This window comes from Abramis brama (genome assembly GCF_963993115.1).
Source record: "Abramis brama genome assembly, chromosome: 22".
In the NCBI taxonomy this organism is placed as follows: Eukaryota; Metazoa; Chordata; class Actinopteri; order Cypriniformes; family Leuciscidae; genus Abramis; species Abramis brama.
Genome location: NC_139984.1, coordinates 12,928,966 through 13,217,323, shown reverse-complemented (window position 1 = coordinate 13,217,323; position 288,358 = coordinate 12,928,966). Strand labels below are relative to the sequence as shown.

Below are 288,358 nucleotides of genomic sequence, written 5' to 3'. Positions count from 1 at the left end.
AACCACTGGAATAACCGCTAGAATAGTTGCTGTAGCCGCTGCTTGCACTTTCCATGGGATAACCGCCATAGCTCGCTATCGAGAGAGAAACGTGAAGAAGTTAGATGAGGGTCTTCTGCATTTCATATAGTTCTAAGAATTGTCATGTGAAGAAGGAATTGTGAAAAGGCCAGCATTAAATATCCATGATACAAGGGTATACCAGAACCCCATGCTGGGCTTTTCAACACACAGTCCTCTTTGATAAAGAGTCAAACTTACTGCTCTGTTTTGAGATATTGATTGACTGGATTCCACTTGCCAGCCTGTTGGAAAAGAGTGAACAAGAAGTAATGAAAATCTCACACAGAATTAGAAATCTGAATTTGATCTCAAAAATAGATTATTAGGTCTTAGAGCAAGCATGCATTTGAATAACTCACCTGTCCTCTTCTCCTTCCAGGAGTTTCCTGTAGGTGGCGATTTCAATGTCCAGGGCGAGTTTGACATTCATCAGGTCCTGATATTCCCTGATCTGGCGTGCCATGTCCTGCTTGGCTCTCTGCAGGGCCTCCTCCAGGTCCTTAACGCGAGCTTTGGCGTCTCTCACTGCCAACTCGCCACGTTCCTCCGCCTCTGCAATCTGGTTCTCCAGATTGGCGCGCTATTGAAATGAGAAATATTTGTGCTCAGTTGTACTCATAATGTCCGTTACCTTACAAAACAAGATTAATATTAAAATATTTAACATTTTGTGTTCATGTAGTTGCATACCTGTCCTTTCACGGAATCGATCTCAGACTGCAGTCTCTGAATCATGCGGTTAAGATCTGCGATCTCTGTCTTTGTTGACCTAAGGTCGTCACCGTATTTGGTTGCAGATGACTGCATCTCCTCGTACTGAGAAACAGAACATATGATTATGTGAGATACATTTAATGAACTTCAATAGCAACTAGAACCAGACTTTACAGTTTGGATGATATCTCAAAAGATAACATACCTTGCTCTTGTACCACATCTCAGCCTCAGCCCGGCTTCGGTTTGCGATGTCTTCGTACTGAGCACGGACCTCAGCGACAATGGAATCCATGTCAAGATTCCTGCTGTTGTCCATCTCCACAACCACTGAGGTGTCCTTAATCTGAGACTGCAGCTCACGGATCTCCTACAAGTTCGCAACGAGAAAAAGTAACGTTATTAATCTGTGTTTTGTCATTTACAAGTGAACGGTACAGCTGATGGGAAACTCTAGTTGTAATTTACCTCCTCGAAGATCTGCCTGAGGAAGTTGATCTCATCAGTGAGGCTTTCCAGTTTGGCCTCCAGCTCAACCTTATTCATGTAGGCCTCGTCAACATCCTACAAAAAAGCAATCACAATTTAATAATCATTTAAGTTAAAGTTAGTGTTCATGAGTTTTAACATTTGTTTGAACTGCATAACAGGCAATCTACGAACCTTCTTGATGAGCACAAACTCGTTCTCACACTCTGTGCGTTTGTTGATCTCATCCTCGTATCTGAAGAGAGGTGAAGAAAATGACATTGGTTAAACACATTGTAGTTGAATGTTTTGAATTGTTTATAAAGTTTTGTACACTAGGAGGCAGCAGTGCTCCATATTTTTTAGTGAGAAATGTTTAACTTGTCAGGTTTTTCTGGATTCAGTTCGGTGTTTCCCTTGGGTCTTAGCATTATTCGGCCCATCAGATATGTCTAGAGATCCATGAAAAGTGCTACGTAGATGTTTGTTCAGTAGCAGTAAATCTATCCGAATCATGCTGACGCCCATTTAATTGCAGTACAGACTGTTTTTTTTTAAATGGGATATTATGTATATTATTGAAATGCCTACAATTTGACTCAAAAAGGTTGAATAATGGGCAAGTACACTAGGGAGGGACTGGAGATACAATGCAGTTTCTGTATCAGTTGCATAAGCCATGTTGGATCATGAATTAAGTTTATTCCCATCAGACATTTTTTCCCATTATTTGAATTTATGGAGCCTCATTTATTCTGGGAACACTTAAGTGCACCACAAAAACCTGCTTTGATGATACTTGGGCGCTGTCCATCCCCCAGACCAAACGTCCAGCCATACTTAAATAGGGCTTTTGTGAATGCCATTTTACGTACTTGTTTTTGAAGTCCTCAACGAGACCTTGCATGTTGTGAAGGTCAGCCTCCAGCTTCATTTTGTCATTGCCAAGGCTGTCGAGTTGTCTGCGCAGGTTGTTGATGTAGGCCTCGAACATGGCGTCGATGTTGGAGCGCGTGGCTGTCTGGTTGTTAAGAAGGCTCCATTTTGTCTCCAGCATCTTGTTCTGTTGCTCCAGGAAACGTACCTACATTGGCAGGATGAGAATAGAGGTTTTGTCTCAATCAAGGCACAAATGAAAACCATACTTGGAAGCAAGCACAGCTTCAGAGAGCAGAGAGTCAGTTTTGGAATCATGGTTCTGTGCCAGCTCACAGAAGTGCAACCATATGCCATCATATTGCTTGTGGTTCAGTGATCTTCACAAAGGAAAGCACTGTTTCCTTAAATAACGAGAGATGCATGTGTTTTCAGTTTGTAATGCTTTTTCCCCTTGGAAACTGTGACGCATATTCCAGTAGGACATCAGGAAGGACTACAGCCTATCCTGTAGAATGTACTTTTTGGAGATTGAGATAGAACTATATTAAAGGTTTAATCTACATAGTTAATATTTAAGGGACAGCATAAAGAGCAGTTCAGATCTGCTGGAGACCCTTAAAAGAGTGTGTAGATGGTGAGCAAAGAACAATTCAATGAGAAGACTTTAACAGCTTGAGGTGAACATTGCACACACAACTAGCTTACAGTAAAGGTGTCACTGAGACAGCTGACATTACCAATCAACTGTCTTATTCAAAACATCAGTGTTTTAATCAAATAATGTAATGCAAAGCAGACTATTTTAGTTAAGAGGAAGGGCACAAAGACTTAAAGGCTTAAAAGTGTTCCTCTTCTCATTGTTACATAACCTTTCTAGCGCTATCAAGAACATGACCCTGGCTCTTCAAATTAAATATTAACTATTGTGGTATGCGCCTCTCTTTTCTTATATTTGATTAAATACGTATTTTGTTTGCAAAAGTGGCTGCCTTAAATTTTTAAGTACAATCAACTTGGAAGTTTAAGTCATTTTTTAACTTAAATTACATTAAACTGACATTAAAAAAATCTTGTATAACTTATAAAAAAAGTTGAAAATTGTTGAAAAAACATTTTAAAAACATTTGTTGTTATAACTTATTGATCATATATATATTTTTTACATTGCAATACATTATTATTTGTAATAATTAAACTATGTTAATATGTATAACAAGTTTCATGTCCTGCAGGACGTCCTTATTTGGGTGTGGACTCTCCACAAGGGTTAAAGAAGAGCCTCAGGGCATCTCATTCAAATGAAAAACCATCACACTGACCATGAACACACCCTTTTCTCAACTTTCCATAAGTCTAATTTCTTCCCCTTTGATAAAAATGCATCCCATCCCACTACACTCAGTTTCATCCCCTTTTGACATTTTTCTGGCCATTTTCTGTGAGTTATTACAACCTTTAGTTTGACTCGTGCTCTAAAACCTCATATCTGGGAACTCTGGGTGCAAAGAAAGAAACTTTAAACCCACCTTATCAATGAAGGAAGCGAACCGGTTGTTGAGGGTCTTGATTTGCTCTTTCTCCTGGTTGCGGACAATCTGGATGTTGGGGTCGATCTCCAGGTTCAGAGGTGCCAGGAGGCTCTTGTTGACGGTGACTGCTTGAATGGGTGCCATGGAGCCAGAACCCATACCCATTCCCATTCCCATGCCAAGACCATAGGCTGAAGAGCTGCTTATGAAGCCACCACCTCCCATTCCAGCTCCCATGCCACGATTGGCACCTCCATAGGAGCTGCGCACACTGTAGCTCTGTCGGCTGGCACTGGGGCCAGAGTAAGACATGCTGCTGAAGCTGCGTGGGACAGATCCAGAGGAAGAAGACTTCACAGAGTAGCTAGTTTTCTTGGTGAACGACATCCTGCTGATGTGTTTTCTGTCTAGTACTGGTAGAGAATGAGCTGGAGCGAAAGCAGCAGATGTAAGCCTTGTCTGCTGTGCTGGAGAAACTCGAGCAGATAGAGAGAGCAGCCGGCTCTGCCTCCCACTATATGGGCTGCTGAGTGGGAGGGGCCAAACTGGCTCAGACTGGCCAGTCACTAGCAGGTGGGTGTGGGCTGAAATTCAATACTCGCTCGTATGCCTACATTCCTAGTCTATCCAGTAAATGGTGGTAATTCAGTATGACTAAAAACAGATATTTTCTGAGAACATTAAGGGCTTAAAAAATGAAATTGCTGCTTTGTCTTTGGATAATTCTGGATAATATGTATTATTTGTTTTGTAAAAGAATGGGTACCTTTAATAAAAGCCAAAATACGGAGTGTAAATGCACAATAATATGTCAATAATATTAAGCATTAGTATTGAAGTGCTTTTGAAATGCAGCACCAGCATTTACAAGGCAATGTGTCGCACTTAAATAGCTTGCATCTATGGATTTGCCTATACAAATAAGACATCTGGAAGGCTTAAAATTTCACTGTAGTCCTTTGACAGCTGACATGTTTTATCTCTCAGCACTGGAAGCTGTACAAAGTGGAGAATGTGATATCCAGCTGTGCTTTAGCATTACCTACAGCACTCAAACTCACTTGTGATGTTATTTATATACCTTATAGACTTGAAGTACCAACATAAAATGGAAATATTGCAATTTGAACATAAACATGGAAAAGTTGATTGACACTGTAATTCTTGATTACAAGCAAACCTAGGTGAAACTGTCTCACATCACGGAGGCCACCAACAGTTTCTCAGTTTAAGGAAGGCAATTATCGTCAGGTTTTAAAATCTACCTCCTAAGGTACTGAAGCCACCTGGAATCCAGAGATCTCCTAAAGTTAACCAGGTTTATGGTCATGCTGCGTTTATGGTTGAATAGCCCAAGGCTTTTTTTCCCCTTTTTTTTAAACATGGCTTAAAGTTTAGGAAGTTCTACAATGAGCTTGCATTTTGGCAAGTTCTGTGCTGTTTTATGATACTGGGGAAGCCATAAGATAAGGTTGGGCATTCACAAGTTTTAGTTTTTGTGGGTTTAAAATGGCAGTTTCTGTGTATGGCTTAAGATTTGCAGTGTACCTTTGCAGTTATGACTTTTTCTGTTATGTCTTGCCTTCGTTTTAGCCATTGGATATTCAAAAGCTTCTACATGACCACACCAAAGCACTGAATTCTCTAAACAGTATCTGCTTAAACAAACTAGATCTGCCTTGACCTGTTCCTCCAGCACAGTCCTTTCCATTGACCACACGGATTTCATCACCAGGTGTTTCTATGGTTGGGTCATCAGGCGTGGCATGTGCTGTTACATTTGAAAGGCCTCATATTAAAGTCAATAATGCTAATTAAGTCCGATAACAACTTCAACCTCCTGAGCGGTATCTGTTGATAAGGAATGACCTACCTTGCACGTGTCAATTTTTTTCTTTTTGAGTGGCTAAAATCTTGGCACCTAAACAATGTCTGCTGTCTTTCATTACTGGATAATACTTAATACTAGAGCATGTAGAAAAGTTACTGATTTCATAGTCAGTATCTTGAGATCCCCTTTACTTTCATCTTCTTCACTGGTTTTCAGTCACGGAGTCATGATATCTGTAGGCGCTAGCCTTTCCTAAGACTACAGAATCCCGGCTATTGTTTTTGAGAGGAACCAGGGAAAACCTGATCAGGCTCACTTTTTCCATGCAGACATAATACAGCCTTCTTTTCAGACACGCTCCGATAATAATTGTGCACCACACCATATCCAAGCAATCAACAAGAAGACCTTTATTTAGCATTATCATCGAAATAGCTGATTGAAAATAGCAGTCTAATCAAATCCCAAACGTTTGTGGATTTTGTACAACTTTTGAATTTTGACTGTAGTCATTTGTGCTTTTTTAAAGTGGTTTATTTACGTTTCTTAACTATGACAGCCCTGCAGGAAGCATTCATCTGAAACTGTGATATGTCTTTAAGACAGTGCATGTGCCTATGACTCACTCTCGCTGCCCAGAGAGTGAAAATGCGCCTTAGAATTACAACAATTTCTCTCTGTAATGCACAACGTGATACATCTTTTGACTTCAACTCTGCTGAATTAAAGCAGTGTGGACCATAGCTAGTAGTTAGTACTGGAATGTTTTCTAACATTCTCCAAAACAGGTAAAAAAACAGGTGTGTCTGTTCTGTTTTTGACTCTCCCAGGACATTTAGCTGCCATTCCCTGTATCTTATCTCACAATCAACATGAAAACAAAACCTAGCTCAAAGTTATGACTCTGCAAGTCCCTGCCCTGATGATTGCTTAATTATAAGATTCCTCTGTTTATGCTGTTACAATGACAGAAGTCACATAGTGATCATGCCGATCCTCTCTTGACTCTTTTGTACAAGTAATGGGGCCATCTTGCCCAACTTTTTCATGCTGGTAGTGAATAAGAAATGAAGCTTTTAATTTCATAATGCACATTCTTTCTGCACAGCTTAGATGAATTAAGAGTCGGTTATGAATTATCCCAAATGAGGGTTTCATCATAGATTGGAACCTGATATTCCTGCTGTATGTGTATAAAATCTAATTGAATCACTCTAATTTGAGGCTTGATTATATCTGATCACATCAAGTGTCTGATACTGTCAGGATCAGCTGAGCTGTGAATGAGGTGGCCTTTTGACCGACACTTCACACCCCAGCAGAGAACAATTAATACAGTGTTAACTTTGTATTGTTAGAAACATATATTTTTTTCCTTTGAAGGTTCAGGTTTCAATGTTCCTTAAAATGCTTTCTTATGTTGTGCTCCACAGGTAAACGGTTTCATCCGTTCAGCACATACTTTGTTTCGTTTATCTTTTGAAATCAGAGACACCCCACTACACCCACAACACACACGCAAATACGACTTGTTCATTGATCACTCCCTCAGGGTGCGTCATACTAGATTTCATGCTAAAATACTGACCCGTGTCATATTCGGGCAACAGGATATGATGTCACGATGATGTCACTTTCTTATTTATTAAATATTAATAAACACAACTGGGGCCAGTTGCATAAACCTCTAAGACTGGTCTTACAAGTTAGACATCACATTTTTTTCTTTAAGACTGTTCATAGCTTTTTAAAATCCATTACATAAAAACGTAGATTTGCCTTATTTGATACCGAAAAGTAAGACATAAAAGAGGTCACATTAGAATATAAGACGCTTTATTAACATAATGGCTATGTTTATGCAACTGGCCCCTTTCAATATTGATAATAAGAAGAAGAAGCAAATCAGCATATGGCACTGGAGTAATGACTGCAGACAATTACCTTTTAAAATATATTCAGATAGAAAACAGTGATATTAAATTGTTATAATATTTCACAATATTACCGTTTTTACTGTATTTTTTTAATCAAATATATGCACCCATGTGAGCATAAGATACTTTTTTTTAATTATTATAACAGATGAAAAATGTTTACAGACCCCATATTTTTTATTGGTAGAGTATACAAATTTGTAGGTCAGAGTTCACCAAACTTAAACCAGTGTCATGCTTATAGGCTTTCAACATAAAAAAAAAAATTGAAATATTGATATTTTCAATTAAATAATTTCATTTCAAATGTATTCAATACATTTTTTTCATTACAAAAGAAAATATACAACAAGTTAGAATATACACAGCTATAATGAAACTCAATAAATCTTTAAACTCAATAAAGTGCTTTTTTGCTGGAAAATGAATGCAAAATATTTTTTCTTGGTTTGAAGTTTTCAATACATTTCATACATGAACATTCAAGACTATAACAAATCACTTATGACAGATCTGTCAGCTGGCCCGAAACACTCTGGGCCCGGGCCAGCGGGACACTCGTTTGCATGAGTATGAATGGAAGTCAATGGACACAAAGTCTAGTGTGGCCACACCTTCACTCGATGTTGAACTGTTTGTAGATAAAAACTTAGTCAGGCTTTGAATTCGTACAAGAGATATCCCAAATGTCTTAAGATGATCAAGACATTGTAAAAAAAATTCCAAAAACTTGGATCTGGGATATTTTCAGACAACCTCCAATCTCAATGAGTCTAAACAATTCCAGCACAAAATATCTGCAGAATTTGTTTCAAAAGCTGCAATCTGATAGTAAGACTGAGAAAGAATACAATGTGGCAGGTGAAATATTCTGTGGCTTTCAGTGGTTAGTTGAGCTCTTTTTTTCATGCCGTATGTCTCTTCAGAACTTCCTCAATGGCTGCCTGACCAGAAGCCACACCCCTCGCTGTCATGGCAACAGGGTTACCACCGATCAAACACTACTGACACATATTCACAAGTTTCCGGTGGCCTCTTCTACATGGCGATTGGTTGTTGAAAGTTTGATGAGTTACCATAGAGACCTTTAAAGTGACATAATTACTAGCAAGCTTATCATCAAGCAAAATATGTCTGGGAAATGAGTAGTTAGGTAAAAGTTTATTACAAGAATGAGTGTGGAGTGTGTTACTTGGAAGTTGATTCTTTCTTTCTTTCTTTCTTTCTTTCTTTCTTTCTTTCTTCTAGAGCAGTCTTTCTGAAAAACTGGTTGCACTTTATTTACAGTATACTTACAGTGCACTTAACTAAGACAGTATTGGGTAATATAAGGTAACTACATGGGTTAAGGTTAGGTTTACCGGTAGGTTCCTGGTTAGTACCTAGTTATTACCCAGTTATTGCAATAACTATAATATGTATGATATGTACATGGGTGACAGGACTGTAAAATAAAGTGCATCCAAAAACTGCATATTGTCACCTTCCTAAAATAATTGCCAAAGTCATTTTGATGATTTTAATTAATTTAGGAAGGTGATGATATGCATATTTTCATGGGTATGTGTGTTAAAGTGTGTTTTTGTTTCACTGAGGGCGAAGTTACTTCAAAGACTCAGGCCATAAATCTCTCACCTTGAATGTAATCTGGTATGTCAGATATGACAGGAAGGTGTGCATGTAACACACAAACTGCTAAAAAAAATAATATGCATAGTAAAAACACAAGCACATTGAATTGAGTGCAAACACTGAAATAATTGAGGTAATTTATTAACATTTTTAATTGTATTATTTAAAATATTAATACTTACCATTTTGAATATGACTCATGTTAATAATTTTCTTCATTACAGACGGCCATCCCAGCAAACAAACGGCATGTAATGACTTACTAATTGATAATGTAGCTATTAAAATTACCAACTCACAATGTCGTCAGTACGATCTTCTAAGGTTATAAAGTAACCAAGAATGTTCTAATTACGTACTATATTCATAGATTACTGTAACTGTAATTATTTACAGTAATTACTACTGTAAGTAACTGCAACGTCATAGGTCTGTAATTTCAGTACTATCAATTATACATTCTTTATAGGCTTTATGCTCTGATGACCAGAGTTTGCTATTTAAAGTCACGTAATTAAATGTCAATCACAAAAATGAAATTTCGTAGTTTCATTTCACCAAATCAAAATATGGACGATTTCCTCTAAGTGAAGTTATGTACTACTGAAGAGTGCATGCCAGACACATGCATAGATAGACCCCAATTGGTTAATACTGTATATTGTCTAAAATTTAAAATCATTGGTTACCCGTAAGCCAATCACATAACGTTTGGTTATGACGTGTGTTATGCGCCGGTTCAGCCGCATCGAACTTCCACTGTAAACACATGTATGATGCGAAAACAAAACCATAGAGCGAAATACCGGAGTGAACATGGCTGTGAACGACTTTTGCAGATTATGTGAAGTAAATCTACGCATCCACGGTACAATCAGTGTCTACGTCACGGCTCTCAGTCCGCCCTCTGTTCGTTGATTGGCCGGCTGTTTTGAGGCCAGAGGAAAACGGGGAAAACGGTCGCTATCTCAGACTGAGTACAGAAGCGAACTGAAATTGAGCGGAAGTACGAAGTCTGACGTAGTCAGACTATCAGATTCATTCATTTAAATACCCTTGTTTTTGTTTCAGCTAATGACAACTATATGACAACAACACGCTTCTCAACACATCCAAATACAGAAACGCTCTGCAAATACTCACAATGCACATACGATTAGGATGTTAAAATAAACAAAAAACTCACCTTTCAGGTCATTGACAACACCACTGACGAGTAGACACTGAACAATAAGCATGTCACAGCCAGGTTCGTCACTTAATGGGGTCCCCTGGACATTTCCATGCTATTTGCAGTGCATTTCTGAATTTGGTTGCATAGTGCGTATTTGCAGCACATGTTTTCAAACTGATGAAGATTTTTTCTTAATTTGCTGATGTTTTTTCTATTTGCATGTGTTTTTTACATTTGCAGCACATTGAGCTCTCTAGGCCACCGTAAATTTTCCCTTTATGTAGCTTCACTGTAGATACTTAAGCTACTTTTAGCTATTTGTTGCTAGTAACTTGTGGTGTACTACTTTTTCAAAATACTTTGTTAATTTAAAGATAAGTAGTCTGTAGCTTGGCAGCTACACTGGAAATTCCATCTATTAATTGATACATGTTTATGCAAGGCCTTTTTTATGCATTGTTTGGTTGTTGGGTGGAGATTTCTCACTCCTGACAAAAGCAATCATTATATCCTTCCACTCTAACATATGGAATGAATATGATGGCAAATGCAGCCTCTCTCTGGTTAGGACCATGGATATTTTTGGATTGCAAGGCGAATCCATGGAAGAATTTCGACCGTTGCAGTATTATTGGAACCTGCGTGTTCATGATTCAGAGTTTCTACAACTCAGAGCTATTTCTGCAGACCATACTCAGTTTGTGTGGGTGTGTCTAGAAGGAATGAGAAAAAGGTCTAGCAGAGTTGGAAGAGAGGAAAATCAATGTCTGTAGTAACATTGTTAAAAAAATGTCTGTCTTCCTCATAACTTGAAATAGTAAACTACCATACTACTTTTACCATTTCTGCTGTACAGCTTTCTGTATGCATAGAATACCTATTACATTTGCCAAAATGTGCAGCATGTAACTGCACACTGCACAGAATACTGTATCCCACAATGCAATTTGACAAATCAGCTACAACTTTTTAATCTCCTTCACTCAATTTCTGACTAGACTGCATAAAAGTAAGACATTTTTATACTAAATTGTATTAAAATGTAACATAATAATGAAACAATAATAAATGACTGGATATAATGATAATAGCCTACAAATGGGGACAAAAAACAAACTTTTTTTTAAATGTTTATTTTTCCATAATAACCCTTTCACACGTAGCCTAAATTTAAAATATTCCGGGCGACCTGATGATCTGCTTTTTTCCTTTTTTATTCAAAATATTCACAAATTTGGTAGCTATGGCATGAAATATCTGACATTCCGATTGTCAGATATATGCAAGTGGATGTGTTTTGTTGTTTAAACACCTTTATAACGATTGCGTTAGGTGAACTATAATCGCATGTTAGATTGTGCCACAGTTCAGAGAATCGGATCTGTTGGATTTACAACATGTGAATTCATCCACTTCTCTCGAAATACATGAAAGTAAGTGGCCGGTGAACTGGGAGAAGAATAGAGTAAACTTTAAAGTTACTTACACAATGTGTAGGTCTATCTGATATGAATAAAACTTGTCTATTGCCGCTTCCATAGACATCAGTGTGTATTTTACAAACTCTAAATGTATTGTTTTTTTATGTGAATTTATATGTCTGAAACCTAAAATAAACATTATGTGGTTGAAAAGACTGAAAAGTTGTGATATATGACAGCGCTGAGTGCGTCCGTCTCTGGCTCAGCGCCAGCCAACGCGCGAAAGCACATTTGAATTTAGCAGTTGATCACGTGATGCACTGACCACACCAGTGTGATCATACGTGCGAAAGGGTTTTAAATGCTATTAAAAATAGCAAGCTGTGTATAGTATGCAGTAAACTAAAATAAAACATCCAACAAGTTGTCATTTCACAGTGTATCTACGTTACGTATAATAAGCTTTCAGTTTCATACATAGGCCTACACAGTTAAGGAACACTTATCCTTTTAAACTCTGATTAAGATTCACTTGAAGTAGTTGGCTGTTGTTGAGAATGCATGCCAGGTTATTTTGTTGAGGTTTTCATCAACTATTTTGACACACATCTATCTGGCCACCTGTCAAACCTGTAAAGCAGTGAGTGAGCGTGAAGCACGGTGTGTCCACCATGTTTTGCAAGCCGCACCCTCCTGCTAATCAAATTGATATGCATCTGCACATCAGCCAGGCAAGTCACAGGTTCCACAACTTCTAGACAGTCAAAATCAGTCCATGAAGTCACACCTGCTGAAACTAAACCCTGAATCTGCTGCTCATCAAGTGATCTAAGATAGTGAGTATGAGACTCATGCATTTCCACATAATAGGGTCGGAGCCGAAAGAATGTGGGTGGGATTGATTTTGCACATTAACATCATATGACATCATGATCCACAGTGATTTGAGCCATACCTCAGAGATGACCTCAGCGCTCATCCCCACATTAAATATTTTTTACAAATATTTGTTACGAAGTCAAATAAAAAAAAAAACATTTATGTTAAAGTGCCCATTTTATGTTTTTTGGGGGGATATTGGCTTTCATACAGTGTTATATAGCTGTTTGTGAATGTAAGAGGTCTAAAAAGTTTCAACAATCAAGGTGCATGACAAATGGTTGTTGTCACCCAAAAGAAAGAACCGATTCTGAACTGCCTGAAACGAGTCATCAGTGATTCCAGTCTCACTTCCTGCTCGAACCTACGGTTTGTAACAAATCTGCATAATGGCAGCCAATGATCTTCATTGTCCGCCCATGAACAGCATCTACTTTGACCCTCAAACAGTTGTAGTTGAGACTGGAAGAGTTTGGTTTGTGTTGTTGACATGTCGAGAAAACACCATCCATCCAATCCATTTTGCATGCACAACCAAAGGATAAGGAATCGAACTCGAATTGATACGGTAAAACCGATGCAATTGTTACTGCTCATATCACTGTGTATCAAGCACTGCGGAGAGCTGAAAATCAGATATGGTAATGGGCATTCATTTCCATCACACGCTGTAAACCAATCAGAACAGATTCTGCCATCTGACCAATCAGAGCAGAGTAGACCAATCACAACATGGGCTTCCTGACCAAACAGAGCAGAGTAGACCAATCACAACAGACTGGGCTTCTTGCAGAGTAGACCAATCACAACAGACTTGGCCATCTGACCAATCAGAGCAGAGAAGACCAATCACAACAGACTGGGCTTCTTGACCAATCAGAGCAGAGTAGACCAATCACAACATACTGGGCTTCTTGACCAATCAGAGCAGAGTAGACCAATCACAACAGACTGGGCTTCTTGACCAATCAGAGCAGAGTAGACCAATCACAACAGACTGGGCCATCTGACCAATCAGAGCAAAGCAGTCTTTTGGAAAGGAGGGGTTTAGAGAGACTGGATCCTTCATCAAACCGTTTTTGACACTGTGAGTAAAAAGTTCATGCTGCAATGTATATTATGATAAATTTAAAGGTTTTTGACTTGGATGCATGTAAACCTATTGTAGGAGACATCGAAAACAAAATTAGGAACCTTTAAAAGAGCATAATAGGGGCACTTTAAAAGGCAATGAAAGATTTAGATGTCTTCTTAATTATATTATTAAAAAATGTTTGAAAAATAACTTAGGAGAGGTGCTCAAAAATCATTAGAAATCAGGCCATACCCACACAGAATATGCACACGCAAAAATCAGCAGATTTACACAATGGATTTACTGGAAAACTCCTCATCAATGTTCACCAAATCCCTAGTTAGTATTCTTAGCTCATTTTCCTGGTCCTGAATTTTGTCTTGAGTACACTTTCATGTTGATTTCCAGATGATTTTAACCTAAATATCACTCACCTTTTGAGATAAACAGTTCCAACAGCAGACCAATTCAGTCCTACTATCATGGAGACCAAGAGATACCCGTGGAACTTCAAGACCATGTAAGTGGGAAGAAAAAAAGCTGGAGAAAGTTATAAAAACGCTGGCCAAGTTTTGAACTTTCCTAGGAGCGCTGTGACGTCTAGTGTAACAAAATGGAAAATACCTAGCACAACTCAGACCAGGCCATCCTACTAAATAAGCAACTGAACAAGAAGGGCTAAGTGATCCAGAGGCCAGAAATGAGAGAGTGTCCAGACGTCAATACACTTCGCACTTCACAGATCTGGCCTCTTTTGGGAGAGTGGCTCGAGGGTCCAACATGAAGTCACATCTGTGTACAGTCATAAATGTGCTGAATTTATTATGATGTTGAAGGGAGAAATGTTTTGAAGTTTAACAGACACAAATATCAACCAGCAAGAGGATACATACTTTATAAAGGCATTGTAACCTCAGTGTGTTATCCAGAAATACAGATATCCGTGGTTCTTTGTGAAAGAAACTGTTCATATCATTCCAATCAAACTATGACTGTTACAAAAGGAACATTAAATTATTTTATGTATTCCAGTCTTTGTGAATATGCACTTTGAAGCACAACAATTGTTTAAAACAGTCAAAATATCAGCAGCATTGTGACAGGTTTCCTGTTTCCAAACCGGCTACAAGAAGAAAGCACAAATTAACTCTGGTGACAAGTATGGCTTTATTTCATGATATTTTATAATTATTCGAATAAGAGTAATGAGTAATTTAAACAATATTATCAAATTACAAAGAGCATGCTTCTCCACACTTGTCTGAGCCCTGTGCGACATAAAGGTGTAATATAATTGGCTTGTTGTCTAGATTGGACTGATCAGATATAATTGTTTGCAATTGGAGTAATGAATCTAATAATCCGATGACTGTTTGAGTATTTAAGGCTTACATTTAAGACTTAAATTTGCTGAGGTAGTACTATCCTTGCATGAATATATGATCATGGCCAAAAGAGAGCATATTTTTGTGTTATTTTAGAAATTTAGTAAGTAGTCACTCAGAAGATGCTTACTAAGGTTGTTCACGCCACAGATGCACGTGGCCAAGTTAGATTTTTACCCTCACATGTACGGATCACCTGTGACAGATTTTGGATGACAGTGTGACAACTGATTTATTACATTTGCTAATATGCTGCTGTGATGAGTTCAGACAAGCGGACTGTAAAAGGCTTATTAAAATATTTATAACCTATTAAAATATTTGCATGAGCGTGTTGTTCTGCAGCCATATTTGACTTGTTTGTTCTGAGACACTGTAATATGATCTTGTTACGAGTAGGCGGAGAGTGTTTGTTGCTGTGCCAGGTCTGAAAGCATACATCCGTATTAGTGTGAGGTTTGTATACACAACTAACCGGACAAAAGTTCACGGTTTGTGTATCTGTGTGAGTGTAAAATCATCTGTCTCTGTTTTGACACAGCTTTAATGTTCTAGTGTTGAATGACTTGTAGCAGAACCACTTCTTTGGATGCACGTCGACTGATATGCATTGAAAAGAAGTTTGCCAGGCTCAGTGTGTTATCCGTCTTCAAAGTCATTACTTAAACATCCAAAGTATTTAAAGCTCACCTTTAAAGATAAATACAAACAAGGGATTCTAACACTTGCTGCTACCTCCCATTGTTTCTGAGGCACCGGTGTCATCTTACAATGTTATGCACATGATTAACGGCCGCAACATTTCCTAAGGCTATGTAGAGTTCACAAATACATCATTTAGGATAACTGTGAAAAACAAAGGAATGCTCAGGGCCATTTCTCACATTATCTAATACATCACTAATGTAGTAGTCGTCAGATAGCAAACACCTCGGAGAGACTCACCGAGCAGTTGGAGGATTTTATGGGATGTCTGGTTTAGGTTAGTAGCTTGTGGTTGGGGATTGAGTCAGCCTTTATCGAAATCTGCATGCATGTGGTTTCAACACAGCCTATTCATATTAGTAGCTGCTGATCTTGCTTCAATTAAATGTTCTCTTCAGGGAATGTAATCCTCGCAGCCAATGCAGAACATAGTTGCTTTCTTCTTTATGAACAAGAGCGATTGAGGTCAAGAGTGTAGTCAAGAAAATATTAAATAAAGTTTTCGTCATTCAGCAGTCTTAAAATGAGGTTGATCCTGCAAGAAACTCGTCCTGCACATTTTGTGCTATGAACATGAATGAAACCTCAAATCAGGTTATTTAGGGGAAGTGTCCCATCACTTTTAAATAAACCAATAAGCCAATGCAATACACTGCTCAGAATACTTTAGCAACTGCATGGAAAAACTACTCAGAACATCTATGCATTTAGCAACATAATGAAACCACTCAGAATACCTTACTATAGCAACAACATAGCAATGTGCTGAAAATAACACTCATAACTAGCACCCTGGTAACCACAGACAACACTTTAATCCTGCATAGGTAGCACTATTCACTTTTTCTTCATTAAATGTACAAACATAGTTTCTTACATTTCCTGTTTGACACTATGTGTGTCTCCTTCAAATGTGAACAGAAGCCACGAAAACTAACCCAAACTTTTCAGTTGTCTGCGTGAGTCACTGGCTCTGATTATAGCCTTTTGTCTTGGACTAGAAGGGAAATGACAGATTTGGATACAGCATTATTGGTAACCACCAGATGTTGGAATGTGTTCCCCTTTTTTTGGCATTTCCTTTTGGTAACCATGGTGTCCGTTTTGCTGGCATGAGTCATCTGTCTGTTTTATCATGAGGGGAATTGAGTAGGGTGTGGTCTCATTGTGAAAGTTTCACTTTTTTTTGCGGCCACAGACTCTCTTTATCACAAGTGGACAGATTAGTCCAGAGCCAGCTTTACAGAACTTGGAATGTTCTGAAGAAAACTCTGCCTCCTTTCCCCTGTTTTCTTGTGTCAATATTTTCCTCCTGTTTTGGACGTTGCCAATGACTTTTTTCTTTTTACATCCCACCCCCCCTCTGCAGTAGAGATGTTCGGTAACAGCCAATGTCTTTGTGAGCAGGGCTGCGAGAGGGCAGCGCATGATTGGTCAGTTCGGGAAACGTGTGAAACAGCAGCAGGTATGACGGCAGAGGATTGGAATGCTCTGCCGTGGCTGGACAGGGCAAAAGAGTGGAGGAGAAGGAGAAAGTGTGGGTGTGGGTGGAAAGCAATGGGTGAGTCTAGAAAATTAAGGGATTTTATAGGAGCCATGGGTGCTGGAAAATATATGACACGCCTCACAAATGAGTTTTTTTTATTTTATCTCATCTATCACTTTAGGGAAAGCTTTTGGCTTTGATTTCCCCACAGGAACTGCAGTCTGAAAATGAATATGTGGTTTTGCCAGTTCTGCTTTAGGACCCAGTGTACACCTGACATTGAGTGGGGATCAAACACCCATATTTAAAGGGTTAGTCCATCCAAAAATTAAATTCTAGCACCATTTACTTCTCTGCATGTTGTTTCAAACCCAAAACTACCATGGTTTCCACAAAATCAATCCCGTAGCAGATCTAGGCAGGTGGAGCTGGGGGAGGTGGAGGGTTTGAGATGAACTCTGATAGCGCTGCAGCTTGTAGATTGCATGTAAAGATCAGTCCACCCAAAAATGAAAATCTGGCACCATTTACTCCTCCTCATGTCATTTCAAACCTGTATGACTTTCTGTCTTATGTGAAACATGAAAGAAGATATTTTGAAGAATGTTGGTAACCAAACAGTGTCAACTCCCATTGATTTCATTGTGTTTTTTGACCATACAGAAGTTGATGGGAACCGAAACTATTTGTTTACAAACATTCTTAAAAATATATTTTATGTTCTGCAGAAGAAAGTAATGATCACGAGTTGAGGGTCAGTGAAGTGACAGAATTTTATAGTCCTATTTTGGTTGCACTATCCCTTTGATTAAGTCAGGTTCCTTTTCAAAGATGAGGTCATGTCACACAATGTCCTTTCTGGCATCTGCCTAATTTGAATTTTACTGAGTGACCTATTGAGTTTGTGCCAAATACCAGTTCGATGCACAGCCTTTGATATCAACAACAAAAGATATTTTAAGCATCTTCTCCTCCCTTTTAAAAAGTTAATAATCCTATTTTTGTTATCCTAAGTATGCATAATTAGATGGTTGTCTGCAGTTTATTTATTTTTTGCAATTATCATTGGTTTCTTCATCAGAAAAACCTGCAATCCATTTTTGGGTTGCGACCCACCAGTGTAAACCGCTGTGCTTGATTATACAGTTATGTCATCTTTGTTTGGAAAAGTGAGGAGGAGGAAACCCTTAATTTATATACGTTCCAACATATGGAAATGGTTAAAATCGGTGTGTTTTGGATGGTAAGTATTAGTCATAGTTGAAGGCTTTTGAGTTGATAATCATTGGGTTGCCTAATCCAGATTTTATCTGCCATCTCTTTTATTCTTCCTAATCTCTCTATCTCTTTTTTTCCCAGGGATTGCATAACACACCTTTTCTTTCCTGATTCGTGACCCAAAAGAAAGTATGTACGGCTGCAACCAGATTTCTGAGAAGGCAGAAAAACCTTAGAGTGACTCCCAGACGTACACCACTACTAACCCAAAAGCACAAGAAAAGTCAGCTCCAATTTGCTCAAAATGATATAAATAGGCCACAAAAGTTTTGTGATTCTGTTCTGTGGAGTAGGGCTGCACAATTAATTGCAATTAACATGAAATCGCGCTTAAACTGATTTTGCTTATTGCGATTATTTTTTATGCGCATCTTGTCAGTGAAGTACGGCTCTGTGATCAGTAGTAAATGCTGCTCCATCTGAAAGCACTGCGAGTTTGAGTCACTTATAACGTGCATTTGAAAAAGCAACACGGGTCAAACATCTTTCCAAACTAGAGAAGCATTTATGAACATCTTGTCCAACAAAAGACAACATTTAATAAATCAATCAAAGCGTTTCAATCTTCTGTTTATTCAGCTACAGCGATAGTATGAAGCCCATTGGGATTTTCTGGATTGATGTGCGTTGTCTACTTCTGTGGGGCATATTTGGCGTGTCTGCGTGAGAGCGCCCTCTGGCTTTCAGATGGAGCAGCATTTACTACTGATCACAGAGCCGTACTTCACTGACAAGCTGCGCATTAAATAATCGCAGCCTTTGCCAAATCGCTTGCGGTTTCATTGCGATTAATCGTGCAGCCCTACTGTGGAACGATGAAACAAAACGCCTCGGTTACAACTGTAACCTCGGTTCCCTGAAGAGGGAACGAGCGTTGCGTCGAGTTTGACGCTATGGGAACGCTTTGCGTGATGACGTCTTGAAGCACATGTAAAATCAGTCCAATGGTGTGGCGGAACGTCAGAGGCGGGTGACGTCACGTACCAGGAAGCTATAAAAGCCGGCCCGAAACAGAAAACGAAAGCTTCGTAAAGTCTGAAGTCGTGTTGACAGGCATGAAGGAGATATGGCAAGGTGACGCAACGCTCGTTCCCTCTTCAGGGAACCGAGGTTACAGTCGTAACCGAGGCGTTCCCTTTCAAGGGAACTCGCGTTGCGTCGAGTTTGACGCTATGGGAACGTCTATACCAACGCCTCCATAGCTACAAATGTCTGTCCTGTGTGAAATCTGGTGAGCAGCACTAGGAAGACAAAACATGAGACCCTGGAGCAGAGTCTAGATCCAGAGAGTAGAACCTGACGAAAGTGTGCGGTGAGGACCAGCCTGCCGCATCACAAACGTCCTGTAACGAAACTCCTGATATAAGGGCCTTAGAGGCCGCCATACTCCTCGTAGAGTGCGACCGGACAGCCAAAGGAGAAGGCTGTCCAGCCGCCTCATAAGCAAGTGAGATAGTCTCAACCACCCACTGCTCATCCTTTGCTTAGACACTGGACCTCCCTTGTTAGGGGAGCAAATGTCACTTTTACACCACAGGGCAGCTCTGTGGACATACGCGTCTAACGCCCGAACAGGGCAAAGCAAATTATTAGCCTCCTGGTCCGATTTCGAAAGGGAGGAGGACCTCCAAGTGCCACGAGGGAAACGAGATACCAAAGGGGTCTTTCCCCACAGACATTCCACCCAAAGGACTGTGGTAAGCACCTACGGCCGCCACACAAACCTTTAAAGTGGACGGGGTCAGACCTGCAGTGAACCGGTCCTGCAGGAACTCCAGAACTGTACCAATTGGGCAGTTGACTGGATCCAACCGACGGTCACTACACAAAGAGGTGAATACTCTCCAGTTCAGGGCATAAAGTTTCCTCGTGGAGGGAGCTCTGGACTGTAGAATGGTCTCAACAACCTCAGTTGAGAGACCTGACTCTATGAGCTGGGCCCCCTCAGAGGCCAAGCCCACAGGTTCCACAGTTCTGGGCGGGGGTGAAATATCGAGCCCTCCGCCTGGGACAGAAGGTCCCTCCTGACGGGTAGCTCCAGAGGAGGCCCGTCGAGGAGCGACACAAGATCGGGAAACCATACTCTGCCCGGCCAGCGCGGGGCTATAAGAAGCAGGCAAACCCGGTCCCTGCGAACTCTCTCCAGAACTCCCGGGAGCAGAGCAACTGGGGGAAAAGCGTACAGACGTAGCCTCGGCCACGTCTGCACCATAGCATCCAGTCCAAAGGAGCTGGATGCGTGAGGGAGAACCAAAGTGGACAGTGAGACGTCTCTCGAGACGCAAACAGACCCACTTATAATTTCCATATCAGCTCCACCACCTCGGGGGTGGAGCCACCATTCCCCGGGCCTCGGCCCCTGTCTCGACAGAGTGTCTGCTCCTATATTCTGGACCCCGGGGATGTAGGCTGCCTTGAGTGACAGCAACTTCCCCTGGGACCACAAGAGGATATGGCGTGCCAGCGCAAACCCCCTTGATATAGGCGACTACCGACGTGTTGTCCGTATGTACTACACATGGTGTCCCCTGAGACCTGTGATAAAGCTCCTCAGAGCCCGGAAGACAGCTAACATCTCTAGGCTATAGAATGCCAGGAACGATGATGGTCTTCCCACAGACCTTGAGATGAGCGACCCTCAGGATCGCTCCCCAACCCGTGAGGGAAGCATCCGTCGTTAGCAGTTTGCGACGACAAGGAGCTCCCAGCACTGGGCCCTGGGACAGGAACCAAGGTTTCTTCCACATAACCAAGGCACGTAGGCATCACCGCGTGACCTTGATTGTGCGAAATGGGTTGCCCCTCGGGGAAAAACCCTCTGGTCCTGAGCCACCACTGCAGGGGCCTCATGTGCAGCAGTCCAAAAGGTATCCCGTTGGAAGCTGCTGCCATGAGACCCAACAGTCTCTGGAACTGTTTGACAGTGAGTAGCTGGCCTAGCTTTACACTTCTCACAGCTGCCAGGATCGAAGCGTGGCGATGACAGGCGCGCCTGCATCGACACTGAATCCCAAACCACGCCTAAAAAAGTGGTCCTCTAAAATAGAGAAGCACACTCTTCTTGGCGTTCAGCCGTAACCCCAACTCTTTCATATGGGCGAGAACAACATCTCGATGTTGAACCGCCATCTAATGCGACTGAGCTAAAATCAACCAATCGTCGATGTAGTTCGTGATGCGAATACCCCGGAGGCGCAGAGGCGCCAGAGCTGCATCCACGCATTTGGTGAAAGTGCGGGGTGATAAAGCCAGGCCGAATGGAAGAACTCGATATTGGTATGCTTTGCCCCCGAAAGCAAACCTCAGGAACTTCCAATGACACGGACGGATGGAAATATGCGTCCTTGAGGTCTATCGTGACAAACCAGTCCTCGGACTAATCTGTGGCACGATTGTCTCAATGTTAACATTTTGAACTTGAGCTGCATGACAACTCGAAGACCTAAAATGGGACGCAATCCCCCGTCCTACTTTGGAACTATGAAGTACCGGCTGTAAAACCCGGTTTCCCTGTTGGAGGGAGGTACATATTCTATGGCCCCTTTCTCTAACAGAGTGTTTACTTCCTGTTCCATAACCAGAACCTGCTCGGGGCCCACCATTGTGGGCAGGACCCCCATAAACCGCGGTGGGCGTTACTAGAATTGTATCTAATACCCTTTTTCCACGGTCTGCAGGACCCAACGAGAAACATTTGACAGTAGCTTCCACGCTGTCAAAGATTCTACTAGAGGTACCAGTCTCTCGAGACTGGTTTCTGGATTTTGTTGCTGTTGAGTAGTCGGTTCGTCGCCCTGTAACGGCGCACCGGCAGGGAACGACCAAACAGACTGCTCTAGCACCCTCCTCAGAGGGGGCGGGCATCCCGAGGCCACTACGTTTCCGGGTGGACCTTGAGATATGTGCTCGCCGGAGACCGCTGCGCCCTGTAACGCCGGAGGCGGCAGGGTTGGCAGAACGGTCCCCTGAGGGCACCGAAGAGAGACGGGCACCGTGAAAAGAGGTGTTAACCGCTCTGCTTCGGGGGGACTACCCTCATTTGTCCTGAGCCCTCAGACATCAGGACTTTTTCCCAGCAGCCTTCTTGGCGGTAATAACGGTCCGCAGATCCGTTTTACCCCTCGAAGACTGCTGGGTTTGAGAGCGCCCTCCGTGTCCCCGAGATTTTTGTGGGGGAGCACGGGAGGAAACGCTCTGTTTCTGAGTGGCGCGGTGCTCAGCGCTCTTTTTAGAGGAGTGAGGCTGCTCCCGCTCAGCAGCCTCATAGAAAGAACGGCGGGGGAGAAGTTTCTGAAGTGCAGCTGCCTGTTTTGAAGCTTCTTGTGACTTTGCTACAGCACTATTAACTGCGTCTCCAAATAACCCTTGCGTGGATACTGGTGCATCTAAAAGAACATGTTTTTCTTTGTCCTTTATGTCACTTAAGTTGAGCCACAGATGCCTCTCAGTGGCCACCAGGGCTGCCATAGAGCGGCCGATGGATTTAGCCGTCTCCTTGGTGGCCCTGAGAGACAAATCCGTGGCTCTACGCAGTTCAGACACCGTATCAGCACTAATACCCCCGCCCTCCTCAAAATCACCCAATAACTCAGCCTGGTAAGCCTGCATTATGGACATTGTATGTAAACACGCTGCAGCTTGACCGGCGGCGGCATAAGCTTTATGAACCAGGGAAGAAGTAACTTTTACTGGCTTGGATGGAAGTGCAGGAGCCTTCAGAGATGCCGTTGCTGGAGAGAGATAGCTCGCGAGCGTCTCTTCCACCTTCGGCATCTCCCCATAACCATGCTCTTTATAATTGTGAATGGATGAATAGTGTGATGTTTGTGCAGTATACACTCGATATGACACTGGTTTCGCCCACGATCTCGACACCTCGGTGTGGAGATCGGGGAAAAACGGCAGGCTCCTGCGCTGGGGCTGCGCACGAGATGGCAGGAAGCGTTCGTCGAGCTTACTTTTCGAACGAACGTCCTGCCTATCTTCTGGCCACTCAATAGACAGTCTGTCAACAGCTCTAGTAATGACATCGAGCAGTTCCTCAAACGCATGAGACTGAGGTGGCGAATCCTCAGACTCAGCTACAATACTCACAACATCCAACTCCTCAGAGCTGGATAGTTGCAGTACTGGTACCTCTATCGGGGGGGGAAGAAACCGCAGCGCGTGCTTCCACACCCTGATAAGAGGCACTGGATCTATCAGACGGATGCTGAGATAAGGCAGAGCCCGTCTCAACATCCACTGATAAATCCATCTGTGAACCCCAGGTCTGAGATCGACGCCGTGCCTCGGCAGCGGCGGGACCCGAGCCCTGGGGAGCGTGGTCGGGATTGAACCGAGCCAAGCGGGATCGGAGCGTACGCAATGGAAGCGCACAGCAATGCACACAGTCACCACCCTCGAGTGCTGACTGGGCATGCTCCTCTCCCAAACAAACAACACAAAGAGTGTGTGTGTCACCTCCCGTTAAATAACGCGGGCAGGGATGGACACACACTCTAAACTGCTGCTCGCTCGCCATACTGAATATATATATATATGATATAGACAGACAACACCAAATATACAGACAGATTTCACACAGAGCGCAACTGAAGACTCAGAAAGCATTCGTTTTCTGTTTCGGGCCGGCTTTTATAGCTTCCTGGTACGTGACGTCACCCGCCTCTGACGTTCCGCCACACCATTGGACTGATTTTACATGTGCTTCAAGACGTCATCACGCAAAGCGTTCCCATAGCGTCAAACTCGACGCAACGCGAGTTCCCTTGAAAGGGAACTGGAACCTTTCGGCCCTGTGGATCAGAGGTATGTCTGGAGGAAGAAGAATGAAGCATATGCTGAAATGAACACTCTGTCTACAGTTAAGCATGGTGGTAGCTTGATGATGCTCTGGGGCTGCTTTGTATCCTCTAGCACTGGAAACCTGCAGCATGTGGTAGGCAAGATGGATACATTGATGTATCAAGAAATCCTAGGAGAAAACATAATGCCATCAGTGAGGAAGCTGAAGATTGGGCATCATTGGACCTTCCAACAGGACAATGTTCCCAAGCACACCTCAAATTCCACCAAGGCTTGGTTTCAGAAGAAGTCCTGGAAGGTTCTACAGTGGCCATCACAGTCACCTGACTTGAACCCCATAGAAAATATCTGGTGGGATTTGAAGAAAGCAGTTGCAGCATGCAAACCCAAGAATATTACTGAACTGCAACTGATTGCAACTGCAACTGAACTGAACTGATTGCAACTGTATAATCCATTAATCATGCCAATATTGTACATTTGAGAGCTTTTAACCAAGCGACCATAAAATACAAAAGTGTGAAAGGGTGAAAAAGAACAAGCCATTGTATAATTTACGATGAAAAACATTAAATTGACATTCCCAGAATTCCCTGCGTGACACTTTAGATTATATGTATTTTCGTTGAAATAACCATTTCTTATTGTTCTTTTTCCAATCATTTATGTACTGTCAAAAACTGCTCTGACACACATGAGTTGAAGTTCTAAAGTTGAGCCACCCCCTTTACAGGAACTAAAGCATATTGGAGTAAATTTCAAGCTTTATTAAATATGACTACAGGAACAAGGTGATGTAATATTGTATTTCATAAAATGTCACATAGGAATTTCAAAATACAAGCTATATATTCAGCACAGTGTGTATCACTGTAGAATCTGAAGAGCTGCTGGATTCATTGCAACAGGAAGTAGGAGAGCAGAAAACAGCAGAGGAACAGGAAGATCTGTGTGACACTGAGCACCGTTACACAGGTTCCCCTCACAACATGAGATGCCCTGGACACTACCAACTGATGATGTGGTATCACAAATAGATTTAGAGGCACATCCTTTTACAACCACTGACTGGCCTCCAAAAGGCCCTGATGAAAATAAAGAAAAAAAGATTAGTCTAAGCTGGACATTGCTATATATGCGATTTGTATCAACTGTTTAAAATGAAACATGGAGAAACAAAAACAACATCTTCTTTGTCCTTCATTCCCTGAACAGCTCAATATTCTTCACTCCGCCCAAGTAGCAGTGCTTCGCCTTCTGAGAATATAGTTCCCAGTATGTATACGGTTAGAAGATGGCTGTGTCTCATGTGACCTTGTTATTTGTACACGCTGTGACTATACAAATCACAACATGTAAATAGGAAAATGTTGGCATTATTTTGTCACTTATTGGGAGCAGTATGCTAGCTGGAGCCATTTACCTCCAGTCTTTGTGCTAAGCTAAGCTAGCAGTGGGTGCTTCAGACAGAGTTACGGCACGCGCGGAGATGAAAAGGGTATGTATGGACTTATCTAACTCTGGGGATACAGTGAATAAGCTAAAGTCCCAAAAAGTCGGCGTGTTCCTTTAATGAACACATCAGACAGAGCTTTTTTCATTTTCAACACATTCTTATGCACATGACTAAAATTTGTGTGAAGAGTAATCATCTCTTGAGGAAAATGTTTTTTTTTTTTTTTTTTTTGGTCTGGTCCAAAACAAGAAAAATATAATAACCATTTTCCAAGCTGCATGTCTGATGTATGATTATGGGGATTATGAGGATGCTGGAGCCTAGTAGGTAAAATATATTTTTAATACTTTATTTAAGGTTTTTAGTGTTGCAAAAAAAAAAAAAAAGATGGTTCATACAGTATTTTGTTATAATTAAATTAGTAATTTCATTTTATACAAGCAAAAATATGGGTCTGGATCACACTCTTACTCTTTTGATATATCAAGATATTATTTTAAGCAATACTTCAGTATAGGCTTATTGAAAATAACCACCCAACTTAAGCAAGCAGTGAAGCATGCAAACAGATCTCCTGTATTTCTCATGTATATTAGTGTGTATTTCCCTCTTTACCTGTAATTTTTTTTTTTTTTTTTTAAATAAAAGTTTTTTTTCCACACGGACAAGGCCTAAATCTGTATAGCTGTATACGTAAAAAAAAATTATCGTATACTATCGGCGTTTCGTCCAGACGGATCCGGCGTTTTGGGAGCCTGAAATCGCTATTTTTTTAAACTGGGTCCCAGAGTGTAAGGGATAAGGAGGTTCAACCAACTCTGAGTTAAAACTTGAACCCTGAGATGAGAAACTCTTAGTTTTCGGTTTCAGAACAGTTTTCCGGTTTCATGAAAAGCCATGATCAATGGAGCTCCGAAATTACGATTCGCCATGGCAACAGCACCCAACAAAAAGGCAGTCCGCATACTTCCGAGTCAATACACACGTTTAATTCTTAATCACTGTTATAATATCAGAGGTGAAAACTGACAGGATGGCAAGTTATGAAATAATACTCATTTACATGGTATCCCACGAAAAAAAAGAAAACAAAACATGGCAGCAGCTAAAAATGAAGTATAAAAACATAATTCAATCAGGTAAAGCTTTAAGCATAGGAGGTTCATGGGTATGGGCTACATGACTTTACAAACATTTGACATATTAAATAAATATCATTCAGTGTCTATTTCGATGTGCAGCAGCTTTTTTCACTTTTCACGTAAATGTTCTCTAATCCAACCTGCTACATGCCAACAGCAAGAAGGCAGAGACTCGCAAAACACCACCACCACTGACAGATGAAGAGGAGATCACCACTATACCAAGTATTGAAAGAATATTAAAATGCAACAGGAAAAAGAATATCCGTTGCTTTCGTATTTGTAGGAAATAAAGATGACCAAACGAGTTGAATAATTTGTGTGTATTTAACAGTGGTGGTGGTGGTTACGGCATAGCCTATATATCTATTAACCTTCCATTCCATACAGTAATCAGTTTCATTTTTGTAAGTTTTGATGATGGAATCTGCATGTCATCAATGCATTCAACTACATGGAAATCCTAAAGTAAATTATAATTATTAGGTTATTTTCAGAGGTCGCAGTAATCAAGTGAACGTCATTTATCAGACAAGCCTCATTTAAACCGATTACTGCACCACTGACCTGCAATCTTGTTAAACTCCTCTTTGTTTGTGCCCAGGAAACACAAACCTTCTAAGAAAGAGCGTGAGAGTGAGGCACACTTTCCTTACCTCTCTCACAGCTCCATACAGCGGCCTTACTAATGTGCTCTGCATTGCCAATGTTATATAGAAAACTACCATTTAAAAAAAAATGGTACCGCTCAAAATAATATGCATGTGGATATGGCAAAAAAAAAAAATATATATATACCTTTCCCGACATAAATGCAACTCCCTACGAATTAATGCAGCCTCCTCATCTACAGGAACCTGTATAAAAGGACATGACATTTTTGTCACTTTGATGGTGTCTGCATAATGAAAATAAGCGTATTCAGTGGAATGTACCTGCACTGCAAAAGTTTCATACTTAGTAAGTTTGTCTAAATATCTAAAGATTCTTAAATCAAGATGCATTTTCTACATAAAAAGGACATAAGGTATTTAGTCCTGTTTCTTGGGGGAAAAAAATATTAAAGTGCATTTTTCTTATTTTGCCAATTATCTGGCAGATCATTTTACTTGTTTTATGTAAAATGCATGTAGAATTTTTAGATATTTGTACTTGAAATAAGACAAAAATGCTCAGTAAGAAAAGCATTTTTGCAGCGTAAATGAATTAATTAAGTATTTAAACATCGCTTACGCTTTAAAAAGGGGGAGGAGACTGAAAGAAACTCTGGGTTTACTGAAGAAAACCTGCTCCAGACCTGGGGTGTGTTTTCCAAAAGCATCATTAGCCAACTGTGGTCGCAAGTTCTGTCGTTTTCAGCATAGTTAAACAAGTCATGTTTCACGAAACCATAGTTCTAACGAACATTCGCAAACAGCAGCGTAAAGTTGTGTGGTTGGAACGACAGCTCTCGACCTGTGTTTAGAAGCAGAGTTTCTTGTTTGCATAACATGTGGACTCAATAATTCCTTATCTTGAGCCAAATAAGCAAGCTGACATTCAGTACAATCTATATCTTTTATTTAGAATACATACAAATGTCATTTATGTCTTTTAGTTTGTCAAGAGATTTAAAGCACTGTTTTTGAAGAGTGGGCATGTGCGAACGTGCTCTACTGGCCAAGACCGAGCCTATGGTTGAATCTAGAAATAAAGCAAAATAACAGAGAAAAATATGAGATAGTCCTCAGATACCATGTCCGTAATTTATCGCAAAACATCTAGCATTAATTCTCAAACAGATTCATTAAAATAAGTTATTACTCCACTACCTGCGTGACATCATTAACCGATGTGGTTGAGCTACCAATTTGCGACAGTACAGTTTCGGGAAACAGTCGTGACGAGCTAGTTGGTTTCTTCAATGATGCAACGTACTATGGTAGGTAAGCAACGAGTTACGTCGTTGTACGGGAAACACACCCCAGGTTAGGTTCACAGAGTAAGTTACCATGGTAACTGATTCTGAGTACAAGTTACCTCTCTTTCAGAAACGGATTTGACTTAGCCTGCTTTCTCAGGTTTGAGTTACCTCCCATTCTGAAAAGGAAAATCCAGTTTCCCTCATTTCAGGGTTAACATACTCAGGGTTTTCACTTAACCTCCTTTCTGAAAAGGGGCCCCTGGAACAGAACCAACATAAAGCGACATAGAACTGACAACTGAACTTCTTCTGTTGTTTAAATGGCGGTTGGCAAACCAACTAAAAGGTGCATTGTCCGCCACCTACTGGATTGGAGTATGGAGCACTACTTGGTTGAAAACACTTGGTTGAGAAAATTTAAATCTTTTTTTACCAGTCCTGTATCATTTAAAGGTTTTAATAATTCCTCATGTATTATATAATTTGTTCCTTCTCCTAATATTTCCTTAAGTGAATAATTGCTTACACACCCCTATCCTTTAGTGACTGAACTAATTTAAGTCTTTCTCTATTGTATGCTGTACATTCTAGTAATATATGATTTACTGTTTCTGGATATCCACATTTAATTGCAATTACCAGTTTCATGTTTACCTATTTTATATAAACTTTGATTCAGTGTTGTATGCCCAATATGTAATCTTGTCATTATCACATCCTTTTTCCTGTTATTAACAGTTGTTCTATCCACCCCCACATTTCTTTGTATACTATACAGATGTCGCCCTCTTATTTCATTGTCCCATATCCTCTGCCACCTCTTTTTCACTTCAGTTCCAATCAGCCCCTTAGTTTCCACTTTACTCATCTGTACTCTGATGTTGATCTCAGGATCTTCCAACGACTCCTTTACCAGTTTATCAGCTTCCTCATTCCCCTTTACTCCGACATGGGCTGGAACCCACAAAAAAACTCACATTTACGCCTAAGTGCTTTATACTATATAACTTCTGTAATGTTTCATTTAAAATATCTTGTCTTGCTGAGGGTGTTCCACTTTCTAAACTTTGCAGAGCTGATTTTGAGTCTGTACATATCACACTACTTTCAGGCTGCTTTTCTTCTATCCATTGTAAGGCTAAGGATATGGCTATCAATTCTGTTGTAAAAACAAATATAAGATCTGTTGCTCTTTTTGATATTTTAATATTGTACTGATGAATATACACTGCTGCAGCTGCTCTACCTGATTTAGGATCTTTTGATCCATCTGTGAATATTTGAGTCATGTTGTTGTATGCTTGACTAATGTATTGTTGAACGATTACTTTTAATGGCAAATTTGGTTCATTCTTGTGTATCTCTTTATGTATGAGTAGGTCTATGTCTGGCACTGGGTATAACCATGGGGGTATAGATGGAATTATAACAGAAGGAGCTACTTCTATATCGGTTATACCCGTTTCCTGTGCCTCCTTATTTGCTACCCAGCCAAAACTATTTATACTTCCATACTCATACTCCCAACAGTTTTCCAGTACCTTTTTAACTGGATGTCTTTCATCATGTCCTTTTACATTGACCCAGTATCTCACTCTTAACATTCTCCTACAAACTTCTAGTGGCATTTCTCCCATCTCTACTTGAATAGATGGTACTGGAGATGTTGTAAATGCTCCACAGCTGGAGCATTTACCTTGATCTTTTTGAGCCATGTTTCTGATGCAGAGCAGTATATCAGACTACCATAATCTATTGCAGGTCTTATTAATGAGCTATATATTCTTCTTAAAGACTGTCTACTTGCTCCCCACTCAACCCCAGCCAAGCACCTCATTTTAACTTGTTCCAATTCATGACCATACATTTTTATACTTACTCTTATGTTTTTTCTCCTTCTTGTGAAACAAATTACCTGCGTTTTTGCAATTGAGATACAACTGAACTGAACCAAACACAGGGTGTAAATACACAGGGACTAATCAAGTAAACGAGACACAGCTGACATGACTAAAGAGATAATTGATGAATAGGTGACAGGAATACAGACACACAGGGAAACATGAACTGAACACTTTCTTCTTTCAGCCAAACACAATCTAAGTTTTATCAAAAAAATATCCTGGCTCTTCCAAGCTTTATAATGGGAGTGAATGGTACCTTAGATTTTGAAGCCCAAAAGCGCATCCATCCATCATAAAAGTAATCCATACGGCTCCAGGGGGTTAATAAAGGCCTTCTGAAGCAAAGCGATGTGTTTTTGTAAAAAAAAAACAAAAAAAAAACTGTATTTATAACTTTAAAGACTAAACGTAAGCTTAGATGAGAGTAGACGCCTCTCACGGTTCAAACAAACAGGGCTGGGCAACAAACTCAAGCTCCTCCTACATTTCTCTGTAAAAATTATCGTTTCAGACTTCTAATTCGGGACCAGTGTTTTGTCTTGCTCTGTCCTCTGCGCTTCCGCATTCATCAATACGTCATGCGTCGGGTCAAAGGTCACTCTTCCGCCAGAACTAGACTCGCGCAAAAAAGCCAGTTATTATAATTTATAAAGTTTTAAATATGGATATTTTTCTTACACAAATGCATCGCTTCGCTTCAGGAGGCCTTTACTAACCCCCTGGAGTGGTATGGATTACTTTTATACACCTCATAAGCACATTTCAATCATGACAACTCTCGGAATAGTTTTAGCATGTTATTGAATATGGCAATGTTAATGTATTTGGTCTTGGAGAACTAGATACACTGCTGCTGTAGATTATTGCTGCTGCTGCAGAGCAAGTATGTGTCATGTTTTGGGTTTGTTCTTGTCATGTTTCTGTGTCATGTTTTGTTTCCATGTCTGTCATGTGATTCCCTGTTTGTCATGTGATCCTGCCATGTCTTGTCATTGGTTAATTGTCTGATCATTGTTCACAGGTGTCCCTTGTTTTGCCAATAGTCTGTGTATTTAAGCCCTCATGTTTGCCATGTGTCTTTGTCAAGTATTGTTTCCTGTAGTCTGCTGTTGTTCATGTTCATGGTTTTCATGCCATGCCATGCCATGTTTTTGTTTCATGTTTTGTTTTAGTTATAATAAACTGCACTTGGGTTCTCATCTCTCAACTTGCCTCCAGTGGATCCTTATTACAGAATGGACTTGCTACTGCTAATAGATTCACAGACGCGCTGCTGTGAGAATGTAAGATCTGTTGCTGCTGCTGCATAAATAGACATACATCAATCCCGTAGCAGATCTAGGCAGGTGGAGCTGGGGGAGGTGGAGGGTTTCAGATGAACTCTGATAGCGCTGCAGGACTAGCTTATAGCAAACAACGAACCAGACTGTTTAAATGTTGAGCAAGTAATCTCATTGGCTGCAGGATCAGCAGAGGCCAATCAGCTTGTGCCAAGCGGTAATGATGTGATTGCTTGCAGATTGCATGTAAAGGACCGATCAGCCTGCGCTCTCTAGAGTTTCATGACTTTATTTATTTAGATATTCATTTATATTTATTTAATGCTTTTCTTTAAAAAAATAAACATGACAATACTACAAGCTACATATACACTGATGAAACTACCCCCGCTCTAAAAGTCTGGCACTGTTTACCTTTGTACATCTTTCATTATTAATGAAACTGCATTATTAATAAAGTCAAATGTGCTTGGACCCATGCTGTTGCACCACACCTTTTACTGATACCTGCAAACTTCATCCGGTGATAAGAGCACAATTCAAGTGTCTTTTTTTTTTTTTAATTGCATGCCAAAACCACTATTCAGACAGCTGCACCTCTGCTCTAATGACAGCAAAACAAACTGTGTTAATGAAACACAATTCCCTGGACAGGTCTCTAGTGCTGATAGTATTTACACTAGTTTACTCCCATAGGATCCACCCAAGCAAAGCACACATGACGGAGCACTGGATTATGTCGCGTGACTGGGGAACATTTGCAAATGAGCTACGTTGTGTTTATGTGAGGCACTGAAAAAAAAAAAAAAAAAGTTCTCCCTCAGTGTTTTTGCTTTGTTTTCCAGTACAGCTGTCTAAAAACTCTTAAATCAAGGCACATTTACTTAAGAAGCAATATTACATAATATAAAAAGTCTTGTTTTCTTAAAAAATATATACAAATTTAAAGGAGACATATCATGCTTTTAAATCGTTCCTTTTTACATATAAATCATACATTTGTAGTCTATATAAAGCGGAACTGCAATGCTTGGGTCTGAATTCCTCATTATTATAGCTCCACAGGCCCCTTTTCTACCCCTTTTCTGATGTGCGTCTGAGAGCAACTCGTTTTGGTGCGGTCTCTTTTAATACAATTGAGACACTTCATACCCCGCCCCCTCTCCAGGTTGTAGCGGTGACACTCGGTTCAACTCCACCCCGTTCGGCCATTTTTGTAGTTTGATAGCAGAGATACGATTATCTAGCGGCACAGAAACGTTTTATTCACGTTATTAACAAAATGTCAACAACGGAAGACTTGTCCAGCCAGCCTTACATGTTCGAGCCAGAGTCGGAGCCGGAGCGAGATGAAAATGAAGACGACGAACCTGCAGAACAACGTCTTCATATGGATGTATCGCAATGGTGTGTACTGTATTTACACATGAAACTTTGGTCTTCCGACCTTTTACCACCGTGTCGATTTATTTTGATTAATATGTGCGAGGGAGAGAGGGCAAGACAGCGTCTAGTTTGGAGACGGTAAAGTCTTGTTTACACTTTCGCCTGGCTCCGAAGAGAGGGCGCGCGCGACCGGGTCTATCTCTCTCTGCTCGTTCTTTCAGTTAAACATGCGGCCTGTCACGAGCGCGGCAGTTCATCTACATTAGACGGTGTAATGAAGCGTGTGGGTTACTACATCCAACAACCGAACATTTTAACTTACCCTCTCGTAACTTCTGCATCCTTTAGCTTGGACTACAAAATTGCAGCGAGAAATAAAAATGGCGGATTGCTCGAAGTGTTGGGCCGGAAGTCAATGTCCTTATTTGGCAGTTCCGCTGCAAATACTGTGACGTAATAGTTCAAAAAACGTCATAGAGAACAGAAAAATCGGAACAGGTTGAAAAATATGACCAAAACAGAATATAAAGATATCAACGAAGCACCTGAAGAGAATAATTTCAACTTTTCTGTACTTCTAAACACTCCAAATATACAACAAAATGCATTTAAGGGCTAAAAAAGTGGATTTAGCATGATATGTCCCCTTTAAGTGACTCTATGCTTAAAACAAGAAAAAAAAAATATCTGCAATGGGGAAATAAAGAAAAATACATTTGTTTTCCCTTTAAATTAAGTTGATGTCTTTATTATCCCATTGGCAGATTTGTTTTCTTGTTTTAAGCATGAAGTCACTTAATTATGATTCTGACAGAAATTAAGACTTAATATCTGTTTTGCTTCTGAAGTAAATGTGTCTTGATTTAAGAATGTTTAGATATTTGTACTGGAAAACGAGACAAAAATATTGAGAAAAAAATTAAAAAAAATTGTCAGTGGGAATCTTTGAGTCTAAGAAACATAATATAGTCCAGCCAAAACTAGAGAGGCGAGAGGGTAATGACTCAGGACGAGGGGGAGATTTTTTGGTATTTTTTGGAGTCAATGAGTGTGCTGGCGTCCTTGAATCCCCCGCAGGAGATGGGGGGAGAAAATGAGAAGAAGAGAGATTGGGTTACGCAAGACAGAGTGAAAAAGTGCAACAATGTGTGAAAGACCTTGAATGCATGAGAACAAGCGAGAAGAGAACAGGACCTTTTTCTTGCATTTTGTTTGTTTTAATGGCCAGGACAGACAAAAAGAAAGAGAGAAAAGAGGAATGCAGATGGAAGTGGGTAGACGGAGCAGCAGGACGCTGTTATTTCCTCCGCAGTGAGTGTGTATTGTTCCGATAACAGCTGTCTGGAGCGCTCGGACCAGCATGGAGGATAGCCTTTCCTGATGCCCCCTCCCTAACTTTCCCCGGTTGTTTTGGAAACCGCTTCACACATGGTTTATTAGGTATGCAGGGGGCATGCGATATGGGAGGCTTGATTTCACTTATCTTCAGTTTTACCCATAGATACTGATGTCACAACAATGAGGCGTCACCGTAACGGAAATGGTCTCACTGTGAAGGTGAAGGAGAAGTGAGGAGTGTGAAAAAAAAAAGTAAAAGGACACGGCAAGCCCGTTGCAATTACCTGTAGAACACCTGCAAACTGTACTTCTGCCCTCTACTGTAATAAATGAGAAGTGTAATGAATTGCCACCAGAAAGCCATTATATGATCATTTGTAATAATAGCCTAATTCATGTGAAGCCTACTTGAGATATTAACTTAATAAAGGTATAAAATAAATGTTCCTCTCAGGGTATCTGCAGTTTTTTAAAAAAAATATCATCAATACTTAAACCAATGTCAGTAAATATACTGAATGAAACAAGTCTTATGTTCTAATACAATACAAATTAGAGGTTGACCGAAATTGGATTTAATTGGAACGTTAGGTAATGTTTTTATTATTTACTTCCTGTGACAGAGAGAAGAGAGAGAAATGCACTCTACAATCATTACAATATAAACACCATAAAGTAAACACTGTCTTCATTTATCAAAAGGACAGTAGATCATTAACAACCGCTTGGTATAAATGCACAGTATTCATTGATTGCAAACTGCTATGAAACTGAGAGCCTGTAGAACGTGCAAGAGCATCATGTTTCGACTTTGAATGTGCATTTATTAATGAAATCACTGCCTTTTATTAATAGTTTAATAATAATCACAACATGCTGTTTCACGATTTTTGTTTTTCTGTCCTCAAATTTAAGACCTTTTGGAATGATACACTGTAAAAAAAAATCTGTAGAAATTACAGTATTACTGGCAGCTGCTTGCCAGTAACTTACTGTAGATTTAAATTGATGTTATTTACTAGCAACAGTTTGTTCAAAGTTAAATGAACATTAAACATTAACAAGTCTTTATCTTTACAGAATAAAACTAAAATAACAACCTCATGCAAAGCATTCTGGGAACCAAAATCTGAAGAAAAAAAAAAAACAGAAAAAGGTTGATGAAGATTTCTGGTTCCCAGAATGCTTTGCATTAGGTTGTTATTTTATAGTTTTATTCTGTAAAGACAAAGACTTGTTAATGTTTAATGTTCATTTAACTTTGAGCAAACTGTTGCCAGTACATAACATCAATTTAAATCTACAGTAAGTTACTAGCAAACAGCTGCATAACTACAGCAAATTTTTTACAGTGTAATTATGACTTTTGTTATACCATTTAATATATTTATGACTCTTTATGACCTAACATTTGATAGAACTTTTGATAAAAGACTTTTTAAGGACGTGCAGGAACCCTGTCCAAGAAACCATATTTCACTTTATTGTGTCCTTGAGATAGTTACAGTATGTGGGTCTTTGAAGCTTAAAACAGTCTTTTGGTTTCTGGCTTCTTTAAAGCAGCAGTACATGTATACTTAATAATTATTTGGTTTAATTTGACTCAGTTGTGAATGTGTTGCAAATTAATTTTTGCATCACAAATTACCATGCAGCCTGAAATACCCTGTGTACTTGAGACATAACGAAAAAGAGTGCAAAAGCGTCTGCTCACTCTTTCAGCTGTGTTGGTTCTGGAAGTGTTTTTTACATTCATTTTTCCCATAGGGATTTTAAAAAAGTCTTTGTTAAACATTTAAAATCCACGAACCAAGGCAACCAGCTACGAGGTGAATCACATTACAAACTTTGATTTGAAGCAAAAAAGTTGGTAACGCTTTGGATTACAGCCCGGAAAATACGGCATAATTAAAGAGATTTTACAGTGTAACTTTCTGTAATTATAGTGTACCTATAAGGTACTTAAGTTTGGGGAATAAAGGGGTAACATAAAAAAAAAAACAAGCACCACTTTATGGCCCGCAATGTCACACTTACCCTGTAACTACATGGAACAAGAGGGTAACAAGCACCACTTACCCTGTATGGAACAAGAGTATATTTCCCAGTATTTAAAAAAAAAATTCAATAGTTTTAGCTTTACTTGCCTTGAAACATGTAAGCCCAAAATTAAACATCTGCACTTTTTCTATTAAATGCTGTAAAAAAAAAAAAAAAAAGTATAAATGCATAGATATGTACCCTGTAATAAAAAAAAAAAAAAAAAGCCTATACAGTTTGTATTGGTACACAATTATTACAAAAAGCTACACAGTGTATGTTCTCTATAAATTGCTCCCAAATGTAAGTCATACTTCATGGGAGTGGGTGGGGCTTAAGAGATATCTTTTGGCACATTTTACTTGTTCTGACTCTCTGATTGGTGGAATTTTCTGTACCACAAATTCTGCTGTTAAACATGATTATTTCAAAACTAAGTTGAAATAATGTTGGCTAACGCCTTAAACTGAAGAAAATACCACTGATTAACAACTTCGTAACTCACAGTAAGGCTGTCTTCAAAGGTTTATAAGTTATCGTTAAAAATCAATTTCCCTATGGAGAAAATGAAAGGAGTTTATCTTACTTCCGGAACCTGACTGTTGCACTCTATTGATTGACTATGTTAAAACTAAACTTGTCAAATAAATTTCTTTCAGGTTGCAATAGCACATATTAGCATGTAGTTAATGTAACAACATAATCGTACAAAAAAAAAACAGAATCTTCCTTTTTCAACGCAACTCTCTCAGAAAAAATAAACTGCAAAAGCTGTCACTGGGACGGTATCCTTTAAAAAAGTTGTAATTGGTAACATTAAGGTACTATGTACACTTTTGGCACCAATATGTACCTTTAAGGTACTAATATGCACTCTTTAGGTACAAAGGTATATCTTTTGAAAGGGTACTGTCCCAGTGACAGCTTTTGTACCTTTTGTCTGAGAGTGAATGGTAACACCAAAAACTCAGAAACAACAGAAAATCCTCAAAATAACACCACCACCTCTCACAGTACTAATCTTTCTCAAAATGCATAAAATTATAACATGTGCCGTGAACTAGAAATCCACTGCCCGGTTTCTTTTAATGCAACAAAAACTATTAACGTAGTTCCAAGTGTATTGAGTATACAGTGAGGAAAATAAGTATTTGAACACCCTGCTATTTTGCAAGTTCTCCCACTTAGAAATCATGGAGGGGTCTGAAATTGTCATCGTAGGTGCATGTCCACTGTCACAATCACAATGTATGTCCAGAAATCACAATGTATGATTTTTTAACTATTTATTTGTATGATACAGCTGCAAATAAGTATTTGAACACCTGAGAAAATCAATGTTAATATTTGGTACAGTAGCCTTTGTTTGCAATTACAGAGGTCAAACGTTTCCTGTAGTTTTTCACCAGGTTTGCACACACTGCAGGAGGGATTTTGGCCCACTCCTCCACACAGATCTTCTCTAGATCAGTTAGGTTTCTGGGCTGTCGCTGAGAAACACGGAGTTTGAGCTCCCTCCAAAGATTCTCTATTGGGTTTAGGTCTGGAGACTGGCTAGGCCACGCCAGAACCTTGATATGCTACTTACAGAGCCACTCCTTGGTTATCCTGGCTGTGTGCTTCGGGTCATTGTCATGTTGGAAGACCCAGCCTCGACCCATCTTCAATGCTCTAACTGAGGGAAGGAGGTTGTTCCCCAAAATCTCGCAATACATGGCCCCGGTCATCCTCTCCTTAATACAGTGCAGTCGCCCTGTCCCATGTGCAGAAAAACACCCCCAAAGCATGATGCTCCCACCCCCATGCTTCACAGTAGGGATGGTGTTCTTGGGATGGTACTCATCATTCTTCTTCATCCAAACATGTTTAGTGGAATTATGACCAAAAAGTTCTATTTTGGTCTCATCTGACCACATGACTTTCTCCCATGACTCCTCTAGATCATCCAAATGGTCATTGGCAAACTTAAGACGGGCCTTGACATGTGCTGGTTTAAGCAGGGGAACCTTCCGTGCCATGCATGATTTCAAACCATGACGTCTTAGTGTATTACCAACAGTAACCTTGGAAACGGTGGTCCCAGCTCTTTTCAGGTCATTGACCAGCTCCTCCCGTGTAGTTCTGGGCTGATTTCTCACCTTTCTTAGGATCATTGAGACCCCACGAGGTGAGATCTTGCATGGAGCCCCAGTCCGAGGGAGATTGACAGTCATGTTTAGCTTCTTCCATTTTCTAATGATTGCTCCAACAGTGGACCTTTTTTCACCAAGCTGCTTGGCAATTTCCTCGTAGCCCTTTCCAGCCTTGTGGAGGTGTACAATTTTGTCTCTAGTGTCTTTGGACAGCTCTTTGGTCTTGGCCATGTTAGTAGTTGGATTCTTACTGATTGTATGGGGTGGACAGGTGTCTTTATGCAGCTAACGACCTCAAACAGGTGCATCTAATTTAGGATAATAAATGGAGTGGAGGTGGACATTTTAAAGGCAGACTAACAGGTCTTTGAGGGTCAGAATTCTAGCTGATAGACGGGTGTTCAAATACTTATTTGCAGCTGTATCATACAAATAAATAGTTAAAAAATCATATATTGTGATTTCTGGATTTTTTTTTTTTAGATTATGTCTCTCACAGTGGACATGCTACGATGACAATTTCAGACCCCTCCATGATTTCTTGCAAAATAGCAGGGTGTCAAATACTTATTTTCCTCACTGTATACAAGGTATATTATATATTTAAATATAACTTCCATTTACCAAGTGTATGCCAAATGTACTGAACACAGTGATATTCAGTAAATAAAGAGACAAAACGCAGTAAGCCGTTTCTGAAGATCTAGACTGGAGAATGGCATCAAGGAACAAAACCAATTTTGATCCAAATTGGAACGTTTATCAAACACTGTAGGGATAAAAGTCCCCTAAATACTACCGTGTACAACTGTGTGACGGGAAAGTATGAGTCATAGACTGGAGTGATTACGGATCACAGTCTAAACTGAGTGAAAGACAGAGCTTGACTATACCAATCCACCAATCATCAGTTGTTCATAATATCTGCAGACCAATCAAGTATTGGTCAAACAACCTGTAAAATTAAACAAATCAAGGGGGAGTGTCCTGGACAGGGCTCTTTATAAGGTCAATGTTCACTGTGAGAACTGGTGGTATCTCATTTTGTTTGCAAATGAAATACTTCAGCTGAAATGGTGCTTCATTGTGAGCACTAGTCTGCCATTCCCAGAATGCTCTTGACCTCAGGGTCATTGACTGATTGAGCATTGCCAAAAACATGCTCTGGATTTTGTTTTACTTGGATGAAGCATGACAAGGATCCTTTGGCCCTTGTCACAAAATGTTCATACACTCAGGTTTATTTCCATTTCTTGGAATGGGAAGGGACAATAATTAAACTGTCATTTAGAGACCAAAAAAGGGGAATGAGCTTTCAAGCACCAGCTGTGCAAAGTCACACAGAGAGGCTTTATTAAATTACAGTGAATAACTATTTTAACTGTTTATAGATAATACTCCATGCAAAACAGTGTCAACATCGGTTAGCAAAAGAATCATGGGAAATTCAATACATGAAAAATGTCAATTAATGAAAAATTCATATGCAATGAAAGAAAATTGCATGGAGAAACAAATACACAATAAATAAAATTCTTACAAAAAGTACTGTGGTGGCATGATAAAGTTATGGTATCAGACTGTAATGCCATGGTAAGAATGTAATGTAATATAATATGCAGTAAAAAGGTTCCATGGATGTTAAAGGTTCTTCATGGAACCACAGATATCAATAAAGGGCTTTTTAGGATAAAGTGTGGTATTATGGCTGCCAACTTCTAAAATGTACATTGCTTAGCCATAAAGTTTATTTGTTTGGACCTTTGTTGGGATGAACATTAAAGACCGGACCTCTAAATACTCCTGTTTTATATTTTCAATCAGGACACAGCTGCCAAGTGATGTAAGAAGGACCTCATGTTCCCGTGTCCTTCTGTCAACAGAAAATGAAATACTCAAATAAATGCACACAGCGGGACCGACCAAATGTGAACACGATACGAAAATAAACCCAGAAGGGGTTTACCGGCAGGAGTGCCTGTTAGAGCCTGTTAGTTTTAACATAAGCTTGGATGAGAATCCCTTCCCATGAGCCTCTGCTGTTACCTATTCTCTCATATTAGCCTCGGCACATTCCGGCACATTCCAGAGGGGGAAAAGTGGCATAAAGAAAGAGGGAGGGATTTTAAAGAATGAGTGGGAGGCTTTAGGCTCTCTGTCCTAACACAATCCAGACCCGTTGCCTGCCAGGAACTGCCTCTCCCAGGTCAGAAGTCACTGCTGCTGAGAGAGCAAGTCTGGAAGTCTTGGTTGTCTCTTTGATCAATACTGATGCAGACTGAACACCCAAACAACCTAACAAAACATTGATAACAAAACCTGAACAAACATGGTTAAAATAACAGCGGGTGGATTCACACAAAAACATCATGTTCTTATTTTGTTGGAGCTAATGATGCCTATTTTTACAAAGTGAAGAATCAGACTCGAAAATCATGTAAACAAATGTAAATCAGCAGGGTCTCATATATAGATATTAAAGACCACATGACACCACATTTGGAGCTTTGTGACTTTTAGTCAGTGTCTAGGCTCATCTAATCAGTTTAATCAGTAGCATGGCTGGACTGGCCATTGGGCATACCGGGCATTTTCCCGGTGGGCCGACATGCTTTTCGGGCCGATACATCTCGTACTCATATACATAATTTTTTTTTTTTTACGGCCCATAAAATTTGTACATCGGCGGCCCATTCGTTTGGTTTTGTTTTGCTTAATTGGCGGATTGCCAATATGTTTTGATAAATATTAATTGCTTAATATGTTTTCTGCCCTTCATCAGCTCCTGTGATGATGATGATGATAGTGATGAGGATCACGAGAGAGATGAGAGAGTGTAGAGCCTGCGGTAAGCAGAACTACTTTCAAAACACTTAGGCCATGTCATGAGTGTAGGAACCCATTACCCAGTTACAGATCATTTCCACATCTGCATAGATGACGATTACCGCAATTCACTAGAAATCTAATGAGAGGCGTTTGTAAACCATGTTTTCCGCCAAAATAAAAGCTTGATGCAGTTTGCGTCAAAATAAAAGATCATGTGCTTATCTCTTTCAAGTATAGAAATTGGTACAAAACTAATTATGAAAGTTTCCTTTATTTTTTAGTGCATTTGTTTTACAAAATATGGCAATTACTGTCATTGGATTAATATTATAACTATTATTATGTAGTAGGTGTAATGTAACTAAAAGAGGTTTGAATTTTTCTTTGTTTAATTTGCACACTGAATATGGGTTGGAACTCTCAAAGTGCACCAGATTGATGAATTTAACATTAAAATGCACAAAATTTTCTCACGGGGGGGGCATGCCCCCGAACCCCCCTAGAAGGACCAAGGTCCACCCACCACAGTTTGAACAAAAATCCTGTAAGAAAAACTTGGATTGCTATGCTAATGCAGATTATAGCTTGTTTTAGGATTCACCACTGTGAAGTATAGTTCAACTGTATTAATAAATGTCACATTTTTACTTATTTCATTTGTTAACTCTCACTCGTCCCTATACTCACTCATTACATGGCATTAGTGGTTTTAATGAATAGGAGTTGGTATGCATATAATTAAGGGCGTGCAAAGATGGGTGGTGTTTATGATCATAGTGAGCCGGTCTGGGCCAAAATGCCCGGGCCGATTTTTTGTCCCAGTCCAGCCCTGATCAGTAGAATAGTGGAGATTTCTGTTCATCTAGCAGTTTCACGCCAACGTAGTGTTTACAACTCACACATCAGGGTGTTGACTCACACACAACTGACCTGTCTTTGCAGTGTGTCATTAGGTCAAATTCCTGGGGATCTCCTCTGTGAAACCACTTTGATGAATGGAAAAACAGATTTAGTACATGGAAAATACAGCCATGTGCTCTAAAACTAATGCTAAGAAGCAGAGGTGTACTTTTCAGAGCTGTCTAGCATTGTAATGTATTTCAATAAAACTGCACAAATACAAAGCCTAAGTTTATTATTATTAGTAGTAGTAGCAGTAGTAAGCAATACCAATACGCAAAAATGACTTTAGTTAAACATCACATTTGTAATTAGATTTTCTTTCTTTAAAAAAAAAAAAAATCACAATACAGAATGGCAGCACAGCTGAACATTTTGTTTGAGCTACGCAAAAATATAACTTTTTGTTGTTATTAAAAATAAAAAAAATATCAAGCCAAGCCCACACTGAAAAAAAAACAATAAGTAAAATGTACTTCATTTTCTTTGGCAAGTTTTTGCACACATATTTTTTTAAGTAAATTTCACATATGGAAGTAAGTAAACCCTACTTTAAGTGAAACTAAATTAAGTGAAAGTAACAAAGAAAATAAGTAATTTTAACTTGAATTTTACTTTAGTTGAAGTTTCATTTGTAATACATTTCACTAAAACAATATAACACTGAATTAAACCACACTTTTAAAGTATATGCTTTACTTTGAATCATCTAAGTCATTAATACAATAAGATATTGTGTGAGACACCATATCTACATATCAGAAGTTCCACATCACGTGAACCCAGAGACCTCAATACCTGGTAGACAATACACAATGACGGTAACATTTGATGGATCGTTTTTGTGTTTGAATGTGTCACTTTGAGTAGAAAATGAACTCCAAATGTCACAAAATGTTACTAATCCTAGTAACAACAAAAGCGATGATAAAACAGTGTAAATATAGCGGACAAACAGTGATAAAATCAACCTCATTAATTATTCAAGGCCCAGTGCATGATGGGAACACCAGTATCAGAAAAGTAGAATATGTTTTTTCTTTTTCTGTAGTATTTACTTCACCACAAAATCATTTTTAGCAGTGCAGGTGACAAAAAATAATGCAAAAGTAACGCAACACATTACTTTCCATAAGAAATAAGTAATTATAAGTAACTTAGTAACTAAGTAACTATAATTAAGACATTAGTTACATTTTTAAAGTAACACAATTGTCACAATTATCTTTTATTATATCTATTAATTAAGTCTTGTCTAGTTAGTTTACCCTGTGTATATATACTCCCTGTTCAGTTCAGTCCCTTGTCGGTTATTGTTCGTGTCTATGTTATACACGCTGTTGCGTCCTGTTTACGTTAAAGCTTTGTTATATTTTTGGAATCAAGCTTCGTCTGTCTGCTTCATCAGCCAAAGCGTGACAACAATATTGTACACATACTTTTAAAAGTAACTTTCCCCAACAATGAACACGAGTATAAATGCTAAAAACTGCCATAGCCAAACAGAGAGTGGTCAGAATAAGCAGAATAAGCCGTCTAATACTGAAATATTTCACTACACTAAATAACAAGCATATGTATAGGCTGATTTATTTTATTTTTTTTGCTGTTTAATATAGCTTTAAAATATAGAAATTGAATTGTCATGTTAATAAATATTAAATAAATATTAAATATAGGTAACACTTTATTTCGATGGTCCACTTTAGACATTCTGACTATAAGTAGCCTAACTTTGCAACTACATGTCAACTACCAGTCATTAGAGTATTAGTTTTTTAATTTTGTTTTAATTTTGATGCTCCTCCAACAGACATTACTGACTATAAGTAACTTTGCAACTACATGTCAACTTACTAACCCGATCCCAAACACCTAACCCTAACCTTACAGTCTACTAATCTCTAATGAGAGTTAGTTGACATGTAGTTGTAAAGTTACATATAGTTAGTAGAATGTCTAAAGTGGGCCATCAAAATAAAGTCTAACCAATATAGGCTTATTGATATCAACTTTTAAATGCTATAATTAGCTACTCATTTTATCCTCAGAATCACTAATGCTTTCTTTTTTTAATAGAGGTATCGATATCTGCAGTATTGGTATTGATAGTTCTTTGTATCCGGTCAAAAGGAAAAGAAATGGCATCGCACATCCCTATCACTAACCCCAGAGCCCCCAAGTCTCAGTCTGGATTGTGTTTTGGCGAGGTGGAACTTCCTGTAGACCAAGACAAAAACAGGAAGACAAGAAACCAATTTCAGAGGTTACCCCCATCTTCCTGTATTTCTGGAAAAGCAAGTCTCTACACACATAGAGACACAGAATCAGGGGCAGAATGAAACCTTGGCCTTTGGCTTGAATAATAAGACAAGAGACACATAATCAGGGGCAGAATGAAACCTTGGCCTTTGGCTTGAATAATAAGACAATGATTGAGAGTGAATGAAGAAATACAATACAACTAACATAGCCTGTAGAGCAGGGATGGGCAACTTCGGTCCTGGAGGGCCACTGTCCTACAGAGTTTAGCTTCAACCCTAATCAAACACACCTGAACAAGCTAATCAAGGTCCTCAGGATTACTAGAAAATTACAGGCAGGTGATTTTTTCAGGGTTGGAGCTAAGCTCTGTAGGACAGTGGCCCTCCAGGACCGAAGTTGCCCATCCCTGCTGTAGAGCATAATACTACATCCTCAGCCACACAAACTGACCCATAGTGCTCTGTGCTCATTCCTGCCAACTAATACCTGAGATGTACGCTCCTGATACATGGCTTTCACACTGTCCATCCACTTTCATACTGCGGTGCCACTCTCCACAAACATATGAGGTATTTCTCTGACTGAAGTAAGCACCATGAGCAATGGAGGGAGAGGAGAGAGGTCAGGACAGGAGGGTTGCCAGATCATAGCCAAGTCTTCCAGAATGGATGATTTCAAAAGCTCCCCATGCCCTTTCTCAGAGAGCTTTTGAGGCTGGGCGTTGTTTTGATGTTTCTCAAAAAGACACAATATAAAAGGACTATTGTGGGACAGTGTTGGTATTGCTAAAAAAGAAAAAGAAAAAGAAAAAAGACATTTCGCTAACTGAAATCAAATAAAACAGATGAAAACTGAAATAAAATAGGTTTACTGAAATTAAAATGGTAATAAATACAAATAAACTAATATAAATATAAAAATGACAAAAAGCCCATTACAAAAGTACTAAAATGAAAACCGAAAATATAAAAATAAAAGCTTATTCAAAATATTTAAAAAACTATCAAATTTTGACTACTTTTTCCATTTCTTCTTCTTCTTCTTCTTCTTATATTTTTTTACATTTAACTTTTTCTTCCCAACTTAACAGACCTTTAATCCTAATTATTCATATTTATTATGATTGAATATCATATTATTCATATTTATATTATAATAATTAAACTTAATTATAATAACAAACCTCACCCTAAATTGAGAGATGTGCAACCACTTTTCTAAGCAATTCACGATTTTCATCTGACATGAACCCCCACCCCCCACCCCACACACACACCACACCCCCTCCCTATATCTAGCAGAATGTCAGACACTTTTGCTAGTAAACAACACCATAGTAACAGCATTGCAGCGTGCTAAAAACCACTTTGAATATCGTAGGGACCACACATCAATGCCCTGGCAACCAACCAGAACATAACAGAATTGTGGCGGCGTAAAAAATCTAGATAAAGCTTTGCAGGAACTTTTCAGAAGCTGCGAGAGCACTACAATGTGTGTCTGTTTTCTGTCTGGAACCCAACGATAAATCATTCCAGCAAAATGAGTAAGGAAGCCTCGGCCATGTTCCCTTGCCCTGCTGTGAAACATCATTATGCAGTGCACTCTCAAAGAATGCTTGGTAATAAGACTGTGGAGTCCCGGCCAGATGAATGCAACACTGAATCATCTGACAAGATTTTTACGAGCTTAAGAAAAGGGAAGAATCCAGACATGGTGAAGATGCCACTGTCTGCCTAAATGTCACAGACATGTACGAAACGTCCTTCATAGTGTGATGATAATTCATCATTCAACACAAAGGCTGAAAATATTCTTTAACACTTCTTTCCATTGCTACACACACACATAGCCTTCCCGTCTTCCCTAATTTGAGAGCTACTGAGTGTGAGTGAGCTGCTGTGGTCCCTTGAGAGGCACACAGTGGTTCTTTTCATTCAGTGAGTCTTTCCATTGTACCGTACCGCTCCGCCCCTCATCTGCTCGGCCGATTATACGAGCTCAGTCTCAGTACGCTGGACATTGTAAATGAGTCGGCGCCTCTGCACTGCTGTTCCAGAAGACGTGCAGCTGTAGGGGCGACACAGTTGTGAAATTTGGTGTGTAAAATCACGAGAACCCGCCAAGACCAGCCGGGGTGGCGTGGTAAAAAAAAAGAAGAAAAAAAGGCGTATGAAGGGGAAAGTTGTTTCCTGCTGCCTTGGGAATGTATTCTTGGAGCATGTTTTACGTAAGAGGGGGAATTCTTCACACTAATTGCTGTGTGATTTTCCATGCCTGAATTTGTGCTTTGAACAAACCCTGAACTCTAAGTATTAAACTTCTGCATGCAAAGTGTTGTACACCATTCTACAGACATGAGTGATACCTCAAATCATGTGGCTTATTGTTACTTTTCTAAGTGATTGGATGTATGATTTCCACCTGGTGGATGATAAACCTGGTTAAAAAAATCCTATTGAAGGAGGGACCTGAAGCATATCTAAGGACTGGAATATCCAAATCCAATATTTGCGATCCAAGCTTTGGGCAGTAAACAAACACCTAGAACACCCTAGCAACTGTATATCAACAAACTAACTAACAAATGCAGACACTTCAACAAAATTTACAGGGAATAGTTCACCAAAAAATTTATATCTTTTCGCAATTTACTCACCCTCATGGTGTTCCAAACCTATATGAGTCTCTTTCTTCTTTTGAACACAAAAGATATTTTGAAAAATGTTGGTAACCAGACAGTTCCCGGTATCCATTGACTTCCATATTATTTTGTTTTCCTAATATGGAAGTCAATGGCTATCGTCAACCGTCAACACTGATGTAAGTCTAAACTTGATATAAAGTGTAAACTTGTCCCTAAAATCTGATTGGTTGATTGGAATGTTGTTCCAGGATCAACAAAGATGTTGATCCACCCTGTACATGTTGTACTTGGTGAAATCATGTTCACCAACATTAACTGTTGTTTGATGAATTTTCACAGCAAAATCTAGTCATTTTAATAAGAATCCATGCAATCTGGAATTTCATGCGAGGACGAAAGTTTTACCATGCAGATTTAGCAACTGGGGTTGAACAAAAAGCGGCTTGGTTTGAAAGTTACTTCAGTACGAGTTGTGCTTCATACATCACGAAATTTCACGGGGAGGTTAAATACATGCAATTACATGCAGGAGTTTAACTCTTTCCCCGCCATTGACAGAATTTTCCGGCTAATCCATGTTTTCACTGTTATACGGTAGGGGGCGCTAGGACACATCTTCTGAAAGAGTACTGATCAAAACACAGGTGAAGAAGACGCAGAAACAAGCAATATCATATGTAATCATATGTAAAAACGCAATCATCAACATTAAACGGCATCAAAACATACATTCAAAAAAAGCCACATAAAAAATCTTGGGGCCATTTTGTTCAAAAACGCTGGCGGTGGCTAGCAACTTTTTTAAAAAGCGCTGGCGGGGAATGAGTTAATACTAATGGTTTGTACACAAGCTATATTTACATACAGATTATATTTGAATGTGTACAAATGGAGGTCTCTGTTAATTTTTGCATGTTATCTAATATGCTCAAAGTGCGAGAGGATTTTACATGAGACAAGGGATGATTGAGCCACACACACACACAGCATTTCCCCTCACTCTCCTCCTCCTAAACTTTATCCGACAGAGAAATAGAACAAAGAGTCAGTGGAATGTGCTTTGCAAGAATCAAAGCATCTTAGTCACACTATCAGACATCCAGTAACCGCCCACACCCTTCTTCCTCCACCTTTCCCACCACCTCCCCTGTCTTTTATCTGTGCGGGTCCCCCAACTCTGACTGACTTGTGTCTGTTCTGCTGTGCTGTCTCAGATCTGAGGAATGTGTCAGACACCTGCCATGTGTTTCATCAGGTGTCCTCACATCTGGAACATCTCAATCTTGTGGTTTTTGTCCACGCCTGAATGTGTACCAAATAAAACCAGATCAAGCGTCCAGCTAGTGACACCAAACAGCTTGTCACAATCGTAGTTTGACGTAAGAACTGGTTTCAGATGAAACATTCTTCAGATTGCAAGATTGTTGCAAAACAATGGCCCTGCAATTAGATTCCTACGCTGTAAAGATTATTGTAATTTTAATGGTAAAAAATCCTATGGTAAAATTCTGTTAATTGGTTAACAGTAAGTTAGCCTACTATATACTAAACTAAAGTATACTACTACACTATACTCACTGTGATATACTACTATATACTTTATACCATTATATACGATTAAAAACTGTAAAAGATCTAAACAGATTTTATAATCTGGTATATTATAATTTTTTCAGGTAATTTTTTTCCTGTAAATTTAATGTAAAGTTTCATCTGTAAAACTGTAAAAAATGGTGGTAAAATATTTTTTATGGTAAAGTTCTATCAACCATAGTGTTTTCAGAGTGTAGTGTAGAGGAAAGCTTGATTGATAAACAAAACAAAATAATAAAAAATATATAAATATAAAATATATAAATATTATTTTTATTAATAATTATAAATAAAATAAAATAAAATAAAATAAAATAAAATAAAATAAAATAAAAACTGACAGGCAGGTAGTCAAAACATTTTTTTTAAATAAATAAAATTTCATTTTTATTGACTGGTTGTGTCACACCTCCCGGATTCAACCCTGACTCACTGTGTGATGATTCATGACTGTGTCAATGTTACACACATTTTTTTTCTCTTTTTTTTCTGAGTGCTGATAAGGTACTGGGAAAACCCACCCTCTGTGTGGACTTTGGGAATCATCTGATTCTGCTTAGATAGCAGAACATTTTTTATCAGATCCTTAATTTGAATGATCTTGTTTTTTCAAACTACCAGCTAGGATGAAAGCACATATTGCTCATAAATGGTTATGTCTGTGGCTAGAGTTTTGTTATGCACTGCTGCCATCAGAAAAGCCTGAAAGCCGGTATTGAGCCCAGTGTATTTCACGTTCAGATGCAGAGGATTGACCTGTCTCTGACTTATGAACCTAGTCTAAAACCTCCACCATGCTGTCATCAAACAAAACACTCTTTGCTGAGCATGCAACTCCTTTGCTCTGGATAACAAGAAACCCAGTTTTCTTTAATCTGACGCCTGCAATGTCTTCTTCACATAATTTGCAAGCTGTTGATGGAAAACATCTCACCAAAACGTTTAACAACTGCACAACTCCTTATTTAAGCAAATCATTTTGAAAATCTGGACCACAAATCTCCAATCCTTGCATGACACATAAAACATGTTTTAAAAACAAAAAGTTTAATATAAAATATTAATACATTTCTTATTAATATATAAAACTATATAATAACAAAAAATTAATATGTCGATTTTTTTTGCAGTGGGGCCAGTAAATCTGGGGGAAAATATTTAAATGAAATTGAAGTAAGTTAACTAAAATGGTAGTCGACATGCACTTCCGCTCCAAAGTTTGGAGTTGGTAAGATTTTTTAAAAGTTTTTGGAAGAGGTCTCTTACTCATTGTGAATTATTATAGTGAAAAAATATCATTACAATTTCAAAGACCTTTTTTTATTTATTCCAATTTTCAGCATCATTACTCCAGTCTTCAGTCTTACATGATCCTTCAGAAATCATTCTAATATGCTGATTTGATGCTCAAGAAACATTTCTTATTATTATCAATATTAAAAACAGTTGTAATATTTTTTAGATAGATAGATATTTTTAGATGAACAACATTTTTTTTTAAACTAAATATTTTGTAATTATATAAATGTCTTTTTTTAAAATCAATTTAATTCATCCTTGGTGAATAAATCTATCAGTTTCTTAAAAAGAAATCTTAATGACCCTGTAATGAGGTCTAAAGGCTCAGGTAAGAAGGTGGCGGGAACTGGCAAATGATCAATGACATTTTAAAATAAACAAACAACAAAACAAAAGTAAAGCGGAAGCCCGTCATGGATGACTGCCACATATAAACATAATAAAACACAACATAAATGTCCCAGGCCTGATACTCTCTTGTCCTTCACTGTCGTCACTCATTAGCTCATTAGCACTCGCGCCACCGGCCTCGCTCCGTTCCCAAGGCTCTCGGCCCCGCCCTACTTCCCACAGACCCCAAATTTTGAATGTTAAGAGTGCTATAAATAAAATTTTATCCTATCGGGGTTATTCTGAATGAGCTGTCATGCATTTGGAGAAGCGGCCAGTTATATATATATATATATATATCCAGTTATATATGTGTTGTGATTGATATTAGATAAACAAGTTCTTCCATTTAAAATGCCACTATGAGTGAAAGAAGGATCATTCAGATGATGATCGACAGACTATGTCTGAAAGTGACCATAAACCAATTATGCGACCGGATCCGCGACCTGCACAATGTTTAAAAGGCACTTTATTGCACTAAACTTAGCACAACATACAATGCGGCACATCGCTAAAAGACTTTAAAGGTCAGTTTTTATTTAAATTAAGTTTGCTGTGTTGAGTCAAGTAAATGAATAGTAATCCCTGTATTTAATCATGGGTTCTGTGCCAACACATTTACAAACACCCTGTCTGAGCACATTTCAAATGTGCCCATATATGGCACTGCTTTCACCTGACAGTAAAATGAGTCACTTTTATCAGTGCTCAGGTGACCCCCCTCCACCCTCCCTAGTCCCTACCCATCTGTTGTATCAGATTATGCAACGTGGCCTGTTTCAACTGTTTTTCCAGTTTTTTTTATGATTCCCATGACAGTTGTGATGCACAATCAGATAACTTATCCTCTATGTGAAGGACAATATTTTCTTTTGAAGAATTATGAAGAAGTCTTTCAAAAACAAAGTATTCCATATAGATTTATGAACTGAGGGTGGTTGTGTGCATGTTTGTTTTTCCAAATGTTTTTCTTTTTTCTTTGTGAGGACACTCCTCAAATAAGTCAGATGAGTTATGACTGGACCACCCGCTTGTTTTGTCATGTCTCCATCATAACTTTGCAGCTATAATCTCTCAGTCCTCCCAAGGGTGGAGTGGTGAGGATCTGGCAACCCACAACACTGATTACATTAGGTTTAGGAAAAATGATTAAAGGCTTTAAGAATGATCACACACACACCCAGAATAAGAAAGAGGGCAACAATGCAATATAAAGGGATTTAAATTAATTTAAGGGTTAACACTTTACAATAGTTAACATTAGTTAACTACATTAGTTAACATGAACTAACAATGAAAAATACGCATTTATTAATCTTATTTAATGTTAATGTCTACATTTACTAATATAATTTTAAAATCAAAAGTTGTATTTGTATTAAATAACTTTAACAAAGATGAATAAATACTGTAACAAATGTATTCCTCACTGTTAGTTATGCATTAACTAATATTAATGGGACATGACTGTAAGGTTCAGACCAAAATGTTCATAAATCACTATGATTAAAATTATAAATAATGTCATTGGAGTACCATACAAGACAAGTCTGAATGAAATAATAACAATAAATTAATAAAATAGTAGCTTCATTTATAGAGTTTATAGCCTCATTAAAAGTTAAAAGACTCATACATCAGTAAATAAACAAGAGCAAACTGAGAGCCTGTGGATGTGAAAAGAGCTCCACAACATTGATCTGCATTCTTTCACATCAAATTCCTCCTGTGCCCTATCCAGCCTCAAACAAACACATTCCGAAACAATGGATAAGGGAGGATCGACACAGAACAAATTCACAGCCAAACACAAACTAGCATTGCTTTATTCATACTCGCTTGGGACATTTTAAGGGGCGTTTGAGTAAGGAAATTGAATTTATGGGAAAATGCCTTACAAAATACAAAAGGTCAGCTTGTTCCATTTGAAAACACACCTAAAAGTCACATAAAAATATTTCTTAGCAGTTTAAATCTCTCGTGTATTTCCAAAGTTAGCAATTTCAGTAGTTTTTCTTTCTCTAACCTGCAAACCCAAAGTAAATCCTCTGAGAATGTGTGGATAGTATCAGCTTTCTCTTCTGAAACTTATTTCAAACAGGTATGGGTCTAATCCATTGTGTGAATGGGTTTAAAATTAATGGGGGGGTCCAGATAGGTTTCAGTGATTAGCTTGTTTCTTTGTCCGTACATGTGTGTGTACTCAGGAGCCAGACTAATTGTTCCTTTGTTCACACATCCTTTTACAGGCGTGGCAGGCAGGAAAATACTTTCTGTGATCGGATTTCTAAACTAGAAAACTGTTATAGGCTTATCATATTCTCTCTTGACCATTTTTGGCAGATTTTTTCGCCAGCATAATGGTTAACAAAGAAAGATGAGAAAGATAAGACGGCCTGCCGAAACACGAAAAAAAAGTTTAAATATTGCAAAACATAATGATTTCTCAATATGAGTGTATAACAAGTTTGGTTTCCCTGGAAGAGAGTTGCTCAATATTTCATACTGCATTAGAATATTAATAATATAAAAGTAACTATATCAGTTGTGTGAACAAGTGGTGTAAATGCTTTAGGTATCACAACAACTAACAATATTTGTTTTTTTTTACCATGTATAAGTCTAGGTGAATGTTAATTCAGAAATAATCTTTTTCATTGTTTCACGTTTGTTCATTATAGCCTACATATTAATTTTTATACAACTTCAAGTTATAAATACATCAGTCATTTATAAATTAATACAAGTTTTAAGTATTGTTCACTGTTATTTCATGTTAGTTATATGATCTACTAATGCTAACATACAGTGGAACCTTATTGTAAAGTGTTACCAAATAGGTTTTCTTGGTCTTTTTAGTTTAGTAAATCTTTATCAGAGATGTCATATCAAGAATGTTCATATTACATTATATTTTGTTAACAACAGGAGTGCCTGTTCTTTTGATAAAAAAAAAAAGAAGAAAAAAAAACCCTCTAAAAATCCTGATGTGAAGAACATTTCACTCTAATTTCTGAAAGGAAAAATGGAGCCACTTGTAATAACAGACTTCTTGAAGGCGGTCACATAACCGCAGCCTGAAATTCTTTTGGCTGTAGGAGGGGCTTGGGGCGGGACTCTAGAGAGCCGTTTGTTCATAAAGCCTGAGAGTGTCCCTCATGCCCTGTGCACTCCTCTGGCTGTGTGTTACTGAGCTCTACCTCTCTCCAGGCCTTCATCCACTCACTTCCAGCAACCATGAGTATGAGAACAAGCTACAGTGTGCGTTCCTCCTCCTCCCAGGTGCCGATGTCCCATATGTCTATCAAGCGTACCACCAACGTGCCAACTTACCGGGCTGCAAGCATCTATGGCGGCGCTGGAGGTCAAGGCACCCGTATCTCCTCTGCGTCCTACTCCGGCGTCCGCAGTGGAATGGGAGTTCCCTCAATGTCCAGCTCCATCCATGTGAGTGCCACCGGGTCCACAGGTGAGATCATGGGCAATGAGAAGATGGCCATGCAGAACTTGAATGACCGTCTGGCCTCCTACCTGGACAAAGTGAGGACCCTGGAGCAGGCCAACAGCAAGCTGGAGCTGAAGATCCGCGAGGCCCTGGAGAAGAGAGGTCCTGATGTCCACGACTACAGCCGTTTCCAGCCCATCGTTGACGAGCTGCGCAAGAAGGTTAGTTTGAATGAGTGGGAGAAGGGTACAGGAAATTTATGGCCTCTATAAAGAACTTAATGTGACAGACTAATTGTGCAGCTTAGTGTTTATTAACAGTCTAGTGAACATTTATTTGGTTTCAGGACAAAAACTAACAAAACAAAGGCATTTCTTTGTCATTTAAAGCTGGTTTGATTTAAAAGGGCTGAAAGAGAGTTTACTGATGGCCAGCACTGATAGGCAGAGAACCAAAAAATAAACTATGGGTGAAAGTAAAAACGGGGGAAGGCATGGGGGAGGGAGTCTCAGTCTCAACAGGACGACAGTCATAACTTCTGCTTACAGCCGGTATTCCGGTGAATAAGCATTTCCATCCTGTATTAATCCTTGTCCTGTTAAACATCCAGATGTTTATATATTCCCTGTGGATCTGAGATATTTTAGCATCTCTCTCTGTGTGTCATAAGGGAAATGGAAAAGTTGAGGGAGTTCAGAATGTGCCCAGCTGTGAGACTTTTCTGAACTACCTCGGAGCAAATCTAGCTACATTCATGTAATTTTTGCTAAGTTCATATATTTAAGTTCATAAAGCAGATACTGTTAATGATTACATACTGAATAGTGTCAGTTTCACACCAACTGTTTCTTGAAGCTGAAATTTATAGCTAATATGTCACTGATAACCAGACAGTGTTATCAGAATGATTGGTTTTTCATTCATCAGTCACAATACAGTAAAGTGACAGGTAGATTAAATTAAAACAATTAAATTCCTATTCCTCAAGGTTTTCTACATTCACAAAAGTAAATAGGATTAGCCATGAGATTAACTTGATGAAAAGATAGATGACGTTTGGCACTGAAACGAATTTTACAGTTTAAAGGTTAAAAACTCAGTGAAGTACACAATATATTTAACAATTAATATATATTATATAGAAATAAACATTTATTTCAATTAAAACATACTGCACATTTAAGTAGAACTATTGTTAATAGATACATAGCCAACACCCCTTAGCATATGGAAAAATATGTTGAGCTCACTAGTGTTAAACTATAATATATCTCCACCCTTTTCCATGATGACAGGATATGCTGGCTTGCAAACATGGAAAGCATTAACACAACAAAGTACATCAGGTTAGAAAAAACAGGAAATCCAACTCAACCCCTGCCTTTGCCGCTACACAACTTAATTTACAACCGTCAAACAGATGCCAGACGCTTTTCCAACATGGCAGTTGATTAATGATTATCGACTGTGAAAAGGACTTTGTCCTCCAGTACCTCTTATCTAAGCAAACCAACATCATGGTAGAAGATGGTACCACAGCTCCAGTGACCATGTGTTTTACACATCATGTACTAAAATTTGCATATTTGTAAAACAGTTAGGTGAGGTTTCATGAGTCATAATTACACATTGTATTGTTCAATGGTGGGTTTCCTGACTCTTTGGTGTGACCCTTTTGACTGATTCAAATGATTTCTGTTTTGGTTGTAGATCTTTGATGCCACCACAAATAATGCCCGTCTAGTGCTCCAGATTGATAACGCCCGTCTGGCAGCTGATGACTTCAGAGTCAAGTGAGTAACAGATTTGTATAGTATAACCAACATTTTGACCTCATGGAGAGTTTCCTAGTTTTGAAGAGTGGCCCATTGACCTATGTTGTGCCTGCAGGTATGAATCTGAGCTGTCCATCCGCCAAGGTGTAGAGGCTGACATTACCGGCTTGAGAAAGGTCATTGATGACACCAACATGAACCGCATGAACCTTGAAAGCGAGATTGAGGCCCTCAAGGAAGAGCTCATCTTCCTTAAGAAGAACCATGACAATGTGAGTACACATCTGGCACATTTGGACATTAGCACATCTGGAAACATTTGTCTACCACATAATTTATTATGGGCGTTACTTTAAGATATATTTTATGGTCTCTCCACCCAACAGGAGGTAATGGAGCTTCGTAACCAGGTCTCCCTGTCGGGAGTGCAGGTGGATGTTGATGCTCCTAAGGGACAGGATATTGCTCTGCTCATGGAGGAGATGAGAGCCAAGTATGAGAAGATGGCCCTGAAGAACCAGGAGGAGTTGAAGGCCTGGCACGAATCTCAGGTATATTCCAAAAGACAATCATTTTCTTGACAAGTCTTGCTAAACACTGTTAAATGTTGATGCCTTTGTTTTGGGGCTAATGTGAAATTTTGGGCTCTCTCTAGATCACAGAGATTCAGGTACAAGTCACACAGAACACAGAAGCCCTCCAAGGTGCTCGTACAGAAGTCAACGAACTTCGCAGACAAATTCAGACGTTGGAGATCGAGCTGGAGTCACAGAGGAACATGGTGAGTTTTCCTTGTAGCCATTGTAGAAGCTACCATTTTGCATCTGGACTTTCCAATCCTTTAATCCTATTTAGCTGTATTTTTCCAAGTATCGTGTCTTGAATTTGTCTCGAGACTTGTTCTTCATGAAGTTGGCTAAAAACTAACTCTTGGGTTCTCTTTGCTTCATTCTCCAGAAAGGATCCCTGGAGGCCACCCTGCGTGAAACAGAAATGCGTTACAACATGGAGATTGAGAGTCTCAACACCGTTGTCCTGCAACTGGAGTCTGAGCTCACAAACCTGCGCAACAACATCCAACACCAGACTCAGGAGTACGAGGCTCTGCTGAACATCAAGATGAAGCTGGAGGCAGAAATTGCCACCTACAGGAGGCTTCTCGACGGTGAAGACTTCAAGTAAGTTTTCTTTTGAAGCATACAGAAGTTCACCATTTGTGTAGACATGTAATGCGGCTTTGTTTTAAAAGTTTGTGGCTAGATTTGCTGGAATATTTGTTTTGTGTGGTTGGTAACAAGCATTTTTTCTCCTGCAGGCTCCAGGATGCTCTTGAAGAGCAAAAGAGGGTTAAAGTGATGACTGTCACACAGACGCTGGTGGATGGGAAGGTGGTGTCTTCAAGCACAGAGACCAAAGAGAGGAAACTCTGAACATCAAATTTCAGATCAAACTCTGCAACACATCAGAAAAACCTTTTGGGCCAATGATAAAATGATCTTAAGACAGGTTGGACTTAACACATTAGATATTTATTTAGTTCGAAGTGCCTTATTGTAAGGGTCTCAGAGCACATATGCAATGAGATTTAACTAGCACATTTCAACACTAATTTAAAACAACAAATTTAACACTTTAATGACTATAGCCAAAAAAGACTGAATGTCAATGAACACTATTGAACCTTTACAACATATTTCTGTAATGACAATGATTGTTTACGCCGAATCACAGATTGTCCCATTTCGTTTCTATGTTGTGTTGTTGTCATCATGTCTTGTCTTTTCCAATAAAAGACGACACTTTTATCAAATCTTTGCATTCTGCTTCTGTCATTAAAGTTATGACTATAACGTTAGTCTGATCAAAATAGTTTTGAGCTTCAAGTGCAATCATTCTTTGCATCCAGTTTTAGAATAAAAGCAGCTCTGAGGGTAATACAATTAAAGTGGCATACTTGGACCTGAACATTATTTGCTTTATTCAAAATTGTATATTATTTAAAAGAAAAATAAATAATTGGTGGTTATGTGAATAATCAGTAAAACTGGAGCACTGACTAAATGCTGATTGTTTTCACAAAGAAAGAAAGAAAGACAACCTCATTTTACAACCAACTATTAAATAATGTCAGTTGTGATAAGACCTTTTGTTGTGGAAATCGGTATCTTTCATTTTTATTTAAGCCACTGTGATTTAAGAGATATTCATATCATGAGGACAGAAAAAGGAGCTTGACATTGGTAATTCATTCATGCAGAGACAGCATTCAAGGAGCTCCTTTAAGATGTTGTATGAACCAAACTGTTTGATAAAGGTAGTCCATGTTAGGACTTATTCGAAGACATTCCCTAATTGAAATGGATTCTAAAAGACATTACTCAAAAAGTGCCAAGTGAGGTCAAGTGAGTGGTTAAAGGATAGAGATTAAATTAAATTGTCATCATTTACTCACCTCATGTCGTTGCATACCTGAATGAATTTCTTTCTTGTGTTCTTCAGAACTGTTTCAAAAGTGGTTGTCCACACAATAAACGTCAACAGGGTCCAAAATAGCACTGGACAACATTTACTTTTATTGTACGGACCAAAAATATTTTCTACATATTTTCTAAATGATGACAGAATTTTCATTCTTGGGAGAAATACTTTCATCAGGAGACCTATTGGTTTGATTTCCTGGTTATTAGAGCCATAACACAAAGCAGTGGGTGGGGTGGGAGTCCAGAGTCTAAAGATAATATAAATGTGTAATATATAAAACCATAAAAATCTCATTCCTCTCAGAACCAGAAGTTGCATCTGATCTCCTTTTCATTAAGGATCTCTCTGCAGAAAATTTTGCAAAATGCAAAACTTCAGCATTTAGAACAAAAGAATATACAGAATGTCATCAGAGGATCTCAGCATGCCGAGACCCACATTTTACTCTTGGAGAAGTGCTGGGAACAGGGGTTCCTTTTCCAAGGAGATCTTTGGATCTAACACTGCACAAATGGGGCATGTTGGAAATGCTGCAAATGAAAAGGAAACCATGCAAATACTGAATGAACGTCTTGCTTCCTACCTGGACAAAGTTAGGAGTTTGGAGAAGGCCAACGGCGAGCTGGAGGTGAAAATCTGCAAGGCTCTGGAGAAAAAAGATCCAGATACTAAGGACTACAGTCACTACCAAGCCAAACTTAATAAAATACGCAAAGAGGTAATTGGTACTTCTGTCCACTGGAATATAGTCTCTAACAATATTGCCATTTGTAGAATCTCAATATGCATCATTATTCATTTTCCACATTTTCTTCATTGCTTAGACATTTGCATTTCTGTGAGGTTGAATGTAAATTTTATAGATAGTATTAACTGGTTCATTCATTGCTCTAAATTATTGTCCAACCACATCCACAACAGGTTCTTCTACTTTAGTACTTACTTAGTTATATTTTTGCTTAATTTTGATTAGGCATTATTGCTTGATCATTACTATGGGTGATGTGGGTGTAATGAAAGGGATATAGGTTCAGTTCAAAGTAATGATGACTCAAAAACTGGACCTTGAGTGTGTCCTTGAGTAAGGCATATAAAAAATTATTGATAAGCGGCTGCTTTGTATTGGCCTTAGATAATTGACTAACAATAAGCTGTATTGTATCCATTTAGATCCTGGAAATGGTTTTAAGCAATGCAAATTTGGGTGTTCAAATTGACAATTCCAAGTTCGATGCCGAAGACTACAGGGTCAAGTAAGCTGGTTTTAAAGACTATATAAAATCAAACTATGTTCTGTGGGGTTTATTCAATTTATATTAGATGTGAGGCCATTTATACGTCAAGAACTATATGCAAATGTGCAAGTTGACAATATAAACTTGTAGCATTTAAAATGTAGTATTTCTTTTCCAGGGAACATTCTGATGAATCAGCTTGAGTCAAATTTGTGTCCATTGAAACTCTAAATTGAGAATGTCCCTCCCCTTAAAGGTAGTGTAGGTAGGATTGTTATAAAAAACTTTTTTCCAAATTTGTTTAAACTTTTTATATATATCAATGCATAATTAAAATGTAAGTACTCTGATAAAAAGAGTATAAAAATCGAGTGACTCTAGACCGTTTAATCTGTATTAAACACAGCTCATTATTTCCATTCGGGACGAAACAAAGGATTGGCTTAGGCGACTGTCACTCTCTCGCAACCATGGCAACCACCCTTTTGCCACACAGGATCTGCCCATATGCGCGCGCACCCGTTTGATTTGAGGAATTCAAGAGGCACGGAACCTAGGAATAGCAAAACAATGGCAGAGAAAGAGCAATCAAAAATTCACATTACCGGCATATGCAGTTAGCGAAGGCAAACAAGGCAAAAAAGGAAGACAGTATTAGAAAAGGTAATGAACTAAAAGTCTTTGAATAAAACGCGTGTCAATATCCTCGGACCCTAGTTGCACGGCCTCTTGCACGACCTCCTCTGCTTCGCCCTCGACCCCGGACCTGTCCTCGAGCTGACGATGCGGTACTTGTCTCTGGAGTGTAGTCCTCATCAGAGTCAACAATGCTTTCATCATTGCGTTACAATGCGTTAGCGAATCAAAAAATATATATTTTAAACTTTACCAATATCAATATGCTAGCTTGATAGTGAGTACTAAAATACATCTTATTTGTTTATCTTCATAATGATAAAGTTAGATTTTTTTTTATTACATGTGATTCTGACATGATGTCACTACATGCACTGCGCTCCTTCCTCTCCGCTCGTCTCAGGTAAATAATGCGTCTTCAGCTCAGCGGTCGGCGTCGCGCGTGTTTTGGGGGCGTTGCTTTGGAAGGAGCCCAGAAGGGAGGGGGTGGAGTGAATGGAAATAATGAGCTGTCTTTAAAACAGTCGTGAGAGGTCTACAGACACTCGATTTTTATACTTTCTTTTTCAGAGTACTTACATTTTAATTATGTTTTGATATATAAATAAAGTTTAAACAAATTTGGAAAATAAGTTTTTTTATGAAAATCCTACCTACAATACCTTTAATCCAACCAGCCACCAAAGCAATAAAAAAAAAAAAAATATTTTTTAAAGTATTAATTCTCATTAATGTAATGTCTATAGGTTTGAAAATGAATTTCAGCTAAGACAGTCTGTTGAAGCAGACATAAATGCATTAAGAAAGATGCTGGATGACATCAATGTGGCACAACTGCATCTGGAAAATTATGTTGACGGGTTGAAAGTGGAGCTCATCAATTTAAAGAAACAACATCAACTGGTAAATACATTTGATTATATTACACATAAATAAAAAATCATATTAAATTACAACAGATCAGAGTGCAGTAGCTCACAAAAACAGTATGAGGGCCCAAGATCTAACCCTGTGGAACCTCAAATCTTTTTTTCAGGAAGTGTCAGAATTATATAGTCAGATCACCCAGTCAGGAGTGCAGGTGGATGTTGATGCTCCTAAGGGACAGAACCTGACTAAGATCATGGAGGAGATGAGAGCCAATTATGAAAAGATCGCCCTCAAGAACCAGGAGGAGCTCAAAGCCTGGCATGAATCAAAAGTGGGGCATATTTTGTATTGTTTTTCAAAGTTTACACTTAATTTCTGTTTTAAAGACAAGAAAAAATTTGAATTCTCTATTTTTTGTATAGATCGCTGTGGTGCAGGTTCAAGTGACCGAGAACACTGCAGCATTGAAGGAAGCTAGAACACAAGTCAGCGTGAGCCGCAGGCAGATGCAGACTTTGGAAACAGAGCTGCAGTCTCTGATTGGAAGTGTAAGAGATTCTTCCTGCACACCTTGAAGGAGCTGCCTACTTTTGAACATATTACTCATGTTTTTTTATTTTTTGCCTTTTCTTACAGAGAGCATCTTTGGAAGAAGCTCTTCATGAAACAAATTTGCGATATGGCATGCAGGTGGAGCAATACAATGGCGTCATTTTGATGCGGGAGTCTGAGCTTAAGCAGCTGCGTGACAGCATTCAAAGTCAAACACTGGATTATCAGGTCCTGTTCAACATCAAGATGGAGCTGGAAGCTGAGATAGCCATGTACAGGAGACTTCTGGATGGAGAAGATAAAGAATTTGCTTTGTAATTTTTGAATCATACATGTTGGCCATGGCTATTTCTCCTTCAGGAAACTTATATTATTTACAGATATTTTTACAGATTTGAGAAAATATTAGAGACCAATATTAGAGACCACTAGTGGATGGGAAAATAGTGTCCCCCATCTCGAAAACAATCAAAAAGTGACATAAACAAAAACGAGATCACTGCTGTTCATGAAAGATAAAGAGCACAAGCCAATATCTCACGAATCAAAACCATTCATAAATACTATGAATATTTTTCAGTATAGTATTTCTGTTGAATCAGATTTGAACATATGTTGGAAAGCCACCGCTCTCTTAATTCAAACCATACAGTGTATCTCTAATCGAACTTTGTTGTTTTATCAATGTCAAAGTTTCAGTTTCTTGTTATGAAAAACTGGACCCTAGTCTAATGAGCAGTTTGAACATGTCATCACAGTGAAAGAAAACAGTAAGTGGCATCCGATTCCATTTTCATTTCACAAAAAACATTCCACCAGTCAATCATAATAACTGAAAGAACGAAATGAAAATAAAATGATGGTCTTGTTTTTGTACTTCAAACTAACAACAACTATGGATATATAAACCATGCTCTCTTGTCCTTACATGTCTACTTTTTTGGTGGTTGATTTCACTAGTATAATTATTTTGCCCAGTAAGCTGTTAAAAGAATGATTAATTACCCTTATCTTTTTGGAACTAGCACTTGGCAGGTAACCTTTCTTGGTAATCAGTCTAAATGAGAAACTGAAAGCTGTCAGACTAAACATAAACAATATTCATCCATTAAGCCTGTAAGCATTTTGCCTCCAAGGCATAATGGGTCAGATTTCCAGGGAATTTAAGAAGAAACAGAAGAAAACAATTGTAAAGTATCCGATGACAATATTTTAAGTTCTCTGAGCATTATAAGTCTGCTGCATTTACTGAGAAACCCCCATCAGAAATCCAAGTTTCATGCCACGTTTTCTTATTTTTATGTTGTGCAAATTCCCACTTAAATTTGGTATATTAGTTTCAGTTTTATACAAAATCTGTGGAGGCAAACCCCATGAACTGACTTGAAAATGTGGCAGTGCACAGGGACTAAGTATAGAATGTTCCACTGTGGGCCTGTAAAAGCGGGAATTTGCGGCTAACTGTGAAGCACTGTTTCCACTCAAATCCTCCGTCGTCACAGCTGGAGGAGCGTATTCAGAGGAAAAAATAGTTGGTTTGCAAATGGCGTTGTCAAGGCAGACATTTGTGGATGGAAAACTGAAGCTGACAATCTGGGCAAGTTTTTTGAGTAATAAAAATACACTAGAGTTTCTTCCAACATGCAACATAAAAGAGTTGTGTAAGCCTTTCAACTCTAAAGTAATTTTAGTGCTTTTCACACAAATGGAATCCTGGGTTATCTTGCTTTACATTTCACATAATTTACCCGGGGTTAACAATTAATCCTGGGTATACTATTCATAAAATGACATTTCACATTGTACATTCCTAATCCATGGGTTAACGTCCTTATTTGGATATTTGGGGTGTCAGTGTCATTGATTGGACGAATGCTGCACGGAATATGTTAACATAAGGCTCTAGAATTGCCCATCCTCATATTATAAATTGCCGACTGTATCATAAAGTTTACAGTGAAGGGATTTTTCGGGCTCTAAAGGTCAGAATGAAACAATCTCTTCTTCCCTCCAATTGCACGATTTTTTTACGTCACATTTTCTGTTACCATTTCACATTTTCCTCCTCAAACGCTAAAATCACTGCTTATACAATACACAATGTTTCCGTGACTGTCCAATGCACGTGAATATGAGGCATGCTATTGGATGTCAGTTGCAGAGCTTCTAGTCATAACATTCTAACACTGCATCATTTCATACTGTACAACTTTGAAACCACAATGAAGGATAAACCTCGCAAAAGCAGTGTTCCGGAGCTTCACCCTGGGTAAAAAGTGGTGCTAACCCACTTTTAAATTACAAGTGTGAAACATTCCTTTACAGGGTTAAAAAGGCGGGGTTTAGAACAGCGATAACCTGGGGTTAAGTGCAGTGCAAATTTTTACTTTTTTGTAGTATCCCAGTACTACCCAGTATCCCACTTCTGTACGGCCCACTCAACTCATTTTTATTCTGTCCAGACAGTTACACAAAATGCTTTTGTGCCACTAAAACAACAATTGAGCAATACAGTACAGTATATGATCCAAGGCAGTATAGTCATGGTATAGGCTTAAAGGGTTAGTTCACCCAAAAATTTAATTTCTGTGATCATTTACTCAAGTTGCTCCAAACCTGTATGAGTTTCTTTCTTCTGCTGAACACACACAAAAAATATATATATTGAAGAATATGGGTGACCAAACAGTTGAAATATCTTCTTTTGTGTTCAGCAGAAGAAATAAACTCGTACAGGTTTTGGAACGACATGAGGGTGAGTAAATTATGACAGAATTTTCAGTTTTGGGTGAACTATCCATTTAAGAGTGTAATAATCATCTGTGTCTTGACACTCGGTACTTACTCCATACAGTCACATGACTTTTCGTAGACTGGTACATTTTTCCTTTTGCATTAGTCAAACATTTTAATTGTACTTCCTCTGTTTTCCCATAATGGGAAGATCCCGCATTCTTACTGAACAGTGACTCACTACTAAACATCAATATTTGTTTTTTTCTGCTTCCCAGGGCGCTCGGAATGCACGTAAGTGCCCTTGTATGGGTATTTTCGATTTCCTTTACGCTCCCTTAAATTCTCAGTGTGGCCAGTGCATAAATTAGCTCTTGAAAACTTGTGCTACACATTAACTTTGCCTGGACATTTTACATTTTTTGAAGAAATTGAATGGTGCTTGGTCATGCAAAACTTGCTCCCAGAGTGCCAAGTTGCTGGTTGCAGAAAAGAGAGAGAGAGAGAGAGAGAGAGAGAGAGAGAGAGAGAGAGAGAGAGAGAGAGAGAGAGAGAGAGAGTACTTTGAATCCCACATAACTCCCATTCCTCATGTCTGTTCGTCCTGGACAGGAGATTACCTCCAGATATCCCTCACAGGTGCGGCTTTCATAAAACCTGAGCCAAACTCCCCCTTCCTTCTCTTGTTTTTGTGTAACCAGGGTGGGCATTACCCCTGTTCTACTTTTAAAGCGGACTTTGATGATATAGCAATGTTTAAGCTATTCTTAAAGATTCTACTAAATACAGATGTACAATGATACACAACTGTATATAGTATAGTTTTTCAGAAATTTTCTTGACAATGCATGCATTTTTGGGTGATTGGTCTGAAAGCACCAGTGATCTCTTGCATCCCAAACACAAACAGTAGCATTTTTGGTGTGTCATTGACAACTGAGCATAACCTAAAATCTTCCAGAAACTTCTCTTGGCCAGAGTCATACGGTGAGCAACAGGACTAGTCGACTCAAAATCTCCTAAAAGTATTTAAGAAAAAACGTAGTACGGTAAAAAAAAACAAAAAAAAAACAGTTGAAAGACTGCAAGATGGCCGTTAGATTTCCCCATGTGCATTTAGAGTGTAATGTGGCGAACAGCACACAGCCAACCATTTTGACAACCGCCGTTTTTAATTTAGGGGGAAAACCCAAAGGAATTTAAACCAGTATAACTATGGCAACCAATAACAAATCCAAACCAGACTGTGGTGACACCATGGAAACTAAACTCTGGCCAACGTATAGGGGAATAAGAGTCAGCATACAGTATGCTAGTTTAGAAAGATTGAGCTATATATAAAACAGTAGTGGGAGGAGCCCTTCAGCCAAAATTACACATTCAAATTACACTTCATTTACTTGAGATTATTATACAGCATTATAGTAACCACACTCTTGAGGGAGTTTACAACTTCTAACGATAAATTCAAATGTTCTTGTTGACATTTACTAAACAAAATCACTGGGATAAACTGATGGCTCGTGATTTGTATAAGCTGAAGATTCACCAGAACACAAAATATCCTTTTCTCATTTGGCGTACAAAGAAAATAAATGGAAAGAGAAAGACATACACTAGTACACTGAATAAAAAAATTGGTGTAAGATTTAATTTAAAAGGATTTTCACTCAGATTGCCAGTAAATTTTGACAGCGGCTATTTGCACTAAGAGAACATTGCAATATATTCTATTTGCACTAAGAGAACATTGCAATATATTCTATTTGCACTAAGTGAACATAGCAATATATTCTATTTGCACTAAGTGAACTTGCACTAAGGGAACATAGCAATATATTACATTTGCACTAAGTGAACATAGCAATATATATTTGCACTAAGGGAACATTGCAATATAAGTGAACATTGCAATATATTCTATTTGCACTAAGAGAACATTGCAATATATTCTATTTGCACTAAGTGAACTTGCACTAAGGGAACATAGCAATATATTACATTTGCACTAAGTGAACATAGCAATATATATTTGCACTAAGGGAACATTGCAATATAAGTGAACATAGCAATATATTCTATTTGCACTAAGGGAACATAGCAATATATTCTATTTGCACTAAGTGAACATAGCAATATATTCTATTTGCACTAAGTGAACATAGCAATATATTCTATTTGCACTAAGGGAACAAAGCAATATATTCTATTTGCACTAAGTGAACATTGCAATATATTCTATTTGCACTAAGTGAACATTGCAATATATTCTATTTGCACTAAGTGAACATAGCAATATATTCTATTTGCACTAAGTGAACTTGCACTAAGGGAACATAGCAATATATTATATTTGCACTAAGTGAACATAGCAATATATATTTGCACTAAGGGAACATTGCAATATAAGTGAACATAGCAATATATTATATTTGCACTGAACATAGCAATATATTATATTTGCACTAAGGGAACATAGCAATATATATTTGCACTAAGGGAACATTGCAATATAAGTGAACATTGCAATATATTCTATTTGCACTAAGGGAACATAGCAATATATTCTATTTGCACTAAGTGAACATAGCAATATATTCTATTTGCACTAAGTGAACATAGCAATATATTATATTTGCACTATAGCAATATATTCTATTTGCACTAAGGGAACAAAGCAATATATTCTATTTGCACTAAGAGAACATTGCAATATATTCTATTTGCACTAAGGGAACATAGCAATATATTCTATTTGCACTAAGTGAACATAGCAATATATTCTATTTGCACTAAGGGAACATATTTTCCAATAGTGTAAATAGTAGTTAGATGTTATTTATACATACAAATAGTGGGAGATATCATTTGCACCTCAGGGTTGTTGTACATTAAACAGTATGCAATAAAACAGAGTGTAAATGATTATATTTATAAAAAATATTAAATGGATGCCGCCTTATTAGGACAATAAAGTCCTCCCTACACGTACCCCTAACTCTAACCGATAAACACTTTATTATTAAACACATGTTAGACACTTTATTTCCACTTTTCGAATATTTTCTTCATTTTTATTGAAAATAAATGCCTTTCCGAACTGATATGTGATGGGAAAAGGGAGTAGAACTAGTTCGGCAAAAGGCGGATTCGAACTCGAATCGCATCAAAACGTTATGCCACGTGTCTTACCCCTTCACTATTGCTACTCCTGACAATCCAGCATCTTCCGTAATTTTGTCCGGCTCAACCAGACGTCAGTGGGCGGAGTTAGTGTAAATAGCCTCTGCCAACAAGGCGGGCTATTTGCACTTAGTGTAAATAGACACTCCAGTAAATTTTTGACAAATAATTACAAAGAAACGGCAAGTACTGTAACACATTGAATTAGGCTAAATGTGAAATTTTAAAAAGTACAAAGACTGAAAGGGTATTTTCTTATATTCAGAGCACCTGTGGTAGAATGCACTTATACCTCTGATAAATCAGTTTTGTAACTGTATACTTTGTTTCACCATTGCGTCTAACAATGGGAAAAAGGGCTGAGGTGGGTCTTTTTACTTTACAAGACCACGGAAGACTTGCTTTGAATGGGAGTGGGGAAGTTCCAGGTGCATCAATGAAAGGGCTTCAGAAAAACAGGGTTAATGAGAGGTCACTGTGAAATCAAGTGACCAGTTTGCAGTGTAAATAACAGCTTCCTGTCATCATACACAGCTGCACAATTTTAAACTCACTCAGAGGAGCGCTGAACAAATAATGCTTAGCTGAGCAGAACGGAATAGACCAATCACACACACCCACCCAAAACAAAAACTAAGATCTTTCTTAATGTTGTATACAGCCCTGGAAATCTTGAAATAACTAGGTGATTGCTAAGGGATTCGAACAAACATCACTTATCTTTCACCATCATTATTTGATATATTAGTATGATATCTAACCATATTAGAGGACTTTGGGATGGACTCTTTTTACTTTGGCCAATGTTTAACCACCTATCACTAAACCACTCACATTTACTTCAGAAAATATAAATATCAAATTTCAGTACTGCTAATTAGTCCAAAATAGTTTTGTTCATCTTTAAACAAAGCAAAATTGTGTGGGGAAAAATAATATTTCGCTTTCCATGTTCATGTTAGTACTAATTAATAATAATATGTTTGCAGTTTAGCAGAGGAATGTATTGCCACATTGAGGGAGGGTTAAGAGATTTAAATAAAATTATAATAAAGTAATAGAAGTCAAATGTCCAATCTGTTCATTTTCTATTATTCCTGATCTTGTGATTTCTTCTTGTGACTGACATAATACACCATCATGTAATATGACTCATGTCTTTCAAAATAAAGCGTTAACCCCCCCCCTCCCTGAATTTCACAAACTGAGATAATATTCTATGGGTTTGGGACGACGTGACAATGAGTACCGGTAAATGATGACAAAAATATAATTACTGGGTGAACTATTCCAATGACATTCCAACATCTGGTCTTTTCAATCTTGTTAATAAGTAGCTGTTGTTTGAAGTTTCTCTTATTTCTCCAAGTGTGTTTATGTCTCACAACCCTACAGTGACCTCCATTATAAATACTTGACCCACAACAGTGGTGTTGAAACAGCCCTGAGAAGCTGTCAGCACATCTTCACTTCCATGCATTTCAGGCTACTACCTCTTCCTATTGTAAAATATGTATATATATTAATAATATTAAATATATATAATATAGGCTATATATCTGGGACATTTCCATGTAAATCTTCAGATTTTGACAAGTAAAAGTATATTGTGTTATCTTTATTGACCTGATCAGTGTCATCCAGATAAGCTTTTTTGTGTGCAGCGTTGTAGTTTTAGTAAAGTTTTAATTAAAATCGGCTCTTTCAGAGGGGTTATAAAAAAGCGTTCTGTAATAAGACTACGCTTTAATTTGAAAACAACCTCTGGAAACCCTCACAGCAGCCTCATGACACAGATAATAAACGGATGTAACAAGCAGAAGCTCTGTGGGAGGCTTGTTTCAGTAGTTGTCTGCTTGGCACAGATCTTAAATTCCAGCCATACGGCGGCACTAGCCAAATGACACAGCGCGAGTTCAGAGGTCAAACTGTTATAATGATTCGATGTGGACAACTTCATACTCTTCACTGGCCTCTGATCTCGTCCAGCACAGATATTACCAAAAAAGGGATTTCGGCGCTATTGCAGATCCCTCTGCTCCTCCCACAGCACTCTGAGGCAAAATGAGACTTACTCCGTATGGGGGACAGGGGAAGAATGCTGCAAATACAGATCGGCATTATTACAAATACTGAGGAGAGCACAAATTCCTGGAGAGAGACCATCTAAGTCCTGAAGAAAAGACAGGAGAGTCTCTCCCTGTTTGGCCTGGCATGAACACGGACAGACTCCCTCAGTCTTATCTGCATATCCCAGAATGCCTATGCAGTATGACTGAAGGGATCATTATTAAAGCAGAGATATCAGCAAGTCCCCCAGGGTTTATTACAGGTAACTGCATTAAGACAGTGGGTAAAATACTGAGCAAGTGATTGCAGCCCATTTGACCATTAAATGTGAGTATATGGCTATTATGTAAGAATAGGCGGGATACAATATAGATATACTGTAAAAAAAAAAGTTGAAAAAAAAAAGGGGAAAATAAAATTATTATATATATATAATATGAATATCAATACAAAAAATTATATCAATAAAATGTATATATATATATATATTGTATTTATATAATTTATCTTTAATTTTATATGAATATATTTGAATAATGTGCATTTAAGAAAACTTTTGGGGTCAGTAAGATTTTTTTTATTTAAATTAATTAATACTTTTATTTGGCAAGGATTGCATTAAAATGATCAGTTGACACTTATAATGTTGAAAAGATTTCTATTTTAAATAAAAACTTTTTATTCATCAAAGAATCCATAAAAAAATTTTTGGCTTCCACAAAAATATGCAACAGCATAACTGCTTTCAACTGTTCAAGAAATGTTTCTTGAGCATCAAATCATCATATTAGAATGATTTCTGAAGGATCATGTGACACTGAAGACTGGAGTAATGATGCTGAAAAATAAGCTTTACCATCACATGAGTAAATTAAATTTTAAAATATATGTGTATTTTTAATAATTGTATTTCTGTTTTAACTATATTTTTGATTAAAAGGATCCTTGGTGGGCAGAAGAGACTTCTTTTAAAAATAAATAAATAAATAAACAAACTTTTGAATGGTAGAGTATTTATGGCCATATTAAATCTATATTTATAATATATTATTTAATGGACAAAAATGTGTATCCCGTTTAGAAGCAAATCTGAGATTACCATTGTGCAAGACACCCAACCCAGGTTGCTTTAGTTAGATTGTCCCTATAATAAGAGTATTGCATGTTGTTTTGGGCAATGTGTCTGCTAAATATTTACTTACTCCTTACTGAATATTATGACCATGATGACACTCTTCTGTAAGTACAGTGTGTCTGCTTACAAAACGTCTAGCTAAATGACATAGCTGTGCTGGTATGTCTCAGGCGAAATACTATCAACCCATCATTACATTCATTCACACTGAGCTACTTTCAGCTGGGAGGGGTTTTTTGTTGGCGGGTGGAGGCTTGGATGTGTCTGATACCATCAAAGACAAATAAATCTCAGTGTGATCGCCTATTTGTGTTTGTGTCAAACTCAGATTTCTAAATTAGATGCAGAGGCAAGAAACTCATGGCCAGTGGGTTTCCCACTGAAAGTGTGTGGACCACCTGACAAGTTAATGTGTGTCTCATTTGTGGTCAATGATAATGTGTAACTTTTTAGGAGACAGGGAAATATAGATTGTGCAAATGTTTACACTTTACTTTGGTTGGGTAAAAATTCATCAGCAGTAATTATATCAAGTTGGCAAATACTTGTCTCATTAACCAAATAATGCTTGACATTTCTCTTTCATCAAGTAATGTGTTGCACAACAGGACTAAGGTAAGAGAGCGATTCCCATGAAGAAATAATGTTGGCTGATGATAGTGAGAGACAGAATTAACGTGAAAAATAAATCTGAATGCACAAATCTGTCAGAGAACACTGATAAAGATAAGAAAATATGTCTCTCAGTCATTAAAAAAGTTAAGATTACTGTAACCTAAAAGCATTTCTCTTTTTTGTGCTTTATCTCAGTGTTTGTCAGTCTGTTGGCCTGTTGTCAAAGTGTTAGGGTGAAGGTTGAAAAAAAAATGGTGTGCCAATTCCACTGCAAAGTAGAATTTGAAATCAGGTCATGACATCTTATCTGAAACATCTGTTAAACAAGTCATCTCAGGCCACAGTCTGGATATCACTTGAAGTCTAGTGTTAAACTATGCCTTCTTGTCAGGGTGCCGCAGTTTCACAAAGAGCTCTCAATGCAAGGTCAATTGAAAACATTACAAGAAAACATTTGCTTTTGATTACAGCTTCCCTAATCAAAAAAAGAAGAAAGAAAGAAGCCATTTAACCCCTTAACTGTCACCCCCCTTTTTGAGAATGGACGTTAAAATGCACTATTCAAACTTAAATGGTTGTAATTCAAGAATGCTTTTGAATATAGACCTAAGTTTGACCTAAGTTGGTCTTGTTTTAAAGAAAATACTCAGCAGAGTATTGCTGAAGTGAAAGCACCTAAAAAAATTAAAGTATGAAAAAGTTATGGAAGTTTAAACTTACAGTAAATCAAATATACTGTACTTAATATTTTTTCTTTTATATAAAATATATATTTTACAAAATATTTTTTACTATAAATTTACTATAAAATTAAAGCCATGTATCTAACCAAGTTGTGTTCCAAATTTGAAGTTGATATCACAAAAAATGAAGTTCCCATGAGATTTTGTTTAGGCGTAATACCAAAAATAGCCACCGGGTGACATACATTCCATTGAATTTAATTGTATGCATATCTAACAAATTAATAAAGTTCTGTCCAAATATCACTTCTATCACAAAAAAATGGAACCTTGAGACTCAGACCTTTCTGACAATGTTTTTTTGTCAAGATTAGAAAAGGTTTTGATCATAAATTATGAAACATGATGACACCAAAAAGGGGAGGAGCCTGATAAAATAATTTAGAGTACCATTTCTATGGAAACGCAACATCCAATTTCAAAACAATTTTCACAGGATGAATTCTGAGTTCGTAAGCTTTCAAATGATACCTAAACTACTAAAATATGTGATGTAATAAAAAAAAGGTGATAGAAAATAGATAGAAATAGAAAAATTGTAAGATCGTAAAATACACGTAATCAGACTACAGTTACTTTCTTTCTTGATCAAATGACTACATATTATTCTCACAATGTCTCCATGGTTACTGGTTGGTTTTTGTTCAGGACCAGGTGTGTTTAGTGAATTAGCCCCTCTTGTTTTCTGTCTATTAAAGCCCTGTGTTTCTTTCAAAGTTCCAGAGAATCTTCAGTGTTTTGTAACGTTTTGAGTTTGTTTCATAAAAGAAGCTGCAGGATCTAGATCCTGACAACTTTCCTTTGTGCTGCAACCAACGATCGTGACAAATATATTTTCTTTCTCTCTCTATTTTTATATTAATATGGTACAAGATTATCCTATTCAATTCAATGTGATAAACAAGTCAGGTAAAAAGTAATCTAAAAGTAGTCAGATTATATAACCTAAAATGTGTAATGTAATGGATTATTTTGACTATAATTTGGAATACAATTTTATAAGTATAATTATATGTGACCCTGGATCACAAAACCAGTCACAAGTCGCACGGATATATTTGTGGCAATAGCCAACAATACATTGCATGGGTCAAAATTATTGATTTTTCTTTTATGCCAAAAATCATTAGGATATTAAGTAAAAATCATGATCCATGAAGATATTTTGTACATTTCCTACCGTTAATATATAAAACATTTATTTTTGTGAGTGAATGCAGCACAATCGCCAACATAAATCGCCAACTTTAAAGGTGATTTTCTCAATGTTTAGATTTTCTCAATGTTTAGATTTCTTTGCACCCTCAGATTCCAGATGTTCTAATAGTTGTCTATCAGCCAAATATTGTCCCATCATAACAGACCATACATCAATGGAAAGCTTATTTATTCAGCTTTCATATGATGTATAAATCTCAATTTCAAAATTATAACCCATGTGACTGGTTTTGTGGTCCAGAGTCACATATATGATTTTGACAAATGTAAAATTTCACAAAAAGCTTTTAAATTAATTTTCCTGTTAAAATATGTGCTTTATTTTAGCTGCAGTAGTAGCCATTTTAGGGTTTTTGTTGTGATGTCATGGCAATAAAGTTACACTACAATCATATCAATGAGTGAGTATTTTATGGTTTATAGACTGGCCCCATCATTATGAGTCTTCACTGTAACATATTTCAGCTTTCAAAGGAGTCAAAATACATGTTTGTGGTACTTAACATGCCACAAGTGCTATTGATTGAGTTTAACTCGTTCTGAACCCAGAATATTCCTTAAGCGCATGTTCATAGCTGCATTTACATTTACTCATTCGCTGAGTGGATTTCAGCTCAGATGAGATGCCAACTCAATTACACATACATATAACTGTTTCCGTTTGTATTCAGTAAACACCCATTAACCAAACATAGATCATTCAAATTGAAATCCTGAGCTGGATTAAACAACGGGACTTTTGAGTTCGATGTCTTTTGATGTCTCTCTTGCAAACAAAAGATTTTCTTCATGCTTTTCAATGAGATCATGCAAGTAGTATTTTTGAAGCATGCTATGTCAACATCCGATATCATGACTTCATTGGTTGCTCAAATCTGTTGGGCGGTAGACATGATTCATTGACTATTGAGACACAATGATGTAATGTGTTGCTATAGGACAATCCTTAGTTTAAGGTTATTAAGAGAGCTAACAGTCCTCCTACTGTCGTGAAGAAGGGTGTGAAGTGTGATCACACCGAATCCATCCATGCCTGTGTCATGACATGGTGTCGGTGGCAAGTCGAAATTTGTCCTGCCATTATCTAATGGGAAAGAAGCTCAGTTTTTATTGCAAGACTTATGATGAGATGTGAAGGCTGATGTGTCACTGTGTGGCAGGCAATGAAGAGGAGATGAAGAGATGAGGAGAGAACTGTAATAAAAGGAACAAAATACTCTCTTAACACCATTTTTAACTATAAACTGAAAACGTATGCATTTTGGCCGTTCATTTACATGACAACTTGAAACATAGTGAAAACGTCAACTTTTTGAATATGGGTTTCAAAGTCCAAGTTTGTGAAAACGACAGTGTTAAGGTCCCCATGTACGTTACGGCAAAGTTCTTTTACGTTTTTTCACTTTGTGTTCGAAGTGAAAGTTCGAAACAAGTGAAGTTCGAAATATGACCCATACACAAAATAAATATATTTGAAATATATTTTTGGAATATATGCAAATATTAGAAATTGGCCCAATAAATATATTTTAGTTAAATATATGTAAATATATTTTTAATTTTTTTGAAAATATATTTTAGTAAAATATGTGAATATATTTATATGTCAATATATTTACTAACAACATATATGTTCATATATGTTTTAACTTTTGCAAATTGTTTCATTTGAAATATATTTTGAAATTTAAAAAATATTGTATATAAATGTACAATAAATGTATATATTGTATATGAAATACTATTATTTGAATTATTTTTACAGAATTGAATAGTTATTTAATAGTGTGTGTATGCAGTGTTAGACACTGAGTTCTATCTATTGTTTAAGTGTACTTCACTGTTGGACTGTCACTGTTATACTTGCATCATAAATATTGTGCATATTTTCAATATTTAAATGACTTCAGGAAAGATGTCAATAAAACACAACAATAAATCTAAATTGCACTTAGTGTTAGGTACGTGCCACCTAATATGGCCTAATCGTCCTAGGAAAGCAACTATATGTCATTTTACATTGCAGTCATTTAAATGTAAGTACAGTATTTATTATAGCTGTGTGTCATAGCCTAATACAGTAGTGAAATATGGTAGCCTACTGTTGTGTATAGGGGAAAAGGTAGAGGAATTACTATGATCAAAATACATTTTTGACCCTTCTTTAGCAAGCTAAACATTTTATGACCATATATTTTGTCATATATTTTACATGTTATAAATGTAAATATATTTCACACTTAACATCATATATTTTTGTTATATTTCAGAATATATTTCAAAATGATAAATATAAGTGAACAACAATGCAAATATATTTCAATGTATTTGGAATATATGCCACATATATTTTTGACACTTGACACAAAAAAAAAAAATTCTGTATGGGGTGAATTACTGTTAGCAACCATCCTGACACCGCTGTGCGCTTTCCTCTCAATAAAATAACCACACAACAAAAACAGCAGTTAAGAAAGCATCTGATAGTGGATAGTGATGTGGATGTTCACACAAGCTCTGCAACTCGGCATTCCAGTCAAGTCGCATTTTTAATTTTATTACTAAATTCAGTTGAGTCAGTTCAGCGTTGATTGTGTCGGGTATCGGACACGCAAATAAGCTTGCGCAAAAGGCTATCTGTTGTTATTGAAACACTCTTGTTCTTAGGGTTGTTTGGTAGCTATTGGAAACATGCTTGTCCTTAAGGCTATCTGGTAGCTATTGGAAACATGCTTGTGCTTAAGGCTATCTGGTCGCTATTGGAAACATACTCAGATTTTTATACAGGTTAAAAGGGGGGCGCGACCAAAAAAGTTTGAGAACCACTGCTGTAAAAGCTGTTAGTGCTATTGGAAACGCTTGATGATCCCGTGAATGAGTGTGGAATCATGGGTTTTAATATTAGTCCTATGGTTATATAACATGCTTGTTGTATCAGATTTTGCTGCTGCTAGTCTGAGCTATTGCTGTAGGATGTGTGCTTCCCCTGCCAAACTACACTAGTTTTAGCAATAGTTCTGTCATTATACAACATTGTCATGTAGCGTGTTGTCGAGAGGCTTGAGAGAAGATTAGGAAGGCTCAGTACAAAGGAGTGTTTTTCAAAACGCCAGTTGTGGTATATTTTTGAAGCAGCATTTCTTAATGTGGAGTCCACAAAGTACAAACCCCCCCCAAAAAAATAACTTAATGCAACAGATACTGGTGCTAAAAAAAACACTCAGCAGCAAAACTGGCACTGAACAATGCCTAGTGGCACATCCACAAAATATCAATTTGTCTCACCTCAGACAGGTTCAAACGTTTGTACAGTATATACTAGAGGAAACCTCCCAAACATGCTCAGACAATGGTTTAAATACTGTATACAGGTTTCCCGCCAAACACTAGTGGGACGAACCATTGTCACGGGGTGGAACCTTTCCCCGTGACACTCAACACTCAATTACACAGCAAAACATTGGCACCAAAATAATCAAGAACTCATTTCTGACATGCAAAAATCATAATACAAACATGCATAACATACAAACACAAATTCAAACATTTAACACCTCATTGCTCTAATGTCTCTTTCCCTCTTAACAAAATGGTACTTTCTGGCTAGCACTAGGCTGGCACTCTAGTGATGATGTCATTAACCTAGTTCATCATCACAAACATGCTTGTTGTATCAGATTTTGCTGCTGCTAGGGGTGTAAGCTTCCCCCAATAGATCCCATACATTTGTTAAATTGGCTACAGCGACACACTTGTTGCAATGTGTCCTTGCTTGCTCCAGCTGGGGTGATGCTTCCCTCAAAAGATTGGATCTATAACGCTCAACATATGCCACTAACATTAGGATGTATTAACCATTCTATCAGCATCAGTCGTGTTGAGGGTAGTGCGTTTAAAAAAACTAAAATACAAAAGGGCATCCAGAAAATTTGCTGTCAGTTTGTGTTGGGAGGTATTGGCATATGGTTTTGTTTTGGGGGGGTTATTGCTGCTCTCCCTGCTCTTATCCATGCTAGGCTGCATGGATGCGCAGAGAGTTCTTGCCCAGAACAGAAACATACCGCCAATCCAAACTATATGCTAATGGTCAATCGTATTTCTGTATGCTGAATCGAATAGTTTTGGCAGGTCACGTTAGTCAAGCTTGCATCAGCTGACTCTCAGCTGATACACGTCTACCTATAGGAATACGACGCCTATCACTGTGTGTATCAACAGCTATCGTGTTTCTCAGGAGCTGATTACCCTCCTCCATCCCCAGCTCCTCCTCTCGTCAGTCAGGATTTGGCCTTCTGAGTGCCCTTGAATCAGAATAAATTCTCGAATTATGTTGTACTTAAAATCTTGATTAATGATATCTGCAATACACTCATGTTGGTTCTTTAGGCCTTTAGGTCCTGGCCACCATGTCCTTTGAGTTCTTCACCATTTTTAGCACCTCTTTGCCTTATGTAGTCAATTTTAAATGGTGCTGTAATATGATGGTTTTGTTAAAGTACAAATATTCCACAAACTAACTAACTAAATCTAACTTGCATAATAAATAAAATACATAAATATATAAACAGAAACGGTTGTCACGTCAACCTCAATCTATTTTCACATAGCATTTCTGAAAAAAAAGGGAAGAACTACACGTAACCTTAAAAGCAAAAGTTCAGAAACTTCAATCGAATGATGTTTATCTTTGTTCCAGTAAGAATCCGAGAGGCGCAAAGATCGGAAATACACTCCTCCTGAGAATGAGAGCGGAACGGAGAGAACCGCCTTTAAACTTAGACTACTAACAGTCAGCAAACATACTGTACTCAAAGTACACTGTACCTTATGTTTGCAGAGTTAGATAGGAGCTGCTTGGCCATATGTGTGTGTGTGTGTGTGAGAGAGAAATTTGTCTAATTGAGTTGACTTTTAACTTTACAACATTGACACAACATTAAAAAAGGCAAATAGCAGAGCATGGGAAAAGGCCTTGACAGAACATAAAGCATTATCTGCAGGTGAAAGACTTTTCTTCAGCTTGTCATTGTAAGATGTTTTTAAAAACCTAAAAACTTTATTAATTTTCTAGCCCCATATACATCAGTTTTCAACTTTTGCAGTTTTCAATAATCGCAAAGAGAGATTTATAAGGACGATCACAGATTTACATGCCGACAGATGAGTTCATCGCATTTTTAGGGGGTCTAAGAGACGGGGGGGTTGAATAATTGCCTTGTCTTATTTTTGTCTTTCAATCTAAATCATCATAAAGTGAATATACTGCTTTATTCATTGCTTCATAAATGGGAAATCTGGCCAAGAAAGCATGTGTAGGTGAACTGTAAAACTGTTATGCAACTGCCAGCTATGGAGATCCCATTTCACTTTCAAGATTTAGACTTCGTCAGATAAGGTAATGTAACTTCCGCATGGGATCGCGATCAGTAAACACAACACACACTCATACCAGAGTGAATATAATGAACTAAAATTGAAGCTAAAACCATTACAAAACAAGTAACACTTCCATTACTTGAAATAAAATAAACGTTAAATACTTACTAAAATATAAAAAAAACGTAAACTTTACTGTATTTCAGCAACATTTCTCCTTTAGTTTAACTTGATTCAATAAAATGACTAAAAATAAAATAAAATAAAAAACTATAGACAAAACAAATATTTTTAATTTATTTTTTAAAGACAAAAGACAAAAAAAAATAACACTAAAATACAATTTAACTAAAATAAAAATTATTTTTTTTGAAAAATAATTAAAATAATTATTCAAAATATGAATGAAAACTATAATAGTAACTTAATGATACTAAAATAAAGACCGTAAATCATGTACCAACTACCATTTTCACTCACAAACATGACGCATCTCCAAAACCACAGTTTAGGGTTGTGTTGGCGTCATTAATGTTTGTGTCATTCTGCTACTGTAAAAATAAATAAAAGCATATGAAGTAAAAAGGGATCCTAAAGAGGCAGCGATATATATTTCCTCACAGCAGCCAAACAGACTCACAGCTGTTTATACACAACGAGGTCACAAACCAGGTGAGACACACCTCGCTCTTGTCAGTCCTCTCAAAAGCTTCCGTTTATTCATCCGCCACGAGGCTGTGATAGACAGGACTTCTATTCTCTGGTCTGAAGAGAGCTTGTCATCTGCTCTAAAGGATCCGGTCTATAGTTCCATCATCAGTGCTGATAAAGCACTCAGGTGGGCAAACAAACCCTAGAGAATAAACAGTCAACCGACTCACCAGAACACAACCTGGCAACCACACATCCAACGCAGCAGGTTGCGTTTTAATAAGAACAAGTTTGCACTTTCCTTTCAAACTTTCCATAGCTCAGCAACTCAAGGCTCACTAGGCTTGTTCTTTCTGATTAAGCATATTGTATGCCTTTTGCACAACACTAAAGCATTTTTGGCTGAACTAGATTTGGAGGGCAGAAATCATCGGCGGAAATAGCGACGTTTAATTAGTGCTAGTCTGCAGTGTGGATGTACAGTACTTCACCACGGTCAAAAATGACGTAGCAATATGCGAAATGTGTTCGGCTGAAATATCGAGATGTGACTCGTTATACCCAAGAACTTTACTGCGACTTTTTTTAATGCATCGCCTGAGAACACGACACACTAAACAGCATACAGAGTTCAAATTTAATTACGAAACTTATTTTCGGTTTTTGCATGAAAATCTTCATGTCTGTTTTGGTAAAACAAAATTAATTTGCACATCACTAAATGCACGTTCACACAAAGGACGATAACTTTAACGATAAAGATAAAAATATCATTGGAATCACTTTCACTACGATTTATTTCCAGCTGAAGAACAATAAAAACATTGACAGCCAATCAGTATCCATCAGACTTTAAAGTACCAGACGACAAGACTAAAGCGTGTACTTATAATAAACAGAACGTTATCCTGTGCTATTGTGGACACTGATATAGTTATCTTTACAGTTATGGTTCTTGGTGTGAACTTGCCTTAATTCTTGCCAGTGAGTACACATACATAACAGCATACTCCGGCCGACATTGAAATTAGAGCCTTATTTGCATAACTGCAGCTCAAATAATGCACGTAATCCAGCAGAGGGCACATATGTGGCAGTGTTATTTTTGTATTATTCATATATAGAGTATATATTAGTGCTGTCAAATCGATTAATCGCGATTAATTGCATCTAACATAAGAAATTTTGTTTATATAATATATGTGTATATATATTATATTTATATTATAATATACTGTATATATATATATATATATATATATATATGTGTGTGTACACACCCATTTATGTATGCATATATATATATATACATAAACGGCATATATATATAAACAAAAACTTTTGTTAGATGCGAATAATCGTGATTAATCGATTTGACAGCACTAGTATATATATATATATATATATATATATATATATATATATATATATATATATATAGATAGATATAGATATAGTATATTTATGATATTTTATACTATTATAGTATTTATTCATATTTGAATTAGATTTTATTTTAAATATATTATATTAAATAATAAATATATTTTGTTTTCCTTTTTGATTTCAGTACTTTTATTATGTTTTTGTTATGTTTATTTGGGGGGTTTTTGCCTTTTTTTAGCTTTAATTTATATTTATTTAAGTTTTTGTTTTAGTAATTTTAGTAAAATATAGTTAAATATTTTTTATTTTATTTTATTTTATATCTAATATTTATATTTTATTTATATTTATATTTCAATCACCAGAAATGTTTTAGTTTTAGTTAACAATAACAACACTGATAGAAGTCCATCTTATCTGAAGACAAAACAAAAACAAAGCTCTTCCTGGCAACGCGGTGACATCAAAACAAACAAACAAAGAGAAAAAAAAAAAAAAAATCTAAACAAAAACCTCGATCTCTTATCGCCATAACTAAAATAAAAGTGAAAAAATGGAACAGAAACCAGTCAGCAGCCAATCATAGTACACTATCACTTCCAAAATCAATGATTTCACAAGTACATCGTATGACGGCTGGTGAGGAGCGAGGGGAGATTCCCTGTTGCCAAAACAAACACTGAGCTGTTTGGTCACTATCTAATACACAACCTTAAGACGTGAAATGAAAAAAAAAATGAATGCATAGGATGTGGGCGTCACCTTTGCCTCATCGCTGTTGAACTATGGGATGTGCTCTGAAGCTTGGCGTCATCCCAATCCTCCCACGTGCTCCGGCCTTGCCCTTCAGAGACTTATCGGACACGCAGAAGCCGTTGCTATGGTTACTGCTCTAAAGTTTGGGTAAAAACAAACCAATAAAAAAGGGGAAAAGTCTTGCAGTCATGCCTGATGGCCTCTCGCTTATTCCTACTCTCAAATGAGGCATGGTGTCATGTGGCATCAGCTTCCTGCTGCAATAATTCTGAAATATTAGCCGAATTAATTCCTTTTTCCATCATCTGAAAGACTTTTGAGTAGGTGAAAGGATAAAATAATGACTTTTGGTGTCATGAGATTCAATCCCATGGCATGCATTTAAAACCCTTCACAGGCACTTATTGACTCTTTCACTCACTTGAGCATCTGGTTTACACTTTAACCATGAAACTTTGTGCGTCACATGCGGTTTATAGTATCGGCTTTCCGGGAAAGAACAAATGATCTTCAATATGGGTTTATTTTTTTCTTATCTGGCAATGACAACACTGCCACCCTGTGTTTTATGCTGACATTAAATGCAGTTTTATGTGACTAAAACAGCTCAAGTTTACTTAATCTAAACCATTTTAAATAAACTTTTCTTAATCTTTTCTTTAATTACTAATCCATATATTCTATATTAATTTAGAAACTACATTGTGAACTGCCAAAAAGCTAAACAAAAACACAAGACAATAAACAAAGATTAGACACCTTCACTGTTCAGCAATAAACAACAGCAGCCTTTGCCTTATGCAAATATATATTCACAGCACTGTAAAATAACTTGCATTGGTCATTAATAAAAGTATAGTTTAATACAGTGATTCCCAAACTTTTTGTCAGCTGAATCCCTTTGATTTGTATTTACTTAAAGTACCCCTTGAGATTTATAATTAAAAAGTTAACTTAATATTTCAATAATTTAATAAAACATTCACATGTTCACGGTACTCTGATGTTAGTTATAGTCACATGACATGAAGATAAACAAATGAAATTTATATATTTTTTTAGTATTTACCATTGTTTTATTTTCAAATTTATTTTCATTTTACATTTTATGATTTAATTATTAGCTTTTCATCAACTCACAAACTTCAGTTTGGGAAACCCAACAAGATTAGTAGTTTATGAACCTTTAAATATGAACATGTACGAAATTATCTAATGATGTTCATAAATATTTGAATGTATTTTAACTAATGATCTGTTAACATTGTATATTCTTTGTTAAAGTTATTGAAGCGTTAATTTATATAAATACTAAATAAACTACCTCACATTTATAAATAGGCCGCATGCTGTACTTCAGATGTGTACTTCATGCTGTACTTCATGTTGCTCATGAATATTAATTAGATAGGTGGTGTTCACCCATTAGCCCTAACTTATTGATTGAAAGAAATACATTGCAAATGCCGGTGAATAAACAAATCATATCGTTATAAGGGAATGGTTCATGCATAAAAGTAGGCCTGAAACACAAGTTGTTATATTATTTTCTTACCTATTGTGAAGTATATCCAAGTGAAACTGCTTCTCGAACAATAAAAAATACAGGGCGGGGTTTGATTTTGTCCATGAGGAATTGATTGGATGGTTGAGGTTTGCTATTTGTTGATCTCATGTGAGTGACAGGTTGCCCCGCCCTCGCGCCAGTAAACACGTCATCAGAGAAGAGAAGCAATGAGCTGCAAGAGGGAGGGGAAGTTATTTTGATAAAAGGATTATGAGGGCACACATTAATTAAAAAAATTATGATGTGCAATCATTGAAAGCATTTATACTAAATGCTGCAAAACTCGATTTTGATTTCATGGTGACTTTAATATTTATATCCATGCACTATATAGGCTATCGTTTCAAAGTCTGCCAGCTGGAAGCGCAATGTTAAAGAACACATTTATCTCTTGACACATTTTTAAATATATCTAACTTGACACTCTTAAAAAAGTTTCATGGTGCAAAAAGCTAAAAAAAACAACTGAAAGCAGAAGGGACAAGATGTCATAGCCAAAGGAAACGTAAGACGGCCTCCTGTGTGTTTGTGTGTGTGTGTGTGATTTCCCTGTGTACACTATTCTGTTCACTTGGATGAAAAGTAGTTAAAAGTAGCAAATCACAGTTAATAAGCAATGAATAAAACGCTTTAGGCAGTTTATGTGTGACAGTATGTGCCTTACTTTGATATGCTGATGCAGTTGTACGCTCTCTGGTAAAATGTTCAAGTAATTAGCCTGAAGAAAGACTGAATGATAATAACATGAAGCCGCAATCGCGAGCAGTGCCCTCTGTTGGTCAATACATCACAATATGTGTTCTGCATTTATTACAGTCTAATAAAGAGTTTTCAAGCTGGGTAAGGCATAGTGTAGGCATGGAAAAGTTGGAAAAGTTATACTGTGGAAATTAAATTTCCACAGTATAAATTGGGTCTATGAAAATATATACAGTAGCTGCCATCATATGAGGATGATGATCTTACAGTATTTGGTGGTACATGATGACATCTAAATGTCTGAAAACCCCTGATTTAATGCAATGGTATTCATGCATTTTAAATAGGGTCTGTGTCCAAATAATTTTGGGAGACACGGTTTACGTGCATTGACAACCACCTAACCCAATCCATAAAGCCTACATTACCCAGGCTGCCGTGATCGCAGCGCTCATAGAAATATATACATAGACACCTTATTAGCGGCCGTTTCAATGGGCCGTAAGCGGCCGTAAGCCGTCCGCCATATTGGAACGGTGTTGTGCCGAATTCTGACCCCCGCCAAATTACTACCCCCCTAGTATTGGTAGGTTTAGGATTAGTTGTGGGGGAGGGGTTAGGATTGGGGGAGGGGTTAGGATTAGGGGAGGGGTTAGGATTAGGCAATCAGGTACTGACTTCAACGAGGGGGTAATAATTTGGCAGGGAGTCAAAATTCGGCACTTGCATTAAAATTGATTTCAAGCTTTATTGTTCTGTTTTGTGTAATTACCAGAGGCGGACAGAGTACACAGCTTCATTACTTGAGTAAAAGTACAGATACCCCTTGCTAAATTTTACTCAAGTACAAGTAAAAGTACTACAGTCAGATGTCTACTTTAGTAAAAGTACTGAAGTACTTGTTTTTAAAAGTACTTGAGTATCAAGGGTACAAGAGTACATTTTCTAAATATTGCATTACTACTGCCACAGTGCTTACATTGGTAAACACAGCAAACACTTGAAGCGAAAACTATCATTGAATTGTTCAGAAAATTGAAATAGTCTGGCGAGGTGGGGCCACGGGTTGGCACATTCCCGGGATGGACCTGCTGCGTCTTCATCCATTGTTTCGTCCATGGTTTCGTCTCTTATCTAAATGTGACCATGGAGTTGACTTTGGCGGAAAGCTGAAGGTGATTGCTGATAGGCTGTCCCAATCAGTGGCGCCTGCACAATCCAATCACGTTTGAGAGGGAAACAACAAATTGAGGGTTTCCGAGATTTTTCTTTTTTCCTTTTTTTTTTTTTTTTTTTTAGAAGAAGTAACGGGTACTCACGGTTATGGATAGAAATGTAGTGGAGTAAAGAGTACAATATTTGCCTCTCAAATGTACTTGAGTAAAGTCATGAGTACTCCCCAAAAATGATACTCGAGTAAAGTACAGATCCCTCAAAATTGTACTTAAGTACTGTACTCAAGTAAATGTACTCTGTTACTGTCCGGCTCTGGTAATTACACAAGTAAAAAGGCAATTAGAGTTTATAGCATAAGCAGGTATGGTGTTGTGTAGCATCCTTTTTCTGTTGTTTGTTTTATAATTTTCTTTTATTGTCCTCTGGTACTGTTTTATTTTACTTTATTTACTTTGTATTATTTATTTTTTTACTTTGAATGATTATGTCTCATTGTATTGTTCTGGTTCATGGCATTAAAAAAAAAAAAGAAAAAAAAAAAAGTACTCTCCGACTCAGACGGATCTGAAGCGGTTGAATGTGGATCTACGTAAATACATCTATGGCAGCGCTGGGTGCGCGCTGACGTCATGCACCGAGCCACGCCCCCATCCGGGGATATGACACGCACTCCTTCTCCAGCATGGCGGCTGCAGGTGAGGATTTTATAGATTTGTGCCTGGGCCGGTTGGAAATTTTTGGGTGCGACGTGTCATTTGTGTCAGGGAGATGTCTTTCAGTGGCGGATAAAGTGTGTCCGAGGTGGTCGCAACCGTGACGGAGGTGAATTAGCGGCGAGGGCTGATTGCAATAGCTTGCTCTTGAGTTGTGAAGGGACGCTGCGTCGAAACTGCACCAGCAGCTGTATATGTGCAAAGGCGAAAACATTGATCAGCTTATTTACTTTCTGTTCAGACAACACGCGAGCGCTGTTTCAACGCACATATCAACTCAGAAAATGAAGGACATGCAGCCAAGCCCGTGTCTGCTTTGTGTTGTTGTTGTTGTTTTTGTTGCATTGTAACTATTTTGTTTTTCCTAGTGTGAATGCAACATTTCTGTGCTCTGTTTACAAGAATTAAATTAAACCGTTGGCTCAAGCGCAGGCGCAGATTTGAGGGAGGGGCTGCTGTAAGTTAACTTCATACATTCACTGAACTCCTTCCCGCGTTTAATGACAGATCGCCAGTATTTATTATGTTAGTGCTGCTCTCATTGGTCTTCTGCACTGTCCCGGGACAAACGCTCAGGACAGAGATCTTCTGCTGTCCCGGGACAAGCAGTTGTCACTGTTTTTGTACGAACCTTCTGTTGATTTATTAGAAGGTCCATTTAAAAAAATAACTCGTTTCTCTCCCTAATGCCTACTTTAACTGTTATATTAACATAAATACACCAACTTGATTTTTTTTTTAATTTTTAGTACGGTTTTTGTTTTTATCATTATTGTTTTGCTTATTTATTATTATTATTTTTTTACTAATTATTACTCGTTTTACTTATTATTTTTATTGAATTTTTGCTACTTTTTTTAGCAAAAAAAAATACTAGTAGAAAGTTTTTTCTACTTTTATTTTATTTTTTTGTTTTTACTTATTTGTATTTTTACGTTATTTGTATTGTTGTATCTGCACTGCCCTGAGACAAAAAAAAAAAAAAAAAAAAATTCATATGCATTCATATTTAAATCTAAGGTACTTTTTTTGGGAGTCCTTCTGGCTCTGAAAAATTGTAACTTTAATTGAGATCTCACTCCCCAAAAAGAAAACAGCATAAAAACACATTTTACACATCTTGTCAAGCTTTAAACCTCTTTTAATGTTCAAATGTGCTTCACTACTAAAATGATAGTGTGTTTTGACTTTGTAGGTATGATGGGACAGTATAATCATAATTCATAGTTGTCACTCAGAGACTCTTTCCTCCTCCGTCCTCCGTCGAGTTGAAGGATAATGTTGTCAGACCTTCAGCGCTTTGTTTTGGTTTTGCAGCGGGGCTCGTAGCCCTACAGTAAACACTGATTCAGTTTCACAGGACTGGAATGTCCTGACAGTGCAGTTTGTCACAAAAGAGTCCCGAAGCACGTAGTAGCTCACAACAATGCCTCTCTCCAAGTGTTAACCGCACCAGTCCGCAACATATGAGTCAAGCATGGAAATAGATATTCTTGTTTTCCAAATGCCTCAGTTTGTCTATGCAAAGTATGTAGAGCAGGTTACTCCACATTTCCCCTTGACACTGTATATGTAATGCCAAGGAAGTACACTATTTTTGTCCTCTAATTGCAGACTTAATGATGTTAGATTGTAAATGTTTGTATAGACCACAGCATACTTTCATATTTACAACCTATTTGTTCTCATTTGTGTTTATTTTTTTACCAAGTCATGGTGTTTGAGCGTAATGGAGAAAGACCTTTCATGCTGTTTTCAGCACATACTAATTGTTTATTTCCTGACAGCTAAAAAGAATAAGAAAAAGGGTAAGACCCTTACCCTGACCGACTTTTTAGCGGAGGACAGCGGGGGAAATGCTCCGCCGAGTTACGCGCCCGCAAAGCCCACAAGCTGGGCCGACGAGACCGACGACCTGGAGGGAGATGGTGAGATTCAAACATGGGTTTAAACATCTACCACATCTGAATTGTTGACACTTTGCTTTCAAAATGTACTTTTTTTAATCTTTATTTTATATTTCGATAATCTATCATCTGGGTCATTCCGCATTAACTCAACCTGACGTCCCCGGCTAAAAATTTTTTTATATATCATTGTATTTCTGGTGAAAAAAAAAAACATAAATGAAGAAGAGCCAAAATATTAAATGTAATGGATGTATATTGACTGAGTAATACTACTTTTTAGGGGGGGAGGGGGGTCAAAATGACAATTTTCACCTGAGATTTGGAGCCAAATTACTGGGGGGGTAAAAATGACTGAAGGAAGATGACAGCGTCATTATTTTATTTCACATTGAGATTGGTCGGTCTATTAGTAAAATCTGTTGACTTTAGCAATATTTGTTTCATTGTATGCTAACAGTGACAGTTCAAAAATGGGAAAAAGCACTTCATGCCTGATGTTTGCATGCATGTATCTCAAGAAGTGTTAAAGATGTCTTAATATGCTTTTAAACTTTTCTTTTGTTATCTCCATTTTAAAATCTCAATGAGTAAATTGGTAAATTGTACACATTTTCAGTGGTCAAAAACAAAATGTGGGTCTCTTTTTTTTTTTCATACTACTGATACTTTTTTCTTTTAAAGAGGAATATCTGAAATTAAATAATGTTGAAGCTAGGAATTTATCAGCTCAATTGCAAAGAACATTCCTGTCTGAGTGCCATAAATATTGTTTTTCCAAAGTTTGCATTCCTGTAACTAAAGAAGTATTAAAGATCTCTCAATATCTCATGATTCTCATTCTTAATAAACTTTTCTTTTGGAATCTTCATTGTTAAGGCCCTATATGCGACTCCATGTCCAAATTCTTGAATTTAGCCATTTTCAATGGTTGAAAACCAAATGTGGGTAATTTTTCAAACAGCTGATACTTACTGTGTTCAAAGAAGAATGTCTGAAGAACAAATAATGTTGAAACTAAAAATGTATCTCGTTTCCTTCTATTAAATCAATTGCATACAACATACCTCTCTGAATGCTGAGACGTTACAAACTCATGACTTTCTTCCATGGAACAAAAAGATGTTTTACACAATGTTTGTGCTGATTTTTTCCATTCAATAAAAAGAAAGTGACTACAGGTCAAATAAAGCATAAAAGTATACTTTTATGTAAAAATAAATATGTAAAAAAAATTTTTTTACAATCACTAGGACACATTTCTCAATACTTAGATCACTTTTTCAAAACTCTTCACACAATGATCACAACAGTAGTCTATGGGCTGAACTGTGAACCATTTATCATTCAATAATTACATCTTTCACAGCCACCCCCAAAACTCTATGTATCTACAGGCCAATTTACATGTTTACATGATCTTTCCAAAACTATTAAACTTAAGTCCAAAACCTAACATAATACAAAACTGAAGAAGACAGCAATATGTTAGATTTCTACAGTAATACCATACTGAAGTATATTCCAAATACTATCAAAACAGTCCGATGAACATAGGTGTTAGTCTTTGTTTCATTACCCCCTATACAAAAGGGGAAAGCTTAGTACAAATACACTACAGTACAAATAACTTTGTACTGAAATGTAAACGTGTAACATATACAGTGAATTCTAGACAGTAGGGAGTTTCATTCTTGTTTTTAAGATAAAGTGATAAAGTTTATTTGTTGGGTGACAAACTTTGCTTATGTTCAGGAAGAATGAGTTGATTTGAGACATGAATGAAGTGTTTTGGTCGTTTAAGTGCATTTTGAATGTGAAATGAACTGCTGTGCCAAGCTGAAATTTACTGGAGAGCTGTGTGAAGAGTCACACTCGCAGTCTCGCACTGTGTCATTTCCATTTCTGCTCAGTCAATACAAGAACCAATAGTGTTTCCATCATTGATGGCAAACCTAGCACAACGCCTCTTAATAATGCTCATTTTTTAGGATTCTTTTAAAATGAATTTCAATCTGCTCCTCACTGAAAGCTATCGAATGGGTTCAGAAGACTTGGAATATAATGCATGTGGATTATTATTGACAACCCCTTGTCACTGTTTCTTGTATTGTATGGGAAAGAGCAGCTTGTTACAGAGAATAAGGAAAGCCGTTGGGTTTGAGTCGACATGAGGGTGAGTAAATGAAGGTAGAGCAATCCCTAATCGACTTCACTTCTTTTACAGTTACTACAGCCTGGCACACAGAAGATGATGTGTACCGCGCGCCACCCATCGATCGGTCCATCCTGCCGACGGCTCCCCGTGCCGCCCGTGAGCCCAACATCGACCGCTCCCGTCTGCCCCGAAGCCCCCCCTACACCGCCTTCCTGGGAAACCTCCCCTATGACGTCACCGAAGACTCCATCAAAAACTTCTTCCGTGGACTCAGTGTGAGTTTCCTCTCTTCCTGTGAGCCTGCAGAAGGAATGTTCACGTTAATTTTGGCATGCATTATACTTGAACCCTTTCACACGTAAGTTCTAAAAATTCTAGCTGAGGCCCTGGTGCGAGTTTTTGAGGGGAGCGTTATGGGTTCTGCCAAACAGCATCTGCTACAGTTTTTAGACTTGTGCTATTTTGCATGTCTCATAACACCTTGTTGTAAATAGGGTATGAAAAGATCATTTCAAAGATATTTTGAGAACACAGCTGAGTTTCAGCAACATGAGTTTCGAGAGTAGTTACAAGGAAGTTTTTTTTTCCAACAATGCAAGATACTAATAAATACTAAAGTTTATTTTGTATATCCATTTAATATAAAAACACTTTTTTATTTTTGCGCAATATTGTATTCTGTTGTGTGTTATTATTTTATGTACTTGCACTACCATTCAAGTGACAGTAATAGTCCAGGCAAAGTAACTCATTTTGGAGCCAAAAATAGAACTAATTGTAAAAGAATTTTTTTCAGCTTAGATAATTTCTATGAGGTGTCCAGAACAACATACTAAAAGTCCTAAGAAATCCTAGTTGAGGAAATATGTTAAATTCTCATCAATCCGAGATGTGTGCCAATAAGGCCAGGCAACAATACACCCCAATGGGGCTATTTTTTTCCTTTACCCCTATCAAAATGAAACTTTACACAATGAAAGTACCCATGAAAAGTAAAAAAATTTGTATTACAAGTTTCTTTGAAAATTAATTTGAATATGCAAATGAGCTATACACTAATCGAATATGCCCAAAATACACCCAAATACTGTAGGCTTAATATTTTCCTTTACTCCTACCACAATAAAACTTAACATAGTAAAAGTATACATGAAAAGTAACTTTTTTTGTATTACAAGTTTCTTTTGAAATGAATTTGAATATGCAAATGAGCAATATACTAATCGAATAAGCCCAAAATACACCCTAATGGTAGCCTGGGTTTCCCCCTGCTGCCTTGAGCAGCGTGATTTTATTCACGCTGCTAGGCAGCCTGGATACCATGGACCAGATTTTCCAATCACAGAACGGGGAGGGAGCAGCAAGACGATGATGACGTCTATGCGACACACCGAAGCAGTTTGTTTATATCTATGGAATTCAACATGGCATCAGACGCGAAGTTACCTTTCGATGCAGCCTTAGATAGTGTTCTTAGTAGTTTAGAACGCAAGTTTATTTCATCTTCTTCCTCGTCGAATTTCTGTCGCTCTAAATACGTCATCTGGTATAATTGAAACGATTAGCTATGAGCTATGTACAGGCGCATTTGATAGACATTCGTAGCGCCCAATAAACGGCTCTGGGCATTCGTAAACCACGCCTCAAATACGAGAAAATGAACATGTGGTTCCCAGACCACGTCTCAATGAGAAGAGGTCTGACGTTAGCCAGGCTACCCTAATGGACTTATTTTTTCCTTTACTCCTATCACAATCAAACCTCACACAGTGAAAGTATACATGAAAAGTAACATTTTTGTTTTACAAGTTTCTTTGAAAAATCTATTTTAAATATGCAAATGAGCTCAACACTAGGCCTAATTGACTTATGGCCAAGAAACCATAAAGTCACAATTTAGAAAAAAGGGGCCAAATAACTAACACATTCATGTCCATTCAGTAAGTTAACCTATGCATAAACACGATAAATTTGAAGTAGAAAAAGACTTATATTGACCTTAAAGGGTTAGTTCACCCAAAAATGAAAATTCTGTCAGTAATTACTTACCATCATGTTGTTCCAACCCCGTAAGACTTTCGTTCATCTTTGGAACACAAAATTAAGATATTTTTGATTAAATCTAAGAGCTGTCTCACTTGCTGGCCTAGAATAGTTATTAAAGACGTTAATATAGTCCAAGTGACTACAGTGGCTCAACCATATGTTTATCAAACGACGAGAATACTTTTTGTGCGCAAAAAACAAACAAAAATAACGACTTTATTCCACTATTCATTTCCTTCTCTCTGGGCCTCGACTGAATTCACGTAGTGTTTTAGCGCAGCGCGTCTGTTGCACGTCACCACGTAGGCTCACTATTGGCCGACGCTGGTCATGTGTGTGATGCGTGTGACGTACAACACAGAAGCGCTACGCTAAAACACTACGTGAAGTCACTCAGGCCCACGGAGAAGAAAATAAATAGTGGAATAAAGTCGTTAGTTTTGTTTGTTTTTTTGCGCACAAAAAGTATTCTCGTCGCTTGATAAACATATGGTTGAGCCACTGTAGTCACTTGGACTATATTAATTGATGTCTTTAATAACTATTCTGGGCCGGCAAGTTTCAACCGCTTAGAAGCCTATGGAGGAGTGATCAGCTCTCAGATTTAATCAAAAATATCTTAATTTGTGATCCGAAGATGAACGAAGGTCTTACGGGGTTGGAACAACACAAGGGTGAGTGATTACTGACAGAATTTTCATTTTTGGGTGAACTAACCCTTTAAGAATTGATTGCACAATCTTGCCTCCAGTTTTTTTGTGAACAAGCCTTACCTAATGAAGAAAGTCAGAATAGCCATCTCAGTCATTAGTAACGTGGTGAGATTAAATTTTGGGCTGGTAGATTTACAAATTATTGGTATTGTTGGTAAGATTACGAGATTACAGGCAGAAGTCATTCTTACCAACTAAACAATTCACTCTCACACAGAAGACAGATGAAAAACCAGATAGACACACTTTCCAGACTTTCCAGCTCTTTACAATAATTATGCCAGACACTAAAACTGCTTCTCTTTTTGTAGTTAGCAAGTATTTCAGACCAGGCGGGCCACACATCAGACTTCCACCGTTTGTAAAGTAGCCTTGCAGTGTTATGAGAAGCTTGCAACAGCAATATCTAGGTTAGTTAAAGAAAAGCAAAAAAAAACTAAAATAAAATAAACACCAAAACGAAACCACCCCTGTGGTTGCTACCTTGTCGTGGTGGGGAGGCTTGTGTGCCTCCGTGACCCTGAAGACTATACCGGCGGGGGTTATACCCATGGCAGGTACTACCAAGCCAGGCAGTTTTCAGGTTAGAGACCAGTCTAAAAGCAGCATTGCCATCACCCATTGGCAGTAGGATGATTGGATGAAGATTGGGCCGATGTATTTGTCATAGATATGAATGGTGTTTCTGCCTATGCAAATTAGGACATATTCAATAAGTGTGGTGCTCATGTGCATATTCAAATTCATTTCAAAAGAAACTTGTAATACAAAAAAAAGTTACTTTTCATGTATACTTTTACTATGTAAAGTTTTATTGTGGTAGGAGTAAAGGAAAAAAATAAGCCTATTTGGGTGTATTTTGGGCATATTCGATTAGTGTATAGCTAATTTGCATATTCAAATTAATTTTCAAAGAAACTTGTAATACAATTTTTTTTACTTTTCATGGGTACTTTCATTGTGTAAAGTTTCATTTTGATAGGAGTAAAGGAAAAAAATATCCCCATTGGGGTGTATTGTTGCCTGGCCTTATTGGCACACATCTCGGATTGATGATAATTTAACATATTTCTAGGATTTCTTAGGACTTTTAGTATGTTGTTCTGGACACCTCATAGAAATTATCTAAGCTGAAAAAAATTCTTTTACAATTAGTCTGTCGTAAAACGCTATTTTGCCTGGACTATAAAGTCATTTACATTTTTACAAGATTTCTATTTCAAATAAATGCTGTTCTTTTGAACTTTCTGTACATCAAAGAATCCTGGAAAAAAATGCATCATGGTTTCCACAAAAATATGAAGCAGCACAACTGTTTTCAACATTAATAATAAAAAAGAAATCAGCAAATCAGCATATAAGAATGAGGATAAGGATCATGTGATACTGAAGACTGGAGTAATGATGCTGAAAATTCAGCTTTGACATCTAAGGAAAAGACAAAAATAGAGAAAAAACAATAGAAAATGTTATTTTGATTTGTAATAATATTTCACAATATTACTGTTTCACTGTATTTTTGATCAAATAAATGCAGTTTTAGTGAACATAAGAAACTACTTTCAAACACATATATATTTTTTTGCAGCAGTAATGTATTTGTTCATATAATCCTCAATTAATTCAATTAAATTCAATTAGTTCAATTTGCAGATTGTCTAAATCAGCATAAACCCTGAAACCAGCATTTCTCTCTAACGTTGCCTTTTGTTCAAAAGCAGCTAGAGGGTACAAAAACTAATTCAATAAAAGGGATCAGGATGCAGAGGTCTTGAGATGCAACTTTAATTAGATTCAGTTACCATTTTTAATTAAGTTTTAACTTCACACTCCATAATGCAACATATGCTTAAAGATGCTGGAAAACAGCCATGCCACATTAAATAACGTTATGGACAGAACATGAAGAATTGTGTGTGTATATATATATATATATATATATATATATATATATATTATTTTTTTTTAATTAATTTTATTTATTTATTTATTTATTTATTTATATATAAAATATATATATAATATAAATTGTATAAATATATATACAGTATGTGCAAATATTTCTTAAATATAAACATGCATATGTGTGTCTTTTATATTTATATATACAAAATAATTATACACAGTACACACACATATATTATGTAAACACAAAGTTTTATTTTAGATGCAATTAAACGTTGCCGAGCACTAATATATTTTTTATTCATACAGATCAGTGCAGTTCGCCTCCCGAGGGAGCCCAGTAACCCAGAGCGGCTGAAAGGCTTTGGTTATGCAGAGTTCGATGATGTGGATTCTCTGTTGCGGGCACTCAGTCTCAATGAAGAGGTGAGAACGAATTGTCAGTCATGTTACTTTGTTGTTGTATGTCTAATGACTAATTATATAACTTTTTCTTTACCTGAAAACCTGTGCAAGTACGTAAATGGTTCTGTATTATAGCACTCACTGTCAAGTGTTGCTCACTGCAGAGCCAAATGATTTTCAGCTCCCCCTTTCTGGGCATCATGGGTTGAGCTTGACCTTGTCCAGATCCACCTCTGTGGATTTAATGGGTGGAGGGGTAGAGTTATGGGTATAGTTAGGGTGTGGTTGGACCTTCTAGCTCCACCCATTGCGCCCAAATTTCATCCAGAGAGGGGAAGCAGCCTCTCCTCACTGTTGGTTGGGTTATTTCAATGGTGGCCACATGGTGGTGCATGTTATCTGTTACACTTGTGCAAAATAAAGCTGCATGCTCACAGTTTGTGTAATGAGCAGCAGTGTAGCATTTTCATATTAACCCCATCTTTTTACTCTATTTCTAGAACCTTGGAAATCGTAGGATCCGTGTAGACATTGCTGACCAGTCCAATGAGAAAGGTGTGGATCTGAGAAAACGATCTGTTAATTTGCACTATAATGCAGTTGTGAACTTGAATTATTGGAGACAAAAATTATTCACAATCATTTTTGTTTTGTCCTGCTCAGAGAGAGATGATCGATCCATGTCCGGGCGGGACCGTAACCGCAGTGAGCGAGACATGGGCCCCGACAAGACCGATTCTGACTGGCGGGCAAGGCCTAAATCTGACGCCGATGACGGCCCACGCAGGGATGACGCCTTTGGAGAGCGTAAGCAATTACTTAATCCGACAAGTATTTGTTGGAGCAATTGTATGAGACGACACTGCTTTGTATCTTTAGTTTGACAAAAAAAAAAAATCTTCTCATTGAATGCCACATGACAAGCTACTAAGAAAATGTATTATAAGATTATTTACAACAGTGTATTAAAGGCACACTATGTAATTTTTCGCCACTAGAGGTCGTTTATTCAAAACAAAGGCGTAGCTTGATGACGCCTTCATTTCGTGGAATCATGGGAGGTGTTGTCTTCACCTCTACAGCCGGTGGAGAATACGACGGGACTCGGGCAGAAATCATATTCATGGATGACCGGTAATGTATTAAAGATTTATTAAAGTTACAAAAGCCGTTGGAGTGGAAGAGGCCGCTGGAGCGATTGCTAATGAGAGACTAGCACGACGCTCAGTTCGAGAGCACTGGAGCTTTTATTAACCCGCAGACGCTTCCACTTCTTCCAGTCATGCGTATGAGAGGGAACGCAGCGCTGTTTTATCATATTAGATATATCTGAGTGTGTTGAAAGTTGTTATAATGCTACTCTGTGTGTTCGCTCGGCAGCTACTATATGAGACACTTGTTGCACACTGCAGTGAGCTAGATCGATATTAAGCATGGTAAATATGGTACTCGCAATAAATCAAGAAAACGAGATATAAACAAAAAGACTAACTGTGTTGAGATGTATATCAGTGATTAGTTTTCTGTCGTTGAATGTATCCAAACAATTGCTCACCTGTCTAATAAAACACATAATATATTAAAGCGTCTTTGGTGTTTCCATGGTTTCTACAAACCACGATGTCATTGATAGGCGACGCACGGACGCGGTCTGTGTCCTGGTTAAAACTACTTATTTCTCAGGATTTAAACATTCTTAGATACATTTGGGATAATGTAAGTACACAAATTAACAAAATATATAATATAGTTCTATTGGTTTTTGGATATTTTGATCCAAAAATCTTACATAGTGTGCCTTTAAGTAATTGATTATTGGACAGCATTGAAGAGGGAGTAAAATAAATACTTAAAGTATTTTAGAAATAAAATACATCCAGATGTTTTAAAAGTTTTTAACATTTGATTCAAATTAATGGATTTTTACCATCCTCTTCTCAGGATCCCGAGATCGATTTGATTCAGACCGTGGCCAGCGGTGGGACAACGATCGCAATGATGGTGGAAGAGACAGATACCGGGAACGTTATGATGACAAAGAGCGCAGAGACTACGACAGGGGTATAAAACACCTTCATACATTTCAGTTCTGCACTAGAGGTCTGTGCGAGGCTGTTTTTTACAACGTGGTAAATGCAAGTGAGAAGCCTGGGATTTCTTTAAGCCCTGAGTTTACGAGTTTGGGGCGTGTCAGTGAGAAACGTGGCGGAATACCACAATACTTATAGGTATTTAGCAGTGACATTGTCAGGCCTTTTTATTTACAACATAATTGCCTGCACAAGATATAATAGCATTGTAATAAATATAATATGTAGCAATAAAGTTTACAATGGCTTCATAAATTGAAAACATAGAAATGCAAACCACACCTGATGCACATTCTTTGTTCTTCATTTTCTAGAAGTAGAGTTTAAAAACCTTACTGTATTTTGTGTAGCATCATGCTCCTAAGAAAGTGACTTGAACGCACCTGACGTCGTTAACACGACTTCCCAACTCAAAAATACAAACTTCCCAGGAAGACTTGAAACGTACCATTTGTTTCCTACCTCTCTGTTATTGTTATTATTTAAACTAAATGATTATTGCCCCTGGTTCAAAAAGAAGCTGGCTTGGACTAAGCGTGTTGTTTATGCAAAAAAATCCTGCACCTGGTTTGAGGTTAAAGATTTGTTACAATGAAAACTCTTAAATGAGCTTATAAGAATGGAACAATCATTTCAAAACAACAAAAACTGTAATCTACATAAAACAGAAAAAAGCTTTGCTCCCTAGGAAAGGGTTTTCCATTGATCATTGAAAACAACTATTGCCACTAGTTTGTTAACCTTCCTAATTCTGTGTTTGTCGTTATTTCAGGATATGATTCACGCAATAGCGGACGTCGACCATTTGGAAGCGGTTTTCGACGTGACTATGATGACCGAAGGGACGACCGAAGGGATGACCGGAGGGACGACTTTCGGGGCAGCGGGGAGCGCTATGGAGAACGCTTTGGTGACCGTGAAGAGCGATATGAGAGACGGGATGAGAAGCGCGAGGACAGAGGTGAGCCGATGCGTTCGCATCTGCCTGGGTCACTCCAGCATCTGATCATCTAAACCAGGGGTCGGCAACCCAAAATGTTGAAAGAGCCATACTGGACAAAAAAAAAAAAAAAAACATCTGTCTGGAGCCGCAAAAAATTAAAAGCCTTATATAAGCCTTATAATGAAGGCAACACATGCTGTAAGTGTCTATATTAGCTTTAATAGCCCCCTAGTATCAAAATGATAAGTAGGCAACAAATACATAATGAGCATTCATGATTAAATGTTTATTTTCCCTGCAGCGCATCCTGGAGAGAATGACGCACCACGTGACTACTCTGCTGTACGATCGTGCTTTAAGTTTAACTTCCATTATAATTTTAATGTATTATGTTTCGTTTTATTTATTCGTGTATTATTTTTACAACGTTGAAAAACTTTAACCCTTTCACACGTAAGTTTAAAATATTCTGACTGACCCCAATGTGTCACTTTATGGTTTCCATGGTGACGCGTCATTGCTTGTCACGTGACACACCGCAGCAACAACAGAGCTGAATGAATGATGATCTGTTTTTATGTCATTTTTCCTTTTGTATTCAAAATATTCACAAATTTGTTAGATATGGCATGAAATATCTGATATTCCGATTGTCAAATATATGCAAGTGGAAGTGTTTTGTTGTTTAAACACCTTTATAACGATCGCGTTAGTTGAGCTGTATGCGCGATGGGCGCCGCCATCTTAGTTTGTGCCGCAGACGCAGTTCAGAGAATCGGATCTGTTGGATTTACAACACGTGAATTCATCCACTTCTCCCGAAATACATAAAAGCAAGTGGCTGGTGAACTGGGAGAAGAATAGAGTAAACTTTAAAGTTACTTACACCATGTTTATCTGATATGAATAAAACGTGTCTAATTATAATGGAAAGGATTATTATTGCCTCTTCCTTTAACATCAGTGTGTATTTTACAAACTCTAAATGTATTGTTTTTTTAGTACTTATATGTCTGAAACCTAAAATAAACATTATGTGGTTGAAAACACTGAAAAGTTGTGCTATATGACAGCTCTGAGCGCGCCTGTCTCTGGCTCAGCGCCAGCCAACGCGCGAAAGCACATTTGAATTTAGCAGTTGATCACGTCATGCACTGACCGTTCTAATCACACCGATGTGATCGTACGTGCGAAAGGGTTAGAATGTTTGTCATGTTTTTCCTCCTACAGAAATTATATTAAAACAAAAAATATTTTTTCCATTTTCATATTTTTGAAAAAGCTCCAGGGAGCCACTAGGGCGGCGCTTAAGAGCCGCATGGGATCGGGTTGCCGACCCCCGATCTAAACAGACTGTACTGCATGTGTTTAGGTCCCCTTCAGAGGCCCAAGCTAAACCTGAAGCCCCGCAGTGTTCCCAAAGAGGAAGACCAGAGCAGCAGCCCTTCAACCACTTCAGGACGAGCTGCGTCCATCTTCGGAGGAGCCAAACCAGTGGACACGGCCGCTAAAGAGAGAGAGGTGGAGGAGAGGCTTAAGAAAGAGCAGGAGAGACTGCAGAGACAGCTGGAAGAAGACAAGAACAGAGGACCTGAACGCAAGCCCAGAGAGAGGTACATTCACACACTTCACCTTTTTTATATTTAAGTTTTTTTTAACACACACACACACACACATATATATATATATATAAATACACAGTATATATAAAATTCTCACATTTCTCAAATTTTTCATATCTGGACAGTGAACAATTAGGACTTAAACTAAGGAGTTAAACTAGAACTACTCTACAATTTCAGAAATCAATACAGTGAAAATTTAACTTCAGAATCATTGAACATTTTTGAGATTGGCTTGGTTATGGATATGGCAATGTTGATGTATTTGGTCTTGTCGGAATAGATCTGCTACGCTGCTGCAGAGCAAGTACCGAGACTTGCTACTGCTAATACATTCACAGATATTGCTGTGAGCATGCAAGACAAGCAGCTGCTGCTGCACATGTAACATACATGAATTAACCCCTGTAGCAGATCTATACAGGTGGAGCTGGGGAAGTTGGAGGGTTTCTGAATGTTGAGCTGCAGCTCATTGGCCGCTGATGCAACAGCAACCAATCAGCTGCGCCATCTAGACTTTCATGCCAGAGCTAGGTAATAGTATTAATTAATGTGATATTAACTCAGAAGACTTAATTCATTTGCATATTAATCTGATTTTTCATCTCCTACCAACTACATCGTTGTCATGTGAAGATATCAACAAATTTAGGATCATGAAATTTAGTGTGTTTACTCTTGTAGTTTGGTTCCCTTGCTTCTTTTAGTTCAGACCCAAAAAGAAAACGATACATTTAGTCCTGGTTCGCTTAGCATTCGCATGGTCATGTTTAACACAGAACATAAAGATAAAAAAATAGAAATAAAAAAAAACACTGTACCAAACTGTAATGGGCAACGTAACTCATATGACAAGAAAAACCAGGTATGCTTGAGGATTCTGTCCTTATTAGGGTCGCATCTTGTGACATCACGTCCTGTTTTTGGTTCGTTTACATGTCTTTGGTCCGTGTTTCGTACCTATTTCAGTCAAACTGCACTAGAGTTTGTTAGAAAGGAGACAATGACCCCCTGAAATGGTGGGTCTCGATCCGCTTGTTTGGTGCGCACCAGGGTTCGGATGGCAGCGTTTGCACTTTTTCAAATGAATCGCACTAAAGTTCATTTTAAACGAACCAAACCTGCCAAGTGTGAACACATCCTTGCTAGCAAAGACTGAAATTTTTTTTTTTTTTCACTCTAATTTTCTAATGCACTCAGGCATCCCAGCTGGCGTAGTGAGGACCAAGCAACCGAGCGATCACGGACAGGAAGTGAGTCATCACAAACAGGAAGCACATCGAGCCGGGGTAAGTGATCACTGACACGTCCTTATGCATAAACAGATGAGAGCAAAACATTAACTGGCTTTATGGGTACTGATCATTAGATGCATGTAAATCTACCATCATACTAACTGCCGCTATGATTTATTAAAAAGAAACCCTCAGAATCCAATCCTTCTCCCCCTCCGACAGCGCCGAGGCGTCGAGAGCGTGAGCGCTCTGTAGAAAACGAGGTTTTCAGCAGCCGTGACGAGGAGTTGTCCTCACATGGAAGCCAGACTATAACTCTAAAGCAGGAGGTGCTGCCACTGAAAGTTGTTCCAGCGCCGCCACCTAAGGAGAACGCCTGGGCGAAGAGGAGCACCATGAGTGCAGGATCCAGTGAGAGTGACAGTAAACCTGTCGTCTCTCCCAGCAGCAACATTTCTCCCATAAGGTTTCTCTCTGGATTGCTATGTTATTTCTAGATATATATTACCCAAAGACTTGGAATTGTTAGCAGCATTTATTATATATTATTTCAGTGTTTCCCACAGATTAGAAAGCAATTTGTGGTGGTGGTGGTGGGGGTGAATTCATCACACATTTTGGCGAGTTAAGGGATGGGGTGGCGCTGAGTACAAGGGAAAGGCAGCCATTCCGTCACAAAATATATATATACAATAGGGTTTTTTTATTATGTTTTTGAATAAAGTCTCTATTTACCAAGGCTGCATTTATCAGTAATATTGTGAAATATTATTACAATTTGAAATAACTGTTCTATTTGAATATATTTTAAAATGTAGTTTATTCCTGATCAAGAAAATTTGCAAATTTCTTACTATTACCAATGATTTGTGCTGCTTAATATTTTTATGGAACCCGTGATAATTTTTTTTCAGGATTCTCTGAAGAATAGAAAGTGTTGTGGAGTGAGGGGAACTAAAATAGCATAAATGTTTATAGTTTATAATGTTTGTAAACATTTCACTTTATTTACCGGTATTTCACATTATTTCTGAATGTAATAATAAAATGCATCTTATATGTGACTCAAAAACCATTTACCTGATAGTATTAATCGGTCAAAATTCTTTCTGTCGGTTAACAGTTAACCTGTAAATTATGATCATCTCTAATATATATGTGTGTGTGTGTATATATATATAAATGTAGAGCTCTTTCGAATTGTTCTGACTTTAGTTTTTTGATGTACTTAATTTTTCAGTGTGACAAGCTCAGCTGATGCTCCTCAGAGAACTAAAGGTAAGATTTATAGGTGTGCAGATCCATTGAGACATGAAAAGTAATGCTGGTGGATGATCAGCTCAATCCATATTTAAATTTTCACACACAAGTAATTTCTGGAAACCCCTCTTAACATCACAATGGATTGACGTCAGGGAGTTTTGTTGTTTTGCAGTTGTCGTGAGGCTCCCTTCTTAGAAAAGTTCAGTTTGAAAGCAGTAAACTGCTCAAAGCTTTTATAGAAGCCTACAGCTTAATGGAGGCTACTACTTTTTTTTAGTAGAGTTGTCCTCTGCTGAACACTGGGCTCTCCTTACAGATGAAAACAAAGCAGATGGGGTGCGCCGGGATCGGGGCCCCTCTCGGGGTCGCGGTGGGGCTTCGGGCTCTGGAGCAGGCAGGGGTCGTGGAGACGCAGCCAGCCGAGACCGAAGGAAGGAGACAGACAGGTTAGCTGCCCTCTGGCACCCCTTCTGCCCAAAAGTGCAGAGCTTTTTCTTTCTTTTGGAAGGACATTTTGGTAATTTGCTATCATGAGATTTTTCTACTTGGATTTTATAATAGTTTTGATCATATAAGGGTGGTGGTTGGACAAATCTGTCTCTGTGCTAGTTTAGCCTGTAGAGCACTGTGTCCATTCGCATCTTTCCAGTCTCATTTACTCATTTTTTTAATCCAGTGAATGATAATTCAGTGATTCACTCATAAAGTCAGTCACTTGTGATGAAGAAAGCCACTGAAAAATCCCCACGGCTAAAACACAGACTGGCAGTCTGTGAACAAGATACAAACAGTGGAAAGTCAGTGGGCTGTTTGACCAAACAACATTTTAAACATGTTTGAATTTTTCACTTGTGCAAGTATTTGCAAATATCTCTGGGCAAGATGCATTTGGCCTCAGGAACAATAGAAATGGTGTATGGCTCCAGAGCAGGGGCATTTCAACAACAAACAGTATTGATTATAATATTAGCAATTGGATATTTTGTTCCTCTGGGATGTGCGTCCCTGCTCTGGAGTGTTTTTCTGAATGAGTGTAGAAGTACTTGTGAGACTCTGTCTCAGTGTGTTGTACGTTGCTTGTAGAAAGGAAGCAAGAAGAGAGCGAGATCTCAGACCAGCACCTGAGCCAAAGAAATTTGAGGAGCCTCCCAGCCCTGTGAGTGACAGAGCTAATGCTCTCTCTGGGTGTGATCCCATGATCCCTGCTCCCTGTGCTTTTACTTCTGGCTTTCATTGTTCAGCTATCCTTTAATGAATATTTTCTCTAGTGCCTTTTTTTAGATGCTCCATTCTCTGTAATGGAAATTACAATGTTGGTCTCAGACTGTAATTGTGAGCTTCTTTTTGGAAGATATGTGACTTGAAAAATGTAAATATTTATTTGAGTCTAGACACATAATTCTGATGCAAACATTGAATTATAGCTGTTGAATTGAGAATACTGACACAAACCTTTCCAATACATGCTTAAATGTGAAAACATTACATTTGACACCCTATTCCCCATACACAAAAGAAATATATTTGAAATATATTTTCAGGATATATTTTGGAATATATGCAAATATTTGAAATTGGCCCAATAAATATATTTCATACTTATTTTTCATATATTTTTGTTTTATTTCAGAATATATTTCAATGTATTTTTTTCTGTATGGGTCCCCAAAAGTGTCAAAAATATATGTGGCATATATTCCAAATACATTGAAATATATTCTGAAATATAACAAAAATATATGAAATATATTTATTGGGCCAATTTCAAATATTTGCATATATTCCAAAATATATCCTGAAAATATATTTCAAATATATTTCTTTTGTGTATGGGTCCAAGCCTATTCCAAGTTTGTGCCTGGCCTCTAACCTCCTCCATCTCATATAGATGGTAAAATATTGGTCTCTGATCTGTCTTAAAGATGCAGATGTTTTCCATGCTTGATAAGGCTGCACGATATATAGAAATAAATTGTGAAATCACGCAGACTGTGATTTAATGAATCCGGCAGCACATATATCCATTTGCCGGCAACTTGTAAAAATAAAAGCTTGAGGGTTTAATGTTTAAAAATGAAAAGAATTACGATGTGAATAGTTATTAAATACTTGATTTCTTGATTTTACAGTACACCAGGTACAATATTACAACATATTTCTTATTTTAATATATTTAATAATAATCGCAATAAAAATCACTATTATTATTATTTTATACTATATTGGTCAAAAACTCCTACTCAAATGGAGAGATTTTTTTAAAACTGTGTTTACACTGTGGTTACTGGGGTTATGTTCTAGATTTGTGTTAGTTTTTGTAAAGCGTAAAGAAGTGTGAACATAAAAAAATAAAAAATAAATAAATAAATATATACATTCCCAAATCGTGCATGGTTTGCTCTCACTCAAAAATAAAAATAAAAAATAATATTTTAGCTTTTTTAAATTATTTTATTTATTCCCCAACAAATAATTATAATTATTTGCTCACCAACAAAATCACCCTGTTCATTTTAGAATCATCTGGTGAACATTCCTGTATTTCTATTCTGTATATCGCAGAAAACATTAACAACGCAATGTCAGTTTTTTCCAATATCGTACAGCCTTAATGCTTAATTTTAATCTTTTGTATGTGTGTGGCATCTTATAACTGAATGAATCCTGCGATCGTCTCAGCTATTGTTGGGAATTTCCTGTGGTCTGTTTTTCTTACATCACTTGCAACAGCTTCTGAATTAAGAAAAATACTTGTAATTGAAATCCGCTCAGATCTGTTTTCACATTGGGGTCCATCTGGATTTTCACCATGACAGACCTTTTCAAATAAACACATGGAGTTTGAACTCCATTTCGAAGGGGCTTTCACGGCAAGTGAAATGAACCAACTTAATGGACCAGATGGAGCAGACCTTAAAAATAAACCAGGTGTTGAAGAGCCATTATTTCGGTAGTCCTGGGTTTATCCTGTATAACCTGGAATTAACAGCGTTAGCAGTTAAAGGTTTAGCAGTTTAAAGGCCCCGTATATCTCAAAGATGTTCAGCTATAAACAGAGCAGATTTATTATTTTTGTTATATTTTTTTCAACAAAAAAAAATCAGTTTCTATTTAAGATCATATTTAAAAAAGGTGTGTTTTAGTGCCTTCCTGAGTCTATGTCCTCAAAAAAGAAGTTTTCTCTGTATTTCCCCCCCTCTTTTTATCCACAAAAAACGACCTCAATGAAATTGCACAACCTCATTGTAATTTTGTTTTTCACCTAAAAATCAACAAAGTAACACATTCATGTTGTAAACCTTAAGATTTCATGCTTGCTTATCATACTCATTTTTAACGTGTGAAAACATCTGTTGTGCTGATTTTATTATGCAAACTGGTATTTATCATATTATTTTTTATCATAAACATACTGTTTTGTAGCGCAAAATAGTTTTACAGTTTACTGCACTTTGTTATTCATCTAGTTATTCACCAATAGTGGCTAATGAAGCAGAAGTTTTGCACATTCACAGAAAATAGCTTGCATACGCGACAAACATTATGGTGATAGTGGCATCTGGTAGCCTGGTAATACCAAACTCTGCTACTTCGCTTTGCTTCGTAGACAGAGTCTGGCATGGCATAATAGAAAAGCGTTTTCTTTCTCACGGGGGGGGGCGCTTGTCTGAAGTTTAAAATCATTGGTTACCCGTAAGCCAATCACATAACGTTTGGTTATGGCGTGTGTTATGCGCATGCTCAGCCGCATCGAACTTCCACTGTAAACACATGTATGATGCGAAAACAAAACCATCGAGCGAAATACCGGAGTGAACATGGCTGTGAACGACTTTTGCAGATTATGTGAAGTAAATCTACGCATCCACGGTACAATCAGCGTCTACGTCACGGCTCTCAGCCCGCCCTCTGTTCGTTGATTGGCCGGCTGTTTTCAGGCCGGAGGAAAACGTAAAGCTATTACGCTGTCTCAGACTGAGTACAGAAGCGAAATGAAATTGAGCGGAAGTACGAAGTCTGACGTAGTCAGGCTAGGCATCTGGTGGGGAGGTTACTAATTGTTAGCTAGCAAGCATTTTTTTTCTCATATGTTGTCTCAAGCTTTTTTTAATAGAGAAAACTAAACGTACAAATCAATTCAAGAAAAAAGGAACAAAAGAAATTTGATTTAAAAAATGATTTTATAAATAGACTCTACCGGTGTGTTCACACTTTCTGATTCTTCTGGTCCGGACCAAACGAAAACGATACATTTAGTCCTGATTTGCTTAGCATTCACACTGTCATTTTTAAGACAGAACCTAAAGATACAAAACAAAAACAAAAAACGTCTTTTATGGTATATAATTTGCAACAGAACTTTCCAAACATCCAAAACCATTGTATGTGCATATGATGGTATTTTTACTAGTTGACAACTCAAGAAGAGCTTATAAAATGTGTAAAGGAATCAAAACAGTGGCAGGAATTCCTGTTACACACACAAATTAAGATCGGCTGCAAGGAGACGGCGTTTCCGTTGCCTGTACCGAACTGTTATGGGCAGCCTATCTCTTTTGACAAGAATTCTTTAGCATTCTGTCATTTTTTGGGGTCGCATCACATCCTGTTTTTGGTTTGTTTAGATCTCTTTGGTCCAGAGTATGTTTGGGAGCGGACCGAGACCCATCTTTTCAGCGGTCTCGGCCTGCTTGGTTGATGCGCACCAGGGTTCGGATGGCTGTGTTCACACTTATTCAAATGAACCGCACTAACAATCGCACCAGAGTTCGTTTTCATAGAACCAAGCCTGCCAAGTGAGAACACACCTTAAAAGACACTAAAACGCACTTTAAGAAAATACACTTTGTAAAAAAATGGGTATTTTGGTATATTTTATTTTTTAAAAGATTTCTTTCATCACAACGATTATAGGCACAAACCATCACTAACATAGCTTTTATTTCTTAAAGCTCAATATCTTACACCACTAAGCTGTGTCAGCGAATGCAAAACAACAATTTCTATGAAAATCACCTGATTTAGAGACCATGAAGCACACATAAACCTTAAATAACAGCCGTGTTTTGGTCACGTCTCACTATCCCCTTTTTGTTTTAACAGGAATTCAGCTCAGCCAGTAAATACGCAGCCTTGCTGATGGACGGCGAGCAGGGAGACGAGGAGCGCGGCGGAGATTAAGAGGTGGACGGACTACATGGACGACAGTCCACATTGAATTACAAATTAAACCTACAGCTTTTGTTTCATGCAGCACTGAAGGACCCAGATGAGCCCTTTGAGAGCAAAAACCCCATTTTAGAGTAACCCCTCCTCTTCAGGACTGAACCGAAAACCTAGTGGGAAATTACAGGACTATATTTGAAGTAAAAGAGGAAGGATGAATGCTTATAACTAATACATTTTAGGGGAGGGTTAAAATACAAAATAAAATGGATCCTGCTCTTGCATACATCATAAATTGAGTGCATTTCTCGTTAGCTTGATTGCACGTTAAGTGGCGGGAAAGTGTAGAATCAGGGAAAAGTGCCACAAGATGAATGTTTTCCCTGACTTTTAGGGCTTCCTAAGCTTTCCGAAAGAAAGCTCAACTGCAGCTGCTTTACTGAGATCTCTGGTCAAGTGAAGGGGTCCATGACCTGCGTTGTTGTTCCCCCAAATCTCACAAACCTTGGTTTTATGTTTTAAACTCGTGTTGGCCGACAGTTCTGGTGATTTATATTCAAGGATAATAGCCGCTGAATAATGGCCTGCAACGGATCAGAACCTGATAGTTTCGGTTTGATATTTCTCTGCGCTGCTTTAGGCAGGAGTCTCCCATTTTTCGCACTTATCCTTTGGACTTTTTTAAGCCACTCCTTTGGACTGATGTGCAATAGGAATTAAAGTATTCCTCCTAATCTCAATGTTTCAACAACAGAGACTGCTGCAGCTTTGGGTTGAGCATATATCTGAAGGTAGTGACATTAATTGCTTATTGATTTAAACTGTGTACCATCTTAAAAACAATAAAAGACTGCATTGAGTCAGTTTGGAGGACATTGTGGATTATGTTGCATCCCAGAAGATTGTAATTTCTTCAGTATTATTTTCACCCTTTGAAGAAATACCACAGAAAGCACATTTGCCTTGTGCATTCTGAGCTGATGTCATGTTTATGAATATAATGTGTCATTAGGGTCCAAAATTAACGTTTCGCCAAACCTGCTAACATTGTGAAGAAAGGGTTATTTTGTATAATATGTACAATACAAAATACAGCTTATAATTTTCAACAATTAACAATAAAGGATTGCATTTAACATATTATATCTATAATACTTATGTTATAAATGTTACTACAATTTAAAAAAAACAACATATTTTTTACGGTTTTAAAATTGAAAATATTTCTGTGAATTTTCAGCCTCATTCCAGTCTTCAGTGTCGCATGATCCTTTATTCATCATAATCTAAAGTAATATTTAGTACATCATACTGGATGGATGGATGGGCAGATAGTAAGATAAGTTGGTGATGATAGATAAATAGACAGATATATATAGATAGATACTGTGTTAAGTCATGTGAAGAATATCAAAGCTAAGTATTTGTACTCATTTGGCACTTAGGGAGTATTCATTTTGATCCCTAATGCAGGCTTCTTAACTCCAAAGCTCTGTTTCTCCTAGACCATTGGCATACTTTGAGGTCGAAGGTCACCAGTCATTCAGTCTGACTTTAGCTGGCCACTATGTTCAAAGGACCCAGAGCCTTGATACTGCTAGAAATTATGTCTGCAACACCACCAGCACTTAGTGTTTGTGTATATATCCTAGATACAAGCTTGGGGGCTGGAGGTTTCTGACAATTATCATTTCCCATGAAAATTCCAGTGGAACGAAGTTTCATTAATCCCAGGATGTTATTAAAGTGGGAATGCTTTATCCAACAGGATTTTAATAAATAGTTCACCCTGAAGCGTAACTAAGTACTCATTTCAAAATATGTTGAGAGGCTGGTGCAGATTTATTCTGGCTAATTAAAGTTAAATTAGTAAGTGAAGGGAGTTATACAGGAAGTAAGTTTTACTGACAGATTGTTTTTGCACAGATTGTGTCTCTGAACCGTTTGACGTCACGTATCAAAACATGATAAATGCTACTCTGCTCATGCTGTGCGTCCCTTTAACACCCCCTTCATCCTGTGACCTTCTGCTGGACGGAGGCCAAAGAATGTGCCCTTCACCCCGGCCTTTCAGGCCTCATTAACTGAGCCCAGGCCCCAAAGGGTCGTCTCTGTTCTTAGTACAGCAAGCCTGACAGGAAGCAGACTGGGCCGTGGGATGCAGACGAGAGAACGAACTCTATGTTCTCAAAACATCTGCATGTGGTGTGTCTCTTTGACATTTTCTCAGCATCTTTCGGTTTCTGCCTTTCGTATCAATCTATTCTGAGCTGAGGAGTTCTCCTGTGGTGAACAGCAGCCTGGTCCTCATTCAGTAGCTGTTTATTGGGCAAGATTGAAGACAAAGTGAAATCAAAGATTTAGTCGTAGCCTAAGGGTTAGAGAGTCCGACTGGTAACTCGAAGGTTGCGGGTTCGATTCTCAATACCAGCAGGAAATAACTGAGGTGACTTTGAGCAAAGCATATAACCCCCAATCGCAGCAAAATGGCTGCCCACTGCTCCAGGTGTGTGTGTTCACTACTCACGACTCCTAATGTGTGTGCACTAACTTGGATGGGTTAAATGCAGAGGACAAATTCCGAGTATGGGTTACCATGCTTGGCTTTCACATGTCACTTATTGTGGTGATTTTTCAGTGAATGTTATTCAAATGATTAAAACTCTTTGTCTTTGCAGTATCTCATCAAAATGAAATGATGACATCACCAAGGCCACCTTCAACCACATGTGTTTAAAGTGATTAGTCAAACTCTATGATGAATCATCTGGTTTCCACAATCAGACACACAAAAAAGAATCTTTTCCTCACTTTGAATTGGAAAATGGGTTCCAATTCTTGTTTTATGTTGACTTTAATCCCCCCAAAAAAACAGGGATTAACTTTTACATTAGCAGTTTTTATACTTCTCTAATGTTGGACTCTTCATACTTCTGATTCTGGACATGTGCAGATACACTGGATCTCTCACACCGGATGTTTATGGTAACATCCCAACATGCTCACTGCGCATTTCTTGTAAGCCACTATTAATAGCTTAATGCTGCACATCCTCCTTCTGTACCCTTGAGTTTGAGCACAACACATCTTTTTGTGTTCTGCTTTTAGTGACACAGGGAATTGATGACTATTTTTCTTTTCCTTCCCGGCACTCAAGTCTGATTTCCAGCTATTTTAGTTGCAGTTTGCAGCCAAGTTCCCTCAAATCACAAGAATGTATCTCCTTTATTTAACTTAATAAAGTTTCTGATAGTTAAGCAAAATTAAAGGTTGTTTGTTCATTTTAGAAGTAGAATAACTTGCATTTACGCCCAGATCTCTTAGTGTACTGGAAGTGCTGGAGGGAGCATTATTGCATTTAGTATAGTGACCGAAGCTACAAGTTTTTAGCCTGATTGCTCTTGTCCTTTAACAGATTCCTAGGTTAACTAGGTGAAGTTGGTCTCCATACATATGGAAGCCATTTTTGTGGCCCTAAATTGGCAACAGGGCATAGCTTTCTACAGAAACCAACAAATTGCAAGCACTTCTGTAGCCCAGATATATCTTTAAAATATTGTTCTTGGCAGAGCTACTCTTAGCATAGTGAACAAACAATTGTTGAGGTAACGTAAAATATGATCTACTTGTGTTGCATTTGAGACTGTTATTGTTATGTGGTTAAGTGAGAAAAGCGAGATTTGCTTTATTTGTCATTGGCATGTGATGCAACGATTCTTAGAACTTGGCAAGATTTCCCAGTCTCCCCTGTTTATGAAAAAGTGACTAAATTATGGTCCTTGAGATCCCGCAGCCACCCTGGTTTGGGCAAAATTGGTTTCATTCTCAGTCAGCATGCTCAAGAGTGTCAAGATCTAAAAATAAAGAACCAAACCAAGCCCTGGAAGATTGCAGGACAGTATGTGAAAACTGACCACTTGTTTAGGAGGAGACTGTGAAATACGCTGCGGTAAACTTGGAAATTTTCTTGTAAACTCTGAGGGTGTTGAGGTGATGGCTTTGTATAAACAATAGGTGGCCTTTTCAAAGTCTCTCACACGCCCTCTGTGGGTGGGTCATGTTGTGAGATCATCCACTTCTAGTATGATCTGTTCAGGTATTACAACACATGCTGAGGGCCAAATGACTGCTTTAAAAAGGCAAGGAACCATTGCAAGCACCTTGGAGTTTTACATACAAGTGTTCTAAGGGCAAGTTGAGGGCCACTGTCCTGCAGAGTTTAAAACACTTGAACCAGCTAATCAAGGTCTTCAGAATCATCAGGCAAGTGTGTTGGGGTTAGAGCAAAACTATGTTGAACACTGGCCCTCCAGGAGCAGGATTGGACACCCCCAGATTACCCATTCAGAACACTTTTGAGCTGGCGATTCCAGGGGTGTCAGTCCTGCTCCTGTAGGGCCTGTGTTCAGCATAGTTTCGTACTAACCTGCCCCAACACATAAGCATTGGAAGATTCTAGTAATTTTAAAGACCTTAATTAGCAGGTTCAACTGTATTTAATTAGGGTTGGAGATATACCCTGCACTAGTGGCACTTCGGGAGTAAGTTATAGTGAACAACTTTCAGAAAATGAATCCCTAACTTTGGTTTGTGTTGTTTTCCTCCTTGTGCGGCACTGCAAGCCTGTTGGCCAGATGCAGTTGCACCACAGAGCCCAAAAGTTACCATGAAAGAATTGAAATAAACTGGAAGACAGTTAAAGGAGCTGCCATAAACAGTCTGAAAAGAATTACAGTAAATTGGTCTTCCAAAAGTGTCTTCCCACCATCTAACCTTTCCTTCTGACAACGGGTTTCAAAGTGCATATTTTTGAAAATGTTCCCCATGTAAACAAAAAGAACGTGAATATATTACGTGTTCAATCTATAGTGTTTCATCACCATCTGATGGCCTGGCAGCAGAATACAGCGTTTTTAGTCGTTTTCGTGGATCCGTGTCAATGGGGATCGTTTTGACAATGGTGACGTCTGTACGCGGAAAACCAAGAAAAAATGATCAGTTTTAAGCATATCGTTGTCGTGTAAGCGTACCCTGAATGTATAACACCAAATTTTTTTATTCAATTTCTTAAAAAAATGAGGAAATCAAGATTTTTTACTGTCGATCTTATCATTATTATTTGTGTGTGCTAAGGTATTTGTAACGTGCATGTTGCCAGCTCTTTAACAGTGGTACTGTGGACTTTGTTGAAGTATTTCAGTTTTAATTTGTTTTCATCTGCAATTGCTTGTATTATCTTTGCCTAGTGGCCAATCCAGGGCATTTGTTTAAAAACGTTGCCTCAAGTGTTCACTTAGATTCCCATCTTCCCCCGTCTGTCTATTTATCTTTCCTTTTTTGGAGCATACAGTCTTTGTTTTATCGTTCTATTTTAAGCAGTCTCTTCAGCTTGAAATGATGACTCCTGAGCCCAGTATGACTCCTTATATTTTCTTCCTTCCTCCTTTCCTTTCTTTTGCAGCAATCAGAATAAAAAATAAAAAAGAATTCCAAAGTCCAGACATAATCCTATGTTAAATCCCTTCCTTTCCATTCAGTTCATAATTAATCTTGTCAGTATAGTGTGTTGTCTCTCTGTCCTCTGTTTCCCTGCTTGAAAAGCCTCCCCACACCATTAGGAGATAGTGAGAATTATGTCTGCCGAGGCCTCTGCCAGGAGGACGTTCCCTGCCAAAAAGTGCTCGGCAGCTAATGGCAATGGCTGTTTTTTAGTTGATAGCATTTTGGAGGTTTTTCCTGCTGCGATCTCTTCAGGTGTTGAAAAATGTGTGGCTGCATGCTAGGCTCATCGACTTCATGGGGTGCCAGAGTCTGTGTATCAGACAAACACATTTCATTAGAAACAGTCCATAGATCACTCAGTTCTCTATTTGCGTAAGGTGACGCATTACTTCTAAAAAATGTCTGGCTTCGCTTTTTTAATAAATTCAAAAATTCTTGTGTAGCGATGGTTTTGTCTAAGCTTAACTCGATGAAATGAGAATGTGGATTTTAAGGTGAAGTGTGTAATTTTAATCTTTTTATCTGGCCCAAGTACGCAACATTGGAGTGGGAATACCTGTTTGGATGAACAGTGAACGTTGGGGAGTTCAGAGATGGTCATTAACCACTTCATTAAAGTCAAATTTGGATTATTAAATGGACTTTTCTGGTAAATGTTGTTTTGAACCTCTTTGACTTTCATTGACAAATCTTTTGTGTTCTGCAGAATTAAGAAAGTCGTACAGGTTTGGAACAACTTGAGGTGAGTAAATGATGAAAGATTTCTTTGGGATGACCTCCTCGTTCTGTCAGGTTGAAAATCCATATGGAAGTTTAATCATATCTCTTTTTTCAGATGCATGCGATTGTTTTTTTTTCTTTTCAAATGGATCTATTAGTTGAATTACTAACTGATTAGTAGGCTGCATGTAAACATAGTGTTACTTGACTGACCTGATAATGGGGTTTTTTTCTAGAATTTTCAATTGATGTTGTTTCCAGGTAGGTCTCATGTGGACCTGCAATCTCTGAACAACAACAGGACGGAACTATGTATGTACTTCTATGTACCTGAGAAAGTTGTTAAAGGGACTTTGGCATTCAGTAGAGATTTGGCCTATGAGTGCATTCAGATAGAGAGAGAGAGAACAGGAAAAGAGGAGGGAGGGAAACAAGAGGGGCTGAGGAGGCACGAGTGGAATTTGCCTTAAAAGGGGTACGATTTAATAGTCCCACAGGCCACCATGTCACCCCCATCCCCCTCCTCTCCATCTCTTATCCTCTTTTGAGAAAAGAAAAAAAGGTCCTTAGGAAAACTGAAAACATACAACAACAAAAAAATGTTCTTAAAGAGGCAGAGATAGAGAGTTTGACTCTCGGAGGCCTGATCAGGGTAAATCGTCTCTGAAGGGCCAATTCTGTTCACACAGGTTCTCAGTTACACAGCCTAAGCCCAGCAGCTACACATCAACGCTGCCAACTCGCATACCAGCTCAGCCCAAAGCCCTGCAGAGCTGCGGCTTCCCTTGCTGGTTGTTGTGGTCTGATATGCCATATCATTTCCTGGTGAATAGTCGTGGTTTCAGCTGGCTTGCTCTACAAGAATACTGGGAAAATATGCAAGAAAAATGAGTGAAATGGATGAGTGAAGTCAAGAGAAGCATGAGAAATCCTTTTGAGGTTGGAAGATCTGTAAGAGTCGCATGTTCTGCACTGTGGCTCCTAGAGACAATGTATTTTGTTTCTTTTGTCTTCATGTCTAAGCCATACTTTGATCATGAATCTAACAAAAGTGCAAACTATAGGAAAAAAAACAATTTCACGTTCTAAAGAAACCTGAAGTGATTTTTAGTACTTTGATATGCAGTCACTAGGGAGTGTTCAGAGAGAGTGCTAGCGCTTTGCAAAGTGATTACTTGTTTTTGGATGGTTACTAGGGCATTGCTAGGTAATTGCTACTGTATTCTGGGTGGTTGCTTGGTGATTGCTAGGGCATTTCTAGGGTATTCTGGGTCATTAGGTAATTTTTAAGTGATTTTTTGGGTGTAATGGGTGGTTGCTCTGGCATTGCTAAGTGGTTACTAGAGTGTTATGGGTGGTTGCTAGGGCATTGCCATGGTATTCTGGGTTAATAGGGTGTTGTGAAGTGATTGCTTGGGTGTTCTGGGTGGTTGCTATGTCATTGCTAAGTGATTACTAGAGTGTTATGGGTGGTTGCTACTTGTCAGGGCGTTGCTAGGGCATTGCTATGGTATTCTGGGTTAATAGGGTGTTGTGAAGTGATTTTTTGGGTGTAATGGGTGGTTGCTCTGGCATTACTAAGTGATTACTAGAGTGTTATGGGTGGTTGCTAGGGCATTGCTATGGTGTTCTGTGTTAATAGGGTGTTGTTAAGTAATTGCTTTGGTGTTCTGGGTGGGTGCAATGGCATTGCCTGGTGATTGATAGGTTGTCCTGGGTGGTTACTATAGCATTGCTAGGCAATTGCTAGTGTGTTCTGGGTGGTTGCTAGGGCATTGCTAAGTGATTCTGGGTGGTTACTAATGTGTAGCTATGTGATTAGTAGGGTGTTCCAAATCTCTGTAATATTCCGGTCTCTAGATATGGCTCAGGTCCCTCCTTTAATGTACGTCTATGGGAATGTACCTCTATTTTTCCCCATTTTATCGTCCAGCAGACGAAAATCATAAATCTTATTCTTTAGAAGAGAACTAGCACACCTCTCCTCATCAAACTGCATGATTTGAGGCATCATTTGATGTTCTCCTAACACTAAAAATGAGCTATAAAGGAAGAAAAGTCAACATATGTCTGTTTACAGTCTGAAAGACAGAGCACTTGAGCACAATGGTGTGTGTGTTTCTGGGAATAGTAGGGGGTGGGGGCTGATGTCCTCTAGATGTTGGCTTGGCGAGTTGTGTACATTTGGCTGACCGTACGCGTGCTGCTTTCAGAGTGCTAATAGACTTTTGATTTAATAGGCATATTCTCACCTTTGTTTAAGTTTGTGTGCTCACGAGAGATGGATGAGTGTGAACTGGCGAACATGTGTGTGTGTGTTTGAATGAGAGCCAGGAAAAGGGGAAGGGCCTCGAGTGAGCGGACAAAAACAGCTGCTCTTGTGTGCTCGGGGAAACCTCATCCAGAGAGAGGGAAGAGAGGAGAGACGGAAGAGAGGAGAGACGGACCAGCAGGGTCCAGATCTCTATATGGGTTGCGCCCTGTGTGCGGATAGCTGTGGAGACGAGCCAGATCCGGTACCCGTGAGAGGGTCTGTAAGGAGGGAGAGAGCAAAGTCCAGGGGAAACATGAGGCTGACCAAGGTGGGTACTTCTAGAGTCTGTTTCAAAGTGATGAGTTCAGGGAACGTGTTTACTTGAGTGCTCCCATGTCGAATGATTGTGGTGAAACCCATGTGAGGAGTCGGGTTTGTTGATGTCCTAAGGCTCAATTAAAAGTTACGCAAGTTGTTGTTATGAGAGAAGACAGCGTCAGATGCTGTATATGTTGTACCTTTACATGCTTGCTACACATAGAGTGTCTAAAAGTGTGTTTTATGCTTTGTATTTTTGGTGGCCCCAAGACAAAATAGCCCACTCCCAAGTGTTTTTAACATTTTTCGTGCTAGATTTGACTTGGATCTCTCCCTCGATTTAAGTCTGTGGGATGTTTTTCACCCATTTTATTCTACACAATGTAAAAAATCATAAGTCTGATCTCTTACAAAAGTAATAGCACACCTCTCCTCAAAAAGCAGCATGGTTTGAAGTATCATTCACACCCGTAGCACAAGTAGTGTGGGATGAGTTACACGCCGAAGTTGAATACTTAGGATTATGGGTCTGTACAGATACTTGTGTAAGGATAAGCGTTTGTGTTCTGGAGTAACAATGTCTCCCTGATTGTTGACACTGACAAAGAAGGGCTGGAAAACTTGAGGAGGGCTTGATTGTGTGTTTACATGCCTGAGAGTGAAAGTCTGTAATGGTCTGGTCCCCGAGGCTCGTTCACGTGCAGTGCAGCGTGGGAACTTTGAGCCCTCTGTATGATGTCAGAAAGTTGTAGTTGATCCTGGGAATCATTAGATGACTCCCCCAGCAATTATTCAGCAATGACTCTTTCATATTTCACCACAGATCCGGCATCTGTGCCCAAACACACGTTTTAGCCATGTCACTCTGGGATTGCAAAAGACTCCATCCACTGTCCTGTTGATATTTTAATAGCAAACTTGCATAAGGCTGTGGCGTATTTTGAATGCTTCCTCCTACTACTGTAACCATAATGTTTATTTTTATAGACATTTTTCATTTTAATACCAGCCCAGTTCCTTTTCTTTTGCTGTGGTGGCAGAGTTTAATAGTAATACTCCTAAATCAGTGCATGATCATGTCACGTAGAAAAGGATTTTGGTCTGGTAATGAGACTATAATGAAACACTATGTTATGCAAGCATATAACCCATTTATGATGCTATCTATCTAACAAATCTGACATTCATCTAATGTTTTAAAGCCCCAGTGGAGCAACCAAGGTTTTGGTGTGAACAGCCCATGGTGATGCTTCATAGATCAGTCCTTGCAGGATCTGAACCTATGACCCTTCAGATACTTAACCACTAAAGGCTGGCCCACACTAAATCTTATCAGATTTTTAAAATGTGAGAGAGCACAAACATGACGATAAAAAAGCATAGATTTAACGGTTTTGTTCCTATAGTACGTGGAGTGACCAAGAGTCCCGTGCGTGAACACGGGAAATCTTGCAAAATCTCTCCCATCAAACGTGACTTTAGAGTAATCTAATATGGCGGACGACGGGCAAGAAGAAATGGCGATAACAGTGTTTGGACTGCCTTTTACAGAAAATTCACTGGAAAAAAAAGAAAGAAAAAGGTTTGAATGAAGTCGTGTTATTCTTCCGTCAGCTCGCTTTCTGATTGTGTATTGTTTCGTTCCACGTGACAATCTACAGTGTGCATGTGCGTTTGTCTCGAGGATATCTGATTCGCCAAACCCAAGTTCTGTTCCATGTCCAAGTGACCATCCAGAAGTATAGTTCTCCCTTAGAGACAAAGAAGAATGACACAACAACACAACTCAAAAACACAGGGTTGAGGCCTTGGTATTCGTGAAACTAAGACATTTTAAACGATTCGAGATCGGGGCGGCTCCGACATTCTTCCGAGCAGATTCAATCATTCTTAACGCACATCACACCATAGGACAATCTGATAAGATAATCTGCAGAACCATCAAGATAATCGGGACTTTACCTGGGATTGACGGAAGAGGAGAATTGGGCCCAAAATCGGCCCTAATATCTTGTAGTGTGTGTGTGCCTTAAGCTGCGCCCATGTATTACTTACTCGTCACATCAAATCAATCATTTGTGCCCTTGCACTACATATTGCATTATTCGTTGCCCTTGGCTATTTTCTGTTTTTTTGTAATTTAACAAAGAGGGGCTTTAGCTTGTCAGAATCTTGCCCTCACTGAGATGCTATTGTCTTAGTGTCACGAATACCAAGGCCTCATCCCTGTGTTTTTGAGTTGTGTTGTTGTGTCATTCTTCTTTGTCTGTAAGGGAGAACGATACTTCTGGATGGTCACTTTAACATGGGAACTTGGGTTTGGCGAATATGAACTTGCACGTAAAGCCAGTTTCTCTTCACGATTTTTTTATTTATTATTATTACGTTTTGGTTTTTTTAAACTTATTTTGCGTTGTTTTTTTATTTATTTTATTTTATCTTTTGTTTTGTTTTTTTGTATTTATCATATTTTGCTTTTTTTATATATATGTTGTATCTGGTTTTGTTTATTTATTTATTTTGTTTTTATCTTATTTTGCATTGTTTTGTTTCTTTTGTTTTGTTTCTTTTTTTGGCTGTTTTGTATTTTGTTTGTCTTATTTTATCTGTTTTATCTGGTTTTGTTTTGATCTTATTTTACATAGTTTTTTATCTTGTTGTTGTTGTTGTTGTTTTGATCTATTTTGCTTTGTTTTGTATTTCGTTTGTTTTATTTGATCTGGTTTTGTTTGTTTTTTTGCAAAATTTGTGATGCCAATTCTCCAAACATTGATGATGCAGAGTCCTCGTCTAACCAAATATTTTTAGTGATATTTATTTTCTATTAAGAGCATTATTTCAGTCCATTGCTAGTTCTAACCAGTGTCTAGAAAACCGCGTTTGAGTTTTCGGTCTTCTCTGCAATCTGAAAACAGCTGTTGTCAAACCATGCTCTTTGTTTATCTTTGCTCATTTGGACTTATGGTATATTCCTAGAATATCCATGGAATGACAGAAACTTTAACAAGCGCTAGTTTACTGCAGCCATAATCCACAGGCATCCACTATAAACGCCACACAGGAAAACGCCTGGTCAATGTATAAATAGGCTCTGTTTTTCCCCACAGCGTAAGGAACCCACACTCGTGCATGCTGCTAGTATTAAACATATACAGAGACATAAACATGTTTTTTTTTGCACATTTTAAATGATCAACACAAACATGCTTGAAAGTTTGTGCTATGCATATGAATGATGCGGCTGGTTAAAGAGATGTGAAATTACATTTCTGAGCAATTGGACTTTAAATTTAGGCAATAGAAACCACCCATAGCCAGAACACCCTAGTAACCGCATAGCAAACATGTATTCAACCACTTGGAACACCTTACCAACCATTTGGCAACACATTGGCCACAACATACTTGTAACCGGTGATTTTTGCACACAAACATTGCAATTCTGGAAGCATAAATCAATCAAATTTTCTACTTTCTATGTTGCTACTGTATCACATTCCTTCATACTCCGATGAAACAGAACTCAGATTGGGGCACACACCTCCAGTGTATCTATATATTCTCAGAAGTAGATGGTCAGGCATCAGGGTGTTACTCTGACAGAATGAGGATGCGTGTGTTGTGAGAGGAGAAAAATCATGTGTGCGCAATGAGGAATGTGAACTGGAAACACTTGAAAGGAAAAGGAAAGCCATCCATGTCCTTTTAGTGCCACTTCATCAAAGCGCCAGTGTGCTGGGGTCATAAAAACAAATCTCAGAAATCCCTCTGTTTGCTTCCCTTCACCGTTTGGAATACCGCCCTGACAGTCTGCAGAGTTTACGGGGTACTGTAAATGTTTTGGGAGCGAGTTGGGAAATGGGCAGAGAATGAGAAGAGGGATATGATTCAGCGTTTCATAAAACTCATAAAAAACACATAACAATCATCATAACACATTGCACTACAAATCAGTTCTGCTATGATTTTTATGTCCCTATGGCATTTATGTCCCAGATTTTTATTAATGACAGCTTTTTTGTTGTTGTTGAAATATATAAATTTTTTTACTGTTTTCAAATGATTTAATGCATATATATATAACGCTAATGCTATATATATAACATTTTTAAAGCTAATAAAAACAGAGTAAAATAATGTAATTCTTTCACAGAAATTATTCCCTCTGTTGTGGTGTAATTTCCATCACAACCCCCTTTTTTAACCCTTGACAAATATTTAAACCATTCAGTAAAAATTTAATTTTGAAAAGTATGATCAACACAAAGTAATCACAAAAATCATTTGTATAATCATTTGTCATTTGTTTCACAAATTCCACATTATTCCCTCTGTTGTTGGCGTTTCCATGACTAACCATTTTGTCTCTTAAAGTTTTATCAAAAGTTAATTTACTTGTTTACCAATGAGACAAAAGTGCCAGTGAAGAGCTTCAGATTAAATATGAGACATGATGTTGGAAGAAAACAGACAAAAATCAAGTTAAATATCAGTTGTCAACAGAATTTTTTTTATTGTGCATCATTTCCAACCAAGTTGCAATTTTGTCAAATGATGCATATTTGAAAAATGTGACCCTGGACCACAAAACCAGTCACATGGGTCAATTTTTACAAATTGAGATTTATACACCACCTGAAACCTGAATAAATAAGCTTTCCATTGATGTATGGTGTGTTAGGATAGGACAATATTTGGCCGAGATACGACTATTGAACATCTGGAATCTGAGGGTGCAAAAAAATCGAAACATTGAGAAAATCGTCTTTAAAGTTGTTCATTTATGTTGGCGATTATGCTGCATTCACTCACAAAAATACATGTTTTATATATATTTACGGTAGGAAATTTACAAAATATCTTCATGGAACATGATCTTTACTTAATATCCTAATGATTTTTGGCATAAAAGAAAAATCGATAATTTTGACCCATACAATGTATTGTTGGCTAATTGCCACAAATATATCCGTGCGACTTGTGACTGGTTTTGTGTTCCAGGGTCACAAATATACATACATTATTTGATCATCTGTATTTAGGATACATAAAATGGCAAAGGCTAATTTCACAGCTAGAACGGCATTTTAAAAAATGTTTAAAATGTAATTTCCACCATAGAAATCCATTAAATAACATTATTTGAGATGTGATGGAATTGACACTGGTGGAAATTATAATGGCTTTCATAAAATGAACAGCATTTTTGTTAGATATTGTTAAATAACAAGGTATTAAAAAAAAAAAGTTTTCTAAAAGTCCACAAAAGTGGAGCCATTCCTGCCCAGTGCCTGTTTCTCTGGAGTCTGCGTACTCTTAAGTCTTTATATCTTGTCTCCAGCATGTCTCTTCTTTGACTCCCTCTACTCTACCCCCCAACATTCAGTCCATCCTGCCTCAGTCTCTCTCTCTCTATCTCCATCATCTATTTCTCTCCCTCCCTCCACAGCTGTATTTAATCAGCCTTTGGCTCTTTCGTACCCAGTCATTCCTGCACTCACCCCTCCCTCCGTTTCCTCTTTCTGCATGTTCTCATCTCTCTCTCTCTCTCTCTCTCTCTCTCTCTCTCTCTAGCATTCTCCTCTTTTTTTAAATAATGTTTGTGTTCTCCCTTTAACATTCCATTCAAAACTGTTGGACAACATTACATCACCACACGACAAATATGCGTTTCACTACATTCGAAGCGCATTCATTTGAAAAGGGCCTAAAGTATAAACATGTCTACGCGTTGCCTTAGCCACAGGTGTTTCGAAATATCCAGGACTTCCCGTTTTGTTATTTTGAGTGATTGTAGGTGTTGCGGTAACACAAGTCTCCTCTGTGCGGCAGAAACATGGCTCCATTGAAACATGGTTCCACTTCCACAACATATAAAATCAGAGTAAATATTGGATGTTTCTTCAACTACATGCATTTTTATGAACCAGCAGGGTTGATTTTTTTTCATGAAAGATTTCAGCTTTTACATTTTGTAAGGAAATAACAAAGGACTATGCCTTAAATGTCCTTATTTTTTTGAGTTGTCATTTATTTTTTACTATTTTTCAACTGCCTTAATGCATAGATTTGATTGTTTTACCCTTGTTACAAACACAAACTTCTTAAAATCGTTTTTTATCATTTGTCAAATTATGTAAAAAGCTTATAAATAATATATTGTTAATAATATATTATGTATTACATGCTAATTGATGTAATACTTAGTGTTTCGCTAACCTTAAATAGGACTAGAACAGAGAGATGGAAAAGAGAGAGCATGCACACAGGAAATGCAGAAGAAGAAATGCTCTTATTATTATTAAAAGTGAATTCTAGACACAGAAATCTCTTTCTTCTTCTCTCTCCTGGTTCTATATATCCGCATGCACATGGTTTGGCGAGTGGGACGGGACACATTTCTCTAGTGTTCCCAGTCTGTGGCTGCTCCAGGGCCCCTCTCTCCTCAAACATGTGCCCTCCACATCCTGTCTGCACACACTCCCATGGCCTCTGTGTCTCTCTTTACCCTTTCTCACTCTCTCTAATTGGATTGCATCATTTTCCCTCCCCACCGGATTTTCTATTTCTTCTCCTTGCCCTTTCCTATCACTTTAGTTCCTGTCATCCCTTATTTTACATTGTTTTCTGTTAGAATTATTTTACATTGATTAACTTCAAACATCTTGTATCTTCTCTTCTGATGTTTTGTGATATGACAGTATACAGTATTGTGGCTAGTAAAAAGTCCAAACATAATCGCTTACATAATCGTTCTCCTATAGACCTTTTGCGCCAGACACCGAACAATTATCCCTAATCCTACCTGTCATTGTAACCTTAACCAATGAAATTAGCTGAGGGCGGGATTTCTGCTCAACTTGATGAATCATACATGGCTGTCAAAGAGTAATTAGCTGTTGAAGTGGATTTTCTTTTGTAGAGTTAACGAAAGTTATCATGAGCTGTGTAATGTTTGAATTGGATGTCATAACAGATGTCAGTAAGACTGGGAAGATTTTTTAACACATGCACATTTATTAATAATGGTAAGATCATGCGGTGGAAACACAAACCAGAAGACCGAACACAACGAGCACAGCCGAACACATCTGTTTTTCTCCTCTGGCTTTTGTTGTTATTTTAATCAAATAGTTTCAAGACATATAGCCTAACTTACTGTATTTTCCTTCCTTTTAAAAATAAAATAAAATCATATGTGGAAATGATTGAACGTATTCCGCCCAGGGGAGGTATCGGTTCCAGCTGTCTTGGTACTGGTGGCAATAAGTTCGCAGATAACGTCCTATCTCCTGAATCTTCCGCTCAGTCTGGCCGTTGGTCTGCGGATGATATCCTGAAGAGAGGCTGACAGTGACCCCGAGGAGCTTGAAGAAGGCGTGCCACACCCGGGAGATGAATTGGGGTCCCCTGTCCGAAACGATGTAAAGGTATCAGCTTGCAGCCTTTGGAAAATCTATCCACAACGACGAGCACACAGGTAAATCCACCGGATCTAGGAAGGTCAGTCATGAAGTCCACTCCGATGTGTGACCAAGGGCGTCTGGGTATAGGTAGTGGCACAAGTTTACCCTCAGGTAGTTTCCTGGGATTGTTGGTGATGGCGCAGACTGAGCAGCCACGGACGAACCTGGAGACATCTTCGGAGATGGATGGCCACCAGTACCGCTGACTGAGGAGCGAGAGGGTACGCTTGCTACCTGGATGTCCAGAGCCCGGAACTGTGTAAGCAGAGTCCAGAAGGGGAGTACGAAGATGTTGAGGTACGAAAGTACGCCCTTCTGGACCTCCCGGCGGAGCAGGATGGCGAGAATTTTCCTGAGAGATTTGCTGGTCGATGTCCCAGAGAATGGGACTGAGGATTAAGGCTGGAGGGAGGATGGTTTCAGTACTGAGGTCCTCTGAAGATGAATGATGGAGTCTGGAAAGAGCGTCTGCCTTGCAATTCTTACTTCCTGGACGGTAAGTAACAACGAAGTTGAATCGAGTGAAGAAGAGTGCCCAGCGGGCCTGGCGAGGATTCAATCTTCTTGCCTCACGAAGATATTCCAAGTTGCGATGATCTGTAATTACTTCGAACTGGTGATTTGCTCCCTCCAGCCAATGTCTCCATTCTTCTAAAGCCAGTTTTATGGCTAGCAGTTCCCGGTTGCCGATGTCGTAGTTTTGCTCCGTCGGGGACAGCTTTTTGGAAAAGAAGGCACATGGATGGAGTCTGGGAGGCTCACCCTGCTGCTGTGACAGCACCGCTCCAACCCCAGTGGAAGATGCATCGACCTCAACGATGAAAGGAAGTTCTGGATTGGGATGGATGAGGATTGGTGCTGTCGTGAAGACTTCTTTGAGGCGATGGAAGGCTTGGATAGCTGTGGGATTCAAGGACAGAGACTTGGGTCGATTCTTTAATGAAGATGTGAGAGGAGCACTGATGAGACTGTAGTTCTTGATGAATCTTCTGTAGAAGTTTGCAAAACCGAGGAATCTTTGAAGTTCTTTGACAGATGTGGGTAATGGCCAGTCTTGGATTGTTTCCACCTTCCTCTGGTCCATCTGGATACCATGCTGATCTATGATGTAACCCAGGAACTGAACAGAGGTGATATGGAACTCACACTTCTCCAATTTCAGGTAAAGCTTGTGTTCTCTCAGTTTCTCTAGTACTTGAATGACATGACGATGGTGTTCAGCAATTGAAGATGAATAGATGAGGATATCGTCAATGTAGACAATCACAAAGCGGTTGAGGTACTCACTGACTGAACACTTCGTTCATGTACCCTTGGAAGACCGCTGGAGCGTTGGACAGCCCGAAGGGCATAACCTGATATTCATAATGGCCAGATGGGGTGACGAATGCTGTCTTCCACTCATCTCCATGCCGTATACGGATCAAGTTGTATGCACTCCGAAGGTCCAGTTTCGAAAATATGCGAGCCCCACGCACCTGCTCCAAGGCAGCTGGGACCAGAGGAAGGGGACAACTGTATTTTACGGTTTGAGAGTTGAGATGACGATAATCGATGCAGGGCCTCAAGCCTCCGTCCTTCTTACCCACAAAGAAGAAACTTGAAGCGGCAGGGGAGGTCGATGTGCGGATGAACTGTTGTTGTAAAGCCTCCTCCACATACTCCTCCATGGCCTTCTGCTCCGGGATGGACAGTGGATAGATACAACCTTTAGGTAGAGTGGCTCCAGGTAGCAAGTCGATTGCGCAGTCCCATGGCCGATGAGGTGGTAGTTTAGTAGCCAGTTTCTTGCTGAACACATCCTGGTACGCCTGGTACTCCACTGGAATCTCTACTTGATGCTCTATTTCAGGGCTCTCAACCGAGGTGGAACAAACAGGAACTTTGGACCTCTTCTGAGGTGTCGATGATGAAGAAGGGATTTTCTTGATGGATGACAGACAGGACAAATGGCAGGACTCACCCCAACGTAATACTTCACCAGATTTCCAGTGGAGCGTCGGCTGATGTTGAACTAACCAGGGGCGTCCCAGGATGAGCTCAGCGGTGGACTCCTCCAGCACCATAAAAGAAATCTCCTCTGAATGAAGACAACCAACACGCAGCGTCAGAGTAGGTGAACAGTGACGAATTCGACCTCGACCCAGCGGTTTTCCCTGGATGGTTTGTACATGGAGGTCTTGAGAATTGCGATGTTTGCGGATGTTCAATTTTTGGAGAAGCTGTGTGGAGATGAAATTCCCCGCCGAACCAGAGTCAATAAGGGCTTGCGCTGAGACACAAATACGAGAAGTTAATACATGCACAGTGGTGCGATTTAAAGCTTCAATTTTAGGTGAGACTTGAATTGTGCTTACCGCTGGGCATGGAGGTCGAACAGGGCAAGAGCTGAGAAGATGATTATCAGATGCACAATAGAGACAGAGTTTATGAAGAATTCGTCGTTGACGCTCTGAAGCTAGAAGATGGGCGGAGCCGAGATCCATAGGCTCTGGTGCTGGAGGAGTGACTGATGGAACCGTGGGCGGAGGACATACAGTGGGAGTCGGAGAATCACAGGCTGATAGTCTTTGCGAAACTCGAATGGATTTTTGAATTAATTTCTCAATTCCCAGACTGTCGTCGTAAACCACCATCAACTGACGAATGTTAGGGTTCAAACCATGACGAAAAGCTGTGATCAATGCTGCCTCATTCCAACCACTGGATGCCGCTAAAGTGCGGAATCGTAAGGAGAAAGTACTCACGGAAGATTGGCCTTGACGAAGATTGTAGAGTTGATCATGTACTGATAGATTGGCAGCTGTTTGACCGAAAACTTCTTTGAAGTGTTGTATGAAACCGGAGAGGGATTTGACGACTTCCGAATCCGAATTCCACAGAGACTGTGCCCACTGAAGTGCTTGCCCAGACAGAAGTGAAATGATGAAAGCAACACGAGTTGAATCGTTGATGAATTGATGTTCTTGCATGGAGAAATACAAAGATACCTGAAGTAGAAACCCACTGCAGTCCTCCGCCTCACCGGAGAATGTCGCTGGTCGGGCCATGGGACACGCTGAGGCAGTGAACGAAGCAACGGGCGCTTGAGGAAGTGAAGCTGAAGAGGTGTGTTGATGAATGGCGATCGGATTGACAGGTGAATTCGCTGTGGATTCCGAAGGATTCTGCATGGTGGTCTGATCTTCTGTCAGGTTTGGCATAGACGAAGTAGACAGAATGGTAAGTTAAATGCTTTAATTTGCAGAATGGATCGGTACAGCGAAACAGGTGAGTAAACGGTAAGTTGAATTTCAGATGATAGCTTAACTGAAGTGTAACCAAGTCTCTCTCTCTCTTTCTCTTGCAGATGATGATGAAGGAGTTCCTTAGAAGACGGAATGGTGACTGGCTGAGAAGATCGGGATCGAAGGTAGGTATACAGGTAAGTATGGCAGAGAGTCTGTGTCATGTGTAGACGAGATCAGACAATGACTGAATGTTTGTAGCAGGTATATATGGGTGAACTGATGATGAGGTCCAGGTGACGGTGATTAGTAATCAGGTGACAATGAGCGTGTGAATGACTGAGTGGGCGGAGTGAGGGAATGAGTGGAAGGAGATGGTGATGGAATCCTGACAATAGACCTAAAAAGAACGTTCTTAGATCATTATTATTTGGTTCTCAAAAAATAACCAAACGGGAACCAAATACTAACGTTAGGGGAACGTTCTGTGTTTGATGCAAGGTGATACTTTTTTTTTTATCCCACATTTTACTATTTCAGACTATTCACAAACATTGATTAAGGAATACATATAAACATTCAACAATACATTGTTTATTTATACGTTTGGATGTTTAATAGGCCTATGTCAGTCGTTACGTAGGCCTATTTTATGTTTATACTGGTATGTAACTTATGTCCTAAATGCATTACTCACACACACATTTTACACAGTGTTTGGGGCTTCAGTGCTGGAAGCCACATTCACTTGGCTGTGTGATTGCAGCACATTTGTGTTTATTCTGCTCGTGAACTGATGGACTGCATTCATCACTTAGATTGAAGGCCATTCATTATGATCATGTAGTGTTTGAAAATGTTTCTAAATTGGTGCAAAAAAGATGAACAAACTTGGCTGTTTCACCATTGAGTCTGGGATGTTCGGTATGGGTGGAAAATAACATTTTTATTGGGTGTTTATAACTTTCAAAAATGCATCAAAGGCGACATTTTAAGTATTTTAATGGCGTTTTAATACTACTTCTCTTTACAACATGCTGCATCTCTATGGCACTTCTGAATGCGACTGCAGATGTAACTCTATTTGTGACCACTTGATGTCTCTATTGTGCTTTTAGTTCTTTTAAAGTGACACTTTTTGGCGGACAAATATGAAGCACACTGATTTTCAGACTGATATCTGACGACCACTATTGATTGATTGATTGATTGATTGATACCACAGTTTACTGTTGTAAGGACATCCTAGCCTAATAAAATGTAATATAATAATATTAAGTTGGTGATAGAATTAAGTCATAAATAAATGTTTGAATATTCTAAGCAAAAATGTGACAAATGTCTAAATGCATAATTATGCTGTTAATGAAAAAGTCATGCCATGGCATAAGTGAAAGATGCATTGCAGAGCACGCTGCATTCATAAAGAGGCGCGTCTAATTTGCATTCCATCCAATCAACAATCGATTCGACAGGATGCAGCCAATCAGAAAAGTTTGCTTCCAGTAACAACATTCCACAGTGTTCTTTTCCCGCTGTAACTCCTCCCACACCGCCAGACTACGAGTTTACTGAGAGTAAAGAAAACAACTCCATCAGTTAGTCGAGTGCTTCTCCATTGAATCATTGGGAATGTAGCCCATGAAATCTTTAAGGAAACCTTTTTTAGCTGGAATATTCTCCAACAACATGAGTAAGGTAAATGATTCTCATTCAGTATCGATAGCTATACGAATGTCAAGAAAAAAAATTAAAACAACTAAAATGAGATGTGATTAGATCTATTTAGTGTAAATGACTTGCCATTTATTTCTATTAAATAGTATTGAATGCATGTTATTCAAATAATATGTTGGAATGGGAGCGATCTGATACGTAGTTTTCTCTATTACAGCATCCTATAGGTGAGTGCTTGTGAGAAAAGTGCTCTAGTTTGTGTGTTTATCTGTAAAAAGATACACTAGTTTCGATCTGAGCTTAACAACACACTGTTATTCCATATTGGTAATTAAATACAAATACAAAATAATGAGGCACGGTGGTCTTTGCTGGTGTTGGTGCTGCTGCTCTCTTTCCATGTTCACTGTCATGGCTAAACAGCATGAAGCATGTCAGGCAAGATGCACAGCAGGCAGCATGAGCGAAGTCCCTCTTTCTCTAACATAACCACAAATGAAAACCTCATAAAACTCTTTAAAGTTTTATCACTCTGCTAATTAAGTCTGGCAAGGACTAATTTGAGCCCAGCGTTTGAGTTTGTATGTTTATTGCGTTTCGACGTCGATGAAAGTCTGAGGAAACGCACAGCTTTGGTTTTTCCCACTCTTTGCCAGGGGTGAAACTGCGCTGAAAATTGGAGCAGAAAGAAAGAGTCATCATATGACTTCACGAGCTGGTAACTAATAGTAACTGCGTCATCATGCATTAAACGCCTCACTAGAGACAACGGCTCAAAACAGTCTCACTTCATAGAGCGCATTAGGAGCATATATCAACCTGCATGATTTGTTAAAGTTATATTTTGAATAAACTTTCCTTTCAGTAAAAAAATAAATAAAAAATCACTCACACACACACACACAGTACAGGTCAAAGGTTTGGACACGCTACTATTTTTTATATTTTTGAAAAAAGTCTCGAGCTCATCAAGGCTGCATTTATTTGATCAAAAATACAGAAAAAATTGTAATATTGTGAAATATTATTACAATTTAAAATAGCCGTTTTGTATTTTAATATGCTTTAAAATATAATTTATTTCCGTGATGCAAAGCTGAATTTTCAGCATCGTTACTCCATTGTTCAGAGTCACACGATCCTTCAGAAGTTATTCTAATATTCTGATTTATTATCAATGTGGGAAACAGTGGTGCTGCTTATATATTTATAACCTGTGATACTTTTTTCAGGATTCTTTGATGAATAAAAAGAAAAAAGAACAGCATATTGATAAAATAGAAATCTTTTGTAACAATATACACTACTGTTCAAAAGTTTGAGGTAAGTAATTTTTTTCTTTCTTTTTTAAAATAAATTAATACTTTAATTCAGCAAGGATGTGTTAAATTGATAAAAAAGTGATAGTAAAGATTTATATTGTTAGAAAAGATTTCTATTTTGAATAAATTCTGTTCTTTAAAAAAAAATGATAATGACTAAGCATCAAATCATATTAGAATGAATTCATCTTTGATCACAGGAATGAATTATATTTTAAAGTATATTAAAACAGAAAACCATTATATTAAATTGTAATAATATTGTAATAATTCTTCTCTGTATTTTTGTTCCAATAAATGCAGTCTTGCATTAGAGCATTAGAGACTTCTTTCAAAAACATATATATATATTAAAAAAATACTAATTTTTCCAAACTTTTGACTGGTATCTGGAATTTACATAACATTTTACAAATTTTTACATTTATTTGTAGTTTTTTCTCTCTCTCTTATGACAGCGTATAAGACCAAGTCACCACAGAGTTGAAAGTTGAAAGCGTATTACCATGGTTTATTGCCATGATAATATCAAGTTTTTTTTTTACTAGCACTATACACTTAGATGCTGTTGTCTTTGCGGAGGATGCAATGCTGTGGATCTGGTGTGAGATCATCACTGAAGGATGTTCCTCTGCTATAAAGCTCTGAAAACAGCCATTAAAACAGCAAAGACCACAATTTTGAGAATGTAGAAAAGCTTTAATTTTCAATGGGTTGGTTGCATGTTAATAGCTCAGTAATAGCTGATATGATTTGCCACCTACATGATAATTACTTTGTGCAGTGTGTGCATCTCTCTCTTTCTTTTACATGCTCTTTCAATGAGCTGTCAATTAATATCGGACCTCCTCAGCTTACACGTATATCCACCTGAATACACAAAGCGGATGTAGTGCGAACTTTATTATATCACACTCCAACTGTAAAGTCTATGAATCGTTCTGCTTGAAGAATCACAGTGTTTACATTGTAAAGGGAAAAGAGTTATAGATGTGTAAGAGAGCTGTACGATAGAAGTGTTACTTAGCAGCACACTTTAATAATTCTTGCTGTTGATTTTAGAGCAGTAAAAAAAGTTGCAAGTAATTACTATGTGATATAAGCCATAATCAGGGGGATTTCTTTACAAGCTTATTGAGCCATTTATGTATAGTCATAAAATGAGTGTGGTTACTGATTAGTGTGTTTTACTTGGTTCTTTCTGAAGTTTCAAGTTTCACATCATATTTGAAATGCTCAATCATAACAGCCTGGAAACCGACCGCCAACGGTTAGATTATAGTGTGCGGACGTTTACTGACATGAAGGTTCACGTAAAAGTCACGCCACAGGAATTCCTGATGATGAGTAATCGGAAGTATGTATGTTATTGTAGTTTATCTATAGCCTGTATAATTGAATCGAGCAGCCTTGAAGTCTCTTGACTTTCCCTTAGCTTTCTCTTGGATTATATATAGTAACACGACAACATTGTGCAGTAGAGTAAGTTCTTGATAACAGTCCGCCGCTAATAGACTGCGGTGTGATTAGTGTGTGAAGTCTCGGTGACAGGCTTTCAGGAGGAAGTGCAAATAATAACTCGCACAATAGAGGATGGGCAGTTTAGCCCGTCATATCCTGAGGATGCTGGGCCGTAACCATCGTAGACATGGAAAGGGCGCACAACGTCCGCTCCAATATTCAATATATTCGTTTTTTGATGAGCAATTCTAATAGTTGAATAATCTGACGTGCTTATTATGAATACAAATGGTTCGCTGTGAATGTTGCATGTGCTTTGTTTTGGTCATTGCGCAGTTTGTTTGTCATGGAGACATATTTGATTAGCGCAGGAAGTATGTAATGGCGCTACGCTGACTTCATCACTGGAACAGGCAGTCTCTGTTCTTCCACTGCCTGTCCCACCCTACACACACACACACACTTATAAACACACTTGTATTCACACACACGGTTCCCTTGCTTTCCCTTCACCACCCCTCAGTGAGGAAAGAGGCCTGTAACACTCTTTTATACTCCCCAATTGAGATACTCAATATGCATTAACCCTAAAGGTTTGGTGCTCATTGCTCAACACTCTCCAGGATGCTGTGCTCCAAATGTGAATGATGCTTGTTGGGAAGAGATGTTCTAATACTTTGCTAAAGCAATCAGACTTTGATGAATATTTAGAACATGCATGGGACCAATGAAGGAGGGAAATGAATCGTCCGGGGACCAGAATGTTCTTGTAGATAATTATTATTTTTTTTTTTTAAATGTGTAATTTTACTATAAAATAGCCTACTATTTAAGCAAAAACTATGAATTACCATATAATTTATGGTAAAAAAATAAATAAAAAATGACCCTGTGCAGCACATATAAGATCTCCTGACCAGATCTCACTGGAAAACACAAATATTTTGTTGTTAGGAGGTGGCGATTTTCGTTCGACTGTTAGAAAAAAAGTAATAAGTAAGCTTACTCGTCTCTGGGGCATAAGCAGATTGTATGAAAACGTGTGAATGAGATCGCACAAATTCATACAAATTAGCCACCAGTTTGCCAAAATATAAAATAGTTATAAATTGCCATGTGATTTTGTTGAATGCACAGACCTCTTATGAACTCTTTTGAATCATGTGGCTTTCTATTGTGCCACTTCTATTATTATGCATGGTGAACATAATTTTTACCAAGTCAATGTGTTTCTTGTTCAACATCTTTGTTGATCCTAGAACAACATTCCAATCAACCAATCAGATTTGAGGGGCAAGTTTACAGTTTATGTTAGGAGCTTTCTACATCAGTGTTGTTCAACTATCATTTCCCTCTGATTTTAGGGATAAGTTATGGGTAGGGTTAGGTTAAATAGGGTTAGGACTTTTTTTTAGACAGGAATATTGTTCCAGGAATGCGTCTAACTCAGCAAATTCACGGTGACCCTAATATTAAAGATGGTTATCAGTACATTTTAACGTACAAAGCATATTTTGATTGTTCAAGTAGGTTGGTATATTAACATTATATCACTAATTGAAGCTACTGTAAATTTAACACGATATTTCTGAGAGCGTAGAACACACTAGAAACTGCATCACACCCATATAGCATTGTGGCTGTGAGTTTTGCACAGTTAGAAAACAACCACTTGTTGACTACAATCTGCAAGTGGGGGAAATGACAGGGTTTTAGTGCCATTACATCGAACGCCACTATAAACACCTCATCTGAATATTTTGGGCAGCAAAGCTAATTCCTCTGGCATTAAAAGCACTTTTTCAGCAAGTGTAGGTTATAGCAGCAGTTAATCAGTTGCTTGGATATTCCCTTATTGGCTCATCACATGAGGAGGGTTTAATGTATAAGATCTCAGTTCCCTTCCTCCAGCCCGCTGATGTTTATTCTTCTGACTTTCTTGAATTGTTGTTTGCGCCGGCTTACCGAAGCTTCTCTGTCTCTATGATTTGAAAAAGTAATGGGTAGCATCTGTTGCTGGACCACCATCGTCGTAGGCACAATTTTGTGATTGATAATGTGGTGTTTCGCAGATGCTTTTTGTTTATTGCGACCTCCAGCAGAATGATGGCAGGGACGGTCTCCTTGGGGCACCCTGGGCATCAATGCCATGCTGATTGGAGAACATTTGTGGTGAGATCTTAGCAATTCCCCAGTTTGTGGGCTGCTTCTACTTTACCTTAGAGGTCTAAATTCTTTACCATCTGGCTCCACCACCAACTTTTTTTATTTAGATCTTCAACTACAGCGACAGATACAGAATGTTCTGTGTGTCTCAGTGGCTTGTTTTGATTGGTCTGGGGGAACGTTTTCACGACAACAATGTACTAAAAACGGAAACGTTTTTCCTTTGCGTCTTTCGCGTACAGACCACAACGTTGGTCAAAACGATACACGTTTACACGGATCCAAGAAAACGCTGTATTCTGCTGCGAGGCCAGTAGTTGGCGATGTCACTTTGTAAAGAAACACTACGTGCCTATAGACTGAACATGTAATACGCATGCGCATGACATCACCGTTTTCACAAGTTCACGTTTTTGTAGTTTACACGGAGATGATAACGGCATCGTTTTCAAAAATTGCACTTTAAAACCCGTTTTAAAAAGTTTGCGTTTTCAGGCCCCCAAAACGCCGGCGTCGTGTAAATAAACAAACGTGTAAATGGCTCATTGAATAATTCTTGAAAAAAAAAGTGGAAAAAACATAAAACAGGAAATGATATCATAGAGAAGTCTTCTGCAGGCTTTTATTTTTTTTACTTCTATTACTTTTTTTTCACTAAAGATGTTTTTCAAAGCTATTTGAAAACCATATGACATTTTTTCCCTTTTTTTTTTTTTTTTTATCGTGAGCACTTGTATATGTCACTGACCCCTAAATGTCAATCGGTGTTTATGTTCCTGTAGGGCTTTCCATTTAGTACCAATGGCATGTACCAATGTCCAAGTTGGGCTGGAACACAAAGTTCGTTTCATTGCAGGATATTGCGCACAATGTGAGGATCTGTTGAAGCTGGAGCTATTTTTGGAAGAGAGGAGAGTGCAGAGGTGAAGAATCATGGGAAAATTGGTCCGAGGGTGTGCGTTTCACCCAAAATACAGACTTCCCTCTTGCTTTCTGTCATTTCTATGTCTGTTTATGTCCAGATTGTCTGTTCAATTCCTCTTCTGTTCTTTCATTTGGGATTGAAGGGGAGGGTTTTCTTTCTCAAAGGCTGTCCTTTTTGCTGGAGAGCTTTGGCATGCCTGTTCTGGATGGCCAAAATTAAGTGAACAGTCCCTCCTTGTCTCTGCTCCACGTCCCGGGGGCCGTCCCTACCCTGACGACCCGCTCTTGGCACACTGTCGGCCGGGCAGTAGGTTAGTCTGTTGACGGGTGGGTGGTGCAGTCACACCTCAGAGAGCGCTGGACCTGAGAGACGTGATTTTGCACACTTGGTTAAAAGGGGTGGGGTTACTTAGTGCAGGTAATGGCACGCTGATTCTTTTTTTCTGTCGGGTCCTTGACCCTTGTGGACTTTAGCACTGGAAAGGTAAGCTTTATAATGTGCCTTCTCTGCTCACCTCACTAGGACACACAGAAAGCTCACTTTATTTGGGCTAAATTACATGCACACTAAATTAATTAGAGGACAAGTAACTTTTAGTTCCATCAGGTGCCATTAATGATTTCTTTCTAAGCTTTTAAAGTGTTTTATGTGAGTACCGAAGCACTAACATTTTGTGTTTAGGGCTTTCAATTTAACTTATTTTAACTTTAGTACAATTAATTAGAGAAAATATACTGCAGGTCAGTGATAGACTATTCATCTATTTAATCATCTGCAACAATAATGGCTTTGTATCATTTTAATGCTTCATTAATATTTGACAATTTTTGAGGGATTAAACTTCAAAATGGTTTAAAAAAAATTCAAAACCATATGAAACAAGCATGAATACACGTCAACTGAGCACGTGTTTTCAACTAGATTTTTTTTTTTTCTTTACATTTTATGTTGTGGACAGTTTTATATGTTATTGGTTAAAGCTAAGGAAAATGAATCGAGTACAACATGGGAAAAACTGGAAGCTGAAATTAGTGGAAAGAGAGGAAATCCATGCATTAAGGAGCTGTAAAAGCAGCTGATGATTTTCATTTGGGTGAGCTTTCTGAACTCCTGGAGTACCCAAGCAAATCAGATCTCGCTCTCACTCTCTCACTGTCTCTGTCTCTGTCTCTGTCAGGGATAATAACACAAGACAATCTGGTTTGATTAACCAAGAAAGTAGGCTTTCTTACTAACTGTGGAGGTTTAAATGTGACTCTTTAATACATAACACATACATAACGTTTGTCATGGGGCACATTTACAGGGCATTTGCTAACGTCTGAAAGCAGCTGATCTTGAGTGTTTGCTCAAAGCGAATGAAAGACTTGCTCTTCTTATTAGGCAATTATATTATGGTTTCTCAACCGTCTTAGTCATACTGAAGATGTCACAGTACAGTCAAAGGGACAAACGGTTATGACCCTATTAAAGTGACATCTCAGTGTGGAGAGGGCAGGCTGTGGTGACAGATGTAGTGACCAGTAACAGATGTTTCTCAGTTCCTTTTGCTTCAGGAACAGATTTTACATTGGACGTCGAGTGATGTCCGAACGCTGTACTGTTTTTGCCAATTATTTATTATAAAATATTACTAAAAAAGTCCTTAACATCAATCAGTTTTTTTATTATTATGAACTATATAGGTCCAATATGCTAAGCTTTAGATGTTTTAGCTCATTCCTATGCAGTTGCTTGGGTCTGAACGTGTTCTAGGATGTTATTATGTTCTTGGTGGTTGCTAGGGTGCTGCTATTTATTTGTTATTATATTCTTGGGGTTCTGGGTGGTTGCTAGGGTGTTGCTATCTTTGTTAGGATGCTCTGGGTGGTTGCTATGGTTATTATGTGGGAAGTTCGGGGGTCAGGGGTGCGTTTCCCAAAAGCATTGTTAGCCAACTATGGTCGCAAGTTCTGTCGTTTTCAGCATAGTTAAACAAGTCGTGTTTCACGAAACCATAGTTCTAATGAACATTCGCAAACAGCAGCGTAAAGTTGTGTGGTTGGAACAGCAGCTCTCAACCTGTGTTTAGAAGCAGAGTTTCTTGTTTGCATGACATGTGGACTCAATAAATCCTTATCTTGAGCCAAATAAGCAAGCTGACATTCAGTACAATCTGTATCTTTTATTTAGAATACATACAAATGTCATTTACGTCTTTTAGTTTGTTAAGAGATTTAAAGCATGTGCATACGTGCTCTAGTACATATGCAGTAGCCTGGTAATACCAAACTCTGCTACTTCGCTTTGCTTCGTAGACAGAGTCTGGCATGGCATAATTGAAAAGCGTTTTCTTTCTCGCGGGGGGGGCGCTTGTCTGAAGTTTAAAATCATTGGTTACCCGTAAGCCAATCACATAACGTTTGGTTATGGCGTGTGTTATGCGCATGCTCAGCCGCATCGAACTTCCACTGTAAACACATGTATGATGCGAAAACAAAACCATCGAGCGAAATACCGGAGTGAACATGGCTGTGAACGACTTTTGCAGATTATGTGAAGTAAATCTACGGTACAATCAGCGTCTACGTCGTCACGGCTCTCAGCCCGCCCTCTGTTCGTTGATTGGCCGGCTGTTTTCAGGCCGGAGGAAAACGTAAAGCTATTACGCTGTCTCAGACTGAGTACAGAAGCGAAATGAAATTGAGCGGAAGTACGAAGTCTGACGTAGTCGGGCTACATATGCAGGACCCTATGATTGAATCTAGAAATAAAGCAAAATAACTGAGAATAATGAAATAGTCCTCAGATGCCATGTCCGTAATTTACAGCAAAACATCTAGCATTAATTCGATCTCAAACAGATTCATTAGAAGAAGTTATTACTTAACTACCTGAGTGACATCATTAACCAACGTGGTTGAACAGCCAATTTGCGACAGTATGGTTTTGGGAAACAGTCGTGACTAGATAGTTGATTTCTTCAGCGATGTATCATACTATAGTAGTTAAGCAGCGAGTTACGTCGTTGTATGGGAAACGCACCCCTGGGTGGTTGCTAGGGTGTTGCTATCTGTTTGTTATGATTTTCTAGGTGATTGCTAGGGTCATTATGTGGAAAGTGGGGTGTTCTGATGTGTTGCTATGTGGTTATTGTGATGTTCTGGGAGGTTGCTAGGGTTTTAATGTGGGTAGTAAAGTGTTCTGGCTGGTTTCTAGTTCATTGCTAGAATGTTCTATGTGGTTTCTTGGCTAGAGATCACATTTTTCATCTATTTTATTATGCAAAAGGGAAATTTCATTCGTAAATCATAAATACTACTTCTGATTGTTTTTACTCATTAAACTTGGATTTAAAAAACATATTTTAACTTTAAAAAACAACACACTTCACCTTTAAGTATGTGTTCTGCTGCAGGAGGGTATTCACAGGTGATAGTTGGAGATACCATTGTACTTCAAGACAATGGCTGAAGAGTGAAGGACTCAAGTGGCTGTATGTGATGGTGCCAGCTCATTGAAGCAGTGACTATGGCACCTAACTGGCATATGCTGCATTTCTCGCCAGCTGTCCAAACAGGGTCCAGAGAGAGAGAGAGAGAGAGAGAGAGTGGAAAAGAGTGCTAAACTCCTCTACCTCTCTGCCAAATGGAAAAGTGCACATCCAAACACAAAGCTGCATTATGTTCCTCTGCTGGGACGTCATACACAGTTAAAACCAAACCAAACCGAATGTACAAACATGGTGCTTTATGTGATTGTGCTGTCTGTTAGTCTTGGTCCTAATCAGAAGTGTTAACATACATATTGGCATTTGAGGAGGGCACTTGGACGTGAGGCATTTTATAGTCTGACGCTACACGTAAGGATTGTTACGTAGAGTGATTCAGAACGTTTTCATCAAGTTTCTCACCGCAGTTGCGTCACTTTCAGATAAAAGGTTTTGTCGGGTTTTTGTCTTTGTTCTTAGCATTGAAAGATGAGCTGCTGTACAAGGAAAGAGAGACAGAGGCCTGACATCCACAAGAGAGTACAGGTCAGTGAGGGGAATCGGACGGTAGCGATGACCGAGCAGAAAGCAAGAGATTTATTTGGAGAAATAGTGAACTAATGACAAAATGACAGGATTTCAGAAGGTGACTGAGAGAGAAGCTTGAGTTGAGGGTAAAAAACAGCCTTTTAAAAAAACAAATGTTGTGTTTGTGTTTTCCAGGCGGGGAAGGGCGAGCCCCACGTCTTTAAAGAAAAGACCTTCAAAAAGAAGCGCCAGTGTGGGGTGTGCAGGCAGAGCGTGGAGAGTTCGGGCTCTTTTTGTCGAGGTGAGTGACATCTGAACATTATTGCAAGAGGTTTTAACACTTTATGATGCCAAGGACACCCACATATGGGTCATCGTGATTTTGCAGAGTAAGACATGTTCCTGGATCAACATATTGTTGATCCTGGAATGACATTCCTATCCGAAAGTGTTGTCCTATCCCTACTCCTAAACCTAACCCTACCCATAACTTATCCCTAAAATCAGAGGGAAATGATAGTTGAATAACACTGATGTATAAGCACTCAATCATGGTTGTAAACCTAACCTTGACATAAACTGTAAACCTGTCCTCTGCTTTTCCCTCAAATCTGATTGGTTGTTTGGATTGTTGTTCCAGGATCAACAAAGATGTTGAACAAGGAACATATTGCACTTGGTGAAATCACTGTGGGATTTTTATTTATAAAAAGATGTATTTCTATCTCACAATTAATGCTAAGCAGAAGTGTGTTATTATAAAGATAACATGTTATTTGATATTAGAGATTAAATAATTTATGAAATTAAATATTATCTTGAAAATGTTTATTCTTAATACTAATCATCTTTAAATAAAGTATAAAACTGAAGAGAAATATTTATTTTTTACGCACTTTTCACACTAAATCCTTACTTTAAATTTAATTTAAACTTTTTTTGTCAAAATCTTTCCATGCCAGTGATGTTTTTAGCTAAAACTGATTCTAAAATTATTATTTTTTATTAAAACTTATTTTAATTATTTTTTATTAAAACTATATTTTATTAATTAAAAAAAACTGTTTTTAGTAAATAAAATAAAACTAAAAAAACTGTTTAAAAACTAAAATTAACATGAAAACTGTAAATATAAAAATAAAAGCTATTTAAAAATATTAAGAAATACTATAATAGTATATAAGTAATACTAAAATAACACTATTTCTTTATAAACTTTTATTGGTATTTTTAATAATCAAAAGAACAAAGATTTAGAAGAAAGATTTTAGATACTATTCAGCTACTCATCCCTGATTCAAACTCCCATGAATCTAATAGTTCACTAGTCTAGGGGGTTCCCCAATATTCTCCGTAAGCCACTGATGCCTAATGAAACTATATCAAACCTAGTCAGTATTCCTTCCTAACCATCACATCTCTCTCTTTACCACCCACAGTCTGCAAAACAGCCACTCACAAGAAATGCGAAGCCAAGGTAAGAACATTTTTCCCATTTCCCATAATGTATTCATGCATAAATGTCTCTTTCACTCCCTCTTTAGATTAACATGGGTGTATAAACTGGGAGTTTCGGTAGTTAAAGGCTCGCTCTCTGTGTTTCCCGCACTGAAGGCCTCCCTGTGTTGGGGCGGCAGTGTTGGCAGCCGCACCCCAGCACCACACAGCCGTAGTGAAAGACTCATTGATAAGGCCAATGGATGCCAGCGCTGGCACACCCATATCAGGCACGGCTCCAGAGGAGCACCCTGGGATCTAGACTCCCAAACCACGCTGTTAAGCTGTTTGCTTTATTCACAGTTACTGACCTTGGATAGAGTAACTACTGTGATACCCAGTTTTATATAACTTTTTTCGTCACTCCTTGGCACTGGCAAAAGTTTGGTCAATGTGCAGAGAAACAGTGAGTAGTTTAACATGGCACATGGTTATTCAATCAGCAAATCGCCAAACCACTGAAGCGCTCTTTATGACGTAGAGAGTTTGTCTACAGCTGTATCATGCAGGGAGTTGAGCTCAATAGGATAATTTTCAGGTGTAAGTGTCTGTAATTACTAGGTTCAATTATGTGCAATGGATGTACTTCAATGATTAAGTGGAATTTCTTCAAAACATACTTTTTGTATGTGTCAGATGTGACAGATAGCATGATCCTTGTTTTACTCTCGTTTGTGTTAAAGGGGTCATATAATGTCATTTTTGTACAAGCTAATATGATTCTTTAGGGTCTAAATTAAAAGTTTGTAATATACTTTAATTAAAAATTCTCATTAGTATTGTAAGAAAACACTCATTTTACCTGGTCAAAAACAGCTCTGTTTTCAGCACGCCGTTTCAGTGCATGTGTCTTTAAATGATAATGAGCTTTGCTCACCACGCCCCTCTGTTCTGTGCGTACACCGTTTAAAATAATAATACAAAAACCATAACGCGTTGTTCATTATAAACGTGGGATTATGAATTATATTGAGAACGTCGTACATAGAAAACATGCCATAATGTACCCTGAGTGTAAAAATAGCCACATTCATCGTGAAGCGTGCAAGCTATTTGCAAAGATTAATATAAAGATTAATATAAAGGTCAATAAAACGTTACACTCACTTGTTCTTCTGGAGGTTCAGCAGGAACACGAATAGTTGGTACAGATCCTTTTTTCTGGAGCAGCTTCTTAGCAAAAACAGCTTTATACTGACCCTCGTTTGTAAAGCAGTCTGGTGAAATGATTCGCGCAAACATGACAGCATTGACGTTGATCGTGGGGAATATTCCCTTCGAAAACAAACTCAGCCACTGCGTCTTCAGCTGTACGGATTTAGAAACATCATCAATATGACTGCTGTGTTCGTTATTACACCCAAGAACAGAACACCACAATCGTTAGACGCCATTCTACTCAGCACTCCAGCTATCAACAATGAACGCGCCGGTCGGCGCGTGCTATGATTGACAGCTCGCTCACGAGGGCGCGAGGGCGGGTCTGTGTTTGAAACGCTGCTGTCAATCAGCCATCGTGGGAGGGGCGTCGATATTGTGACATCACAATATCGAACAGCTTGATTTGAGACAGGAGGAAACATATAAGAAGATTTAAAAAAAAATCCCCACTGGATGGATTTTTATCATTTTATGATGGTTGTGTACAGGCACTGCCAACACACATTTCAGTACAACCAACTTGTAAAAGTGCATGTACCATTATATGACCCCTTTAAGTTTGTATCCTGTGTGGATTTGGTTGAGCTAAATACTAGTGATGACTGTCCGTCTTGATTCATGCATGCTCACTCTTCTTTAAACATCTGGGTGCTTGTTCAGTGACAAGTTCAATTTACCAGTCTTGGCGAATCAGGGCCCTGAGTGTTGGCTGTGATAGTCATCATCTTTGTCCTAGTAGGGACTGTCCACCCTAGAGACCACAACTTGAAAGAAAACTGAATACCTTATTGGCCCTCTAGAGCGTCGACCAGCCCTCCCTCTCTTAGCACCTCGCAAGACAGAACAAAGACAAATTTCAAGTACACTTAAGCCCTCTTATAGGATACCATGGCAGTGGTCCAAGTCATGGGTTCAGGGAGGGTCCGACTAACTCTTGCTCCATATTATGAAAACGTGAGACAGTGTAGACTAAAAAAAAAAAAAACACTGAGCAATCCTGCAAACCTCAAATCTCACTTTTTAAATGATTACACACTGTATTTGACCCTAAACAGTACTTCATTTCAGAGTATAACCTGCAGATGTTTTATGCAGCACAGCAGAAATCAACGTAAGCCTTTCTCCTCTGCTCTTTAATATAGAAAATCCACTCAAACGCCATTCAGCTGTTTCATGTTCCTCTCTTAAGCTTTTGTCCCCTCCCTGGGCTCTGTCTCATTATTAGATGTGAATGGTTTTTTATTCACCTCCTCATAGCACTGGCCTTATGGGATTTTACACAGATTTGGAGCTGCACACTTAGATGGCTTCATCTGTGAGTTGAATGGGAACGTCTATATGTTAAACGCTCTTTTAGAAATACAGATATGTGGACCATAGAGAAAGGGAAAGGAGCCAAACACTTTATAGAGGAAGCACTCTCAGACACAAATGGCTAGTTAACTTCAGAAGACATTGAGGAAATATCGAACTCCAATCGCTTGAGTCGTAGAAGTCCTTATAGAGTTCCTTATGAAGTAAAATGTGACGACAGTTTGAGATGTGATCTCACCATGTTTTACCTGTTAATGGCAGTTTCTCAATAAAGTAGTTTGTTGCTTGAGTATCATGTAGGAACTGGTCTGGGTGATCGTCCACCAACCAACTCGATTATTGATTTTTCTCATTTATGTTTCCTCAACTTCTGTCGTGACTCAAGCATCTTCTAACAGCACTTTAGTGGAAAATTTACATTCTTATGATGCTTAAAGGACCTTTCACACCAAAGACGATAACTATAAGAAGTTGAGATGACACTTCAGTTTCTAAATAGCATTTAAATAGTCTATTTAAGTGAATTTTTTTGAAGTGGGGCCATTGGTTAAAATCCCCAACCAATATAAATATCCCAGCCTTCTCCAGGACAAAAGCTGGCAGCCGATGGTGTTTATCAGGACTGACTCTTTGCTCTTTTGATTTAAGACAAATTCTATTAATATCCGTCATTGTTTGGATGAATTGTTCACTTGAGTCGTACAGTCGAGATGAGCTGGCTGTGTCTGGTCTGTAAGCAGTAAACATAGTTTAACCACCGCTAGCGTAGCCTACAGTGACGGTGACCAAAAGTCTCAGACCTCAGTGGTCTGTTAATGTTTTTTCTTTTACCCACTTACATGGAAAACCCCGGTTCTGTTTTCCCGAAATGCATTTCCTGAAAACAGAGATGAAAGTGAATTATTGTCAGTACTGCTCTCTTTGTTTGTGTGACTGTCTGGTGTGATACACCCTCGTCTACAACCTTTAAACCACAGGAAATAACCTCCAAGCGACTGACTCATATTCAACTTGCTTTTAGCATTGAAGATCAAGCGTATAGCTGTTACGAAGTCAAATTGACTCAGCTCAATTTGCTTAATTGACTGAATGTTGACATTGTCATGTTCAGATCACGCCTGTGGAGGATGTTATAAAGTTTCAGGCTGTAAAGTTGAGATTATCTGTTGAGTAAATCTGTTGAAGCCTAGCACATGTAAAAAAGACTCTCATGGCTCTGTTCCAAAACCTAGTGTGCTGCTAGTGCCTACCTTTGTGAAAAAGAAGTACACTTTAGCATACTTTTAAAAAGAGTACTTATTATGGAAATAATATAGGCTACTATAAAAGAATAAACTTAAGAGCGAACTGAATATAATGTGTTCTGAAATGGAAAAGTGCTTTTTTGACCCACTTATAGTGATAGTTCACCCAAAAATGAAAATTCTGTCTTCATTTTCTCACCCGAGTTCATCATTTACTTACCAAACAGTGGATGGGCCCCATTGACTTCCATAGTACTTTTTTTTCCTACTATGGAAGTCAATGGTTCCAGTTAACTGTTTGGTTACTGACATTCTTCAAAATATCTTCCCTTGTGTTCAGCAGAAGAAAGAAATTCATACAGGTTTGAAACAACTTGAGGGAGAGTAAATGATGACAGAATTTTCATTTTAAAGTGAAGTATCCCTTTAAGTTGGACTTAAGTACATCTTTATATTTAATTTCATAATTACTTCTATTGTCTTTGAGCTGCAGTTAAAGTGTCCTAATGTACTGACAAGCATTTATGGTAATCCAAAATGCACATTAATGTAATTTCTTTTGAAACTTGTGTGTCATGTATTTAAATATATTTGTAATGACACAGTTACAATTTAGTACATTTAAAATATATTAAACTTTAAATGTATTATTAAATAACACACTACAGTTAAAACACATCAAAATAAGTGCACTTCTTTAAAGCATGACAAAAGTTATTACAGCAATGATTTCAAATGTACTTTAAAGTAAACTTAAATGGCTTTTTATTTAATTAACATATTATCTGCAAGTGTCAAAAAAAAATACTTTAAAGATTTGCATATTCAATACAATTAAGCACACAAGGGGTCAAGGGGCAGCATTTTATGGTAGGCGTCTTTATATATTGCTTTAGCCAAATTTTAATTCTTCACCATCACATGTATCCATCCAAGAAGGCAATCCCATAATGCATTTCAACAAACTTATCCAAATAATCCAAAAAGGCAGATAAGATGCGAAAAACAAATTATTAAAATGCTATAAATAAAAGATTACAAATCATTATGTTAAATTATTATAAATTAGGTTATTAAATAAATGTTAAATTAGAGTATTTCACCCAGTATTTGTGTGTGCAATGGATTTGTATGCCTACTATAGTGTCACCCCTTGAACTTAGCTACATGCTAACAACAAACTCTTTTAAGACAATTGCGAGACAATTGCTTGGCAAGTGAAGTTGCTGTGTATGTTGAGCGTTCCGAATCCCTCACTTTTGAGTGTGCTGTTTTAGCACATCAAATCAAAACTCCTCGCATCCTGTGAACGGTAAGGTCTTATCTATGTGATCTATTTGATGGAGTTTTGGTTCCCTGCCACTGTTGCCTTGGCTTTTGGCTTGCTTAGTTGGGGACATTTAATATTTAACAATATTATTGATCTGCCTTACTTAAGGTGGACGATGATGCAATTTTCTTCTAGAAACAAACTTTGTTGTATTATATTCATGTTATCACTGTGAAGCTGCTTTGATACAGTCTGTATTGTAAAAAGCACTATATAAATAAAGGTGACTTGACTAGACTATGTGCCAGAGTGGAAAATTCTGCCCATGGAGAAAAAGAGTTGTAGAAGGAGGGGAAAAAAATATTTAGGGGGGGCCAGAGAGGGGAAAAAAAGAGAAATAGATGGTAGAGTAGCCCGTCGGATGGAGGAAGAATCATTCCTGCCACTTTTCAAGGAAAGAGGATCCTATTTCCTATTGTGTTGGTCATGGTACTGGAGAAGTGGGATATGAACTGATATAAATGAGGGAAGTGAATGGGTGGGCTCTTCCAGTAAATCTCTCATTTCATCACCCCTCTTCATAAGCTCATCAATGCCATGTGTTTCCCAAGCTTCCCCCAGGCCAGTGCGTGTATATATGATTCTAATTGTGTGTGTCTCAACTTTGTCCAAAGCAGTGCTAGTTTCGTTTTGCATCATTTAGAGGTTGGCGCTCTGACTCAGAGGTCTGGATTACATCCGACTCCTAATGTTGGGTAACGAGGAGAGATAAATGCCAAAAACCTACACTAACAGAACTAACAGGGTATAAAACCATGATAGTATCAACTGCTGATGCAGTCAGGACGTGGTGTCGTGCCATTTAAGCTGTAGACAACTCAAAACATGGGGCTTTTTCTGTCCTCCAACTGCGTGACTCATGCGTTTGACTTATAACAGTAATTTTAAAGAACTGGAACGTGATTCCAATAGCAAAACGAAGGCTGGCCTGAAGCTACAGCTGATGTGTTGGCAGATGCTATATGAAAAGATCAAGTTGATGATTCATTAAGCTAACATCAAGCTGACATTGTGCATAGTGTGAGTTAAACACAATTTTTTTTAAGCCTGTGCCATTTCAGTCCATTTATTTTTTGTCACAGTATTGCATTGAAGTTTCAGGCCTTCATTAAAGTGTTTATGCTGTTCGAAAAGTTCCTAATTTTGTTTTTGTACATTCTACATGTCCACATTGTTTTTATAGCATCCATGAAGGATTGTATAAACAATCATAACAACTAGCCATGCTAGCAGAGGTGGGATTTTTCCATTGCTCGTATCTGCTGATTGTATTCTGTTAATTGTTTAGTTTTGTTTATATTTGGAAGGAATGTATTTACTTCGGTTTATTCATATCTTACCTTTTTGATAGGCTGCTTCACTCTGGAGATTTGGGATTCCAGTTTAGTTTGGCAATAAGACAATAGAAGGGGTGAGCTAATATTGAAACTCCTATTAGAGACACTAAAGGAGAAAGAAGAAGATGTTCATTAGAAGATGATTACAGCTCAGACTGGTTTATATAGACATTGTGTCTGCTGGAGTTTGGAGAGTAGGCCGATCTCCATGTAGGGAATCAATCCAAATAAAAAGATGTAATCATATTGTGTGTGAAAGCAGACCTCTGTGTATTCCCAGACTATCTCATGGGATCTGCTTAAAGCTGACTGTGTGTTAACACGCTCACAGCTGCTCGAGGCTTGAGAACATGTTAACACACACTCTATCACAGTGAAATAAGGAGAGATGCATTAGACAATGCTGTCAGAGGATATGCACACATATATCTTAATAGCTAATTTTCTGGTTTGGTTCAAATATATATTTTTAGCAATTTAAGTTATTTAGGTTTATTTAAGTATTATTATTATTGTAATAATTACAATACAATAAATAATAATAATAATAAATTATTATTATTATCTTTTAATAATAATAAAAGTAATATATAAATGATGATGTTATTGTTACAAATTAATAATATTAATTATTTTTTTACCACATTCAATAAAAATAATAATAATCCTGTTAAATGAATAATAATAATAATTTATTTATTTTCTACACGTTTATTTTCAATTAATGGGAATGGTTCTTTATTTTCATGAAAAGGACACAATGAAACCTTGATGGTCTTAAAACAGGCTTTTCTTTAAGCAAAATATAATTGATAGATTTTTCTTGAAATATGACCATGAGACGTTCTTGACATGTTTCCTGAGATGTACACTCACTACTGAAGGCTGTTTCTGTTAGTCATCAGTGAAGAACGTGTGTAACGATAGTATCTTACAGTAGCTTCTCCTGAAACCTCTGCATTCTGCTCGGACTAATCACAATAATTACACTGTTTACACCCGAGCCCACCGTCCACCCTCACTCTCCTCCCACGCATCCCTCCATCTCTCCCCCCTCCTTTCTCCATTTCCTCTGCTCTCATATTCATCTCCACCCTTCTTGTATACCTGCACTGCTTACAGTTTGACTCCTTGTTACCACCTCCTCTCTCTGTCCACGTTTTTATCTCTACATGCATCTCCAGACCCCAACACACACGTGTACACACAGCAACAAGGGACATTTCCTCTCTGCCTCCGAGGAACTCTTTAAAAAGCCTCACACCTCTACGAAGAGGAAACGAGTGTGGAGCGGATGGAGCAGCTGCTACTGGGATGACCGTATCAAATCAGTTCAGGAACTTCCTAGATGCTGAGCCTAAGCAAAGCACTCACAACCTCTGACAAAAATATAATAAAATCCTGTTAATCTCATTGGGTAAAACCAATTTTATTTTATTTTTGCTCACCAAGGCTACATTTTTTAAATAAAAAAAGCAGTAAAATTTAAGATAACTGTTTTCTATTGTAATATATTTTAAAATGTAATTTATTTCTGTGATCAAAGCTGAATTTTCAGCATCATTACTCCAGTCTTCAGTGTCACATGATCCTTCAGAAATCACTCTAATATGATGATTTGATGCCCAAGAAACATTTCTGATTATTATCAATGTTGAAAACAGTTGTGCTGCTTCATATTTTTGTGGAAACCTTGATACTGTTGAATGGTAGTGTACATACAGTACATAAACAGAACTTGCTGATACTATATAAAGTCAAAATTTCCATATTTGTTCTAAATAAATGTACAAATAAAACAGTCGTTTTAAATGCTATAAGTGTATTTAGGAATTACAACATTATAATGTATATTATGAAAAATGGATATTTATTTTGAGATCTGTTAAAGATTACATTTAACAGTGTTATTCAATTATTAGTGTTTTATCAGTCATAGTTGCAGAAAGGAAGAGTAGTTGAGGCAAGATATATATGCAGCAGTCACTTTATTAAACAATAAACCAAAAGAAAAAACAGGTAGGAGCACGGGAGAATACTGGGACGCAGGAGAATATCAACCAACTAAAATTAAATGAGAACGGACCAAGAATGACTTAAACTAAAGGCTATAAATACACAGAGTAACTAAAGGATTAAACACAGAACAGGTGAATGAAATCAATCAAACAATGAGTTCCTATGACAACAAATGACAAAATTCTAGAAACCATGGAAACAAAAAGGAAACAGGAAAACTACTAACTAGAAGTGGCTGCACCCCTATACCCTTAAATAGGGCACTATTTGAGGGCACAGCCATTTGTAGTGGTGTCCGAAACCATAGTGTTCAGTATCGAGTGCACTCATTCAATCCCACAATGCACTGCAATAACACGTGTACAACTGATGTACACACAATGGCTAGAGAATACCCACAATGCACTGTGAGAGTCGCACGCCGAATGAATTCCTGTGTCTTGCCAGAAGATGGCGACCCGCAGATAAATCATCCATCCATCCGTTTTCCAAACCGCTGGTCCAATGTGGGTACTGCGTAATATCATATAATCTCCTTTTTAAGTGATTATTAAATTGTGTAATTAGGTTTATACATGATAGTTTCCATGACAGAGATCTTTTCATCACTACTGGAGCTGCCAGTTTGATATGTTTCAGATGATTATTAAACAGCAAACACAAGCTTTGCAAAAGCGGCAGCCCTTCCCACACACTCAGTGTCTGAATTCACTCACTCGTTTTCATTCACTCCTTCAAGTCAACTATAGAAAATAGTAAATGAGGGTACAGAGGACGATTTCAAACACAGCTCATGAAAACGAAACCAAAATCAATCTGAATGTTACATTAGTAAGATTAACTTTAAGTAAGAGTTAGATGATGGCAAAGATAATCTCAATAAGAAAAATAGGATAAATGAGCAACACAATTAAATTTTCCAATATCGACCAATACTGATAAATGAAAGAATCATCCGATTCTTTAAACATGCTGTAGGCTGTGTAAAGTTGCCATTTAACCGTAAACATTGAGTCTTATTCCGAGCATATTAAATCAGTTATGAGCTCAGCCATGTTTCGTTTGGAGCTTTGATTCGGTGGAGCCACCTTACAGTCAAAACACGTCCCTGTCGTATAAAAAAGCCTCCTTACTACTGCTGTGGTATTGCACTTGGCACGTGGACTCGCCTGTGGACCGCTCCTCACCCTTAACGTCCCATTACACGTGGGAACATGTTCCTCTGGGCTCTCTGCAGAACACAGGGGCACAGAACAGGGGTCTGCTGTTACTGCACAGACATATGGAGGGAGGGGAAGAAAGAATAATGGATAAATAGAGGAATAGAGGGATGAAAGGCTGCTGCAGGAGTCGTGCGTAAGATTTGGTCTTGCAGATGGAATTCTGAGTTTGTTCTGGCTGCAGGCCGGCCGGTCTGAGGGAGGTGGAGTGGATTGGCATTTTGTTAAATGAGGGAAAAATGAAAAGCGGAAAGTGTGGATTGGATAAGGAGAAAGAAAGTCAGAGCGAGTGATTGAGGGAGAGAAAGAAGGTTGCATACAGGAAGAAACAAAAGAGTGCTGGCGAGGAGAGGAGGAAAAAGATTAGCGAGAGGAAAGAGAGAAGTATTTTGGATTCAAAAGGAACGATCAGGCTTGTGCGGCAACAAAGATTTACCATGGTGACCACCAAAATAGCATAGTTGCTGCACTTATTAGTGGTTATATCTCATACTTGGGGATCTGAACAAACCCATAATCCTTTGGCGTGTAGCTCGTCCAGCACTATTTGTGCTAAGGACATGAGTGATGCCTAAAAATCTCATTTTGGAGAGATGTGATATTACTTCTCTCAGCAGATAGACTTAAATTGTTTTGTTGTTGGACACTGAAACAGCTGAAAAAATCCCAAAGACACACATATATCTATACTTGAGCTTTTTTGATGAGGTCTGTAAGTAATCATCAAGAAAATCCTAACCATCACTTACAGTAGTAACATGATAAAAAAAACATTTAGAACACCTTAGTAGTGACTGCATAGCAACGCCCTGGCGACCACCCATTGGCAATTTTGTGTGCTGCACATTTTACGAAGCTTTACAGCTTCCAGAAACTTAAGAGAGTACAATGCAGGCTACGTACAAAAGCTTCTTCTGAAATGGAGCAGTTCCAACTTTATCGGGATAATTTGTGGATCACAAAGTGTCTTATTATTTGTAGTTGCATTTTCTATTAACAGATTCAATTATAAGTTGTATGTTGTTGCTTCGATGTAAACAAAGGTCAGAGCTATTTGCCTCTGCTCGCCTGCTAGCCAACATTAGTGTTGATATAGTGTTTACTGTAGCTTTTGTACGATTTTTCGCTGCCCCTTAGGGAAATTAACCACGGTTTTGTGATCGATTACTGTTTGTATTAACATCATTTTCCGACAAGTATCACGATTAAATGGTGGATTACATTGTATCTAAAATGTATAAGAAAATTACAAAAAAAACATACCACTCTGAAACGTCCTGTGAAATCCATGCTTGCAGAGTCAATGTTGTTAACATTCTTAAGTCTGAATCGAGCATGAATTGGTTTAAAATTGACGCCATCCTTAATATTTACACCTGAGCCAATGAAACTCACAGTTGTGGTAAGGGACGGGACATTTCCTGAACATGCGCTACCAATCATAAAACACTGGGCCAGCTAACCAATCACAGCACATTTCGTATTTCGGAAGGAGGGGCTTCATCGAAACGGGAAATAAGCGACACATTTGAGACAGACTGGGGAGAGAGGAGCTGTGTTTATGTGCAATCAAGCATAAAAGCATATTCTAGTACACACCAAAATCAAAATCAAGACTTCGTAAAAGGACCACTTTAAAAAAATGCAAATTTAAAAGCTAGTGTATTAGGTAAATTACATTTTTGTACAGGAAGACCAAAATACAGTTACAGAGAAAGGGTGAACGAGTAGTAGTGTATGGAAACATGAACAGGATGGATGAGGAAATGTTTATGGAATGACTGACACGCAGAGGAAAAAAAGGAATAGATGGATGGAAGCAGGGGGAAGTTACCAGAGGAAGCGGGAAAATGTTCCCAGGGAATTAAAAGGAAAATGAAAAAGCTATAGGGGCTTTGAAGAAGAAACATCTGCTCATAGCGACAGACTTTAAGAGAGTGCGAGGGTCAGTAATTGCTGATGTCTTTAACACAGTCGCAGTGATATCTTTTACACCTGGTAAAAATAGTCACACCGTGTTTCACCTAACACTTCTCTTCCCTCACAGCATTACAGGCAGGTTCTGCAGCTCTCTGTGTGTGGGGAGAGACGCAGAGACATTTCTTGTCTTTGCATACCGTGGGGAAGATGTCTTTTTCCACCGGAGTGAAATATTATCCTTGAATTCTGTCCGCACTGCGTTTTGAGACATAATCGCTCACTTTCTTCAAATGTGACGGCAGCTTTTTTAGCCAAGAAAAGAGGAAACTTGATATCATAATGGGATCCCACCTAGCAACACACAAAAACACTGATGAGAACAAACACTGGCTATTGGGATAATAGTGCACTGCACAGAATTACACTGGAGATCTCGGATCAAATAATGAGTCAAGAAAGAAATGTTAAAAATCTCTGCTGATAAATCAGATTCATTCATCAAACTGGAAATAGAACAGTAAAACAGTTTACAGTGTTACTAAATGTATCACGGTTTTCATAAAAATATTAAGCAGCACAACTGTTTTCAACATTGATATTAGAATGATATCTGAAGGATCATGTGACACTGAAGACTGGAGTAATGATGCTGAAAATTCAGCTTTTTAAAGTTCTTCTAAATTATAATAATATGTCACAATGTTCCTGTTTTTACTGTATTTTTGATCAAATAAATGCAGTCTTATTGAGCAAAAGAGACTTATTTCAAAAATGTTTGAAAAATTGTACAGACCCTAAACTTTTGAACAGTAGGCTAGTGTATTTATCACATGACCTCATCATGTTGCTTGTGTAGTTCAGTGATGTCTGGTTATCATCCTGAAATAAAAATTATTTTTAATCAAATTTTGTGTAAAATTATATTTTGGCAGTCTGATCGAGTAATACTGTAATCTAAGAAGCAAAATCTTGATCTATTCATCAAACTGGAAATAGAAGGTTAAGTTACAGTACTTTCGTTGCACTGTATAGGATACACTGATACACTGATTGTGTATTATTGCACGCTGCATATTTTGGCAAAAATAGTTGGTAATCCAGGTGTTCAATTCATATTGAAAAACGACAAGCTGTAAATATGAGTAGTGTAGTAGAGAGCATCACACTACTAATCACTCGTTCTGTACATCTAATCAAGAGAGTGTTTGATTGGATAAAATTAAGGACACGCCCACGAGTCCAGGATGAGTTTTTGGTCCAATTTTGGTCAATTTTAAATCTGCTAACTCTTGGGCTGTGCTAGCATATGTATGACTCCAGTCCAAACTGACATGCTAAAAGCCACAAAACTCCTATTTTGATTTCAACTGGTTTTAAGGAAACACAGACGCATCTCCAGCATGTATTTTCGGAGACACAAACACCCAAACGAACAAGTCCCTCCATCCTCCAGTGCCTCATAAGTTATGTTTCATTGTCTTGTTGAACAAAAACATACAATCTTTTAATAACTCTCTATCTCACTCCCTAGACTCACACACACACGCAGTCGTAGGTCAAGGCCTAGTGTAGTGTCTGTGCACTTCAGAGTGACTTCTCCATGCCTCAGCCCTTTTCCTGTGGCCAAACAAACAGGGCAGGATTGGGCAGGGAATCGGATGTGCGGGGAGGGGGAGCGCTTCGTGTTACATAAGCGTGAATGTCAGCACACACACACACACACACACACACACACACAAGTTTTCCCGCCTGCCACACTAATGATGCCTCCGCCCCCTTTACCCCACAAGGCAAAACATGTAGACATGTAAACATGGTGTGTGCCTTGTTTGGGTGTGTAAGAGACTTGTCATGTACATACTGTGCCACAATTTATGTTGTTGTGTCCTGTTATTTTGTACGAGATCATCCGAGAGGAATGTGCGTACTAATGTGTTTGGTTACTGCCCATCACCCACAATCCCTTGCATCTCACTTTTTCTCCAGTCTCAGTGTTATCAGCAGATAGTTTGCTTATCTGTTGCTTTGGGGAAGCATTTCCTTCTCCCCATCTCACCCGATCCCTCTTCACCACTCCCTTCCCCTCGTCTCAGGACAAACGGATGGAGAGGGGAAAGACGACGGTGTTATGAGTGAATGTATCCGTGTTGGACGGTGGAGGCGATGCAGAATTTGGGTTTGAGTCATGTTCCTTTTCTCTGTTTCAGATCAACACAGCCTGCATCCCAGCGCAGCCCTCCGAACTGGTAAGACTTTCTTTCTATCTTTCTTTGTTTTCTTCCTTTTATCTCATCATTTATCATCTTTGTTCTTTTTTCTTCCATTTATACCACTCGCTGGCTCACTCATTATTTACTTCCTTGTTTATTTACTCGTTCATTTATTCCTTTTTCATTCACACTGTCATTTGGTCACTTGTCAAAAATGACTTTTCTGTTATCCTTTGTTTTAAAAGCATGTTAAACTTAATTCAAATGTTGTCAGTAAGAGTCTCTTATGCTCACCAAGACGGAATTTGTTTGATCAAAAATACACTAAAACAGTAATATTGTGAATTGCTGAATAAAAGTATGAATTTCTTTAACAAGCATCTTACTGACCCCAACTTTGAATTGTAGTGTATTAATGTGCTAATCATGAATTAGCTGAATTAAAGTGTCTTATGACTTTGTTGGTGTCTCAAAACCTTTTGAGCTGCCTACCTAGACCAGCATTTTCTAACATAGTGCCTATGATTGCCAAAACTACTGTTTAGAAATGCTGAGACCATATTTGTGTGTTTGATGTCCTAAAACTCAGGGTAACTTTAACTTTCATTAGTGTGTAAATATTTAGGTTGCTAGTCTGTTTGATTCTTTTCATTTAGTTAAGTATGTTGATGTAATCAAGGGTGTCCTGTACTTTTTAGAGGGGTCACCAGTTGCACTCCTGGTTCAGATAATACATACATATTGCATTATGCTTCTGGAAGTAATGAATGAAAGATATGGTACATTTTTGTGGTGTTCCTCTGTTCATATATCTGTGTTCTCATCTGCTGCAGCGAAGGGGAACATCCTCCTCTAGACACATTCAGCATCTGGTAAGAACTTTTTCATTATTTTTTCATTATCTCTCTCACAACTGACACATGGCTCTTCCTCTAGATCAGGGATTCACAAGCTTTTTGGTCAACCCCTTTGACCATTTAAGGTCTAAATCAAGATGATAACCAAAAATGTCACCACAATATATTTTATTTCATAATTTTGTATTTTTGTATTTTTTGTTTTGTTTGCTGTGACGTCAGAAGCCATTGAGTCAATATTTAATTGTCTGCATTAGACTCCACTGTCTCAAGAATAAGTTATCCTCTTCTTCATTTTCTTTTGCCGTTGGGCCTCAGACAGTGCTTCAGTTCTTAGTGGCATTTGCCATTTTACATATCGCACATATGGATCTCCTTAAAAGTAGAAAAGATATTTAGAAGAAATATGGTTTAAATAAACAGAAAATACAATCTTTTGTACCAAGAGTTGACACAGTCACCTAGACAAAACAGTTTATTGAATTTATTGTTACCAAACACAAGGATATAATCTTATTTTGTCCTTTTTACAGGGCTCGACCAAGTCTCTGACCTACAGTAAACAGAGAAACACTCTCCCGAGGTATGTTTGGCTGTAAAGAATCAAAGCTTTTAAAGCATCAAATCTCAAACCATGAAGTTCATTGATCGCTGCAGGATCGGTGGAGAATGCTTAAGTTCTGAGACTTTATTTTTCTCTGCTAATCTCTACTTATCTCAGATAAGTTACCTCATCTCAGCAGGGTTTTATTCCCTTCGGATTTGATGTGAAAAGTCAAAAATCTCTTTTGGCCGTGAGGAGCAGAGAGCTAATGTGTGTCAGGGTGCGTGGTTAGACAGCTCAGCTGTGTCCAATCAAACACAACTCTCAGAACAAACTCCAGTCATCCAATAAAATAACATTTACTGGACTTCGCATCATTCTTGATGATGATTTCAGCAGTTTTGGATGGATGGATGTATGGACAGATTGATGATGGATGGATGGATGGATGGATGGATGGATGGATGGATGGATGGATGGATGGATAGATGACGGATGGATGGATGGATGGATGGATGGATGGATAGATGATGATGATGGATGGATGGATGGATGGACAGATTGATGATGGATGGATGGATGGATGGATGGATGGACGGATAGATGACGGATGGATGGATGGATGGATGGATGGATAGATGATGATGATGGATGGATGGACAGACAGATAGATGACGGACAGACATACAGACAGACAGACATACAGACATCATATCGTATCATATATCATATCATATCATATAATCATGCATCCTTTTTTCTTTAAATTTTTCCAGCCATCCCTTCTGGTAATTTTTGTTTCTAGCTGTCCAAACAAGTCCAGATGGTTAATTGTTTGGGCTGAAAGCTAGTAGACAGGGTTTACACTTGGTAGACCATCTTACTCAATCCGAGAGGTTTTAGTGGGTCATCTTGGACAAGCAACAAGTTTTGTGGCTTTTAGTTCATATCTATTAGCTTTTCAAGTCATTTCACGGGATCTTTAAGCTGGCGTGATCAGGTTTTCCCTTCTCTCTCTCAGGAGCTTCAGTGTGGATCGGGTGATGGACAGAGTGATGGAGAGGCATTATGATTTCGACCTCACGTACATCACAGAGAGGATCATCTCTGTGTTTTTTCCTCCTCTGCTGGAAGAACAGCGGTACCGCCTCAACCTCAGGGAGGTGGCAGCCATGCTCAAGTCCAAACACCAGGACAAGTTTCTGGTACGCCACTCAATGTGTATTTATTGTATGTCTGAATCTGAAGGAAGCTTGTGTTAAAGGCATTTTCATTGTTCCGGTCCATTTTTATCCAACAGTTATTCAATCTGTCTGAGCGAAGGCATGACATCTCCCGTTTAAACCCGAAGGTAAGGCTCAGTTTTTATGATTTTATGTGTTTCTATCACTAGTTGCTTTGCGGTTGAACTTTTAAAGACCCAATTATGCGATTACACCAGCCAAGATTAAAAACCTCTGTGTCTCTCTCCCTCAGGTTCATGACTTCGGCTGGCCAGATATGCACGCTCCTCCACTGGATAAGATCTGTGCCATGTGCAAAGCAATGGAGAACTGGCTGAACTCCGACCCCCATCATGTGGTCGTTCTGCACTGTAAGGTCAGAGGTCATAGTAGTCATTGGACAGTTCATGTCAGGGTCACAGACACTGAGAGAATACTAAAGGGTGTTGACATGACCCTTAAGGACCACCCAGCAGAGAGTCGCCACAGATGATAACATGAAGCCAGACCTCAGAGGATGTCTGGTTTGACAAGCTTTTAGTTTGTGTGAGATGAGGAAACAGTAATACATGTCAAATTTTGTAATTTTTTGAAATTCATGTTCAATTTTTAAAATTAATTAAAATTGTTTGGCTTTTCAATAGTGGTCTCATACTTTTATACCCGACTGTACAAGAGAGTTCAAAACCTGATTCTCTTTATTTGGAACAGATTGTAAGTGTAAATCCTATCTGTAGCAGTTGTATTGATTAGTATTGATTGTTTTTCAGGGCAACAAAGGAAAGACAGGTGTTATCATTGCTGCCTACATGCATTACAGCAAGATATCAGCAGGGTAAGTTCGTCCGTTCTACATTTAGATCAGTGGTTCTTAACCAGGGGACTGGAGCCCTCTAGGGGGCCTGAGCAAACTTCCAATAAAATAATGCTATTTATTTATTTATTATGTATTAAAATAATCTAATTGAAGGCAGGGTAGGTGATTTGTTCCAGAAACATTTTTTGTTATGCTGGTTGAAAGTCTCTTCACAATCCTGAAAGTTAATGTATTTTCCAAATGTATTTATATGTACAGTATATACAGTAGTCAACATTTGAAGTGAATCAAAGTTCATCAAAGTTGTCCTAAGACAAGAACGGGTATTGTTCAAAATTAATTTAGAACTTTGATGAAAGGTTTTGATCCACTTCAAATGTTGACTACTGTATATATCGTCTGTGGAAGTAACACACTGATCCAACAGAGTGAATTGGCCTTTAGTCCAGATCAAACAGCTTAAATTTTAAATCATAAACTTAATTTTTGTTGTTGTTGTCTTAAAACCAGCATGTGTCGTTGGTGTGCTTTTTCTCTAATGTCTTCAACTGCATTTTTGTACACAGGGCAGATCAGGCCCTCAGCACATTGGCAATGAGAAAGTTTTGTGAAGATAAAGTGTCGTCCTCTCTCCAACCCTCTCAGAACAGGTACATCGTTCCTGATTTTTAATCTTTGTTGATTCTTTATTGACTATTGCTATTCACATACTTGTTTTTTCATTGTTAACGTTGATGTCTCTCTCTGCAGGTATATCTATTACTTTGGAGGGCTGCTCTCAGGGGCCATCAAAATGAACAGCAGTCCTCTCTTCCTCCATCAGGTCCTCATTCCTACCATCCCAAGCTTCCAGGAAGATGGAGGTGAGTGAATGTTTTCCTGACATCATTCCCTGACATTCATATATAAGCCCTCAATGAGGTCATGTGTGTCTGTGAGGCTGTATTCATTTGTTAAGCGAAACCTCCTTCACATTCACACACACATTTCAAGTTTGTTTTAATCTTTCGCAGTGGAGGAGAGACACTCAGAGGGAGTCTGCCAAATCCTCCTTCATATCTCGCTTTTTCCTCACTCTCTTGACAGGTTTCTTTCCTTTCCTGAAGATCTATCAGTCCATGCAGCTCGTCTACACTTCTGGCATATAGTGAGTGCGGATCTATTGTAGACGTTCACATAATTTAAAGCATGATTAGAGGTGTTTGCTTGGACAAATATTACAATTACTGCTGCTTATTACTCAGGGGCTTGGTCAAATCATTAATCCTAAGTATTACAATTTGGCACGTAGAATGATGCCTCACATTTTGTAGTTTCTTAAAAAAAGGTTTGCTGCAACTTTTTTAAGCAAAATCACACTCAAGGTTTTCACCTGGTGGGGAAAAAATCCCATAGACATTCATTATAGGAGGGCCTAACCCCCAGAATCCCCTAGCAACAACCTAACACCATATCAACCACCCACAATGCCCTAGCAACACCTTATCAACTGCATGAAAAGAATTTAAAACCACTCAGAACACCTTAGTAACTGCATAGCAACATGCATACAAGCAACCATCTAACAATCACCCAGAATGCCCTAGCAACCTTCCAGATCACCATAACAACCACCCAGACATCCATAGCAACAGCCACCATCCAGTATACCCTAACAACACCTTAGTAACCTCCCAGAACACCCTAACAACCACCCAGAAAGCCCTATCAACACCTTAGTGACCATCCAGATTACCCTAACAACACCTTAGCAACCACCCAGAATGCCCTAGAAACCTCCCAGAAAACCATAGCAACCATCCACAATGCCCTAGCAACACCTTATCAACTGCATGCAAACTATTTAAACAATTTACCCTAGCAACTACCCAGAATTCCCTAACAACATCCTAAAACTCCAGAGCAACCACACAGAATGCCCTAGCAAATCCCTAGCAAGCACACTAGCACTGCATGAAAACAAATTAAAATAACTTTAAACACCTTAGCAACTGCCTAGCAACACTATGACAACAGCCTAAAATCACATATGGTGTTAAGGGTGTTAATACTTTGTGGGTAGACTTTTTACTTTAGCCAGTAAGTAACCACATAGCAACCTCCCAGAACACCCTAGCAATCATCTAGAATGCTATACTAAAACCTTGTCAATCATCCACTATGCTATAGCAACACCCTAGTAACCACCCAGACTACCCTAGCAGCAACCTAACAACATCCCAAAACACCCTAGCAGCAACCTTTTATGCATCTGCATAGCAACACCATGGCAACACCCTAAAATCATGAAGGAGAGTTTTTAACCCTTCACATCTTCTTCAGGAAATGAAAATCTAATTTAAAGAGTATATATGTGTTTGTGTTGTGTAGTGATCTGCAGGGCTCTGGGAGCAGACGGCTGATTGTTACTATTGAGCCTGCACTGCTGCTGAAAGGAGACATCATGGTATGTGCGTCTGTTTTTATCTGACCCTGATATATTACAACTGTCAAAACCGTAGATCCATCCATCACTTTAATCTCCCTCTCTTGCTCTCTGTCACTTTTGTGGTCTCTCTACCTGTCTGTCCTGTAGGTGAAGTGTTATCACAGACGGGTTCAGTCTGCTGAGAGGGATTCTGTGTTTCGACTGCAGTTTCACACATGCACCATTCATGGAGCTCAGCTCTGGTTCGGCAAAGGGGAACTGGATGAAGCTTGTTCAGGTACGTTCTTAGTGGGACAAGCCAAGAGTCAGATGCCAAACTCATATATCATCACAATAAAACCAGAGCCGTCTGTCCAACTCTGACCGCCTTGAGCTGAAATGGCCTTGGGATATCAGCTGAGCTTGGTTTTTTATGATGTGCTTTTTTATTTCGGTGGTCTGTGTTCTTTTAGCGGTGCTGTAAATTATTGCCCTCATTCCCATTGGGTAACACCTGCGCACCACAGCTGTATAATTGAGATGAGATACAGATTTTCTCGTGATAATAGATTCTCTGTGGGTTTTACATATGAGCATGGGAGGCAACTTCAATTGCTCGTAAAACTCTGGGAAAATTCCTGGATCGCTGTTATAATCAAAAACATTAATGCAGTGTGTAGTTTGGAGAGGATATTATATACTAATATGAATTTACAAATCCCATTATTAATGATAAATATTATTAGCTGGAAAGGGTCTTCTGTCTCCTAATGATGAACACTCTCAATTCCCACTGTTTCCTGTAGATGACAAATTTCCCTCTGATGCCACAGTGGAGTTTGTATTTTCATCTGGGCCTGAGAAAATCAAAGGTAACTTTAAACCTTAATCAAACTGCAGATTAAGGTCTTACTAACTGTTTAATTGCCATTTAAGGGACCATGACGTTTTCTTTTCTGAGCTGAATGCACAGTATTTCCAATTGAAACACCATGTAATGTGGTCTTAATGCAGACGTGTGTGTGTGTGATTCAGGGAGAGTGACCCAGAGGAATGATCCAGCTGTCAGCGTGGACTATAACACGAATGATCCGGTGGTGCGCTGGGACTCGTATGAGAACTTCAATCAGAGATATCAGGACAGCCTAGAGGGTACAACTATTCATTCTTACAACTACGCACCGGTGTTTATTCAGCCCTTCAGAGTATATAGGACTTTCCCTTTTTTCTTTAGAAATAGAAGTGGTTGATACTATGTAGACATACAGTACTCTTACATTTAGCCAGAGCATTATTTGAAACTAAGCTTAATTGGGTAATTAAAACATTGTCATGGTTTTGACATCACAACCATGAGCACATTAACAAACGGTCATGTTTACACATGCAGAGGTGTTTTTAATTATAAGTTAGCCAATCATAACCAGCATTAGGGTAAAAGCATACAAGTGTTGCACATTCTGTAAAAAGAACATTTTGAAAGTAATGTGTAACATGCTACATTTTGAGTTTTCACCTTAATACTTGTTACTTTTTCAAAAGAATAATGTATAATTTTCTGTTTAATCTATTTACTGACAAATTGGGGAAAAAATGTAATGTTGCAATATATGTAACATGTCATTTTAAAGGGTTCTTATGCTAATATATTACACGTTCATCATTTTGTTTATGGAGTCTACTAGAATACATTTACATCAGGGATGGGCAGCTTCGGTCTTGGAGTGCTCTTGGATTTTGTGTATGCTTTGGGTGGGAATTCTTGTGACGTGTTATTCCCAGAAGAAAACTGAAGACTACTATCGATGTGTTCAGGAAGTTCAGAAACAGTGCTTACTGATATAGAGAATAACTGCCTTCGGGATGGATTTGTGCTTTGTAACTTTGCAGACCTTTTTTATGCTCAGACAGCAACATTACACTAGCCTGGCAAGCCAGACCTACATCAAGATGTTAGGTCTGGCAACTCACCATAGACACGGCTCAATCCGAGGGGCGGGATAAACGGCTGTCTTTCAAATTCCCTCTGCACGCAATAGGACAGCGCTTCAACCAACCACAGCGTTTTCCCAACAGCGGAGCTAGTTGATAGTTTCAACTTTTGCCATATCTGGCCGGCAAAACTACGAACACATCTTCCTTTTTTTAAGAATGACTGAAGTGCCGTTCTTTGCTCTTTTCTCAAAGAAAAACTTAACTCCAAGTCCTCCAGAGTAGAGGTCTGCACTCCCGCGGGACCCGCCCGCGCCCGCAATGACCTTTCAAAATTTGTCCCGCGCCGCAGTGTTTTGCGTTGCGGGACAAATTTTGAAAGGTCATTGCGGGCACGGGCGGGATGATGGAGGTGCACTTGCGGGTGCGGGCGGGAGGGATGATACGCTGCACTCCCGCAAATTAAATATGAGTGTAAAGTAAAATATATAAATGGTTAAAGTTTCGTGTTTTGTGATCACATTTTAAATGTTTAAATGGCCTGTGATATAGTCTATAGTCTAGGCTAGATAAGAATGATCCTTTTTCAAATGTTCCTATGTGTAGGCTAGGCCATGCCTAAGGCTGTTTTTATGTTACACGATAATTGAGCCTATTGGAATTTGGACCGATTAATGTTTATCTTTGTTTGCGTTAGTTACTGAGGTTTATTTAATGTTTTGTATGGTTGAACATATGCAGGCTTACCAATAAATATGTTACCAAGTATTGGTAAGGAATTATGTGCGCACACATTTTTTTTACAAGACCTTTCGTGAGACAGAAAGTGAACCTGCCTGCCGTCTTGCGGGCGGGAGCGGGACATAATATCACAGATGCGGGCGGGAACGGGACTAAAAATGACAAATCTTTGCGGGAGCGGGCGGGAGCGGTACTGAACACTGCGGGAGCAGGACTGAACATTGTGTACCGCGCAGGTCTCTACTCCAGAGTCGCGGCCAAAGCCGTTTCGAAAAACTGTTCTCCAGCAGCAGCCATTCTTTGTTTTCAAGTAGCAGGAACCGTCACAACTCTGTCGTCATTATGTTAAGCCCGCCCCGCCTACTCTATACACGACGTGATTGGCCTGACCCAATTTAGGTTTTTGCAGCTCGAAAGTCAATGGAGAGTTGCTAGACTACCCTGGCTGCAAAATACATTTTGCTGCCGCTAGGGTGTGTCTAGATTTCTAGGCTAACATTACACACTAAAGAAGTCATCAGTGTCATCAGAATATTAGAATGATTCCTGAAGGATCATGTGACGTGAAAATTCAGTTTTGCCATCACAGGAATAAATTACATTTTAAAATATATTTCAATAGAAAACAGTTATTTTAAATTCAAATCCTATTTCACAATAGTACTGTTTTTTTGTTTTTTTTTACTGTATTTTGATCAAATAAATCTAGCCTTGGTGAACATTAAAAACATAAAAAAAATCTTCCCAACCTCAAACTTTTGAATAGTAGAGTACGTGCCATGGACTTCAGGTACAGTCGCAAAAACAGCCTGTTTAATTCTAAAGTTCAGAGAGGGGAGGGAAATGAAGGCATGAAACTAAATGATGTTTTGCTGCAATGAACCTTGATTAATAATAACAGTGGGCTTCAGGGAAATATAAAAGTATTCTTTCATAAATCCTTTCAGATATTGCACACACACGTGGACCTGTAGATGGCAGCCTGTACGCACAGGTTAAAAAGCGCCGTGCCGCAGGCTCCACCTCCCTGCTGTCTACTAATGGGAGCCCTGCAATGAGCTCTGAGGAAAGGCCAAGTCAGCTTCTGTCTGTCAGCACTGATTCTGGACACTCATCTGTCCCACCTGACCGTCTCGATGAACCAACTCGACAGGCCCCGCCTACTCAGCAAGAGAGGGAGGATCTTGAGCGCCTACTGGGTGGGATTGAAGGCGATGGAGGGAGGGATCGTGACCGAGAGACAGCCATTTTGGATGACGGTGATTCCTTGCCTCCTGAAAGGACTGGGTCACTGAGGTTAGGTCGTTCATGCTCATGCCGGGTGGGCTACCGATCCCAGCGCTGTGCTGAGCCTGGATGCGATGGACTCCACCACTTATCAAATGGTTATTGCCTTGATCGTCCCACCACCACTAATGGACAAACAGGGGCTCCTTCTTCAGGTATGCCATCTGTCATAGGGCTTTGCCAACACCACAGTGCCCTTCCTCACCAAACCCTGCCGCCTCCTGACCTGCTCTGGGACCGCCAACAAGGTCCACAGCACTACCTTCATCGCACTTGCACAGAGGGACCATCACGCCACCTGTGTCCATATCCGTCCCAGGAGGTCAGCACCCATCCTCATAGTCTGTCTCCCCGACTGCTCTGCAGGGCGGATGAGTACATTCCATACCCCCATCATCACCACAACCATCCACATCACCCAAAACCTAGCGGTCCCTATCACGATGTCATGATGGTAGATGGCATAGTGACGCCTGTCTGCCCCTGTCGGGACTGCTGTCTACGACGAGATGATTTCCACACTCTCCGTTTAGACAGAGAGGAGGCAATACACTGGGAGAGGGAGGCAGAGCTTCTCCGGGACACAGGGTTAAGACGGGGCAGAGAGGCCGATATGCAAAGAGGGACGGATATATGGGATCGGGAGGCAGGGCTAAGGAGGGGACGAGAAATGACTCTCCACTGGGACAGAGACCGAGAAGCAGAACTACAGTGGGAGAGAGAACGAGAGGCAGAATACTGGCACAGAAGGGCCACCGTAACCCCATACGGGCCTCACGGTCATGAATTACCAGCATTTAACTTCGATCCCCTCCCTGCAGGCCATCCCGCATACCCCGAACCCTCCCGTTCACACTCTCATGCCCATCTTGATCTCAAATACAGCAGCAGCTCCAGTGGGTACCAGACACCGCACCAGGCGTGCCCCTGCTCCCCTTACCAGCCGTCACCCTCAGAGAGCCGTGGATATGCCTCGGGTTACCAGTCTGAGTCCACGTCTCCTCTTCCACCTCCCTCCGCCTCCTGCCCTGGCCCAGTGCACCATGCCAGCGGACCTACAGAGAACCAAACAGACCCCCATCCTCAGCAGTACCCCTCTAACACAAATACAGGTGAGAAACAATTACAGCTACAATTACATTCTTTTATTACCTTGTATTGGACTATCTTTGAATTTTGAAGCTTTTGCAAACATGTTTTGGGTCATCTTATAAAATTAAAGAAATGTGCATTCCTATCAGATTGTCCTGGCGCAGATAGCATAGGCTGGCGTAGTCACATTACCCATGGTTCCCTGCGGCAGACACATCGAGATCCACATGCTCCATATTCAACACCCTCTGATATTTCAGGACCTCCAACACCAGTCCACACAAGCAGCCCTTTGCGAACGCAGGAGAGGTAACAAGCTCCTGCATTTATCAGTAGATTGGGGTAGCTGTTGGAGCAGGGTTGGAACTTTGGTCTACCATTGCAGTAGATGAATATGTTATCTTCTGACTTTAATACTGTGTTAATTTCCTCTTCCTTTTTTAGTCCTATCCTGAGTGTCCGTGAGTATGACTCAAGAGAGGTCAACAGTGAAAGCAGTTTGGCCCACTCCCACAACAGGCCGCACCCACCTGCCCTACAGTGCAACAGTGTCAGTCCAGGGTCTCGTCAAACTCTACTGTCTTCCAATCAAGAGATTGCTGAGATACACCCTTTTCCTCCCACCACTGCCCAACGACCCTCCACCCATTCCCCGCCTACAACACCCCCCACCCCACAAATCTCAGCAGAAAACCCTGCCCCCTTAACATCTCCATCAGAATCCACCCAACCCCAGACAAACTGCTCGCCTGCTGCTGCTACAGTGCCACCCACAGGGGAAATGGTACCACAATCAACTGAGACTTTTAAACCAGCACATTCACCACGTCCCTCCTCTCCCATCCCAACCGAGTCCATCCCAGCTCACTTGCATAGCAATGGAGTATCACCATCTCCAGAACCAGATGTCCCTAAACCTGCTTCTTCTGCCCCTGCGTCCCCTCATCCACCCACTAGCGACCACGAGAGTTCTTCCTCCCCTGAACCCCCAGTTCCTGGATTTGCCACGCTGGGCAGGAAGCTGATGTTGGGCTCTGAAACCTCCCTTCCTGCAGGGCACAGTATAGACGGCAGCCCCAACTCCACTCCTACCTTCCCCATCTCTCCAGCCTGTTGCACCCCATCTCCTCCACCAGGCTCCTACTCAGGGTGCCCAGCCACCTCTGTCCCACAGCCTCCTCTCCCTGAGAAACGCCGTCAGCCAGGCTCACCCAATGGGAGGCCTGGAACGCTGAGGGGTTCCATGAGTCATCACGCCTCTGGGCAGCACCACGTTACATTCTCACCTTCAGTAGGAGAGCTGACCATGAATGCTGGTCAGGGAGAAGTTGGCGTGGAGGGTGAGATGGGCAGCCGTGTCAGTGTAAAATTCGTGCAGGACAGCTCTCGGTTTTGGTATAAACCTGGCATCTCCAGAGAGCAAGGTGAGACAACCACTTCAGACCTTATATTTAACTATGATATATGCAGTTTAGAGGTATCTTCTTAATCAGTTGCTGATTAGGGCTGAGTAAAAATGTGGATCTCGATTCATAGAGTTAAAGGGAAGTTTACTGGAAAATAATGGCATGAGATTTCTTTAGTTTGAGTTGCCCTTGTTGGCTTATGAACTGGTTCATTTTAGTGAGTCCAAAACAAAATGAAGCCAGCATTATCTGACTCACTTATAAATTACTCTTATGAATTCACGATTCATGAACAAATTGACTCTTTCGAGCTTGTCCTTTGAATGAATCAGTCAAAAAGACTCATGAACTCATCTGTTAAATAACTAGTAATACAATTGTATTATTTAGGCCCTGATGTTAATTTTTCAAATTATTATTTTCTTAATGTACCAAATTAGAAGGTTCCCTGTGTAATTTATCGCAATAACTGAGGAAGAATTTCTTTCATATGTAAGCAAAATGGACATTATTACAAAAATATGAAATGTGTCAGTAAATGTGTAACAATACCCAGAATTACTGCTGTTTGCTGCACTTTTCATACCCCTAACTATGAGCTATACTAATAGTGATGTTTACTGTTGTGCTGTAGTGTTTTTACATGTGCAGCAAATTGCAGATTGTTTTTCCATATGCTTGGATCCTTTTTTTAAATAGCGATGTCTCATTAAACTATCCTGTCTCTGTTCAACAGCTATAGCAGCACTGAAGGAAAGAGAGCCAGGGGCCTTCCTCATCCGAGACAGTAACTCTTTCCAGGGGGCCTACGGTCTGGCCCTGAAAGTTGCCAGCCCACCCCCCAACGTCAATAACCATAGCAGCAAAGGTACGCCACATCTGCAGTCATTTCCTCACACAAACATTTATCTTGCTTCAGTGTTGCTCCCAAAGCTCTCCGTCTGCACAGGAAACACACGACTGCACCTGAAGTACTCTAGCAGAGCTAAACATCACAGTAATTCAGAGCTAAAGCTGAAGTGTGCCATTTCTGCGGCATTACCGTGACCAAACGGAATTACAAAAATCATGATTGTCTTCAAAAAACAAACAGATCGTCCCGCCCTAAGTTCAAACCCTTGCTTGATAGGGTTGTGTGAATTGAACTGAGAATGCCAAATAAATTGAATTGAGGATGAAACAGGAAGTAGAAGTGCAATTCGAAGAATTAAAGGGGAACTTGGCAACTCTAGCCATTTCTTCGCTGATTTTCACTTTTGCTGTCGTATGTTTTCTCTGAGAGCTCCCCCTACAGCTGTGGGGCGTATATTTCACAACACTGTCGTAAAAAAATCTCACTTGCGGGCGGCACCCTCATCCCCCTTTCTACTGCTGCTCATGTGCATTTGTTATTATCAGAGCCGGCCAACTTTTTCGTGTGGAGCTATGTCTACCGAGGTGGGTAATACATCATACACAGTATCATATGGCGTGTGTGTTTATGTCGAATTGCCGTAAAGCAGTTTGTGTTTCTCGCTCGTTCTCGCTTCTCACGAGACTTCCTATTTCCTACTTACCGGGACGTTAGTCCCCGTGTTGCAAGGTTGGTTTTCCACCTGGGAACACTAGGGGGAGCGGGTAAAGTCACCATTTTCACCAGTACAGGTTATTTAACCATCCAAATGATTTCTAAATGGATTTATTAAGTTGAAATAGTTGCTAAGTTCCCCTTTAAAATGAATTCAATGAAATTAATGTGACTAATTTGTAACTAGAAAAGTCAAGACAAACTTTGAATTGAATTATCTTGACAAAGCTTTTTACTGAAAGCTTTGAAAAAAGTTTAAAACTGCAGTTTGAATGTTTATAGGCCATACAGACAGAGGGAATGATAGATTTGATTGATTTGTGCTTCGTTGCAATAATTAACACCAGACCAAGCGCAAACGAGAACACTGTGCACTGTTTATTTTGGTAGTCTTCAACTAAATATTGAATTGAGACAGCATTGGGAACTGCTTTGGGAATGCTTTGCACCTTTAAACAGTGATGTATGTGGATCTAAATATCCATTAATCAAAAAATTGATGCGATATTTTGAAAAGTTGCTATAGTTTGGTATACAACCAATATTAGCATCATAGTTTGAATTGAAGATGTAATGTCCTGTCTGTTAGCAGGAGGAGACCCTCTGGAACAGCTGGTTCGACACTTCCTGATTGAGACAGGGCCTCGGGGAGTGAAGATCAAGGGCTGTCAGAACGAGCCCTACTTTGGTGAGCAGTTCAAGAATCCTCTCATTCGCCAGACACACTGATTAAGCTTAGTCCTGGTTTAAATCAGAGCTTAAAGGGATAGTTCACCCAGAAATGATCATTCTGTCATCATTCATGTCGTTTCAAAACTGTATGACTTTCTTCATGAAGATGATCCTAGACCTGATCTGGAAGGCCAATAGACGTACAAATGTGGAGTTAATAGAACAGCTAGGCTGAATAAAGTTGAAAGTTGAGCTCAGGTTAGTGTGAAAATGACTTTCCTGTGATATCTGAGTGCAGGATCAGTTCGCTCCATGCATGCAAGGTATTCAGAAAGCAATACTGTTAAATCTCCATGATATCTCTGTCATGTACTTTAGCAGAACGCTGAATTTACCAAATAGTTCATAAAGAGTGAACGTACAGTCGTGAGGTTTAGAAGTTGAGATAAAGCTCACATCTTTGTATTAGAAAGCTAGGAAGCTGCCTGCGATTAGTTGCTGTCTGGCTTCATGTTGGTGCTTTTGCAATCTGGCACATCAGTTTTTAAGGTAAATAATGTTGAAGTATTGAGGTGCTCTGTGTGTGTTTTGTCATCGGTAGGGAGTCTTTCAGCACTGGTGTATCAGCATTCCATTACGCCTATCTCTCTGCCCTGTGCCCTCCGCATCCCAGAGAAAGGTAAACACTACAGCACACATCAACACGCCACGCTGAGATATCACTATGATGAAAGCACAGCCACAACATGCACTCAATGTGAAGTGAGAGTTTGTGAAGAGTTGAAATGCATGAAACAAATGCTTCAAATAAATAAAAAAACCTGTCTTTCGGTGTTTCCCACAACATTCTGTACTATAGACCCTAGCTACAAACGAAATAAAACTATACCTTTTTAATAATATGCCATTTATGCCATGACTTTTAGCTAAATAAGTAACTGATCTGACAAATTCGTCAGACCGATTCAAACAAGTCTTTTTTTTTTGACTGATTCATCAAAAGAACTGCTCATAAGAATCAAAATGTTAAGCAACTGGCCGTGTTTGAATCTCAGAGCCGGTCTATGAATGATTGTGTTGCCCTCTCAGACCCGATAGGTGAAGTTCTAGAGGTTCAGCCAGTCAGTAACATGAGTACAGCTGCAGACCTTCTGAAACAGGGAGCAGGTGAGTGTGAACCAGCACATCTGTCCTCATGCGAGACTTCTTACTGTGACGTCTGTAACCTCTGGTGTCTCTCCTCAGCCTGCAATGTGCTGTACCTGAACTCAGTGGAGACCGAGTCTCTCACGGGACCCCAGGCTATCGCCAAGGCCACAGGGGCCACGATGTCACGCAACCCCCGGCCCTCTGCGACTGTGGTCCACTTTAAGGTGTCAGCCCAGGGCATTACACTGACAGACAGTCAGCGCAGGTACGCCCACCGATCCCCCTTTTTGCTTTTGAAAGTATAACCACACCATTTTTCAGTTTTCTCCGAGCAATAGAAATGTGAGGACAGGTTGTTACTGTCACACCGAGTTGACTGTGAGAGGTTTGGGTTTTCAGGGTGTTCTTCAGGAGACATTATCCAATCAACAGCGTGACTTTCAGCAGTGTGGACCCACAAGACAGGAGGTGAGATTGTAGTGGCAGAAATGCTAGGGGTGGTTTATATATCTACTCTATATATATATATTCTTACAACAATATTCCAAGTTTGCAGTGCATTCCGCATCTAAAGCAATTACAAACCATTAAAGTGCCCCTATTATGCTATTTTAAAGGTTCCTAATTTTGTTTTGGAGGACTCCTCAAATAAATGTACTTGCATCCAAGGGAAAAAAAACACTATTTTTCTCATAATATACATTCTACACTGAAACGATTCAATAAAGGATTTAGTCTCCTTTAAGGAACCCCTCCTTTCCGAGAGTCTACTCTGCTCTGATTGGTCAGAGGGCCCAGTCTGCTGTGATTGGTCTACTCTGCTCTGATTGGTCAAATTTGTGATTGGTCTACTCTGCTCTGATTGGTCAGAGGGCCCAGTCTGCTGTGATTGGTCTACTCTGCTCTGATTGGTCAAATTTGTGATTGGTCTACTCTGCTCTGATTGGTCAGACGGCCCAGTCTGTTGGTGTCGGAAACGAAACGCCCATTACCATATCTGAATTTCAGCTCTGGATCTTCCTCAGCACTTCATACTCAGTTATACAAACCACAACAAGTGTCGGTTTTACCGTATCAATTCGAGTTCGATTCCTCATCCTTTGAAAGTTCATGCGAAGTTCATGGATTTGCTTTGGCCGAGCAGAAAACTGTTTTCTCGACATGTCAACAACACAAACCAAACTCTTCAGTCTCAACTACAACTGCAGTGTTTGAGGGTCAAAGCAGATGCTGTTCATGGGCGGCCAATGAAGATCATATGCAGATTTGTCAGTTCTGATTACAGTTCAGAATCGATTTTTGGATTACAGTTCAGAATCTTTTAGGAAAAAACTTTATTTATCGTGCACTTTGATATTTGAAACTTTGCAGACCTTTTACATTCACAAACATCTATATGACACACTACATGAAAGATAATATCTGAAAAAGCATAATAGAGGCACTTTAAGGTTAACGTTTTTAAGGTTTAGGAAGGTAAACGTGTATATATATATATATATATATATATATATATATATATATATATAATTTATTTTATTTTTTTGGATATAGGAGGATTTTTTTGTTTTTTTAACAATGTTTTGTTTTTTATTTAGATTTTGTGTTTTGTTTTTTACTAAGAAAGAAAGTTTTGCATTGTTTAGTTGAGTTTAACAGTTGCTTGCCTAGAACCAGTAGTACACGTAAATCTAATCAAGTAGTGCATGAATCTCTGTGGGCTGCTCCGTCTGTGTGTGCATACAGTAAATGTTTTTTGTTTAATCATTTATGTTTATAATTTCAGTAGCAACTAAAACACAATCTTTGGGGCTCATTAAATGTAAACCCACAGACAAAACGCTCGTCTTTTCTTAAACCATCACTTTGAACCCTGTAAATAGTTTGGGCTCTGTGATTTCTTCATGGCAGACAGCCACCAGTTTTGCGTCTAAAGAATTTGAGGCAGTAACATTAAACCAGATGTTACAGGATCAAACAGCATTTGGCTTTTGGGTGAGCCACCAAAAAATGGATGAACCTACAGGCAAATTTTAAAACTACTTCTCGCGTTAGATTTCGTAATATACAAAATATGATTTTATAATGTGTAGAAATAAAGAAAATGAAGCCCCAAAGCAGTGAGAGTGTGTGTGTGTGTGTGTGTTACAACCGCTGCATACTCAGCATATACAAGTGTATGAACGAAAATACTTCAAGCTACACAAGCTCGATTTCACGTATCATTGCAATCGGAAATGTGTCAGAACAGAATTCAGACGCAGCGCACATATGGTTCCACCACAGCAATCTAGGAACAGGCGAAGTATGAACAGCAGGAGCTGTGTACTTGCATGTATGCTTTGACCTGAGATTGAGAGCATGTTCATGTGTGGCTGCAGCAGCGTCGCGCGCGTGTGTGTGTGTGTGTGTGTGAGAGAGTCTGTTCCTCAGTCTTGTCTCTGTCTCCCTCTTGCTGCCGTAGGTGGACTAACTCAGACAGCACAACCTCTAAGTAAGTCTAAATGAAACGTGTGTGTGTGTGTGTGTGTGTCGTCTGGACTGTTGTGACAGCTTGTTTCCTCTGATTATGTGCTTATGTGCATGTTATTTTACTCTAGTACTGATCTTCCTGTCTGTCCGTTCACTCCTTGTTTGGATTTGGATCGACTGATATTTTATCCACAATGACTCATTTGCGTATCTCTCTCTACCTCCTCTCAGAGTTTTTGGTTTTGTTGCCAAGAAGCCCGGCAGTGTGGTGGAGAACGTCTGCCATCTCTTCGCAGAGCTGGATCCCGAACAGCCCGCGACCGCCATCGTCAACTTCATTAACAAAGTAATGCTGGCACCGCAGAGACGCTAGGGCCCCGGGGACGAGGAGGAGCGCTTATCTTCACACACACTGCCGCACATCACAAGACTCTGATGTCGCACCTTCTGTCAAGTTTAAGAGCTTCACAACTAAAGACTGCAGGAACTTTTTTGGCAAAGACAACGGCTTTACTGTTGACTAACACGAGACCAAAACGCATTCAAACCAAAATATAGAGAATGTAACCAAACTAAAGCCAACCATCTGTTGTGGTTTCGCATTATTAGAGCTTTTTTTGGTGGTCGTGGGATTGTAAATGATTTTTTTTATAAAATAGTCACCAAGATTTTTAAAATATGTACATTTTAGGCACTGCATTGACCCCTGAATAAAATAAATGATATATATGCACTCAAACATATGAACCGCACAGAAAACAGCCTCTGCAGAAAGACAATCATCAGTTTATATATATATATATGTATTATATTAATCCACCAAATTTAAGTGCATTTTTGCTTTTTAACTGGAAAGGAGGTGCCATGGTTTCTGAATCTGGCCCGGTGTCTGCGAATGATAGTGGAAGTTTCAGAGCGTTCGAGATGGAGAAACAGATGGAGGACCAGACATGGCGTAATCGTGACGCGGGGTTCCAGTATAAGAAAGATTTATATGTCATGTAGTATGATGTCACTATGGAAGGCTGATGGTCATGTGATTATTACCCAGAGAGAATTCGGTTGCCTGTTGAGTAGGAAGAAAATAACTTTATTTTGTCCCCTTTTGTGTGTGGTGTATGTTACGCGCACAGCCACATCGTGTATGAACCATAGCCTGGTCAGCTGACCTCACCGTTGTGCCTGACGTATAGTGTGGTAGAACATTATATTGGAATGTAATCGGTCTTTAAACTGACAGGACAGGTGGACGTTTCTGTATTTCATGTTTTGCGTAATGATTTCATGATCTCCAGAAGCGGTTTATAACCAAAGACGTGTGGCCATGTACTCATTCAGTTACTTTAAGCTGTGCCATTTATTTTACTTGCCTGTATCAACGAGTTATTGCTGTTTTTGACAGATAGTAAGACACGTCTATGACAACTTTTAATATATTGTATTGTATTTTCTTATTGATCTTTGTATGTAGTAATATATTTTCACACATGCAGCTGACTTGGAAAGTAAAAAAAAAAAAACACTACATGGAAGGATTTTGATAAGAAAAGGATTTTTTTTATTATCTTATGCTATTTTTTCAGTGTATGCACAAGTGAAAAATATAATAAATGTAAAGTCATGGTACCAAATCCGAATTCATGATGTGAATTATTTCAATTCTAATGCACTATTCTATTACTATCATTTATATATATATATAAACCATACATACACACACACACACACACATAGACATTCGTATAAATGAAAATATATTAAACATTTATAATGAAAAAAACCCTGACGCTTTTCACATTTTATACAAGAATTTATTAATCATAAGGCCATTTATTCAGAAGTATTGAACAAACTGAAATAGCTGATTTGAAATAGATGCCATCTATTTCTTTTGGACATGTGTAACAAGATATTCAGTCAACAATTATGCATTATTTCCATCATCAACTCTTTTTCTCTGTGGTACGTTGTCAAATCAAACGACTGCGGTTTACAAACTGCTCAAATGTCACGAGTGCGACATTAAACGTCTCCAATACTCATCTAATCCACTCGAGTGAAGACTTCTTAGTCTTGGCCATATCAAAAGGGACAATGTAAACAGGGTACACAACATTAAAACATCTTTCACAATCTTTGGTAACCTGATTCTTTCTACAAAAAAAGAAGAAAAGTTGCTCTACTCAAATACGGAAATGTTTGGTTCAGCTTTACTAGTAACCGAATGATTGGGACTGTTGAGGATGAGGCTTTTTGTTTGCGTAAATGTTTTGGATAATGGAAATACAGTAACCTTCTGTACACACAAGTGAAAAACAAATCAAAAACTACAATTGAAAAACATTCATCATCAAGTGCTGGTTATAAAATGTTCCCCTTTGGTTTTGTTTTTATCTTGAAAAAACAAGAGGTAAAAAAGATAGACATTCACAATTTCATTTTCCATTCTACCGATAAGTGGCCCGAAATTGAAGGCCACACGTTACCGTCATGGCAGCCGGGGCCATCGATGGCGACTAACCCTACAGTATTGAGGCTGAGGTGATTCAAACTCGCATTTACGATCAAGAGCTTTTCATTCAGCGTTCACAGCTGCAGTGAACAGATTTTGTGGAAAGCTAAATAAATCTCGTCGTAGACGGCTTCAAATTTTCCTCGGTTGACAGGGAAACCGTCTTCCCTTCAAGGTGAGCGTTTGATTCAGTTCAGGTGCCGTAGTGTTTAATATACAAAGCAAAGATGACGTGTGGCCTACAGCGCCCTCATTGTCCTCTGCAAGCTGACGGGCGGCCTTTTCAAACACAGAGGAGCCCTTTAGTACCAGTGAGGTCAAACCATTGCATACAACAGAAAGAGGTCAATCGAAACAATAAATAAAGGGTTGTTCCCAAAAGGAAAAGTTGCAGCTGTAACTTTTCTGCGTCAGGAGTCTGATCTCAGCAGTGGAAGGCATGAGGTGGCGAGGAGAATCCCGGCTCTTCGCTGTACTCTGGGTTGTGGTTGGTGTCTGGACTGTGCTGGTCTTCTGTCTCCGGAGACATGGAGCCATTATAGTCCTCGGCCTCCATCTGCTCCTCTTTAATTTGAGACTGATGCCTGTGAACACACACGGCTCGCATAAACCAAGATCTTACACTTTAGCACAAATGAAACTGAAAAGTCACTGGTATGGATACTCCGTTTTGAGGACTACATTTTCTAAGTAAAAAAATCCTACGACACAAAATTGCACAAACATGCATTGCTTCAATTGGCATATTAAAACTGGATATTATATCAAAAGTAGCATTCACAATTAAAGTGAAACTTGAGCTTAAGAACACAATAAGGTCATGAAACAACATTTACATAGCGTTTCATTATTTTTAAAATATGAGGTTTCTAGCCGACAGGGACAATGTGTTGTCAAAGTAGGTATTGTGGCTTTATATGGTCAGACACTTGCATGTGTTATTATAATATTAACATTTTCTTGAAGATCAAGCTCAAATGGAGTTTTTGACCAGCGAATGCATGTTTTGATCGCCACTGGAACAAGTGCATCGCATTATGTTTTCATCAACTTACAGGTTTTAAAGTTTATTGTAGCTATGTGGGTGCTCAGTTTTTCTTGTTCTTGAATATATTTGGCCAAAATCTCATGATATAGAAGATGAAGCGCTATGCACAGGATATTTAAATTTGGTTTAACTAGACTGCAAATACCAGACTAAGACTCTTAAATACAAAAAACATTTGCCTTCATAGAGTGATTCTTAAGTAAAGAAAACGCTGTACTTAAACAAACAGTTCTTTATTTACCTCTGAACTGTGCGTGGCACTTCATTCATGATAGAGGAGGGGCGGAGCTATGAGGTTTGACTGACAGTTTGAGGATCCAATGCAGTTACAAGGTTTAGTCACAACCTCTTTTAAATGCTTTTGGTTACATTATGGTAAAGACCCACAGACAGACGTAAGAATGACCAATAGCATTTATCTTTTTTTTTTTTTTAATTAAACAAAATGACAAAATATAGACATACAAGGTTTCTGCACGACAGCGACAATATATTCTTATTTGTAGCATCTATTTTTTGGAATTTGATATTTTCCGTGGCACACTAGTGGTCGGGAAACACTGATCTATACAATTGAACAGTGGACCCTTTTCACAGTCACATATATTAAATTGCCCCTATTGTGCTTTTTCACATATTGCCTTTCATGTATTGTGTAATAAATATGTTTGTGAATGTAAAAGGTCTGCAAAGTTTTAAAGATAAAAGTTACTGTTTTCTAAAAAGAAAGAGCTGAGTCTGAACTGGCTGAAACGAGTTGTCAGTGATTCCTTTCTATGATCTTCATTGGCCGCCCATGAACCGCATCTGCTTTGACCCTCAAACACTGTAGTTGTAGTTGAGACTGGAAGAGTTTGGTTTGTGTTGTTGACATGTCGAGAAAACACTTTTCTGCTCTGCCAAAGCAAATCCATTTTGCATGCACAACCAAAGGATAAGGAATCGAACTCGATTTGATACGGTAAAACCGACGCAATTGTTACTGCTCATATCACTGTGTATTAAGCACTGAGGAAGAGCTGAACTTCTGATATGGCAATAAGCCTTTCATTTCGACATGTGCATCAGAGCAGAGTAGGCTCTTGGAAAGGAGGGGTTTAGAGAGGCTGGATCCTTCATCAAACAGTTTCAGACACTGTGAGAAATGAGATGATGCTGCAATGTATATTATTATATATATTAAAGTGTTTTTTGACCTTGGATGCATGTAAGCCTGTTGTAGGAGACATCGAAAACAAAATTAGGAACCTTTAAAAGAGCGTAATAGGGGCACTTTAAAAGACTTAAAATATAGTAATAATACTACATTTTTCTTTGGGAATATAAATAGCAATACAACAAGAGTGATATCCTTGTCCTAAATCACTTTTATGTGTTAGAGAGATTTATATGATTTCAAAAAGCAACGAGCAAAAACGAAATCTAACTCTGCACTGCTGTGTCAGTTCGGTTGCACGTAAGACTTTTTAAGGATCTGTGGACACCCTATTTAAATAACTTGATTGCCTATTTGAATGTTTCAGTGAACCGGCAGTGAGTGTTCTCAGGGTTTACGTGAGTGACATTAGACCGGCAGGACAGTGGACTCACAGTGTGGGCAGAGGAGAGAGCTCCAGGCTGGAGTCGCTGCGGGAGCCCTCATCATGATCGTGAGAACTCGTGTCCTCATGCAGCGCACCGGTCAGGGCCTTCAGACTGGACGCTCCCATAGATGCCGAGCCATATAGGGGCAGACTGCTGTCCACCATCGCTGCCTGAGGAGAAACACTGTTTAACATCACCCAAAATAACACTCGTATCCCAAACAAGTTATATATACTACCATTCAAAAGTTTGGGGTCAGTAAGATTTTAATACATTTAATCGGCAATGATGCATGAAATTGATCAAAAGTGAAACTAAAGACATTAATATGTTACAAAAGATTTCTGTCTAATAAATGCTGTTCTTTTGAACTTTTTATTCATCAACGAATCCTGAAAAAAACACACAAAAAAAAACACGATTTCCACAAAAATATGAAGCTGCACAACTGTTTTCAGAAATGTTTCTTGAGCAGCATATCATGATATGAGAATGATTTCTAAAAGATCATGTGACACTGAAGACTAGAGTAATGATGCTAAAAATCCAGCTTTGATCAAAGGAATTAAAAATATATTCAAAGAGAAAACAGTTGTTTGAAGCTGTAATGATATTTCATAATATTACTGTTTTTACTGTATTTTTGATCAAATAAACGCAGCCTTGGTGAACATGAGAGAAATCTTTTGAATGGTAGTGTAGATATGAATGAATCTCAGGTGAGTCCATACCTGCAGAGCAGACAGGGCAGGACTTTGACCCAGACTGGACTGGATGTTCTTCACCAGAGGTGATCTGAAGAAACAGACCTCAGCGTCATTAAATGACCAGTGCAAATGAAAACGTTGCAGTCAGATGCGCACTCACCCAGTGATCTTTTGTGGCCGCCTTTTCTGAAACTCCAGCTCGTCCACGGTCCAAACGGCCCCCTTCACATTCTCAACTCGTACAAAACACTTGTGAAGACTGAGGTTGTGGCGAACTGCATTCTGAGATTGCAGAAGAAATGAACAAACTGATCCAGGGCACAGGAAATCAATCGAGACTGATATTTTTAGTGCATCTTTTCAGTTACCTTCCACGTTGCCGCATTGCGTCTGAAATACGCGAATGTTCGAGTGAACCAGTTGTAGATTTCATTTAGTGTTAGCTGCTTTTCTGGAGACTCCAAAATGGCCTATAAATTAAAAAAGGGAACAAGATTAACACATGTCTCTCATACAGCAGCTGATGAGAGATAAAAGTAAAGGTTTAACTAAAATAGCTCAGACAGCCTGGTTGATGGCAGTCTCATCAGAAATGATGGTGCGGTAACAAGAGCTGCATGATGGTTTCTTACCTGCCGGATCAAAGCTGCATATGTAAATGGAGGCCTGACCTCAGCACTCAAGTAGAACTCCTTATTCTGCACAATATCTATGAGACACAAGAGAGAGGTGCTGCTACTTCAGTTACACTTCATTTATCAAAGCAACCGTTATAGTTATCGTCCTTGTGCAAACAGGCCTTTACACTGGTTTCAGGCCATCCTTGTTGTAGAGCCCTGATAACTACACTACAGTGAGTGTAATACTGGCTCTGACACTGACTGTGGGCGAGAGGGTCACCATCTCACCTTGGTCCATGGCCATGTTGTATTTGTCCGAGTAGCGTTTGCGGATGGGTCCCACGCTGTGCAGGCTGGTGGGGATGATGACGGAGGGCATCTGCGGGAGCGACGTGAGGGGCGTCGACGGGGCCGTGGCACTCTGGGACAGGCTCATGGAGGGAGTGGTTTTCGGAACGGTTGCCTTGGCAAGAGTGAGGTTGGACACCAGATTCACCTAACAAACATTTGAAAGTTTATTATTTCACCAGCGATCTTAAGTGTATCTTCAGAAGTGTGTTTATAATCAAGCAGAGTGAATGGTAAACGCAGTGACATACTGGCTGAGGGGCTGGTTTGGGCTCAGTAGACTTGACATGGAGGTGGGCCATCATGGCCTGAAGGCGTTCTTTGTCTTTAGTGAGCTGTTTGACAAACACAAACACCACTGATAAACATGGAGCGTTCTGTTGTCTAACGTTCACATGGTGGATTATTTCTTCATGTGTACATTCAGCACATACAGAGCAGGAAAAAGATTAGAGCTCAGATTAGAGCAGGATGTTTGACTGCATGCAAAGCAGAAAACAAACATTTCTTTAGTCTTATCAGAATAAAATATCAGCATATCAAGAAGCAGTTGTGTCTGGAGAAGCAGCAGTTGTGCTGAATGTTTGTGAAGCTTTACCTGCAGCTCCAACTGCTGAACCACCTGCATCTGAACTCTGCACTGCGCTGTGCTCTTGTCATCCAGAGCGTGTTCACCGTTCAAATGCCTGAAAAACACAACAGACATATGCAGACGTTCAGTATACATCAAGACAGGACCAGTCATTAAAACACATCTGTTAACATGTGCATTGATAGCACTAAATTATTTATAATGTGGTATTTTATTTTTGGAGTTTTGTCTTAGTGGTATTTCAAAGTGCAAGAAAAAACGTGTATGAAATGTGCTTTATAAATCAACTTTGCCTATAGTTGTCTCTGAAAATAAATCTAGTTTCATTTGAAAACACACTAAGCAGAATAATACAACATCACCACCGAGTAGTTTCATTCCTTTTAGCGAATCATTCATGTACTAGTGTTCAAAGGTTTGTGGTTTGAAAGACGTCTCTTCTGCTCACCAATGATGCATTTATTTGATCAAAACAAAACAGTTAAAACAGAAATAGAATTAAAAAATATACATTTAAAAATATCTTATTTTAATATATTTTAAAACAATTTATTTCTTTGGAGTAATGATGAAAATTTTGTTTTGACATCAGTCTTCGGTGTCACATGAAAGCTGATTTGCTGCTCAAGAAACATTTCTGATTATTATCAATGTTGAAGAGTTCTGCTACTTCATATTTTTGTGGAAACCCTGGTAAATTTAAGGATTTTTGATGAATACTGACATTACTGTCAGTTAATAAAAGCATTAATTAAAAAAAATCTTGCTGACACCAAACTTTTGAATGCGTAGTGTATGACATGTTGACATCATAAATGTAGCAATAATGATAAATCAAATCACCTCAGCTTTTTACTTCCAAACAAGCTATGTGAGAGTTTGAATAACTAATTAAAACAATCAATTTAGAAGAATGATTTGTTTGTATTTCATACATTACTAATCAAAATGATTGTTCTGGATGCAATACTATCATTGAGGAGTAGAGGGTGCTGTATTCAAAGAAAATCTGTGCAAGGCTTTCATCCAAACAACTTCCTCAAACAACGATCTTTACAACTCCTTTTAAAAAAAAATAAAAAATTGTAAAAAATATTCACAATTAAATGAATTGCATATCAAGCACATGTATCCATGAAATAATCTTGAGAATCTATATTACCAAAAACTACAGTCATGCATTTGCTATTGAATTAAGAGAGAGGGAGATATTTTTACATGGTGAAAACTCTAAAGCAATGCAATTTTCATGCAATATTTGTGATTGAAGAATGCATATTCATGAAGGTTGAAAAACAATATCTAAACACCTTATTCTCAGGTACGGCACGTGAGTCTCAGTGTGATGTGATCATTAGAAACATGTTTTTATATGGTGGAACTGTGACCGAGCTGAGGAACAAAGGCAGTGTTGTGGCAATAGACAGGGCGGGGCCTCGGACTGGGAGCAGGGGTCAGGGTCAGTGGAAGGGGCACAGATAAACATCCTCCTGTTGTTTGTTTTGGGAGGGATGGCCAGGATCACCATGGGTACTCTGTTTATCAGTGCACTGAGCTCAACCCTGAGGGGCCCCACGGCTGCACCGCCACAGGGGAAAGAGTGAGAGAGAGAAGGAAACGGAAAGAAAATAAAGACACATGGGTGGTATATACATACTTACATACAAGCGAACCGAGGTGGGAGGAGGGACAAAAAAACATGAAACAAGTAAACAGAGTAAAAGGGATAGAAACGCATTAATAGAGCAGCGAGCACACTCAGAAATGCTAATTGGATTACAGCCGCATACAGCTCCTCCTCACAGATCTGCGAACAGGACAAACAGCACCATAAAACGTGGAGGATGAGAGTGTTGACTCACTTGAGGAATGACTGGAAGTCTCCGAACACTGCGTCGCAGCCTGGCCACTTGCACACGCCATGGCTATAAAGAGGATGTGCACTCTGAGAATGACTCTCCTGAGAACTGAAGCAAAAACAGACACAATAAATACAGAATCTGAAGCTTGAGTTCTGGGTACGTTACATGTTAATAATACAGGTTTGCAGTATGTTGTGACACTGAGCGACTCTGTGACCCATATGGCTCTGCTTCATCCATAATCACACTGTTGCACTTTCATTTGTCCTCCCATCTCCAAGATTTCGGACATCTGTGATCTCAGAAAGTTGTGAATCTCACAAAGCATGTCTAGAACATGACTGGGCTATTATTCACACAATTATTTAGCATCCTTTAAATGGAAATCAATCTTTTGAGGTACTTGCGTTCATGTATATTTCCTTCAGTTAAATCCACAAAGGTTTCATTTTTGCATAAATTCTGAACTGTAGTTTCTGACTGTGCTCAGAGATGCTTCTAGGAGTTGTGGTATGAAAAAAAAAAAGCTGAAGGAAACTGCTAGAGAGAGAGATTGAAACTGATACTGCAAATTCATGCTCTCCGACAAGCGTCTTTCTCATGCGACGACAGGCTCGGTTTCAGTCTCAATCAATTAACGATATTGTGATGCATTTCGTTGCGATGACACATGTATCAAGATCATTCTGAATATGATTTCAAATATTTTTCTTCAGAATTCGCCCACTCCCAAACTCCCATCATAATAATAAAGCACCATTACGGTGATGTGACAAAAAGGCTGCATTAATTTGATCAAAAATACAGTAAAAACTGTAATATTGTGAAATATTACCATTTAAAATAGGTGTTTTCAATTTGAATATATTTAAAAATGTAATTTATTCCTGTGATCAAAGCTGAATTTTCAGCATCATTACGCCAGTCTTCAGTGTCACATGATTCTTCAGAAATTATTCTAATTTTGATGATCTAGAAACATTTCTCATAATTAGCTGCTTAATATTTTTGTAGAAACCATGATACATCAAGATTCTTTGAGTAGAGAGTTCAGAATAGAAACCTTTTGTAACATTATAAATGTCTTTACTGTCACTTTTGATCAATTTCATGCATCAATTTATAAAAAATTATAATAAAAAAAAGAGGAAAAAAAATATTGTGGTACAGTAAAATGAATGTTTTGAAGTAATGAGAATAATCGATAAGAAAAAGCAGAATTTAACAATATGGGTAGAAAATGTGCTTAATTTCTAATGAAAATAATCTTTAATGGCCCTATAGATATGCTGTATTTTCTATATGGACATTTTTTTTTAAAATCCAAAATCGTATATTGGGTTGAAATGTCACAGACAGGATTTTGTCAGATGTTTTCATAAAGCTCTATTCTTCAATTCAGCTCCAGCTGAGAAAGTAGCGGGACATGTTTGGGACTTTGTATCAAACAGTGGACTGTTTGAGAAAACGATTTATTTTTGAACTTTTGAAATGTCAAGAATGCTTTATTTGTTTGGGATCAAGAGAGGTTGTGTCCTTTGACCGTGACCCTCTCCTTTACACGCCTAAGAGAGCCCTGTGTGTCTCTGCCAGCAGATTCCTTCCCTAACACCAAAAAAAAAACGAGAGAGGTCTAATGCAGGCATCTTTTCTCATTCAGTGCTTGAACACAACCCCAACTAGGAAGATGACTCACACATGACAAATTAAAACAGACTTTGTTATTTCCATCCTTATAACACTGAACAATCAAATAAGCCAGCAAGCAGACACAATAAAACAAACGCGCGCAATGAACTGTTTGTTCTTGCAGATGGAGATCCCAGCCCAATGTCAAACACTCGCCTCACAGGAAAAAGCACTCGGGAGAGAAAGCTACAGTAGTATACGGACCAAGATGGAGTGGGACAGATTTTAAAGGATTGATTACATTTGATCCCTCAGTCCATCAGCGTGAGAGTGTTTGCATGTCACTCAGTAAGCCAGAAGGAGAGATGGATAGACAATGCCCGCATGTCGTGGTCTTCTGGAAGGGGTGAAGGGTTTGTTCTCTGGTGCCAGTGGCTGCACTTAAGGTTTTAGTTGCAGGCGTCTCTCTGGCGGGCAGGAGTTTACATGACACATGAAACTGACCATACAGTCCTTGAGCTCTCACCCTCCACCAATATCATGCAAACAATCACAGGCGGGCCATAAGAGGGCTCTGCTGACATATCAGACCACATCAATGCAACACTAGGACACGATGGCACCTACTGTAATCCGAGCGTTTATTGTTAACGGGGTAGTGTGGTGTAGTGGTTAAGACTCGGGGTTGGGGAACCAGAAGGCTGCTGGTTCTTAACCCCAATTGCTTGGGTAATGGGTTCACACAGATGCATAAACAAGTTCAAACCAGTCAACAAAAAGCAATACATTCTATAAGCAAAGTTCACATAGTCACAGTCACAGGTTTTGGATTGACAACAGTCAAGTGCTTTCGGCAAACGAGCTCCTGGAACATATAGACAAACAGGTTTAGACCTCTGAAAACAAAGACGGAGGTGTTTTCGTGAGTGTATATGAAGAAAGGCCTGCAGGGCACACGTTGACGCAGACTGACAACTGACAACAGACAGCCACGAAAACTAATGCCTCTTAAAACACCTGACAACTGTTTTCAACACTTTACTTCTAATACAACATATTGGGCAACCTCACAACTCCACTGGTTTGACTGGTCATCAAATTACTAATGTTACATTTCACACACTCACTGTCAGGGCTGTCACGATAAATAGTTTTGCTGGACAAAATAATATCCAAAACAATTGCAATAAACGATATTACTGTCATTTTAAGATCTTTTTTTTTTTGTCACTAACATAACGTGACATAGCGTATAATAGCATAGCATAACATAACATATACTTAAAAGTTTTTAGAGTTTTCTCTTAGGCCTCGTTTACACTGTCAGTGAAATGTGACCCAATTCCGATTTTTTGCTCATATGTGACAGAGATCGGATGTGTTCTATGACAGTGTAAACAGGAAAAAAACGCATTCATTCGGATATTTTGAGATCGGTTTCAGGCTTCGTTCATATGTGGAAATAAATCAGATAAGTGCCAGTGCGACTTTCATGTAAACAGGCAGATCGGATTTTCTGAGGCATTAGATCAAAAAAAGTAAAAACAGTAAAATGATTAAATATAATAATTTAAAGAACGGCTTTCTATTTTAATATATTATAATATGCTATTTCTGTGATCAAAAAAGAATTTTCAGCATCATTACTCCAGTCTTCAGTATCACATGATGCTTCAGAAATCATTCTAATATGATGATTTGATGCTCAAGAAACATTTCTTTAAAACTACTGTTTATCAATGTTGGAAACAGTGGCGCTGCGTAATATTTTTGCGGAAACCATGATAATTTTTTTAAAAAATAATTTTTAAATTTCTTTTATGATTATAAAATGCATAAGAACAGCATTTATTGGAAATAGTAATCTTTTGTAGCATTATAAATGTCATTTTTGCTGAATATATCCTCACTGAATTAAAGCATTAATTTTAGTATAAAATCTCACCGACATATTGATGATCATGTGACATAAAAAATATATAAAAGTATATTTTTCTTTGTTTCTGATTGGTTATAGCAGCGTTTTGGCTGTACCTTGAGGTAATTATAATGAGAAAACTATTACAACAGAATGTCATAAATTGGAAGAACGCATCAACAACTGAAGTCACACACTCTGACTAGAACAGTCAAGTTCACTTGTGCATTTGTGTCCTTTTGTGCAGATGTAAGTTGTAATATGTTTGTATTGTGTACATGTCTGATTAATCTCGTATAGGATGAGCTTGGTGAGTTAGTAAACCTGCAGTGCTACCACAGTGCTTCAGTTTACCGTTGTTCATTTACTCTTCTGAGCTCAGAAATTGGAGAGAGAGCGAGAGCGTCAAGAGCAAATATTAACACATGATGATGAAATAAATGGCACATGCTTGTATGCAAAAAAATCATGGCTCAAGAAAAAGAAAAAAACGACTGAATGATGAAATACCTGTCTCTCCGGCTGGGTCGGTGCACATGGTGTCCGTTGGTGCTGGAGTGGTGGTTGAGGATCTGAGTTTTGGGAGAAGGGGATTTGTCTCCTCTACTCTTCTCCTCCTGTCGTGCATCTGCCGCCTCTTTCCAAAGCTGCTGAAGCTCAGCAGGATTTAGGCCTGTGAGTAAGACACTGCCTTTATTAGATCACTAGACAACTAATAAGACCTCTATATCTACGATTCTCTGTCTATTCCAATCCATCCAAGCACCAATCATTAACCTCTGACAGCCATGGGATTACTGGACTGCAAATAATCTCTCATTAAACCCATTTGTTTCATTTCATATAAATTACATTTCAGCAAGAGAACATCTTAAACCATCAAACAACCTGTTTTAATGTTGTTTAATTATACACAAGCCATTTAAAAATGAAACACTTAATGTGCTGCCTATCTTGACCACGATATTCCTTAAAAAGAGATTATAATTTCAGGTTTCTCTCCTGGTTGAATAAAGGTTCAATAAAATAAAACATTAATAAACAAATATGTTATGTATGAAACAAAAATCAAGGATCCCTTTCACAAAGCTATTCTGAGAAAACAATAACCCTGAAAAGGGTCGATAAGATTTAAAAAAAAAAGGGTTTTTTTTTTTAAACAGCTCACAAAGGCTGCCTTTAAATATATACATCATTTTCAGGATTATTTTATGAATAGAAAGTTCTTTGACAGGACATGAGTGATAAAAATGTTGGTGATGCAACAAAGTTGAGTGGAATGAAAGTAATGATCTGAACGGGAATGCCTACTAACAACAACAGTACAGCAACTTGGTGACCCCCTGAACCTGGTAAACATTCTCATAACACTGTTTCATGTCATGTGGCAGTGAGGTGTTGTTACCCTGAGGCAGTGCACTGGCAAGAGCTGACGGGACAGACAACAGGCCTTGTCTCTGCAGGTTGAGCAGGTGCTGCTGTTGAACGGAGAGTAACTGTTGCTGTATAGCCATCTGCTGGACCATCATCTGCTGTTAGAGGGGTACAAAGACAGACACTTGACACTCACAGAACAGTCACTGCTGGGGTCTTCATCCACTCATAGTATCACCGCACAGCCGGCACTTTCACTCAAGTGATAAAGCTGCCGACACCACAGCCGGTGTCCCCACTCGCTCACAGTACAGTCGCATAAAGCCGTCAAAAGACAGAAATGTGGCTAGTGAAAAGTAGGCTGTGTGACAGTAATCTGGGCAGCAAATGGCTCTGATGGTCCTCGGTCTTAAATTGTGATGTTTTTACCTCTTTACTGGGTTTCCCAGCATGTTGTTGCTGCAGGAGCTGCAGGTGGAGTTCCTCTTGCTGTTTCTTATAGAACTCCTGAAGCTGTTGCTGAGACAGAGGGAGGACACACAACATTAACACCAGAAAACAAGTCACACATCAATCCAAGGTAGTTTAGTCACTAGTAAAAGAGTGAGGCTGCATTTGAAATCGCATACTCTCTTGAGTAGGCACTTATTTTGAATAAGTAATTACTTCACGACTTGTGTGTACTGTGTAGTATGAATATAATCTGGATGTACTGCATTCGCTATGTTGTCATTATCATGTGACACACTTGCATCGCTTCACTGCCATTCCTAAATATTCTCCCATGGCCTCATGGGATAGTAAAGCGTCCATCGTATGCACACTTCAGGATCTCGCTGGAAGAAGTAGGTCATCCGGGTACTTTCTGTCTACTCTTTTATGAGTACAGTGAATTCGGACATACTTCTGTCACATATTGTATTTCGCCTACTATATAATAGGGAAGTATGCGACTTCGGATGCAGTCTGAGTATTGACCATGTCAAGTAATAATCTACAATTTGGATATTTTGAGATGATCACATTGGCTCATGAATGTGCTTGGCTGATGAACAGAAGTGGTAGTCAGTTTAGCTTTGCTTTGTCAATGTTGGTTTATGTTTGCATTAGCTTTGTCAATGTATTATGTACATTATCCGTTTTCAAATACATAAGCAGATTGAGTAAATGTTTAGTAAAAGCAGTGTTTGATAACTTCCACAGTTTTGTGTACATCTCACTGGCAGTGTATTGGCCACACTTCTCTTTACGTATCAGTATGTGGCACAGCAAAACCCATTTTGTTTGGCCACTGTTTCACAAACGCTTTAGTGTAAAAATGCAATAACACAGTGGCTCTCAACCAGGGGGCCAGGGCCAACTATTACCCCTTTTCCTCCAACACGGTTCCGGTGCGGGTTTCCTGGTCTTTGTCCGTTCTCGAACCGTTCCGTGCATTTCCACTGCAGAAAAGAGGGTTCCAGGCCAGAAAGAACGGTTCAACTCCGGCCCTAAAAACTTGCTGTTCTTATAACTTGCTAAAAACTTGCTAAATATATAAAACTATATGCGTGAGAGAGATCAATGCGTGCGAGAGAGCGAATGAATCAATGGTTTCAGTTTCAGTTTATCTCCAAAAAGGACAGATGAGAGAACCTGCAGATTATACGAGCTGCTGGTTCACTAGAAAGTTTTTTTTTTTTTAAGACTGGTTACATTATAGGCAGGTAAACAACACATAGTAGCGTTACATCAGCGTTCGTTCCTCAAGTCTGTGGAAACACACGGCCGGTTCGCGACAGGCTCCAGTTCGCCCGGCCCAAGAACAGGCTCTGGCTCCAGAACATGAACCATTCTGATGGAAGAGGGGTATAGGAGGCCCAAGCAAACTTCCAAGGGGGCTGACTATAAAGTATTTCAATTTATTATTAATATAATAATTATCATAATCATTTGTACTATTATAGTAAAACAATGTCTAATTTAAACTATAATGTAAAAAACAAAAAAAATCAACTGAAATCATACAGCCTTTTTCACCCTCAAATACTGTTTTTAATTGAAAAACATACAGTTCTTAAAACTTCTGGAATCACAGAGTAAATTTAATAAAATAGATACATTAGCTGAATAGATCAAAGGTCCCAGTTTATGTAAAAAATTAAATAATAAAAAACACAATTCTTCGGTTACAAGGGGTGGGGGGGCATTTGAGTAAAAAAGGTTGAGAACCAATTTAGTAAGTAAAAAAAATAAAAAATAAAAATAAAAAAATTAAGAAAAACTGATGTGTGTGTGTGTGGTCTAGATATTCCCTATGTTGTCAAGACCAATGTCCCCACAAGATCCAAGACAAAATTCAGTCTCCATGAGGGAAACGGCTTATAAATCATACTAAACAATTGTTGTTTTGAAAATGTAAAACATCAGAAAGTTTTCTGTGATGGTTAGGTTTAGGGGTAGGGGATAAAATGTAAAGTTTGTACAGTATAAAAATCACTATGTCTATGGAGTCTCTTCATATAACATAAAAACCCAATGCGTGTGTGTGTGTGTGTGTGTGTACCTGCTGTAACATGAGGCCCTGTTGCTGCTGCAGTAACAGTTGGAGCTGCTGAGGGCTCAGGATCTGCTGCTGGAGAATCTGCTGCATCTGCTGAGGAGTGATGGCCTGAGGAGTTATCATCCCCACTGACACAGACACCTACAGACACACCACATTATTGATCAAACACTAGGTTGTATTAGGACTATCACAAAACCATAAATGTAGTAGTCAATACCAATACCAGTGAAATTTCATGATTCTCAAGACAATACCACAACGAAAAGTAATACGCTGCTTGGCATTTAATATAATTAAAGGAGCATTGCGTAGGTTTTTACTTAAAAAAATCTTTAAGATAGAGTTTTCATTTGTACATGTATGAGCCAACCATGATGTAATAAAAAGAATGGCACCTTGACTGTCCACCACGGTTGCCTCTAGCAGTCTGTAGGCTCAATTGTGTGTGGAGGAGTCGGGCCCGAATCGGCGCGAAAATTCACAAAATGTGACGTCATGCGCGTTCTCGTCTACTTGGGCTTACATCCGTACGGCACGGCAGCCATTATTAGTAAGCAGCGGCAATCGGTATTGTTTTCAAATGGTGTTTTCTTACCTCAAACATTATGCTGGTGAATCTCAATAAGCCGTTAGTGGTTGCTGCGGCAACCCTGGTTGATGTGGTCGTGCTCGTATGAGCGTGTGCGCACCGAGAACGAGCATGAGACTGGCTGCAGTTCCTCTAACGGCCACTGGTGTCAGTAACTGTTAGAAATTGCAGAACCTACGCAATGCTCCTTTAACAACATATGCTGTATATCAAATAAAGCTTCAAGCTTTTCTTATTAAACAGTCTGTAATTAAAAAAGATCCAATAAACAATTCACAAATATATAAAGTAAATAGTACCTGCAGATCTAACAGTATCAAATATTCAAATAAACATTAATAAATTAAAAACAAAAATCAAAAAGTAATCAAATGTGGAAAAAAACTACTTAAAATTATTGCCATAGTCTTAATTATTAGTTATATATTATTACTAATTCAGTGCTGTAAGAATTTGACAAAGAGGCTATGATTAAAATGAGATGTGCTTTTTCTTCCCGTTAGGATTAATGTTGAGTTAATACTTGTTTTTAAATAACTTAAAGATAATACAATTATCCAGCCAAGTGCAGTGAACGGTTGTCTATTTTTCTTCAAGATTGCCAGTAATTAATATGAACATCATCACAGAACCAATATTTATTTTGACGAACACCCAACACCCACGTTACACTCATTTATATTCTCTTAAAACATAAACGACTGCGTTTTTTTACTAATACCAAGGCATTTTAACGTTCATCTGAAAATAATCAGATAGCTTGTGGTGGGTATTGAATTTGGATTCTGTAGAAAGACTATTTAGGTATCTAAATCACGCATGCAAAAGCCTATGCTTGCTTTTCTGTTAAAGTTAACAGCGGTTTGTGAATGTAGATGCTTTAATAATTTTTTTTTATTATTATGAACAGTTTATGCTGGGATGTGTAGGCTGTGGCTAGGTGACAAGTAACTTGAAACTATTTAATGGAACTTTCATGGATTTACTGGGAAAAAAAATCAATACTTCTACCTGGGGGCTTTTGCGGGCGGAAACGGGACAAAACATGAATGTTGTGGGTGGGAGTGGGAGAAGGTAACATTTTTGCGGGAGCGCCGGTCTCTACTTCTAGCAACAGACTGATTGTTTGACAGACAATATGATGAGCTTTAGGATGACAAGAAGACATTTATTATCCTGGTTGAGATTGATTTTATCACGCTGCATACCTTGTGATGTAAAAAAGTAAATCACGAACTCCAAGAACAAAGGACTTTCCACAAACCCAATTTCAATTCTCTTCCCCAAGGATAGTAAACACTTTTAAAACAAGTGAACCGCTAAAAAGAGATACCAGAGTAAGACTCTGCCAGACCTTTCTGTATATTTTATTGTTTAGACATTCAGGGAATAGTTTCCAAGTCCTCTGGGCCTCGACGGTCAACATCAACAAGACCACGTAAACAAATACACAAGCAATTTTGAAAATAACAAGGCTTACAGTCCTCAATAAAATGCAAGGACAAACCCCTGTGCCTACAATTGGAAAAAACATCTCTCACAAACATTCATATCAGTTATCTCAGTTTAATTTGCCCATAAACTGAGGCAAACAACCAGTCAAGATTAAAAAGACAAATACATTATTCATTTGTTGACAGCAGCTCAAACACTGACATTAAAAATGCTACCAACGAAAACAGAAAAACAAAAATACCCACAACAGAGGCGAGCGTTTTCAATGTAAATGCACTGGATTCACAATGAGTTAGTCCATGCATCACTTGGCCTCTAGCAATTACCACATCTCAAGCCAAAACACACACACACACACACACACACACACACACACACACACACTCTCTCACTCTCTCTCTCTGCTTTTAAGATGTTTACAATAAACATAAACAGAATAATTAAAGTCACATTTACGGATTCGTATAAATAATACATACTGGGGTACACAGCAACTGTAAAAACAAAACTCAAGATTGCATTTTAATTAAGTCTGTGAAACACAAACAAACACAAATTTCCAGTAAAGAAGTCTGTGTTCAGTTTCATATAAACATACTTCTGGACTGAGATACTGCAACTATGGGAGAACAATAACAGCTGACTGTTATACTAACAAGTCTTTCTCATACAGTGTGTGTGTGTGTGTGTGTGTGTGTGTGTGTGTGTGTGTGTGTGTGTGTGTGTGTGTGTGTGTGTGTGTGTGTGTGTTTAAGATCATGGCCCAAAATCCTGACAATTGAAGAAACAGTTAATCCAAAAATGTAAGAATTAGACATTATACTCCTATGACTTTCTCATCGATGGAACACAAAAAGAGATAGTATTTAGCAGAATGTTCACCCTGCTCTTTTCCAACTTGCTTCACGTGTGATCAAAAGCCCTTTGTGTCTGATAACAATATATTACATTGATGACAGACCTAGCTTAACATCTTCACACGCCGCAGCGAATGGCAATTGTAAGGAATTTAATGATTCTGGTTCCTTGACTCCATTAATGATTATTATTAGGGCTGGGTTAAAAATACTGGTGTCCTTAACTACTATGTGCTTACATAAAAAAAATAAGTACAGTGTAGTTATTGTGTTGATGTTGCATTACAAAACACTAGTGCTGCTATTGAGGTGGAATACAGGTAAGTTTAAGGACAGGTTTCGTGGTATGGTTAGGTTTAAGGGTGGGTAAAGGGGTAAAGGAAGGGTCAACTGTGTCATTATAGATGTATTTACAGAAATTAATTACAGCTGTAATTACATGCAGGTATTTTTAATATAATAAAATATAAGTACATTGTAAAAACAGGTATGGACACAATACGTGCATTGTATCAAATAATTATTTTAGGCTAAATGTTAGTACATAGTACACATTCTCATTTTGAAGAACAGATAACGATCTTGAATCCCAAGAATCGATCTTTCAGTCTATGCTGTTTTCAGTTAATGATTGAACACAACTTTGTAGCGCCTCCCATCCAATAAAATCACAATAAGCTTTGTTGCTTCTGATATGAAGCACTCTGACAGCTTTCAAATTTAGTCAATTTTAATCAAGCAGTAAATACCATTTTAGTGCTGTTTAATGTGGCATGACAGATCGCTTTTGCCAAATTATGAGCTCATTTGATATTTCAGCACATTGAATGCAATACTTTTAAGAGGTGTTTATAGACTTTAACACAGCACAAGGGTGGCATAAAAATACACAAATATTGATCTAAAAATTATTCTAATTAAAAAAACTAAATATTTTGTAATATATTTGAAGTATATAGCTATTTATTTAAAAAATGTTTTAGAATGTATCTTTAATACATGTTTAATAAATGTTGTCATAAGAGTAATCAGTCTGATTTAGTCTCATGAAAAACAACACAGTAGGCCCTATCAGCTCTTGGTCCGGACATGACTGAAATGAATGACTTGCGGTTCAGTGAGCGAGTCAGATTAATTCAGTAACTGCTACAACTGATTCATGAGTGCTTTCCTAGTTGACTGTTGTTGCATGCAACTAACACATGTTTATTTGTGTAGTTTATTTTTACTGTGATATTTCATATTGCAAGCTCACAAGTCAGCTGAACTATGATTTGTTCTGCCATGGAGTATTGTTTTATAGTGTTCTCGCTTCATCAACAGAAGAATACACATTTAAGAACCACAAATGGAGCCAGTGCTTGGTTCCCAATCCTATATGCTGTTTTTGTATACATGACCACACACTGCAGGCAAAGATTTTCCTTGAAAAATGACTTATTTTGTAAACTACACCGATTCTGTTCCTTTGAACAATTGAACCAGAAATACTGTAACTTAAGTAACTTAAAGTAAACAAAAAAATGCTTTTGCTTGTGAAAGAGCTTCGAGGCCTTCGAGTCTCAACACAGAAATACTTTAAAGCCTAAGAAGAATGTAAGCATGCCAGCATATTAATGTAAATATTCTCTCTCGGGGGCACAGTAAGCACTAATGAGTGTTGTCTCCATGGCAACAGACAAGTCCAAACATTGTTTTGTTGTTGTTATTGTTCTTGCCAGTGTGTCAGAGAACCAACTCCCCATGAGTGAATACATGTCAACAAGCGATCGCTTCTGAAAACACAAGCCATAAATCAACAGGCTTCAGCAGCCCAAAAACAAATAGAGCCTGTTGTTATTCCCCTCCAATACCTTGAACAATTTTGGTGTGGTTCCCCACCCAAAGTAAAAATAACATTCTTTCCTGCACTGTGCATCTGGGTAAATATAAATTGCAAAGGCAAGGGGAAAAAAAACAAGAGGGGAAAAAGGCACAGTTCTGTGAACATAGCCTTTAAAAGACAAAGAGAAGTAATTCAGGGAACAAAATGACAGCCTAAAGATAGTGAGTCACAAAAAAAAGGTCCCAGTGAACATTCAAAGCTTTCAGCCTCATGTCAGATCAGATATTATGGACCCTAGTGGTCATTCACTTAGTTCCCATTCTCTCTTTAAATCTAAAAATAAATAAATAAAAGTTCAGGAACAATTCTGAAACAATGCTATTCTACAATGTCAGCAATTAAATGATACAAAAAAAATTAATCAACAAATTAATACAGCAAACTGCTTTTTGAAATCATGATCTGTAAATTTAAATGTGAGCATACAGAAAATGACAGAGAATTGCAGTAATTTAGAGATTTTAAAAGCAAATTGGTTGGGGAAACTGCAATAAAAGTTTTATATAAATGCACAGTGGTAATAAACAGCTTGAAAAACACCCACAAAACTCAAACAGACTAAAAGAAACAGACATCAAATACCAGAACACACTAAAGCAAACATTATATCTCTTTCCCTCTCCGACTAAACTAGCAAAGCTCGCCTCAATACTCACAGACCTTGATAACTCCATTGGCGGTAAGAACAGAGAGCTGCGCAGAATGCTTGAAGACTAGTCAGAGTGCCAGTTTCCTCCCTACTGTTCTTTCAACTACCCAGCCTCGCTGACCAACCCACCTCCCCCTTCAATAACACTCTCACTAGGATCTCAAATCTAACGCAACCATCCAGTCATGTGGTTCGGGCTGGTAACCCCACCCCTTACACTTGCCATAGTGGCACGTTGACTTGAACTATTGACTATCTGAACCCTAGTTCCACCTCTTGCATTCACATGAGACTCATGTAATAAGCATTACATTCATGATGAATAAATAAAGGCAGCTGTGAACTGGGTGGCATATAGCGTGTTTGTTTGTGGCTAAACTCTACAGCTGTCTAATTCTCCTCAGTAGTACAGCCTTATCTGTTAACTGACAAGACAGAAAATACTCGTTTTACAATAGGCTACAAAGACAATAAAGAGGACGTGTAATCTTCCATCATAAAAATATGTAATAATAAAACACCCTTCATTGCACCATCTGTTTATGATCTGTTGAAGGCAGCATAAACAAGTCGGTTTGTGTAATAGTGTAAACAGCAAGGTTCTCTGGAGGTGTGTGTGCTGCGGGTGGAGGAGGGCACGGCTCTACCTGTGTGTCGGTCTCCTTTTCCGTGCTCTTGGGGGACTTTTCACCACTCGCTCGCTGCTGCTGCTGCTGCTGCTGCTGTTGTTGAGCAACTTGTAGTGCCTGAAAAAAACAATAACAAGTTTCTGATTGGTTTCTGAGCAGCTCTGCTCTCCCAGGATCACTCACATTGTTTTCAAGAAGCACGGATGCAAAGGCAACATATTTCGTAGTTAAGGTTTTTTTTAATGAAAGTGAATTACCCGTCAAACTATTAAAAAGCTTGTTCATCCAAAAAATAAAAATTCTATCATCATTTACTCACCATCTTGTGGAGCACAAAATATATGCAACTGTTCAAAAGTTATTAATGCTTTTATTCAGCAAGGATGCATTAAACTATATATGCATGTGGTATATGCATTAACCAAAACTGTATGGAAAGTCATACATGTTTGGAATGACGTGACGGTCGGTGAGCAAATTATGAGAGAATTTTCATTTTTAGGTAAACTATACCTTTAAGGAGAGCTCCACTGGAAATATCCAAGCGATAAAATGATGCTTTATTATTGCACGTGGACCACAGCCATAAAATCTTGACAAGCCCTCACAGAAAAAAATAATGTGATGATTGCACAATATTTTTATTTTATAATAACCTGTGAACATCTGCTTATTACAGTCACACACTGCGCGCATTGCACAAAGTGCAGAGGGTTCAACCTTTGACTATTAACAGCCGCAGCAGTCCCTTGGTGATTGGATCCTATCATACATTCCTCTGAAGACTATCACATGGTAACATTTGTAAAAACATTAGCATAATTCTTTGCATGAGACGATCTAAACCAGCTCTTTTATTTAAACCAGAACATTATACGCCTTCTGAAATGGAAAAAACAGTTGTCAGGAAACGGTAACAAAGTAAATACATCAGCTGTGCCAAAGCAATGAGAGGTCTCCAAAAGTTGATGAAAGGATGTCTCTCTCACTCTCTGTTGCTTTTGTCTTATTTTCCATTGTGAGGCCCTCTAGATAGAAATCAAGGAAAGAGAAATGCAAATAATGAACGCGAACAATGTCCACAGCGGTGGGACCGTCCTCTCGGATCTGACCTCTTACACCTCTGTAGGGTCAAACATCTGGCCCTGTGGAACTCCCCTTTACAAAAAGAAGGGTGGAGAGATGAGCAAACGGATATGGGAGACTTCAATAGAGTGTGAAAAGAAAAGGGAAAGCAGACAGATCATGACACAGTAATCCTTGGGAGATGAAAACAACATGGGAAAGCATTTACAGGAGCTTTTTAGAGCCTTCTCTCATTGTTTAAACACAGGACGGTGCCCTGAACCCACAGCTGTCTGGCCTATACTCCAGAGGTGACATCATACATCTGGAATCTGAACATGGGGCATTGAAGAGATGTGTGGGTGCTCTCAGCATGAATCTGCTGCACTTAGTCACTGTTGTCACAATTTCATCATGTGCACATCCACTTTGCGCACACACATATGTAGAGATAAAAGCATGCACGATTTTTAATGACAATGACTATTTTTGAAAGACAGAACTGAAAGCACTGAGCCTCCGATTCACATAAGGCACGTCAATGATTTAAATGATTTAACACGGGTGTGTCTCAAAATTGCTCAATTTTTCTAACAAGCAACAAAGCTATTGTGTAACAAATGTTGACATACCTATAAAAACTTCATTGCTTTGAGAAAGCATTTCCTGGAACGTTTTCAACATGTCAGTCTCATGTAGGGCTTGGTATCGGCACAGATTTCACAATTCGTTTCCGGCTCAATTACAATTTTGATTCAATATCGATTCATTTGTGCCTTATGGCAATGCATAAAGGTGGATTGTGACTTTATTTCCATAGTTTAAAAGGAGCAAGTTTTTGTTATCAAATACTCGATATCTAATACTTGATATCTAAATGTTTGACTTAATTTTACCATACTGGAATCAAAACTGGGAATCGATAAGAATCAGAATCAATAAGCAGAATCGAAATCGCTAAAATTCAAACGATACTCCTAACCCGCATTTAAAGGGGTGGTATAATGCCCTTTTCACAAGATGTAAAATAAGTCTTTGATGAAGCAAAAACGCACCCTTTTGTGTCTGTTCTGTTAAATGCAAATGAGCTGCTGCTCCCGGCACAGAGGGCGGAGCTTCAACAGCTTGCACTCACACAGACATTCACTGAAAATTTCAAAAACTTTTAGACTTATGTTCAAACCGGATTCAGACAATGATGGAGAGACTCAAGAAGAGGTGACAACATGTAGAAGCAACAGGACGTTTCTGAATGGTTAGTTGATGAATGTATGTAGCTTATGTGTAGTTATCTTCTAGTCATTGATTAGCATATTCTGTCTTGATAAGCTATAAATCATTTTTCGGGGGCGGGGTTTATGTAAATTTTAGGGTTAATGATGTCACTAACCCGGGAGGAAGCTTGTGTAGTCCCAACCAGCCGTTTGTTGCAGTCCTTAAAAAGCGATTTATTTAAAAGCAAATATCTCCCTTTGCTTTGAACTTTGAGCGTTGTAACTTTGCAGATATTGTTTATGCTCAAACAGCAACATTACACACTAACTAAAGTTAAAAAAGTGAAATCATAATCAACCACCCGTTTAAAATTCCATAAGGGATTTTCCTGTCAGATGAAGTACCAACTATGTCATGTTATCAAAATATAGCCTGAACACACATGAAGTTACTTTTGATATTCTCTGATATCATCCATTGAACTATGTAATCAAAAACATTACACTTTAAACCATTTTTAATCACTCTATTTATTTGATGTGCTCCATGTATGCATGTTGATCAATGTTTATATGTGAATAAAAGCCTAAATGAAATCTGTTCATATAAAGTGATTGTGTCTCTACAGAAGACTTGAGCTGCAGCCGAAATCCAATACTTCCCTACTATATAGCATGCGAAAAACAGTACGCTAAAAGAGTAGTATGTCCGAATACAAAGTATTCTGAAAAACAGCAGGTGAAAAGTCCACGGATGCCCTACTACTATTCCGAACAGCGCATTTGATGGACACTCCATGAGACTACAGGAGAATGGCATTGAAGCGACACAACTGTCAACAAATTTCATTCACGCTACCCATATTCATACTATATAAAAAAATAATTCAAATGTAGTAGCTATGCGATTTCAGACGCAGTTGAATTATTCTGCTCGATTTACAGTATATAGATTTTTTTGTTTTTACTTTTTTGAGGCTTGAACATTTTGATGGATGGACTTTCAATGGATGAACAAAAAAGACAATATTAAAATGATCTTGTGTGTTCTTAAGATGAACGAAAGTCTTATGAGTTTGGAATGACATGAGGTTGAGTAATGGCATGAGGTTGAGTAAATGACACAATTGTGCTTTTTGAGCGAACTAGGCTATCCCTTTAAAATACTAGGTAAATAAAACAAAAATACAGAAAAGGAGATGACAGCATGTCTCCTCTTCAAAAACTGTTTAGGTGGTTTAGTGGTATGAATCACATGCTAAAAGTGGAAGGTCACGTGTCCATGTCCCACAGTATTATTGCAATATTATTTAACATATTAGGTTAATTATTAAATTAAAGGAACACTTTACCTCTGGAAAGATGAATGTGTATTTAAAATAGGTCATTTATGTAGAAGAAATGTGAAATTATTTTTGAATTTGAAGCTTTCTAGACTGAGAAAAGCCAGAAAATTTATTTTTGGCTTATGTGGATGAAAAACAACAGCTCCCAGAATGCACTTGCTTCGCTGCCCTAGGAGGCCACTCCTAAGCCACGCCTACCGGTAAGAGAGGGCAGTTGACAACAACAAAGCTAAGCTACTAGCGAGTCTCCGTGATGAGTTTGCCCTGGATTTCGAGATCGCCCAAAATGTCCGGGATTCGGCTTTTGCGTTCTACAGTCGCCATTCATCATGTTTACTGTGGCGAGCAGGACGAGGCTGACGGCCGCGGGAGAACGGCGCGAGGCCGGTGGTGTCATTACTGAGACGCGCTGGTCTCGTATCTCTCACGGAGGAGCGGGAATTTTATTAGCAATGTTAAAACGCACATCAACCGATCACTTGTTTAGCGTTCGTGTAAACACTACATTCAGATTCACCAATCGGAATGAATTCAGCTAGATTGAAACAAAAGGTGTGCATGTAAACAATGAATGGCGACCGCAGAAAGCAAAAGCCGAATCCCGGACATTTTGGACGATCTCGACGGCTGGACATGTCCGGGAAAAAGAGGATGGCATTGGAAATCAAACGCACTGGCACTGATCTGTGATAGGTCTGTTAGCGCATTAGCTCCAACCCCCTATGGGCGGGTTTGAAAGGGTGGGAACTAGTGCTTGTAGTCTCAACAGAAATACACCCCTCTTACACTTCCTCCGACAATGACGCAAAATGACGATCTTTGCGTCATTGTGGGAGGAAGTGTTAAGAGGTAAATACAGATTTCTCCCGTCTCAGGGGAGAAATTGCATTCAATAGTATGACTGGGTTTCTAACAATGCAAAGCTTAATGCAAATGGGTGGAGTGTTCCTTTAAGTATCAATTGGTTACACTGACTTGATGAACCTGTACTATACAGCGCTATTCACAATAAACTTCAGTTGAGGAGCACACAGGGAATTGAAAAGATACCAGAGTTAACATGACCTGCAAGGACAATTCATCTCAAGTATGAACAGTCACAACGCTTAGAATGAGTGCAAAAAAAAAACGGCACCAGAAGCGTTACTAGAAGCACAGTCTGCATTGCAGACTGGAAAAGATCTACAGGACGAGAGGAGCACTACAAAATAAGGGATTCATATTAAACTGTATAAATAATCCGAAAATGTGTACCTAGCTCTAGTTCCAAGTCACAAAAGAAACTTGTAGCTAATGTATTTTCAGTTAGCTTTAGGTCCTTACCTGTGTTTGAAGCGTCTGGGCTGTGGATGATGGGGATGAAGACGTTTCTCTGGTTACCCTCTTCTCGCTCTCTGAGCTCTGACCTTCCTGCCCAATTGGACTGCTATTGGTTGTTTGATCGGTCTTGGACTCCTGCATGTCGATACGACAACCTTAAATACAGGAGGAGAAAAATAAGATAAGCTGCCAGCAAAACAAATTTCTTCTGACATATGCTTTGGAAAGACTTTTCCTTTCTTTTATTTCCTTCTCCCCCACACAAGCCTACAGACTAGATCATGACAAAACATGCACTTTGCCAGCAGAGCTGACATCGAAACACAAACATTTGTGTTTGTACTGTACACAAATATGATAATGCATTATAAACAAAGAGTTCTGAGAATGAAGCATTTGATGCCTACAGACATGTTAACGCAAATAACTGATGATTGCTCACTAAGGCGAATCTTATATTGTGCTGCTGGGACTGAATTAAGCTTTTACTAGAAGAAATAACCATGCGCATTTAAAGATAAAAAGTTTGCATTGTAGCAAGATCAGAAAGACATCATAGGACTATATGAGCAGAATGGAAAACTTTTCTTATATGCACCTTGTCTTTGATAAGGGGCCTTTTGAAGGACTGAAATCAGAAAAAATATCCGTTTTGACCTTGACGATCAATATCCTGCATCTTTCTCCTTAAAGTCGACAAACATCTGTGTGAAACAGCCTGATCTCATCAGTGTGTTTACAAAAAACTGACACGAACAAAGACAACATTCTTCTCAGCCTGATACAATCAGCAAAGAGAAAGGCTCGATTTCTGACAGTACTTCACTTTCAGTATCATATGCAGATGTTAGTTTAGTAACTTGGGCTGTGTTAATTATTGTGATCAATTATGATAACGCAATTAATTGTGCCACATGACTAGGGTTGGGAATAGAAAATCGATTCAAACTTGTTCTAAAATTAAAATTTCGATTCCTGTGTGCGTATTTTAATGTGATTTTTCTGATGGCCGAGAGAGCTCAATGCGCTGCAACTGAAGAAAACATGCAAATAGAAAAACACCCACAAATTAAGAAAACATCTTCATCAGTTTCATCACTTGTGTGCTCCAAATACTCACAACACGCTGCAAGAGTTCACAACACAACCAAATACAGAAACACGCTGCAAATAGCACTGACCGCAACGGAAATGCTTCCAGGGGATCCCAAAAAGTGACGAACTCGGCTGGGACGTGCTTATTGCTCGTGATCATCCCTATGCCCTGCTCCCTTCAAAGGGAAGAGCCCTTGAAGTGGGACTTTGGAGTGAGCAGGGCACTTGTGTACATTATGTAGCCGTTTGGAACGCACTTGACGAAGGGAGCAACGAAAGACAATGTAATTTCCTAATTATTTTCACCTGGGATGTTCCCATGACAGCTCTTTTTTTTCTCATTTGTATTCTGATGACGTATACAAAGTTATGTCATAAACATGTCATCTCTATATGTTTTGAAAAAAAAAAAGTAGCCTTTGAGCTATAAGCACGTCCCAGCCGGGTTCATCACTTATTGGGGTCCCCTGGAAACATTTCTGTTCAGTGCTATTTGCAGCGCGTTGAGCTCTCTCGGCCACTGTAGATTTTAAACCATTCAAGCACAAGACGACACTAAAGAGAACTCAATTCTGCACTCGCACACTGTTTTCTGGGTGTTTGGTGTTTTAAGCCCCCAACGGCGCCTTCCAGGCAGCGAGGGGATGGGTGGGTTTAAGGTTGAGGGTAGGGTTAGCTGCCTCTAAGGAGCCATTGGGGGCTTAAAACACCATCGAGCCTGTTTTCTGTGCTGGGCACATCCACAGCACATGCACAAATACTGAAGTTCTCTTTCACGTCTTCTTGCGCTTGAAAGAACAAATACACAGAAAAAAATTGTGTCAAAATATCCTCGCAAACACAATAAGTTATGTCTTAATTGAAACAGTTCACGTTCAAAAAGGTATGCGTAACAATATATTGGAATTCGTGCATTGGGTCTTACAGCAGGCTAATAAACCTGACTGTCTTTAATAATGTTGTTTTCTTTCTTTTTTTTTCAATCATATCCCAATATATATATGATAAAACTAATAATATTGAATATAAATCATATAAAATATATATTGACAATATAACATTTTCTGAAGTCACTATTTACCTTTGAATAATCTCTTTTTTTTGTCTTTGAGGGAAAATATTGACATTGAGATTAATTGCGATTAATCAACCAGCATATTGTACGTTATTTGAATAAAAAATGTATCAATTCAAAGCACTATTGATGAAAAGCAAAAAGTTAAAAGTATTACTTTTTCAGCAAACACAACTGCAAGGGACAGGTTCTTATGAATATTGGTATAACCTGTCTGCCTTCCTTCCACGAAGCTTAAAAATAACCATTTAAGACAATGCAACTGCGTGGGCTACGTACTGTTGAAAAACTGGTGCTAAAGGTTCTCTTTTTATCCAATCCTCATGATGGCGAGAAACCAGCCCAGTCCACTTGTTTAAAGGTGAACTAGTCATACGAAAGCTGAAGTTATAAGAACACAGATCATAACTTCATAAAAACGAATTTCTTTCAACCCCAAGCGCTTCATATAGCTCTGCTTTGGCAGGTTGCACATTTTCTCTGGTTCGTACATAGTTAAACGCTCTCCCACACAAGCAGGGGCCGATATTTGTTAAATAACTGATTGCCACCATGACTACAGTAAACACTGGGGCCCTGGGTTTGGTGTTTATTAACAAACACATCTTCCTTCTGGAGCAATTTAACATTAACCAGGTGGTACGATCTGCAGATCTGGCAGGTGCCATAATACACAGGGAGGGCCTTATGTAAACAGTTGGGAAGGGCGGGGGAACGGCTCAAAAAGCAACACAGCTAGAGTAAACAGCGAAGAAAATCTCTAGACAAACAAGCAACCCCTCTCCTGACATGAATGTGAACCAGAACAGAGCTCGTGGGATTTGAGTGCTTGTTATTTAGTGCCGCTAACACAGCCGCTGCCTGTTTCGGCTGGCAGACACTGTGTTGCACTTTCACTGGCGAAGGACGCGTTTCAGATTGGTGTGAGGTTGTGTATGGTGTTGAGGTCCATAAAATAATTAGCACTGAAGTTATGGACTAAACATGTCCATAATACATGGAATATGGAGCAATACTCTTTTTCCCAGTGTAAAAAAGAGGTGATCCAAAGTATTAAAGCTTAAATAAATGTTCCCCAAGAGGTGGAGTCACTACAGCAAAATCACAATGTGCTTTGTGTGAACTACTTTGTCACTCATTTAAATTAGGATTATCTAACAAAACATCCTAATTGACTCAACGGTTGATGCATTGTGCATTGTAAACTAAAACACAACACTTTTTTTAGGCAAGATCCAAAGTGTCTGCAACCCCTTTAACCTTTGAATATATCCCTAACTTTTAGTGCCTTATTCATTTTCTAAAACTGTCACTACATTACATTGTAATTCCAAATAAAAATTCTGTCAAAATTTGCCCCAGTTTCTAAATGCATGTTATTGATTTTACTGTGAATAATTCATAATTGCATACATTTTTTTTTCCATCCAATCAACAACCGAAAGACATAACCAAGTCCCACCTAATTTTTTTTAAATTTCAATATTCCATTTTACTTGGATCACAATATAGAACAAAAGATCAGTTGTTACTTCTGTTTCTTGGCGACAAAGCATTTCATTAAGCAATTTGTTACACTGAATTGACCAATCAGCATCCAGGACCGGAATTACTAGGGGTGTAACGTGACAGAAGTCGCGGTTCTGTACGTACCTAGGTTTTGGGGTCACGGTTTGATACGAGTTCGGTACAGCATTAATAGCAACAAATCCCCAATGCTAGTTTTTTTTTCCCATTTATTTTTGAACAGACAGTAGTGCAAATTACAGCTTGTTCCACCTAGCGGCATTAGTCCCCCCTGAGGTAGTTGATACAGTACAGGCTCTTTTAGAGTATCAAGCACTAAGCAGTAAAGAGAGTGTGCTCTTGCATAGATCATATTTTGTTGTAGGGCTGATAAAAAACAAAAAGGTATTTGGTCACTATCAGCTACAAAACTGAAAAGCATCTTGTGTCATAAAAGTACAAAATAAATAGAATAATGAAAAATAAAAGTTTTCTTTGCGCGTGCGAGTTCATTAACATTTGGTGCACAAAGTTCAATAAGAAATCACGGAAAGATGAGAGAGTAGGAGAAAAACTGCCATCTACATCTGAGTCTACTTCACCTTTCCACGAGGAGACAGAGAGTGAAGCAGGACACGCATATTTCATCACTGCACTTCCATCACACAAATCGGCACAATGCCAAATGATTTTGTCTCATCATATCAGTGGAAACAACTTAAAATACTCTGTCATTTATGGTCATACAGAAAAGAGTAACACATCATTCGAAACTGTAAAGTGTCTGTTTTTATTTGTGTATACTCAATAAAAACAAAACATTGTGCTTTTGAAAAATAAAGAAAACAAACAAGATGCCGCTTTCTGTCGTCTCGGTTTCCTTTCCGTGAAGTTAGTGGAGTGCGTCACAAAAATGAATCGAAACTCAAGAGTATAGTAGGGGTGGGAATCACAGGGTACCTCACGATACGATAATATCACAATTCAGCGTTAGTCGATATATTGCTAGACAATCTTATAATGATACGATATGTGTCTAATAGTGATGCGCGGGTCGGCTTTTTTTCCAACCCGCGGGTCCCGTAATGAAACATAGTAGGGGTGGGAATCACAGGGTACCTCACGATACGATAACGATAATATCACAATTCAGCGTTAGTCGATATATTGCTAGACAATCTTATAATGATACGATATGTGTCTAACTATGAAAACAAAATGCCTATGAAAAGGTTGAGTGCAGGTTCTCTATTCTCAGTGTTTAACAGTGTTGTCAAACGTACCGACAATTTTAAAAATGTGACACCAGAATTTCCTCCTAGCATTTTGAGCGCTATTGAGTGGATTGTTAAACACCTCTCTTGCTTAGGGTTGGTGCATTGATCGTCTCTTCGTTCTTCTGCTCTTTTTCCTGTTGTGACGGTTAGCAAACAGTGTTGCATTACCAGTGTTGCAGAAGGGATTGGAGTGTGGATCACCTGTGAATATGTGTATTCGTTGTCTGATGAATAACCGTGACATCAGTACGGTGACGGTTCAGGACGAATACATGTAGAACTACTATCCATTTATAAAAACAAAAAAAAAGTCAATTGCAGTAAAATGTATGCAGGAAGCACTTCACTGATCACAGAGGAGGAAATCTGGAGCAAGACGGCATCCAACGCTGATTGCACAAATATCCTGCTTCACGAAACTCAGAGAACATTATGGTGCATGAAACATGTCAAATATGTACTGAAACATGCAGTGTACATAATGAGTGCATTACAATGTAATGCAACCTGTCCACAAGTGTGGGAAAAAAAACATGAATCTCTGAGTTACTGTGTTATTCTGTCATAGGCTGCCAACAGGCATGTTTGCTGTAAATAGATGAAAATGCCAATCTAAACCAGTATTGGCCTGTTTGACTGTTTAAAAGAAACACTAATGGACGTTTGTTTGGGTTTAACGTTCTTACATTGTCAGAAACATGAAAGAGAACAAAAGCTTGTCAACAGTGTAACTGCTGAAGAATGTTTTCTGTTTATTTGACTTACACTGGCATCTGTATATTTGTACAGATGATAGGCCTTCATCTCATGAACGTTCCTCTGCATTCCTAATGCCTCATTTTCCCATAGACACAAACACAAGCTGACAAGCAACACGAACATGAAGATTTTAGGGGAGAGGTGAAGCCTCGAAGGACTTCAACAGTCAGGAAGGGAAAACATACACCAACCTGAAGGAATGCCTTTGAAGTCTCAATGAGGAGATATTGATACATAACACAAAAAGGGAGGAAAGCAAAGCCATAAACACACACTCTCAAGCTCTCAGCATAATATCAGGAGTTAGATTGTGAGGTGCTTCATATGACGTGGCATCAAGATGTGGCTCTTAAAATGAATTAGAGTAATAAAATTAGCAAGAACATCAACAAAAAAGGTTGTTTGTTGTGCAATTACAACTAGGTCCGAGGATGATGGGGGTTATTACCCATAATGCAATTGAACATTCAACTGGACAATTAATATGCCCAGGCGCAGTAGACCAAATAATTACATAAAGAAAACAAATTCATCAGACTCATTCTACCTATTAATTCTCCATTATAGCAAGTATCTGTTTTTTTCCGGCTCAAAAATAAAAACCAGTTCATCGACAGACAGCCTCGGGCTATTCTGTTACAGAAAATTACACTGAACATGAAGCGCATGTTCACTGTTACACTGAAACAAGCCAACACCTTGTGCATAATCTAGAAATTAATCAATCACTCGATAAATAGATGTTTAAAAAGGGGCACGATATGTGGAGGAAAAAGAGCTTGTATTACGTATGTTGGGAGAAAAAAAGTTCAGGAAAAGAAAAAATATTTGGCTAGGTAGGTATACATTTGGCTAATTATTCACAATATGATATTTTTACTTCTTCCGCCAGATGCAGCATGATTGACATGCCACCATCAGACTGTACTGTACTAACTACAGTAGACAACATTTGAAGTGGATCAAAAAAGTTCAAAGTTGTCCTAAGACAAGAACGGGTATTGTTCAAAATTCATGTATAACTTTGATGAAAGGTTTTGATCCACTTCAAATGTTGACTACTGTATATGCTCCATATAAGAGTCTATATGGACTCAAAAGGCACAAGTCTACACAATCTTTACAAATACTTTAGCCTCAAATTTCATTCAGAATAAGTATCTATTATTTCACAGATCTTTGTAAACCATGTGTATCCTTCACCACATTTGCACACTCACTCTCTCTCTCTCTCACACACACACACACACACACACGCGCGCGCTGGATCATGTGATCAGAGGGAATATGGTGGTGAAGTTGAATCAAGTATCCTTTAATACGTTCCACCAATGCTTGTTAACTTACACTTATCTCTTTCCCCGCCATTGACTGAATTTTCCAGCTATCCGTGTTTTCACTGTAATATGGTAGGGGCCACTATTATGCATCTTCTGAAATAGCACAGAATCTCTGGACACAAAAACCAGCGAAGCAAAGAGATGTGTTTGTGTAAGAAAAATATCTATATTTAAAACTTAAAAAACTAAAATAACTAGCTTCCGACAGACGGTCGTATGCATCGATTTATGGCAAAAGAGGAGGCCTAACCTCTGACCCGACGCATGAAGTATTGACGAAGAGCAGAGGATAGAGCAAAACAAAACACTGGTCATGAATTAGAAGTCTAAAGCAAGAAGTTTTAAAGATAAAGAAGAGAAGAGGAGCTTGAGTTTGTTGCCCAGCCCTATTTGTTTGAACCATGAGAGGCATCAAAGTTTACGCTACTCTACATCCTATGTCATTCATCGCGTCAGGGGTTACTCTTTTGGTGTAAGTTGACTTGAGTAGGGCCGTCTGCCAACTTTTTTTAGTTGAATTTTTTTTTAAATATGGATATTTTTCTTACAAAAACACATTGCTTTGCTTCAGAAGGCATTTATTTATTACTTGGATGCACTTTTTTGGGCTTCAAAATCGGTACCGCCATTCACTACTATTATAAAGCTTGGAAGAGCCAGGATATTTTTAAATAAAACTCCAATTGTGTTCGTCTGAAAGAAGATAGTCATATACGCATGAGGGTGAGTAAATCATGGGATAATCTTCATTTTTGGGTGAACTATCCCTTTAAACAGCATATAAATCAAAAGTGCCTAAGTTTACTGAATGAAATGTCAAACCCACAAAGAGGTATAGGACTGTGAAGCTTTGGGGGTGTTGATGGACTCGATCTACTCCATCTGTGTTTTGATTATCGTTCTGAATCCTATCCGGAAGTACTCTTTGAAAAAAAACTATTTTCTATATTTTTTACACTATATTTTTTTGTTTAAAAGTTCTGTTCTTTCTTTTGATATATTGCATGTTCATATTTTCATACAACAAAATATTCTAGGGTCCGTTAAATTGTGAAAATGATCAAAAATGCTGGCTGGAAACTTTCTAAAATTTTTGAATTTAGATACATTTAGAAGCTTTTTAATGACTATGGATGTCCCAGTGATTCAATTTAGGCAACCAGATCAACATTAGAATAACATAGGCCTACTGATCATATTCTTACATTTCATCATGTTGAGCTATATAACATTGATTAGTTTTATGTACATTTGCTCACCTGTCTAATAAAGTACATGCAAGAGTGGCGTCTCTGTCAAGTCGAAGTTAGTCGTGGAAGCTCTCGGCATCTCGAAAACGCCACGCTGATATTGATCCTCGTTTTAGTTCTCCACAGTTCTCTCGTTTTAGTTCTCACAACAACGTGAGCATGCCGTTAGACGTAACGCAGTTGTCCACGTCTGTCGCCATGGTTACTATGGCAGTGCGAGCGGAAACCAGGGATAATATTACGTCATTGACAGGCCACAAGTGAACAGAATTTACAAGATGAATAAGGGCGTGCTCATACACATGTAGATCTGTTCGCTTGGTTCGTCTGGTCCGGACCAACACCAATTTTTGTCCTGGTTCGCTTAGCGTTCACATTGGAATTTTAACACCGAACCTAAAGGCATAGGGATATGTTCACTACCTGATTAGTTGGATTTTATTAGGTATATTTCACGACAGAACTTGCCGAACATCCAAAACAATGCTGTGTACTGGGCTAACTGCGCTCGCTGTATGTGCCTACATACGATGGTATTTCGACCAGCTGAGAACTTGTGAAGAGATTATAAAATGTGTAAAGGAATCAAAACAGCGGCAGAAATTCCTCCGTCACACAAACAAACAAAGATCTGCTGCGAGGAGACGTGGTTCTGACGCCTGTCCTGAACTGTGATGGGACACATCGTGATTTTGATGAGAAAAAAACAGGTATGCTTGAGCATTCTGTCCTTCTTAGGGTCACATCTTGTGACATCATGTCCCGTTTTTGGTTCGTTTGGAAGCGGACCGAGACCCATCTCGGATGGCCGCGTTCACACTTATTCAAACGAACCACACAAACGCTAGAGCAACCACACCAGGGTTCGTTTAATCGAACCAAACATGTGAGTGAACACACCCTAAAAGCCACTCAAGAAGGTGCTTACTAACAGAACAACCAGAATGTTTAACAAGACATCCGTATTCCATGAACTTTATGAAGCAATCAATCATTTACCTTTAACCTGTACAAAACTTATTTTTGGAAGGCTAATTTCAAACACTAACACTCATGAGAGTTGCGATTTATGACAATTGTGTATGCTCTCACTCCATTCACATCAGACACTTTATTACGGCTGAAATGGTCTAAAAATTATTGAACAGCAAATTATCTCTAGACGGCTAAAAATGAGCATCAAGAGTTCATTCAACCAAATTTTGGCAGCAGGGCGAGGCTGATAGGAACAGTTGCCAAAAAGAAGGGGCTAATGGGACTATGGAGTAGGCTATAGCATGGTGTCTGGATGCATGGGTCTATTTTTAGAGAGGTTTCTGAGATAATGGAAGAGGCAGCCCTCATAGAATATCACATTTCATAGCCGGGTTACGAACACATGACAAATTGTGCAGATACACAAAACCACACTGTACGGATACAAGCCGGGTAAAAGATAGGCAGGCTGCATAAGTGAAATTACAGGACTAGACAATATTATCTTGGAGATGTGTGACAGGCTTAGTGCAGAGAGCAGTTTGCTTTAGTGCCTGCTTTTCATTCAGGTGTACTACTATGTAAATACACTTTACTGAGATGGAAATGATGTGGTTTCTACAGAGAGACTGAACATCAAGGGTGATGAATGCTTGTCAAGCATTAGGCAAGATTTTGAGTCCATTTAAGTTTTTAAACTTCACAAATAGAGTGTGCAGATTACAAAAGCCAAGGCTGAAAAGCACATTTTGTTGCCAAGGACATAAGATGAGCAAATAGGACTGTAGCTTGTTATTTTTGTCCTTTTGCTTTTTAATACATTGTATTGTCGGGGTTTTAGATTTTAAAATTGAACAATATTGGGGGATGTACCAATATTAAACATCTGGCCAAAACTGATAATCCAATAATTAGTATTTCAAGTTATGGTGGATAACCAATTTTACAATTTTATACTATTTTGTCCAAAAATGTTACCATTCATTAGTAAGACATGCAAAGACGCATTGAATTGATCAAAAGTGATGTTAAAAAGATTTATTTAATATAAATAAATATTTTAGATAAATGCTATTCTTTAGGTCTATGTGGCCTCCGCTGACACTGACAAAAAAACAAACATTCATCTGCTTTATGTGGTGTTGAACATGAAAAGTGAAGCACGGTCTCTGTTCATCTGTTCTTTTCTTAAATAAATAAAATGCATAATATAGCCTATATGCTTGTCCTGTAAGTTCATGATTAAAAATGAAAATGTGAACGAAAACAAAAAGCTATTAAAAGTCTTATTATCTTTCAAATATGAACATTTTATTGATTGGTAATAATAGATTATGACGATTCGATTTTTCAATTATGACGATAAATTAATAAATAAACAGAGGGCCTTCTGTGTGAACGCAAACACGTCCCGGGATTGATGCCAGGATCGAGATGGGGACCTAGTAACATTGCCGGGATCAGTCCCCGAACGCGCCTGTGTGAACAAAAGCCAGGACCAATGCCGTAAGGGGTGTGTCGTAGTGATGACGCACGTGCCATCGCACGGGCCTTTCTACAACCTATGCTACAGCATATGTGGAACTAGCTCAATCAAATGATCCCGGGACACATTATCCATGTATTTTCCGGAATCTCTGTGTGAAATGGGCTAAACAGTCTTTTCATATTATGTATATTTATTTTTTTGTGATCCGACATCTCAGTAGCTGCGTTTACATGGACACTTATAATCGGATTGACGGCTCAATCGGACTAAAAAACCCTAATCGATCCGATCGAGAGAACATGTAAACACTTGATTGGATTGAAAACCGAAACTGAAAGGACTGCGCATGTGCGATGACGTTAAATAGCGTAATGACGTATGACGCGCGGAACGAGCTGTTCTTCCTGTTGAATAAAGTGTCATATTAATAAGTTTAAGTTCTAAAATTCTCATTTCACTCGCGCGTCTGTGAAGTGAAGCAGGACAACATCCCACCAGTGCTTGTTTTGGATTTTCATCCACAGACGTCTGGTTTTGGCCGCGGGGAGGGGCATTTTTACTGCGTGATCAATAAGCAGCACGGCAAAATGGTTAATATGCTCTAAATTATGACCAGAGACGAATTAATATTACGTCTGCCGTTTAAAACAAATAAAGAACCAATAGAGGAGAATATTTATGCGCGAAAAGTGGGAAACTCTGTATATTCGTGCAGTGTGCGCATGTCAAAACATCAGATCCGATTTGAAACTTGTGACATATAAACGCGCACATCAATCCGATTACTTTATTTATCATTCATGTAAACACCCTGTTCGGATTCATCAATCGTATTGATTTCATTCCGATTGTGTCCATGTAAACGTAGCTAGTGTTAAAGCTACTTGTCTGTTGGCCTGATAATGTTTGCACTGATATTTCTCTCTAGTTTGCTGTATATTTATTAATTCATTTGTTTATCATTTATATTCATATACTACATTCTAAAATTCTTTATTCGAATATGCTTCAAATAAAGAATGAATAAATTACACTGTTACACCAGTAGGTGGCGACATATGACAATCAAAATGTACAAATGTAGTCACTGAAGTATTCATTCAAGTGATTTGTTTAAAGTCCAGTAATTAAACACAGGGTTCTCAAGTTTTATCAAAAGCTTGGAGTGAGATCACATGCGGTTAGGGGAGGAGCCCTAATGGAGGCCCGCCCCTGCCCCCCAATTTTATCCATTGTTCATAATTAACCAGCACAAATTGAAATTATAACAATTGGCAAATCTGATAAATGACAGAGCAATTCATCACATCAAATATACTCTTTAATGTTATATTTCAAAATTACAAATATACAAAAATTACAAAAATATAACGAAGTGCTCCAAACAGTTTGGAAAAACAAATCTTTTTGCATTTTGAATGTGTCTACTCGAAATGGTATAATGATTTATTGTGTGGTGGGATATTGTGAACAAATGACAGAGTATTAAGGTGTGTGTGTGTGTGTGTGTGTGTGTGTACACAAGAGTACACACTCCAGCTTATGAAATGTGTTTTGTGTTGTAAGTGTTTGTTGCACATTTTGATGCCTTGATAACATTTATATATTTAATGTTCTAGTCTAAAAATGTTAGACAAGCTTTCTTTCTTCCAACTTACCTTCTCCATCACGACGTGTGTTCGCGCGATGTTGTTGGTTACTTAGTAACGAACGTACGGTGGCCGAGAATTTTCCGTCAACTTCCGTGTGTTCGCGCATCTATGTTGCCTAGTAACAAACGCAATCTGGCCGAGATACGTGCTGGCGGCAGGAAACTTCACTTTGTGTGCCTGCGCCTCGTATACAACGTTATATATAAAGCTTGCAGGACAACTTGGTTGGCATTGCTTTTTTAGCGTGAGAAATACACGGTGTGAGCGTGTGAACTGGTTGAATTGCGTGTGTCTCACGGCCAATGCGTGAGACTTGAGAACCCTGGAAACAAGTGGTCTTTATGAGTGAATAGACATGTGCCGATATACGGTATGTTACGATAATGAATATGCACGATATTGTTATTGTGGGCACTTCAAAATACCGTGAATAATAATTTTTTTACGAATTATTCAATTTTAGAATGCATTTTAAGAATATTCAACAATTCTCGCAACATGAAAATTTTATAGTCACATGCCTTCATCATCACTGAATCATTCATTCAAACCAATTAAAAAATATATATATATATTTTTTTTAAAGTATTATATTTATATATTTTTATATATAAAAAATGACTATAGACTGCATCAATTAACATTTTGTCTGAACCTCTATTAACTTGCATGTTATTTTGTTTAGTTGTCCAATACAGAATCATGGGAGAATCGTAATCTCTATTTAAAAAAATAAAATAAATCTTGATTCTCAATTTATCCAGAATCGTGAAGCTCTACATCACATGAATAAATTGCATCTTAAAATATATTAAAATAAAATTAAGATTTAACTGTATTTTTGATCAAATGAATGCAGCAGCCTTGGTGATTAAGCATGAGAAACGTCTTATAAAAAAACAAAGTAAAATTTTGAATGCTACTAGTAGCTATAAAATATTAAAAACTGAACTTAATGTTGTTAATGCTACAAGTAAATTTAAGCATCATAACATAATGTTCATTATGAAAAATTATATTCATTTTGAGAGAAAAAATATATATAAAATACAAATAAAACACCACAAATCTTGATGCAACCTAAAGTATTTCCAATGACCCACCATTAACCTCGAGCAAACAATTCATACAATAAAACAGACCTGCGGCGTATGCTCCTTTATAGATCACAAACTCTCCAGGGTGGCAAACACAGATAGCATAAGCATAACTACACTTACTGTCCCGGAACATTTGAATAGGTGTGTGAGTCGGTTGAGATAGGGCAACAGAATAATCACCATTTCCATAGATTACACCAATAGACAACGAAGAAGAGTGACAAGCAATTCCTTCTCAACTCTTCAGCAACACCTTTCCAGCCCACAAGGTCAACTAGCACTTATTTTTCAGAAACTGCTTATTATGCACATACATTATGAGCTATAAGTTTCGTTTGCTTCAAGAAATAACCCACACAAAGGACTAGGCTTATTCACTACGTTAACGGGAAAAGGTACCGACTGAATAACACTAACCAAGAAAGAACCTGTCACCTTGGCCAGCCAAGCGACCAGCCATTACACTTCCTCACCACAACAAAGTTTGCTCAATGTTAGGGCACTCGTCTGAAACCCCTTCACCTGAGGGGAAAACCCTCAGCGAAGCCAGAATTTAAGGGGAAACAGAACCTAACACTCCCACCTAAAAAGGAAATATCTGTCACGTTCATCTACACATCCACGCCTATGAGCGCCACACGTGCCGCTTCTTCGGAAAGAACAAACCGCATTCATTACACTTACTCCTACACTCGCTCAAACTCGTGGCGCTCCTTTCAACCATCACACCATTTTGTCTTAACAGGTGCAATATAGCAATTAATGTAGTATAGATTTTTGTTTCTTGTGCAGACATCTGAGTATGATATGCCATAAAAGTGTTTAGAGACATGTCTAGAAAACTGTTAATCATTAATCGGATTATTACACTGACACTACCGGTTTCTGACCATCTAATTCATTGCGTAGCAGGAGGTGGGGGAGGTTAAGAATTAAGGCATCACTTTTGCGCAAGTGATTAAAGCTGTTATTACACAATCATGGCAAAATCTGTCAGTCGCCACATAATTCAGTCAGATACTGAGAGCAACAGACAGAAATAGGCAGTGTGCAGTTTGTAAATTCTATTTAAATAGACAATAACTCTATCAGTAACACAGTTGTGAAACACCAGACGGGACAAAACAGGTTTGCCAGCAATGTGACGAAGCTCCAGGATATAGAAAAAATGCCTGGAGGAGAAAGATCTGAAAGAACTGGGGTTCGGGAGGGGTTTGTGAGTTGATGAAAAGCTAATTATTAATTAAACTGAACGTCACATTACAAACAAGTGGGGCTGCACAATTAATTGAAATAAAACTGAAATAGTGATTATCTTATCAAATAGAGATGATCAAATCAGAGGCTGTGATTCAGTTTATGTAGAAGAAGTTTCAGAGTGAAGAGCGGGAGTGTGTTCATAGTAGGGCTGCACGATATTGAAGAAAACCGCGAAAACTCTTTAAATAATGCGATATGCGATACGATAATGCTTAAAAAGCGTGTAAAGTAAACTTAAATTATCTTTAAAATATATTTTAAATTATATACCCTACATACGTGTTTCACATTCTTTTAGTGACAAGAAAACATCCCTACGACTTCTGAAAGTGAACAGCAGTGTTTTACTGAAACATAAGAAGTGGTATTTTAACATCAGTGTAAACCATGGGGTTCAGGGTTTCAGGTTATTAGGTTTATTTAACAACAGAAACTGAATAATCAAATGTAAAAATAAAACACTGCTTCAATTTATGAATTAAATATATACTGATTCTTATTAAAGCTACAAAAGTTATTCGGCCAGTGATTGATTTTCTCTGTCTTTTATCATGACCCCAGTTATTGCAAGCTGTTGCGATATGCATATCGCGATGTATACATTTGCGATATTTTGATATATTGTGCTTGTGCAGCCCTGGTTCATATGCATGCAGCTTATATAGGCTCCCTTCACACAGTCACTCTTCATTAACTGACAGCAGCTTTTATATCTGAGAGGAGAGCGGAGGACATGAAAACCACACATGAAAACCCACAACACACGCTAGAAGTGCGTTTGAGCGGCTCTCTCCCGCTGTATGACGAGACAGACAACTTTGTCCAGTCCGGTTCGGTTCACACAGTGCATGTTTCCCAAGAATGCGGTTGTCCTGAAAATGTACAGGTGTGAGTTCGGTTATGCGGAGTCACTCCCGTATATAACTGAACTGTGTGTAAACATAAGCGTGTTAAGGAATCAAATACAGGACTGACAACTGAATTCTGCTGCTGTGTGAACGTGGCCATTCTGTGTTTTCAGAGTGGGAATTGGGAAGGAAATGTGTGCTTTAGGTTTTTACTTGCGTCAAACGGATTTTACATGTTAATAGCTTGAGGGTTTGAATGTTTGAAAGTGAAGAATAAGACAAATATTTGTATTGCACCTTGGTCGGTTCCTGTAAGGAGTGAATATGAGACATTAAAAACAATAAAAACTATAAAAAGATTGAATATTTTGTTTACCTGCATGTCATGTGACCAATAACTGTGAACTGTGAACATGTCATTAAATTGTTTAAATATTAACTTAAAATCTCAGGGTGAACTTCAAGTAAATATTTTATGCTAAGGGTTTTGTTTGACAAAAAAAAAACAAAAAAAAACACCTTTGGAAACCCCTACATTAACAAATTAAAATCTCTTGAATGCCTTACTGAAAGCGTTTTCCAGTTGTGCTGAATAGACAGATCCTCACAATGGACTGTAAAGTGAGGGAACCCGATCCTAAGGGCAGGTAACACCTGGTTTAAGAACAGACAACTCTGGTAATAAAGACAGAATGGGATGCCTGTATAAGAGCTCCAACAAATGATTAACTCAATTGTAAATGCTCAGAGGCAAAAGAAGAAATGAAACCTGTCAAGGGGCGTTGCTTTTTTTTTGTTTGTCGTAGTTTCAACAACTTTAACATCAAACAGTGACACTAAAGGAGAACTTTTTAACTCCTTAGTACACTCATGAAGAATAACGAAACTGAGCACACCGAGCAAACAAAAGAAATAGTGGCTGTGAAAGCCTAGTGTTCAGCACGTTGAGGCATTATAGGTGCCTAAAAATACTGTCTAGAAAGGAGCTTCACTAGGTTGAGACAAACCCAAAGTTACACCTCTATCCTGCATGTGAGTCCCTGTTTAAACCTGCTGTCCAAAATCAAACCACCCAGTTAGGATTAACAATCAGTTGAATTATGTTTGACTAATGCCAACTGACAAACACTGTATAATAAGTGTGGAGAAAAAAAAAGTCAAGTTTGAATGGACGAGAATGCTTTATTTATTCTAAATGTATTTATTTGATTCATTTTGTCAGAAAAAAATGTATGTGTAGGTATATTTGATATGATAAATAGTCAAATTAATGTATGTATAATTTGTACGTTCGTTCATATACAAGATTGTATACAGTATATTTTATGCAAGCTGTGTTGATATTTGTTTTGTTGTCTTAACAATTTAATAATAATAAAAAAAAGATAAGACAAGGTGATTTACGACAGAGACAGACTGTCTTGAACTGAAGTTACTCAGGCTGTTTTTGTTCTCCACATGAACTGAACCAAAGGCACATGTTAGCCAGCTAACACTCCCATGAGGGCTTTAAACACTGTCCTACGACAATAACTGTGTGTTATGCAAGCCACCGACTCTGTTCAAGGCAAATTACCTGTAATAAAATACTAAATAAATGGCGATAAAACTGTGGAGAGCGTTGAATTAGCTGCCCCTCCTGTCTTGACTGTCTACTCTCCAGCGCTGCCGTTAGTTGTGATAAGGCTAATAACTAGCAAATCAACCTCACATGTAAATTAGGAATGAACACAGATAAAGAAACTTGATAAAAAGAATAAACTCACCGGGGATGAAATGGTTTCTCAACGGGCAGAAATGAAAACTTTCACGGTGACCGCGGAACGAACTTTCGCGAGCTGTGAAGCGCAGTGCGTCGCTCTCCCATGAAGCTCGCGTAGCAGCGCGCGCTGGCCGACACTGCCGCGTGCAGCACAATGTAAACAAGTGTAGTCATCCGCAGTGCGCGTCCTAGGGACTACTTTACGGACAACGCAAACAGCTTTTGCACGTATACGGTGCCGTTTACAGCGAGCGTTGAATTATAAACCTTAAACAATATTAATTGGATAAAGTTATTGTGTGAGTCGAGGCAAAACAGATGTTTTTGTCGTATGTTTCAGAGTAGCTGTAGATGCGTGACGTCACGTCCACCTGCTGCTGAGGGCTGAAGTGATTCGTCGGAACAAATACTGTTGCGCACAAGACTAGATACGAGTCCTTTCATGGTACATTGATCAATGACATGATAAACACGAGCGGGCGGTAAAATAAAATCTACAGAGCTTCCACAAATATGGTGAAATGTGAATTAACTAAATGTAATGTAGATGCGGACGAGTGACGACGTGAAATTGCGTTTGACGGAGGGACAGCGCCACCTTGCGGTGAACAAATTGTGCACAATTACAGGGTTCTCCATTCATTGCAGACCACATACAGTAAATACTTCCTCAGTGCATACAGTTGAAATAAAAGACACAATTTATGTTGAAAATAACTGCAATACTCATACTTCGAATTCTGCTTCGTATTTATTCAATATTTCAAAACCTATATAAGCAAAAGAAAAGAAAGAAAATAATATAACTGATTAAATACATAGAGAAAACCAAAACATTCTATGAGTGAAACCCTGGGAGAACACAAGGCACCATTCCAGAAGATTGACAATCAGTTTGAGGTTTCAGATCCTGATTGGGAGCCTGGAAAACCGACAAATGCTCCAGAAATCCACATCAGAACTCACATATCTCATTTAGAGATGAGTGATAGGTAGGAAAAGGCTTAAATATGAAAGGTCAGCTGCACGTACAGGTTATTTTGCACATCCCTGTCCATATGAAGGACAAACTCATAATTGTGCTTTTTTTAGTGCATTAAGAGACCTGGTTCGTGATGCAGGTCTTTCGGGCTTGACAAACCTAAATAAAATCGGCACACAGCATCATGGGAGACACGGCAGAAAGTGAGAAGAAAAAAAAAGCAAACATAAGAAACGTGGTTGTAACTCCCTCTATGCCTGTGCAGGAGGACGCAGGACATGATAAATTATAACATAGGAGAACAGAAAGGAAATTTCTTTGGTACTGAAAAACTAAAAAATATATGCTCTGATGATTACACAAGTCATTTTCAGTTACATAATTTGACAATATCTACACTAGCCCCTCTCGACTCAGGTTTTCCAACATAACCATCCATCCAAACACAATAAAACAAACTACAATAATAAGCACTCTGAAACAAGACACAGTGTGATTATACTGAATAAAAAGGCAGTTAGGAGCAAATGCGTACGTTAAAAAAAAGAAAGAAAGACTTATATTAAGCATTTGGACTATTCTGACAAAGACGAGACACTTATGGGATTTGGGGCTACAGTTAATAACATAATGCAGGATTTCAAACCACAACGCAGTAACCAAAAAAAAAAAAAAGAGAAGTTCAACAGTGCTCAGACGCCATTCTAAAACAGCTTTCATTTACATAAAATACTACAAGAGGAGGTCTGGATACAGTTTTTCGAAATCATAAAAGCAAAGCCGTTTGCAAGATGCAAGATTTTTACCCTCATGTGATTAATTCAGGATTATTTAAATGTCCTTAAATATTCAGTTCGGGGGTGAAAATGAGGAATTGCATATGCATTTTGCTGTATATTTACGGTTGCAACCAAGGTTGTCTTACACCCACTTACATTTGCTCTGAAATCATTAACCTCCAAGCCAAAGAGATTTTTTTTTTTTCCAAAGAGAAATGTGCAATACTTTTGCATAAAAAATAGTTTCCCAGAAACGCATTAAGCTTAGCCTTGGACTATTTCTTTTAGTTTAAGGTTATGCCTAATGTGCGTCTGAGAAAACAGCCCTAAGAGTTTGATCCTAATGGACGCTCTAACTCTTCAAATAAAATGTCTAACACATCGAGTATATATTTTGACAAGCAGCAACTGTCACCGGACTGCACATTTAATCAATAAACCTAGAAATAGGGGACGGGGAATGATAACAATTGGCAACATTGCTCTGTTGTGATGATTTATAATACATATGCTACTACGTGATCTTTATTGATATCGCCTAAATACCTGGTGTGAGAAAACTCCTCACGCAAAGCTTGGAGGGATCATCTGCAACGCTTACAACTTAAAAACAGGGCTTTAACATTCCCTATGATATCAAACAACTACAAAACCCAAGAGTTCTTTTGTTTTTGTCTTCCGTTTTCAGTCCATTTTCTAGGATCAGTCCAAAAAGAGGGAAAAACGTGACGAATGTGCAAAGCTTGCTAATGTCTTGAGCGACCACCTTCAAATGCATGGTGCTCCTCGTGTGCTGAAAACAAAAAGAAGTTTTAAATCAGTCACTGTTCTTACACTTGAATACAATTCGAATAAAAAAACGTATCAAACATAAATGAACGGCATTACGGTTTCATAGGAACTAATGTAATGTTAATGTCACCTAACAATAAACAGTGTGACATTAAGTGAGAAGAACGTAAACCAATGACACTTACGTTTATAAAATACTGCTTTAAAAGATATCTGTGGAAGAAGTTCGTAGATTCTTCCTAAAACGTTTGCCTCATTGGCAAAAGAGGCGTTTCCATTCCAGACCTGAACCACATCTTCCCTTTCTCTCACGCTGACACTCACTCCTACAACTTCATCCTCTAAAAGACAGACAGATATTATTATTCTTTAATAGTTCTTATTCATTTTAAAACCCACTGGTGCTCTTCGGTCACTTTTGATTAAAAAAAAAATTACGTTTAAAATGTAAAAAAAAATATGTGTACTTCATCGGAATGGTATGACACTGTGACTTTTGTGGCAAAAAAATAAATAGAAAATTATGGACATTATTTCAAAAAGGTTAAATAGTCCTAAAAAAAAAATAGATACACTTGTACACCTCAGTCAAAAATTACTACCATAGAAATGAATGGAAAATTAAAGGGAAATAAATTGTGGAAACATCATAATTATTGCATAAATCTTATTTAGTACCATACAATTCCTTCAAAATACAAAACATTAAATAAAAAATATTATTAAACAAAAATACATTACATTGGGGGAAAAAAAAGTTATATTTGTTCTACCCCGGGATAATTATGAGTGTATATTAATTAAATAATTATGAATTATGAGGAGCACCAGAGGGGTTAAATGATATCAATAAAACAAACAAATATAAATAATTTAATAAAACTCATATCTACACTCACCTGATGCACAATAATCTGTGAATTGTTCACCGATCGTAGCCAACAGCAACTCTTTCCACACAGCTGACTGTAAGAAAAACAGATAGGGGCAATAAAACGACAATCTGGCAGCGATAAAACACACCAGAAAGTATAGGAAAATACTGAATCTGTGAAGTGTGGATTTTATGTATTTACATTACGCAGTCTAACAGTCAAAAAGCTTTAGGCTCGAACTGAAACCATTAATAAACAGACTTACTGTGCTCTCCTTTGGCACTTTCATTTTCCAAACGCCTCCCTTTGCATTGCTTTCCTCTTCCCTGTGTTGACATAGAGAACAATATATTCAACTAAATGGCTTATGTGAACTGCTTTAAAAACATTTCCAAAACTAAAGACAGATATGAAATGTACGCTACCGTTAAAAAGTTTGGGGTCTGTAAGATTTTTTTACTTTTTTAATGTCTTCAGTGTCACATAATCCTGCAGAAATCATTCTAATATGCTGATTTGATGCTCATTTCTTATTATTATCATTGATGAAAACAGTTGTGCTGCTTAATATGTTTGTGGAAACACTTTTTTAGGATCATTTAATGAATAGAGAGTACAAAAACAGCATGTATTTGATCAATAATGCATCCTTGCTGAATAAAAGTAATTAATTGGCTGAATTTTCTTGCATGAAAATCAAACTCACCATAGTGGTCTTCTTTCTCCTCGCATTAAATGATAGCTACACCTCAGAGGAAGGCCGGACACAGAAGGGATGTTGTTGTACACGCTCCAGAAACTCTGAATGTAATTAAAAAAAAGATGATGCATAATGTATGGGAGACAATATTTTTCCAATTCTAACAGAAAACCCCCATTTCTGCTAGTTTGCAAAAGCATTAAACAGTTAATTGTGTTGTTTATTAATGTAAATAATAATGTTTTGATTCCTAAACACAATCCAAATTGAAGCTATAATACCAGTACCAACATAAAACACATCAGTAATTTAACAACATAACTCCACATCTGCATATTTCACAATGAAAACTCCATCAAAACAGAAATAACACACACCACACCTTCATAGATATTAAAACGACTCGTTTTTCAGGCTGGTCCGGCAAAACTTGCATTTTGTGCTCAATTAGCTGTAAATAGCAACTAAAAAATACTTGTAATAAAAGTGCAACACCTACCTGTACAGTGTGGACGGTATATATCTTTTTCAGATTTGATTCACACTCTGCTGCCGTTGTACCTGGTAATGACCTGGAAGATAAATAAAGTAGAATTACAAGGTGTTTGTTGACAAATAGCTTTATAGAATCAAATTTTTAATTCTGTCATCATTTACTCGTTCCAAACCTGTATGACTTTCTGTCTTCTGTGGAACAAAGGTGAATTTCTGAGTAATATTATCAAAAGAGTGGTCAGGATAATGAAAGCGAATGAGAACTGGTGCCGTCACGCTTCAAAATGACAGCTGGTTGCTGTGAAGAGCTGTGCTTTTTGTCATTTTGGAGCTTGACAGCCTCGTATTATGTGATAAAGAGCGGCCAGGTCAGGATATTCTTCAGAAGGTCACCTTTTGTGTTCCACAGACAATAAAACATCATACAATTTTGCAATGCCATGAGTGTGCGCAAATAATAATAGAAGTTTCATTTTTATCCCTTCAAATAAGAAATGTGCTTCACTAAGCTGGGCTCATCACCCATATCTGTGTCATAAATCATAGAGGGTTTTTTTATTGTTTTTTTTTATAATGTCTAATGTCAAGTGCAGTGCTTGTGATCATGTATGAGACAGAACATAAGCCTTTCACAATCGTTATGGCAACCAAATGTCAGTCAGTAAATAGGACTTCAACCCTTTGAAAATCATTGCCAAAAGAGAATTGTATGGAAGATAAGCTGAAGAAAAAAGAAACTACATTATCACAGGTTTACAGCATTTTTTTGTTTTTCAGATACATTATATAGTGTAAATTAAACTTTATGCAAATTAACAATCAACATAACGTTAGATGTGGCCATTTCACAATCTCACAAGTTGTTTTGCATTGACAGTGTCCTACATTTTAAAAATGTCAAACAAAACAAAACTTAACTGGGCTCATGACAGAGCCTTGAGGTATACACCCTTACAGTATTAACTTACACTGCTACATGATTTCCAGAGCTTCAGAAAGGACATGATATCTGATATTAAATAACAACCATGACCTACAGGTGACTCGACCTACTTTACTAAGTTATTATATCAGCTCTGCATTATAGAGCCCAGAAATCTTACAAACACTAAATATAGGCACTTGAACCATGTAATGGTGTTAGATGTGCTCGTTTAGAACCTGAAAAGAGTAAGATTAACTATAAAAAAATGAGGAATTTAAATCTTGGGCCTTTGTTAACAGGCTTGTGAATGTAGAAAGTCGAATCCATTCTAACAGTAATATGGCAACATCACCCTACCGATCGAGCCAGAAGGTCCAGGGCGAGTGCAGAGGCAGAGAGGTGCCGTCCTCGACGCTGTTGGTGATGTTTTCCAGCTCTCTCTCGTCGATGTGGATGTTGTTTTCTGTAGAGTTCACAGGGCTGCTTTGTCTCGCCGTGTTCAGCTGCAGGTTCGGGGCTGCAGGAACCGCCATTTTTGCTTTATTACCTCTAATCGCTATGTGAGTGTTTTGCTGAGAGGTCTATATTAACTTCCACATCCAAAGATAGCAGATTATTGATGCTGCTGACTCATCTGCAGTTCGGCCGGCTGGACTTGCCGCGTCACCGACACAACAACAACAGAGCGTGAAGTCACACACAGCGCACTCTGTCTCAAATAATACACACTTCAAAATAAAAGCATACAGACATGTTTTAAAGGGATAATTCACCCAAAATTGAAAATCCTGTCATCATTTACTCATCCTCATGTTGTTACAGACCTGTATGATTTTCTTTCTTCTGTTGAACAAAAAAGAAGATATTTTAAAGAATGTTGTTAATCAAACAGTTGACGGCACCCATTGACTTACCAACGCTCATTCTTTAACGCGTCCTGTAACAAATCCTTCACTCGCGGGTCAAAATGACCCGAAGCCCTAAAATTATACTTACATTTTTTTGTCCAGAAAATTTATTTTATTTCATTTTGATAATATTTTTTCTATTTTTAATGCAATATTTGGTGATTTTTTTTTTTTTTTTTGTTATTTTATTTATATTTAAACTACTAGATTTGATCACTACATAAAAACAATACATCAGGGGCCTGTACCATGAAGGTAGCTGAACAAACTCGGAGTTACAGGATTAGTTTTGAGTTGACAAAACCAAACCGATGCAATCAGGCTTTATTGGTACCATGATGCAGCTCATCAACTTTCTCTGTCAACTCAGGCTTTGATCCTTAAGCTATGATTACTCCACGCGCGCGTGCACATAAAAGAGTGACGTCGACACTGAACAACCAATCGCGGGTAGAGCGAGAGCGATATATTTTTCCGCGGAGGAGCAAGAGATATTCATTCAGAATTACGATGAATTTAAATATGTATTTCAAGCTTGAAACAATACGTTCTCTGCTGCCAAAGCAAGACAAGACTGTTGGAGAAAGATTGCTGATTGTTAATGCGTAAGTTAAACAAATACGTTCTACATTTATGTAAAATTATGTATGTATATATGTATGTGTAGCCTATGTGTAATATAGCCTATAGCCTATTTTTATAATATATAAAAAATGTGCATGTACGTACTAAGAAAGATTAATATTCATTGATTTTTAGATTTTTAGATGCAACCCCAACTCCAAATGTTCTTGGCAGCAGATAAAGACAAAATATAAAAATATAATTCAAAGTGGTGAGTATTTACCACAACCTTTTATTACATTTGTGAACATTTTATCACAAACACTTGTTTGCAGCAAACAGAAATAAAGAATTAAATTCAGAAAACCAGAATACACTGTGGCGGCGGAGTTTGCTCTGAGTAGGCAATAAGGGATGGACGATTATGGATGGGATTACAGGTGCTGTACAATCTGTCTGTGTGTTCTCAGACAGTTGCTGATGTGAATGCACTGGGCTTTTTATTATGGCAAACATTTGAATGTGTGGCATAAAAAAGGGACTGGCCCTTACACATCTCTTTTATTGTAGGATTTTTCACAACCTGCCCCAGAAACGGAGGCCTCTACCTCAATGGGCTTCAGAAGAAATGTGTAAGGATTTAAAACCCTTGACATAAATTACAGTCAGTCCTGTGTTTGTAGGAAGTCAAGGAACTTTTTGTGATTTTGATGAGCCTCCAGAAAACTTGTAATGATCATGTTTGTGGTGGAATTATTCAGGTGGAAACAGACTCGGTCAGGGCCCTGTACAAAAGGAGTCTAGACTGCACACTAAAGGAGACTTGAACTAGACTGCACACTAAAGGAGCTGACTGTGAGCTGAGGAGGCTCCAAACAAAATCAAACAACTGGATAAAACTGATCTCAGTATATATATATATATATATATATATATATATATATATATATATATATATATATATATATATATATATATATATATATATATATATATATATATATAAACTTATTTAACCAAGTAACACTTTAGTATGAATATTTATTAATGCAACTTTCTCTTGCTCTCTTTCTCCCTCCCATCCAACAAAACCAATAAAACAGTTTGAGACCTATCTGCAGTTTCAATGTGCTTTTATTAAGTGTAATATTGTATGGTGATTGCATCTACATCTGCACCAGCTGGGTGGTCAAGTGTGATCGGGTCAGTTTCATCGGGGAGAAGCTGGTTTTGTGGTGTTTCTCGCTCCTTTCTACTGGTGTGGCCCATGCAGCCACTATCTGTGATGCCCGCTCTGATGACTCTGAAGCGCTGAACACAGTTGAAATGTGCCTTTAGGATGCCAAAGGTCATCTCTATCTTCACTCTGGTTTTACTGAGGGCCACATTGAAGCAGTGCTGTGGCCCTGTCTGAGGGTCATGATGGGGTTATTGTGTAGGTTTTTCTAGCTCAGTTCAAATTAACGGTGTTTTGTACTGTACCAAATTTAACTTGATTTCCTCAAAGTGCTGACACAACACAGACTCATGGAAAATTTGTAAGACAAGCACTGGAGCCAGGCCATTTGGCATCCAAACTTGATCATATGTTCATGACCACAAGTCGTCTGCAGATGAAATGTTTAGTAGATCATTGTTATATCTGTTAAAGTTACTATTAATTTAAAGATTCATCTCACAGAAAATAATCATCTCACATATTCACATCATCTCTACCTGAACATTATGGCTGTGATAGGACTTCCTATTAACATAATCTGCCTCATGTTCCCTAGAGCAGTGGAGATTGGAGCAATAGACTGCATACATGTTGCAATGACTTGGGAATCCTATCATAAGATTATCAGAATAATAATAAAAAAGATTCAAAATAATTCTTAACATGTACATTTGTGAAATTTGCTTTTTGAGAAAAAAAAAAGTGTTCATGTGATGTCACCCTATCAATATATCTTACCGGCAATTTTATAAAAGCCCTCTTTTATGGACATGGTCGATAAATGTCCGGGGAACATTATTAATTAAACTTTTCATGTACTCCTTCAGAGCGAGGACCACCTTGCGAATGGTTCGACAAACATATGTTTTCCCCTAGCTTCTGTGCGTCAGCCACCGTGCAAGAATGTACCACTTGCAAAAAAAAAAAAATGCAACGCAATATTTGCGGTACAGTAAGTGCATGAATTCGACGTGTTAAATTCTTTATGTGCGGCTCAAGAAGTTCGCAAAGATAAGACATTCCTTCCGCGGAAAATCTGTATCTTTCATACAAGTAACTATCAGTTAAGGCAAGGGGATTTTGTCTGGCTAAAAACTCTTTCTCTACGAAGTGCTCGTCAAACAATTTGCGCTGAGATGTCCACCGGATTTGGAAGAAAAGGTGAAGTCATTGTAACAGACACTTGGAATAAGTTACGTCACCTAGGCCTATATGTTTCTTTGCTCTCAGCTGATTGGTCAAACTTCGGTCTGAGATCTTGAATCCAGAACATAACCTGCCCCGGAGCAGGTTAGCCGTGCAGCGTAAGATACCATGGCAACGAACACCGATTAAAGCCGAGCTACTTTCATAGTACCTAAAACCCAGGGTTGGCGGAAACTAAGCTGAAACATAGCTGGCTAGCCACCTAATCCGGCTTCATGGTACAGGCCCCAGATCTCCTCGAATCCATTAAAAACATTTCCATTAAAAACAAGTCCTAGTGTCTTGTCTTGGACCCCCTCCAATGATGACAGGATTTTCATTTTTGGGTGAACTATATCCCTTTAAATAACTGGTTTAATTTTAAAAACCCTGATGAAAGAGCAATCATAAACTGGTAGCTGATTTCTAGCTTGTCTGTTTGCTGGTGATAGTTATTTGAGCATCTTGGACCATCAAAAAACAGAAATAAACCCAAAATAAAATCAAATATAGCATAATATAAATATTACATGAAAAACTTAAAATTCCTAAATGCAAATTAGTGATTAGATTAGTGAAATTGAGTTAAAATAATGTCTAAATTTAAACTGAAGTACTAAAATTACAAACCTAATAAATATAAAATTTGTAAAAGCTGAATTGAAATGTAAAAATAAATAAATAATAATTAAATGACAAAAGCAAACAACAAAATAACTAAAAAATTAAAAATTTAATTAAATGAAAACTAATTTAAATATGAATAGTTTGTAAATAATACTAAAACAACACCAAACCAGTTTGCTGCTCTGGCCAGATTAAAGTCACCATGAGATCAATATTGACAAATCTTATTTTTTATGGAATATTGCAGTATCACATTGCAGGGACATCTCTTCTCTTCTCCGATGACACTGGCATGAGGGCGGGACAACCTGTCATTCACATGAGATCCACCAATAGCAAACCACAACCATCCAACCAATTTCTGATAGAAAAATGTTTTTTTCTTGCTTGCCGTTTCACTCGGACATATGTCACAATAGGGAAGAAAACTATCACAACTTACATTTCATGCTGACTTTAAGGTAGTTTTTTGGAGCATGGCAGCTGCTAACAACCAGTTTAGACCAGCTAGAAACTAACTAAATTATGTTCCAAAACACAGACACCAGAGGGTGGATAAGACATGTTACTGTATCAACTTCCTTTGTTTGCCCTTCAATTTAAAGTGTTATGGGGAAGGAATTTCAGAAACAACAAGACAAGAATGTCTTACTTTTCTAAATCAAGCTGTGCAGGTTTGCTAAACATGTAGGTAGATTCAATGGATCTCTTGCTTCAGGTAGTGGGGTCATGTACATATGCCTAAATATCAACATTTAAACAAATGATCATTAAGTATTTTTCACTTGGGGGAATTATGTCAATTTATCTAAAATAAAGGCTAAATGATTAAAGCTGGTTAATAAACAGAATAGCATTATAGCCGGAACGTCTTCTCTGTTTATGTCTATGACGAGTCACACAGTACTGGGATACTCCGCAGCGATACGACCAGTATCTAAAACAGTCCCAATATAAACACTATAGGTGTACCGTAGTGATTCAGGATAAGACAAAAACACGGTTTGGAAAATGGATTCATGATGTACTCGCTCATTATATACATTTTGAACACAAAAAGTTTCGGACTGCAGCTATACATTTAGTATGCATCAAATGCAAGCAACATTGGATAAGTATAGAACTCTACTACATCAAAATTGCAATAAACAATTAATCAATGAACTAGTGAAAGGGCTTGTGGGATTATGTGCACCCATCTTAAAGTCACAATGAAATGGAAGTAGCGTCAGATCTCTTTTCCCCCAGTATTGTGACGTACATCTGACTTGGTTCTTCTGTGCATCAGTTGTTGATTGGATGTTGAGATGTTGCAATTGCTCTCAAAAGTGGAGACAAACAACTAAATGATTAGGAAAGTCCTGCATAGAGAGAAGTCTGTCACTTCACCAGAGGGTACAGTTATGACATTTTGCTTAAAAATTAAGAGGTAAATTTTTTTTTATAAATGAAAGATATGCACAGATAAATCATTCACAATAAGATCCACAACACACATTTAGAATAGATAGGGCAAATTTCCATTTCATGCTGACTTTAGCACAGTAAACATTGGTCACTATACAAGAATATAACCGCTTGTGGAAAAAGTTAACGATCACATCAAAATGCCCAAAATGTTTGGAGGCCTCAATGAGTTTGAGAAGGTTTTTATTAGCTTCATTAGCTTCTAGATTTTTAACAAAGGTCAGAATGAGTGTAAACCTGTGCAAAACGTCCTTATGGGCGAGAAGAAGCCAATTTTTACAACATAATGCTATATTGGGAGTATTAATCAGTGATCAATTTTCAGTAGAGATCTTGGTAAACCGTAAATATACTGTATGAAATCTCACAAATAGATAAGCTGCTTCATATTCCAACAACTGCCAGTTTCATTCTTCACGCTTTCTGAGCGTCTTTGCCATGAAGATGAATAATAGACAGTCCTGTGAATCTCAATATAATTTTACAAGAAATATTCAAAGGTTTAAAGTCTAAAAACAGAGAAAGATAAAGACCGATATTCTAAATACTCTCTTATCATCTTGTGAACCACAAAACATGTCTACATGGTACACCGTATGGATTTCAAAGTTGGCCTTGCATTTATAATAATACTGTAAACTCACATAATCACAGTTTGTGTTTCCACCATGTAAACACACAAGAGTTTGTCATATGAAATAATAAGGGAACAAATCTCCCTGTACACGGTGGTCAAGCGTGATCTTATTGTGGAGAACTCGCGTTTTACACACAGCTGCAGCAACGGATCGTTGACTCGGAGCTGTCTGAGAAATGAAGGAATGAGCTCAGATACTGTACATTTAGCATAAACGAATCTACGTTCTAAACACAAAGTCTGCACGATTTAATGACAATGAATGATAATAATGCAAACTTGGGAGCGCTGATTTCCGTGGTGCACAAACATGGATTATATCTGGTAGGAGTAGGGCACAGAATATACAGTGGGTCTCGGCGTGACAGTGACTCACGTGAACATCAACACATCAATCTACAGGGTGCTCCACGAGGGTTTTCGACAGGTACGTTTCTGCCGGTGTGTCAAGATGGACATTGTCTGAATGGGTTGGAAAGATCCCTCTTCCATGTACAGTTACGAGTGTAGGAGCTCCAGGCCTCGTCCAGTGAGATTGGCGTGTCTGAATCTCTTCCCCTTCACAGGGTCTCGTTCTGCCCAGAGGAGTGGTCTCTTCTGGGCGTGGAGGCGCGGGACGACCCCTTGTCTGTGCTCTCCGAGCTGGAGCTCAGGTGCTGCTGCTCAGAGCCAGCACTGGAGGTGACCGTGGAGGAGGAGGTGGAGGAGGAGCGAGTCTTCTCCTTAAAGTCTGTGATGATGACAGTCACATTGCCCACTGTAATAGCGAGCTGTTGAGCCGAGCTCCTGTCTATGTTCTTCAGTTTAGGTCTGAAGAGCAACAGAAAAACAGAGCAAGAAGGAATTACACATGTATTAAAATACACATACACATATACATACACACATACACACATATACATACATATATATATATATATATATATATATATATATATATATATATATATATATATATATACATATACACATACATATACACATACATATACACATACATATACACATACATATACACATACATATACACATACATATACACATACATATACACATACATATACACATACATATACACATACATATACACATACATATACATACATATACATACATATACATACATATACATATATATACATACATATACATACATATACATACACATATATATATATATATATATATATATATATATATACACACACGAGTATATATATATATATATATGTGTGTGTGTGTGTGTGTGTGTGTGTGTGTGTGTGTGTGTGTGTGTGTGTGTGTGTGTGTGTGTGTGTGTGTGTGTGTGTGTGTGTGTGTGTGTGTGTGTGTGTGTGTGTGTGTGATTTTTTAACTATTTATTTGTATGATACAGCTGCAAATAAGTATTTGAACACCTGAGAAAATCAATGTTAATATTTGGTACAGTAGCCTTTGTTTGCAATTACAGAGGTCAAACGTTTCCTGTAGTTTTTCACCAGGTTTGCACACACTGCAGGAGTGTAGCTGATATACAGGTGTTCAAATACTTATTTGCAGCTGTATCATACAAATAAATAGTTAAAAAAATCATATATTGTGATTTCTGGATTTTTTTAGATTATGTCTCTCACAGTGGACATGCACCTACGATGACAATTTCAGACCCCTCCATGATTTCCAAGTGGGAGAACTAGCAAAATAGCAGGGTGTTCAAATACTTATTTTCCTCACTGTATATATATATATATATATATATATATATATATATATATATATATATATATATATAAATAAACTGTAGTGTTCAATATTAAAGGGTAATATCCCAGTAAAATAAATTCTGTCATCATTTACTCGCCCTCATGTTGTTTCAAACAGGGTTATTATTGTCAGTGTTGGGTGTAATGCATTACAAAGTTATTAATTACTGCAATCTAATTACTTTTCACTTGAAAAAGTAATGTAAGGGATTACTCTTATTTTTTTTGTAATTTAATTACAGTTACTTCTGATGTAATTGCATTAAATACTGTAAAGACTATAGAACAATTCTATATAAAACAAAAGTGGATTTAACATCAACATTTAACGTAATTTTAGAATGTATAAAATGCTATTTTATATTATTTATTTAAAAGAGCAGTTTCATGTATATCATCTTCAAACCTTTTTAGAGAGAGTAATTATACTGTTGAAAATGTAATTAGAAGCTTAATTAATAACTTTTTTAGAGTAACTTACTAGTGATGCACCGACATATTTTCATGTCGGTGCATCACTAGTAAGTTACTCTAAAAAAGTTATTAATATTAATATTAATATTGGCCGATATCGATAACCAATAATTCTTTACATTTGAAACCCGACAACCGATATATTGGCCGATAAATCTAAATCCAAATTTTTATATAATTTTTGAGAGTCCGATTACAAAAACAAAAGTCCCAAGCACTTCAACATTAATTAAACATAAAAAGTACAGTAGCCTAGTCTGAACTAGTGTAAGTTTAATTTTACACTCCTATGACCAACTTTCCATACCAAAAAAAATAATAAAAATTCAAATCATTTCAAGCAATTCAAAACCATAATGGCAAACAGAAACAGTGCGCATCTAAAGTGTCTCAACTGAAGGAAATAATCCATTATTAATCGGCTTCAAGATATTGACCAAATTTTCTCATCGGGCCGATAACAATATAACAAAAAATTTACATATATCAGCCGATATCGATATGGTGGCCGATATAGCGTGCATCACTCTAACTTACCCAACACTGATTATAGTTAACTATTAAAACAATAAAAAAAAAACATTTACATTACTTTGAAATAAATGTTTACTGAAAGTGTAAACATTTACACTTTCATTCCATTACAGCATTACACATTTACACACACAAAAAACTAAAATAACACTGGTTTCAAAGCTAATACTTTTATTAATCTTCGAAACACCAATAAAGATATTTTAATGAAATCTTAAAATTAGTGAAAACACAACCAAAACTTTCAAACATCATGAAGTTAAAAAAAAAAAAAACATTGTAAAAGTAATCCATATGAATCGAAGAGACACTATCACTTTACACGATGAACCGATTTAGTTTAGGCTTTCATCCACACATAAACAAATATTGTAAATGTAAGCCCAAACATGCTTGCAACCAATGAGGTTTGTTCCCTCGCATCAAGCAAGTGCGTTTGAGCTTACATTTAAAATATTTTATGTGCTCTATATGCGTTGATCAATGTTTATTGACCGTGTCTCTTCAGGAGATTTGAATTAAACCGCTCAATTCATACAGATTAATTTTACAATCTTTATTCATTACAAAGTTTTGGTGGAATGGACAATGGAGTGACAAAAATGGGGGAGTGACCCCCAGGTTTTATGAAAGATATTTTCATTTGTGTTTTGAAGATGAATGAAAGTCTTACAGGTTTGGAAAAACATAAGAGTAATTAATGACAGATTTTTGATTTTCGTTTGACCCATCCATTTAAATATAAAGCAAGTTAACATCGTTTAAAGGTGTGACGAGCAGTTTTTTGATTGTTTTGGCAGCGGATGCAGTATTTGCACAAAAACTGTCTTTCCAAAAGCCATTGGCAGCCATTCCAAAGTGTATGCAAAAGTAAATGTTTTTGCAACCAATAATTAATTCAGTCTTTTAATAAGAGGATAAAGAGAGTATTATTTAGTTGGTCATGTGATAACACCCTTTATAAGGGTTGGACTCTCTTCTGCACAATAAAACAGCTTTTTCTAGGCCACTAATATGGCTATACGAATATACTTTGGATAAGTGTACACTAAAAGTACTTTAAACTGTGAAACTTTCATAAAGGAGTGTATATTTAAATGTTTCATTCATCCCAAAGTTCTGCATATATGATAATCCAGTTTTAGCGGTCTACATTGCAGGCAAGTTAAAGAGCCCATGGATTATGCAATGGAAAAGACTATTAGCCGCTCATTGGATTTCCCCTTAATAACTCAAAGCAGTAACAGTTTAAACTCAATGTGAAGTCTTTAGTAGGAATCAAGAATACTCGAAAAATGCAGGTAGAAACCTGCCTTAAAGTCACAGTGTAATTGAAGTAACAACAAAGCTTTTTTTGTTACGTATCGTGATGTACATCCAAGTTTAACGCCATTATAAAAAAATAATAAAAAAAAGTAGGGTGATGGGGAGGGAGACTTGGCTCTATCCATTGGTTATTGAATGGATGGATAGATCCATTCATGCCGACTTTAAGAAAACTGTTTAAGATCAGATCAGTTATGAACTTACCGTGAAATGATAGATTTGTTATTCTTCGTGACAGACTTCCCAGCCTTCATGCCGTTACTTTCCCCAGCTGGACCTTTCTGAATGAGTTTGGGCCTGTAAAGTTACAATATGCATTAGTAAACTATTACCATTCAATTATTCCCACACTTCCCAGACTCAAGTGTTAACACGTTTTTGTAGCTGGCCTGCAGTCCTCCATTCGTGTTTTCATTAACTTTTGCATTTATTCATTTAGCAAATGCTTTCATCCACAGCGACTTACAAATGAGGAACATTACAAAAATGGGTGCTTGTCTCATTTAAGCTTAGCATTTAAATATCACCCGTACAGTACATGAGTCAAGTGTCCAAAAAATGAATATTTTTGTACAATACTTGTACTGCTCCTGTTTCAATCAGCCCTGAATAGAAAGAAGACAAAACAGAATGAAACCATTATAGAGCGCAACAGTGTCCGCCCACTTTTGCAGCGGCCTTGGTTCCGGAAGCATTTTTTTTCCCATCTGGATTTTTTAAAGCGTTATAAGCCATTAACCAAACTAACCAGCTACAAGGTGAATCCCAACATTACAAACTTTGATTTGAAGCAAAAAAGTATTTTAAAATGGGATAAAACTTGCCCCCCGACTGAGCCTGGTTTCTCCCGAAGTTTATTTTCTCCATTCTGTCATTTGATGGAGTTTGGGTTCCTTGCCACTGTCGCATCTGGCTTGCTTAGTGGAGGACACTTAATATTCAACAATATTACTGTACTGACACTGTTGCATGAGAGCTGGATGATGACATCACTGTTTTCTGCAGAACTGCTCTCTCTATATATATAAAATTAACTAATTTAATAATTGATGATCTTTACAACGGAACTGAATCAACATCAGCTGAACAATGACACTATTTTCTTTTAGAGCTGCTGTACAGCCGAAATGAACTGCATCATTGGATAATTTTCCTGTTATCACTGCAAAGCTGCTTTGAAACAATCTCTATAAAACGCTATATAAATAAAGATGGCTTGACACGAAAGAGCACTGCCAATGACAAATTAAAAAATTAAATCTTAGGGAGATTCCATTATGTCATCCATGGTGCTTCATGGGAGTGGGCGGCCATTAAGTGTGCTTGTTTTGTTTCTGATTGGTGGAGATTCACTGCAGAATCATGGGTAATGTAGTTTTTCACCAGGAATTCCCGTTAAAGGTAGGGTAGGCAACAAAAATTAAAAATCATAAACACTTTGCTATTCTGGTTTAAACTCTCTTCACATCCTGATAGCAATCAATAACAGAAGCAGTCTAAATATAAAATTATATATATATATATATTCTCTGGATATATATATATATCTTCTGTGGAAGTCTCAGGACCAAAATAATGTTCGTCCAATCATTGCATTCAGTCTGAAAGCAATTATATGATGTTCTACCTGCCTGTTAACATATGCATTTCCATACCTCCGCGCACCTACTCACACAGACATCACACATCATCCTCATTTCATGAGGATATGCAGAGTTGTAGACAGACAGTCACCAAGCACCACAAACAAACACCAGCCACCTTACACAGTTCCTCCTGAACCAAAACAACGAGCTTATACTGCATTCACACCATGTCATAAACATAATAGCACAAGATAGCAACCTGTGATGTTCTACGTGATTCACCTGACTCTTATGAGTTTCTCTGGCAACACCATCAACGCCGAAATGGCGAAATTGTGCACATTCGTGTACTGTAGAGGAGGTGAGGCTTTGGAGACTCTCTGAAGGGATCTTATACTTTCAAAGTTAGCTTGCTATTGCTAGCCTCTCCAAAATTGCCTACCCAACCTTTAAACATTATTATTTAAAAATAAGTTGAAATAATGCAGGCTGATGGCTTCAACAAATATACCATCGATTAACAAACGTGTAGCTCACAGTAGTCGTTGTATCTTCAATGGTTTATAAGTTATCGTCAAAAATCAATTCGAAATGAATGGGATTTTTACTTCTGGAACCCGACTGTTGCACCCTAATGTAAAATTGACAACGTGTCAACAGGTTTAGAAGAAACTGACATCATGAATTAGTTGCATGTGTTTGTCTTTGACAGCCCTTATACCAATATCTGATATACTGCTGCACGATTAATCGAAATGAAACCACAAGCGATTAGGCAAAGGCTAGGCTTGGGTGCGATATGCTCCATTTTCATATCGTCTTATCATCAGCCTGTGAGATCGGCGATACACGATATTATCGTGAGGGGGGCGGGGCTTACTTATTTGATTATTAACTTGCTTATTTACTCATCAATTTGCTTGTTTTATTACTTTGTTTTAAATATGAGATTTTTTTATTTATTTTGCTAGCAAAGGTGGAGTGTTTATTAATAGGCTAAATCAGGTTATTTCCCGGTATAGTGAGGTAAAACAAGATCCTAATCATTCTTGTTTCTGACTCAGTATTTCAACATGTCAGCTGGAAATTTACGGACACACATTATCCTCTCATGCCGTTACAGATGCAGCATTTTGCCTGTAGGCTACTTCTGCACGAGATGAGAACACGTTTTAATTTCTTGGGTCAAAAAAAAGTGTTGGAGTCTGCGATATATGTGCTCTCTCTGTCTAGATGCACTTCACTTATGCGCACCGCACTTCAATAAGCCCAAATAACGCGGTTTTAAATGCCGGGAGAAATCAGAGGCAAAAATCTAAAAGTCGATCGGTTATACTTAAACCTACGACTTGACTCTGATAAAGGAAAACGGGTCAATGCGTTTACATGACCACATGCATTGTCTGTTTATTCAGCATAATCGAGTTAATAACGTGCATGTTAACGCGCTCATTCCCTGAAAATGAAAGCAGAAACGGACTGAGCTTTCGCTGCATTAACGGCGCGTTCTCTCAGAGACGACGGTGGATATAACGGTACAGCAACTATCAATTTACTGGCTTAACATTTCTCTTGTGGACTTACATTATTGACAGTGAAAAAATTTGAACTTGTTAAACAAGTTTGAAGTTGCTTGTGATTTTCACAGATGGCAGAGTTTCACAGATATGCTTCGTGAACTAAAGACTTTATTAGGCCTAGGCGGCCTATATAATTTTATTGATATTATAATTAATATTTTTGTAATTGTATTGTTTTTAGTGTTATTAGTGTCATTAAATATTTTGTTAATGTGCTATGGAAACAAAATACTGACGAACAACGATGCCGCTCTGTATAAGAATGATGCGTCTGTTAAAACAAGCACTCTTGACAATTTGTGAATGGATCACCTTGCAATTAAATTTCGTTGTGGGATGTAGTTTTTTTAGTCTGTTTTAAAAACATTTTCTTTGAGGAGTCCTCATACGCGCGCGTCGGTGATGTCGCAAGTGTGGTTATGTGGTGATGTCGTTATGAATTTAGGCAAGGCAAATTTAATTGTAGTTCCTAATTAATTTAATAACTATACTAGCTTCATAATAATAATAATAATAATAATAATAATAATAATAATAATGATTTAATACATTAATGGGAAAACGAGCCAATTATCGTATTGATATCGTCAAAGGCATCTGCCATCGGCGATATCTCTGTCTATCGTCGATACACGATACTATCGTCTATCGGCACAACCCTAGCAAAGGCTGCGATTATTTAATGCGCAGCTTGTCAGTGAAGCACGGCTCTGTGACCAATAGTAAATGCTGCTCCATCTGAAAGCTAGAGGGCGCTCTCACGCAGACACTCCAAATATGCCCCGCAGAAGTAGACAACACACATCTTTCTAGGAAATCCCAATGGGCATCATACTATCACTGTAGCTGAATAAACAGAAGATTGAAACGCTTTGATTGATTAAACATGACTAATAAACACACGACTGCCTTATTCTGTCTAAGAAGCCACATCATCTCACAAAAGGATGAGCTCAATTGTCGTTATGAAGTGAGTTTGGAGTAAAAATGTTATTAAATGTTGACTTTTGGTGGACAAGAAGTTCATAAATGCTTCTCATGTTTGGAAAGATGTTTGGTTGCTTTTTCAAATGCACGTTATAAACGACTCAAACTCACAGTGCTTTCAGATGGAGCAGCATTTCCTACTACTGATCACAGAGCCGTACTTCATTGACAAGCTGCACATAAAAAAATAAGAATAAGAAAAATAAAAAAGATTTCATAATCGCAATAAGCCAAATCGGTTTAAACGCAATTTCATGTTAATTTGCGATTAATTGTGCAGCCCTAATCTGATTGGATCAAACCAGGACCATGAAAGACTATTTGCGGAGCATGGTTGCATAACACCACTCACTTTATCTTCTTAGCAGTGGGTTTTTTACTGGGCGTCAGGCTTTTATGTCTCTCTTTGTGTTTCTCCACCATGGCTCGCTCTATTTTCCCTTTTTTGATTTCCTCTCTCTCTGCACCCATCCTCTCTGCGGGCTGCATTCCAGAGTCTGCCGTGTGCGGATGATCCTTATCCATGTGCTCTCTGTGAGGCTGAAGTTTTTCCAGCATTGCTCTGTCCGTGTGCTCTCTGTCTGTTCTGTTGTGCTGCTGCTGCTGCTGCTGCTGCTGCTGTTGTTGCTGCTGCAGCAGGTTTGGGGTCAGTCCTGTTCGCTCAGGCCCCCTGTCTGTATCGAGCATTTGCGGTTTGTCCAGCCCGCGTTCCTGTCTCCGATCCTTTTGAGAATGTCCACGTTCAAGCTGAACTCCATCCAGACCTAATCTCTCGGGATGGTCGGAGTCAGGGTGGAGACTGCTGAGTCTATCTGAGTCGGAGTTGTCCATGTCGAAGTGGTCGTCGTCAGGCAGGTGTCTGTCTGTCCTTTCCCTTCTTTCTTTCTTGGCTGGGGGTGGGGCGGCGCACTGTTGAGCGACCTGCTGTGCCACGAGTTGAGAGTTTATCCTAGGTTTTCTGGAAAAGATAATGTTACCAGAAATCAAGTGCTATGCCAATATATAGGGAGCAGGACAGGATGAACTCAGGTAAAGTGGGACCGTTTCTGCCACTTTGCCACTGGCGTTTTAATATATGATGCCAGACAACCCTCACACGACACCATTTTAGAAATGTTATGCAAAAGAAATGCAAAATGAAATGTTAAATACAAAACCTAACATGTCCCATTTTACCTGGATTTATACTTATATGTTCAGTACATTTTGGACACACGTACTAAGTACTACTAGTTTCCATATTAGTTGTAATAGTAAAATCATGAAAACTATGAAATGGATGTATGGGAATTATAATGACCCTAAAAATGTTAAACAAATCAAAAAGACACCCCTCTTTAAAAGTTTGGGGTCAGTAAGATATTTTTTGAAAGAACTTAATACCTTTATTCAGCAAAGATGCATTAAATCATGACAGTAAAGACATGGGAGACTGAAGAAATGTTGTTCTTTTAAACTTTATATTCATCATCATCAAAGAAAAAAGTTTTGTGGTTTCTACTCAAATATGAAGCAGCACAACGGTTTTCAACATTGATAATAATCAGAAATGTCTCTTGAGCATCAAATCATCATATTAGACTGATTTCTGAAGGATCATGTGACACTGAAGACTGGAGTAATGATGCTGAAAATTCAGCTTTAAATCACAGGAATAAATTACATTTTAAAATGTATTCAAATAGAAAACACATTTTAAATTGTAATACTATTTTACAATATTACTGTTTTACGTTTCTTTTTCGGTCTCCATAAAAGAAAATCTTACCGACCCCAAACTTTTGACCAGTAGTGTATTAATTAAAAAGCTTTAAAATATTTGAAAAATGTGAATTGTCTATTGTTAAAGGCTGTCAATATATAAGAACTGATGGAAGCAACTACTTCTGTTTGGAAAAATGGCATGCTATTGACCAAAGCAGATACTCTCAAAATGGCAATGACTTGGCTGATGTATCAAGGGCCGGATTTATGCATAGGCATTCTAAGCCTGTGCCTATGCTCGCATGTCCAGGGGGGGCCCAGGAGGAGAAATTATATTTTTGAATTATTATTATTTCACTCTAATGCTAAAACTATGTAAGACAATAACTTAACCCTAACCCCTAACCTATAAATTAATTAAAAATATATATTTTTTTATTTTACATAAATCATTACTATGGTCACCCTTTACGTCTGCCTGTGGGTTCTGCAAATATTTAATCAATGAAAAGTATTAAAAAGAGCTTGTGACAAAACTCTCCATTGCCTCCTCAAACTGTCAGTCAAACCTCATAACTCCGCCCCATCTCTATCCTGAATGAAGTGCGACAAGCAGTTTGGAGTGTCTCTGCTTATTCTCTGAATAAGTACAGCGTTTTCTTTAGGCAAGAAACACTATATTAAATGGTAATCTTTTATGTATTTGAGGAGTGGATGAGAGCGTCTTGCATTTGTCCTCGAGTCACAGCCAAAACAGCCTGTGCGTAGCGCTACATTATAATGTGAGATTTTGGCCAAATGACAGAAAAATCAACAACAGAAAACCAGGGGGTAAAAACGAGTGCCCACAAAGCTACAGCTACAATAATCTTCATAACTTTAAGCTGATGAAAACGTGATGCGATGGACTGACTGCCTCCGATGCAGCCGATCTAATGACAAAAAAACACATTCACTGGAAAAACACTTCATTTGAGCTTGCAAGTATATGATCACATATAAAGCCACAATATCAAATTTGACAATCACAGTGTTTTTCCCACTTATTTCCTTTAAAAGTAGCATATGGTGTGAGGGGGCTCAAAAGTAGCTTTTGCCTATGTCACAATATGAGGTAAATCCAGCCCTGGATATATCATTCTATCAATAATCACAACACATGAAGTTTCATGTCTCAATATTCTCAATACTATATTAGAGCATTGAGAGATCAATTCTAGGCAAACAAGTTTGCTGTGAGGGTATGAGTGAGGGGTGTCTACTGGAAACATTACCTCTCTGAAAAAAAGATTGAGTTTCAGACAAGAGAGAATCACAGTAAATATTCATGGATCTGAGTTAATAATACCCCGCTGGCAGTTCATGTCATTGATTGGTGGCTCTCTATGATGCTCTAATTATATTACCTGCTCCAGATTTAACTTCATACTGACAGCACATTACCTCCATTCCCTAATCTCATTAAAAGAACAAAGAAGTTCATTCTGCTAAATAAATCCAAATAAAAATATTCTCTTTGCTGCAACGTCCTAAACATTAACATAACCCCTTTTTATAATACCTAGACATTGCATCCTCCCACCACCACCACCACCAATACCACCAATTAACTGCGATTATGGCGTTATATCACAGTTTTGAATTTTGCCAAAATCCCCATTGCAAAGTTTGACAACTGAAAAACTACTTTGACCATTTTTTTGCATTATTATAGGTGTGTGGTCCACTCTACCGCACAATACTGGGTTTCTGTGTGGTACTAGGAATGCACAGATGTATCAGCCAATAATTTTTGGCCACCTGTTTAAAAACAGCCAATGATATCCTGTCAATCATAAGGGGGTGGAAAAACGTGTCAGACTGCAAATCATACTGTGTGTGTGTGTGTGTGTGTGTGTGTGTGTGTGTGTGTGTGTGTGTGTGTGTGTGTGTGTGTGTGTGTGTGTGTGTGTGTGTGTGTGTGTGTGTGTGTGTGTGTGTCTAAAATATCGTGTTGAATCTAGGGCCTACGTTAACGTGACAATAACAATAGCGACATAAAGCAGCCTCTATTTGACCCTATGAATCACCTGTAGTTCAAGCCAGGGTTACCAGCTCCACGGTTTTTCCCACACCAAATATTATTTGTAGTGCGCCTCCCATCTAATAATCGCAAAGAGCTTTGTGCTTTGTTACTTCTGATAAAAACAAAGTCTCAGCTTTTCAATTCTGTCCATTTTATCACGAAATTGAAACAATAAATTGTGTTTTCACGCTCTTAAATGTGAGGTGACAGATTGCTGTAGTGTCCGGAGCGCGAGTCTTCTCTTCCTCTTCAATACATGTTATAGCACAAAAAAAACCATGCATGAACATCAAAAGGCATGTTGAAAGAGACAGTACAACTTACCGAAATGTATCATGCCTCAGCCTCATGTAATCGCTCAATCAGTGTTTCAACCGCAGAAAGACATCAACAAAACAGCTTGTGGATAAGGTCACTTAAAGGGATTGTTCACCCAATAATGAAAATTATCCCATGATTTACTCACCCTCAAGCCATCCTAGGTGTATATGACATTCTTCTTTCAGACGAACACAATCGTAGTTATATTTAAAAATATCCTGACTCTTCCAAGCTTTATAATGGTAGTGAATGGGGGGGTGAGATTTTGAAGCCCCAAAAAATGCATCCATCCATCATAAATAATAATCAATACGGCTCCAGGGGGTTAATAAAGGCCTTCTGAAGCAAAGCGATGTGTTTGCGTAAGAAAAATATCCATATTTAAAACTACATTAGCTATAATAACTGGCTTCCAGCAGACAGCCGTATGCGTCGATTTGCGGCGGAAGAGTGACCCCTAACCTGACACATGACGTATTGACGAATATGGAAGCGCAGAGGATAGAGCAAAACAAAACACCAGTCACTTATTAGAAGTCTAAAGCGAGAATTTTTACAGAGAAATGTAGGAGGAGCTTGAGTCCGTGACCCAGCCCTGTTTGTTTAAACCACGAGAAGAGTCTACTCTCACCTAAGCTTACGCTACTCCTACATCATACGTCGGGTCAGAGGTCACTCTTACGCCGGAACTAGACTCGCGTACGGCTGCTACCAGAAGCCAGTAAATATAGTTAATAAAGTTATAAATATGGATATTTTCTGTACAAAAACGCATCGCTTTGACTTCAGAAGGCATTTATTAACCCACTGTAGTCTTATGGATTACTTTTATGATGGATGGATGCACTTTTTTGGGCTTCAAAATCTAAGTTACCATTCACTCCCATTCTAAAGTTTGGAAGAGCCAGGATCATTTTTAATATAACTCCAATTGTGTTTGGATGAAAGAAGAAAGTCATATACACCTTGGGTGGCTTAAGGGGGAGTCAATTATGGGATCATTTTCATTTTTTGGTGAACCAGTGATCTGATCTGAATCAGTATCGGCAGATATCATTCTGAATAATCGGCTATTGGTGTTGGCAGGGAAATTTCCCACAGCTGTTGCTACTCTGGTGTAGACGACACTAACTCAAGTCAGCAGAACGGCATCATCAAACAACCTGTCTACAAGAGAGCACGGACTGATCCTGTTGCTTCAACAAAGCTAGAAAATCAACATTCAAGCATGCAATTTATGCCGAGAGGAGATGCCTGCGTGCTTCACACCGTACACACAATACATGAAAAGACTGTCACTTTGGCAGAGATGTATAACACCTGCGACAGAGCCACATTCATCCCACTAGAAGATTTAGCTGAAAACATGTAGGTAATGGAGCAAAACTTAAAAGCATATGATGTTTCTTTCATGATCGGTCAATTTCAAGAGCAATCCTTTTGGAAAACATGAAATATGAAAAAAATTGCAACTTTAAACGTCTGAGACCACTGGCGAATTATTTATTATTATTTTTTTTAAGGATATAATAAAATATTTTTTTATTAGAATTGTCAAAATAAAAAAAATATGACTTTGGTATGACCATCTTTTTTTGAGAATGCTCCAGAAAGAACCTAATGTTTCTGATATTTTGTACAGACCAGGTCACATGTTCAATGCCACAAATTTGCTTATTTGATCAGTGACCTAGAAAAAGAATTACGCACATTCTGATGATCAACTGCAATTTAAATGCATGCTTCTTCACCATGGGCCTATATATCTTTTCTTTTTTTCTTTTTTTACAGACAGACCCCTTTCCTACATCTTGGCTGCATGCCATAGGCGCCAATCGTACCCTAAATTCTAGCACATAACATCATTAATATGATAGCATCAGTGCATTAGTGACCACAGCAGTAGCCTACATCAAGCTGCAAAAAACAGCAGCGTGTTTCATATTTTGCACAGTACTGAACAAACAGCTCAGCGTGCATACCAAAACATCAACGCTGCACTAACAAATCAGATGCTTAATGCAGCATTTCATTTCCTATAGGATCATATAATGGGGCCCTGCGCACAGACCAGGACACATACCAGCCGGATCCTGTCCTAGAGTGTCATTGAAATTCTACAGGAATCAAATGACGTCAGCATGGATAAAGACACAATCCACAACAACAAGCCTTAATATCAATTTTGACATCCTCACTGCATGCATGTGCAATGTGTTTATGGTGGCTATGAATGCCTAACTCCCTCTTAATAAGCTGCAGTGTCACTTTACCTTGTAGATGTACCTTTCCGCACATCACATATACTGCATTTGAATGCCTCTGCACTGTTTTTGAAGGTGCAGACGCTACAGTCCCAAAATCCGTTGTCTGCAGAGGGCTTGGCTTGTCTTTTTGGCCTGCAAGATTTAAAAAGGAAATGGTTAGGGTATTTAAATAGCATGCTGCACCCTAATTAGTGCGAGTGTCATCATATGCACTTAATTCTGCGTGCTGTCGTAGAAGACGCCTGTCCTTTACAAACACACAATAACACTTGCAATTTGACGATTTTGCATGCCTAACGGATAAAAGGGCTTTATCTGTTGAAAAAAAGGCGAAGAAAGAAGAAGAGAGGAGGCGTTTCCTAAATTCCCTTTGTCTAAAGCTGGATACCGGGAGTCAGGCAAGGCTTCGTATCCGCCATGGCTGCGCTTTTTTTCCGTTAAATCCGACCAGGAAAAATAAGTAGACTTCAACCGCACTACGCGGCTACTCTTCCATGTACACAAACGCGCAAGATGCTTTATGAAAAGACAGAGGAAATTAGATGTTTCTATACCTGGATGGGCTTTTCTTGTCGCCCATAATGGGAGAAACACCGTCTTCCAGAGGAGGGGGCTTCTGTAATGTACAGTGTGAGCTCCAGACAGAGCCGCTGCTGCTGATATCGCACACTTGCACTCGCTGACCGCTGCAGCGCGAGGCGTCGGTCCGTCACGTGGCCTCGCCCTGAGCCAATCACAGCCTCCGCACGTTTAAAAGTCTAAATGTTTTATAAAGAAATGTGCTCATTGGAAAACTATACAGCATACTTGTATTGTAACCTAACCTATGCAACTAAATAACAAACAAATAAATGATGGCATGTTTTATAGGATATAGAGTGACACACTGAAAATGAAAAACTGGGAATCAAAATGTAATTCGAACCTGGAAATAAGAAAAAATGTTTAGGACTTAAAACAACTCTGGATATAAAAACAAAAAACACAGCTCAAACCTGCCTAAGATGATTTGCTGGTTTTAGTTGGTCTCCCAGTCTGGTTTGTCTGCAGAAAAACATGATTTTGATATACAGTAACTTGAAAAATAAATAGTTAACTCCCTAATTAAATGAGTAAATGATGTAGTGATCTTGTGACTTAGCACAAATGGTCAGATGTTCTTGCTTCTATTGAAGCACAAGATGCACTTTGGATTATCTCAAATCATGATCATCAGGTTTTGCACGTAACTTCATTTTAATAATGCAATTCAAAAAAGAAGAAGAAAGTAGTAGATTAGAAAATGACAGCAAAGTCAGATCAGATCCACATACACTCTTTTTAGCACTCTGTGAGAATTCAGATGTCATTTGTATGTATGCATGCATGTATATATGTATTTATGTATGCATGTATGTATCCAAAATTCTTATGCTATTATTTAGTTAGTCCTCAATGATATTCTTCATTAGATGGCATTGTAAGTACTATTTCAATGCAACCTCATAAGCAAGACATAAAAGATAAAAAAAAAACAGAAATGCTTTATTATGCTCTTTCTAGACTGAGAAATCACTGCCTCTGTCTAAAAGTCTAAATATATATACAGTAGAAATGTTACAAGTTCTGCTTGTTATACCTTCAACGTTTTATTTGACGTAGACTGATGCACAGGGTTTACAGTTTAATATATCTAACATATTAGCAACAAACAAGATTGTGTCTTGCTCCTCTATGCAAAATGAACACTTTCCATAAACATCCAGACCTGGCGCATGCTCAGTAGCGGCAGTCGGGCAGTGACGTCATCGGCGCCATATTAAAGATTTGCTGCTGTTTTCTCTGTGTCGCTGTTGCCATCTTTCTGTTTCCAGCAGGACTCAGAGAGACCAGAGAGTAGCAAACATACCTCCACAATGGAAATCGATACACTTCTGGAAGCATTTCGAGGTACCGCTAACAAATAATGAATAACAGAAAAGGTTTGGCAAATTCGTTAGCTTGGAAGCTAAGCTAGGAAATCAAACTAGCAGCCAATGCTAGGTGCTGGTCATGCCGGAAAAGCTTTAAATATCACTAATAATCGATTTGGATCGATTCTCAACAATACACAGATAATGTGTATGAGTTTATCTTGTAGATGTACCACGTCTGAAGTTGATAAAGTCTTTTGCTACACGGGAACAGATAGAAAGCCGGTTAGCTGTGAGCTACACTGCTGTTATGTGAACACAGAATACACAGGTTTAGTCGCTTATTTACTGTCTGAAACTTCTTACTTGCATTGACTTAGCTGCATAGTCAGCAAAAAAAAGTTTGTCGGTCGCTTATTTGTGTGACTTAACTTTGTAGAGGAGTCTGGAGCAGAAATGTCAATTTCAAAGTGCTTTATTGGCATTTTTCATACAAAATAACCGCGTGAACGCACACTACAAGCGATGACAGGCAATAACAATAAAATGTCAGTCATTTTGATAAACACAATAGAATGAAATAAACATTTCACATGATATTAATGAAGCTTTATTGTTTACTCTGTTCACTGTAGATTTCGAGAAGAAAGGAGAAAAAGAAACCTGCCCGATTTTGGATCAGTTTCTATCGCATGTTGCGAGAACAGGAGAGACCATGTAAGTCCAACACTCTCACAGACAGATTCAGAGTCAAATGCTCTTTAGTTTATGCTATTGTAGAGATAATATTGCGTTATTCACAAGTATTTTAAAGTCAGCATGAAATGGAAATTGCAATGGAGAGTGAAGTTACATCACACCGCGTTGCATTCTGGGGCGGTGCCTCCATCTGTAGAGGGTCGCCCTATGCTACATACTGAAATTAATACCGATACCTGCACTTTTTTATATGTTTTTGACTTGATTTAATATTCATATTGTATTGCATAATAAATTGACATTTTCACTGCGGTTTTACAGAATTCTGTTTACAATGAAAGCAGTGTCACACGCTGGGCACTTGCTGCTGCTTCAGCCGTCATGGTAAAGTTGTCCAAATAATAATGTCAAATGGGGTTGTAATGGTATGAGATTTTCACGGTATGATAACTGTCTCAAAAAATATCACGGTTTCACGGTATACTGTATTGAACAATCAATTCTTCTTATTATCATCAGTTAACATGAGCGTTAAAGGCACAGTATGGCATTTTTCGCCACTAGGGGTCGCTAACCTATTTACAATAACAAAGGCGTAGATTGATGATGCAACATTTGCTAAGAATTATGGATCTTGTCGTCAACGTCAAGCCGACCGATCTAATAATGTTTATGAATGACTGAATACATCGATGTTATCATGACTGTGATATGAAGCAGTTCGGGATTGCTAAGAGACAGCTATCAGCTCCAAACGCGACGCGAGTCCCACGGATATAAAAGGAATATGGACATTTCATTCTACCGAACTACACGCAGAATTACTACTCACAGGTCAGTTTATTAGACAAATTAAACTTGTGAGGTAACGCAGCGTTGTTTCACTTGGTCTAACATTACACTATCACACTAAACTGCATTTGAATGTGTTGAAATGTATGTGTTCGTCTGTCTGTATGAGACTAGCAGTAAACTAGATCAACATTAGAATAACATACAGATCATATTCTGACATTTTATCATTGTTGAACTGTATAAATTGTATAAAACATTGATTAGTTTTATGTAAATGTGCTCACCTGTTTAATAAAGTACATGTAGGAGCGGTCGAAGTCTCGGACGTGGAGCTCTCGTTTATATACTGTCTATGGGAGCTCTCAGCATCTCGAAAACACCGCGCTGATATTGATTCTCGTTTTAGTTCTCCTTTTTTCATCCAAAGTCTGCTTGTCATGGTCCATAATGTTTGAAGAAAACAACAACAGCGTGCAAATAGACATTGCGAACTACAAAGTTGTCCGCGTCAGTCGCTTTGGTTACTATCAGACGGCTCTGGTTCATAACTCTGGTTGCCATGGCAGCACGAGCGGAAACCAGGGATAACGCGGATATGACGGCATTGGCGGCGACAAAACGGAAATAAAGAAATGGGACGTTTCTCGAATTAAATTACAAATTTCTCCTGGTTTAAAAGTTGTTGGAAACAGTCGGGATAATGTAAGTACACAACTAAAAAATATATATAACATAGATATAGTGATTTTTGCTATTTTTAAAGCAAAAAAGTTACATATTGTGCCTTTAAATGAATGAAAACAGTTTTTTTTTTTTGGTTGAACAAATGCTTTATTATAACAAATTTGAAACCATTTGTTTTTGTTTATTAATTTCCATAATCAGAAACATGTCTAATCAATTAAATTTCAGAACTGATTATGAATTAGATTAACAACTTATTTTCTCATTAATAATTAACATTTTTAAGATTAATAGAGAAATGTATTTTTTCTTTTTATGATTTAATACAAATATATCAAAAACGGCGGTAAGAAAATAAATGCTTAACATTTTGATTAATATTTTAAAATGTAATCAAATTAAAATAACTTTTTCCTTTTATTTTTTTGGCAAAGTGCTGCACAACACTGATTTACTAAACTAAAACCTTGACAATGGTATTTCTCAAATGAAATGATGAAATGCTCTTTAAGCATTCTCTCAGAGCAGCTCTGGATATGTTCATGCAGAATAAGCAGGTTATGTACTTATATAGCAGTCTTTTGCGCTTTAATATTCACAGTCCATTGCACGATTTGATTTATTGTACAGCTCTGCTTTCAATATACTTAATTATCCATCCATCAATTCACGTGTTTTGCGTGACATCTCTTTCACGTTTTACGTGATAGACTGGATTCCGCATTTCCTTCTGCATTTCTGAAATCATACGCCCTTAAAGGGATGGTTCGGAGTAAAATCAACCTAGGGTCCTTTGCACCATGACCTCGAGCCAAACACCCCCCCAGAAGCCTTTTTTCCCTTGGTTGAACATTATTAAAGTTAGAGCTTATTTACAGAAATCAGCCGGATGGCTTAGTGCAGGCGCTAATGGATCCTATGATGCATCTCGTAAATTACCCTACTAATAATGCCCAGAAAGGTACCAAACTTCTACAGTAGTACACATAAAAGGTTCTGTACTCATAAAACGAGGCATTGGAAAGTTTGTAAGTACATCAGGAGTTTATTTAAATAACACTCGCCTGACGGCTCGTGCTACTGCTAACCCGGACGTCGACATCACTTCAGTGATTTGGGAAAAGCATGTAAAAGTCCTGGCAGAAAGCGATGCATAAGGATGTAGTGTAACAACAAATTATTATTTTTTCCGAAGTGTTAACAACTTAGTGTTAACTAATAATTGTTGCAAACTGGTACTACCAACAAAATATTAGTGCATTCCTGGAACTGGGCGTCGTTACACTACCTTATGCAATAGCATGAGCCGTCAGGCGAGTGTTACTTAAATAAACTCCTGATGTACTTACAAACTTTCCAATGCCTCGTTTAATGAGTACAGAACCTATTTGTACTACTGTAGAAGTTTGGTACCATTCCAGGCATTATTAGTGGGGTAATTTACGAGATACATCATAGGATCCATTAGCGCCTGCACTAAGCCATCCGGCTGATTTCTGTAAATAAGCTCTAACTTTAATAATGTTCAACCAAGGGGGAAAAAAAAGGTCATGGCTCGAGGTCATGGTGCAAAGGACCCTAGGTTGATTTTACTCCAAACCATCCCTTTAAGTTATAAACGGGACATACCTTTATCTGCACGGAGGGATGGTGTTCTCAAATATAGGCGAACATGTTTGATGTACTGCCTTCTTTTGCAGCCACCACATTTTTTACAAATTGGATTTCTATCCTCGAGGACAACCAAACTAAATGTTTTTAGTTTGTCTAATGTCTAATTAGTTTTTAGTTTGTCAATGTTTAATGTTTTTCCCTAATTCCGTAGATAAGCAAATGTGCATGATATGATAATCGTACGTGTTCATACTGCGATATATTGTCATACTGGTAGTATACCGCTAAACCCTAGTGTCAAACCAAGGGAGTGGATGAAGCAATCTTAACATTGTTGCATATTGTTTACTCGCATCTTAAATCCTAATAATATCCTGCTGTCTGTTTTGGTTGAAAGACTTGCCACAGTTTTTCCTAGATTGAGGACTGATTCTGTGGTTGCAGGACTTATTAAGGAACCGAGTTCAACAAGTGTGTGGGTGGCTCACTGTCTGAGAAACAAATTATTAATGTTGGATCCCCACAAGGCTGTGTCCTCTCACCCTTATTGTTCATCTTGTACCCAAGCAACTGTATAAGTAGTACCCTTCCAGGGAGATACGCAATTAAATTTGCGGATGATACTGCATTAGTTATTCCGGGGGGATGAGGACAGTCTTGGACCTGTTTTGATCAAGTTATTTCTTGGTGTGACATGTTAAACCTTAAGCTAAATATTTCTGAAAGATTTAGTACATTTACATTGTTTGTTTTTTTGTGTGTGAACGCATGATGAAACTCACTGAAACACAATTTCCCCATGGGGATAATAAGTCAACAACAACGTGTTCAACAAGCGGAAAGAAGTCGATCCATATTTTAGTTGGAAACGTTTTATTGTTGTCATTGTAAATATCCACTTCCCCATGGTCATGATGGGGAATCAGAGAATGTGGGTCACATTCAGTGGACAGACACCGACACAGATATATTTATTTCTACACAAGACAGCCAAAGTCAATCCCTAGAAGCTTGTAAACTGTTTTTGTAGTGGCTGCGTGCAAGTTCTGCTAATTCACAAGCCGACAAACTGCAACAGTCATATCCGCAAAGGTAATGTTAAACCAAACAAAATGCTAAACTTTCAAAAACACTCAGCAATGTGATTATTTTATTGAGTGATATTCAATGGGTTTAATCAGTGTCAATGTTAATAGACTTGTTATCCAACGTCTTCTCGTCACCCCCTCAACCTGCTTCCCATAGTGTTTTTACACGTAGAAAAGGTGAAAAAAGGTATAGTGTTGTCAAATTTTCTCACTGAATGATGATGCGAGTTAATGCATGTCTTGATGCAGCGTTAATGACCTACAATGGCGATATATTTCACAATCACACTGCCTTAGCAGAAAGGCAGCGCGATCCTCCTGATATGAGGTCTAAGGACAGTTACCCAGAACTCAACACATTGTGATGTTATCTTTACATTCTCTATAGTCTTTTCTTCCCTGTTGTGACGTATATACTAGTGAAACGGCTTCTTAAACAAGCACAAATGTAGGTCAGGGCTTGATTTTGTCTATAGGGAATTGATTGGATGGTTGTGGTTTGCTATTGGTTGATCTCATGTGAGTGACAGGTTGCACTGTAGTGAGGGTGGGACAATAATAACCCTTCCCCTTCAGCACCTGCCACTCACATGAGATCGCATCAATTAGAAAACAACAACAGTTCAATTCTGATGTCTCGCTCTCGCCCTACATTTCTTCTCGTTTGAGAAGCCGGTTCACTCAGACATACATCACAATAGAGTGGAAATGGCAATCATAATTTTCTTTTCATGCTGACTTTAAACACGATTTTACCCGTTCAGAGTGTGTTGTGAGAGTAAACTGTTAGAATAGAGAAGTTTCTAATTTCCTTTATTGAATCATTTACAACATTCCTCAGCATTCAGTGGTCTCAGTTTAAAAACTACTTCCTCTTCAAACTGGAGAAAGTGATGGATGATTTCAAAGCCTCGTGTCCAGAGCAACGGGGACCTGCCAATCCTAACGTTGAGTACATTCCCTTTGAGGAGATGAAGCAGAGGATTCTCAAAATCGTCAATGGATACAACGGGTAAGAGACAGCTGACATATTTCACGGTTGAGGTGGGGAAAAACATTGATATGGCATAATCTTTATTTTGAGTGGGGCTATTTTATTTATAAATGGAGGCCAAGTATTAATTGATTTAGCGCCTGAATTTTAGCTCAGGATTGCGATTATTGTGCATAAATACGGGAAATAATAATAATTTGAAATCTTTCTCTCAGCTGTAATTTCACGATCAGACCGAGTAAATCATTTCTCTCTCGGAGACGCACAGTGAGCGGTGTTTTAAGGAAGCACATTCACATAATTTGTATTTTAAAAACAACTACATTGGCTTCAAATGTGCAAAAAAAATTCACTTGACAACTGTAATTTCTATTAAAATGTCTAAAATATGAGGAAGGAAAAAATTGAACGAAGGAGATGGATATGAAGATGAGAAATGAACAGACTGAGAACTTTATCTTATTAGATAAAAACGTATATGGACAAAGTTTTCCTTTGGGGACATTTGCTGTTGAAAAAAGGTAATCGCAATGCATTTTACTGCAATACTCAGCATGTCGCAAAATGTTTAAAATCACAATATTTTATTGTGGCTTAAGAATCATGATGCTATTGTATCGTGGGGCCTCTGGTGATTCCCACCCCTAGTTGTTTATTAAAATTTAAAATGATTTTTTTCTTTAGGATTCCTTTCACTATTCAGCGTCTTTGTGAGCTTCTTACTGAGCCAAAAAGAAACTACGCAGGAACAGAAAAGTTCCTCAGGGGTGTGGAGAAGGTATGTTGTGTTTAATGAAATGACCAATTCTTTGGGAACAGGTTTTTTCCCTGAATCAGGAAGATTAAAACTTATAAATTTTGTTTTCAGAATGTGATGGTGGTCAGTTGTGTGTATCCTACCTCAGAGTGAGTTAAACTCTCTTCCTGCTCTATTTTATGGTTTTGTGTGTGTGGGCAGCTTTTAGTTATTCTTGTAATGTTTTTAAAAACCATTCCGCTGTCTTTAATACTATTATGCATCTTTTATTTTTAAAGGAAAAAAGGGTCAGGTTGTGTGAACAGGATGAATGGTGTCATGTTCCCTGGCAACACTTCAGCTTTTCCAGATAGGTGAGTTTATCGCTTTAACCACCATTGTGGAAACTTTGAAAATAGCCTTATGGGTCACTAAACCAATTCAGTTTGAAATGTTATTGCTCACTGTAAAGAGAGACTAGTAGATGAAACTAATTTTACTGTCCGATGATTTTGATGTGTCTGTGTGATAGAAATGTGAATGGTCCAGGAACACCCAGGCCACTGAACAGACCAAAACTCTCCTTGTCCAGCAGTGTAGCTACCAACGGCCTTCCCGACAGCACAGAAAGCAAAGAACAGGCCTCCGAGCAGTCGGAGAGAACGGTCAAGTAAGTCACAAATGCCTGTGTGTGTATTAGAGATGCGTGGATCAGCTCTAACGTCACCCGAATCTGCTGTTAAAAATAAATCATCCACCCGCCGCACACCCGAACCTATGATTTTCTCTGATTTAGATATCCGTGCCCCATCGTCACATTACAATTAGTCTAATTCTCAGTGTTAAGCATGATGATATGGTAACGTATTACACTGAAGTAGGCTGATCTTAAATGTAATTCTTCTTTGGCAAAATTACATTTCATTAATAGCCTACACACAGGCTTTACTCCCTTCAAACTTTAATTGGAATGTCACTGTTTCCGTCACTGCAACTTCCCGAACACACGCACAAGAAATTAAATATGTTCAGCCTAAGCAAAGGCTTTTGCTTCACAGCCGTTATACGTCACACACCCAGCACTTGATTGGCACTGGTTAACTACTTCAGTAAAACGCTCCCACACTGTACTTTCCTTTCTTTTTGTTTGTTTTATTTTTAATTCTCCTTTTTTTAAAAATCTCTCAGATCTGTTTTGCTCCATTGCTGATTAAACAAGTAGACCCTGCAACACCTTAGCTAAATGAGTCTGCGAATGAAGCTTTAAACACCTTAATATTTCCATCATGTTGGAAAACACTCTTAAGGGCCTTGCACTTGCAAGTCTGAAATATTCATATGCGTTTTTTTCTTATTAGTATTTCATGGCTCTGAGTTGTCAAAACGGCTCTTAAAATGCTTGCTATGGATGCGAAAAACGCAGAAAATCGAACTCGATCCGAATTTTTTTTTTTTATGACGGAAGAAAGTTTCGGAGGCAGTGTGTTAACGTGATTGACACATGATATCGTATTAATTTTTTAACGTGCGAAGATTTCGGACTCGGTGTGCGTGCAAGGAACCTTTTATAAATATTTTTTAGTTAAAGCTGTTAAGTTATTAGGCCTAAGCGATATCTCATGCAAGTTTTTTCCTTTGTGTTTTATATAATGACCACTAGGAGGTTCTTGAGGCATATGTTTTCCTTGATTGGCTTTCCTTGATTAATCTCTCATCCACCTGCAATTAATTGAAATGTTATTTTTTTATTACTTGTCCGCACATCACTGGTGTGCATGTGATCCTCTTGTTCAAACCTTGTAGCCCCACTGTTTAAAGACCATATGGAAGATTTGATGAATGCAGGTTTTTTGTGCGTGTGTGTGTTACTAATTTCACAGCTATCGTTTACATATTCAAATTCGTAATATTTTCTGACTTTTTGCATAATTTGACAATTGCAGAAAGTGACACAAAAAAAAAAAATTCAGTTTAACTGAAAGGATATTTGCCTTTCTCATTGACTGCCTCATTCAAAGATGTGATTTTTCCATATTTTAACGGATTTTCGTATTTTCTGCACTGAAAAGTATGACCCATGTGAATTGCGTAAATCTAAGGGAAAAAATGGTTTTGGAGGGACGAAATGCTGGTTACTGTATGATGATTGAAATCGCGGAATGGACTTAACAATTAGTAAATAAATTGCAAAATGTTACGTTTTCTAATACATTTATTTCATGCACGGATCGCTCCTGACAGCGCTGCACATGCTCGCGGCGCCATCTGCGGGACACTAATAGCATGGGTTCAAAGCGCCAAATGTGAGTAAAAATCAGCGTTGAAAAGGTGTTACTCGCCAGGTGCCCGGTTACTTTTTTTTATTTATTAATTTTGACAATGCATGGTGGTGAGAATGTGATTTGGCTTAGTTCGATCATCAAATCACAACGGTGTAACTGTTGAGTACTGTAACAGCACTGTGTTTTCAGTTAATTTGTCATGAGAATCGTTTATAAATCTGTTGTTGTCAACAAAGAGAAGCGATAAGCTTAATACGTTTATTATAACATATGTTGTATTATAATATTATCATGATTATTATTTTTTTTACAGTACAATAGTATGTATTATAGCAATATAAGATTATATATGATATCTTTTTTCAATTTGATATATTTATTATAGTAATTAGATGGGGCCATTTTCCTTTTTTCGTCTTTAGCTGATCACATGCCTGCTCTTTGGAAAATTAGATTTTAGGGGTGAAGGAAAAAAAAAAAAATTTAACTATTGAATTGTGTGGTGGAAATGACACCACAACTGTGGTGCAGTCACTTTTTTTTATTTTTTTTTTTATTGATAATTTTCACATAATGAATATTGAAGGTTTATTTCCCTATTTGTTAGATCATCGCAATCATTTTTATGATAGATTTTCATAGTTTAAGATTCAAGTCTGATAAAACAAAGCCACAACAAATTTATACTTAAAGCATTTGAAATTAACAAAAATAAATGAAGGCATAGTAAAAAGTTTCCAAGATAGTTTAAATGTCATCTCTATATAAAAAAATTATGAAATCTGTTAGTTTTCATACAAAAAACAAAACAAAAAAACTTTAGCAATAAATACATGACTTTGGCAGTTGGAATAAAAGCCATGAAACTTAAATTGTGACTTCATGGATCTGTAATGGTGTGTATTTGGAGTCTTAAACTTTTTTTATATATATTTTTTTTTAGTGACTCTTCAGCATCAGAAGCAGAAGGTTCACACGTCGGCCCAGTGAAGAGTAAACACTGTGAAGATGAGGATGCAACAAATCCTGAGACGCCTGAAGCAAAGAGGCTCAAGTTTGACAAAGAGGAAGATGATGATGATGATGATGAAGAAGAAGATGGGATGGAGAAAGAACCAGCTGAAAAGCCGTTGTCCTGCATATCAATAGCAGAGAGCTCATCAGATCTACCGCAGTCCTCATCAGACGTCACTGCGGAGGTGAAGGATAATAAACCTGACGAATTTGTCGCTGAAGACCAAGGTATGTCCTTTGTACAGTTGCTTCTAACATCCTGTATTCAAATTTATCACACTTTGGTTTGTATCACGGTTTTAGGGTCATGGTTTCGGTACGGTTCGGTATGTGCTATGTTGAGGGGCAAAATGCTGCTAGCAAATAAAAATAAAAAATAAAATAAGAACAAATCATCAAACTACAAGTAATAGTACAAAAGAATACAATAGATCAAAGATACAAATAAAATACAGAGTGCTTTACAGGTTTTTCAGGTAGATCTAACAGTTTTCAGATATAGAAATTACTAATCAAATATAAAATAACTGCATTTAATCTTCACTTTAAATTAAAAGAAAATAAATAATTATTAAAGTTACAAAAAGTTCTTCAGTCAAGAGCAGTGAGTGATTGTTCTCTTTCTTTTGTTTGATGAACAGTAGTCATTAGAACATTGATGATATTAGGCTGCCGTCACTTTAAGACATAATGCATAGATTCAGTAAACTGATACTGCACACACACATGCGTTGTCTTTCTCGGCTGTTTACATTTACTTAAGACGTGTTTGCTAGGATACTCGCCAAGACGGGCTTGTTGACAATTTTTGTCAGTTCAAGTATAAGAAGATTTGAAAAGCAAACTCAATCTAGTAGTCGCGCATTGACTGAAGTGCGGCTTTCCATGTTCTTTTGCGTCTTCTTGCGCTTGAATGTTTAAATTGCCAAGGATTAAGATTCTGGCCCGTCCGCTCCGTCAACTGTCCCGAGTGTCTTTTACACTGGCCCTGGGCCATCGGGCAGTCCTTATTGTCGAGTCCTGCCCAGTGCTCTCGTTATTGTTTTGTGCCTGTCTGAATTAGCACTGAGTTCCTGTTTAAACGCATAAGACAATGTGTGCTGTTTCGGTCTCACCTGTGCTCGCGCATTATCAACCCCCGGGTAATGATGGTGTCAATGACTGCTCATATTAGAGCGTACGGCACTCGCATCAAACAGTTTACAAAGATTGGCTGTTTGGAAACATTCATTAGCAGAACTGTGGGGTTCACACAGTTTTTCCCCAACAAACTTTATCATAGATGCGTTGTCAGATTTGAGATTAACCGCGGTGCAAGTGCTTGCCAAACCGTGAGTGGAGAATGGTGCGATTGTTTTTTAACGAGAACCACTACACCCCTTATAGACAGAGATTGAGAATGTCAGGTACATTTTAATTGAAGCATCAGGACCTTTTCCATTCACTGAAAGTGTTTTGCCAATCATCAGAGTGGCTTCATCGGATGCTTTATTGCTGTTGGATTATTGGCATATATCTTAGGCTGTTTTCAAATTTAGTCTCATTCTCATTCCACCTAAGGTCTTTTTAATATTGTATTATGTGGCTCAGATCCACAATGCAATGCATTTTTATGATCAAAATGAGTACTAGCGTCAGCTGTTTACCACTGTTGCTAGGTAACCGTTCATGAGAACATGCCAAAAATGGAAAGTGCTTTTTGGTTCACTTTTTTTCCCTTTTTTTTTCCTTTGCTAGCAAAATTAAATCCTGACATGCACAGCAAAGGCAATTTCTGCAGACATGAGCAGCATTGAAAAATGCATTGTACTATAATTGGCTTCAACATAACAAACCAGATTACTTTGATCCCATTTGCTAACGGTACTGGAGTTCACGTAAACCGTACCCCAAAATCCCATTTTGGAGGTTTGGTGCGCAGCCTCGTTCAGAAAGCAGACTCGTCCCCCTCTGCCTTTCAGTCTGGTGGTGTTTACACTGGACATTTAGTTGGTCTTAAAATCAGTGTCATTGCAAGCTTTTGTGAATGCCTTCAACAAATGAAGAGTTGCTCTGCAGTTATACACTAACAGTAAAAAGTTTGGACACATTATTAATTATTACTATTATACATATTTTAGAATCTTAGAAAGGTTAAAACTAAGAACGCACATGAAAGTATGGGAATAGAACATTTTAATTTAGTTAAATGTTAAATTTAATTATGATTATTGATGATAATGATTATTAATGTACTTTATAAAACTTAAATTTCACAAAAAGAAGTTCCTATTTGGATTTTTAGGGACATTTTAAGAAATGCATTCAGTCTTGTAGCATATTCTATATATTGATTGTATTTTGCTTAACATTCCTCAATGGCCTGGGTGACTGAAAATCATCATAGATTCACTACCAGTCAAAAGTTTGGAATAATTATGATTTTTAATGTTTTTGAAAAGCGTCTTAAGGCCACCAAGGCTGCATTTTTTTTAATTTATTTTTTTTAATAAAAAATACAGTAAAAACGGTCTTATTGTGAAATAATATTAAAGAAAAAAAAATCGATTTCAATATATTTTTAAATGTCATTTTTTCCTGTGATCACAGCTGAATTTTCAGTATCATTACTCCAGTCTTCAGTGTCACATGATCCTCAGAAATCATTCTGATCAAGTAAAATTGTATTCATATAGCACTTTTATAGCCACTACGCAGCTTTACACAATATAAGAACACAATCATTAAGAATAGTCATACACAATATATAAACAAGCTTTATGTAAATATGAAATATCAAACCCTAAAGCACACAAAAAGACATCACAAAATACTAAGTTTTTAGATGAGATTTAAAAACAGACAACACGCATTCAGCAGATCTAATTGTCAAACTATTCCATAAGTTTGGAGCCCTTACTACAAATGCTCTCCTTTAGTTTTATATTTGGTTCTTGAAATAGCCAGCAATTTGTTAAAAGAAGATCTAATGCTCAAGTAACATTTATTATTAATGTTGAAAACCGTTGCGCTTCATATTTTTGTGGAAACGGTAATACACTACCATTCAGAAGTTTGAGGTAAGATAAAGAAAAATAAATGAATAGGGTTACATTAATCAAATATGACAGTAAAGTTTTTTATTTATTTAAATAAAATCCTGTTCGTTGAAGCTTCTATTCATTAAAGAATCTATTCATTAAATCCTAAAAATCTATTACCATTTCCACAAAATATTACGCAGTAAAAACTGTTGTCAACATTGATAAGAACAATTTTTTATAATTGAGCACCAATAATAAAGCCTCATATCAGAATGATTTCTGAAGGATCATGTGACACTGAAGACAGGAGTAATGATGCTGAAAATTCAGCTTTGATCACAGGAATAAATTACATTTTAAAATATATTACAATAGAAAACAGTTATTTTAAATGGTAATATTGTGAAATATTAGTTTTTGTTTTTTAATCAAATAAATGCAGCTTTCATGAGCTTAAAAAAACCCTATAAAAATCTTAATTGTTCTAAACTTCCTAGTGTGTATTCATAGTATTTGGGTTCAGTCCGTGTAAAATAAGTCACTAATGTAAATTTGTTCGTGTTTTATTTCAACCAGCTTGGTCATGTGAGTGCTAATATATTATATCTTTGCATATCAGCAGCTGTTTGCATACATGACCTTTTCTGCTCCTCTCTCTACAGAACCCTCCAGTACACAGTCAGAGGTCGTAGAAAACGGGGTCGACAAATCTGCTTCGGAAGATTCCCCCGACCCCTCCCACAGTCAGGCGACCGTCAGGGAATCGGACCTATCAGAGCAGCAGTCTGAGAGGGAAGAGGGTGCCGAGGAGAAGAATGACCCAGTCAGCAGCAGCAGCAGCAGCAGCAGCAAAAACAGCAGTGACGAGGGAGTGTCCAGCGCAGAGACTCGATCTGCTTGTCCCAGCAGTTCCACAGAGCCGGCAGGAGAGGGCAGTACTACTGCAGAAATCACTTCAGACAGCTCAGAGACTGCAGATGACACCATGGAGCAAGACTGAGGCGTTGTTGATTTTTACACTCTACTGTACAAACACCCCAAAAATCACTTATCCTGCAAGTTTAGCAGATCCTTTATAGACCAGGAGAGGAGGGCATCCGGTGACGTCCCTAAAGACCTCTCGTGAAAACATCTCCTCCTTATGACCCTTCTCAGGGCATCTTGACTTAATATGGGTTCAACTTCAAAAACTGGAAGCTCATCTTTCCGGTGGTTTAGGGGAGCATTTGCCATCGAATAACAAGAAAGCCTTGTGTACATGGCAGTTTTCTGTAATCCTGTTCTAATCATGAGCATCTATCAACACCTTTCACTTCACATCAATCTTTCTCCTGCTCTTCTAAGAGTGAAAATGTGGCAAATCTTTGGTTGAATTTGTGTGAATGTGTGCATATGTTTGTAGGGGAAAGGGGTGTGTGTGCACTTCCTTTAGTTTTGATTAGTCAACGAATGATCTCAGGATTCCCGTTGACCTGCAGACCAGTGTCTAAACATTCCAGGAGAACACCCCTTTTCTCCCAAATTGCCTTCTGTATTCGTCTGCTGGCTCGTAGCACGAAGTGCTCAATAGCAGAATTAGACAGATTTCCTTTTTCTTTTATTTTTAGATCCTTTGATTTTAACTGCCTTCCCAGCATAGCACCGAAATGTATTAATCCACTGATGCTGGTAAATAGATTCTAAAATGGACTAATGTGATTTTCCATGCACTAGATACTTGAGTGCTGTTGGTTGCAATGTGTAACTTAATATAGTGAGCCTGTCTTTTCAACTGACATAATATGCTTAACCACTATTGAGCCATCCTTATTTGTCATAAGCTTTTCATTTCGTTTCATCAAACAATGGCAAACATTTGTATGAAGGTTTAAATGAGCAACACTGTCAACACCCACATCTCTTAAACTGTACTTTACATGCTTCCTACAGACATGTATACCCTCCGACCCATACTTATTTCCACAGCTCCTTTTTGATATGTAGAATTTTTAAATTAGATTTTGTAGATTATGATAAGTGTTCACTGCTTTTGTGAAAAGTGAAATTGTATGAACTCCATGTGAACTGAATGCTTGGGCTTTCAACAGTATTCCTGAAGAGCAATAAAAGTTCACGTTAAAAGCAGTGGTATGCTTAATCTGAGGCATTTCTAACCTTTTATCTGAATAAAACTCTTTGGAATAATCAGGTCATAGACACAATTCATTTGCACTATAATATTTGGTAAGTGAAACCTTAAACTGATTAGCCATCACATTGAATAAGTAGGTGATATGCGAGTAATGGGCAGTAACTGCAAATAAGAGCTAGAATTTTACTTCAAATAAATCTGCATCAGTTCTTGGACAAACTATGATCAGCCATTCAATAAAATATTTCATATAAACTGATGTGAATTTTTGGTGCGGCCTCAGGTATTAAGACATGAAATCTGCACTTTGTTTCCTCATCATTGTTCTGTACTCCAACTGTTGCGTCACACAAATCGCTATAGATTCTCATTAAGTCCCTAAACGACCCACCTCCTTAAATGAGGCAAGATTTCCCACAAACACCCGCACACAATTTTACACAGTAAACAAGTGCCCCAAACCAAAAAATCCCTTACACTGTAGTCACAGAAAGAAAGGAATTATAGAGTCTAGTCCCATCTGTGGACTTTGTGCCATGTGTCAGCAGCTCCTGAATGGTCATCCAGTTGTCAAATATCCTCTTGTTCCTCCTTTTCAGCATCTTTTTATGGCTAAGCTGGATAATATCAGGCTTCTCCTTGTCGTTCATTGCTCCCGTTTGTCCCTTGTTCTCCGTGTGGCACTGCTTGATGAGTTCACGCCGTTGACGCTGTTCCCTGGCTAGTGCCGCATGCTGTTTGCGCTCCTCCTTGTTCCAGTATCGACCCAGCTTTAGTTCGCTTGTTGCATCGTCATCTGTAGTTGCGCTGCAGCGCTCTTCTCGAATGCGCAAAGCACGCTCTTTCAGCAACTGATCCCTGATGGGCCTTTTGGTGATGTACCTTGTTCCATCGCCACGGATCTTTACTCTCCACCCCATCTTGGGCCTGGCTTTAGTGGGAGTGGTTTCTGGGTTCTTGCACAGGCTGGCCAAGCTGACTTGACTCTGGCCGTACTCCACAGCCGACCTCTGCTGGATAAGTTGCATGTAGCTTTGGTAATGTTGAGCATGGGCTGGGATGTAGGTGTTCTTGTATGAAGAATGGTGTAAGGAAGTCTTCCTTGGGTTCCTTTTCTTACTCTGCTTTCTTTCCCCCTGATTTGTGACCTCTGGATCTCCAGGTAAACTCTTGGTGGGGCTGATCTCCTGAATAGGAGAGAGTTGATGTTTGGAGCAAGCTGTTGTTGAGTTGCGTCTATGCATGGGAGAACCTTTACTCTTGTCTCCAGGAACCATCCTTTGGGAGTCAGGAGAATCTGACTCCAGAGCAGGATGTAAGCTCCAACAGCTCTCTCCAGTGTTGTAAGCACTAGTAGAGCCTTCGCAGTCAACGTGGTTATTAATGAGGTCCTGATGGACTTTAGTATTTATTTGCTCAGTTAAATGCTTAGTGCAGCAATTTTTGGCTTGCCGATCATCACCTTCAGTCTGAAGCCTGTGTGCTCGTATGATACTCAGGCACTCCAGCTCAATGTTCAGCAACTCCTCATTAAGCATCTGAACCTCCTGATCATCACAGTCTACACTAACCCTCTTTCCATGTAGTGTGTTGTCATGCTCCAGAAATCCCTGAAGACCACTACCATTGACCAGGCATTTCAGTTCAAGCTGTTTCTGGAAACGTTCACATGCCATTCCAGGTATGCCAAGGAAGTTTCCACTGTCTCCATTGTCAACTAAAAGGAAGGAGTCATTGCTTAAGTGCATGTCTCCACTTTCAAAAGTGCCTTGACTATACGTCTTGTGGTTTTCTGGGAGAGTGTCACAAAGGGAATTCTGGTCATCTCCTAAGATGTCCTGCTCTGAGCTTTCATCATTACGAGTGCTTTCATCAGTGCGGCCAACGCCACTGTCTTTCTCGTGATGGTTGGACTGTAAGGTTGCCGTATCAGTAGTGCCTCCATCTTCTTCATGTGTGCTCTGTTAAAGTGAGTGGGAAGACGTTTAAATGGCTTGCAAATCACTGTAGTGATGTTAGCACCTTTAACTGGATCAAGGAAGCAATTTACTGTTGACTTGACCCTCATTAACTTAACTGCCTCAGTATACTTGCAGTGAACTCCCTGACCTTGTTATGCTGTTGCTCCAGCATGCCCATGTGCAAGTCATCTGCCAAGTTGTTTCTATCCTTCTCCAACCAGCCAACATCCTGCAACCCAAACCAAAAATGCAATGTCATTCTTTTACTTGGGGGGTCTCCAAACCTTCTCCTGGAGGGCCACCTTCCTCCAGAGTTTTAGTCCGGTTGGTTCAGGTGTGTTTAAATTGAGTTGGAGCTAAACCTTGCAGAAAGGTCGTCCTAGAGGAGCAGGATTGGAAACCCCTGACATAAATCAAATTAAATTGACCAAAATCATCTGCAAGTTCACAACAGTTTGCAGACCTGACTTTCTAGTCGAGCCACTAGGAGGGTCACATTCTTACTCTCCACCTTGGTCAGAAGTGTCACTGCCTCCTCATGGCTCTGGATTTCCACTCCATTGATCTTCAACATGTGAAAAGTAAAATAGATTTTATGTTTTAGTCAAAGTATTCCAAACCAAAAAAACAAAACAATATGGAATAAAGTCTACCTGGATAATCTGGTCTCCTTCCTGGACTCTGCCATCCTTTGCTGCAATTCCTTCTGGGTCAATCTAAGCAGGGTAAGAACAGTGTATTTAGCCTTAACATTTAATCTGTGAGAAACTGGAATACCTAAAGCTACACTGAGCAAGTCTGGTAAATATATACTGTATATTAAATCAGAGGTGTAATTGGACATTGCAGGCAAAAATTGCCTGATAAATTGCTGTCCTGAGAAATTCCTACTTAAGAACCCTACCTCACTAATATAAATGGCAGTCGTCTCGTCATCAGTCTTGTAACATATTTTCAGGCCAAGCTTATCCTTAGTAGTTTTCCTCTGCAGATCCACTTCCTATGAAAACACAGATTCTTTATTTGGATGACAAAGATTTACCATTTTAATTATTGGCAACATAACAACATAAAACTTGCTGCTCTTACATACGGTAGATGATTCATTTGCATAGTAAAACCATGTGAAATTAATGAGGTCTTGGGAAAATTTTAGAAAGTATATGAAATCAAAATTAAAATGACCTCATATCTCTAGAGTGAATACAGTCTATACCAACACAATACCTCATATTCCAGTCCTCTACTCTCAATGTCTTTCTGTACGCCATCATGTAAGTCTGTGGAGTAAGGGGAGTCACGTCTTGCCATTTGGCACCTTCAGTATAATGAAAAATTAACATTAACTGAAGTCTCGTTCACAGCAAATCTGAAAATCTCAAGTTTCACTGTTATGATAAAACTGGTCAAAGAAATGCTTGACAAATGCTGACAAGCACTTACTGTGAGGGTGAATGGAAACTGTCCAGCACAGCCATACACAGTGGTGTCGGAGGTGACGGTAACTTAGCCATGGTCTCTAGATGTTTCATATATTTCAGTGTAACATTGGTCTGAGTACCGCTGTCCACTCCTCGGGCTGTTTCATGAGTATTGAGAGTCTTGTGTGCCGCCCTGCGCAGTACCTCGACCTCAATGGGGTCTTTGGCTGCTTGGAAGGCCTCTACTGCTTGGTCATGGGTCGTGGCGGAAAGGCTCCTTCCATTTACCTACGCAAAAATAGGGGAAGTTTAAATGAAAAATGAAAATATTTTTTGGTATAATAATGTATATTACAGGATGCTCTTTTATAACCTTGGTAGGTAGTGTTGGGTATAATGCATTACTAAGTAAGTAATTTGAAAAAGCAAAAGATTACTAAAAAAAATTCTGTAATTTAATAACAATTACTTCTGATGTAATTGCAGTACATACTGTATAGACTATAGAACAATTAAACCAATTTAACATCAAAATGTAATGTCTAAAGTTAAAATTTGTTTTAATGTAACCTTCTCCCTTTAAATACAAGAAATACAATACAAGAATAATTTATGAATTAATTAAAAGAGCAGTTTAATGTCTGTCTCTGTATTGTTCAACTGGTCGAGGTTGATATGGGATTTAGAAAGTAATTAGTAATACGTAATTTAATACTTGGAGAGTAATTAGTACAGTAATCTGATTACACTGTTGAATATCTAATTAATTACTTTTTTTAGAGGAATTTACCTGAGTCCACATTAGCTTTTACTTACAATAGTGTTTGTTTGGAACCTTATTAGCGATATTGTTACTTATTTTGTGGGTCAGTCTGTGTCTGTGTAAATAAGTTGAACTCAAAGCATAAAGTATGAGTTTTCCCTGGGATTCGAACCCATGACCTTTGGCATTGCTTGTGCCACACTCCACCAGTTGAGCTACTGTACAAAAGCAGACTTTAAATTCAGCTCTGCTTTTGCAAGCTGACATGTTCATAACGTAAGAAACAAAACCATTCTGTATATTTCTGACATGCATACTGAGCATTTCATTATATTTTAGAGAATACACTTAAAATATCACTTTAAACTCTTTTAATCTTATGCACTTGTAAGCTTTATCATCCCTACTTTACCATATATACTGAACTTGAGTGCCATGTGTGGCTGTACATTAACCTTAAAACCAGATGTGAGGTCAAAATCCAAAAACCTGTCTGACTCGATCTATGTTTTGATCATAGTTCTGAATCCAGTCCAGACATTGTCTGATGTGATTGTCTCAGCTTTTTGTTCAAAATGTTGCTTTATTATACTTACCCACACATTCAAGTGTAGATTAAAAAAAAATGCATGAAGCTATATTTTGATATATAGCATGTTCAGGTATTCAACCAACAAAATATTCTTGGGGCCATGAAACTTTTGTGAAAATGATTTTTTTTAAATTGGCACTGACTGGCAACTGGCAAACGGTGGCGGGGAAAGTTAAGTACAGTTAAAGGTATATTTCAAGTATAAAAATTAATACCTAAAAAGGAACATAGAAGTATACTTAAAGTGCAAAAATAATATATAACTATAAGTATGATGTTAAGTTCACTTAAAGAAAATTTTATACTTAAAAGTATAAAACTAGTTGTAAACTAGTTGTGTACTCAAAGTTTACTACTGTTACACTTAAAGTATACTTTTATACACTAAAAAGTGGGCCATTTATTCCCTAGTATTGAAATAGTACACTTACAAGTATACTACTAGCACATTGGTATTAGTATACTTACTACATAAAGTATACTTAAAAATGTACTTGAGCTTTCTTAAGTATAATAAAATGACCTTGAAGTATACTTATTTTTTGTAAGGGAATTCAAGCAGGTGTATGGTACAGAAAGACAAAGCAAGTCTAATGCTGTCTATTCAACTCAATGAATTAATTTTCATAGCCATATAAATATTGATTTTTCAATTATTGAACTAGCTGACTGGAATGAGAAAAGCGTATAAAAACTATAAGACACCATAAGGTTGTTAGAGTTGCGAACAACCTGCAAGACACAGGTTAATGATTTGGTGACCAAGAACTCAGGACAAATGTTGTCATCTGAAACACTGACTTCTTGACCTAAAACAGTTCATTTGGCTGAACATTGCAAAGTCAGTCCTGAATGTGCAAGGGCAATACACCGAGATATTTATGTCCGGAAGCTCAGTTTTAACATTATCACACAGTTAGTGAGATTTCATTCATTGATTGAAGTCCAACAGGGTGTGTAAAAGCTTTTGAATCACACAAGGAAATGGCTATGTGCCAGATAGCTAATGGGAGAGAACTTCATTTATCAAAGCGCTGTAAGTCTCAAATCTCAAAGCTAATGTCCTCAGGGACCTCGACTCAATCTGCTGTCTGTTCTGGAATCTTGCAGTGGCAATAACACACATGGGAACTTTGTCAGTGTGCCCATTCATGTGTGAGCTGACAAACTACTTTAAATTCACTCACTCACACGGTTTCTCTTATGCCTTTTGGCACACGGGGCAGAAAAGTCACTGAATATACTTGAGGTTAATTCAACGAGACACCCTTTGCCTGGCTATAGCGACTCTTAAAGTTGCGGTAAAGCACGTTCTGTTTGTAGAGTTGCAGTTTGATAAGCGTGGAATCCAGATGTGGGCCGGATCTTGGCCGACACTATGCGGCTGCCTGGGAATGATCTTTGTTTTACTTACACATTTTTAACAGTGTACAACACAACAGACATTACAGTACCGAAATTACTTACCATATAAAAATTATTCATAAACTATTCATATTTCTATTTTACAACCTGTTCATGTTGGCATCTGCCTAGTTTCTGCAAAGTGATGCACCAAAATATAATAGAATTTGATCGGCTGCACGCACTGACTGTGATATGAAGTTAATAAGCCTATTTATTCTGTCATCATAACTATGATACAATTTTTTGTTTTTATTATTATTATTTGCATTTAGCATTTGGGGTAACACTTTACTTAAAGCCTTTATATATAATGCATTGCAAAACTATTTTTAATGCATTAATTATGCCATGTAATGCACCTTTTAATGCATTTTATGGTCTCATGAATAATTAATAATCGTAACCACAGTTATAATACGTGATAATACTTATGCTAAAGTCTTTTTAAATAAGTATAATGCATTAAAACACATGACAAACAACTAATTTCAGACACAACAAGGAATCTGGAAATATTATAATGCATTATAACGTACATAATGAATACCTTCATAATGCATTATACATAAAGGCTTTAAGTAAAGTGTTACTGCATTTGTCCCACCTTGCGCACTGCCTTTTTATAAAGAGTATAGTTCACAGTTCCAGCGATATAGGAGGTCAACTGGAGGTTAAATTACAGTGGAAGCTAATTACACAGGGATTGTGGGAATGTTACCGTTCTATAATAAACCAAACCACATAAACAAACAAATAAACACACAGCCTTTAAGTATTTTGACAGGACCTCAAACATTTTTCGCTCTTCTTCAATGGAGTGTGACCCTCTCATGACCCTGTCAAATGTACACAGTCTCCAAAACACATTCCTTCCTTCGGCAAAATAACCTTTCGCAACCTTTTCAGCATGCAAACAACCGGCGTAACCTCAAAGGCATTTGAAATTTGCTCATTCAATCAAATTATAATTGATGCAATAAAAATGACTGACATTTCTTAATTAATTTAAATTTAATCAGACATCCAGAGTATGTTAATGAAGAAAAAACAAACCAAAACGACACTGTGACAAGTCAACTGCAATGCAATGTAGGTTTTTTTTTTCTTCTTTTTTTTTTACCTGACATGTGCCTTGTAGTAGTTTGTAGTGCTCATCTGACCGCTGTATAGTACAGAGACTGCACCCCATGGTGGAAACACATCAGCAAATAGTTCACCGGCTCAAAAACGTGATCATGAGAAAGTTTCTACAGAGACTGAAGCTTACAGACACAACAACAGCAGCGTGAGTCTGTGTTTGTGTCTGTAAGCCAAACGCATGTGAGAGCTTGTTCCCTCCTCCCATTCAGTGCAACCGTCTCTCTCTCTCTCTCTCTTTAAAGAAGAGTGTTGTCTATATCCTCAACTATGTTGTTTTTATCATCATAAAAATAATCCAACCCTGTAATCAACAATCCACTGCATTACCAAAGATGATAATAGCCACGTTCCTCAGGTTTCGTAATGTGAGGAAACAAGTCGTGAAAATGTTTTGTTGCAGGCCAATTAAAAAGCTCACTTCTCCAATTACTGGCACGAGCATTTCGATAGGAAAATTCTTGCAATAAAATGAGCAGCTCCTGCAATGTCAGCGAGCTCAACAGCGGTACAAGCACAACCGGAGGCTGTTGCCATTTGTTTTTCCTCCAAAATGATCAGCCTGTGGGCTCCGGTCTGTGATGTAATCTGGCATGTTACAGACAGGGTAAAGGTTACTGAGGAACACCATGTGTTCATTGATTCGGACCATATTACTGCAGAAATTAACAGGAATTAAATGGTTTATTATATTATGAATCTAATTTTATTTTATCTTTCACATATAAGAGTTCAAAAAAACTGTAATTTCAAAATCTTGTCTTTTGAAACAAAGCTAAAAATTACAGTAAGATTTTTTTTTTTTTAAAGAAAGTAATACTTTTATTAAGCAATGATGCATTTAATTATGGAAGCTGGTTTCCGCCACTAAATAAATATTAAAAAGGTAACTGGTATTAATAAGGTATATTAAAAGGCTAATTTTTTTCTCAGAATTGCATGATATTGCGAGTTTGTATCACGCAATTCTGAGAAAAATTCTCAAATTCAGAATTGCGAAAAAATAAAGTCATAATTGCAAGAAAAAAAGTCAGAATTGTGAGATAAAAAGTCAAAATTAATCGCAATTGTTTTATTCCATGGCGGAAATAAGCTTCCATATTAATTGATCAAAAGTGACAAAACATTTATGTTTCATTTAAAAGGTTTCAAATAAATGCTGTTCTTCTGAACTTTGTATTCATCAAAGAATACTAAAAAACTAATTTCATGGTTTCCACAAAAATATGAAGCAGCACAACTGTTTTCAACATTGATAATAATAATAAATGTTTCTTGAGGATCAAAACATCATATTGTGATTTCTGAAGGATCATGTGACACTGAAGACTGGAAGTCATGATGCAAAATTTTATTTTAATAAGATGTAAAATAAGTCTCTGATGTCCCCAGAGTGTGTATGTGAAGTTTTAGCTCAAAATACCCCACAGATATTTTTTATAGCATGTTAAAATTGTCACTTTTTGAGGGTGAGCAAAAATACACCGTTTTTGTGTCTGTCCCTTTAAATGCAAATGAGCTGCTGCTACGGCACAGAGGGCGGAGCTCCAAGAGCTCTAGCAGCTCCAATTACCTCACACAGGCATGTACTGAACATTTCAAAAACGTTTAGCCTTTTATGCTCAAACCGGAGTTGGACAAAGATGGAGAGACTCAAGAAGAAGTGACAACATGTAGAATGGAACAGGACATTTCTGAATGGTTAGTTGATGAATTTATGTAGCTTATGTGGAGTTAACTATCTTCTAGTTATTGATTAGCATATTCTTTCATGATAATCTATAAATCGCGGTCCCGGGGGCAGGGTTTATGTAAATTTTAGGGTTAGTGATGTCACTATCCCGGGAGGAAGCTCATGTAGCCAGCTGTTTGTTGTAGTCCTTAAAAAGCGATTTCTGCAAAAAAAATATCTCCCTTTGCTTTTAACTTTGAGGGTCGTAACTTTTCAGATGCTGTTAATGCTCAAACAGCAACATTACACAAAATTTACTAAAGTTAAAAAAGCCTATTTACTTAATCATAATCAACCACCCCTTTAAAATATAGTACAATAGTAAACAGTTATTTAAAATTGTATTAATACCACACAGTATTACAGATTTAACTGATTTTTTTGACCAAATAAATGTAGCCTTGGTGAGCAGAAGAGAATTGCAAAAACCTTATAGACCCTTAAACTTTTAAATGGTTGTGTAAAATAATTATTTGAATATAGAAACTAAAATTTTTCATTAAATATGAAGTATTCTTCACATTTGTTTTTCTCAGATTGATTCACCGCTCTGACTGAATCAGTGAGTTCAGTGAAATATTCATCTGACTAATTCAAACCAGTAACCGGTCTTCTTGAATGATTCATTAAAGGTGCTCTAAGCGATGTTGGGTGAAGTCACTTCTTGTTGACGTTCAAAGTATTGTCAAACAAAACGGAGGCTAGCTCGACCCTCCCTCCTCCTCATCTCGTCCCCTCCCCCTCCCTTCCGTGCTTCCTGAAACAATCATGAACCTTTTAGAAAAACCAAACTGGATTTGCCCATCTGTCCGTGGGCAACCTGAATGTCAGATTGGAAGCCCTTCCGCTGGCGGAGTTCTCGCCACCTTTTGAACACTTTTCCGTTGTAAATTCGGGACTTTGCGCGTTCCTTCTCCTTTTCCCTATTCTTTGTCATTTGTTCATCGGAACATCGTCTCTTTGGTCGTGTGTCGGCCATATCAAAATTCTCAAGAATACTAATTTTTAACGTTAGTCGTTGTCGTTGTCTAGGACATCTCTCCTCTAGCTAACTTCCCTCTTCATGCTTCTCTCTCCTCCACTCCCCTCACGCCCCCCTTCATGTGCACGCGCACTAACCCCCCCACCCCAAATCATTCTTGTCGGTTATTGGCTGGAACACTGTTTGTTATGTTTCGTGGTCCAGGCTGGGCCAGTTTGTTTTTCTTGCCGTTTGTGGAGCCTGGGCTGTCTACAGAGATTGCGTTTTTTTACAGTGTGTTTAGGGGACAGGCAGCTAGCGGATAGTGCGGAGATGTTTGCTGTATGTGACAAAAAATGTTTTGGCCTAAAAAACGTGTGACTTCACTTAGAGCACCTTTAAAAGATCCGGCTCAGTTGCATCAGATGTCACTGGCGGTTCTGAACATTTGTTTTTGAGTGCAGCCTGCAAGGACAAATCAGCAGAAAGATGTGTATTTGTGACATTTTTTTTTAAATCTTTATCACATTCAGACTGCAAACTCACATTCACAACTGGAGTAACGTCAAATTGCCATGTCACTGAAGATTCAGCAGCGGTTGGAGACTCACACTGAACTCTGGTGCTCATGTGGGTGATCTAACATGGGATGCTTACAGATTATGTCCCCCCTCATCATTTCCTGTCTCATCTCTTTATGCTTCAACTAAAAAGGGTAAAAAAATACACATGTACATATGGAAATACCATGTTACACCTGGTGAAAGGGAAGAAAACTAAAAGTATGACGAATGCTGAGTAATCTTGGTGACTGCAACCAGACACATGGCGTTCTCGAGGGAAAGAAAACGTAACATTCAGCCTCTTCCAGATCAGTGACTCCATACAGTATGTTTGATATGTAACCACTGAGGAAGCACATGGTAAAAGCAGCGGTAAAGGGTTGAAAGTCCCTATACACAATTGTGTGCTGATACTCTGATATCATTAAGCTGTTCCTTGGGGTCTATATAATCCCCTCACATGGTTCAGTGCTCCATCAGGCTAATGAAAATCTCTGCTCGAGGTTGTGTATCACTGAGCTGCAGTGTCTTCCGCAGTGCATACAGCCAACCTAAAGCTGAAGTGTGGCATTTAATGTGCACTTTCCTCAACCAATAGCGTTAGTCATTATTTCTGCAATTACGTTTGCTAATGCAAGTGGTGCAGAAATTAAACATCCCACTTATAATTTAGTTGCAGGAACCTCCAGTGTGGAATCAATTTAAAACATTTGTCATGAAACTCACAGCAATGGCTGGTAATTGAACTGATTGATTACAGAAATAGAGAGCTTTTTCTGTTATGTGCTTTGTAGAGATCCATAATGTCTTTGGACAGCTGTGTCTGTGTGCTGTAGTTTAGTGCGGTCATATATCTTCAATTTCTGCCTGTAAACTGAGGAGAGATGATTCAGTTTGTGGAAGAACACAGTGTCAGGACTGAGTCACCTTTCGTGACTGTGCTGAGAGAAGCTCTGTCTCTTTTGAACATCTTAGGAAAACCATGACTCACACACTGACTGTCAGATAAACTGTTCTGTTCTGCTATTCTAATCCATCTGGATGTTTATATAAAAGTGTACCAAAGCCTGTTGTGGTATCTGTTCGGAGTTATAAAAGGTGCTCTAAGCGATGTCACACGTTTTTTAGGCCAAAACATTTTTTGTCACATACAGCAAACATCTCCTCACCATCCGCTAGCTGCCTGTCCCCTGAACACACTGTAAAAAATCGCGATCTCAGTAGGCAGCCCAGGCTCCACAAACGGCAAGAAAAACAAACTGGCCCAGCCTGGACCATGAAACATAACAGTGTTCCAGCCAATAACCGACAAGAATGATTTGGGGGTGGGGGTTGGGGGGTTAGTGCGCATGCACATGAAGGGGGGTGTGTGGGGAGTGGAGGAGAGAGAAGCATGAAGAGGGAAGTTAGCTAGAGGAGAGATGTCCTAGACAACGACAACGACTAACGTTAAAAATGTATATTCTTGAGAATTTTGATATGGCCGACACACGACCAAAGAGACGACGTTCCAATGAACAAATAACAAAGAATAGGGAAAAGGAGAAGGAACGCGCAAAGTCCCGAATTTACATCGGAAAAGCGTTCAAAAGGTGGCGAGAACTCCGCCAGCAGAAGGGCTTCCAATCCGACATTCAGGTGGCTCTGTTTTTGCTGGAGAGGGGGGTAAATCCAGTTTGGTTTTTCTAAATGGTTCATGACTGTTTCAGGAAGCACGGAAGGGAGGGGGAGGGGACGAGATGAGGAGGAGGGAGGGTCGAGCTAGCCTCCGTTTTGTTTGACAATACTTTGAACATCAACAAGAAGTGACTTCACCCAACATCGCTTAGTGCACCTTTAAGTAATAAAGCACACGAGACAGGAGTAGCGAACTTCATCCATTTTGTTTATGTTCTAGGCCGTGAGGTCACGACTGTCCTCATGCAGCAGCACTCGGTAGTAAGCGTTAGTCAGGTCGATGGCAGAGAAAACAGTAGAACCTTTTAGAACAGAGAGTAGTTCATCCATGTGTGGAAATGGAAAAGAGTCCACGATCACTGCTTTATTTGGCTCTCTGAGGTCAGCGCACATCCTAATTTTACCTGACTTTTTCTGCGTAACATCAATTGGTGACACCCATGCAGAGGCGTCGATTGCGTTCTATCACCCCAGCTGCTTGCAAGCGGTTCAATCCCTCTGACACAGCACTACGAACAGAGAGTGGCAGACGCACTGGTGTATTTGTGCTTCAGTGGAATTTCAGATCAAGTCATTATCAATTCAAATTTGCTTAAACTATTTAAGTCTTATTTTTGTTATTATTATTCATGAATGCCTTTGTTTATTGAACACTGGTGTCTGCTATTGGCCATTTTACACAAACAATATAACTCAAGGCTTTACGACAGTCACCATGTAGCCTAGCGTTCCAGTATTTCATGGCGCAAGCAACTCCACGGTCATGGGTTTTATTCCCAGGTAATGCATGAACCAATAAAGGTACATCTTGAATGTGTAAATCTAAACACATTAAGTAACTGATTTCACCATGTCTTTTTACTCTTCACTAGAGCTGGACGATTAATCATTAAAAGATTGAGATCTCGATTCAAACATTCATGCGATCTCATTCCTAAATGACAATGATTCGTCTGCGTCTATTAAATCTTTGACAAAATCACACCGGAACATTCAAATCTGTGTTCGCGGATCTGATCCAGAGAGAGCAGTTGTCATGTACAGTATAGCCTAGGTATGAAACAAACAGTCTTTGCAACCACGCAGTTTCGTTATTTCTATGTTACAAAGTTTTTAGTTCAGATATAAACACTGATGTCTACAGTAGCGATCAAAATAGAGCAAATCACCTTTTCAAAGTAACTTGGCACATCAAATAACATTTGTAATAATTACATCTTTACACCAGGTAGCGACAAGTGACTTAATGTATGTCATTGAATCATTCATTCAAGAGATGCATTTACTTGTTTCATTACTGAATTAATCAGCATTTTTGAAGTATTCATGAGTGAGTCATTGAATCATTCATTCAAACCATTTAAAAAAAAAAAGATTATTCAAAACAGTTCAACTGGGGTCTTCAGATGCAAACTTCACTTTTACATGGTGTTTGCATATAAATGTGTCTTTGCAGTGTGTGGACACAATCACCATACAAAGAAAAAAATCCATTCACTCCTTTTTTTTTAATCCTCAAAAAGCCTAAACACTCTCAATAATCAAGCCGTTTGGATTTTCTGCGCAATATGATGTCATATTGCTCATGCTCCGCCCATGACCGCTGATGGACTGTCCCATATTAGCATATTTCCCGTATTAGCATATTTCATCCCTCAGCCATTTGTATACTGTCTGCCAAGGCATCACTTTACGTGTCTTAAGTCGACGCCCCCCCGGAAGAGAGGGGTGGGATGAGCAGTTGCTCATTATCATTTAAAGAGACATGCACCGAGGGTCGCTGTGAACAGAGCTGTTTTTGAGGAGGGAAAAAGAGTGTTGTTTTACACAACCATTGAGGAATTTTAACCAAAGTATGTTACAAACTTTACATGAAGACCCTAAAGAATCATACCAACTTGTGGAAAATGGGCATGACCCCTTTAAATAGACTGCAGCAATTTACGTTTTGTCAGAACCTCTAGTAAATTACATGTTATTTTGTTTAGAATCGTGGGAGAATTATGATCTCTGTTTGAAAAAAAAATCATGATTCTCAATTTAACCTGAATCGTGCAACTCTACACTTAACTGTGGTAAAATCATTGTAACACTTTGCTTTTATCCTAATGAATCATGATTCAAACAGTGACTATTATTGCTTGCAAAGGAGCTGACTCTCCACAATCACTTTCGCCCTCACCACCATAAGATACTCTCTCGTCACATCAACAACATTTTTATAATTACACAGTCGCACCACACTCACTCAGGATTTCCACAGAAGACGAGCCAGTAAACCTGTTTTCAACATCTTGACATGAAAGCACTTGCCACACCGACACCTTGTTGTGCACGTTTAGGACAACTTGTACAATAACAACCACAAATAAACCCATCAAACTTCTGGGGGCAGGAGTCGAGCGGCTTTTACATGTAGTGTGCTAATGCTACATAGCTTCCTTGCAGAACTAAGCATGAATATTTTTGGAAATGAAACATGGAGCTTATGAAATAAAACAACAACAACTGTTCAAACACCGACAGCTGACCCTTAGTACAAACCCAACAGACGCCAAAACAAACTGAGGTGTTATAACATCCTGCTCTTTGCAATTGTCTGTCTGCTTTATCACAGCAACATTTCAAATGCTAATTCTACTTCTGTTAAACGGAAATAATATCACCAGCAAATGAAAAGCAGCAGTTTTGACAGACAAAAAGAAAACGAAAATATATATAACCTCACTGAATATTTTCCATTAAAGGGATGGTTAAAATTTTTCATTTTTGGGTGATTGGTCCAAATTTATTGTTCAATTTTATATTCAGACATCACATTATACTGAGTAGAATGTGCAAAACTCCAAATACGTACTATACATACAAATCACTGCAGTTTCCACAATAAAAGAGCTCAAAGACTTGTAGAAGCAAGCTCAAATGTTTGTGGCTCAGGAGATTCACATCGCTTTTGATTTGACCCTCATCACATTTAATGACAGATAAAAACAGTTTGGAACAACATGGTGGATAGTAAATGATGAATTTTCACTCCTTTAATGTACATCTAACACAAGCACAGCCAGAGTGTGCATTATGCTCTAGTCATCATTTGTTAACACTGGTGAATTCAGATAATACTGTAGTTAAACAGGTCTGGTCTGTTTTCTGGCTATTTATATAAGATGACCTTACAAGCTGTAAGAAGGAAAGGAGGAACTGCATGATTTTATTAAGCCATGAAAACATGGCTTTATTACTTGAAATGACTTGAAGAGAAGCGCTGTAATGGTTTGCTTTGCAAAGATATGCCTTTCCGTTCAGCGCTCCTATAAAAAATAGCACACATTCACAGAATTCAAAAGAAGGTACTTCCTTTCAGGTTTGCCACGGTTTTCAGGCGGAATTGGGCTACTTTTAAACTGTTGCCCCGGGTTGGGCCACTTAAACCTGTAAATGGATGTTCTATACAGGGGTCATTCACAAACCGTGAACATCTCTTGTTATAGACCAGGACCAGCTGAAATAATTGTTTTATTTATTTAAATTGAATTTTTATATATATATATATGGAACAAATTATATATATATATATATATATAATTTGTTCCATAGTTCTAGGTTAGTTCATATTTCTATAGTTCTATTCATATCATCTAATATATGTCATCTAACATAATTTCTGGAACTATCCCATATGTTGTATAATCACATGCTAAAAAATGAAATGCAATTTAAATAATGGATATTTGAAGCACAAATCTGTTTAAAATCATGAATTGAAATGTCAAAGGATTTCTCTGAACACTGAACCCTGATTCCTTTCTGTTTGTGCAGTCAGTGACACCTTACTGACACACTTGGATTGTTGTATCCTTGGCAACATTTTTATAAAGCAAAGACTAAATGACTTAAAATAGGATTATATGATTATAGCAATGCCTTAATATACTTGAGTAGTCTAACCAGAAGCAAGGAAGGCATGTGACATTTGAACTCATGCACAGACACACACACACACACACACACACACACACACACACACACACACACACACACACACACACACACACACACTAATGCAAATTAATGGCTGGCTGCCCAATACACTACAGTATGAAGCTTTTTAGTCAAAATTTTTGCACAAGCAGTCAAATCTGTGAAGCACAAGAGCTTCTCTGTGCCAGACTTTTCAAAGTGAGCTTGCCAAGCCCACAGTTCTGGCCCTATAAATGCATGTCTAAAATAACCATCACACCATCAAATTTTTTAGTATCTAGGTATAAAGTTTTGCAGTGGTTATGTTTAACATTATGTGAATCATCCAAATGTAGGCTACTTTATACACATACAGAACAATAATCTAGGGCAATGTTTCTCAAAGTACTGGGTTAAGACATTTGAATAAAATGCAATTATATACTTTGTTCACAAAAGTGTGCTTTGATTTTCTTGACAAATTTTTTTTTTGGCATTAATTACTATTACTAATTACTATTACTACTACTATTAATTACTAATTACAATTAAAGGTCCCATGACATGAAATTTCCACTTTCTGAGGTTTTTTAACATTAATATGATTTCCCCTAGCCTGTATATGGTCCCAAAGTTTCTAGAAATTTTAATCGGTGTAAATCGAGCTTTTGCTATTTTTCTCTGCCTTTGAGAAAATGGAAGCTCAACCGGGCTGATCTTGAATCTCCTCCTTATGACGTTATAAGGAGAAATGTTACCTCCCCTTTCTCTGCTTTGCCCGCCCAGAGAATATTTTCCGCCCATGAGAAAATGAGCTAGGAAGTAGAATGCGCGCGCGATTTTAGTTTGTCCACGAGAGATATCATGGCTTTTGAGCCCCAATAATTGGATGTACAAATGAACACCGAAGGGTACACACAGCTACACACCTCGGACAAGTAAGTCAACAAATGATATATAAGTGTGTTGTTGCTTTACTGTTTATGGTTACCTAGCTTCTTACACGTAGAATGTGGCTGTCACATTAGCTATGCAGTTACTCGCGCTAATGTAAAGGTAGACAGCATCAAGTTACACACACTGTAACGCGAGTGTTGTACATTTCTTTGTTATTTGGATAACCGTTTTCCTGTTAGTTATATTGCGCGCGCGATATCTGCATTTCAAGATCGCAGAGCTTGATGTAATTGTAATAAGATAAATTACAGACGTTACAGATCTCTCATGAAAAGGCAACAGTAGGTTCGCGTTAGCTACATGATAATAACTGTAAACCATCCGAATAAAGTACCGTATCCAGACATAATATTTTAAACTAACCATTCGGAAACGTCCTGCTGGAGCCGCTGAGTTGCAACTTCTTCATCCATTGCTTCTCCATCTGGATCGGATTCTGGGTCAAACTGAAATGCTTGAACGACTGCGTGTCTTCGTGCCATTGCAATATATCCAACATAAACAAACATGCATGGTACCGTTGCGCAAGATGGTCAAGGCCACACCCACCCTCCACCTTGCGCCGCCTTTCTCCTCCTCATTAGTATTTAAAGCTACAGACACCGAAACGGCCCGTCTGAAGGAAGCTCATTCTGGGACTGGCTTGTAGTGGCTATAATTCTGCACCGAGGCTGAATTTTTGGAAAGAGATTTCAGATACAGTAGGGACCACTAAGGCCTATATTAAAGCCTACAAAAAGTAGCATGTCATGGGACCTTTAATATCTTCCATAGCTTCCGCCAACTATTATTACTGCTATTATTAATAAAAAATAATAATAATAAAAAAAAACATTTGTCACTTTGTTATGTCTGTGAAGAATAACAGTAAATATATAGAATATTACACGTTTTTTTAATTGTGGGTCTTAGATGAATACAAAAGGCCCAAGAAAGGTTAAGAACCTCAAATTAGAGAATTCACTCTGGCATTAAATGTGACTACTAAAACTTTGAGTACATGTGTCCAGTGACACATAATATTTACATCAGATTATCTCTTATACATGACAGAACAAAACAACACATGCATAATTTGATGATGAATTACCAAAGGAATGTTAATAAATCTGGAAGACATTTATTGGATCATGTGAATGCTGACCGATGGTAAAACTAATCTCGCTGGTTTTGTTTATGTTTGTTTACCATCCCACAAACATTAATCATCTTATGTCAATTCTGATCTTCATTCCATCTGAATGTTTTATGACGTAGGTAAACAGTCAATACGCATCTGGTCTTAAGCGTTTATGACAGAGCAACAAACAACTTATGCACTATAAGCAAAAATATAGGTCGGGACTTGATTTTGTCTATAGAGGAGAAGAGATGAGCTGCAAGAGGGAGGGGAAGTTATTTTGATAACAGATTACGAGGATATGTGAATTTAAAAAACAATAATGATGTGCACAGATAAATCATTAATAAATAGTAGGCTAAATACTGCAGTATTCAAAAAAAAAAAAAAAACAAGAATTGGCAATTTTAATTTCATGGTGACTTTAAAATAACTACCCTGAACATTAGACAGAAGAGAGTCTGAAATAGGGCAAAGCTATCGCATGTCCTCATACGGCCCAACAGGACCACAGAACATCTACATTTAACATCCCTGTGATTTTTTATTTTAGTCTAATACATCTTTTGCTACAGCTATGTGGAGCTGAACATGTCCACACATTCCTCAATTTAATCTCATTAGTTTCACACACATTAGTTACTATAATTATATACTATATATAATATTTAATATACTGTAATTATAATTAAACTATAATTACAGCACATTTATTGCATTTGAATATGAAGAACATTTCACAATCATCATGAATTCAATAGAAATGGCTTATGGTATGTCCATACTTTGAATTGTTCTGGCATAAAACATCAGATGCAGCCACACACAGTTAATACAGTATTCTGTCATTACTAGATCACAACCATCAGATACATGATACTTACTCAATATCATCAACAAGCATACTGACGAAAATGTTAATTCACTAATTTTTATTTAAAAATATACACTACCACTCATACGAAATAACTGCAGCTGTACTATGTAACATACTGTCTATACAACAGCACAGCTTTCATTCCTAAGGCCAAACTCAGTTTGCATTACCTTCATTCACTGAGCTTCCGTTCAGCACAGTGACCATTGTCAGAGCCCTGTTTCCTCATTCCTCTAATCTTTCCATGATCCTTTCTGATGTTTTTCCCTGTACCTTTAATCTAATTCACCACGTGTTGTGATTATTCTAAGCAGCATTTGGAGGTCTGAAGTCGAGAAAGGCGGTGTCAGGGTTTAACTCGCATAAACACGGCACACCGAGATCAAAGAATTCGCTCTCAACACTGTTTCTCAAATGAGATAGACCTTAAAATAAAGCGCCCAGGTCATAAACGAACATTAGACAATCGCATAAAAAAGGACAGTCTCCTTTCAGTACCACGGGCTCTCTCTGATGATGAGTTTTCTGACAATATGCAGGCACATGAGTGATTTTCTTGAGAATCTCTTTCACGTTTTAAGGACTGTCAAGTTCAAAGACAAGCCTGAGAATGACTGTTTTCTTCAGAGAAAAAGATCAAAAATCAAGTTCTAGAAATAATTTCCCTCCAAACATATTTCCTATTTCTTCCAAACCCCGTCCGATCCAGATCGCCTCATTCTAACCTAGATTTCCTGTAGGATGCAACAGACCCCCTGACGTGAGATGCGAGTTCAAAGCACCTTTTATAAACACTGAAGGCTAAAATATCATTGCTGTCCTGCTGACACTGACCTCCCAGGCTGGTGGTCTTAACCTCTGAATTGGCTTACCGCAATAGTTTTCACCACACACCGGTGTGCTTAGTGAAAGTATCAGTGGAGGAATGCTTTCGTAACCCCAAAACCTGAGGGAGGAGTATAACGTGCTTGCCGCTGTCCTGCCCTTGCAGATTAACTCAGGAGAAAAACATTCCAATTGTTTGTTTGTCCAGATTTACAGGACGTCACAAACAAGCAAGACAGCCTTAAGTTAATCCATCTAACTGTCATTGCAGCATGCAGATTTTCCTGCTGCACCACACATCTAAAAACAACGAAACAAACAGAACACAAACAATTGTTAATCTGGGCTCAACAAAAAAGCCATATTAGGCCAACGCTACATTTTTGGAATATACATGCATTTTTTTTACCTTGAAAACATAAACGTTTGGTTTTCTGTGACAGTTCAAGGATTCTGCTTCTGAGTTTTTTTCCCCGGAAGAATGAGTTAACAATTACAAAACGAAATAGTAATTTTTTGCTGTAACATGTATGTTATGTTTTGGTTTAGTTTCATTGTGTTTTAGTTGTTTTCCTTGTTCTGGATTGCCTGTGTTCCTTAGTTAGTTTCCTTGGTTGTTAATTAGTTCAACGCACCTGTTTCTGTTCAGTTGATTACTCTTCCATGTATTTAAGCCATTAGGCCTGGGACACACAAGACGATTCTCAAATCTTAATCGATTTAAAAACTGTGGGAGACCACAGACATAAAGGCAGTTTCAACTTATTTTTAGCATTATAATCCTCTGAATGCACACAAGCAGAGCAGAGCGTGATGATTTCTTTCTTGACTCACTTTGTCTCACATGGGCTCTTTGCTGTGTGTCTGACGTGATGAACATAACAATGGCAGTAGAGCCTTTTGAAATCTGTGCATCACACCAGAGTTGTTCCCCAAAGAATGCATGATACAACTGCTCGTTTCAAAGAGGATGTCAGCCAGCAAATATCAAACAAACATGTTTGATATTTACGATTTGGGATTGTGTGGGCTCCGTCGCGATCGGGAGCAGTAAAATAATCGTAATAACACCGCAAAATTGAGGATTTATTTGGATAAAAAGTCGGTAGCGAGAAACCTAGAATCGGGCCACACCCCCTAGATCGTTGGGGGTTGCAAATCGGGCTTAAAATCTTCAAGTGTGTGGCCTGCCTTAGTTTCCTTTGTATAATTGTTAGGTATTGTGGTTGTGTTTAAGGGACTTCTCCAGCGATCTCCTGTGTGTTAGTTAGTAAAAAATAAAGACTGTTCCTGTTTATTCTTCGTTGTGCGCTCATTTCTGCCACAGTATCGGTACATTTGCCATGTATGCCATCATTTTCAGTCAAAAGGGTTTGTGAATGTATGGCTGAAAATTATACATTTGTGTAAAATGATCATCTAAAATAATAAATTATAAATCTAAATATAATTTTTGTATGTAGGGAAAGTGACAATGTTGGCAGGGAAAGCAGAAATCTCAAGCTGATTTTTTCTTATTTTTGGTCAAGCTCTGCTAATATAGCCATGCATACACAGTGCCGATTGAGGTAGTCTAATATTCATTTTGTTCATGACTATCAAGAAAAAGCACCATAAAAGTAGTCTATTTGACTTTGTGAGCTATATTCCAAGCATTCAATGCTATTATTTATGGAAAATCCAATCTCGTGACTTCAGGAAACCTCCAATACAGCATAGAAGGCATATCAATTGTTTTTATAATTATAATTTCTCTTTTTGTATGTCATGAAAAACACATCCTACAGATCTGAAATGACAATTTAGAACAAACTGTACCTTGTCAGTTTATAAAGGGGAGCCCTGAGACCACCACAAAAGCTCCACGGCTGACATCCTCTTTGAAACGAGCAGTTGTATCATGCATTCTTTGGGGAACATCTCTGGTGTGATGCACAGATTTCAAAAGGCTCTACTGCCATTGTTATGTTCATCACGTCAGACACACAGCAAAGAGCCCACATGAGACAAAGTGAGTCAAGAAAGAAATCATCATGCTCTGCTCTGCTTGTATAAGAGGCCACTCGATAAAAACGTGGGTTTTTTCTTAGACATTCAATGACGAGATGAGGTTTTGTTTGCTCTTTTGTTGATATTTACAAGCTACTAAATCTTGATGTTGTGTTGTCATTGCTATGTGCCCTTATAGACAACGTTCACTTTTGTTAGATGAAACATTTTGTTCCTGTTAGATTGAACTGAAACAGTACTGCTGGATGAACAGACTAACACCCCTTTTAAAGGAATCTGCCCAGTGTGAAATCAACCTACAATGGCGCCAACATTGTTAGTCTGACTAGATCTGACAAATCTAACAGACAGACTGTGAAAACATTGGCACCAGTTGAGGAGCTCAGACTAGCGGTATGATGTCTATCTACTTTGGCTTTCATCTGTCTAGTGGTTGTCTTGGTGACCCTTTTGAGTTTGATTGCATCCAGCGTGTTGGCCTTCATCCTGACCAAGAAAAACCTTCACAAACTGTGCAAATGACCTGCGCTATATTTGAACATACATTTTGCACCCATAAAATCAACTCATCCCCATCACTGACAAACCTCAATGATCCTGTCATGAACATGCAGTCCGGCCTTGTCAGCTGCTCCGTTTTCCACTATCTTGGATATATAGATCCCATCACTGATATCTTCATGCTCCTCTGGTTCCTTAGATAGAAGCAAATGTTGAAAATTAGACAAGCTAAAGGGGTACTTCACCACAGGTAAAATGGGCTGATGGAACTGATGGCAGACAGGAGTGGTGATTGTGGGGTGTGCACAGGTGGTTAGATCAATAGCTAACAATTAAAAATCAATAGCTATTTTTTAACAAAAAAAAAAAAGTGTTTAATTAGTATGTAGAATTTTTTTATTATTTTATTAATTCAACTAAATTTAACAGTTACACAACAGAAGACTTTAATTAGTCCAACAAAATGTTCAAGGACTTTTCTGTTTTTATCTTGTACACCCCTTCATGTTGTTCGGCTCCGTAAATTAGAGCATTCTGGGAATTTAATTAAAATGTAAAAGGCATTCGATTAAATTCTGAATGGTCCATGAGCCTGACTCAAGGGCACGCTCACTATGCATAAATGTATGTACAGCAAGGATAAACTTGCATGAAAAACAGGTTAACTGAGGCTGTCCATTAGGAGTGAACAGGTGGTAAACAGCCTGTGGTGAATCTCCACTAGATTAGAGAAGAGAATGTGATGTGAGTGAAAGCCAAACCCACAGCTTGCTCTCTCCTCTCCACTTGGACACAATCTATGTGAGAATTTAATGGCTCCCACGCTCGCATTTCACACAGTGTACTCGAGAGAAATGTGTGGAGCTCAAATAGTGCGATCTGCAATTATCTTTTTTACACATGGCTTAGTTGCTGATTTTGTTTTTCTTTCTTACAATGGAGGGGTTGGTTGAGTTAAAAGACGAACTTTATACTTTACATGCATTTCATAGCATTACCTTTCTATTTCTGTCATATCCATATATATAATATGATATATATACATATAATATATTATATGTCTATATAAATACGTAATGTACATTATTTTGTCCATTCATTTCCATTGTATGGAAATAAGCAACCTGAACATTTGCTAAATATCAGCTTTTATGTTCCACAGACGGAATAAAGAAAATGATGATTAAAAACTATATTATACATGGTTCTTTGCAAAGTAAGCTTACACACCTCACACAATCTTCCTCCGATGATGCTGAATCCAAGAGATCCTGATGTTCTGTGTAGGGTGACTTTAAGGCTCCTTGTCTCTTCTCCCTGGGATAGGACAGGAAGAGAGAAGCAGAAAAGAAGACATATTTCAGATGCTGCAACAGACTGCTATACAGCAGGTTTCAACACAGCTTCACTGACCACACTAACCATCTCTCCCCTAAGAAGCGGGGCTCTCTCCATTAGTTACCCAATGAAACGGCAAAGCCACACGAGTTTCAGGGTATTTTCATATATCAAGCAGTGAAGACAGATCACACCCTCAGAGACACCTGACAAAATCACAGTAAAGGTACTATAAATGTCTAAAAATAATTGATGAACATGTGGCCAGGTGTATATCACACTCACGACACAGTGAACTATGCAGAAGAAATTGCAGAGGAATTAAACCACACTTATTTCCTTCAGATCAGGGCGAAAATACAAATATCTGGTAGTTTTATGGATAATAGGAGATTTGTTTTAGCGGCAGGTGTGGAAAAGGGTTTATTTGAGAATATTTACTGTTTTATGACTGGGTTTGATCAGTTGTCATGAAGCAGATGTGCCCGAGTGGAATTCAAGGCAAGGCCTGTGACTTTTCAAGAAATGACAGACTTAAGATAGCCTTAAAATATCTGAACATTAAGCGAGTTGTCTATCAAACATCCCTAGCAGTGACATCCCCTGCTGAAACAGAAGCTGCAGGCGGAAACCTGTCACAGTGAGTGAGACAAACATCATGGGCTCTTGATTAGAGTCTGACTCTTTTGTTAACGTATAATGTCCCTGAAGTCCACAAGACACGCCTCAAGTCAATTCAATTAGACTTATGTCTTAAGTTTGTTGGTTGCACAGACTATCCACTCAATGCCACTCAGATTGCTTGCATAAGATGAGAGACACCATAATTATGCATCTCAATACAGAATGAAGACGTTCGAGTTTTGTTTCTTTTGTTCAGATCTAGATCATTCAAGTGTGAATGCTTTAAACTGACATGAAAATGAACTGACAATGCTGGCTTGGTGGCAGTGAAGTGTTTTTAGTGAAGGGAGAGTAATGAGAAATGTAAAATCAGAGGCTTCCAGAAGTTGTTTTGTAGTAGAATCTTACTGTATACATGGTAAATAATGTTTGTATTTTTACAGGAAAAACAAATGTAAAAATCCAGAAAAAACAGATGTCCCTATGTGACACATCACATGTGATTATATTTTTTATCAACTATTTAGCTTTTTCTCATTTATTCTATCAATAATGTACATTATTGGGTGTTTTGTGATGCATTTTCTGTTGTTTATAGCATTATTTTAGTGTTGTGTGTTTTTCTAATGGTCTTTAGACTTTGTATGACACTGTAAACGTCTATATATGAGTAATGGTCATGGTTTATGGACAGGCGATATTTTATATTACAGGCATCATGTGGCATTTTTATTGTATCATCGATTTAATTATGTTGGTTATTAGCATAATTTAAGGTAAAAAGCAGAGTTTGGTATAACTTCAGAAAAAGATTTGGTTACACAGGCCCCAATATGCCATCCTGTAATATCTTAAACATCTTCATATTTTTGTTGTAGCTCTTGAGACAAGTGTTAATATTATACAAAGAATAGTTCACCCAAAAATGAAAATGATCCCATAATTTACTCACCCTCAAGCCATCCTAGGTGTATATGACTTTCTTCTTTCAGACGAACACAATCAGAGTTATATTAAAAATCCAAGCTTTATAATGGGAGTGAATGGTAATTTGGATTTTGAAGCCCAAAAAAGTCCATCCATCCATCATAAAAGTAATCCACAAATGCCTTAAGAAATGCCGTCTGAAGCGAAGCGAAACGATGGGTTTTTGTAAGACAAATATCCATATAGAATAGAATAGGCGGCTCTAGCAAAAACCATGTAACTATCTTGTGAATGTGCGCACAGCTGTTGTCGGAAACTAGTGATTGTAGTTTATAAAGCTTTAAATATGATTTTTTTTTTTTTTTTTTACTAAAACCCTTCACTTCAGAAGGCCTTTACTAACCCACTGAAGTTGTATGGGTTATTTTATGATGGATGGATGCACTTTTTGGAGATTCAAAAACTCCATTCAATGCCATTACAAACCTGGGAAGAGCCAGGATATTATTTAAGAACTCCGATTGTGTTTGGCTGAAAGAAGGCTTGAGGTTAAGTAAATTATGGGATAATTTTCATTTTGGGGTGAACTAACCCTTTAACTGCAATTTCTATCCGCCATTCTGATAGCTTGGAAATACTTGGCCTGTGTTTACATTTGTTTTCAGAAATTATATGAAAGCCATTGACTATAATAGCCTACATGTTGTAAATCCAAAGATGGCCTTTTGTTTTAGATGATATTCCATATTTCAAAAGAAATTCTCTTTTCTTTGCTGTCCTCAAAACATTAATAGGCCTTGTCATCATTTTCCAGTTATTAATCTGTACTTTTGAGGGGTCCCATGGCCTCACTGTCAAAATGTTCACATCATGTTGACAATATCTTTGTTTCCATCCATTTCATTTAGTTTCATAAAGGACTTGTTTTTAACAGTAGCCTATTACAGCAGGTTTCCACTTTGATTTGACTTACAAATTTAAACGTGATCTTCAAGATTTAGATGTCTGGTTTTTTACAGTGTTGTTCACTCCATTCACACCATATCACGATACTGACCTTATCAAGAGGCAACAGGCATCTGTTTGACAGCGAGTCAATCCTGCTCTTATACTCGGTGATTTTCTTCTGAAATGTGAGCGCTGTGATGTGCAGCTCGCAGTGGAGAGCAGAGAGTTTGGACAGGAGAGACCTCTCTCTCTTACTGAAGCTCAGGGACTGACTCTTCAGCTCTTCCTCCAGACTCAGCGCTTTGGTTTGGAGGAGACAGATGTGTGTCTTAAGTGCTTGGAGACAGCTGTGGTCCTCCGACCTCTCCTTGATGCTCAGCACCAGTCCACATCCATCCTTACAGACCTCCACCGCCCTGTGCTCGCATCTCTCCCGCATGTGTGAAGCCACATCCTTCAGGATGAGCACCGCGTCGCACCCTTCATTCCTGCATTTGACCGGAGAGAATTCGCACATCTCCGCGTGCTCTGAAAGATGCTGGAGCTTCATCACCCGGTTGCAGCCTCGTTCACGGTGGTCGCATTTGACGTCCAGCTTGAGAACGAGGTTCTTTAGGGGCAGGACGTGGTTCAGCTCTTTAGTGGTGATTTTTTGGCACAGGACAGGGCAGCTGCTGACTTTGGAGAGCCACTGTAGAGCGCACGCGGCGCAGAAGACATGCCCGCACGGAGTGCTGAGAGGATCCTCTAAAACTTTCCCACACAGTTTACAGATTAAGTCCGGGTCCACGGGACCCTCAAAACGGTCTAAATCAAAGCCCATACTATTGACGTGACGTACGGGAACGACTCCGAAAGAAGGAAAGAGCTGTCTTCCCAGTTCCCACGCGGATGAAATGAGAGAATAAACTACGAGTTTCACTCAAGTCTAGAGGCGCGAGCTACCGTAAACACTCAACGAGCAGAGCAGTGCGCGCGTGCACGAGTGCTCGATTAAGAATTGACTACAGAAGATGAAGTAAGTGTTGTGTAGCAGATCAGTAGGCCTAGCCTCATGCTGATTCATATTTTTGTGATGACTACGATACATTAACTTAAATAGAATGTCTTTTGAAATGGTACACTATGTAACTTTTTTGCAACATTTAAATAATGATTCAATACATCATCAATCTTTCTTCCAAAGGTGTTTTGGAAATCATGGGAAATTGCATCTCAAATGTTATAAATGGCTATAGCCTACTGTCACTTTTGATCAATTCAATGAGTCCTTGCTGAATAAAAGTATTATTTTCTTAAGTCTTTTATTCAAAATAAAAACGTCAATTTTTTCAGATACTTCAAAATAAAAACTATAACTTTTACTCCACAAATCTAAAAACATTAATGTGTCCACAAATCCCTCCTTAACAAATAGACACAAATTTTGTTTTTGATATTCAACATAATACAATGTCATAGATCACAGTTTTCCAGAGACACAAAATGAGATCAATTAACCTCAAAACTGTTTCGGCTTACTAAATGTTCACAAAT

The 288,358-nt window shown here is 38.2% G+C and overlaps 10 protein-coding genes across 20 annotated transcripts in view; 5 read left to right on the top strand and 5 right to left on the bottom strand.

Annotated features, from left to right (window-relative positions):
• krt8 (keratin 8) overlaps nucleotides 1–4,182 on the bottom strand; it is a 4,949-nt gene extending 767 nt beyond the window's left edge. The window contains exons 1-9 of the mRNA XM_084098420.1: nucleotides 3,651–4,182; nucleotides 2,121–2,329; nucleotides 1,441–1,501; nucleotides 1,246–1,341; nucleotides 983–1,147; nucleotides 754–879; nucleotides 423–643; nucleotides 262–305; nucleotides 1–75 (exon numbers count right to left, since the gene is read on the bottom strand). The exon at nucleotides 1–75 is cut by the window's left edge and continues 767 nt beyond it. Coding sequence (XP_083954546.1) covers nucleotides 1–75; nucleotides 262–305; nucleotides 423–643; nucleotides 754–879; nucleotides 983–1,147; nucleotides 1,246–1,341; nucleotides 1,441–1,501; nucleotides 2,121–2,329; nucleotides 3,651–4,040 — 1,387 coding nt within the window. The 5' untranslated portion in view covers nucleotides 4,041–4,182. The remainder of the gene's footprint in view (nucleotides 76–261; nucleotides 306–422; nucleotides 644–753; nucleotides 880–982; nucleotides 1,148–1,245; nucleotides 1,342–1,440; nucleotides 1,502–2,120; nucleotides 2,330–3,650) is intronic.
• A 49,701-nt stretch (nucleotides 4,183–53,883) lies between these two features.
• Nucleotides 53,884–57,801, top strand: krt18a.1 (keratin 18a, tandem duplicate 1). Its single transcript, XM_084098690.1, has 7 exons — nucleotides 53,884–54,437; nucleotides 55,927–56,009; nucleotides 56,107–56,263; nucleotides 56,378–56,542; nucleotides 56,647–56,772; nucleotides 56,949–57,169; nucleotides 57,307–57,801. The coding sequence occupies exons 1-7, from the start codon at nucleotides 54,009–54,011 to the stop codon at nucleotides 57,419–57,421; spliced, it is 1,296 nt and encodes a 431-aa protein (XP_083954816.1). The 5' UTR covers nucleotides 53,884–54,008; the 3' UTR covers nucleotides 57,422–57,801.
• Nucleotides 57,802–58,773: 972 nt separating this feature from the next.
• On the top strand, nucleotides 58,774–62,691 carry krt18a.2 (keratin 18a, tandem duplicate 2). Its single transcript, XM_084099558.1, has 6 exons — nucleotides 58,774–59,190; nucleotides 59,643–59,725; nucleotides 61,090–61,246; nucleotides 61,380–61,544; nucleotides 61,636–61,761; nucleotides 61,850–62,691. The coding sequence occupies exons 1-6, from the start codon at nucleotides 58,876–58,878 to the stop codon at nucleotides 62,081–62,083; spliced, it is 1,080 nt and encodes a 359-aa protein (XP_083955684.1). The 5' UTR covers nucleotides 58,774–58,875; the 3' UTR covers nucleotides 62,084–62,691.
• A 23,008-nt stretch (nucleotides 62,692–85,699) lies between these two features.
• eif4ba (eukaryotic translation initiation factor 4Ba) lies at nucleotides 85,700–108,109 on the top strand. 2 transcript variants are annotated; one of them, XM_084099353.1, is made up of 15 exons: nucleotides 85,700–85,768; nucleotides 87,574–87,714; nucleotides 89,921–90,126; nucleotides 94,825–94,941; nucleotides 95,421–95,475; nucleotides 95,584–95,727; nucleotides 96,862–96,981; nucleotides 97,783–97,971; nucleotides 99,326–99,566; nucleotides 100,776–100,864; nucleotides 101,033–101,276; nucleotides 102,051–102,088; nucleotides 102,390–102,519; nucleotides 103,157–103,229; nucleotides 107,177–108,109. In XM_084099353.1, exons 1-15 carry the CDS (start codon nucleotides 85,756–85,758, stop codon nucleotides 107,252–107,254), a joined length of 1,878 nt encoding a protein of 625 aa, XP_083955479.1. In that variant the 5' UTR covers nucleotides 85,700–85,755; the 3' UTR covers nucleotides 107,255–108,109. The 2 variants fall into 2 exon arrangements, with proteins under 2 accessions (XP_083955479.1, XP_083955480.1); XM_084099354.1 differs by lacking the exon at nucleotides 103,157–103,229.
• A 7,682-nt stretch (nucleotides 108,110–115,791) lies between these two features.
• On the top strand, nucleotides 115,792–173,323 carry tns2a (tensin 2a). 6 transcript variants are annotated; one of them, XM_084099895.1, is made up of 29 exons: nucleotides 115,952–116,043; nucleotides 138,227–138,292; nucleotides 138,470–138,575; nucleotides 139,714–139,751; nucleotides 153,524–153,562; nucleotides 154,360–154,398; nucleotides 154,917–154,966; nucleotides 155,949–156,132; nucleotides 156,228–156,278; nucleotides 156,404–156,526; nucleotides 156,921–156,985; nucleotides 157,534–157,617; nucleotides 157,718–157,830; nucleotides 158,054–158,114; nucleotides 159,338–159,413; nucleotides 159,543–159,672; nucleotides 160,181–160,246; nucleotides 160,410–160,526; nucleotides 162,995–164,446; nucleotides 164,576–164,735; nucleotides 164,871–165,850; nucleotides 166,569–166,700; nucleotides 167,989–168,087; nucleotides 168,673–168,750; nucleotides 169,161–169,238; nucleotides 169,317–169,485; nucleotides 169,620–169,688; nucleotides 171,685–171,714; nucleotides 171,924–173,323. In XM_084099895.1, the coding sequence occupies exons 2-29, from the start codon at nucleotides 138,236–138,238 to the stop codon at nucleotides 172,063–172,065; spliced, it is 4,788 nt and encodes a 1,595-aa protein (XP_083956021.1). In that variant the 5' UTR covers nucleotides 115,952–116,043; nucleotides 138,227–138,235; the 3' UTR covers nucleotides 172,066–173,323. The 6 variants fall into 6 exon arrangements, with proteins under 6 accessions (XP_083956017.1, XP_083956019.1, XP_083956018.1 ...); XM_084099896.1 differs by lacking the exon at nucleotides 115,952–116,043 and adding an exon at nucleotides 128,324–128,424; XM_084099891.1 differs by lacking the exon at nucleotides 138,227–138,292 and having other exon boundaries at nucleotides 115,792–116,043.
• Nucleotides 173,324–173,481: 158 nt separating this feature from the next.
• On the bottom strand, nucleotides 173,482–217,173 carry foxp1a (forkhead box P1a). 5 transcript variants are annotated; one of them, XM_084099898.1, is made up of 18 exons: nucleotides 216,833–216,939; nucleotides 215,634–215,720; nucleotides 199,444–199,595; nucleotides 194,514–194,612; nucleotides 188,432–188,569; nucleotides 186,316–186,405; nucleotides 185,918–186,044; nucleotides 185,023–185,185; nucleotides 180,966–181,070; nucleotides 179,110–179,197; nucleotides 178,763–178,846; nucleotides 178,452–178,659; nucleotides 178,176–178,252; nucleotides 177,912–178,013; nucleotides 177,704–177,825; nucleotides 177,568–177,631; nucleotides 176,843–177,006; nucleotides 173,482–174,788 (listed from the first exon to the last, which is right to left on the bottom strand). In XM_084099898.1, the coding sequence occupies exons 3-18, from the start codon at nucleotides 199,579–199,581 to the stop codon at nucleotides 174,629–174,631; spliced, it is 1,929 nt and encodes a 642-aa protein (XP_083956024.1). In that variant the 5' UTR covers nucleotides 199,582–199,595; nucleotides 215,634–215,720; nucleotides 216,833–216,939; the 3' UTR covers nucleotides 173,482–174,628. The 5 variants fall into 5 exon arrangements, with proteins under 5 accessions (XP_083956024.1, XP_083956023.1, XP_083956025.1 ...); XM_084099897.1 differs by lacking the exon at nucleotides 215,634–215,720 and having other exon boundaries at nucleotides 216,833–217,173; XM_084099899.1 differs by lacking the exon at nucleotides 215,634–215,720 and having other exon boundaries at nucleotides 185,918–186,041; nucleotides 216,833–216,960.
• Nucleotides 217,174–217,560: 387 nt separating this feature from the next.
• Nucleotides 217,561–223,087, bottom strand: eif4e3 (eukaryotic translation initiation factor 4E family member 3). Its single transcript, XM_084098931.1, has 7 exons — nucleotides 222,734–223,087; nucleotides 221,456–221,528; nucleotides 220,963–221,057; nucleotides 220,522–220,582; nucleotides 220,281–220,347; nucleotides 219,567–219,722; nucleotides 217,561–219,382 (listed from the first exon to the last, which is right to left on the bottom strand). The coding sequence occupies exons 1-7, from the start codon at nucleotides 222,907–222,909 to the stop codon at nucleotides 219,336–219,338; spliced, it is 675 nt and encodes a 224-aa protein (XP_083955057.1). The 5' UTR covers nucleotides 222,910–223,087; the 3' UTR covers nucleotides 217,561–219,335.
• Nucleotides 223,088–228,512: 5,425 nt separating this feature from the next.
• On the bottom strand, nucleotides 228,513–244,260 carry rybpa (RING1 and YY1 binding protein a). Its single transcript, XM_084098930.1, has 5 exons — nucleotides 244,124–244,260; nucleotides 243,576–243,701; nucleotides 237,565–238,170; nucleotides 233,264–233,356; nucleotides 228,513–229,793 (listed from the first exon to the last, which is right to left on the bottom strand). Exons 1-5 carry the CDS (start codon nucleotides 244,147–244,149, stop codon nucleotides 229,544–229,546), a joined length of 1,101 nt encoding a protein of 366 aa, XP_083955056.1. The 5' UTR covers nucleotides 244,150–244,260; the 3' UTR covers nucleotides 228,513–229,543.
• A 1,072-nt stretch (nucleotides 244,261–245,332) lies between these two features.
• Nucleotides 245,333–260,514, top strand: ppp4r2a (protein phosphatase 4, regulatory subunit 2a). The gene is made up of 9 exons (XM_084098536.1): nucleotides 245,333–245,498; nucleotides 246,097–246,178; nucleotides 251,183–251,353; nucleotides 252,020–252,113; nucleotides 252,204–252,241; nucleotides 252,371–252,445; nucleotides 252,604–252,741; nucleotides 255,297–255,595; nucleotides 259,053–260,514. The coding sequence occupies exons 1-9, from the start codon at nucleotides 245,465–245,467 to the stop codon at nucleotides 259,388–259,390; spliced, it is 1,269 nt and encodes a 422-aa protein (XP_083954662.1). The 5' UTR covers nucleotides 245,333–245,464; the 3' UTR covers nucleotides 259,391–260,514.
• Nucleotides 260,515–260,690: 176 nt separating this feature from the next.
• pdzrn3a (PDZ domain containing RING finger 3a) lies at nucleotides 260,691–287,770 on the bottom strand. Its single transcript, XM_084098535.1, has 10 exons — nucleotides 286,932–287,770; nucleotides 284,216–284,302; nucleotides 283,072–283,179; nucleotides 263,926–264,191; nucleotides 263,710–263,800; nucleotides 263,387–263,482; nucleotides 263,136–263,198; nucleotides 262,946–263,047; nucleotides 262,631–262,711; nucleotides 260,691–262,482 (listed from the first exon to the last, which is right to left on the bottom strand). Exons 1-10 carry the CDS (start codon nucleotides 287,643–287,645, stop codon nucleotides 260,995–260,997), a joined length of 3,096 nt encoding a protein of 1,031 aa, XP_083954661.1. The 5' UTR covers nucleotides 287,646–287,770; the 3' UTR covers nucleotides 260,691–260,994.
• Nucleotides 287,771–288,358: the final 588 nt, after the last annotated feature.

Coding starts and splice junctions, on each gene's coding strand:
- krt18a.1 (XM_084098690.1), top strand. CDS start 54,009: ATGAGTATGAGAACAAGCTACAGTGTGCGTTCCTCCTCCTCCCAGGTG. Junction 56,010..56,106: donor GCTGATGACTTCAGAGTCAA/GTGAGTAACAGA, acceptor TTGTGCCTGCAG/GTATGAATCTGAGCTGTCCA. Junction 56,543..56,646: donor AGGCCTGGCACGAATCTCAG/GTATATTCCAAA, acceptor GGCTCTCTCTAG/ATCACAGAGATTCAGGTACA.
- krt18a.2 (XM_084099558.1), top strand. CDS start 58,876: ATGTCATCAGAGGATCTCAGCATGCCGAGACCCACATTTTACTCTTGG. Junction 59,726..61,089: donor GCCGAAGACTACAGGGTCAA/GTAAGCTGGTTT, acceptor TAATGTCTATAG/GTTTGAAAATGAATTTCAGC. Junction 61,247..61,379: donor TAAAGAAACAACATCAACTG/GTAAATACATTT, acceptor TCTTTTTTTCAG/GAAGTGTCAGAATTATATAG.
- eif4ba (XM_084099353.1), top strand. Junction 95,476..95,583: donor TGACCAGTCCAATGAGAAAG/GTGTGGATCTGA, acceptor TGTCCTGCTCAG/AGAGAGATGATCGATCCATG. Junction 99,567..100,775: donor GAACGCAAGCCCAGAGAGAG/GTACATTCACAC, acceptor TAATGCACTCAG/GCATCCCAGCTGGCGTAGTG.
- tns2a (XM_084099891.1), top strand. CDS start 115,930: ATGGGTTGCGCCCTGTGTGCGGATAGCTGTGGAGACGAGCCAGATCCG. Junction 138,576..139,713: donor TTCGGGCTCTTTTTGTCGAG/GTGAGTGACATC, acceptor TACCACCCACAG/TCTGCAAAACAGCCACTCAC. Junction 160,247..160,409: donor TGGGCCTGAGAAAATCAAAG/GTAACTTTAAAC, acceptor TGTGTGATTCAG/GGAGAGTGACCCAGAGGAAT.
- foxp1a (XM_084099897.1), bottom strand. CDS start 199,581: ATGCAGGAGTCCAAGACCGATCAAACAACCAATAGCAGTCCAATTGGG. Junction 179,198..180,965: donor GACTTCCAGTCATTCCTCAA/GTGAGTCAACAC, acceptor TGTGTTTTTCAG/GCATTTGAACGGTGAACACG. Junction 177,826..177,911: donor GCAATGCGGCAACGTGGAAG/GTAACTGAAAAG, acceptor CTGCAATCTCAG/AATGCAGTTCGCCACAACCT.
- eif4e3 (XM_084098931.1), bottom strand. CDS start 222,909: ATGGCGGTTCCTGCAGCCCCGAACCTGCAGCTGAACACGGCGAGACAA. Junction 221,058..221,455: donor ATACCGTCCACACTGTACAG/GTAGGTGTTGCA, acceptor AATTACATTCAG/AGTTTCTGGAGCGTGTACAA. Junction 220,583..220,962: donor GGAGAAAGAAGACCACTATG/GTGAGTTTGATT, acceptor ATGTCAACACAG/GGAAGAGGAAAGCAATGCAA.
- rybpa (XM_084098930.1), bottom strand. CDS start 244,149: ATGGGCGACAAGAAAAGCCCATCCAG. Junction 243,702..244,123: donor GACAAGAAAAGCCCATCCAG/GTATAGAAACAT, acceptor TAAATCTTGCAG/GCCAAAAAGACAAGCCAAGC. Junction 229,794..233,263: donor AACAAATCTATCATTTCACG/GTAAGTTCATAA, acceptor GTTGCTCTTCAG/ACCTAAACTGAAGAACATAG.
- ppp4r2a (XM_084098536.1), top strand. CDS start 245,465: ATGGAAATCGATACACTTCTGGAAGCATTTCGAG. Junction 252,446..252,603: donor ACTTCAGCTTTTCCAGATAG/GTGAGTTTATCG, acceptor TCTGTGTGATAG/AAATGTGAATGGTCCAGGAA. Junction 255,596..259,052: donor ATTTGTCGCTGAAGACCAAG/GTATGTCCTTTG, acceptor CTCTCTCTACAG/AACCCTCCAGTACACAGTCA.
- pdzrn3a (XM_084098535.1), bottom strand. CDS start 287,645: ATGGGCTTTGATTTAGACCGTTTTGAGGGTCCCGTGGACCCGGACTTA. Junction 263,048..263,135: donor AAGGAGACCAGATTATCCAG/GTAGACTTTATT, acceptor CACATGTTGAAG/ATCAATGGAGTGGAAATCCA. Junction 262,483..262,630: donor TGGAGCAACAGCATAACAAG/GTCAGGGAGTTC, acceptor TCACTTTAACAG/AGCACACATGAAGAAGATGG.